The sequence below is a fragment of the Hermetia illucens genome, chromosome 1 (assembly GCF_905115235.1).
Source record: "Hermetia illucens chromosome 1, iHerIll2.2.curated.20191125, whole genome shotgun sequence".
In the NCBI taxonomy this organism is placed as follows: domain Eukaryota; kingdom Metazoa; phylum Arthropoda; class Insecta; order Diptera; family Stratiomyidae; genus Hermetia; species Hermetia illucens.
In genome coordinates, this window is record NC_051849.1 from 68,254,209 (window position 1) to 68,498,001 (window position 243,793).

Below are 243,793 nucleotides of genomic sequence, written 5' to 3' on the forward strand. Positions count from 1 at the left end.
TAAATTAGCTCACGGGAATGAATACCCTCATATGATGATGAGATACGCAGTGAAATTATTTATTTTGTATCGTTCATGTATCGCGTTCATGAAAACCAACTGAACTGAATTGAACTGAATAAGAACATTATCTTCTGATTTAGGTTATTATCCTTCTGGTCATGACGAATATGAAGAGGGTTATGGTACCGACACCTATGGTCCTTCTGCAGGTTACCATTCTAAGGAGCTGGGCTTGAAAGATGTTATGGAGATAGCAATGACAACGTTGGCATATCTATCGTTTGGAATGTTCATCCTGCAAGTTTTGATGTGCATAACAATGGTAATTTCAAAAATTATATTCAAAAGGATATTTTTCGGAATTTCATAATTTATTTCTGATTTGATTTGTAATTTAACACTTTTAAGGACAAATCAAATAACATGATGATGATGCCCATGGAAGCTCCTGATGGTGGCAGCGAAGTAGAAGAAATTCGTAGAAAAAAGCGATCAATTATGAACGAAAGATTGCTGAGGGTAAGTGTTACAACAGTTTCTATTAAAAAGGTATCTCTGAAATAATTAAAAAATATCTCTGACTGAATTAAAACAGGTTTTCAGTATTTCTTATTTAAAAATATATGGATGCACGACAATGCCACTAGTATATAGCCTGTAGTGTAGATGTTTTTTGTATATTGGGTCATTCACTGTAAAGTGGTAGTGAAATTCGACTGCATATGGTAGATATCTTAGGGTGCAGTAAATTTACACGAGCTCTGATTTTTTAAATAAATACAAATAAATAAATGAATAAATAAATAAATAAATGTAAATAATAGTAGGATTTCTACCAAAATTTCCAGTATCGTACTCCATGATCATTGTTATATAGATAGTATAAAGTATAGTATAGATAGTATAAAGTATAGTATAGATAGCATATAGTATAAAGAATGATTCTATTCAAAATATAATAATTTACCCTTATTAACTGCATAAGTTTTTCGGTTTTTCAATTTTTTTAATTGGAATCGGGTCACTGTTTTAAATGTTACCTTTTGAACTTCCCCACTCCCCCTTTTATAAGTAGCATCGAAGCTAACACTTACGAGAGCCTAAAGATAAAGAAGCACGCTTGCCCCAATGTGGGCGGCGAACTTGAATTGTGTCATGTGTCTAAGTAACAAAAACTTATTATGAAGATATGAATTCGCATTACAATTGTAAAGTAAAATGTACTGCAGAAATGCACAATGATCCGTGTACTTACAAATTTTGACACCAAAGGAGAATAGATAGCATTTTCAAGAAACAAGAGAGGAGGATAGCTTATAAGCTTCTCCAAATAAGACTGGCCAGGATATAACGTCTACGCTGGAAGCCGAGTTAATTTTATTTAGTTGCCCGTCCCTGATCCAGTCTTTACCGCCACAAGCAAGAGTTACAGTGTTAATCGCAACTCTAAGGGCTAAGCGGTGGTTATTTAAGCGGAGAGGCAACAGTAAAAAGTAGTCAACTATTACCATTAAGTCACGGACAATAACGCCGTATCCCACGAAACTACTGCAGTTCAATATTGGCCGTTGATTGGTGAGGTTCTGGATATCAAATCACTATTAAATTGAAGGAAAAGCGTATTGGCCTGCCACGAATGAAATGACTCACTTATCCAACTTCCAATGACCGCAAACTTCGAAGAAACCAAAAACAAATCCAAGGATATGACCCAACCAGTTGCTTGCAAAAATCTCGCAGCCCCAAGTCTGCCTTGATTCTTGGCCGCACCATACCGGTGTCCAAATGAACAATAGGGACTCAACTTACAGATCGTCGTGCGAAAGCAGGGTAGGTTTATTTCGAGTAAGTACCAACTGAAGAATTTTCTTAATCGCTACTTCCGCGAGGAGTGCCAACATTCGGAGCAACCCCACTTATCCTATCTCACGAAAAAGTTTATGCAAGCCACATTTATACACTACATATATAGCAAAATTAAGTAATCCTATCAAGATTTCTGCTGTAAACTGCTTTCCTGGATTTAGAAGTTCTGCGGAGCAGCTTGTAGACTTTTTGACACGCTTGATAGAAAATTTATTGTGGGTGGAGGCTTCAATGCAAAATATTCGTACTAGGGCTCAAAAGTAAACTCGATTAGAGGCAAAGCTCTCCATATCGACGAACTGGAAATTCAAAGTATTATCACAAATCTACCCAATTTCTTGACCAACTGAACGCCATAAAATATCTAACTTCATTGATTTGGCATAAGGAAAAATATAAAAAGAAACCAACAATCTGCACAGTCCTGCTTTGATTTAAGCTTATCAGGAAGAAACGGCAGCTGAAGCGTGAATGTAGTAGCAGCTAGAAAAGAGCAGTCAAAAGCATCAAAAAAAGGGAAACATGAGGATCTAAAATGCTAAAATTTAACGTTTATTCCAATCAAAAATCAATCCTTCGGCTGTAATCCCAGACGTCGCACAAGCATTCTACAAGGTGAGGGCCTCATTTACAAAATCCAAAACGGCGATTCTCTTCACACATTCCTGTCTGAGTGTTGAAACTCCAAAATTTGAGAGTCACGTGCAAGAAGTTGAGCTATGGCTTGCCCGATGGAGAATCACAGTCAACGAAACAAAGTGTAGCCATGTAACCTTCAATTCAAGAAACAAACATCTCGCCCAACCGCATACGCTTGCTGCAGTTTAAGGGGGTAAAATTCCTTGGAATATACCTGAATAGAAGACTTACTCAAAGAAAACATATTGAGGCCGAAAAAAAAGAATCTCGGGCCAAATTGAAATTCAAAACTTGTATCTGTATGACATTTTTACGGGTGACTTTCCCTTTCCTGAAATCGGCGCTGATTCAATTTGTCAATGACACATTCTTCAGACCTCCGACTCTTTAAGACAATTAATCCGATAGAGAAGTATCTTGAACTTCTGCTTTGAAGCTCTAACTCGAGTCCACCACAGTGAGCAGATTAGAATCGATCAAGCACTTGAAAATCCAACTCAATGAATTCCTAAAGTTCAATTCTCACCTTAATACCGCGATCAGTAAGGTGTGCGGTGCATTGATTAGCTAGGTCTAAGCAGCAAAACTAAACTGACCCGATGTAAAAACTGATATGACCAATCATATGCTACGGAGTTCGTACCAAGATCACATGCTCATCGGATGCTATGGAAAAGCATATGACCTTGGAACCCATTGCCTAGAATTTTTAGGCCCTGCCAAATAGTGAGTTCCACCTAAATTCTTTCCCTCTGACACTTTCCCTAAGTAAGTAGTTTTAAATCTTCACGCGATTTTAGAACAGACAGTTTTCTTCTTACTCGAATACATAAAAGAAAATTGTTTTTATATTAAAACAAGTCAGGAAACCGGAAGCTGCACGCTTCAGCTACGAAAGGTTTTTTGTGTATTTCCTAGTAGCTAGCACGTAATATATCCATATATTATGTGCGAGTATCCACTTTCGGGTGATATTGACATTCATAGTCTTCAATTTCCAAAGAAGCAACAACTTTAACGTATTATAACTTTGTTAGTAATAGTGAGATTTCCACCAAGGTAAGATCATGCTCTACATTATAACCTACATCACTGCAAAATTTCGTGGTGCTAGGCTGAACTTAAGGGAGGTTTCCAGCCAAATAAAAAAGTTATAGTAATATACTATTATTAACCTTATTTGAACAGATATCGGTATGGAAGGTATTTCGGAGCCCAGGCATCATATAGTGGCAGCCTCCTGATTTTTTTCAGATTTTTTGGTTTGGTAGTTTCTCAGAATGGCCCCCTCAAAGAAGTGATCATTTTCAGCCCCACGCACTCCCCACCTTTCCAAAAAATGTCAAAACTAAGACTCAAAGCTGGTCTTAGTACTACTAAAAGTACAAATCGAGACCTTTAATTTGATACCCAACATGACTATATTTGATGAAAAAAGGAGGAGGACCCCCCCCCTTAAATTCAACATAAAAGGATGTAACTCACTGTATGTGTGAGAATTCACAGTTCCCACCTTTGTACCGAATTTGGTGTCAATTGCTGTAACCGTCTCCGAGAAAAATGCGTGTGACGGACAGACAGACAGACAGTAAACCGATTTTAATAATAACTCTGTCGCACGCGACGAATTATGACCAAAGAAGGCATCGAAGCAGGATCAAACAGGATTCATACGCTCAAAACACAATTAGGCAATGAAAAAGATCCGAGGGAGGAAGAGGAAAACAGCGGCATCTACAAGATGTAAAAGTAGAATCTTTTTAATCTTTTTCTAATAACTTAGCCAAAAATAACAAAGTTACGTAATATTAGCTGAAGATCGTAACTAGAGTTCTCCAACCGCGGGACGTGTTTTCTCAAACCAAAACGTTTAAATTTTACATTACTAACTTATTTTCTAAGAATATGAACATTAATCCAAGTGAAAATAATAAAATTAAAAATATTGTGCTATTGAAAAATAATCACTTCAATTTTAGCTACTTTTTTGCTAGTTATGCAAAGCAAAAACAATATCACGCCAGAGGTTCATATTCTACTTAATTTGATAACAAATCATACCTTCAAATTTCATAACGTTTGGCTCATTACTTTTTGAGTTAGAATTCCCGTAAATGTGAAAAAAAAATCGTTTTAAGAAAAACAGGTTTGAAAAATCGCCTTTCGGATATGAAGATATTTCTGACTCTAAATTACAAACAAAATACAGTTATAACAAATACAAATGCACTCGTAGAAAGCTACATCAAGACCGATGAAACGTATTTATAAATGCGCTTTTTACATAGTTCTCCAAAATTACGTAAGGGCATAAAGCCACTGCATCTGGACGGTAGCCTGAGCCTGCGCTTCATAAGCTCTCGGTTCTACGCTCATAAAACATAAAGGAACACGAATTTTGCTTTGCAGCATATTCTGAGATAGTTAGATTAACAATCTATGCAATTCAAAAAATTCATTTTGGAAACGTCCTAGTTCAACTTACTTATAACGATGTTGTTGTACTGATCTTTTTCCATGATGGCAATCGTTTCTTCCTTGTTTCCGTTTTTCCGTTCACTAATCTTTTATAGCAATCCAAAAACAAAATTCAGTTAATTCATTCAAAAATGTGATGATAATTTGAATACAATATATACGCACTTATAAACTTGTAAATATTCACTTCAATTGTAGATCAACGAGATAACACGCCGCGTTCTGCTCTCTATGGATGCGGTTACATATGTAGAGGAGGATGGCGGCCATTGTTTATTCCGTGTCCTGTGTGAGAACAATAATTTCGCTAGAAACCAACAGGACAGGCAAAAATATTGGATACCTGTCTGGGGGTAAGTTTATTAACTATTTGTAGACAACCACCACATTTCAAAGCTGCAAACCTTTCTAGACTGGGTCTAAGCTGGTTGTCTTCTCGCATGGCTCGTCCAAATACGCCAACCAATATGAGATTGGCAAGTTTGAAGGCTTCCGTGTTTGGTCTAGGAGGCGCGGATTGTGCTCAAACTTATTCCGCTTGTGATTTGGACAGAATGGCAGCTAATCAGCGGAAGGAAAATGAGAAGTTGGATGCAGAGTCAAACGATTTTAACTTTAGGTGGGGTTTGTAGTGAAATAATTAGGATTAAGACATATTTTTATGTATTCTATTTTGATATTTAAAAATAAATAATTATCTATTTTTCCTTCAAAAAGTTGGTTTACATATGGGCATGGCGCTAAATCATTTCATTCAGAACTCGCCATGGAGTAAAAAGTATACGCGATCTATTGTATCTTCTTCTGAAGGTTAAATGAGAAGCAGAGCCTCATAAATAAATTTGCAACACTGTAAAGCGGGAACTGTCCTCATCAATCATCAACGCGACTGCTACGAAACTTTTATCCCAGAGATATGCACAACTTTATACATATAGTAATCCTAAGTGGCTGCACCACACCCAGTTGTAAGGTAGTAGAGAGAAGACAATATCTGAATCAAAGATGCTCTGTGGAGTCGGTACGAGGCTTTCTCACATAGTCCCCCACTCCTCGCAGGTTTTGTCAGTGTATTCCAAGCGGTAGTATTAGCGATGCTGGAACCCTGTCGATGGCTGGGGCATGATCCGAGCCCCAAACGTAACATAGCATTTCTGACTGATAGCCAAGCGGCCGACAATATCCTCCGGGTGGGTGGCGCATTGCACGCGGCCTCTGGATTCCCGGTCATAGAAACATGAGGGGGTTGAGCGGGCTGACGGATTAGCCAGGCGGAGCTCTGCTCTTGGAAGTCCTCCACATTCGGTGTTTCGCTGGTGACTATCAACGGCACTACCTAACAGCATGAACCTCAGATGGCAAAGACTCACCACCTGTGCCAAAACAATGAGGATTTGGCCCGCTAATAACAAAAGCAAAGCAGGAGAGCTCCTGTGTCAGACGTTTGCAAATGTATACGAGACTACGGCGGTCCGCATGGGGCAGTGGGCCATAGGGGACCATGCCGTCAGGTTCGCCATACCCTACAATTCGCATTACTGAAGCTGCGGAGAAAAGAGGAAACCTTCAGGCACTTCCTTTGTGATTGCCAGCTCTAGCTAGAGGCTATGGACACTGGGTAAATCATTCTTTGAGGACCACAGAGAGATTTCTGATTTTAGGGTGGAAGAGCTGCTTTCCTTTCTAAATGCTGCGAGCTCTGAAGATCTGAGCCGGCTGGACTCCGCCCCTCTGCTCTCATAACAGCAGGCACACCACAGCGCTAATTGGGTCCTCGGAGTGGCCACTGATACCTACCTACCCCATGCTCCTAAGCTGCAGATGTAATAGATTGATGATACCTATGCAGTGATTAGGAGAATCTAGATTCGCAATTTTGAAGAATTAAATAAAGATACAAATGCGCCACATCATATATTTATTAATATCTTGGGTGTACGTAACAACTTTTCTAGACTGATATTATCACTCATTATGTATTCATCTCCAAAAAAACAGTGTCTTTCGGGTGCACACTAGAAAGTGCCCTGCTCATCTTGAAGAAAAAATAAACGGCATTTTAACGTGTGGAGTATACCACAATATAAATCCGTCCATACTTTGGACCAAATCTTGGCCAGAGCTGAACATATTTTTTATTAAGGATTGTGGGGTTCTAAGTACGCATCCACTGGCGGACCGGCTTCACGGTGGCAAAGTATGAGCGTATTTACGCTCATATTGTTATTCGTAGTCATGTTCTACGTATTATATAAAGGAACACTTAACATCTGCGAGCCGCTTCGGTCACGCTGCTCCCAGGGCAGAGGTGTGGCAGCGTCTGACGATTTGCCTCTGCCCTGGTAAGAAACCGTAAAGCCGTCAACGTCTAATATTTTTATAGTCTGGGTGCTAAGTTCTAAACGAGGTGTCCGTAGACCAAAAAGGGGAAGTAAGTTGTTCCCCATTTGGTCCGGTCCGACATCAAGTAGATGCAGACTTAGGACCCCGCAATCCTTAAAAAAAATATGTTTCTATGTGCTATTTAAGTAGTCTATCTGAGAGCATTGCTGGCTCTAGTCTTCAACGTGTTTCGTGCTTAGGCTTAAACCAAGCAAAACGACTCCCGCTCAATTAATGTTATTTCAAAAAGATATAAAAGCATGAATATGTACATACGTATGTCTTCCCAACAAGAAAAATTAACTCCCAATTTGATATTGTCGGTTTTTCAAAATTCTGATTCTCACTCCCCTATAAACTTTACGCGCGCATGCTTGTCATGTGTGAGTTTGATCTATCCGCAATATATGTATAAAGTTGATGCAATCTAGCTTTGCATGCAATGTCCTACAATTTTTAAAGGAGATTACTGATTTTCTACTAATAGGGACAATATTAAATGAAAGGTTAAAATGAAAAAATGAAGTAGTGAAGCTCAGAATTAAAATAGACTTCAGCAAAAAAGGACACAGAGCTCTGGATGAGGGTGGTCAAACATTTTTTTTTTCCTTTTTCGCTTTTGTTTGGCTAATTTTGATATTGGATTTATTTTGTTTTTCCATAATATTCTCATATTTCCTAATGTTTTTATTATTTTATTTATGTTTTTATTATTTTCCCTTTTTTATTTTCCTTTTTTTATTTTAATGATTTCCAGCTTTTTCCTTCCTCCTCCTTAGCTCCACAGAACTCTCGCAATATAAGGGGCATCCTCCTATATAATGGCGTGAGGATGTCGAGGAAGGGCGGAAACTCAGAGGAAGCGTCTGTTGGGGATGAGATCCGTTGTGGATCCTTCTTTGCGACCGCGGCAATCGGGTCCAAAGTTTTACAACTTCACGCGCGTGGTCGAGCCGTCTTCTTTTCAACCGAAGCGGGTCTTAGTTTTGATATTTGTTGGAAAGGTGGGGAGTGCGGAGGGTCGAAAGTGGTCATTTCTTTAACGGACCCATTCTCAGAAACTACCCAACCGAAAAATTTTGAAAAAATGAAGAGGCTGTCATTAGATGGTCCCTCCCCCCCCCTACTCTCCATACTGATATCTGTTCAAATAAAGTTAATAATACTATATTTTTCTAATTTTTTGTAATTGACTGCGAAACCCCCCTTAAGCACATCCTAGAATCACGAAATTTGCAGAAATGTAAGCTATTGTATAAAGCATGATCTTAGCAAGTTTGGTGGAAATTGTCACTTCGGCGCAAATTCAAGACTTGGAATATCAGTACCACCCGAAAGTGGATATTCTCACATAATATATGCATATATTACGCGTTAGGTAATGGGACAAACATCCAATCAAATATTTTTGTAAAAGAAATACACAAAATCCTTCATACCTGAAGCGTCCAGCTTCCGGTTTCCCTAATTATTTATTTTAATTACTAGGTTTAGTTCGCGTATTGTTTATTGGAAAAAAAGTAACCAAAGTCTTACAAATGCTATTATTCAAAAGAACAGGTGTCAGAAAAAAAATAACCCGATTTTTTTAGTCATGCATAGTCTGAATTGGGTTTTCTTTACATTTCTTTGTGTACGTTACTAATTTAGAAGAATAGATATCTATGTACAGCTGCTAAAAAAATAATAGCAGTCAGTGTTAGACGGCAATTGAAATCATTGTGAGTCTGACTCGGCACTGAACTTTTAATACTTTTTTATTTTCAAATAACAGAAAAACTATCCAGTAATGGTATTCAAAAGAAAAATAAGCACAATTTCTTTTTTTGTTTAAAAAAATCGAACAGTTAGCGTCAGTAGTATGAAAATCGAGGGCTCAAAAAAAATATGAGTTGACATTTTTTTTTGAAAAAACTTAAACATTAATTCATCTAAGCAAAAGAACCATAAATTATGCTGGTCTGACTATTTTTCAGGTTAAAGTTGCATAATTCGGCAAGTCCTCACACGACGTCCTCGTGGTCGGGCCAAGAGTGTGTAGGGCCGGGCTGGGAGTAGGCTCATCCAACTGACGACGATCTACTTGCCTGCTGACCATGTGTTAGGGGCAAGTAGATCTGGCGGGGGGATGTACTGAAGCAACAGCCCGGGGATCATCCTCCCTGCACCGGTGAAGGTGCTAATAGGACCCCAAGCCAAGGTGGAACAGCATACGCCGAGGCTTGGTCTTTAGTATGCGAACTCTGAATACCTTGGGCACCTTCAGTTCCAAATAAGATCCTTAGCCGGGTGGCCGGGCCAGCCAGGGTGGACATTCTTCCCGGACTACTCGTCGGACCAAGACATGGACTCAATTCTCAAAAAAACAACGACGATAGAAGAAGAGGGGGTGATGCCAGGCGCATCATCGGAGGACGAGCTGCTGGTCTCCAGCCAGGAAACAATAGCCGTCGAGAGCAGTACACTCGGTGCCAGCCGTAGCACCGTTGTACTAAAACCAACGGCAGGGACCTCCCGGACCGAGGCTTCCAACCTGGAATCCACTGCCGTCAAGCTGGATGCAGCGAGTACCAGACAGTACTTCTAACCCGATACCCTCAGCGTTGGGCGATCCCTTCAAAGCAACAACCGACAAGAGTGTCGGTCGCCGGAAACCGGCTAAGAAGGAAAGGTCCACTGGTGTCCTGCTCAAGAGCCAGTACCAGAAGGCCATGCATATTCTCAGCAAGATTGCTAAGAATAAGGAGGCCGGTACTGTCGACGAGCGGGATGCCTGCTAAATACGATGCGATTGTTGATGAATACCTGGCTGACGAGCAGAAAGCGAAGCCCATCGCTCTGAAACGCAATCAATCTCAAGACGAGGTCGAGCAAGATCAAAAGCGGAGCAGAGTAGGCAAGAGCGCAGACGCTAAGCAGCATCCCACTATTGTAATAATGACAATATTTTTGATTCAAAACTAATCCAAATCAATAAAACATCCTTACTTGCTCAATTAAAATATATTTTGTGGACCAAATATAAATTTAAACTACAGAAAACCCTTACAACCCTATTATTTTCTTCACTGGGGAAATCAAACGTAACCATTTAAAATGCCATTTCCTAGAAACTGTTTGATTGATTGCTTACACTTTTCAACTGTGTACAAAGTAGACGCTCAATATACATCCCGTACAATTGGAAACAAAACTAAATGCTTAGTAGTAAAAAAAAATACAATTAAAATTAACGTCAAGCCCACACCGCTATTTTTTTCGCAACTGCATATATATATGTACGTTTTTTACGTTTTTTATTCCTTGGTAATTGAATCACCTGCTAGTCGGACCAGTTTTCGATCTCGTCAGTGGTCCAATTAATTAAGTTTGACTGCACTTTTAAATTATGATGCCTATTAATCATAATTAAAATATTTATTCATAAAAGAAATGGTTGAGAACTACTTTCTCTAATTTCTCCAATGACGACAAAACTCTGGAAACAGTTTCCTCCTTTTGTCAAAAAAGTACCAATGAACCAACTTTTGATGAAATATATGATGTTTTAGTTTTTTCAGATCCATTCGGTTTGTAACAAAATTTTAGCATCTTATCTTTCAAAATTTAAAGTTTGAAAATGCAATTTTCAAACGACCGTTTATAACTGATTTTGAATTCACACGCTCTCGAGAAAGTTGCTGAATAAATTGGCGCTGAAAGTGAACCGAAAATTTTGCAAATTTGGCGCTGACACGTGCCGCACCTGGCAATGCCAATTTTTGCATTCAACCGAAATGTCACGTAAACAATTAAAATTAGGACATGTAAGCACTTAACTTTGATTCGTAAAAAGATTCGATGCGAAATGGGAAATGTGGCATTCCAAAGAATTAAATGATGACTTTTGAATGTAAGTAGAGGAATTTCCCGTCGAGGATGTTATTGTGGAACCGATAATAAAATGGAATTCTTTAGTCATGAATCAGATGAACTTCTCTCCGGAAGGATAGATTTTAGCTGTAGTGGGCGAAAAACTGCTATTCGCCTGCATGTTTGGGGGTCTCGTTGCAAAACTTTGTTTTAACTGCAGTCGCCGTTGCAAAATCAAAAGCCACTTTCCCGCCCATTTTCGTCTCAGTCAACTTGGAAAACATCTCGTAAAACGTCATTTCGTGCATAATTCCATGTCGTTGTTGTGTTGCTAATTTTTCCGCGAGACAATTGAGAAACGCTTTTAACAACAAACATCAAGCCTGAGAGCGAATACACACGAAACGATTCGTCCACCCAACGTCCTCGCGCAATTCGCCATCTGCCTAGCAACGTCATTTTCGCTGGGAATTCATAAAGAAGCACGACGTACGGCCATTAGATGTCAGTGTGGTTGCCGACTAATGTCGCCTCCATCTTGATTCCATAACCTGGCTTCTTCCGTAGAATACGAAAATCGGGAAAATCGGCACGAGGAAAACCCTTTAAAATTTGCAGAAGATTCCGTAAACCAAGTTTTTTAGTCGTTCTAACTCATAAGTTGTGCGGAAAATTGATTATTTTGTGGGCGGTCGCGAGCGAAACTTTTTGGCAAGTAGGGAAAATCCGTGTGCGAGGAAATTTTTTCTGCACCTTTCGCGATCGCGTTGCGGAGTGTGTGACTGAAAAGTGGTCGGCGCCCGTGTTGGACAGGCGGACTTGCAAGAAGTGCCGTGCTCGAGCGAGTGTTGCGGCGGGCGTAGCGCGAGAAAGGCGGCACGGCGGCAGCAGGGTCGGCGCAAAAATTGACAACGGAGAACTTATGTCTTCGGGCGTTCTGAGAAGCGATCACAGCCAGCCCAAAAAGCAGCCAAGATTCAGTGCCGAGCGCTTGTGAGGTTGAGTACTGTTTTTAGTTTAAACCGTAGCCGCTTATTTTGTCAAGGTTCGCTCTTAGCAGCGCCATCGCGAGAAGACAACTGGTCGTGGGGCACCGGGGACACCGCCAGCCGGGACGACAACGCAGAGGACTCAGTTCGCAACACTTACCGCCAGTTCGGCCGGCAACTGCAGCAGACGAAAATGACTCTTCCCAGCGCGGCCCGCGTCTACACGGACGTGAATGCACAGAAGCCCGACGAGTACTGGGACTACGAGAACTACGTGGTGGACTGGGGCAATCAGGACGACTACCAGCTCGTGCGCAAGCTGGGCCGGGGCAAGTACAGTGAGGTGTTCGAGGCGATCAACATAACGAGCAACGAAAAGTGCGTGGTGAAGATCCTGAAGCCAGTGAAGAAGAAGAAAATAAAGCGCGAGATCAAGATCCTGGAGAACCTCCGGGGCGGCACCAACATCATCACATTGCTGGCGGTCGTGAAGGACCCCGTGTCGCGGACCCCGGCCCTCATCTTCGAGCACGTCAACAACACCGACTTCAAGCAGCTCTACCAGACCCTCACCGACCTGGAGATCCGCTACTACCTGTTTGAACTGCTCAAGGCGCTGGACTACTGCCACAGCATGGGCATCATGCATCGCGACGTGAAACCCCACAATGTGATGATCGACCACGAGAACCGCAAGCTGCGCCTCATCGACTGGGGGCTGGCCGAGTTCTACCACCCGGGACAGGAGTACAACGTGCGGGTCGCCTCGCGGTACTTCAAGGGCCCCGAGCTGCTCGTCGACTATCAGATGTACGACTATTCGCTGGACATGTGGTCGCTGGGCTGCATGCTGGCATCCATGATATTTCGCAAGGAGCCGTTCTTTCACGGCCACGACAACTACGATCAGCTAGTACGTATCGCCAAGGTGCTGGGCACCGAAGAACTCTACGCCTACCTAGACAAATATAATATAGAATTGGATCCACGATTCCACGACATTCTACAGAGGCATTCCCGCAAGCGATGGGAGCGGTTCGTGCACTCGGACAACCAGCACTTAGTGTCGCCGGAGGCCCTAGACTTCCTTGACAAACTGCTCCGCTACGACCACGTCGAGCGGCTCACGGCGCGCGAGGCGATGGCGCACCCGTATTTCCTGCCGATCGTCAACGGACAAATGAATATGCTGAATTCGTCGTCTAAAACTAGTAATCAATAATAATGATGTATAGAGAAAGCTAAAAATTAAATCCACAATAAAATAGTTACAACAAGAACAGCAACACGAGAACATTCAAAACAAACTGTAAACTTTCAACCACAATTCGCAACATCAAACAATGATACGTAGTACGAGTGAACGGAGGTGCGGTGTGTCTCGATCCTTTTCGTCCCAGCCATCGATTGTTCGAAATTCCAGTGTCGCGGAGCCGTGTCGCGTGAAGTCGTGTCAAGCAAAATTGTCCGTGGCCAGGTAGTCCTGCTAAATTACATTAATCATGTCGACGGCGCTCTGCCAGTCCCATTCCCAAATTGACTCCGCCGTCGCCGGCCCCATCTCCAAATCCACCAGCACAGCCGCATCTCCCGGTCGCACACGCGGACACGATCAGCCACCACCACACCACCGGGGGGAGCCCAGGACGAAATTCTATCGAATATCATAGAAATGTAGATGAAATGTTGAAATTTTTTATTTAAACAGAAACCCAGGAAAAATTCACACATTTCACGCAAATGGAAACTGAAACAAGGAAAACAAACAAAATTTGTAAGGAAATAAACTTAAAAAACTGAAAATCCAACTCGACAAGTTTTTCATGTGTACGCCACTTCCGAATGTGTTTTAGTGTCAGCTCTTTTCCGAGACCTTTGCGCATAATACACTAGAGACGTTCAAACGAACAGAAACCACTTTACAGTCTGTGACAGAACAGAGGCAGCGATCGACCGATTTCGTTAGAATAGGCTTTGAGACAGGCGAAATACTACATTCTGGGCGCGCGCGACGCGCCGCACGCGATTGATTATTATCTATTATTAAATGAACAGAAACAAAAGAACGCGTGGCCAACGACCCGCCTGTTACTCGTGCCGAGCGTGCGCAGCGCCGGGCGGCTCGCACGCAAGCTAGGCATTATTAGAATTTTTACATTTAAATGTACTTTTAGTTTAGATTAAAACAAGAAATAATACAAAATGGAGAAAAATAAAACAATAATAAAATATAAAAGATAACAAAACTATATATATTATATAACCTATTAAACAAAACAAGAGAAATGAGAAAAAGAAAAAAACTGAGAATCCACGCAAACCGCCGTTTGTGTGCTAACTTTTTTTGATGATTAAGTCGAGGAGCTCTACTAGGTCTAGGGCAACGCTCGCGAAGAACTTTCATCCGCGTCCGTGTCAGCTCGGTCTCGTCCGGGGGTCCTGCACCCCCGGCAGCCTTTTCGCTTTATGATTGCGCTAACAGTTCCCCAGCGGAATTGGAATTTCGCCTGGCTTCGCTTCGGCAGGCAACCAGTTTTCTCTTTAAGTTATGTAAGTTGTTTGAAGTTCTTGTAAATTTTTTTTATCATTGATGAGAATCGCGCCATCAGTGGAATGAAGGTTTGTCGCGAGCATTGTTGGCAATGTATCTATAATAGAATACGGAAATGATATAAACAATAAAAGTGAAAATTAAAAAAAAAAACAAAAGTTCGTGCAAGTGAGGAGCAATTTATTAATTCATTAAAGAAAATCCAACAACCTGAAAAACTAGACCTTGGTTATTATTTCCTCGTAGTTTGTGGGTAGTTGCCTCCTTCTCCCTCCTGGTCAGTATTGCATTTCCTCGCGACCATTTCCTAAACATATTCACTCAGTGCTAATATATTTCTACTCCATAGATGACAACGTCATTCATCAATGGACGGCACTTTGCTGTTCCTCCACGAAAATAAAACACTCATAGGTGGTGGCGCACACGATGAGGCCAGCATGCGTCACAGCACATTCAAAATAATTCGTCACTGCCTATCGCTGTGCAGACGCTTCGCTGATTAAACTTAATCGTTATATCTATTACGGTTGAGGCGTACTCCCGGTATTGTTTCCATTGCCGACTGCATTGATGCTCGTTTGTAGTTGGATTTCTCGTTAATTGGCAGAGATAAGGATTACCTGCAGCACCCACATTCGATAGCTTTGATAGCGAAGAGCAAAGTGGGTCACCTGCCAGTTTCAAGTCTACGTAGCGACATAATACTTTCCTATTAGGTCATCTGAAACACACATTGGTAAGCAATTTCTATACAACGAACGATTCGACTTCCGAGGAAAATAGAATATGATTTTGTTTTATATACAAAGACAATACTAAAGTGAAGTTCTTGATGGCCACTTTCTTCCAATTACAAAGACTCAACTGCATTCCCGATCTGCAGGAAAGCACCGAAAAAATATTGAAATCTACCTTTCGCGCTCCAATAGGAAAACAGTAGAAAGTAGACTTCCAATTCGAAGGAAACCTGACTCTTTCAGACGACATTGTTCTGCTAAAAAATATAGAAATAGATGGACGGAGAAATGTACAATGGCATTCATTGTTGATAAGCTTCGAATCGTTAAGCAAATTGTGTTTGCGAAAACTGCCGCAACGAAACAATATTTCCATAGTTTACGCATCAAAGAGAGTTAGATAGGGAGCTTTGTATTTCAAGTATGTGTTCTGTAGTTTCGTTCTACGAAAAGACGCAAGAAACAGCAGCAACATTTAGTATCTTCAATGTGAAAATCACCTTGGCCAGGTATCACTTTTCTGTGTAGTTGTTTCCACAGAAGGCCCTGAGTTTTTTGAAACGCCATTAATTGTGGAGCATATTCAACAGCATCTGGCAACGTACATACATATACATTACAGGCAGTAATTTGAGAAACATCGATGACTGCAAAATAACACTCGATTTGTATAAAACGGTTGTGAATATGGAACTCATGTATACAGCCGCTCACAGTCAGCATACACCTCACCAAATGACGATAGTGGAGCAAGAAAAATGGTTGAAAAAGACGGATAAACGTATTTATTGAAACGATAAGGATTCCGGGAAATGAACCAATGAAATCTGACTAGAAGGACGAGAAGAGAACAAAGTCAGCATATAATAACTGAAAATCTAGACACTAACGGAAAATCACCTGGAAAATGAAGAGTAGCATTTGGCAGGTCCTTCTTTAGCCCACTCCAGGGTTTCTGTAGAGTTTTTTACTGTTTAGTTATTGGTGATGCTATGCGGACCTTACAGTCCTTCCTTTTACCTCTTATGGCGCTAGAGTTCGATGTCGGTTATTGGCCTCGCGGAATCTCCATCTCCACTCTTCTCAGTCGGGCGACGGCGTCCTCTGATTTCACAAGCCGAGCGACACCTGCGTTGTCCACTGAATCCTCCCATGTGTTTCGGGGGTTTCCTGGTGGTCGACTGGAGCTTTCCAATCTGAATAGCGCCCAGTCTTAGTGTTTCCTGTTCACTCCTTAGTGGAGTGTAGGGCATTCACGCAATTAATCTATGCTTCAGTTTCACTTTCGACACACTTAACGCTGTGTAAGTGATAAGCTTACAGCAGCGAGACGAACACAGACACCATGAGGACTGGGATTCGACCCCAGAGCAACGAGATTGAGATGTTGACACTCTTTCTTCCCTTTGTCTCCCCTCTATTCTCATCGTGTCCACTCTGGCATTGATTTTTCGCTCTCCGGTTCATTGTCCACATCTCGATGCTGTAATACAGGATAGGCCGAATTAAAATGTTATTTTCTTCGAACTTCACCAGGGTTTCCTTTCCGCTCTCTTTCGATCATGTCAGAATATTTATATCATCCGCTTAGGCAACCATCTGGAACACAACGACGATATACCTCTATAATTGTCATCTTTTTTGTGAATAGAGCCAATGGCACTTTTGCGTCAACTTTCGAATAGTTCCGTCAGGCCAGAAAGGACTTATAAGCTCATGAAGCTTGGTACCCACACTTCTACCCTTTAGTAGCTCCACAGGTGTTCTATCTATATTTACTTTGTTACGTGCTGGAACAGGTGCCCGTATGGCCTCTGCTTCTACGATAAATGAAGATTGCGCTGTGGTTTTGAGCAATTCCTTGAAATATTGGGCCCATCGATTTTTGTCTTTGATAAGATATTCTCCACTGAAACCCTGCAAAATATGGTCCTGCTGTTACTCTTGGGCACTTTTGGGCGGATTTTAAATTATGACTATTGAAGTTATCTCTTAATCTCTCCAACAAATTTCGATCTCTTCATTCTGCAGCTTCTTTATATGGGACATGATAGCTTAAGTGAGTCCGCTATTCCCAGTATTTGCTATATGGATGCAGCTTGTTTGTCAATGAGTACTATTTTCACGTCGTTCAAGGGGTACCATTAAGCCTATGGTGTTGCGGGCCGAATTCTTGTGGCTGACAAAAGCTGTCCGTATTCTCGCATTCTAGACTTGTTTTCGCTTGTGAAAATAAAACTGTATGTTTGAGGGTTAAATGTCTCGCTGCCGTCGCGTTGTGTTTTATATGTTTCGATTTTGGTATCTTTTGCGTTTATTTTCAGGCCAATTTCCTTCACTGTTTCATCAAGCTTCACCAGAGTCTCCTTTTTGTCCTCTTTCGATCGTGCCAGGATATTTATCTATCGAATTATATAGACTAGAAATGTTAAATAATGTTGGGGAAAACCGTTCATAATCAACGGCGTAACAACCGGTATCTGATTTAGGCCTGCTTTAATAAGGAACTCAAGACATTCCGGTTTTGCGCCGAGGTCGATCAATTCGATATCCATAAAAGCTGCCTGGCCGCCATCGTTCCATCTCAGGCAGGGTCTGCCTCGTCTTCTTTTTCTACCGTAGATATTTCCCTTATAGATTTTTCGGATAGGATCATTCTCATTCCAACGGTTTATGTGACCCGCCCGCCGCGATATTGTCATCATAGGGTAATAGTTGGGTGGACTTAAAGAGGATCGTACCTCTCGCATTTACCTTAGCATCACGGATCACTTTTTTTCAGGGTCAGGCTAAAGAGGACGCATCCCCTTGTCTTAGACCATTGTTGATGTAGAATGGTCTTGAGAGTGACCCTGCTGTTTTATCTGGCCCCGCACATTGGTCAGGGTGATCTTAGTCAATCTTATCAATTTCGTCGGGATACCGAAGTCTCTCATGACCGTGTGCAGTTTTACCCTGGCTATGCTATTACAGGCGGCTTTAAAGTCGATGAAAAGATAGTGCAACTGATGTCAATATTTCAACAGCTTTTCCATCGCTTTCCGCAGAGAAAGATTCTGATCTGTTGCTGATTTGCCTGGAGTGAAATCTCTTTAGTATGAGCCAAGGATGTTGTGGGCGTATGGGGCTATCCGGTCTAGCAAAATACGGACTGTTTCTTTTATACTTGACTCAAACTTGCCGATGTTCTGGTTGTTCAGTAGTTCATCAAAATACTCAACTCAACTCAACTATGCCCATTCTGTAGAAAATCAGATTCCGTTTTTTGTCTCGGCAAGATGAGCATCGAGGTGTGTAAGGATTCATCCTGCTAACTTATTTGTAAAACTTGCGCGCCTGGTGCGGTTGTTCTCTGTACTTTTCGAGTTCGCAGTCCTGGTTCTGCTAGGCTTGCCTTTCCCGCCTGTGAAGTCGCTTCTCCGCTCGACGGAGTTCGTGATAAGTCTCCGCGCGTACCCGCGTCCTTGAGAATGCAACATTACTCGGTATGCAGCATTTTTCCCTTCCATTGCTAGCTTACATTCATCGTCGTACCAACCGTTCCGACTCTTTTTGCGGCTAGGACCAAGTATGTTTGTGATCGTATTTATGATAACGTTCGTCAGGTGATTGTGAAGATCATTTGTTGATGCTTCATCTCCAGGGGGAGAGGATATATCCCAGGGGGATGTTGACTGCGGTTATTGCGGTATCCATTTCCCCCTTATATGAGAGCGGTGTTGTGGATGGCTTCAATGTTAATTCTCATCTGATTGTCAGAGGGGATTCCGGGTGGTGTTGTTATTCGAGCTCGGGGCACTATGCCAACAAGATAGTGATCCGAGTCTATATTGGTCCCCTATATGTTTCGACATTCATCAAGGCTGAGAGGCGGCAGTGATCGATTTTTAAGTTTTAATTCGGAGGCTGTGGCAAAACATTTTTTTAGTTGCATTTATAGCTTTACGCGAGTGCTAGACTGATTGTCATTCTGATGAGTCGCGTTGGAACTAAAAATTCAGACAATATCTTTTCGAAGTCAATGAAAATTTGGTTGGTATCAACATTATATTCCCATCATTTCTCCAGTATCTGCTTTACTGAGAATATCTGATCAATCGTGAACTTTTCACGTTAAAATCCTACATGGTATTCGTCAACAATATTTTTTTTAAGAAGAGTTCAAGCCTTCTTTCGATTCCTTTCAAAACCACTTTGCAACATGTACACAACAACGATATACCTCTATGATTGTCACCACTTTTGTAAATAGGGCCAGTGTACGTTTGCAGCTTTTGTCAAGGGTTCGTTATAGTTCTACTTGTCTCGTTTGGCTCTTGTCGACCGCTCCTGATATTGTTTATATACAGCGTTTTTCTCTGTCAAACCATTCGTTCCGTTTGTGCCGAGTTTCTTGTTAAAAGGTTTTATGTGCAGCAGTCTTAAGTCCTGTTTTATCTGGTTCAACACTACTTCAGTGTTATCTGCAGGATTAGTTCTAACAGTCCGACATTTTTCGATGCCATTTTTTCATTTTGCAGCTTTTCTATATCCAGCTTGATAGCTGGCTGGATGCAGCCCGTTTGTCAATGAGGATGTGACAATCTGGTTGAACGTCGTTTTCTGTTGGAACATATACGTTGGTTAGCCGAAAGTTTAGTTTTTATTTGAAGCGCATCAACTCTTTCGTTTTTCAGCTTGAAGTTTGTTATGTTGTAGGCAACAAAATCTATATCACATTCTTCCGTTCCAGACTTTTTCCGCTTTTACAAATAGTGTGCGTTCAATAGTCAAATACCTCATTATCTAATAATTTCGTTTCCTGGACCGCCAAGATATCTACATATTTTCTTCTTTTTGACCTTTTCAATGAGAGCTCTGAGAGTGCCAGTTGTGAATAGGGACGCACGTTTCAAGCTTCAAACTCATACTCCTTTTCCGTTGTCTTAGTCGTCTTTGCATTTTTGATCCGATCCGAGGCTCAATTTCGGATTCCCTGACAATAGCCATACTGTTAAAAGATTGTCAGTATATTGGATAGCTCCCAACTTGAAGGGTCACTCGGCTCATCTCTGTTTTACAGCGCAGGGTACTCGCTATTCATTCTTTCTCTTCTGGTTTGGATTGCCCCGGCGTTACCAACGTGCGGAGGTGAGAGTAGAATTTAGTAGGTATTAAATCAGGGTTTATTACCCAGGTAGTTGAATCTGTAGCCCTCCTTAGTACATACCACCCTTCAACCTCTGCGTTCCAGCTCTTCCAAAAAATTTTCAATTGTGTTTAGGCCGGGTGAGAAATGAGGGAAGTGGATGTTTCTGAACATGAGCGAGCATCTATCTATCTTCGGTTTGGTATATGTGGTCTGGCATTTCCGTACCACGTAGGTACATATTTTTCGTTTTTCTCTGTTCATAGCGGCTTTGGCATATATTTAATGATCTACTCAGGTAGAAATAAAAGGAAAAAAAAAAAATAAAACAAAAAGATTATAGGCCTTTTTCATTCATTTTCATAAATGTAGCAAGTGAGCTGAAAAGTTCGTAGGTTAAGATAGATAAAAAAAAATTTTTTTTTTTGATAAAATTTAAATTTATTATTCAATATGGTTGCATTTTGGGCAATACAATGATTATAGCATTCATACAATTTTTCGATAACATACCAAACATTCATGCACGATATGCCCAACTCGTTTGTTTGATATCTTTAGAACCTCAGCTATCTCGATTAACTTCACTTTGCGGTCATCCAAAATTATTTTATGGACTTCTTTGATGCATGCATCGTTCTCGGTGCTCATTTCGCCTCATTTAAACTTAGCAAACCAGTTCCCAACGGTTGATTTTTGTGGTGCAAAGTTCGAAAAATGTTTATGAAGCCAAGTCTTGGTTTCAAGAGTATTTTTTTTCGCCAAAAATCAATGCTTTATTGACACAGAATTCTTTTCATTCATTTTCTTTAAACTAATAAAGGTTGCTTCACTAAAAATGCTCTATCTCACAAATTAATAGTGCAGCAGCTGTTAAATTTGTACACGTGTCTTTCGAAGGTTAGGGTTAACTTAAAAATCATATGGATTTGATACTAGTAGCGCCACTTGTGTGTTAGCCCACCAACGAAACCCAACTGTTACAGTACTATAATACATTGGAAAGTTTTGCGGAATTCTTACAATTAATAACAAAATTATAGTAGGTAAAAAATGTTGTTTTTAGTATGAATTCACGGCACTCTGCTATGGCAGCTGAGACCCAACCCTTTAACTCAGAGAATTCCTCAATCTGGTTATTAAAGAGGGTAGAACACTATTTGACTGATGGTATAGCACGACCATTACAATATGAAAAAAAGGAGGCTGTTTTTTTTAACAATTTCAATGAAAAAAAGAAATGATATGGGTGTCCCTATGATTTTTAGCTGGTACCTGTATACGTGTCCATTTGCCAAATTATTTTCCTAGAAACGCAACATGTGGAGGAGGCCATAATAATGTTTAAAGTTAGTAGTCTGTATTGATTTATTAATAAAAGGCCCAAAGTAGGTATGACTTGAATATGAAGCGCCCGAATAGGACGTAGCCCATTTGTGACTCCCTTTTCAAATTGTAAGCATTTTCATGATTAATAGCTTGCTCCTGGTACAAAGTTGATTCATTTTCGCTATAAAAAATTTGGAGACATCGAAAATAAAGAATGTCTATTATAGAGCGAAATAACCTCCGAAGCTGGTAGAACGTTTCGATTGTGAGAAAGATGCCTATACAGATTTGATCGTGGGGAGATTGGCGGTACAAAGTCGTTTAGTATACTTAACATGGTAGAAGTTAATTTTGAAGTAAATGGGGAGAGTGGCGCGACAGCTCTTAATTATGGGAGAGAAATAAAGTCGAACGTCGCAAGAGTAAGTTCCTGGTTTAATCTTGCTTAGTAAGGAATCCCAAACATCACGGTTTTTGTCGAGGGTCACCAAATCAATATCCTTACCAAGTTCGTGGCATTCAGTCCTATGCCGTATCATCAATGAGGCAAAATCTGGTGTGCTTTCTTTTTTTACTATAGATATCGCCTACATGGACTTTCTGGGCTGCATCATTTTCACCAATACAGATTAACATAGATTACCCGGTGCACAGCAGTCTATTGAGCCGGATTTTATCGACAATCAAATGGTCACGATATCGCTCAGAGGTTTCTTCGATGTGTACGCTACGGGATCATTCATCCCTTTGTAGTGGATCAAAAATTCTTCGGAGAATTCTCCTCTGGAATGCAATTAAGAGTTTGCATTTTGGTTTGCCATAAACCCAAGCTCTCAAGGAATATACGAGGAATGCCTGAAGGACGACTAATGACATCACTTCAGTGAAGATAACATCAAGATTCTGAATGGAATTTCGAATAAAAAAGTTATAAATGAAAAGGAAACACTTTCAATCACAATTAGAGATCAGTTTATTTTCAATGAGTCAGTCTAGATAACGAGTTGAGCTTGTTCCAAAAATCGTAAAGTGCTCACGGTAGAACGATGCTTAACGAATTCATCTTATTTTTTTTATGATAATATAGCCATGACCAGTCAATTGCGTATTCTTCCAAAGATTAAGAAGTAGGAGTAGAGGAGATGTAGGACTGTGGTTTTCAGTAAGGTAAGTAAAACTTTTGTAAATGAGTACTTTGAGTACTTTTCTATAAAGACCACGGAAAGTGATTTTGTTGAAAATCGGGTCATGGAAACAAGATAGACAGATGCCCTGATCAACTTTGGTCAGGAAAAGGTTATCAAGGCAAGACAACGTCAACGGGGAAGGCTCGTACAAACTAATTGGGAACTTGGATATTTAACTGAATTTAGTAGCGAAATTCGATGTTATTAACACACAGAGTAGGGGAATTTGCCCAAGCAAAATGAGTGCAGGAAACGTGAACAGTGGTTGCTTTCGGAAGTAACATTTTTACTATGATATAATACAGTCATAGAGAGAGGCTTGGGGAAAAAAATAGCCTCTGTGCCTTGAGTGTTTTTCAATCAGAACTCCTTCGTCAATTGGTTTAGTTAACACATCCCAGAATTGAGTATTCAGTCGATCTATTAGTGTTCGATAATGTGGATGATGGTATGCTGGGAAGTAAAAGTATAAAGGCGAAAGTTGGGCAGCCTGGCTTCCTTATGGGAGGAGGAGGAAATGAGGTTTTTCCGAAATTTAAAATCCTTCAGTAACGCTGAATATATCGGGAACGAAAACCACGCAACTTGGACGCACCATTAAGTAGAATAATGATCGATAAATGGCTTCTATATTATGAAGCTAAGTTATGCCGTGACCAATCTAAAGAAAAATTTAATGTATTTTTCACCAACGTAGCTGTTTGTCCATCTATGGCTGATATCAGACTTTGAAAAAACTTTTTTTGCAATAAACAATTAAATTACATTAAAAAGCGCTCCTACTTGGAAATCCATCGGAGCACTGAATACTACTGAGGAAGTTGATCAAAGCCCTCAAGCAAGAGCCAGAACCAACCTCGCAATAATTTTTACAAACCTGTTCTGTTCTGCTGGGTGGTGCTTAAGGTGGCGGTGAGGAAGACGGGGCAGCAACCCGTGGAGAACTTTCTTGTGGTGGCACCGGGAAATACTGTATTCATTTTGGTTTGCCGGCCGTGATGCAGTAGGCGGATATCCCATAGCCTATTAGGGCGATCAGACCCGAGTTTGCACGGGGACTCATTTGAAGTAGCTTTGGTCACAAAACCTTACCAAGATTATACTTATACCAATGGTAACTGGAATAGCCCGTGAATTTACATATTTCAGGAGAGATTCTGGAGGATTAGAATTCAGCTCGGTTGTTTACGGTTGCCCCCTAGTGGGAGCTTCATGGGGGTGTGGTTACGTTCAAGCGAACAAGAGACCTTCGGCCCTCAAACGCGCGGTTCAACACGGATGCCGTACTCCAAAGTTCGGTTGAGGTTTAGCTAGGTCTTGCATCTTCCAGTATAAATACACTAAGCCAGGCATTCATTATAGACGGGTACCGTTATGTTTGTCTCATTGGGGGTCTGATTGTGATTACAAAATCAATCAGTGTCTTAAGAAGACCGTAGGATTAGGTCCACCGGACAGGTACTCACGTAAATCCACAGAGACCCAAGTGTCCTACTAGAAATAGTTATCGTTCCAATGCTTGTAATTCTTCTAAATAAAAATAAAACTAGGTAGCTTTCTCCTACTACAATATATTTTAATAGTTAGTAAATACGTATTTCGAGAGCTACTTACTCTCTTCCTCAGTACTTAAGCTACCTCGCTCGGTTTCGCCATTTGGCTTTATCAAATGCATGATGCGGATGTAATCGCGAGGCCTTTAAGTCCCCATAGAGCGTATCAAGCCACCGCTGTTTAGGCTGACCTTTTGGGAGCTCAGGTGATATTCCCACAGTACAATAGTAAAATAATAAAATTTTATGTTACCTGAAGTTAATTTAATGTACATATCTAGGATGGGATTCTCTCGGAATATGGGCATAATTTCCTTTCATATAAAATGAAACAAATATGTTTTTCTTGAAATTTATATTTTGAAACTAAAGACTAAAAAGGAACAAAAGCTTAGTACAAAATAAAAGTGGAGATGTGATATATTCTCTCGAAAATAAACACTCCTTTCTTTCCGCATTTATTATGTGCATATGAGAAATGCAGAATAGTGCAGAAATAAAAATGATCTCTTTTCAAAGGAGACATTTATTACGGTACAGAGATAGACGTAATTGAGGGGAGTGGGTAGCAAGGTTATCCCTATGGGAAATCATCTCCTATATTTGTTCCCTTTTCTAAAAAAGTGCTTGTACGAATTTATTGAAATTTTGACAGTATTTAACATTAAAGGAGGAAAGAATGATTCTAAATGGTGGTGGTAGCTAAAGTACTGAGGATGAGAGTAAGTAGCTCTCTAGTTTTATTTTATTTAGAAGAACTACAAGCATCGAAACGATAACAATTATTTTGTATATAATTTTTATTAAACTAATTTATTAAATTGTATCAAAACATCACCGAGATCGTTCATAAGATGCTACCTGGCCTTCATCTGGTCGGTAGCGTGACCGAAAAGCAATAGTCAGGGATTGTATTCTACTTATGTTTATTCGCTGTGCGTCCTTCTTCGACGAAACCGTCTAGCCTTTTCCTCTTTTTTATCACTGGGCATTTGCCTATGAACCAGAGGTACGCGCATAAAAAGTGGTATAGCAAATTGCTGTGCACTTAATGTAGTCCACCATTAAGTTGATGGTGGGCTTAGCACTCTTCAAACAGATAAATAAATAAATTCAAATTTAATTTTCGTTAATTCTATTAAAGGCAAAAAGATATTGCAAGTTGTCGGAGCGAAGTAGAAAGTATTCGCCTGTTCAAGCAACTCGTAAAGACGCCAAGGTTCAAAGAGAGTAAGTTAACATTAGGGTGGAAGTATATTTGTTTCGCTAATCTAAATAAATTGCTTAAAACAGGGTTGATCAAGATTGTGGCAAAGAATTGGAAATATTGGAGCTACAACGAGAAAACAGGCAACCTAAAGTTTACAATAAAAAAATAATTAGATGTCTACAAACAGAACGTTCTATTTTTTCACTCAAGGGTGGAGATGGAGCCTCGGACAGGATGAATTTCAAAACGACAAACCTGGCAACAACAACGGAATAACGATTTGCCCATTTTCTCATGGAAATGCGCTCCCAGTACAGACCAAATGCTGTTCAGCAGCTAGTCGATACCCTGTCCCAATATAATGCTGATGTAACAGCGTTGCAAGAGATGCGCTGAACAGGAATCGGTTTCCTGGAGGAAAGCCACTACACCATATATTTCCATCCAGTAAACCATGTGAGGTTTCTTAGTCAGCCAAAAAATGAAACCTGCTGTTATCGGCTTTGCAAATATAAACGAACGGTTATGCACTCTGGGTTTGCGAGGCAAATTTAGAAATATAAGCCTCATAAACGTTCACGCCCGAGGCAGTTGAACGGACCCTCGAAGCCTGTCCCAAGTATGATATCAAAATCATACTTGAAGATTTCAACAGTCAAGTAGTACACGGTGGAAACGTCTGCGCCAAAAACCAACAGCATCAAATCGCACTGGTCAGTTTAGAATAATAAAGAGAGGAGGGTCGAAAATCACAACCGATAACAGCTATGATGATGAAATGCGCGCACAGTTGTTGGCAGCCAACAGAGTTTATTTCAGCTTACAAAAACTGTTTCGCTCGAAACGTCTCACCATAAGGTTAAAGCCCTTACTGTACAGGACTATGATCTTTCCAGTCCTTATGTATTCCTCGGAGACCTGGGTTCTTAACCAGAAAAAATGCGAACTCTAGGCCGCGTTCGAGAGAAGAATCCTCCGAAGAATTTTTGGCCCCCTACATGAGGATGGACGATTCCGTAGCCTACATAACGACGGAATCTATGAGTGATATTACGACCGTCAAGTTGTGGATAAAATTGGGCTCAACAGGCTACGGTGGGCGGGTCGCTTATTCCATACGGATGAGAATGATCCAGCCCGGAAAGTCTATAAGGACAATATCTATGGTAGAAAAAGAAGATGAGGCAGACCCTGCTTGAAATGGAGCGATGACGCAGGTCAGGACGCCAGATAGCTTTTAGGGATATCGAATTGGCGGACCTCGGCGCGAAACCGAGGTGTCTGGAGTTCCTCATTGAGGCAGGTCTAGACCAAATATCGGTTGTTGCGCCGTTGATGTGGATGTTGAATTATTTCACTGATTCTGGTTTGAGTACAAAGTGTAAGTTCGTAAATACTCAGCCAATAAAATTTTGAATTTAAAAGCCATAACGAGATGCGTATCAGTAGGTACTCTTCGTTCGGATTGTGCAATAGAATGCAGTGAATTGTTCAAAATCACTAATGATTGGTTCGACGTTTTTAATTAGATCAAGGCTCGAAGATCGGGATTCTGTAATGAGTGATCTAATAAAGAATATGAAAATAAACCGCTCGAAGAATTTGCTAACATTTCAAATAGGAATTTTTAGCAATACTAACTTTCTTCCAAAATTGCAATAATATTTGAAAGAAAAATAAATCAAGACGAATTGGAGCGATCGAAAGGCGGCTTTCATGATCATTCCACAGAATTGGAGTTTAAGTACTGACTAAGGTCAACCATCTTAGGTAATACGTAGTTGTAGTTGGACAACATCGATAAAGTGCACAACGTATCATCTTGTCAATTAAAAAATGCGAGTTTTCCTTATAAGATGAGTTCCACTTATCCATTTCTATTTCTTCATAGGGTGATCAGCTACTGCCCAAAAGGTTAATGCGCACAGCAGTATGGACGATACGAAAGAAAAATTCAGCGATATGTTCATCATGAACAAAAGTTAACTGATTTAGCGAAAACTGCTGACGACAGTGGAGCGGGATCAGTTTCGACGAAATGACAGGCGTTAGAAAATTTGGCGCGGTTTATTATTAAAAAATGCCGAATCAAAGGGGGAACAATGAAAATTCACATTCTTCTCCATATAACTGGGTCGACGAACGATCTGAATGTGGCCTGAAGAAACCAAATCAATACTTTCTTGAATCCATCTTCAAATTAGAGGAAATATTCAAAAGGCTAAATGGAGATAAAATTTTTAGTGACAAAAGTTACTTAAAAAGACATTTCCTGCGCTAAAGATATTCCGTTGGTTGTCAACGTCAAACAGTTATTTTTTTATTGCTGTCTCTATCTTCTTACCAAATTGGAATTGGAATGGATATGGACTTTATTCATAGATAGAGATGTTACCTACAAATCTTAACCTTCATACGTTCTTCTGGTCATTTCTGACCAAAATTGATTTTTCGTTGACTCTGTATTAGCTGTTTGTTATTCAATGAACTTTAAATATGGTAACTGATAATTTATTTTCTTCCTAAACATGTTAGACACCAGAGTATTTTAAAAAAATGCTCCGTTCTTGCACAGTAAAAAATGTTACGTTTAAGTTCCTTGGGTCAAAAACGACCAATCGAATGAATTTTGCGAATTCTGGGGATAAATTCCAATAGGAAAATTGTTTTCTTGTATTGCATAGCATCCTATATGTGTTGCAATGTATTTCATCATCTTATTGCACATAGCGTGCAATGTATTGCATCATCCTCGAAGGGCTATAAAAGCGCGAGGTCATTGAACAAGTGTATCATTTGGTAAATCGTTGCCGTATAGTTTAGTTGCATAAAAGCATGGACTTTATCGAAGTAGCGGAGAGTTTTAGTGACGAGGACGAGGAAGTATCCGAAATTGAAGATTATGAATCGGGCGATGAAGAAATTGAAGTTTCGGACGACGACCTTGAAGAAATTATTCTGGAAGACCTACCCGAATATTTATCTAGAGACAAAACTATACAATGGTACGAACATCCTTTCCGACATTCACGAAGAAGTACAAACCCATCACTACAACCCGGAATAACACGCTACGCCGCTTCAAGGATCTCTGATATTCAGTCATCATTCGATCTATTTATACCACCGCAGTTGGAAACGATAATTTTGCGAAATACGAATCGGGAAGGACGTAGAGTCTTAGGAGCCACTTTTGAAGATATCGATACGCCAACTTTGCGAGCTTACATCGGACTTTTGATTCTTGCAGGAGTGTACCGATCTAACAATGAAGCAACTGAAAGTTTGTGGGATGCTGAAATAGGACGTCCAATTTTTCGAGCCGTCATGTCGAACAAAACGTTCAAGAAGATCTCACGATTCATTCGTTTTGATGATCGGTCCACGAGGAGTAGCCGCCGGGAAACAGACAAGTTTGCACCCATCCGCGAGCTGTGGGACTCGTGGGTAGATATTTTACCAAAACTCTACAATCCGCAAAAGAATATTACCATTGACGAGCAGCTGGTTCCCTTTAGGGGCAGATGTCCTTTCAGGCAATATATGCCAATGAAACCTGCTAAATATGGAATGAAGAATTGGGTAGCTTGCGACAGCGGTACAAGCTACGTCTGGAATATACAACCTTACACCGGAAGAATAAACAATACACCAGAAAGAAATCAAGGAATGCGAGTCGTTCAAGACCTGACTGCTGGATTGAAAGGTTACAACATTACGGTAGATAATTTTTTTACATCCTATGAACTTGCACAAAAGCTCTTGAAACGAGGGATTACATCAGTTGGAACAATTCGAAAAAATAAACCTTCGATTCCGAGAGTTCTTTTGGAATCAAAGAAGTGGCCTGTACAAAGTTCGAAATTCGCATTTACCAAAGATACGACGTTGGTTACGTATGTACCAAAGAAAAATCGAAGCGTTATTTTACAGAGCACACTACATACTACTAATTCTATAAATAATAAGGAGAATAAAAAACCGCTTATCATCGAAGATTATAATGCGTCGAAAGGTGCGGTAGATACTTTGGATAAACTTGTCGCTTGCTACTCAACGAAAAGAAAAACTAAAAGATGGCCAGTAGCAGTTTTTTGCAACATTATTGATATATCGTGTTATAATGCATTTATATTGTTTACTCAGGTAGAACCGGATTGGAACAAAAGTAAACTCTACAGGCGGCGACTTTTTTTGGAGCAGCTCGGTCGCGCACTGGTGAATCCATATATGCAGATGAGGAAGTCTCTTCCTAGAGCCTTAGCGTCTGCAGACATTGTATTGAAAAGCAGAAATTTAACTGATGACACCAATAACACTACAACAACAAAAGAGGAATCTGCCAAAAGAGGACGATGCAAATTTTGCCCTAAAGACATAAAAACCTCATTTACTTGTAACAATTGTAAAAGGTATGTGTGCAAGCGACACTTTATTGTAAAGTGCAAAGACTGTTAAAACAATATAATGTTTTGAATACTAATAAAAATTATTATCGTTTCTTGAATTTTTTTCATGATTTCTCTACATTTTCTTCATGTGGTCAAAAATGACCATAGGACCTTCAACGCTAGTTGAAAAGAGGGTCGTATGAAGGTTAATTCATAACTATCCTTTAACAATAATCGTTACAGAGATACAAGATGTTCATTAAATTTCGTTATACATTATATCGGTCCAAGTGACGTCCTCAGCAATTTGACGTTTCGTATTGATATTACCTTGTCTAGTCTGTGAACACTGAGCCGAAAGGAATAGTTCTGGATGACTCGTTGCGGGTGGGCTCGCTTTAACCTTAATGAAGTCATAACGGTCACTTTCTAAAATCTATTATTCGTTTTTCCATAACTGAAACTGTTCATGTGCACAAGCTCCCTTCCCATATAAGCTCCTAAAGCTGTGAATAACGAGTTCCATTAGGTTTGAGTCTACGATTAATTCCGAACTCCCACCTGTTCCAAAGTCTCCACAAAAGTGTCTCCGCCAACTGCGCTTGCAAAAGTGCTGCTTCCGCTTGTAAACGAGTTTGGTGTTATCTAACCGCTTAGCATCGAAGAAACACCGACTGGAGTGCACGCTGTGCGCATAAGCATACTATCCGCGAAGCTTTTCTGGCGTTTCATCAAAGAAAGTTTTCCCTCCCGCTGCCACGCCAGGGAGTGGACGAGTGCACGTACAAGCGGCACAAGTACTACGTCAGTAACGGCACTTGGCAATGTTGACGATACTTCACTGGATCCACTATCAGCCGGTCGCCGTACGGCCAACTTCTGATACGAATGGGTTTCCAGTTGCTCCAACCAGTCTGCAACGGACCGTCGCTCATGTTTGTTGTGTCTTTTCAGTTTTTCCTGGCTCAGCGAGAATTCAGTAAACAATTGTGCGAGCGTTACTGCTAGCGTGGTGAGACCTTTGCGAATGCTAACAATTCTAGAAGTTCTCGTTCCGGTGGCGGAAGTGAAGCGGAAGCGATAGTGCGTGCAGAAAATTCCCCAAGATTCGGTGTACTCCCAGCAGAGAAAAGTGCCTAAATTGCGTTGGTGACGGAAGGAGAAGAAATCCAATCGGGAGGAAATTAGGGGGAAGGATAGTGTTGATAGTGACATAGTGCTGCGGCCGTGGAGTGTGTCCCGGTGCCTCGTCCTTCGGTGCCCATTCAATCGGTTGTCATATTGCTCGTTGTCGGTGAAGCGCCTGGCCCCAATTGGATAACAAATTGCACATAGAAATCGAACCGAAGTGGCGCAGCGTCGCACACTGAAGAAGGGACCTGAAAGGAGGGCATAGCCAACATCGCACAAGTCGCAGGGGAGCAGAGCAACCCTCAGCCTATCTGGAGCCATGGAAGTGTGTTGCTTGAAAATGGCATCACGCTGCAAGTAAGTACGGAATCTGCTCGCGAAGAATCGCTTCGCCATTCTCGTTATCCTTTCTGTCGTTTCAAGAGATGTGGGGGATATGACATGCAGATTGAACAATGGAACATTGTAGTCGGGAGTAGCTTGTTTGGGTGGGAAGGATACCATATTGGATGCTGGTAATTAACCCTCTTGGATCTGTTTTGATGTTCTGGTTGTTTGCATGTAGGTTGGAGCGTTTTTCCTGGAAGTAAATTTTATCTTCTAAAAGTTTCGGGGTTTATATGAAAGCGACCATTCCACGCTCATCGCCTAGAAAGGATTTGTACGTCCTTCCTCAGCTTAGAAGGTGCCCGACGTCGCGTCGTCGAGTCAGCTCCGAGTCTACAATTAGGTTTCCTTTTCAGCACTGGAATTGTGTTGCGCTTGAACTTAGGCTGCCTCTGATGCTTCCTGGGGTTCAAGGACCAGCTGCCCACATTTTCTGTTCTTTAATTTAATTCAAACTTGTGCGTTTATATGCTGCAGAGTTTTCACCTAATGGATCCGAAGGTGTTTTACTTGAACACTTGTTACATTTGTGGTCGAAAAAAATAATAACCGGTCATGCTGGTAAATTTACAACTAAATCGAAGCGAATGCTTTACCGGCTGGAAATAATTGAATTTATCTGACCGGATATTCTGCAACTGGAAATCACGAAAGTATGGAGTGTTCCTGAGGAGGAAATTTTAGATCAAGTTGATTAAGGATGCTTCCATTTACATCTGAAAGACCAGATTTCATTTTTGTTGGGAAAAGTAGACAAAAAAATGGCTTATTGTTTACCTGTTTGTCTGCTTGGTCCGTGTAATTTGCCGACAAACGGTTACATATACTGCAATGCAATTTGGTGTAATTTTACGTTGAAGGGGGTTCCCCTAATATATTTTTCTTTATATGGTGCAATACCATTGAGATATGAAATGGAATTTAGTTAAGATATTTGAAGGAACAGTTTGTTTTGATGAAGGGAAGGGGGCATCCAACAGATAAATCTCACAATTTAAACCGCAAAATATATGCCATATCAATTTCTACTTAGAATTGATTAATAATGTTATCTAACTGCTTTTTGGAAAAAATTGGTCTAAAAATCATGCCGGAGGTGATAATAATGGGAAGTTTGGGGCAGAGTTTAGTTTTAGCGGGCCAAATGTAACCCTAGGGCGAATTTTAAAAAATCAAGCGTCACTTATTTATTTTTGGAATATTTATTGTTTCGGTGGGTTGCACTTTTCTTAGAATGGTCGTTTTTAAGGTTTTGTATAAAAGAACACCTTATTAAATTTTAATTAATTAATTTTAATTAATTTAATAAAACCTTATTGAAATCGGTTTATTGTCTGTCTGTCTTTTTTTAAGGAAAAGGAAATCTTCAAAAGACTAGTCTGGGCACCCCAGAGTGTGAGATTTTTACCAACTAAAACCACGCGATAGAGAAGGGATGGGCCTGGTGTTATATATGTTCATCATCTCGGTTGCCAGGATGTCAATCGGTATCATTCCCGAGATAACAAACGTTGCATCATCTGAGACGGCCCTGAAGCCACAACACACCCTTAAGGCAGTTCTTCTGTAGACCACACTCAGTTTATGTGCATTGCCTAAAACATGCAGCGCTTTTTGCCAAACTGGGATTGCATACAGCAAGATAGAATTCACCACCCTGACTATAAGCAGCCTGCAAGTAGGCCGCGGTTCTCCTACATTCGGCATCATCCTTGCCAGAACCATACTCTTAGTGGATGCTTTTTCGCAAGTATGCTCTATATGCTGCTTAAAATTGGGTTTTCCGTCTGTCATCACTCCCAACTATTTTATGACCAGATTGGAAGTGATAATATGATTTCCGATTCTAATGCATGCATAATTTCTCTTGCGGTGCTTAGTGATGAGGATCGCTTTCGTCTTTTCCTCCGCGAGTGCCAGTCCAGTACTCTCTACCCAAGCCTTAACAATACTGACTGCCACCACCGTGGCCCCCTCCGAAACTAGAAGGTTAAGTACATCATTATAAATGATGCTATATAGTAGTGGGTCCAGTACAGATCCCTGTGGGATACCCGCGGAGAGGTACTCCTTGGGTCTATCACCGGTATTAGACTAGAGCGTCCGCTATTCGTTGTAGTAGCCAGGTACGTGGGAACAACAATCGTCGTTAGAGACTTTCGAAGGTTCCAATTAGCCGAGCTGAGGGCATTCTTCACATCTAGGGTCACGCAATATTTGCTGGTAAATTGCATTTTCGGCCAAGCCAGTAACCATTTTGAAGGGATGAATGGTTGACCTGGCTTTACGAAACCATACTACCGATCTGAAAGGCTTAATTAGCTCTCGACGACCAGAAGTAATCTATTATAAATTACCCGCTCCAACATTTTCCCCATAATGTCTAGAAGACATGTAGGTCCATAGGAAGACGGTGCTCCGGGAGGTTTGCCAGCGTTGGGCAGCAGCTCCAGCTTCTGTCGGCTCCAGGGTGTAGGAAAGATATCCTCGGAAATACACGCTTCGGTCTACACTTGACAGCAAGGTGGAGGGCCTTATTCGTTATGCCGTCCAGACCCGGGGTTTTGGTGTCGCCTATTCGACTGCAGATCTCCAGCAACTCGTCCCTGATGACTGGTGGAGTCGGCGTTCAGGGGGCGCTGGAAGGTGTCAGTACCACCCTTCTTGTTGGGGAAATAACCCTTGGATTATTTTCAATAAGAGTATACGGTTACGATTTTATGGGTGCTACCCCACGGATTTATGTCCGCTTCCGAACACAGCGCCTTGAAACATTGTCTTTTACTCTGCTCGATGGCGAACTTGAGGTTCTTGCGGGCTTCCCTACAGGTATGCTCCTTTTACCCTTGATCGATCCTACCATCTGCTAAGCATGGACGCGTGAGATGCTTTCTATGGCATGGAGAGCTCTATCTGTGGAGGTGCTTGCTTTTCTAGGCAGGTCTAACTACTCTTCCATGAATGTTTGTTCATCCATCGCTTCTGCAGACTATCCTTCTATTCTTTCGGATTTGGCCTTCCGGATCCGTCTGTCTGATATACGTATTTTTCTCGGAGACGGTTGTAGTGATTCAGACGATATTTAGTGGAAAGGTGGGAACTCACGTATGCAGTGAGTTACATAATTCTACATCTTGAGGTACATGCAAAAGGGTGTGTGTAAATTTTTTTCATCAAATATAATTATGTGGGGTATCAAATTAAAGGTCTCGGTTAGTACTTTACGGAGCCTTTCTTAGTTTTGCCATTTGTTGGAAAGGTGGGGAGTGCGGGGGGTTGGAAGTAATAATTTCTTTAAGGGGGCCGTTCTCAGAAACTACCAAACTGAAAAATTTAAAAAATCAGGACGCTGCCACTATATAGTGCCTGGGTTCCGAAATACCTTCCATACCGATATCTCTTCAAATAAAGTTAATAACAGTATATTACTATAATTTTTTGTAATTGGCTGGAAATCGCCCTTAAATCCGTCCTAGCAACATGAAATTTTGCAGTGATGTATGCTATAATGTAGAACATGATCTTACCAAGTTTGGTGGAAATCGCACTATTACTAACAAAGTTATAATAGGTCAAATTTGTCACTTCTGTGCAAACTCAAGACTTTGAATGTCTGTATTACGCGAAAGTGGATATTCTCACATAATATATGCATATATTACGCGCTAGGTACTAACGGAGCAAATGTCTCAAATGTTTTTATAAAAGAAATACACAAAACCTTTCATACCTGAAGCGCTCAGCTTTCGGTTTCCCGATTTGTTCTATTTTTTAACTGGATGTATACTGATTTCAAATGCTGTACATTCCTCGACGGTTACTTTATTACCTTGCGTACAGTAAATAAAGAGTTGTTTTTAGAAATTTATTATAAAAAAGTGGAAATACCGGACACTACCCGAAAACTTTATTCACATATTTATACGTCTGTCTCGAGTAATTGATACTGATATAGAAATAACAAAACAGGCAAAAAAGGAATATCAAAAAGTTCCCATGCGCCCCGCCGTTCATATGATTCCACTTTATTTGATGGAGACGTCATGCACGTCTTAGAGTGAAATGAATTCACGAGAAATACAAAATTTTCACTATAACTTGCAAATTGTCACAATTTCGGCAGATGCTGGATTTTACATAAAACTAGAACTGAGTGCAAGCATTTAGGCTCGGACGACCATACCTATCATAAACAAGTCGGGAAACCGGAAGCTTGACGCTTCAGGTATAAAAGGTTTTGTGTTTCCTTATGTGAGGAGCATAACGTTCTTCATTGGCTGATAGCATTGACCCGAGATATTTAAATCGCTCAGTTCTGGGCAAGTGAGCGATATAAATATCTCGAAGGACAGGTTACTGCCATTGCCAGAACTCAGCGATTTAAATTGCTTCACGCATTAACGCAACCTGGCATTCCACAACTGGTGTTCTTTGTGATCGATGTATCAGCGCACGTCCCAAATCTAAAATTTACTCCAATGCCGTCCGTCTGCCGCTCTCTATAGTTCTGAGTGTTGGCCGACTATAAAAGACAATGAACGGCGTCTTTCGGTAATGGGGACGAAGATGTTGCATTGCACTGGTGGCATGACACGTTTTGATCACGTCTGAAATGAAAATATCCGTGATCGATATGGGTTTGCACCGATGGTGGAAAAACTACGAGAGAGGTGTTGCGATGGTGTGGTCACGTAATTCACGCTTACGAGAATTCATTTACCAATATTGTCTGAACATTGAAGTTAATGGTAAGCAACCAAAAAGCCGTCCGAAACAACGGTGGCTTGATACGCTGGATGGAGATTTTAAGGCCTCGCGATTACATCCTGATCAGGCATTTGATAAAATAAAATGACGAAACCGGTCACGACGAGCCGACTCCGCCTGTGAACGGGACAAAGGCTGAAGAAAAAGGAAAATATGTGAGGAGCGACGAGTGCACGACAGCTCTGTATCACATAGGGGTAGTTACTTTTTAGAAAGCGATTTAAGTAAACCATTTGATGGAAACCCCTGTATATAATAGTTAACTTCATGCGCTTCACACTTCGAGTTTAATATTATTAGTAAATGCCAAGAATGTAACCTACATCAAATATAAAAAAAGGCTGGGGAGAATTAGATTCTTCTTGAATGGAATTTTAATGCTTCACTCGAATATCGATTATTCTCATTAATTATGACGTCAGCATCTTATTTGTATGGGTTAGGATGCTGTTAATTCGGACGAAATTGATAAGTTTGAACTGCTTTAACTTTGACACTAATAGTTGAACACTAATCATGAACCTTGGCATGTGTATGCATGAGGCTGTCCTCTATCTCGGTGCAAAATTTAGTACACCTAGGATGAACGTAAGGGCAGTTTTTTAGTCAATTTCTAAAAGTTGATAATATACTATTAGTAAGTTTATTTGGGCATATACCGGAATGGGACATATTTTGAGGCTTAGATTTCATATAAGCGCACCACCCTGACTTTTTTCGGATTTTTAGGTTGGGTAGTTTCCGAAAATGAGTCCTGTCTCACTTTAAGTGCGTATATTTTGACTCCTTACTCACGCGCTTTGCACTTCACGCCAAAACTAATGTCAATTTCGGAAAGTAATAATCGAGACCTTTCATTTGATACCCCACACGACTATATACGGTGCAAAAAAATTTTGGAGTCCCCCCTTTGCATGCATGGGGAGCCCTCTTTTAAACTCCACCTAAATTTATGCCACTCGTTGTATGCGTGGGATTTCATAGTTCCCATCTGTCCACCAAATTTCGTTAGGATCGGTTTAGCCGTTTTGGAGAAAAGTGCATGTGACAGACAGACATAATCGATTTTAATAAGGTTTTGTTTTACACAAAACCTTAGAAATGAATGGGCTCTGGTGGTGGTGGCCGGTGGTAGGCTAAAGGGAGAATCCGTTGATAACTCCCCACAACATCGAACACGTATCCAGAATGGTGTACTTTTGTATGGTTTGAACCAGAATGTGTGAGATTCCCAGGACATCAAGGAAAGCCGTGAGGGATTTAAGTACAGTACCTGTAGTTGACAATATTATGGGAACTACAACCACCCACTCAAGACGCCAAATTTCTTTGATTTCCCGACCCTGTGGCTCATAGTTCACCTTCTTCTCCACGTATTTCCGTTCGATGTTGCTATTATGGGGGATAGCAACGTCAATAATCTACGCGGAGTGACCCGTCTTGTCAACTAACAGCACGTCAGGCTTGTTGTGTGGAATTATTATTATTATCACTATTAACGGTATATTATCATGTTCTAGAAATTTACATGAAAATCCTATTTAATTTCATTCCACAAGTATAAAATGGCATTAGTATAAACGATAATATTAGACAGATTTCACTCTAAGACGTGTATGACGCAACCATAATATAAAGTGAACTCCTACGAACGGCGGAGTAGAAGTTTGGAGATATAATTTTTAACTGTGCACAAGTGGCATATCATGCATAGAAAGTTTCTCCTACAAGATGAACACAAAAGACTTATATTCGAAACGTCCAGCTTCCGATATTCCGACTTGGTTGTATCTGTTTTAGGTGAACTTTTTCACGTTTGCTAATAATATTGAACTTTGAGTGTGAAGCGTATTAATTTGACTGTTATCACTACAGTGCTCCCCAGATGAAATCATTTGCGTAACTCGTTCCTTAAAAAATGAAGCGCATTTGAAGTCTTAACCTGTGCACGCGGAATTGCCATGCACTCATCATAGGGAAAAATCAAACCTTTTCTAAGAGGTTAGATATTGTCTTCTATTTGTAGTCTAGCCTAAAATGGATAGATCAGTAGCTTACTCCAAACTACAATTTTTATTTTTCAGTGTAGATATATATTTCGGGAGCAACTTACCCCTCTCATCAGTACAAAGCTACCAAACCTTTTATACCTAAACCATCTAGCTCGGGGTTTTCGACTTGTTTAATTTATTCGGGGATTCAGTGAAACAATACATTGTAGCGTGCAGTGCCGTGAGACTACGTGAGTCCGGCTGTTGGACATCGTAGTCCTACGGCCCCAGTAACTTCCTAGACTTAGTACCTCGGGAAATCTGGGCACCCCCCATGGAATATGCCACACGCAAGCTGAACTTTACGAGAAACTTTGCCGTGGACTTTCCAACCAGGGCAGAGTGGAAGATCGGCGGCGTGTTGCAAGGTTATAACACAGTATTCTTCATCGATGGATCAAAGATGGTCTGTCGAGTCGGTGCGGGGGTTTTCTCGAATACACATAGTGTATACGAGTCGTATGGTCTGCCAGGTGCCACCAGTGTATTCCACGTGGAAGTCTAATGATGGTTGATCCGAGCCCCAGGCGTAACATAGCCATTCTAAGGGGGTCATCCTGTGTGAAGCCCCTTTTTAAGGTTTTGTATAAGAAAACCTTATTAAAATCGTCTGTCTGTCTGTCCGTCACATGCATTTTTCTCGGAAACTATTGTAGCGATTGAATTCAGGTTCTCACGCATACAGTGAGTTACATCCTTTTACGTCGAATTTAAGGGGATGCCCCCATACATGCAAAAGAGGGGTGTACATTTTTTTTTCGTCAAATATAGCCGTGTGGGTTATCAAATGGAAGGTCTCAGTTGGTACTTTCCGATCTTAGTTTTGACATTTGTTGGAAAGGTGGGCAGTGCGGGGAGTCGAAATGATTATTTCTTTAACGGACCCATTCTCAGAAACTATCTACTCGAAAAATCTGAAAAAAATCAGGAGGCTGCTATTATATGGTGCCTGGGCTCTGAAATACCTTCCATACCTATATTTGTTCAAATAAAGTCAATAATAGTATGTTACTATAATTTTTAGCAATTGACTGCAAAACCCCCCTTAAGTTCACTTTAGCACCACATAGTGATGTAGACTATAGCATAGAGCATACTAAATTTGGTGGAAATCACACTGCTACTAACAAAGTTATAATAGGTCAAAGTTGTCGCTTGTTTGAAAATTCAAGACTATGGATGTCAATATCACCCCGAAGAGATACTCTCACATAATATATGCATATATCACGTGCTCCGTACTAATGGGACAAACGCACACTCAAATGTCTTTATATAAGAATACACAAAACTTTTCGTACCTGAAGCGCCCAGTTTTCGCTTTTTTAGAAATTTTTTGTGAAGAATTTCATAATTTTTGCAGCCCGATACCGTTGTTCATTGTTGAAATACAGAGCAACTTATACATCCATCTCCAAAAAAAGGTGTTTTCTGCTGCCACGCTAGAGGGCGTTGTCATCATCTTAAAGAAAAAAGTAAACTGCATTTTAATGTGCGGACCTTAGCACAGTCCGCAAACTAAGATTATTAAAAAATATTTAAAATTTTTGGGGCCTTAAACTTTTTTTTTGTGAGTTTGGTGGTTTTTCAAGGCTTTTTCAATGAATAAAAAAAACTACCGAATGAATCGCAATTATCCTAGTTTGCAGATCGTAGAATTTTGTTGTATAGATTTTAGGTAATGGTGGCAGCAGATTTTCAATATGCAGTTTCGAGAGAAATGCATTTAAAAAGTAGAATGTGATTTTTAACCATAAAATCTCAATTGACCATTAATTTGCTATAACTAGTTCATAAATTTTAGGTTTCTTCAAGAAACACATCTAAAGCCTTTGCTTCAATTCTTATCTTTTAGCGAAGTCATTCGAACGTCGTTCGGACCGATAAATACGCGTTTTATTACGGCGCTGGCACTGTAATTTTCAAACGACTCCGAATATCAAAAAAATCATTTCGACAATATATTCTACATTATATCTAGATAAAACCGATGTAAAATAAAATCTATTCCTCGGATCCGACAAACGTGATGACCCCCTTAAGGCCTTGTACTCAGCGACGACATTCTCCAGGCTGCTGGGGCAGTGCCGAAATGCGCTGAACAGTCTGAGCGGCACGCTCACGTAATGGGCGGGCTGATGGATTGGCCAGGCAGGGCTCTGCCCTTGGCAATTTTGCGGCTGGTATAGTTGGCGACTATCAAGGGCGGAATCTACTCGCAATACTTAGCAGCCTTAGATGGCGAAGGGTTACCACCTGTGCTAAATCAAAGAGGATTTGGCCCGCTTATAACACAGCCCGATCACGAGAGCTCCTTTGCCAGACGCGTGCAAATGTATTCAAGATTACGGCGGTTTGCACGGGGCGCTGGTCCATAGGAGACCATGTCGCTAGGCTCGCCATATCCTACAATTTGCGGAGAGACCCTCAGGCACTTCCTCTGCGATTGCCCAGCTCTAGCTAGATTTAGGCTGCGGACACTGGGTAAAACATTTTTTGGGGGCCTCAGTGAGATTTCTAACTTCAGGGTGGGAAAACTTCCTTCCTTCGTGAGGGTTGGCTGGACTCTGCTCTCATAACAGCAGTTACGGTTTTAGGAGTTTGTGGCATCAAAACGGCGCACCACAGCGCTAATTGGGCTCCTCGGAGGGGCCACTAATACCTACGTACCTACCAGTGAAACAGAGACTGACGAAGATGGGGTTCACAGTGTTCACTTCTCCAAAATTTTCCCAAATGTTCACATTCTGGGATCGCTGACGAGACAGATTTCCATCAATTTAGCGGATAATTGAGCGTTTATCTACCATGAATTCCGATTTTGTAGTTCCGATCTTTTAAATTTTTCTCTTTCCACGTCCTTGTCGTGTGTCTTTATCGATTTTCCGGTTTTTTTGGAAGGCGATAGGATAGGATAATAGGATGAATGAATCCTTGAGGTTGGATTTCCAGGTAGTGTATTTCTGGAAATTTATTGCTTTTTGTTTGGTGGAGAGCTGCATTTGCAGGTAGGGCGCTTTCGAACTAAACCCGCCATTTTGTCTCCTTGCTCTTAACTATATTTGAGTTGTGGCATTTCCAGTCTCAATCAATCAAATTAACTTCGTTTGTCAGTATTATTGGCGTTTTCGCTCTTCAAATCCTCTGCCGTCATTGATTATCGCTAATTTTTCTTCTTAAAGATCGACTTATCAGTAACTGTCCGATCGAGTAAAGCAGCATCAAAAGTCAAAGTCAAATGGGTTAAGATTAAGTGGTCTATTCAACATTTGCAGGAGAGCACTACAGAAACTAAGCGCATATCAATCTCGCCAATTAAATGAGACCTTCATATTTTACTACCAAGCCTGTCGTCTGTTTTCCATTACTTTTCTTTTCCAACTCAGATGGTTCATCAACATCCGGAGCTATTCCTGTTGCCGCTGTTGTTATTATTGCCGTTGTTATTTTGCTCAGTGAGCCTGCTCTTTGCAAATTATTCTGGCAGCTAACACTCAAGTGTTAATTGGTCTTATGATTTTGCAATAAATAACTTTGAAGCCAGATAAACAATTTGCCGCAGTAAGTGAAGCAATTCCAATCTCCGGCCGGCGTTTCACTGAATGGGAGGCAGGCATGGTGGATGGTATAAGGCTGACTTCGGCCTGGGTGCATGCAGCCAAGAAAAGGCTTGTATAAGACGATGTCTATCATATGGAGCTCGTATGGGGATAAAGTGAACACAGGGCGTCCTATACTGATGGGCTGCAGCAACATCGACGAAGACGATGGAAATACCAACAACGTCCACAAAGTCTATGTCAACTGCGAAGAGTCGTTTAATCAATTAACTCGATTGTTTTGGTCTCATTTCGATAAGGCTGAAAGTAAATGATGATGTCTTCCAGTGCTGGTGACGTTTTGCTTTGAATCAGACCCCATTTACAAATGGGATAATTAGAGCAAGAGGGAAATTCAATTAGTTTCGGATGCGAATCCAGCGGGATCGAACGCGAGCCATATCGGTTTTAATATGATTTCTTCAAGATTTATGACCACTTGTTATATATTTTTTTGAATGCTTAGCATGTTGGGTATTCACCACTTGATCTCGCCATGAGAAAATACTGTTTTATGTGCGCATTACGGAACAAAAAAGTTCCATTTAGTGCAATCAGTTGTTTCGGTCCAAGATAATGCAATGCATTTTTCGAATTAAATTCCCTGCACCCCTAATGTGATTTTGAGATCAAAGTTTTACCCCCGCCAAATAGGGTGAACATTTACAATTTACCACTTCCCACACTCCCATATTTTGGATTTAGCTTGATTACCACCAATTGCCTTATCGCAAAACCACTGAACCGACAATTTAGCTAACTACGTGTGAATGCTGGTCAGAGTTAAAAATTGTTTCTAGTTTCCGGGCAACCCATGCAATTCGTACAAAATTGGCCAATCATTTACCACTTCTTATCAAATTGCTGATTAATTCGACCACCATTACTCCAGCCTATCAGTAACAACATACTCAGATTTGCTCTTGAATATGTTGAGCATAAATAAGACTCGCACGACCTTGGATTGTAATTCTTGGTAAAGGGTAAGGTGGTTGGATTCCAGAAGCTTTAAGTTTATTTAAATTTATGATTGGAATTATCTAATTTAAAGTGTGAGCTTGGTTTAATGCGAGTTATTACACGGTCTTCCTGTCACCCAATTCATACATGTATGTACATATATTTCGATATACTGTCGATGAAAGAACCCTTGCTTCTTCTCCAAGGAAAATATCTTTCCCTAACGAATTTGGAATCAGGACAGAATTTCAAGTGTTTTTTTTAGTTCCTATGCTACCATGTCAGCACTCCATGCATTCAACTGAAAACTGCAGTTTACCTATTCAAATTCTACGCCAAGGATATAATTAAGAAGGCAGGAAAAAGGCAAACAAGTACTCGTTTTGCACTTGAGTCTATCAAAGTGTACGCAAAACCTACTTGACTTAATTGAAAGCTACATCCTGAAAGCTTGTGTCTAATAGTAGTTGCCATTAATAATGAGTTTTTTAGGAGTTGCTTCACTCCCTCAAGCTCCCAACATTCCAGACGTTGGGTAGCTTTCGCCCTTTCACTGAGGGTAGGCGGGTTGATTATTATTATGGGAAGAAGAATTGCCGCCAGTTTTATAGAGTAGTGAAGACTAGCGTGTATAGCGGGGGAACTATATCCGGGCTGTGCACATTTTATGATATTTGAAGTCCGCACTCGATAAGTCTAAAAACCGTACAGAGAATATAGACAAATATATATGTAGTAGACATGCTATGGGCGGGATGAGAAAGCTAGAATTATAGACGGTCTATTTTTCCTCGAAAATGGCCTCGTAAATTCTGTGGATTGAATTGTATTGGGGTCAATAATAGATAAATTGCCAGGAAGTTTTCCCTAGAAAAGGGAATGTTGGAATGTTCATTCTTAATGGGCTTTCCCACTCCTTCTGGATAGGCTCTAAGTTTAAGGCGTTTAAGGCGCTCTAGTGGTAGTCTGGATAGAAATTTGAAATTGAAATTTCCACGTTCAAGCCTTCGGAAGGTAATCCGTTTCATGATTAGGTTCAGTTTTAATTTATAAGTAGGTACATCTTTATCCTCTCTTTTTGCAAAGGTCTGTTGAAAGTTATGACATCTACTACTTGTCAAAGAAGATGTTCGGATTGTTTGAATTTTGCAAAGTGATATGACTTTTTGCGCTTTGCTTAGGCATTAGGTGCGTTTTTTTAGGTCTCATCATCATCATCAACGGCGCAACAACCGGTATCTGGTCTAGGACTGCCTTAATAAGGAACTCCAGATATCCCGGTTTTGCGCCGAGGTTCACAAATTCGATATCCCTAAAAGCTGTCTGGTGTCCTGACCTACGCCATCGCTTCATCTTAGGCAGGGTCTGTCTCGTCTTCTTTTTCTACCATAGATATTACCCTTATAGACTTTCCGGGCTGGATCATCCTCATCCACACGGATTAAGTGACCCGCCCACCGTAACCTATTGAGCCGGATTTTATCCACAACCTCGCTCATAGATTTTGTCGTCCATCCTCATGGAGGGGGCCAAAAATTCTTCGGAGGATTCTTCTCTCGAACGCGGCCAAGAGTTCGCAATTTTTCTTGCTATGAACCCAAGTTTCCGAGGAATACATGAGGACTGGCAAGATCATTGTCTTGTACAGTGAGAGCTTTGATCCTATGGTGAGACGTTTCGAACAGAACCGTTTTTAAGGTTTTGTTTGAAAAACAAAACCTTATTAAAATCGGTTTACTGTCTGTCTGTCTGTCCGTCTGTCTGTCTGTCTGTCTGTCTGTCTGTCCGTCACACGCATTTTTCTCGGAGACGGTTCTAGCGATTGACACCAAATTTGGTAAGAAGGTGGGAACTGTGAACGCTCACGCATATAGTGAGTTATATCCTCTTACGACGAATTTAAGGGGGGTCCCCATACATGCAAAAGGGGGGTGTAAATTTTTTTTCATCAAATATAGTCATGTGGGGTATCAAATTAAAGGTCTCGGTTAGTACTTTTCGAAGCCGGTGTTAGTTTTGACTTTTGCTGAAAAGGTGGGGAGTGCGGGGGGTTGAAAGTGGTCATTTTTTCAACGAACCCATTCTCAGGAACTACCCAACCGAAAAGTCTAGAAAAAATTAGAGGGCTGCCACTATATGGTGCCTAGGCTCCGAAATACCCTCCATATCGATACCTGTTCAAATAAAGTTAATAATAGTATATTACTATAATTGTTAGTTATTGACAGGAAAACCCCTCTTGAGTTCACCCTAGAATCACAAAATTTTGCAGCAATGTAGGCTATAGTATAGATCATGATCTTGCCAAATTTGGTGAAAATCGCAATATTACTAACAAAGTTATACTAGGTCAAATCTGCGCACCTCTGCAAATTCAAGACTATGAATGTCAATATCACTTGAAAGTGGCTATTTTCACATAATATATGCATATTTTACGTGCTACATGCTAATGGGACAAATGCATACCCAAATCTCTTTATAAAAGAAATACACAAAACCTTTCATACCTGAAGCGTCTAGCTCCCGGTTTCCCGACTTGTTATAAGCTGAAATAGGTTCTGTTGGCTGCCAACAACCGTGCGCGGATTTTTAGGTTTAGGTTTTTATTTTCTTATAGTGTCTTACAGAGACTTAATTTATCTTAAATCTATGATTAGATTAAAAAAAATATCTTAACTTGTTTCAAATGGGTGGCTATTACATTTTTTTGGCTAACTCGATCTTCTCTATAATTTACTTTATTTTCGTATGTTTATTACCTCAATCTTAACATTTTTTTTTCAAAAAACATATTTACTTATTGTAGAAAAAACTATGCACTAATAGCGCGAGTAGGTTCAATGCGCTTCTATCAGGTAAAGAGTTTCAAAGAGGGAAAGAGAATTTGGAATAGAAGGATGGAATTCACTATTTGGTAGAGCCCAAAGAGATGCCCTTGCTGATGCAGTCTTCTAATGTTAGGATTTGAATGGTTTCCTGTTCTTTCGAAAAATATTTGCATCAAAATGAGAACGAATTCTCTAAGTGATCTGACGCTTGTTCGCCGATACACTTCAGCGTTCGGGCCGCACTTTGTAGTCTTCCAATTGTAAGATGGTGCAGTGCACTGTTTCAATTTCTGGTGTTCGAAGGCCATACACTTTTTAATGGTTACCATCTTACGAAGCCGAAAGTAGATACTACTCAATGCACCGCATGCCTTACTAATAGCAAGCTTAAGGGGATGATTGAATTTTAGGAATTCATTGAGTTGGACTTCCAACTATTTGATTTATTCTGACCTGTTCACTGTGGTATTTTCGACTTTGAGCTTTAAGCGGCTAGTATTCTTGGGAATGGATGTAGAATTAGGGTAGCTAAATTTTCTCCGAAAGATGCAGACTTGGATCTTTGCCATATTTATTTGTATTCCCGACATCTGGTAGTATTTGCAGAGAAGTACGAGGTACTTCTCAATTACCTTAACTGCCTTGTTGAGCCGGAGATCTAAAGAATAAACTACTGTGTCATCGGCAACTTGAATCAGGTCGGTGTCGATTTCAGGGGGCAGAACGTCAGCCGTGAAAATGTTGTGTATGGCTACTGTAGGTTTGTTATTGGCGTTTAGTCGGATACTCATGGTATTTTGGAAGTAGCTTAGAGCGTGCTGGCTAGAGCGTTTGAATAGGAATCCAAACTAATGGTTAAGAATTATGTTATTGAGATCACAATACTGGACCAACTCGATTGTCTGTGCTCTCTCAAATAGTTTGTCCAAGTTAGATAGTAAAGAAATATGCCTAGAATTCTTTGGTTCGCTAGAGACACCCTTTTTCCTAATGGCAACAATTTTGGCTATTTTCCAGGTGGATGGGAAATAGCCGTTATTTGCACAGTTATTGTAGACTGCTAATAGGAACTGGATTGAGACCGCTGGGAGGTTTTTTATGGCGTTTAGGCTTTCTACCAGGGAGGCGAATTGTGGTAGACTCAGAAAATTTCGCGAATTTGTGGGTTTGGTTGACAGATTCTTTGAGGAAAAAGTGGTGAGCTTGTACGATTTCTCGAGGTGAATTCTTTGACTGTTGATTGAACAGTCACAGTGAGGGTTGGGTATTTCCGTGGAGGAAATACGCTCAAAAGATTCCGCAAGGACTGTTGCTTTTCCAGCGTCATTGCAGATAGGTTTCCTGTTCTTATTAAGAACGAAGCTGCGGGATTTATGCTTTCTGATTAGCTTATTTACGGGTTGGAACATATTTGGCCCGGGCTTTATATCTGCTAATTTGCGGGTCAACTTTTTGTTATGGAAATTCGCCACCATATGCTGGATTAACCTACTGAGAAAGTTGATCCGGGAGAGCAATGCTTTATATTCAGCATTAACTCTATTTCCGTGCTTATGGAACATTCGTGGGAAGTGAGCTGTACTGGAACTTGTCGAATTTAATAAGCTTCGTGTTGCTGCGTGTAGCCGTATTAATGACGTCTGTCTCCAAAACGATTGCTTTGTCAATTTCTTTATTCGTCAAATTACGGGTGGTTATGAGTTTCCTCAAGTTCAGTCTTGGTGCTAAATCTGATTTGAATTTATCCCAGTTCCTCTGGGCGAAAAATCTGACAGTTGTCATAACTCGCTTCTGCAGTATAGAGGTCGGAGAGAGTTTGAATTCCACTGCATAGTGGTCGGAAATAACTGGCAGGGTTTTACAGGAGATCACCTGAAGGCTTTATCTTGTTTGCTCAGATAGTAGGAAGTAGTCAAGGAGTAGGGTTTCCCCATTTTTGTTGACTGCCATACCGCCCAAGAAGGTGGGCTTCAAGTTGAAGTCGCCACCGAAAATGAAGTATTTAGACTTTAATTTAAGATGTGGGAGCTGCATCTAATGTAGACGGAGATGACCAAAATCCGCCTATTATTTGCCGTTTTCCGCCGCAGCGGAAGAAGTTCTCGTTCCCCAAAATGATAGCCTTTCGTTAGTAGAAGGGCAGCGCCAGTGTAGTTGCCGTTCCGGATAATACTCCTGCTTTTAGGATGGGTTTCCGAAACGCAGTAGAGAATCCCCCTTAAGTCCATCCTAGAATCATCAACTATACCCGGCCATAAGAGAATTTCATATCCCGACAAAATTGATAAGGCTTACTAGGCTGACTCTGACCATTGTGCGAGGCCAGATAAAAGCAGCAGGAGCACTCTAGAGACCATTTAACATCAACAACGATCTAAAACATGCATCCTCTTTAACCTGCCCCTGGAAAAAAGGACCTGTGCTCGCATCACCTGCGCCTTACTTTTCAAGTCCGCCCAACTACTGGCCTGTGCTGACGCTGTTGACATTACGGGAAGAACAACCCTAGAGTGCGAGATATTATTCTGCAAGAAGGCAAGAAGACGAACATGGTGGCACCGTCAGCACTAAAGAACAAAGAAGCGAAAAAATCAAATCGCATTGGACAAATAACTTCGAGACTGTTGATAATTTCTGCTATCTGAGTTAAAAATCACAATCGACGATGAAATCGGCACGCGGTTGTTGGCAGCCGACAGAGCCTATTTCAGCTTATGAAAACTGTTCCGCTCGAAGCGTCTCACCATTGGGTCGAAGCTCTTTCTATATAAGACATGTATTCCTCGGAGGCTTGGATTCTTAACAAGAAAAATTGCGAACTCTTACACGCTTTCGAGGGAAAAAACCTATGAAGAATTGTTGGGGTTCCTTACTAAGGCAGGCGGAGATCGGATACGGCAGGCGGAGATCGGATGAAGTCACCGAGTAGTTTGGAAGAGGGGAGGGGGAGTTGTTTTGGGTCTTGGGGACATATCAACTGTACATCTGACTTGTGACGGAAGTAGGAAAACTATTATTCCATCGCGATTGTCTTCAATTGATAAATACAGAACGCCACTACCGAACACACATCACTATCGCCATAAGATTTGTAAAAATACGTAAATCAGTTTTCCCACTCATCTTTTTAAGCCAATTATTCGTAGTTTTTAAATATTATATGGGAAGCTTTATCTTGCCTAAACGCAAGATATAGCTCCCCATACAATAATAAAGATAATCTAGTTCCAAGCACGACTTTCTTGAAACCTGCATCCCGTGAAGGACATATTGCTCCACATTGTAAGGGTCGTGATTTATTCTACTTCCCACTAAACGTCACGTACCATCTAAAAGCTGACACTACCTTGACCTAGATATGGTCAGTAAATATTGAGAGCTTTAAAATTAAAACCAGAGAAATGACTAATAAGTAATAATAGATGTTTCCAGATTTAACGGGAAATGGCAAATTATGAAGAGAGTAATCAGAGTATATCCTGATAAGGAATGAGATTAATTAATTAATTTTTTAACGCCAACGTTTGGGATAGTAATGTTGATTTGACATTTCTTTCTGTTTTTGTTGATAGCGGTTGCGAACTGTCGACATAAAATGTTCAAAATTAAATGGCAATTACTTAACGGTGTTTATGTATAACTTCCAGACGTTCCCGCTCCCGCTTTTGTATCTTCAGTTCACTCATTTGTGGAGTATAGGGCATCCATACAGTTTCTTTTTCCAATCAGACCGTGTTTCAGTTTCATTTTCATCGCTCTTAATGCTGTGCGAGAGATAGGTTTTTCAGCAGCGGGACAGCACTAGGACAAACAGGAATATTGATAATCAAGTGGGATAGCAGCCTCCATTCGAATTTTCTTACACTTAAGCTAATCTTTCGGCTACGACCTTCTGATTTCAACTGTTTATGACTGAAGTCTGGAACATGAAAACGCTACTCGACGATCATATCAATCAATCTCCATAATGCTCACCTTTTCAAATTTAAGCGAGAATTTGAGTCATGCACTCTGGGGTTAAGAGAAGTAAGATAGTGGGACCCTGGAGAGCTTTACTCTACCTGATGTGGCACTATGCTCTTGCAGTCTGACAAGCCTGTCGGAAGTAAGTCTGAATCAGGTGTCGGATTAATGATTATCGCATCCGATAATCGCAGCCTTATATCCTAAGAATCCGTATAAGATAAACTATTAGCTGCGACATTCCGATCCAGCCCGTTGGTGTAGTGTTACGTACCAACGGACCACCATCAAGGCTGACTTGTTAGCAATCAACACTAGCGAAAAGGAAAAACCAGTTTTATTATTTCAAAACTTTCTCCAATTACAATACAAAAGTGAAAGTAATCTCGGCCATCAATGCGTTCAAATGGGGCCGGGTTTGACGGCCCCCTGCGGAACTACTCTTCTTTCTCTCTACTTCTGTTCATCTGTACATGGTGGGAATTGGAGATCCTTCCCAGTGAGTGGAACGAGAAGATGATTGTTAAGATTCCGAAGAGAAGCACCCGTCAGCCTGCTTGTCGTCGTGGAGATGATAGCTAGAATGATCCTGGAAAGCGTCAAAAAACACCTGGAAAGCTTGAGCGACAGAGAACAGGGTGGTTTTCGCGCTGGACCATCCTACACCAATCGACTCATTTTGGAACAGTGCGTGAAATTCAGATCTGTGGTTCATCTGATTTCGAGAAGGCTTGTGGTTTGTAGCGTTGAATTTTTTAGTTGTCCTCAGTGTTTGAATGAAACGGAACGAATGTTTTTTGATTAGGGGCAACTCTATTGTATTTATTCGCAGATACCGATATTTCGGGAGCCAGTTGCTTCCTTCTTTATTATTGTAAAGCTTTTGCCGCATAGAACGGGATCTCTGCCTGCAGCGATCTGTGTTTATCTCATGCACTCAACATTGTTTTTTTCTTCTGGTGCATTGAAGTGCTAAAACAAGACGGGGTACCTCCTCTTTTGGACTACTCAGTTTTGGTTTGAATTAGAAGGTGGATAGTTAGCCAAAGTTTAAATAAAATTAAACGTGTTGAAAAGATTATTTCCTTTATTGGCTAAGAATTTGGTGAAAAAAAAACAAATACAGTATTTCGTGGACTTCACTGTTTTCGCTTCTTTCAAATCGAAGAAGTGGTCCGTTGGTCTATACTATATTTGTTTTTTTTTCGCCAACTTCTTAGCCAATAAAGGAAATAATCTTGTCAACCCGTTTAATTCTATGTTTACTCAATTTATGAGAAATATTTGATGCTACTAAAACTACTCGTTAGAAAGTAATCATAGTCCTGGAGCGCTCACAAGATATCGCGTTGTGTGTGACAATGCCACATTGCCGATTGCTGCGACAATCGCGCGATCTCTGATTGCGCGACAGATCACGTTTTGTGTGCCAAAGTCTGAGTAAATACAATAGGAATGTCCCTATTCGAAAAACAATCTTTTCGTTTCATTTGAGAAGGCTTTCAACAGGGTGACAGGCAGTATATCTGGAATGCTTTATGCAGGAGAAGCATTCCACGGCAGTTAGTTATTATTAGAGAAAATATTAGAGTTTCACGTGCTGCATCGAGGTAAAATTTCTAAGGAATTCGAAGTTAAAGTGGAGTCCGGCAAGGTTGGTTCCAGTTACCGATAATATCCCTTCTCGTTATCGGTGAAGTTCATTATGCTGCCTTCTCCGGAGAATTTCTTTCGACCGTAATATCTTGGACCTTGGCTAAAAAGCTCTAAATTTAAACAGAGCGAGAAAGAGAGTGAATGCTTGAGCCAAACCAGGGTAATAATAATAGGTTCGCGTAGGCAGCGGATAAAATGCACTGAAGAAATGAACCTCTTCATCATCCGCTTCTACTACGAAATAACGGCGGGGTTGGGTACAACATCTTACCGTCCCTTGTTGCATCAGAGATTGTTCGAGCGTTTCCCGCAATTCACGCACGTAACTGTGCAGCGAGTCGCAGACCAGTACCGCTGTATTATTCGTAGCGACACAATCTCGGCCACCATCAGGAAGCGTGTTCGACATGAGGTCATCGGGGAAACTGGTGACCGACAGTCGATGGGGCAGAGGCGGCGGCATCAACAACACCACGCCGCACTGCAGGCAACAGTTTCAGTACTCGCCGAAGCACTCTTCTCCACCGCCCAGCTGAGGTTTCCGCTGAGGTTCGAGACGAATTCCAAAGAGCGTGTATAGAATTCTCGGATATGGATCCTTTACATAGACAAGGTATTCCTAGGCTCTATGCATCTCCAGCAACTCTGGGAATTCTATCTCAAATTAATAACGAGATTGCATCTCGACTGTGTGCTGATATGTCGCTGCTACAACTACAGTCACTTGTGTATTGTGGTGCAGTTCCCGCTATCAGATTGCACAGTCAGAATATTCGCTTTCGTGTTATTGGTTTGAGTGACCAAAGAGATCCACCATGGAAAATTCGTCTGGAATGTCGGCGGGACTCCGTAAAGTGACTCACTAAGGCAAAGGTCATCACAAGCCGCATGCCGGACATAGCTATGACCGAGGCAGACTCTACAAATACCTAGGAATTCTGCAAGGAACCCATGCTCGAATGCTGAAGGATGCTGTGCTGCCTGAATTCCTGCGACGTGTAAAGCTGGTGCTGAGATCGCATCTCTCGGGGAAGAATAAAATAAGCGCGCTGAATGTATTCGCTATCCCTTCACTGGCTTATGCCGTGAACGAAGACCTATCTGGAAAACGTCCAGCGGCGGATACGGACAACTATGTCCAAATTCCGAATACATAATCTAAAGTCTGCCGTGGAGAGGATGAGCCTGCCTCATAAACCTGCCGGAGGTAAAGGCGTGGTTGACGTGCCGGCACAACATTATCGCCAAGTCGACTCGCTGCGCGCTTATTTTTACAGCAAAGAGCGGTCGAGTCCCTTGCATGCGGCTGTCTGTAAGGCAGACTGTAGACTGACTCCACTTAACTTGAAGAATCGATCTTTCAATCCTCTGAGCGGGGTGAAGTCGGACCAAGAGCGGATCGATGAATGGAAGTCGAAGGCAATGCACAGTCAACACGTGAAGATGGCTGTGTGCTGGGGAGCTCTTTGCTGAGATGGAGGGGTTCATGTGTACCATTCCGGACGGCGTGGCTACCACCCCAGCTTATAAAAAGCTCATCATGAAAGAACGGGTGTAGAACGACCAGTGCAGAATGTGTGGTTCGGCGTTAGAAACATTGGACCATCTCATTTCTGGCTGTACTGTTATGGCGCCGGTGCAATACATTACCAGGCATAATGCTGTATGTAAGGTTACCCTGCTTACAAGCATGGGCTGATCACGGGAACATGCCCGGTTTACCGATATGAGCCGCAAGCAGTGTTGATAGTTCTGCTTACAGCATGTATTGGGACCGGCAAGTTCTGACTGATCGCCATACTGCACATAACAAGCCTGACGTACTGTTAGTTGACAAGACGGGTCGCTCCGCGTATATAATTGATGTGTCCCCCATAATAGCAACATTGAACGGAAATACGTGGAGAAGAAGGTGAACTATGAACCATTGGCTCGGAAAATCAAAGAAATTTGGCGTCTCGAGTGGGTGGTTGTAGTTCTCATAATATTGTCAGCTACAAGTATTGTACCTAAATCCCTCACGGCTTCCCTTGATGTCCTGGGACTTTCGCACGTCTGGTTCAAACCATGCAGAAGTACACCATTCTGCATACGTGTTCGATGTTGCGGGAGTTCTCGACGGATTCTCCCATTGTCCTACCACCGGCCACCGCCGCCAACGCCCCTTTAGTTTTTCAGTAGGTAGGATCGTCCAAGCCTAAATGCTTGGCACTTAGTGCTAGCATTAGCTAAAATCCGGCAATAAGCCGAGATTGTGATAACTCGGATAATAATATTAGTCTTACGCTTCAAAGCCTAGATATTAATTAGATTGTTTCGCCATTTATTATTGTTGTTAAGAGTATTGTTAAAATAAGCATCAATGGTTTCATGCCCAGAGACTATCTTTTTAGCAGACCTAATTATTTGTGAAACTGTATTCAGCATAATGAAATTGTGCCTTCAAGTTACGGAAGGTTGATCAGGAACAGTTAAAATGAAAACGTTTGCTTCAACCTTAGGCTAAATGTTAAATAAATTAACATTTTTAGCCAAACAATCGCCAACGAATCCCAAGCTGACTTGAAAATTTGCTTGATCTACGAATGTAAAAATTCATTTCGGTGAATTTTAAGAATGTGGAATCATTTCATCGCAACAACTGATAACATACGATCGATTAGTTAATCAGACATCGCGACGACAGCTGTTGAAGATTAATTGGAAAAGTCACGGTACTGCCCATCTTCACAATCACTTTGAATCTTAATCTGACATTTATATTTCAGGTAAACTCGTAATTACCATTCCAATCTCTCCACGTATTAATATGTTAATTAAGAACGAATAAGTATTAATTCAAACCACCCGTTTGGCATTATACTGGAAAATGATATAATTGAATAACGTGATTGCTAATCTACATAAAGCAGGAGCCTTCCTGCATACGGAACTACATCGAACACGTTAGGTGTGTTCGAAAATGTATGTCCGCTGCATCATAACTACTTAACTAACCTTTTTGTTGAACGGACAAATTAACATTTGGAAAATATCACAGATGTGGCCCTGACTTTGCTATCGACATCTGTATTTTAATAGTACATTCAAAATGCTGTTCTATTGACTTTTTATGTCTTTAACTTTTTTTTGACTATTTTAGGTACGAATTTCCCCAGACGGTTTTAGTTTTTCAAAAAAAAGTATTGTTGTGTGTTGTGTTTACGTTTTCAAGGCTTTCCAAAGATATTTCGCCAGATGCTTTTCAAGTTTCGTGTGAGGTATAACTGTGCAGTTAAAAGCATAGATTATGTCCAATAAAGATAAGAAGCCGGTAATCTCATACGTGTTTTTATCTGATTATTATCTGATTAATTCGGTGCTTTTATCACACATTTGCTTGATGGTATTTGGTTTTATGGCACATTTAAAATTATTTGATCTGGAACTTACTAATAGTTCTATAAAAATAGATAATGCCAAAAAAAATATATAGTTTTGTGGTCTAGAATTGAATTTACTGTTAATGTTTTTTTTAATTGCCCTTGTCCATCTTCTGTTCTTTTTCGTTTGTTATCATTAGGGATCACTTTTACTTGGAGACATTATGTTTAGCAATATATTGTACACCAGACAACATTCTCAAAGTCCTTAAAACTGGTTATTTATACAGAGATTAGGATTTATAATACGACAAAGTTATGCCTAGTATGGTTCCAGAGCGCCTAAAATGAGCATCAGAAAACCATTTTGAAATAATTATTGAAGGAATTGGTTTTTAAGATTAAAAATTGATACTTATTTTTCAGGTACTGAAATAGAAAGGATTGAAACTAGTTAATGACTTGTAGAAATTTCTGGTCGACCAAACGCCGTGGCATAAATGCATTGTAGGGCTTGTTAATAGAGAAGAGGGTGCTTGAAATGATAATAAGAAAGAAAAGACATTAACACAATATACATTGTACAATTTCGAACTAAGAACTTTGTCGACGCACAGGTTAAATACTGGTGGACCTGCTGATGCGGAGGTAGAGTTGGCCGTTGATAGGTCACCTATTAAGGACAGGCTACGCAATACGATGGAGGCCACTAGCCAACGGTGGCGGACGAGTGGATCGTCTTAAATATATATGCCACAGTAAACTGTAGGAGGAGTGTAAGCTTCTCCAGAAATCGTGGGGAGATCTGAAATCGCTGATGCAGTAGCATAGTTGCGAGTGAAATACTATGCTCTATTGAAAGATGAATGACAACCATAAAAAAATCAATAGGTATGCATTTTGGTTCAAAATTGTACGAGTGCTGTCCTAAGAATATTATTACAAGTAGCGCAAATAGCAAGTTGACCACGAACTACCTTATTATATATATAAGTTACTCTCATATTTTCCTAAAATTGAAAGTGCAATAGCAAGTTGATAACGTGGAAAAGCATTTCGGGCATTTTCTAGAAGAAAATCTGTGCTTCCCAAGTGAAATAAAGAGTACAAAAGGCAGTCAAATATAAACGAGCTTTTAGCGACTGTGAATTTACAGGGAGAAACTAATTAGTGATAACGAAGCTACCTAAAAACCATTCAGGGCTAAACCTGTTGTCTATCGGTTGATTTGATTGTGAACATTAAAAATGTACATTCCCAGATCGCGTAGCCCCATATAATCAAATTTTTCGTCAACAATGGCAGGATAGCTCGGTGCAAGAAAACTTACTTTGGTATCAGTAAAATTTATTAAACGGCATGAACAAGTTCAAATCTTGGATCACTCAATATTTTCTTACAGCTGTTTGATACTTCACCCATTCCTGGAGGGAAGTCGTGGTTTTTCAGTTGAAAAACCGTTATACCACAACACGACGGAATGGCTGGTCGTACGAAGAATGTTTAAATGTTGGGAAAAAGAAGAATGAAGCGCACAAGCACTAGGAATAAATTTGACGATTGGGGAATAAAACATGGTGGAAAAAAGTAAAAAAACTTAACAATGGCAGCATTTGAAAAAATAAAAAAAATATAAAAAAATAAAAAAAAATTCGATTCAAGGAACGTGTAAGGAAAAATGCCCTTCATACCCGATAGTCTCGATTGTAATCTAATGGATATTCGTGGTTTTCGTATACGTTATGCTACTTCCTTCCTCCGTTTAACACTTTCGGTTTGTACTACTTTTTTCGAGCAGCTGTCTGTCCCTGAATACGAACAGCATTAGTCGGGGCAGGACCTTTTCTTTAAAACTTTCTAGCTTGTTCACATGGCACTGAACCCACCTCTAATATCCTTTCGTCCTCTCGTCACTAAAGTTATATCCTTATCCTTAGTAATGTTTTTGGGTGCATAATTTGTTATGAGTTTGAGGCGGTTTTCAAAATTCCAAGCGAAAGTATAATTACACTACAAATTGTGGCTAAAAGTTACCTGCTTCCACAAGCTCTTCCTTTGACTTCTTGTACTTTATATTATTATTGGTAAGGAAGTTGTATTGTTATTGATCACTAACGCCTTGCTAATGTTGATATGGCTTTGATTTTGCAGGTCTCATAGAGCCTTGTCATTATCTTCTCACTTTTGGATTTTCTTGTAGAGATGCGAAAAATGTTTCCATGGTTTTTGTTTAGGAGTTAAGGGAGGCTCATTAGATGCTGCCTCACCTCTGCCCTGGACAAAACCGTAAGTTATATCCTTTTTTGTATGGATAGATTCTTGCTCAAGAATGAGGGGAGCCACCACCGTGGAAGTATGTTGCTTCTCAACTGATCCGGTCCGCTATCAAGTGAATGGCGGACTTAAGATTCCCTCAATTCTTAAACGAAAATCTGAAGTTTGCTAGGCGGGTTTTTTCCTGCTTATAATTCAAACACATGTCGTATCTTTAAATTTATATGTATAATGAAGCAAAAACTACCTTGAAGCCACTTCGATCATGCTGCTCCCAAGGCAGAGGTGAGGCAGCGTCTAACGAGGTGCCTCTGCCCTGGATGAGATCGAACAAGCCATATCATGTTTCCATGGATTTTGAAATTGTCTCCTAACATTTTCCTATATTTTCCTGATCATCATAAATGGACATTCCGCAGAGTTTTAGATGAGGTTGTTTGGTTATTATTCTTGGCTAGAGGCTTTTATTCTTTATAAATTTAGGAGCTGTTTATTGTTTTCGTATTTGCAATTATGACGGAGATCAGTGCTGCTCACAACGCTTTCCATTAGATACTATGTAGTATTTTGCTGTTTAAGAGCCGCTGCCGCTTAATTTTTTAATTCCACTTGTTCAATTTTACCAATTAAAGTTATTTACACAGACATAGTTCTTGGAAAGTACCCATGTAGTACTTTCTTATCAAATTAACTAGTTTTGGAGTGAATTTAGCATTGTTGGCTGCTGCAAACCCGTTCTTTAACATTTCAAGTATTTTCTTAACTGGGACGGCCTCTTTCGATACCGTAATAAGAACATTATTGTATATGATGTTCCACAGTAAGCGCAGAGCAATGAGATTATGTGCGCTTCGGGTTCATCAACGGTATCAATTCAGAGTCTCCTTTCTTATAAGTGGCTGTCTATACAGTAGCGGGTAGTTAGAGACACTAATTGCCGCCAGGCATTTTTTGCTGCTATTACCCTTTCCGCGAATCATATTATCGGCAAACATGTAACCAGTTTGATGGCATCAATGCTTGATCTGCCTCTACGGAACTCATACCGCTGATCTAAAAGGCCTCCTTAATTCTCAAGAAATAGGAGCGATCTATTGTAAACTGCCTGTTATAACATTTTCTCCATAGTATATAGCAAACAGATGAGCTTATAAGTGGTTGATTAACCTGCCACTTCCATAATGCGGGAAATTTCCCCTTCTTCGAACAATTTATTTATTTATTTATTAAACGGACAATAAACAGAAAAAAAATTCCAATTCAATATTGCCCTCAGAAGGAGGAAAAAGCAAAGATCGTAGTTTACACTTAAAACTAAAGTGCGAAAAGGAGTCCATGGGACCAAATTATGTAATGCATTGTAACTCCGAGATAGTCTCGGGATCGGGGAATCGAAAAAGACTTTGAGCTTCGCGAAGGGCACAACGAAAAAGTCTGATGATGCATTACGAAGAACGATAACAGCAGAGGCGGAGCAGTCCATTAGGCTGGTAGAGAATTTGAAGAGGGTGTAAAGATCGAGGAAGATTTTATGTTGTTGAAGGTAAGGGAGACGAATGGTACGGAGGCGGCCGGGATAGTCAACACGGGCGAGGATCGACGTTTTATGAAGCCGTGCTGCTCCGCGGCTATAAAGTGGCCGAAATGGGTGGTACGTGCGTGTCTCTCGAGGATTTTGCAGCAGGATGAGAGGAGCGAAGTAGAGTGGTAATTCTCAGCAAGTATATGACCACCGACTTTGTGTATGGGAAAAATAAGGGCTTCTTTCGACAGGTTGGAGAAATGACACTCTTCGAGGCTCTTATCGAAAATAATGCAGAGAGGGAAATGAAACTCAGGAAGAGGTTGGAAGACTATCGGGGCCGGGTTCATCATTGGTATCATGGTTGTCAAAGAGGTACTTTCCCAAAGAAGAAGTAAGGAAGAGGAATAGGGGTTATGGACCGAGGAGAAGTAACTGCAAAGTAAATCACAGGATAGCCGAGCAAAGGTAGCAGTTGAGCCAATGATGAAAGTGGGAGGGAACTGGGGGGCGTTGCGGGCGTTACGGATGTGCGACCAGAAATGCTTCAAGTTACCACGCGCCAATTCGATTTCAACACTGTCCAGGTAATCTTTCCTAGACTTAACTATCAGCGACTTAACTGAAGATCGCAGAGCGCTGAAAGGGTCAAAGTCTGCGCGGCTTCCGGTGGATAAAAACTTTTTTCTCGCAGCTTGTTTCAGACGAAGGTTTTTATGGATTTCAGTGATGAATCATAATGGGTAGGAGTTTGGGGATTTGGGGGAGGAAGGAACATAACTAGGAAGGAGGTCAAACAGAATGGAATAAAAGAAGAGGAGGGCTTGGCACAGGTTAATGGTGAGAAAATGATGTCCGGATAACTGAGTGGTTAGAGCACAAGGTTGTCATACGGAAGGTCGTGGTTCAAATCTTACTGGTGGCAGTGGAATTTGTATTGTGATTTGACGTCGGATACCAGTTGACTCAGCTGTGAATGAGTACCTGAGTCAAACCATTGTTAAATCGTTGTACATCAATAACCACAGGCTGCGTTTTGTCGTCTTAAATTTTCTATACCTCGTAATGTCAACAAAGATTGTGCCCCCCCCCCTCTGGTTTACTGGCTTGGATGTATTGAATGTTATGAGCAAAAGCCACGGGTTTTAGCATTAGTGGATCCCGTAAGGTATTAGGTGATGACGGCTTTACGGTTTCTTACGAGGGCAGAGGCAAATCGTCAGACGCTGCCTCATTTGTTTGACGATTTGCCTCTGCCCTGGTAAAGAAATCGTAAAGCCGATTTTTTTTGCAATTTACGCACTTTGTGGGAAAGTTCCCATGTTAGGGCATTTCAATGGTTCATGGTCATTAGCACATTTCATAAAGCTTGGATTTCTATTATAATACCTTTGAAATTGGCTGAATCCCTCGCATCTTTTGCCCTGAGGTAGTAGGTCACTGACTTTTCTCAGTGCCTCCATTTTGATCTACATATTAAAGACAACTCTGAAATTGTGAATTTTGGATGGATGTTCACTATTGTCGTAAGTATGAACAGTGAGAGTCCTAGCTTTTTGATTATCGTTTCTCCGTTTTCATTAGATTTTTTTTATTTTTTCAATATATTCGCTACATCTAGGATCATAAAGCAATGTCGTCTATCTGACATGCCGAACCCTAGCTATAACTTTGGAAGGCCTATTGTTTTTGTATTCGTATGTGTATCATTGGGGTTTTTCCATGTCCACCTCACGCTCTTCTTAATTTTTTTGCGCACTTCTCCATTTTCCTTTTCCTGAGGTTTTCACTACAATACTAATTAGTTTTATAACTTTAGGTTGGTCTTCCTTTGGTGAGTGGGGCTGTTTGTGTGTGTAAAACAAAACCTTATTAAAATCGGTTTGCTGTCTGTCTGCCTGTCTGTCCGTCACATGCATTTTTCTCGGAGACGGTTATAGCCTATATATATTGACACGAAATTTGGTAGAAAGGTGGGAACTGTGAACGCTCACGCATACAGTGAGTTACATCTCTCGGTTAGTACTTTTCGAAGCCGGTCTTAGTTTTGACATTTGTTAGAAGGGTGGGGAGTGCGGGGGGTTGAAAGTGAACATTTCTTTAAGGGGGCCATTCTCAGAAACTACTCAACCGCAAAATCTAAAAAAAATCAGGAGGCTGCCACTATATGGTGCCTGGGCTCCGAAATGCCTTCCATACAGATATCTCGTCAAATAAAGTTAATAACAGTATATTACTACAATGTTTAGTAATTAGCTGCAAACCCCCCCCTCAAGTTCATCCTAGTACCGCGATGCAGTGATGTAGGCTATAATATAGAACATGATGTTACCCCCTACATGAGGATTGACGATTCCGTAGCCTACACAATGACGAAATCTATGAGCGATACTATGACCGTCCAGTTGTGGATAAAATTCGGTTCAATAGGTTACGGTGGGCGGGTCACTTAATCCGTATGGATGAGGTTGATCCAGGTGGGAAAGTCTATAAGGACAATATCTATGGTAGAAAAAGAAGACGAGGCAGACCCTGCCTAAGATGGAGCGATGGCGTAGGCCAGGATGCCAGGCAGCTTTTAGGGATATCGAATTGGTGGACCTCGGCGCAAAACCGGGATGTCTGGAGTTCCTTATTAAGGCAGTCCTAGACCGGATACCGGTTGTTGCGCCGTTGTTGATGATGATGATGTCACTAAGTTTGGTGGAAATCGCACTATTACTAACAAAGTTACAATACGTCAAAGTTGTTGCTTCTTTGCAAATTCAAGACTATGAATGTCAATATCACCCGAAAGTGGATACTCACATAATATACTACGCGCTACCTACTAAGAAATACACAAAATTTTTCGTACCTGAAGCGTCCGGCTTCCGTTTACCCGACTTAATTGTTTTTTGAGTTAAGTCTCTGATCGATGGAGGTGATCTTGTATCCCTCGAACTTCTACTAAAAGATTCGATCTTGAGACTCGCGAGATCTAAAAAAATGCCAAGTATGCCGGTGAGAAACAACTAGCTTGAGGGTTCCAGGGAACGGGATCCGTATCCCCCTTAAATTAACAGGAGAGCTTAAGCTTAGCAATTCTGTTGCGCCGTGGGCTTTGTATAGTATTTTCTTAAATTATTAGTTAAATTTTATGGAGACCCTATGAACACTTTGTGCATGTTAGTCATTTACGAACAGCTGCTAAACGGCTATCTGATCAATTAGACATCGTCTAGTCCTATATTTTGGGTTCTTCCAGTACTATCTTTTACAGAAGACGACAGTCACTCTGCAAATATTCACCGTCACAGGGCTCTATATTTATTGGTGACTTTTGGTGATTTTTGTTTATCAACTTCCTTTTTCTAAAAACATTTAAATATGTTCTTAGTTTCGATCGGAAAAGTCATTCCGATTGAATTAATTATTAATAAACTAATTTAAAATTTCACACAATCGCAAAAAACCCTCTGCTTTCATTTTGGATTTAGAGTCTGGATCTTAACATATCGCTGCTTTCATATTAGCCGGGAGAAATTAATTTTTTATTAATTTTTTAAATAAATAATAAAATAAATAATATACACCTGCTTTCTTTACTATCCGCCAGAATAATTCGAATTCTTGACTTAATTTTATAGAAATTCCGTTCATTTTGCTGCTAACCTATTTTTCGTAGTACATCAAAATTCATTTTTCAGCTTGAATATGCCAAACTGTAGCATTCTTGCAATAACGAATTTGTTTGGGTCTCCGATTAGAAATCTATTTCTTTCGCGATTTCCACCCGTTTGCATATAAACAACTGATTATATTTATATCTTGTTTTTGCTTACATTTCAAGTCAATTAAATATTATCATAAGTTCTTCAGAAAATTTTCTTTCCATTTTTTGCAAATATTGTTTTTTCTTGGATTGGGGAGAACTAAACAATTAAAATGGTAATCATTCATACCCGCAAGTTCTGATTCGTCGTCAATCATGCATTTCTTTTTCAATAAAATTCATGTAAATAACAATTAACCTCGAAAGTCGGAAAGAAACCTAATCATGAAAGGAATTATTCATGTTTATTCAAATTAACTATTCTCCATAACATTGTTTGCAATTTTATTAATGAATATTAATTGTAGAATTTTAGGTAAAGACTTCTTCGTGATTAGCTATATCAACTCGTATGTGCTTTTAATGAAGATATAATACTTTTTCAAATTTTATCTTTACTTAAGAAAAGACAGCTTTCCATGTGGGATTTGGAAAGCATTAGAGTATACTAAAGTATCTTTAATATTTATTTGTTTTTATGATGATAAGCGCATTGTATACAATGTTCGCATTAGTTTTCTTTGAAGAAAATACAATATTTGGGTGGTTAATTCATAATGAATGTTGATAATTTGGGGTGCCCTTAACGGCTTAGAAACCTTTTCGATTTAAAATAGAATGAAAAGCGTACGTATATCAGATTATAAAATAAAAATAAAATAAATCAATAATAAATACGTGTGTCATGCATTTTTGACGCCAACCATGCTAGGAACTCCTGCTAATTATTGATTGTATGTGTTCAACCCCTGGTCAAGGAAAAACATTAGACGAGTGAGAGTGAAGATCGTACAAAAAGCACGTCTCAGCCAATTCCTTAGGATGATGCTTCACAATTTGATATTAAGAATCTGAAATAAGGATGACATAGTTGAGAACCGTAAAAAGTAAGGACAATTAAGATACAGTTTGAAGAATTTAAGAAATATAGGGGTTTACTTTCAATTTTTGTAGAAATATTTGACCCACATTCTCCATATGGGTGTCGCCTTGTTGTCGACAAAAGAATGATACGTACCTTTGTGGTTTGCAAAGATACTCGAGAAAGAATGTTGGATATCAAATTAAAAATTAGATTCTTAAGCGTATGCAAATGATTTGAATACTTGCATTCTTGCGGAATCAACTAAAGGACGTTATTGAGAATCTAACAGATGTGACAATTTGAGTTAACATCTGACGAATAAAGAACAATTGGTAGAATAGAGTAACGAAAACATACCTCTCTGAAGATGCATTCAGTATGCAATAGTAGTTAAGGAAGTAATACAAATGCATGCACAGAATATATTGTAGGTCTCTTGAATTTACATTCACTCTGTGCAGTGCCCATTCTTCAAGGAGTGTAAACTGCACTCGAAAGATTAGATATCGATTCCATTCTTAAGGTGTTTTTGACAACTATTGTAGCAGCTTTATGAACTCTGCTATATTATATCTTTTAAGATATTTAGAGGGAAGAAAAGGTACCGAAATGATATCATAAGGGCATTTATTCTTTCTATTTCAAAATCCGTATAATTAATTTGTTGCCAGAATTGCTATAAGATTTGTTTATAATGTACTTTACGTAGATTTGTAATCTATTTTACATCTCCATAACAGAAACCAGAACCTTCCACTTAGACAATTGGCAATTGGCAAAGGACAAATCTGGATACATATGATTAGCAGGCATTAGAAACATTTGATGTTTGCGAAGGAATTTTCAGATGAACCAATGGTCGGATGATAGGTTGCGTTTCCATACACCAATGGTTTCAGGGCAATGGGGTTATATTTAGGATAGCGTGAAGTGTTGCGGTCGGCGTAATACTCATTGCTCCAGTAATAATTAGGAAATTGAGTCTTTGAATTTGTGTCAGCGCCTTCATGCTGTTAGTAATAAATAATAATGCATGTATACATCAAAATGGGCTTTATTATGGTTGCAAACAACCAACGAATCCGCTGCAGTGAAAGTCCCCAGGTCTTACTAATGCAGTTTTACTGCACCAGAGGGACTTGCAAGGTTTTTGGTTTGTTTCTGAATGTGTTGCTTCCACGTTAGCATTATTTGTGCGTTTAAAATGGTCTAAAAATTTTTGATTTTCAAAGATCCTAATTCATATAGAGTAGTTTCTTATACTCTTCAAAATGAATAAATGAATGTATAGCAAATCCGTTCACTAGTTTTTAAGGTTTTGTGTGAAACAAAACCTTATTAGAATCGATTCGATGTCTGTCTGTCCGTCTGTCTGTCTGTCTGTCTGTCTGTCCGTCTGTCTGTCACAGCCGATTTATTCGGAAACGGCTAAACCGATTGTCACGAAAATTGGTAGGAGTATGTGATCTGCCGTTCCCTTTACATGCAGCAACTGACGCCATTTTGTGTTAAGTTTAAGGGGGGGCTTCCCATACATGTGAAAGGAGGGTGCAAAATTTTTTCTCACAGAATGTAGTCATGTGGGGTATCAAATGAAAGGCCTCAATTAATACTTTTCGAAATTGGTTCACCATTTGATATTGGGTGAAACATAGGGGAGTGAGGGCTCAAAATATGACCCCCGAAAAGTATAACGAAATCTAGGCCTCAAAATATATCCGGTTCCGATATCTGCACAAATAAAGTTAATAATAGTATATTTTAACATTTTAGAAATTTACCCGGCACCCCCCTTATGTTCATCCCAGAAGTACAAAATTGGGCATGCGTGTAATGAAGAACATAGTGCACAGTTTGGTCAAGTTTGAAGAAAATCCAACCATTATTAACAAAGTTATAGGGGGTGAAACTTTACAATTTTTTGTGAATTTCGTGCACTCTACAACCTGCATGACGTCATCATCACATATCAATTCGTCAATACCACAACGAAGTAAGTTCGTATGAATTGGGTGGAAAAGAATTATTTTGTTTTAGTTTTTTAATCATTTGTATATGAATATCAATTATTCCAATTATTCAATTAAGGTAGGCAGTTTGTTTGTTTAGAGTGCGCGTAATATGTACGTATGTCTCGTAGTTTTGTATATGGATAGAAAAATGTGCGTTGAAATTTCTTCAATAAGATGAACACAAAACCTTCATACCCGAAGCGCGAACTTCCGGTATTCCGACTTGTTTAGTAATCTCGCACGCCAATTCGAAAAAAAAGGTTTCGCGAAAATGTCGGTTAAACTGTATTGCCAAGAAAAAATAAATTTATTGAAATGTGATGCTAATCAGCTCCACCAGGTTCGTAGAGCATACCCTCAGTTTCCTGAAAATACTTATTTTGTATGAGTTGTGCCGCCCCACGAGCACAACACAGGTGCTATTACTACAATTTCGGCCGGCGTGGTCTAATCGGACGCCGTCTATGTGATCGGCAAACGCCTTGTATTGATGTTCAATGTTTAGCGATTTCATCAGCGTCAATATTGTTCCGTGCCTCCATCGAATAGTCTGGCAGCAATGTAGGCGGCTATATCAATGATTTTCTTCCCAGAATTCAAGTGCATTGGGGCCATGCACCACACCGTGGCGTTAAAGGATTCATTGGCATTTTGGGTATTTTCACCCAAACACTTGGTCAGAAGATCGTTCCTAGAAAGATGTTTTTAAATGGGAATGCTGGACTCGATATCGTGTGGAATGAGACGTGGTAGGTGATTGAAAGATGTTAAGGTATTATTGGCTTCGCCCTTACGCCACTCGCACCAGGAGTCGTCACCAGCGTGGCATCCGGATCGTTTTCATTATTCTCCGAATGCCGGTTCCGGTTAAATTACGTTTTTTCGGCCTTCCGTCCACGAATCTTTTGTGTTCTTCAGACACATCTTTTACCAAGAATAGCGAAAACACTGAAACCGGCCGTAGAAATTTTGACAAAATATTAAAAAATAAAAAATAAAATAAAAAAAATTTCATGTAAAACAAAACCTTATTAAAATCGATGCACTGTCTGTCCATCTGAATGTCTGCCACACGCACTTTTCTCCAGACCGGCTGAACCGATCCGAACGCAATTTGGTGGACAGATGGGAACTATCAAATCCCACGCATATAGCGATGGACATAAATTTGGCTGGAGTTTAAAAGGGGGCTCCCCATACATGTAAAGCGGGGATTTAAAAAAAATTTTCACCGGATATAATCGTGTAGAATATCAAATGAAAGGTCTCGATTAGTACTTACCGAAACTGGCATTAGTTTTGTCGTGAATTGCAAACTGCGTGAGTAAGGAGCCAAAATGTACGCACTTAAAGTGAAACAGGACTCATTTCCGGAAACTACCCAACCCAAAAATCCGAAAAAAACCAGGATGGTGCGCTTAGATGAAATCTAGGCCTCAAAATATGTCCCATTCCTATATCTGCTCAAATAAACTTACTAATAGTATATTACTAACTTTTAGAAATTTATTGAAAACCCCCCTTAAATTCATTTTAGTACTACGAAATTTCGCACCAGCAAAGTCCGCTCAGTTCTGGGCAGATCACCGCCGCTGACAGAACTGAGCGATTTAAATATCTCCAGTCAATGCTATCAACCAATGGAGAGCTGCGTTATGCTCTTCACATAGAGAAACACAAAACCTTTTATACCTGAAGCGTGAAGTTTCCGGTTTCCCAACTTGTTTCTTTCAGTTTCTGGATGGCTGACTGGACGTTGGATGCCAGTCGACTCAGCTGTGAATCTGAGTCAAATCAGGGTAATAATCATGAATGAGGATGATGTTGCATCACATTGGCTCCTAAAGGATATCGTAATTCTGTAATGTACCGCCTACGGCCTTGAATTAAGTGCTCTAGCACACTTTAGGTCCAATTGGAATGTCGCGCTAACGATTATTATTATTATTTTCACTAGCTTTTTGGGTAGGTCATATATCATCTTTATAAACTCATGTATCATCATCAGTAATAATGCGTTTGGTGAATGTATGGTCATATGGGTGACACGAACCAGTTCAGACCAAATTTGATCAAATGGAATTTATTTGGAAGCTGTTTGTCCCAAGGGTGGAGAGATCCATCCTGCTATATGCAGCGACTGTCTAGATGGGGGATTGCGCAACGCTGTAAAGCGGAAGAGGGTGCCAATCGCATTGCGCGTAAGTTCTGAAAAGAACCGGTGGAGTCATCCACTGATTACACGTATTGATAAAAGGATCGGTCGAAGATACGCAGATGTGCATTGCTACCTGACGCAATGGAACCGTTATCTGAGGAAGAAAAAGAATTTAATGAATAAAATTTGTTTTTTTTTCGTTATAAAATAAGCCGAAAAAACGAAACACATAACCGAAGAAGTAGTTTCTCATGGGTTTCGGCGGTTGTAGGAAGTATTTGCATCATTTAAGATTGGAAAAGTCTTCCAACTGTCGCGGCAGTACCGTTAAACCGGAGGGCCCGGAGCATATTATGTGCCATTGCTCCAAGCTCATTAATAAAAGAAGAGCGATGCCTTCAATGTAGTTATCAGACTTGTGGGGGAGATATTGATGTCAGCTAATTCAGTGGACAAAAACATACCCAGGTTCAAAACAAATTAGACTAAGGTTAATGATTAGCAAGTCGAACAATGGTTTATTTTATTGGATTTTGTTAAGTGTGATCATTGGGTAGGCCTCGAGTTTTAAAAGCTGTGAAATGAAGTTAAAAGGCGAGTTTTAGATTTTTCCGTTTGTTTTGAAGAAGATGAAACTATTTTCATGTTTTAGAGTATTTTGATAATCGTGAGTACACCAATTTTCACATGGTTTGAACTGCAAATGTTGAAGATATACGCAAAAGCTGTGCTGTGACAAAAGTTTACGTCCACTTTAAAGAAAAGACTTTTTAAAAATGAAACAATAATAAGAAACAACAAAAAAGCTATTTAATGGTCAATTTGAGTTCCATGCTCCCCCTTGCCCCATATGCTGGGAAACTTCGTTTCTGTCCTGCTGTGGTAAGAAACAAGGTAAGATATGTATATAGGATAATTACTAAAGAAGCCGGGATGGCGCTTCGGGTATACAGATTTTATGTTCATCTCATTTGAGATGCACGATTTTCCATTTGTATATAGCTAAGAATACAAAACAATCCGTCATATTTTGCTAAACTCCAAGATACACATATGGACATACATATCCACCACATAAATGCTGTATTCATTGATAAATTGATCTAACGTTCATATAAGTTCACTTTATACGATGATGACGACATATGATGACATAACCAAATCATACATGTCTTATACTGCAATGAATTTACCTGAAATGCAAAACTTCGACCTTCTATAACTTTGTTAATGATAGTTGGATTGCCTTCAAACTTTGCAGAGTTAGATATCATTGCCTATGCTCATTCCAAATTTTGCACTTCTGGGATGAACTTAAGTGGGGTTTCCCAGTAAATTTCACCTCCTTCCTCTCCACTGCATGTAAAGGAGAACGCAGACCACATGTTCACATGTCACCAAATTTCGTGACAATGGGTTCAGACGTTTCTGAATAAATCGAGTGTGACAGACTGACAGACAGACAGACACTGAATCGATTTGAATAAGAGTTTGTGTAAAAATATTATATAAGTATATATTATATTATAGCCATGTGGTTAGTAAGAACTGGGTCACTAAGTATCAGTTGGACAAAAAGATGCAGAGGTGGGGATTGGTAATCTGCTGCAAAAGTTGCAAAAAGTTGGCCTGCAGTTTAACAGAAGCCAGAAATACATAATTAATATGCCGAAGGGGAGGGGAGGTGCTGAATTCCGAAAGGTTGCTTAGAGAAACATAATCAAATTCATCATGCCAGAATACTACCCCTAATGCGATCTGAAAAAATTAGCTGACCAACTTTTAACAACTGGCCTGAGAGAAGGAGTCGAGATGACTTTCTTGGTTGTTGTAAGATTGGCACTCGTAAATAGCTCAGCATTTTTCTTATTGAAGCCAAAGTATAAACAAACAAGTAAACAGCAGCTTAATTGCTAAAGTCAATATACAATTAGTGTACCAAGGCAGCATTTACGTGTGAGAATTAAAGGTCTGAACATGCATAGATACTTTTTCTAGACCATAGAAATCTTTTTGGAAGATAGGGAAAGAGATCCGCTGTGATCGTTTTTTGATTTATCTTCCATCTTTGCAGTGAATCAAATTTTTGTTGACGTTTGAAGTATACTAAAAATATGAGATTGTGATCGATGACGATGATATATAATTCGTGATCCAATCCAAAGATGTCAAAAGTATAGATACCAGAATTGGTAGTGGGAATTTCATGATCCATGTGTTTATTTTTAAGAACATATTTAAAAGTTTATCTAGAAATATGTTGTATATAGATAAGAATACTTCCTTGCATGACTGACATGACTAATTAAACTAGTCAAATATTTTTGTTGTTAATTCTGATAAGTCTCATAATATTCTAAAATAACGTGATGAGCTCATTTCCATATCCAATCGAGAATTGCGTTGTATCTGCGAAATCTTGCATCGGTCGCTTTGGTGTCGTTTTAGGTCTTAAGGCACAAAAGTCATATGTAGTTTAGTTATTAACATGCAAAATTTCCTGAATCCATATTGTGCTTAAGATAAACACTGTATCGTCACTTCCCAGAACTAAAAGTTCAAGATAACGATATGACATAACACTATTCAGAGTAATTAGCTCACATTTTACTTAGAATTATCTAATAATTAGGGATATGTATCTCATTGTGAGAATTGCTATGTAAATATTGAGGAAAATGTAGATGTACATATACTGACAATTGCGAACGTATATATGTTTGATACGTTATATATAGAACATGTGGTGCGTCCATCACGTTTTATTTATACATCAACTAGTGAGTCTCACTTAGTGAGGTTGTAGAAAATATGGGTTATTTTCTAACGAAGAAAATGTTTTAGTAAAAGTGTAATGAACTTGAATTTTCACAAAAAATCTATAATTGTGCATTGCTTGCTAATTTCTAAGCTGCACTGAAACTATTCCCTCAAATGACTTGGGTGCTCAGTCATAATTGAAATATCATGACTTTGCAGATCGATTCGACCTGTTGGGCTATTATTCTTGTTGAAAATGTAGTGTTTATTGGATTAGGTTCTCAAGTATGAATTTGGGGGGTTGTTCTTTCAGCTTACCATTTTATTGAGGATTATTGCTAGAAATAACATACGTAAACCTCTAATTGAAGGTTATCAATGTGCGCACTTGAAAGTTTTGTTTGTAAAAAATAATTCAGAAGACTTCTTATCGCTGCAGAATATAAAATTTTGGGAGATTACAATATAGCTATATGTACATATACATATTTATATGCAATATGCACGTGTATATATATGTATATATTAATATATATCCGACCTACAAGCATGCTTGATGAGAAACGAGTTGACATTTCGATATCGAGTTTATGGATTTGTGATAGTTTATTACTTACCAATCTAAACTGTCATTATTTATTTGACTTTATTTGATTCATTTGATAGTTTTATGAAGTTCTTACAAGAGATTAGAAGTAACCAATATCCCTGAATCGAGCCAACTCCATAGAAAACTAGGACTAGCTGACAAAGGAGTAGGGTAGAGATATGTACATATATTAATATGAGTAGCCGAGATCAGTTTAAGCATCTTAAAAATTGGACTAAAAGGTGATGCAGCTGCTAAACAGCATTTGTTGCTGCAATTTTTGATGACTTAATTGGATTGGGGGTGGCCAGAGACTATTCCAGTTGGCTGGAGTTGATCTAGAGGGGAGGGCTATCTTAAAAAACCTAAAAATTTGGCGAAATCGCCCGTGAAATTCCACCCGAAAATATTGAAGTTCCACTGAAGTGTTCTGTCGGTCAAACCGATGCGAGGATTCGCACTGAACCCTAAAAAACAAACGAACATCAGAATGCTGCGCGTACCTAACGGAGTGACGTGTGAGCTAACGTCGGAAATTAAAACAAAAAAGTAGCTATCATTACTTAGTTATACAAATAAATAATAATGTAATTACACTTGTGTAAATTTACATAAGTATCATAGATCGGATCACCCTCCTCTAGAGTTTGGTTTGGGGGTGGGGGGTTGGTTTTACATTAATGGTCTCTTTTAAGCAGCGAATTGCTTCCTAACTATTAAGTTTTGTCTCCAAATGACCGAAGTGCACAAAAAATATCTTGTTAAATTGTTACATATTTTTTTTGTGATTTGATTTATCGAATGAGAGATTATTAAGGAAAAGATGGAATTTCTCGTTAGGTTGGAATAAACCGGAAAAGAAAGCAATCTTCTTATCTACTTCCAGAATTTAGCAGAATATCAAAAGCTCTCTAGAAATTTAGAAAATAGAAAATACGAGGGATGTTTTCAAAGTTCTCGGAATTGTGATCTGGTCGTATAATACTGGGCTAATGACTAATGTTTTCGAGTAAAGACAGGCTCTGATAGATTTTCCAAGGCTTACTAGTCATTGCCGAATAGTATGGTTTGCTTGGTTGTCGAATACAGACGTGTTTCGAAGTACTAATTTCGAAATTAGGAAAGGCACTGTAAATTTTGAACGAGCCATTATTTTTTTTCTGTGGAAAGAGGGTATAAAAACATCTGAAATGATTTAATGATTACATGGATATTTTGAGAGTCTGCAGAATCTAAAAGTACTGTTTTTCGTGGGGTTGCTCGATTTAATCCCCATAGTGGACGGCCAAAGACTGCTGTACTATAAATGACGCTAACATCACTGCCGTGGAAAATCTGTTGAAGGATGACAGACGAATAAATGTTCGTGAGGAAAGTGCAAGTATAGGCGTTGGTACACTTCATGTTCATGAGATTCTGCACGAATATTTGGGAGGGAGCAAAGTTTCAGCCCATTGGATTCCCCGGCTTTTGGGGCCGGAGCAAAAACTGCATAGATTCGATACTTGCCGTCAACTCCAACTGTTAGCTTGTTATGGCGACTTTTTTTGAAACGTGGATACCATACCGGAAACAAAAGCTCAAGCTCAAACCTCCGCTTAAAGCATGCTCAGTTCTTTCTGTTGGTAAAGTAATGATCACTGTATGTTGTGATAGTGATGGGATAATTTTAAACGAACTGTGTTGGGAATTACTCCCACATCCACCTTATTTGCCTAGTGGCACCTAGCGATTATCATCTGTTTCCAGAATTGAAAAAACCTCTACGAGGTGTGCGATTTTATAACGTAAACCGAGCTATAAACCAGTGGATAAAAAAGTTTCCCAAAACGTTTTTTGAAAATGGCTTCAAAAATTAGTTCCGCGCTGGGAAAAATACATACAATTAAACCGCAACTATATTGGAAAATCGAATTGTAATATAAACGAAAATTAATAAAATAACATTTTTTAACACAATTCCCAGAACTTTGGAAACACCCTCGTAGTTTATCACTTTATTTAAAATACAATTTTACCAAGTTTTCGAAACAGAGCAGTTTTTCGAAAACGCTTGCTAAAAACGAAAACACCAAATTCAATTCTTCGACTCCTACCACACGTTATTCAGAATATGCCAAATGTCGAACAGAATAGAATATCTCAAGAACTTTGATGATTTGGTACAATAAAGCATGCAAGATCCTTCTTTAGATGCACATAATTCACTGTTGATAGGGGACGACATATAGAGCTTACTTTTAGAGATTGCTTACCTAGGACTACTGGTTCAGGATTTTGGAGCCTATCAACACGACCGAGCAGTAGAAACAACTTGAAATAGTAGCAGAAGATGGCACCTTTGACGTTTCGTAGAAGACGGGGTTCAGGTGCAGACAAAAAGAACGATAACTTCGAAGTACGATGCCATCGTTTGTTATTCGATTCTTTTGCACTTCCGTCCGGAAAATGTGCAACACGTTGTTCACTAAAATTTACTGCGCTCGCGAAATGCGCGGGGTCGTCCCTTTTGGCAATTCCTACGATTTCTACATAACTGTGGCAGAGTTTGTTATGATTTCAGACTTATCGCCTAATCACCTGCCTGCCATAACGCATGCATAACGTTACGCCTTAGCCAGAACCAACCGTTAGAAATGCATTTGAAAATATGCAACATGACAAGGTCTATGTGAAAAGAACAACAAAGGATCATTTTGAAATATTAGAAAATTTATATATTAACTTCGAAAATATTGGAACGGATTTTATGGTTTTGTAAATAAAATTGTCGAAAGGAAAATAAAAATGATTATTTTTTAATTATTTGTAGGAATAATTTATAGGAAATTGAAGGCAGGATAATGAGGTGTTGAAGGAAGTTATGTAGGTAAGAGCGAGGTGCTGCTTACAAGGAAACGAATCTCTCATTAGTTCGTCACAGGACAGAGTGAACGAAATGATGATGCTGCGAAGCTGTGAACACCAGAAATTCGTCGATCATCTTACTTTAGTTGTGGTGACTTCTTACCCTGACAAGTTTGCTTTGGATGCACACACAATGGTTAGTGGCGGCCATAGTTACTTCAAGTTGAGACGTCTTGAAAGGGCAGACAGTTGTGAACCAGAGATCTATACATTTTGAAACTCATCAAAGTTGACATTGTGATAAACTGAAGTGTCGAGGTGGCCACAATGTCATCCCGTTTGGCTTTCGTTAACACGAGTGTAGAGCTGCACTTCACATAATAAAGTGGCAAATAGCAGTCTCTGCTCTCTCTTCTGCAGAGCTACAGACATTTCGATATGTCTCATATCATTTTACACAACTATTTCGAGTTTCGCCACCTATTTGACCCGTTTCTTATACTCATCATTCCGAGTATTCGTATTTAGATTGTACAAGTCCATGAACCAAAATGCCATATCATTTGTAAAAATATCCAAGTAATATAATCAAATGATATATACAAAATCTCAGAAGAATGAAACAATTAAAATTCAATTAACGAAATCTAGATAATTGATTGTGAATGATGTCAACTCTAAAAGATTTCTAAAATAAACATTTTGCCTGATTTAAAGCAATTAAAATTGAATCCAAATTACCGTATCGTATACTCAGAGTAAATTTTCTATTACCTTCTATTTAGTGGAAAAAATCAATAAAAAACCGCAGCAAGAAATTTGAATCAATTAAAGTTCTAGACAAAAAATCACTTAACATCCTTGCTGAAATCTGAACTACATATAACGAATATTTGGTTATTGTGCCAATTTGGGCGATGATATAAATATGCAAATCTTAGATGGAAATTAGACTTTTGTTTTCATATCAGCGTTAACTGCATTCGGAGTAAAGTTGTGCTAGTAGCATTCATGGGAAGAGAACAGAGAATTAAAAATAAATTTGAATTAGAATTCAAAGGAAAATAGGAATCATAATTAAACTGAATTTAAGGGGGTCTTCCCGTGTGAAGGCCGTTTTTTTTGGCTTTTTTAGAAATTTTTTGTGAAGTACTGGATATATTTATTAGTATCTTGATCATGCGTAGTAATTTTGTCAGCCCGATCGCATAGTTCGTTATTAAAATACAGAGCAATTTATACACCCATCTCCAAAAAAAGGTGTTTTCCTGCTGCCACGCTAGAGAGCGCAACGATCATCTTAAAGAAAAAAAGTAAACGGCATTTGAACGTACAATACAAAGTAGGATTATTAAAAAATATTAAAAGGTCAATTTTTGGTGCCGCATTAAACTTTTTTTTCTGAATTTTGGCGTTTTTTTAAGGCTTCTTTAATGAATAAAAAAAAAACTACTGAATGAATCGCAATTATCCTAGTTTGCGGACCGTAGAAATATATTCTGAATAAGTGGTGAAAATTTCAAAGAATTTCGTTGGATAGATTTTGGGCTATGGTGGCAGCCGATTTTCAGCATGCGGTTTTGAGAAAAACGCATTTAAAAAGTAGAATGCGATTTTTAACCATAAAACCTTAATTAACTATTAATCTGCTACATCTAATCCATAAACCTTAGGTTTCTTCAAGAAACACATGTACGGCCTTGGCTTCAATTTTCGTCCTTTTAGCGAAGTCATTCGAACGCCATTCGGACCGATAAATACGAGCTTTATTACGGCGATGGACATAAATCTGTCATGTGACTTATCACGTGAGACCGTTGATAATTTTTCCTATCTAGGGGCGAAATCACAACCGATACCAGCTACAACGATGAAATCGGCGCACGGTTGTTGGCTGCCACCAAAGCCTATTTCAGCTTACAAAAACTGTTCCGTTCGAAACGTTTCATCATAGGGTCAAAGCTCCTACTGAACAAGATAATGATCTTGCCAGTCCTCATGTATTGCTGGACCTCGGCGCAAAAACCGGGATATCTCGAGTATCTTGCTAAGACAGGTCTAGACCGGATACCGCTTCTTGTACCGTTGATGATGATGACAGTCGCTGGGGCATAGTTTATTCTACATTGGGTTATAAACAATTTTCATATTTTTTCATGGGAGGGAAAATACCTTCAGAATCATTAATAGGGCGTATGAACTTATCATCAAATTGGCGGGATCTTGACCCATAGTGTGTGCCATAGAATGAAATGTCAAATAATTCAAGAGTCGCGAGTTGATTTATTTTCCTATCCGCTCTAGTCTTATCAAAAATAATGTTTCTGAAGGTAGCTGATAAAGCGTTCAAGTTTTCGTGAATCTCTACATTGGTCCAAGTTTCCCTTATTTATTCCGGAGTAAATACAACAATGATTCAAATAGATTTCTACACATTTTTCTTTCTTCTTTCTTTCCTTATATTTGTCCAGTGTTTAGAACGGAGGTTTTTGTCTGAGTACGCCCCTTTACTGTGGACCGCCAGTTGTTGTTTTTTATCTTTATCGTGTTTAAAGTTAATATGATTATTCGATTTTTTGTCGCAGTTGAAGGACGATCTGTTGTGCCATTTATTCGTTCATTTATTCATTAGCTAAATCATACTCGTAATTACTTTGAACTTCATCAACAAGTGCAAACCTTGCCGTTATCAATCGCTTGACATAGCGCTAGATAGGCCTTCGATTGGTCTTTTCTATAACTAGCAGGACTTTTTTGTCCAAATGTGAACAAATTTATGTGTATTTCCAGCCAAAAAGTGAAAAAATAAGACGTGAAAACCAATAAAAAAAAATGCAATTTTAAGGGACAAAAGCATATACATGTCCAGATGGCTTAAGTGGTTAGAGCGCTAGGCTGGCATAGCGGAAGGTCGTGGGTCATATTTCTTCCTGAAAAGTAGTCAAGTTTTGCTGCTGTACACTATATGAACAATATTGAGGGAATTTTCAGTGGACCTGCTGAAAAATACATATAAAAGACAACTAATTGGAGATGAAATCGGAGGAGAAACACAGAGTAAGAAACGATATTCCAAATGAATTTGCATTATCCTAACAACAAACAAGTCGGAATACCGGAAGCTCGCGCTTCGGGTATAAAGGTTTTGTGTTCATCTTATCTAAGAAATTTCAACGCACATTTTTCTATCCGTATACAGCTGCAAAACTACGAGACATACGTACATATTACAGCTGTAGTTGTTACGTTTACCCTAAACAAACAAACTGCCTATTTTCGAATACTGTACACATATAGGCACGTATATAAATTGATCGTACCCATATTTCCGATTTACACCTTATATCTATCTGAATTAGGTACTACCAGCAAAGTCCACTAGCACGCATATACTATATACCTACATACAAATGTCTCGTTGGAATAATTGATATTTATATGCAAATGACTAAAAAAGCTAAAACAAAATAATCCTTTTCCACCCAATTCATACGAACTTACTTCGTTGTGGTATTGACGCATTGATATGTGATGATGACGTCATGCAGGTTGTAGAGTGCACGAAATTCACAAAAAAATTGTAAAGTTTCACCCCCTATAACTTTGTTAATAATGGTTCGATTTTCTTCAAACTTGATCAAACTGTGCATTATATTCTTGATTACACGCACGCCAAATTTTGTACTTCTGGGATGCACATAAGGGGGGTGCCGGGTAAATTTCTAAAATGTGGAAATATACTATTATTAACTTTATTTCTGCAGATATCGGAACCGGATATATTTTGAGGCCTAGATTTCATAGAGATGCACTGCTGTGATTTTTTTCGGATTTTTCGGTTGGATAGGTTCTGAGAACGAGACCTGTTACACTTTTTGATGGTCATATTTTGAGCCCTCACTCCCCTATGTTTCACCCAATGTCAAATATTGAACCAGTTTCGAAAAGTACTAATTGAGACCTTTCATTTGATACCCCACATGGCTACATTCTCTGAAAAAAATTTTGCAGCCTCCTTTCACCTGTATGGTGACCCCCTCTTAAACTTAACCCAAAATGGCGCCTGTTGCTGCATGTAAAGGGAACGGCAGATCACATACTCTTACCAATTTTCATGACAATCGGTCCAGCCATTTCTGAATAAATCGGGTGTGACAGACGGACAGACAGACGGACAGACAGACAGACAGACAGACGGAGAGACAGACATCGAATCGATTCTAATAAGGTTTTGTTTCACACAAAACCTTAAAAAAGGGTGATGATTTTAGGGTCATGGTTGCTTACATACCTTACTTGCCTTTCCCCTATTGATTGGGACTCCTCTCTCATAAGACATGGTGTCGCATAGCAGCTGCAGGTGGATATTGCACCTATTTACGCTCTCGTGAAGCCACTCTCGAGGAGGTTCATTGTTTCTATGGCTCGATTTCTGCATGTCTACATATAGCAATTTTTCCGCTCTTATCCGCAATCCAAATTCTACTGTGTAGGCCTCTGTACTGTTCGTAGGCATGCGACGGCGATTTTACTTTTACAAAGCTGCTTGTCAATGGTTCAAATTTTGCTGTGAAAACATGATTTGCGCATAGTGTTGATCGCTTTTCTCAACACTGTGGATGTGCTGCTGCCTGTTTTGTGGACGCCACTGATGTCATTCATTTGCCTGGAGAACAGACAATTGGGTCTTTTGTCGCAATCCTTAGTAATGTGAATTTCTTCCGCATGATAGCTTCAAGAGGAAGATTTATCGATCCAGTTTTCGTGCTGCCATATGTCTTCCGTAGCCGTAGAATATCAGTCTTCTGAATTACCTGTCCACCTAGCTGGAACCATAAATCTTGGCGGATTTCATCCTTCGTAGTAATTTCGTTTAAGTCCTCACATTCAATAAATGCTTGATTTCTACTCACTTTGACTTCTGCCATTTCCCCCAGTGACTTAGTTTTCTTCTGGAGGGCTTCTGATTTTTCATTTAGTTTAAATTCAATCAGTAAGTCGCCCTTCTGTGTTCGTCTTATACGGTTCACAGTTTCACCTAGACACGTCAACGTGTTAGTCTTGACCTCGGGCAGTTAAAGAGGCCTTCTACGCCTGCCAGAGGACGTTTGTATGATTATAGGGCTGAACTAAACTGAGGTTCTGCAGTCCTGCCTGGCAGATACCTACAATATACTCCAGCCCCAGTTTGCCCTGGACCTATGTACATATTATATAGCCTACAGTGCTGACAGACTACGTTAGTATGGATGTTGGACAACGACGCCCTATGGTCATAGTAACATCCTGGACGAAGTACCTTTGGAAATCTGGGCATTCCCAACGGACCGCGCCACACGCAAGCTGAGTTTCACAAGGCACTTTGCTATGGGCTTTCCAGCCAGGGCAGAGTGGACACAATGACACAACATTCTTCACCGGCGGATCAGATGGTGTTTAGAGCCGGCGCAGATTTTTTTTTCGGATACACACAGTGCGACCGAGTCGTACGGAGCCGTAGCCTGCTTTCTTGCTCTTCCCACAGCAATCATGGTCTTAGGAGTCTGTAGCATCCAAAGTGCCCTCCCTTCTGCCGCTTTCTGTTCGATGAGATCAAGTTTCCATTGAATTTTTTCAATGAGATTACAGTGTGTTAGGTAGGAGTTGATCACTATTGACTCTTTTGTTTTGGCGTAAACGAAGCAATTTTCAGGCTAGTTTTGTGTTGGAGTCAGCCTGCTGTTGCCGAATCGGCGTGACAGTTTTGTCTAGAAATTATGGGGGTCACCCCGTGTGCCGGATCCGCGGAATCGAATTTTTTTTTTGGCATCAATTGTATTTAGATATAGTGTAGAATATATGGGTAAAGTGATTTTTTGATATTCGAAGTCGTATTTATCGGCCCGAATGACGTTCGAACGACTTCACTAAAAGGACAAGAATTGAAGCCAAGGCCGTACATGTGTTTCTTGAAGAAACCTAAGGTTTATGGATTAGGTATAGCAGATTAATAGTCAGTTAAGGTTTTATGGATAAAAATCGCATTCTACTTTTTAAATGCGTTTTTCTCGAAACCGCATCTTGAAAATCGGCTGCCCCATAGCCCAAAATCTATCCAACGAAATTCTTTTAAATTTTCACGACTTATTCAGAACATATTTCTACGGTCAGCAAACTAGGATAATTGCGATTGATTTAGTAGTTTTTTTTATTCATTGAAAAAGCCGTAAAGAACACCAAAATTCGAAAAAAAAAAGCTTAACAAGGCACAAAAAATTTAGTTTTTAATATTTTTTAATAATTCTAGTTTGTGGACTGTAGTTAAGTCTTGACGTTAAAATGCCGTTTACTTTTTTCTCTAAGATGATCGCAGCGCCCTCTAGCGTGGCAGCAGGAAAACAACTTTTTTTTGGAGATGGGTGTATAAATTGCTCTGTATTTCTATAACAAACTATGCACGCTCAAGATATTGATAAATCTATGGCGGCAAATTCGTATTTGTATCTTTCTCCAGTTTTTCACAAAAAATTTCTAAAGAAGCCAAAAAAAACGGCCTTCACACGGGATGACCCCCTTAAGTGTCGCTAATTTTCTTTTAGCGCACCTGCAGTTCCCCTTCGGTTTATATTAGCTTGCAGGACTTTTATTTAGCTTGCTAATCCTTTTATGGAGAACACTGCGATAAGTTGACTTGTCTTTTGTACAATGTTATGGACGGTAACGAACTGGACCCGAAGTAGAGTCAACGTAACCAAAATTTAGCTTCATAAAAGAGGTAAGCACGAAAGTTTCAGCACGTATAGAACATTCTTTTCCTAGATAGACTTAGTAAATGGCAATTTTATTGAAGCGAGCTAGCAATGGCGAATGCAAGATTGTTTAAAGTAGAAAGTTTGTGGGTGGAGTTGTTGTAGGAGTGAAATCGTTTGAGGTCGAGCAAATTTCGTTGGGAGAATATAGGGTTTATTGGAATAGCCGAAAATAATTGTGCTCGAAACATCTTGTAAATCTTTCGAATGGAGGGAGAACTATTTTGATATATTGTGAGTTAAAAAGGTTATGTCACTATTTGAAGAAATATCTTAGAGAAATCAGTTGGGTTTAGGTGTCATATGTTATTGCATAATACTGGGGGGAAGGCAAATGCCACTAAGGAACCTCTTATAGTTTGCAAAATTGTATTTAATTGGATAATGCTGTCTTGATTTCTGTTGGCAAATGATGAATAATTTCCACGCAGTGGGGATGAAGATATAGCCCAATCCAATATACTGCAGTTCAGCTTCCAAAAAACGTCCCATTAAACCTACAAAAGGAGTAAAATTGCAATTGCTAATTTATTTCAACGTTTGGAAAACATTGTCTCAATTGGATAATTGCCATCAAATCAATGAAGTGGAGAGAAAATCACTAAAAGCATTTCAGAGAGTATTGTGCCGCCTCATACTTTTTTCTGCTAATTAAGAAACTTGAAACCACAAGGATTTCTAAACTACATGAAAAAACCTATTGCCAGCAAGCACTAGCGTATCCACTTAATTCTCAGAAACGTATAATCATTACGATGTTTGTATCGCTTTCGTAATGGCCTTCATGCGACTGGCAGCGATGCCATTCATCAACCTTGAACTCGGAAACCCGTAGCAACCACCCGGTGGGCAAACTACAAGACAAATAACAAAACTATCCTAGATCTACTTCAGGTGTATTTCGGAAGTAAATAAAATCAGCCGGCGACCCATAAACCCACTTATATCGTTCTCGTCTAACCGGTATTGTGCCCCCGCATGTGTACGGATGCCTGCAATAGCGGAATTTGAAAATCGATATTCCTTCATATGTATGGGTGAGAGGTTGTGTGCGGTGGTAGCTGCTGCTTCCTTTGCGTGTCAGTTTTCGTACGTGATAAATATGGCCGAAAATTCCAGTTGAGTTTTCCTTGGAGTGCCCTCCGGTCGGGGTGGAGTCGCAGTAACTATCGTTACCATAAGGATTTGTTTATGTATCCTCTTCCCATAATGATGACTCCCCCTTTCATCTCTCAAACTCTACAAACTACAGGATTCGAAAATTCCATTGCACATTGAGGTTCTATGCATTGCTACGTGCAAGGAGAGTGCTGCCAAAAGTTTTCAGCGGGTTTTTGTTCGGCGAAAATTCCCCACCAATAATTCTGTATGCATATATACGAGGGCGGTCCGATAAGTACCTGGCCTCTCCGCCCGATGGCGCTACTATCGCAAGAAGTATTTACTGTCGTGTAGAACATTCTCGTAGACGGCTACTGTCAAAATTTTAGTCGAATAGGACTTGTAGTTTTGTTTTTAGCGCGTGTAGAAGCGGGCGTGCGGGCGAATTTTAGAAAAATGGAAAAAGAACAATATCGGTCGGTGATTCGATTCTTGTTTTTGGAAGGGAAATCGCGTAGCGAAATCAAAGAACGCTTGGATGCTGTGTACGGTGACGCTTCTCCTTCGATGGCGACTGTCAAAAATTGGTTTAATGAATTTCAACGTGGTCGCACGTTAGTTTTTGATGAGCCACGCCCCGGTGCCCCGAAAACGGCTACTGTGGAGAAGAACGTTACAAAAATCCATGACCTTGTATTGGCAGACCGCCGATTGAAGGTACGCGAGATAGCCGAGACAGTAGGCATCTCAAAAGACCGCGTGGGTCATATCCTGCACGAAATTTTGGGCATGAGAAAGCTGTCGGCGAGATGGGTGCCGCGTTTGCTCACTCTGGACAACAAGCGCAATCGTGAAACCACTTCAGAGCAGTGTTTGACGCTGTTTAAGCGCAATTCGAAGGAGTTTCTTCGTCGTTTCGTGACCGTCGACGAAACATGGATCCACTGGTACACTCCAGAGACCAAGGAACAGTCGAAACAGTGAACTTTACCCGGCAAACGTGCTCCCAAGAAGGCAAAGACTGTGCAATCGGCAGGAAAGGTGATGGCCGCCGTTTTCTGGGATTCACAAGGTGTGATCTACATCGACTACCTGGAGAAGGACAAAACGATCACAGGGCTGTACTATGCCGAATTATTGAGCCGATTTGACGCCGAATTGCGGAAACAACGGCCGCATTTGGTGAAGAAAAAAGTGCTCTTCCACCACGATAAACGCACCGGCTCACACTTCCGCCGTCGCCACGGCCAAATTGGTCGAATTGGGCTACGAACTGCTGCCCCATCCACCGTATTCCCCAGATTTGGCCCCGTGCGACTATTATTTATTTCCTAACTTGAAAAAGTCACTCGCCGGGCAGAAATTTGAGTCGAATGAGGAGGTTATAGCCGCCACGGAAGTCCACTTTGCAGACCTCGAGAAAACGTATTTTTCAGACGGGTTAAAGAAGTTGAAGCATCGCTGGAAGAAGTGTATCGAGTTAAAAGGAGACTATGTCGAGAAATAAATCGCCACTTTTCAAAAATTTTCGTTTTTTTTTGGTAGGCCAGGTACTTATCGGACAGCCCTCGTATATGTATACTCGTGCCTTGAATCCGAATTTATAATTTGCCATGGATTAAGCAAGATAACCTTAAAATGATGCAAAACCAACTTGTTACTTCGCGTGCATTCACTTCCATCTTCCTCTCCACACAGGTATGCAACACATTTCCATTTTCGCAATGTATATCTAAACAATCATCGGAAACAGCCAGACTCAGCAACCCTCTTTGCCTCCCCCAGTACCCCAACAAAATAGAAATATATTTTCACAGCAAGGAGATTTCGCATTTTATAGGGTTCTAAATGTATTTTGGACAGGGGACAAACAGACTGGAAGATAAAAGACATTCCCTTAGTGAATTCTGACATTTTTTCGACAGCCGTTTGGAAACTCCTTTAAAGGTTGCGCACAATGGGGGAGGTTGTTCTATTTATGCCGCTTTTCCAGCACATTTCCCGGTTTGCGAAAAATTCAGGAAAAATCAGACAGACTTCCTTGTTTAGCAGGAGACGAAAAGGTTTATACATATTTGGGGCTGTAATGAATAGTCTTTGTCTCGATAAATCACATTTGTGCTACGTTTGTGTGGTACATTTCGAAGGATTGTTGGGAGATTTATAAAAGGTCCCTAGGCAGTCATACAGTTGTTAATGTAATCGTAAGCAATATAAAAAGTATTTGATATCAGAAGGGATTTTGGATAAATGCCAGCAGTATAGGGAAGTTGATGGAATTAAACGAGAAAATGGTCTTTCATTATTAGAAGCTTAACGAAGTTAATGCGCTTATTTATTAGGAAATAGTACCAGCGGTTTCTGTGTAAAATTTTCGTTCGGATGAAAGTAACATAAAGGTTCGATTTTCGTGATGAGATGTGCGCAAGAACTAATAACTCTACTCTGGAGGGAGGAATGTGTTGCTTTTCTTTGATTTGCCATATCCGAATATTCTCTAAAATGTTTGAATGAAAAGTGAAGAAAAATTTGAGAGACAGATGCACTGCGATTTTTTTCGTCCTTCTACTTATTCTCATCGCTAAAGCTCATTCCGAATCTGGCTCCTTGTATCGACGTTTTCTTTAGGTACCTTTTAGCTAGTCATCAATTCGTAGAGTATTATAATTACTATGTAAGGTTATATAATTTCTTTCTTTTTAGTGGTGATATAGTTAACGGCTTATCATCAAGGATAAAATTCAAAGGTTTTTCATTTCAATATTTCTTTATATTATTTTTAAATATTTCAAAAAATATAAACTGAACTGAACTGTTTTTAGCTTATTTATTAAGTTTACCTGTTAAGTAATATAATTCATTATTTTAATATTTGGTATGACGTTCTTTCATTTAGTTGGATCGCATCCTTGATCGATGTTTCCCCTTGTCTCAAGCGTGGCCTTCGAAGTTTCCTCACGCCTTGGTGTCCTCAGGCCATTATTTATTTATTTATTTAATTTAACGGACAACAAACAGAGTAAATTGTCCTCAGGAGGAGAAGAAAGCAAGAAACTTACCCTAAGTAAAGTAGGGAAGTTAAAAGTTAAAAGTACCAAGCTGTTCTGCATTATAATTTCGGCAGAGCCTAGGAATCGGGGAATGAAAGTAGATTTCGAGCTCTGCGAAGTGCACGTTGAAAATGTCTGCGCTACGTGTGTTATAAGACGCAGGACGGCAGGGGATCTCGTCAGCGGCGGAGCAGTCCATCAGACCCGAGGAAAGTTTAAAGAATGCGCATAGATTCAGATAGGATCTACGCTATTGTAGGAACGGAAGGTTGAGAAAGCGGAGGCGGGAGGGGTAGTCCACACGAGGGAAGCTTTTCTTAAAGAAGAGGGAACGGGTGAATTTACGTTGCACATTTTCAAGGGCAAGACAATCACAGTTACGGGAGGGTGACCAGATCACGGAGCAATACTTGAGGGTATTCCTCACAAGGGAATTGAAGAGAGCTAAGGAGGGTTGGATGGAGTCAAAATCAGAGAAGCAGCGAAGTATAAAGCCTGAAAATTTTGTTGCTCGATTGATGACATCGAGGCAATGGGTGTCAAAGCGGAGGTTACTGTCGAAAGTGACTCCGAGGTCTTGAGTGGAATTTAAGCAGGATAAGGAATGTTAAGAGAGTAGGAGAAAGAAGTGGGTGAGGATTTTACGGAGTAGCACATAGAGTGACACTTTAGTCGAGCACCAACGAACCAGAGTGTTCAGGTTAGATTGAAGGGAAACACAGTCCATAGGCGACGATATAGCGGAAAACAGCTTAAGGTCGTCTGCAAAGAGCAAACAGGGACAAGTAAGGAAAGGAGGAAGGTCGTTAATAAAAAATAAAAATAACAAAGGACCCAGAATAGATCCCTGTGGGACGCCAGAGGAGGGGGAGAAGGAGCGGAAAGTACAGCCGTCAAAAGAGATGCGGCGGGATCGGTTGGAAAGGTAACAGGCAAGCCATAAAACAAGTGGTATGGGAACGTTTAGGGACGAGAGTTTGGATACAAGTGTCTTGTGATTTACAGTGTCGAAGGCTTTAGCGAAGTCAGTGTAAATGGTATGCACTTCTTGCTGTGAATTTAGACATTTAGCGACAAAGTTGGTAAAGTCAAGCAAGTTGGAGGCAGTGGACCTACGTTTAACGAAGCCGTGTTGCTCTACCACTATGTGTTGGCCAAACTGGGCGGACAACTAGTCGCTGACATATCTTTCCAGGATTTTGGAACAGGAGGAGAAGAGGGAAATGGGACGGTAATTCTCGGCAAGCGAACGATCGCCACTTTTGTGATGGGGGGATAAGGGATGATGAGAGCCTCTTTCCACAAGCCGGGAAAATGATCCTCTTCTAGACTTTTGTTGAAAATAAGAGATAGGGGAAGGGAGATAGACTTACCAGTTTTGAGCAAAAAGAGGTTTGGAAGACCATCGTAGCCAAGTTTGCCAATAAGGTATTCGACAAGGATAGGGGTAAGAAGGGGAATGGTAGGCGATGCGGAGCAGGCTACATCCACTATCGGGAGGGATTTGGAGAAAGGAGGGGGAACATAGACTGATGAAAAGTAGCGGCAGAGTAAATTTCAAGATAGTTGGGGGGAGTTAGCTGAGAAGCCAGAGAATTTAATGGACGGAGGGGATACCTGGACAGGGCAGCGGGAGTTGCGAATGTGGGACCAGAAAGGTTTCAGGCTTCCGCGTTTTAGTGAGTCTTCCACGCTGGATAAATATTCGTTTCTGGACTTACGTATTAAAGATTTGACCGACGAACGAAGAGATTTGAAAAAAAACTAAGTCAGCAACGTTTCTAGAAGACAAGAACTTCTTTCTCGCAGTATGTTTTTGACGTAATTTTTTGTGAATTTCAGTGGTGAACCAGACTGGGTAAGAGCGTAAGCACTTAGGAGAGGAGGGAACGTAACCAGGGAGAAAATCATATAAAATGGTATAGAAAGTTTTGAGTGCTTGGTCACACGTAAGTTGAGAGAGGAGGGGGACCCAGTTGATTGACGCCAGGGCTGAGTTCAGACCTTCGAAGTTCGCCTTACTAAATTTGAACTTGGTAGGCTTGCGAGCGACAGGAGAGTGGAGTCGGGATCTGAACGTCGAACTTGAGAGCAGGGTGATGGGCGTTAGGGGCAACGGAAGACGGAGCATGAAGGGATTGGGAAAGACAACGCACAGGAAGGTTAGAGAGGAGGAGGTTTCTAGAAAGGTTAAACTGGAGGGCGCCACAGGTGTACATGGAAGTGGATAGAGGAAGGGAAGGGTGGGTCGAGTTATTAGGGAGGAAAGGACGGCCAGCAGTAATGGGCCAGGAGTGCATAGGAAGATTAAAATCGCCACAGAGGATGAAAGGAAGTGAGGGAAACAAAATGATTAGGGCCTCTGATAATCTGTCGAAGAAATCCTCGAACAGAGAAGGTGGGCTTAGGCAGGGAAAATATACACACGATATGATAAAGGGGACATACGTTAGTTGGAAAGACACGTATGGTAACAGAATCGTAGGAGGAGGAGGAAAAGATGATTTCGGCACGAAGAGGGGACTCAACAGCTATTAGGGCACCTCCGTCAGTTGTCTTGCCAAGCGCAGTCTTTGTCACAACGAAAGACAGAGTAACCTTCGAGGAGCTCAGAATCTAAAATCCTGTCATTCAGCCAGGTTTCAGAAATGCAGATGGCATGATGTTGGAATACTAAGGTAGACAGTTTGAAATCCGACAGCTTGGTCCTTAGACCCATTACATTTTGATAAAGTAGCGTATAGTTGTTGGAATGATTCAAGTTCTGCGAGGAAGGCGGGCGGGCTGGAAATTTTCACGAAGCTTAGACCTATGGTAAGGCTTGACGAAGACCCCCTATGGCCAAAAAAGGAAGATTATGTTGGAGGATGACCTTTTTCAAAGTTTTATGTGAAACAAAACCTTTTTAAAATCAATTCAATGTCTGTCTGTCTGCCACACCTGATTTATTCGGACGCGACTGAACTAATTGTTACGAAATTTGGTGAAAAGATGTGGTCTATGAATCCCTGGCGCGATTTTGTGTTGAGTTTGAGGGGGTCTCCATACATGTGTGCATTTTTTTCACCGAATATGGTCATGTGGGATATAAAATGAAAGGGCTCGGTTAGTACTTTCGAAACTGATTGCTTTCTGATACTAGTTCCTCACATAAGATGAACACAAAACCTTTTATCCGGAGCGTTCAGCTTCCGGTATCCCGATTTGTTTAAGAAGAGTTTGCGGAAATATAGCTTTAGCTGTTATGAAACAGGCCAATTGTCCGTTTTTTTTTCTAGAATGTTTTAAATCTTAAGCTCTAGTAATTTGACGTTGAATTTGTAATTGACTTAAAGGAAATAGGAGGATCAGACGATCATCCTGAGTGGCCGAAGATGACCTACAGAGAAGAGCAATCCCAGAAATCCAAAAAGTTGGCGAAATTGACCGTGGGTCCCCACCGGATTTAAAAATAGTCAACAAACAAAAAAATTAGCGACGGCCTAGCGATAAAAACCTGAACGCCAGCTAAACCTGGAAAATAAAAAAAAAGGCTTGACGGCGCGCGTGGAGCCGTAAGTCTCCGGGCCCGAGTGCTGCGATCGAGAGGGAACATCTAGGACGGATCATAGTCCAGGCCATTGCTTCTTCTGCCTCAGATAGTTATTGAGGCGCGGCAAAAAAAAAAAAATTACACGACTCAAAAGAAAGAAGAAAAAAAATATGTATAGGGAAATACTACTGAATTTAATGCAAAAAAGTATAGTGAAAGTCTTTTGGTTTTTCTTTTCTTAATTTTGTTTCCAGAGGTCCTCTCAGCGACGCACACGCGAAGAGGAAAATGTCTCGCACACACTCAGACCAGAAATTTTGAGACGCTGCAAATGCGATCTTCTATGAATGTTGCACACTCAATGGGAACGTCTTCTGCAGCACGAAATTGAAACTTTAGCAAAAAATCACTACACGATTGTTCCGGCGAGAAACTGAGGAAATTCACGTTCATTACAAAGAAGGCTCCTCTTGGACAACCGTTTTGCCGTTCGTGAATTACGTTCTCTTGGCTGACTATGATTTCTGTGGCTTTTTATCCTGCCGCTTCACGTCTATGCACAAACTGCCCAAACTGAACGTCGTTATAACATCCAAAACTTTATACCGCTGTCTCAGCAAAACCAATTCCCTGAACTTCCGACTACGACTCCATGTCAATCATTCTTTCCTTCCGATTCACAGAGTTATCCGACTCTCGCCTTATATAAATTACCTATTACGAGGATGCAATTATTCCTCAAGGCAGTATATTATTTCTTCGAATTTTGGAGAAGGAAACTTACCTTCCTCCTTGCCGAAATCCGGGAGACCACGAAATGATCTCTAACTCTACTCTTTACAGCTCCGGCACAAACAATGACCTTTTGGAATCTCACCGGCCGTTGATCAGCTGTCCACCCACGAACTGGTCCCATACCCGTAAGCTCGCCTTTAACTCGGTTTCCGAGAGTTCATGTTGAAAAAACATGCGCGTGCGCTTACGAATGTGGCAAATCATTCCGCTCTCTCAAGATCAATTCGCCCGAATGCATTCAATAATGTGCAATATGCGGCGAACATTAGGGTAATTGCACATTATGGAATGCATTATTTGAACAAATTAATTCAGAAAGAGGGGAATGAGATTCCACTCCCGTCGCGAAACCGCGGTCTCTACAAATTTCTCTTCTTTCGTTGCTGACCCTAGAAATTTGGCTCCCAAAATAGATGAAATGGTTCACTTGCATATGCTATTTGCCAAGCAGATTTCACTATATGTGCCATTTTGGTCGTGGTAGATATAGAAAAATTGCATTCATTGTTTTCGTGTCATAATTTGAGCGAGTGGGGGTGTCACTTTGCTTCGATTATATCTGCGAGCTGAGGGTTTTTGTAGTCTCGGATAGCAGTCTGTATAATCCTTTGTAACTACTAGGTGAGGCCAGCTTCCATAGGATTCTTATTTTCGGCAACATTTTGTACAGAGTATTGCGATCAACTCCATCGTAAAGCTGGAGCGAATTGCGGTCAGCATAAACTTTAAGTGGTTTTTCCATAATTTGCGTTAAAATCTTGCTGTGCTCACCTCTATAATATGGAATAAAACCTCATTAAAATTAGTTTACTGCCAGTTTGTCTGCCACGCGCACTTTATTTAGAAGCGGTTACACCAATTGAATGAAACTTGGTGGGTATAATGGAAGTGATATGGTAATCAAATAAAAGGTATGGAATACTTTACGACGCTTGTCAAAGTTTTGGTGGAGTAAAAGGGAGGGGGGTTAGTGCACATTCAAAGACAGGGTGAATTCTCGGAAACTACCTAATCCAAAAATCATAATGGTATAATAGGTCAAGGTTGATTCGTTCGTATTAATTTACTCCAAGGCGTTCAGTATACCAACATTTTCTTTCATAAGCAGATCTCAAAACCCTTCATATCTGAAATGTCGCGCTTCCGGCTTCCGGCGGAAATTACGTTTTCACACTAGCCGTCGCTATTTCCCGGTGAGGTGTCCTTTTGTCCGCTTTCTGTGGAAAATATAATAAACACCGAAAAATCTATCTTTAAGCTAAATTAATACGGTGAGACGAGTTTTTATATATAAGGAAGCTGCATTGAAATTTCTCAAAGTGCAAAATGCAAATGTTATTAACGGGTTTTGATAAAACTCAGATTCCGGCTAAGCAGTAGCAGGCAATCAGCACAACAATACATTAGTGCATTAGTGTATAGTTAATAAGCTACTATATTAAATATATAGTATATTGTGAGGTAATAACTAAAAGAATCGTTAATTAAGCATAGATCTTGAGTTCATGAAGCAGTGGCGCAACTATATGGAATGGAACTTCATTGATTGATTAGGACAGTCTCGAAGTGTGGTCATTGGATTTCGATTCAATACTATAGCAAGAAAGTATATTGACCTATAAGGGATTGATTGAACACAGAATACGGCATTCCCAGATGCATTGAAGTGGGGTATAGCGCGTCAACCACATCTACCAGCCATCGTTCGCGGTTACCTGAAAAGAGCTTCAGATCCACCCATGTCTTCGCGAGACGCCCGGACTCCTCCTGTTCTGGCTAAAGGGCCCTTGGGGCGACCCACTTGTTGACCATCCTGGGAGAGTGGATTCCATTGCATGGCGTAACTTGCAATGCAATTGTCCCTCCTCCTTAATGTGTGACATATCCATTGCCACTTCTGCCTTTTAATCACAATGCATACGAGTGCCTCACCTGTGCGACGAAGGTTTAGAGTTTTCGAGTAATAGTGGGGTTCACTTTTTACGTGGTACTCCCATATAGCAACACAGCAAGAACATAAGACTAGAATAATCTCAACTTGATTTTGAGAGTGTTGAGATAACGGCATTTTCAGATTTTAGATAGGGCAGCGAAAGGGATTTAGGCTTGTTAATGCGTCAGCCAACATCCAGTTCGGTGCCACCGTTCGCAGAAACTACGCTTGCTATTGATCGACTCCTTCGATACTCTGCTCTATCGTTTGTAATGCGTTGGGCAGAAACCCCGATTCCTAGATATACAAATAGATGGGCGCCTTCGATGCTCTACCCATTAATGCAGATAGGGAGAATGCGATGACCCGTCAGAGTGAGAACCTTGATTTGTTGATGTTTATCTTTAGTCCACTTGCTCCTTTTCTTCTCTTTTCGAATCCACAACCACTTGGCCAAGGTCCATGATCCGCTGAGAACGGGGAGATGTAAATGCCATCAGCGTATTTGACGTGTTTGAGGAAAGATGTCATAGTCCATTGAATTCCTTCACTATCTAAACTTCGCGCACTGTCAATGTAGAAGGACCAGGAGCGGAAAACCAGCCTGCTTTCTGTCGATCAAGCTTTCGAGGTTTTCTTTGATGCGTCCCAGGATTATTTAGGCACGGGGCACGCAGATATTCCACTAATTTTCACACTCAAAATGGGTGCCCTTTGGAATCTTAACGATCACTTATTCCGCCCTCTGGTCTCAACACCCCAAGATTTCCGTTCGAGTGGAGGCAGTAGATCTAAAATAACCGCGGATATAGCGATAAATAACTTAACGGGGCCAGGCTTCAGAATGTGACCGACGACCCGTGTAGTACTCGAGAAAAGAGCATTTTTGGGTGCAGCCCAATGTCATCGATATTCTCAGTGCATTTGCCTATATCTGCCGTCCGATCAGTATGATAGCTCTCCCACTGTTGAGCACCAGCTGGATCATGCAACGTGTAAGCGAACGTAAGCGATCCCTTCCAGGCCGATATCAGTGCATCTTTTGTTACGCACATCCAGGAAACTACTCTTAAATCTACTACCAATCGCGAAGTGGTTGATCGGATTGGTCGTACGGTGTAGGTCAATTGACACCAAACTCACTTTGTGGCGAGTTCTGTGTTTGAAAATATGCCACCAATGACCAGGCGGTGGAAGTTGCAGAAGTTCATGAATTTTCCACCATTATCGTCACGGTCGCTAAGACTATGTTTTTCCATCACATGTCCGAGCAAGGTAATGTCGGAACCCATCTTGCCATTCAAATCACCCATCATGATGAAAATATCACCTTACGAAGCCTCCCCTAAACTGCGTGTAATTACTTGTAGAAAGCATTCTGCACTATATCGGAAGTCTCCGTTGGTACATAACGTTGTAAAATTGTGATCTTCCTTAACCTGGACCGGAATCTTGCAGTTAGAAGTTTGTCAGAAACCGGCTCTCAGGCTAAGAGACTAGGGCGTGTGGTAGTCGTCAGGGGCAACCTGACAGCGAATTCTGCTACTACTTGGATTTCCAGAGTACAAAAGCACATTGTCGCAAGAAAGGAAGAGTACTGTCCATAGTCCCACCATCTTAGGCCTAGAATGTCCAGCTTATATCCTCCTCGTTGTCGAGGAGTGTGCACACATTCCAGAAAGCAATCATTGTCCGTTTCGATAGCCATAAAGTTCAAAATTTGCAGATTGCTAGTGGGTTTTACTGGATAAGCAAGGAAGACTTTGAGTGTATACTTAAGGTCAAACTTCCAAGGGGTTCAAAAACTTCACGGAAATTGCAACATTTCTTGCAAGGAACTGTGCAGGTGCAATCTTTGTATTTTTTAAGGTTTTGTGTGAAACAAAATCTTATTAGAATCGAGACGGTGTCTGTCTGTCCGTCTGTCCGTCTGTCTGTCTGTCTGTCTGTCTGTCTGTCACACCCGATTTATTCGGAAACGGCTAGACGGATTGTCACGAAAATTGGTGAGAGTATGTAATCTGGTGTTCCCTTTACATGCAATAAGTGGCGCCATCTTGTGTTAAATTTAAGGGGGGGCCCCCATACAAGTGAAAGAAGGGTCCAAATTTTTTTTTTCACAAAATGTAGCCATGTCGGATATCAAACGAAAGGTCTCAATTAGTACTTTTCGAAACTGGTTTAATATTTGATATTGGGTGAAACATAAGCGAGTGAGGGCTCAAAATATGACCCCCAAAAAGTGTAACAGGTCTCGTTCTCAGAACCTATCCAACCGAAAAATCTGAAAAAAATCACAGTGGTGCATCTCTATAAAATCTAGGCCTCAAAATATATCCGGTTCCGATATCTGTACAAATAAAGTTAATAATAGTATATTTCCATATTTTAGAAATTTACCCGGCACCCCCCTTATATTCATCCAGAAGTACAAAATTTGGCATGCGTGTAATCAAGAATATAATGCACGGTTCGGTCAGTTTGAAGAAAATCCAACTATTATTAGCAAAGTTATAGGGGATGAAACTTCACATTGTTTTGTGAATTTCATGCACTCTACAACCTGCATGACGTCATCATCACATATCAATTCGTCAATACCAGAACGAAATGAGTTCTTATGAATTGGGTCGCGGAGAATTATTTTGGTTTAGTTTTTATTATAGTTATTTGTCAGCCAGACATGTGTGTATGTAGGTATATAATATATGCGTGCTAATGAACTTTGCGGGTAGTGCCTAATTCAAATAGATATAAGAAGTAAATCGGAAATATGGGTACGATCAATTTATATACGTGCATATATGTGTACAGTATTCGGAAATAGGAAGTTTGTTTGTTTAGGGTGAGGATAATATCTATGGCTGTAGTATGTAGGTATGTCTCGTAGTTTGGAAAAATATGAAGGATTTTGTTGGATTTGTAGCTATTATATATACGGACAGAAAAATGTGCGTTGAAGTTTCTTACATAAGATGAACACAAAACCTTTATACACGAAGCGCGAGCTTCCTGTATTCCGACTTGTTTTTAGTTAGAATCGCTTGGAATTTCGCATAATATTACATATTTTCTTTTTTCGTATTTTTCACGATTCTCTCATCAAATTTAAACTAAACTTTTTCAGGTAATAGCACTTCAGTCTCTTTCTTATCGTTTTTTCATTTCCGTGTATTCCACATACATATTTCCAATTAGAGAAATCTCCTACGATTTGCAATTGTTAGTCATTTTCTTTAAGGACGATTGAATGAGTACTCCACAGTTGCTGCTGTATTGTATGCAGGCCATGTATCCTATATCATTCATGCGTAATTGGCAGCCATACATGTTAAGGCTCCTCATATCTCCTCATTCGTTAAGAACTCTCTCGAGTTGAAGATTGAACCACTTACTTCCTCTCTCATTCTCATGGTAAATTATTAAACCCTTCAATCTCTTTCCTCTTGGAAGCACTTATATCTCGGGGTGAGAGACAAGTGGAAGTGTAACCTACATTTAATAATACATGTCACAGTATAACAGACGTTGATTCAATATTTTCTATATGTTGGTTATAATTACGTATTTTCCTCCGATATGAAAATGCTTTTGGTACGATTATTTCAAAAAATAATATAATAAATACTTGATTATTTCCTATCGTAAAGGTTTTTCCCATTAGAGTCTTCAAAATAACTACCGTGAGGGACGCAGAAAGCAGAGCTGATACCACTTCCTTTAGAAAGTATACGTACTAGAAAGAATGTTGACATATGGCAAGCTCGTAGGTGGTCAATGTATAACCTGCGGCATATATTGTCATCCATAGCTTGTTTATGTATCTAATGATGACATATGCCGCAGCTTGCAGTACACATGTTAGAAATTGTTCCTTATCTGAAGAAAAATATCTTTATCTGTATCATGTCATACATATCGATTTTGATGTTGTTTGCCAAATAAAAAGATCTTCTAACATTTATTTTTTTCTCTTTTTCAGGTAAGTCTATTTCAAAACGATTGCAAAAGGACAGGATAAGTATCTTTGCTGTTCCGGAAATTATATGTTCTGGAAAGGATACGGCTGAAATAAGTACACGGTTTCTTATCAGTAGTAGTCGAAATAAACTTTTTAGTATGAAAAAAAATTTCATAATTTGCAGAATTTTCAGAAAGACTAAGACTAATGTTCATTTTTGATGATTTTGGAATCGATCGTGTTAGATTCGCGATGCAAGGTGCTAACTCGATTAGAATTATTATCGTTTTATTTATTAAGTACTCTCAGTATTGTAGAATAGCAACCCACAAAAAGATGAAATTTTGGTTAATACATCATCGTGGATGAGGAATTTATCGTTAAAGCCCTCGACCGAACTATCGAAACATCTATGAACTATCGAAACATCTATCTAATTCGTTATTATTTGCATTACGCTGAGCAATGCAATATTAGATTCCTTTTTGTAACGAAGGACTCTACGCTGCACTTTTTTGCTCTATCAGAACATGCTTGCAGGCAAGCATCAAGTAGTGATCTTGTTCGGGACCAATTTCTGCTCCTCCCTTATTGGACACGGCTAGAAGACAGCTTCTACTGCTGAGCGTAATGTGACCAAAATGATTGACTATACGTATTATAGTTGAAGCCCAACTGCGTAAAATGAGGAGGTGGAAGCTGTAGAAACCCTCAAACCTCTCACCATTACCATTAGTGTCCTTAAGATCGTGCTTCTCCATCACATGCCTGAACACGCTGTTGTTGGAGACCACCCTGGCATTCAAATCGCCCATCACGATCGTAATGTCACTTTTTTTCCAGGACATGAAAGCAATTTGCGGATGGAGTAAGAGTTAATCGACACCCAATTCACGGTTGCCTCTGTCAGGCTTATCAGAGTACAAAAATACGGTTCCCCGCCATTATTCAAGGAAGTAAGACTTTTGGGGAACATTGTTACCGTCGTCGAGGAGTTTTCGCGCATTCCAGAATCCATTTATAAACCGTTCGAAAGCAGAACATTGTGGCTGAAAACTCAGTACGTCTCCGAGGAATGGTAGGCGTTTCTGACGGAGAAACAGGATTCGAGATTTGTTGTTTGTTAGCCCAGTTAAACTTTGCCGTTCTGAACTCAGCCCTAGTGTCAATCAACTGGGATTATATCTCAACCTAGACGTGATAATATCCTGTCCATCTCCTCTTCTGTTACGTCCTTTCTTCTACTACTTATCTTCGTTCCTAACCAAATTGGTTCACAACGGAGATGGAGATCCTTACTAAGAAACGTGTTTTGCGGAAAAGTTTCAAAGTTTCAATGACAGCGACCTTGCCCATTTTAAGGTGTGAAGTTGATGACTAAAATAGTGTATAAAAGATACATTTTGAGCGTCGAGGCTGTCCTTGCCCGCGGTAACTTGAAATCGTTTTGGTCCCACACTTGCCAGTCTCGTAACCCCACCCAATATTTCACTTCTTCCATCAACTTTGCTGATTCCAGTGACAGCTCACCACAACAATTCTGCGACCTCCTTTGTTTTCACTTTTCTTCTGTGTTTGCCCCCTCAACCACTGCGACCTCTACGCCTCTTCTTGATCCAAGCTGCTCCGAATCTCCCACCATGTCCTCATGTCCTCTTTAGTTGAGTTCCTCACTGGTAATCTTGCCAGCAATATCAGACCTGGTCCAGATAGGCTTCTTGACCTCTTCCTTGTTAACTGTAAATAATTCATTTTCCTCCCTCTGTGCTTTATCTTCAACAAAAGTTTAGAACAATGCTACTTTCCTCATCTTTAGAAAGTGGCACTTATCATCTCTATTCTCAAGAGCGGTGATCTTTCATTAGCTGTGAACTACCGTATATTCTCTTCTTCCGTCTTGCTCCAAAATTCTCGAGAGATTCGTCTACGACTGGCTAACCGCGTATTTTGGTCACCTTATTATGAAAGAACAGCATGGTTTCGTGAAACACCAGTCTACTGCTTCAAACCTTTGATCTTTACCAATTTCGTTGCTGAACGCCTTAATTCCCGACAGGAGGTGCACGTTACTTACACCAATTTCGCCAAAGGTTTTGATACCGTTGACCATAATGTTCTCCTCTCCAAACTCTCTCTACTCAACTTTCTCTCCACAACCACCTCTTGGTTTTCCTCTTACCTTTCATACCGTTCTTGCAAATTTTTTTTTCATGGACGTTCATCCCGTTCCTTCTTTCCCTTTTCTGGTCCGCTGGTGTTCAGTCACAGTCAGTTATTCACCTAAACCCTCCATAACATCCTTCCCCAACTCTTTTGGCAGACAACCCCTTTCACTACTGATTTCCATTCAAGACCTGGGTGTAATCTTCGATGAGAAATTTCTTTTTAGTTCCTACTTCATTGACATCATCAATCCTTCCAAATTGTCTGGTTTTATTCTACGTTCCTACTCTGATTTTACGTCAATTCACACTTCCTTAAAACTTTTCAACTCCCTTGCCAGAAACATCCTTGAATGTTGCTGTGTAGGCTGGTTCCCTTCCCCAATCGTGATTGTCGCGCTCTTGAAGCTGTACAACGTAAATTCACCTGGACCCTCTTTTTCAAGAAGACCTTCCCCGGGTGGACTATTCGTCACGGCACTCTTAGTCTCCTTTCCCTGCAGCAACACTGCATCTTCCTTGATATGTGTACCCTTTTCAATCTCTATAATTGTCTGATGGACTGCTCTGCCAATTCCGGTATTATTTTCCGCATTGTTTCTCGGAGTGCACGTAGCGGAGGTATTTTGAAGCACCGTTCGCGGAGCTCGTCATTTACTTTCACTCCCCGATCCCGAGGCTATGCCGGTCCTATAACGCCCTACAGTTTAGGCCCTTTGTCCTAGCCTCTCTCCTTATCTTTAGGCGCAATATTTAACTAGGAATTTACTTCCCCGTATATTGTCTTAATAAGTAAATTAAATAAATAAATAATGGCAGATACACATATCCCCAGACCTAAAAAAACAATTAACCAATACAAATCGATCGCTTTGTGAAGCTCTCAAATATCAACGGGGAAGGAGTTCCAAAGCGACTTATAAAGTACTAAAAGTTTGAGGAGGATTCAATGCGAATAGCTTGATAACATCAGCGCATGGGAGCTCGGGAACAAGTAATCCCGAGCCAAACAAATTGCTCGAGTCATTCAAGAGCAGGCGGATCCAAAGAAAACTCCAGGGCATGACCTCATTGCGGGAAAATGTTGAAGGAACGTCCGGGGATGTCATTCACCCACGTGACCCACAGATTTAACGCAATCCTACGTCTCGCCCATTATCCTAAGCTTTGAAAGATTTCAGAAATTAAAATGATTCCTACGAGCCCATAAGTTTGTACCCCACCGGCCTATAAGTTTGCTACCCATCTTATTTGAGGTGTTCACAAAACTACTTGACAAATCACACAATATCTAATGAAAACAAAGTGATTCCTCAGCATCAGTTGAGCTTCCCAGCAGGTCCAGTGAAAGGTAGAAAATATTACTCAGAGGGTTTCTTGGATGTATCGCAAGACTTCGACAAAGCGTGACACTAAGGGCTGGTTTTCAAAATAAAGAAGGCAAACGTGGGTCTCAGCTCATTTTCATAATTACAAGGACCGGTCCAAATAATCACCCTGTCCAAAAATTTTATAAAAATCACGATGATGTCCTTATATCATGTTGAAGGATCTCCAAAATGTGGTCAGTTATTTAATAGGAGGAAGGCAATATATAATATTGCATCGGCCGTGTTACACCCTCCCATTAGAACTCATGCAATTACTTATTCAAATCCGTTTGTTGTCAGCTGCGTGCAATGAAAAACAATAAAATGCCCGTGAGTCGTCTATAATTATATTTCATAGCGGACTTATTTTATTCAACAGATGCTATGGTTGGTTACGATTCAACGAAACATACTCGTATGTGCATCTCTTGAGGGTGGTGAATATAAATACAATGCATTATTGTCTATGGAGGTTTCTTATATTCTCTGCCACTTGCCTTGGTGTGCTTTTCCCAGTGCAATTTAAGTACAGATTAATTCAATAAATTACGCACTGTGAAAATTTCCCCGTGAATGCATCATATTTCCCTAGAATATCCAGCTGACCGTGAACTTTTTTCAACCATCAAAAAACCTTACGTAATGATCCAGATGACAATCAAACTGTGCCATGTACAATTCCACAATTTTTTCGCCGAGAAAAATATTCACGCTAACAATAGATTAGTTGGGCATAGAATGTCTGCCTCACAGAACAAACTTTGTCAAATGGACGACGTGTGTATGTAATTATTTCCAACTTTTGCGACCTTGACGTAGTAAAATATTCACCACAATGAAGCTTGAACTAACTAAAGCTTGCGTGATAATCAGCCGAATCGTAGTTAGCCATTTACTACTTCATTATATCTGTTTTTGTAATAAAAATTCATAACTTTTCTCGACTTCTATTTAGATAGATTTTACGCTAGAGGAAAGAAATGCGCGGTATTTCGTCTAGTTTGCATTTCACATGTAAATAAAAATGTTTATTATGGAAATAATTCTTCGCAGTAGGCAATTACTGTAGACTTTTGGTTCAAGAGAGTCTTCTGACAATTTCTCAGCAAACAGATCCATTTTATCATGGCTTGGTTTGCTTGACTGCCTTACATTGTATATTTGACTTTGTTGATAACGAGCACCGCCGATAAGAGCCACCTTCTATCTTTTTCTTCTGATTTATTTTTCAATAAAGAAGTATATTAATAGCAGGTGAATTTGATATTTTATTATACATTGCCTTGCAACTAAAAGTGGATGCGTTGGAAGTGCGGTATTACCTTGGTAGAAACGGAATTTTAATCGAAGAAGCGCTATCAAAAATCAACTAATCCCTAAATGTCGACTTAGTTATTTCTGTTCGCCCATGAAAATGTTTTTGTATGTTTACATTGCTTTCAGCTACTTGGTTTCTCTCTCTCCTCTCTCTCTTGATTTAAAATTTACGTCTCTCAAAAAAGCCATATGTACCAGTAGCCAAGAAGGTGTCGAACTTTAAAACTCATCCTGAAAAATACCGGAAGATGAAAACCGCACACACCGGAAAGATAAGATTTTTATATCTTTGCACTTTTCATGTCATTGCCTAATCGCATCTCGGTGAGTTTCAGTCCTTTTAAAGGTTTTGTGGAAAATTAAATCTTTTTAAAATCGGTTTGTTGTCTTTTTTAAGGTATTGTGTAAAAAAAGTTATTAAAATCAATTCAATGTGTGTTGGTCTGTCTGTCTGTCACAGTCGATTTAATCGAAAACGGCTGAACCGATTATCACGAAATTCAGTGTAGCCATTTTGTATACATGGAAAAGGGGGATGCAAATTTTATTTTCACAGACTATGGTCATGGGTATCAAATGAAAGGGCTCCAGTAGTACTTTCGAAAATCATCTTATTTCTGATATTGGGTGAAACGTAGGGAGTGAGGGCTCAGAATGTTTTCTCAGAACCTATCCAACCGAAAGATCTGATCACAGCGATGCATTTATACGAAATCCAGGCTCCAAAATACATCCTGTTCCGATATCTTCAAAAACAAAGTTAATAATAGTATATCACCAAATTTTGTAAATTTTTCCGAAAACTCCCCTTAAATTCAAACTAGGCATCAGTATAGGCGATAATATAGGACATATGTCCGGCAAGTTTGAAGAAAATCCAACTATTACTTATAAAGTTATTGACAGTAGAAATTTTACTTTCACGTAAATGTATTGTACTCTAAGGGGTATGACGTTATTATCATATAAAGTGAACTTGTGTGTGTATGTGCTAATAAAGTTTGTGGGTAGTGGCCAATAGAATAGACATGTGTGTACATTAGTACCAGTGGTATTTGTTTTATGTACATACGTGTATGCTTTTGTGCACGGAGTAAAGTGGTAATCCGTGAAAATGCGTTAGATCAATTTGGATGGGCAACGTTCGTTTATTTAGGATTAACAGAGCATTTATATCTTTGATATGTATTTCTTCAATTGAGCAATTAATGAAGATATATTTTGCATTTTTAGCTATGTACGAATGGAAAACCGTGCGTAGAGAGTTCCTTACATAAGATGAACACAAAACCTGTGTACATGAAGCACCCAGCTTCCTTAATTTAGAGCAGGAGGTGAACATCTTGGAAAGTCACTGCAGCGCCAAGTAGCAACAAGGTGCCCGCAGTTTCTCCTTCTCTGCAAAACAGCCGCGAACCATTACTTCGCAAGGAATTTTAACCAAGCCTTCCGCACTTTTCTTGGACGCTCCGCATCACTTTTTCTTGTCGGGTTTAGGCTGACTTCCAGAGAGGCTTCCCAGCTTATTCTCCCTGAGCAAAAGACGTTTGGTATACTGCATTTTTTTAAGTTGATTTATTCTTCTTTTCTCGTATAGATAATAATCATCGTTGGCACAACAATCCATATTGGATCAGGGCCTTGAAGTGTGTTAGAGCACTTCATTCAAGACCGCAACGGTACACCACAGTAGACTGTAGGAGGCAATGTGGTCAGTATTGCGCTCGCCGGAGATTATTATCCTGATTTGACTCAAGTACTCATTCACAGCAAATTCGACTGGTATCCGACGTCAAATCACGATACAAATCCCACTGCCGCCAGCGAGATTTGAACCGCGACCTTCCGTACGACAGCCTTGTGCTCTAACCACTCAGCTATCCGGATACTCGTATAGATAACGAACTTCATTTACCAAAAGATCGAGAGTAAACTACCCCAACCACAAATAATCTGAAGTTATATTTTGTGCCTCCAATATTTAGTATCACTTGTGATGGTGATACGCTGGTAATTGCTGCTTTTTTATAGGCATAGACCATGTGTCTTTTGATATTGATCTTCGTGTTAATCACCACCTCAGGTACTTGATAACCGGCTTCGAAGTGATGGTATATCCGCCAACCCGAATACTAATCGGATCTTCTTTCCTGCGGTTGATAATCAACACAGCCTTTGTCTTTTTTGCCATTAGATCAAGTTCGATTCTTTTCAGTTGATGTTGGTACTTATTATAGTTTTTTGGGTTGCAGTAAATTTACACGGAAAGGGCAACTTTAAACTACCGTAAACTTATTTATGATAGTACGATTCTGAACAAACTTGAGGATGTCAAAAAAACCTTAAAAATGGAAAACATCTTGTGTGGAAGTTATAGTAGTTTACTTTGCTACCAGAGGAAGGTGTTGACCTGTATTTTAAATTTTCTACGATAAGCTATCTGACAGTGACTATTGTGCATGTTCATATGCTCCACCGGACATTCTCTTATCTATACAAGGGGACTTGCCTGATCTGGTAACTCCGCACTTGTCTGATTGTCTATCACATATACTTTTCTTTGAGATAGTCATAGCTACCGACATGAAATTTGGTGAAAAGTTTAGGAATGTGAACCTACACGCTTGCAGTGAATAATTTCGTTCTACGTTGAACTTAAATAAGGGGGGGGGGTGAGGTGGATGAAAGGATTATTGCTTTTCGTAGCCGGGGTTAGAACGTAGTCAGTTAAATTGAAGGGCGATTCTCAGAAATTATTCATTCGAAAACGAAGAATCATGAAGGTGACATTTAGTCCTCAGTATCTCCATATTGAAAACTGTCTTTTTTCGGCAGTTTTCAAAAAAAAATTATATTTTAAAAATTAGCTGGAACCTTACCATAAATTTATCCTTGAAGGACAAATTTCGCATACTGGAAAGTTTGGTGGGCTTACTTCATACATGTAAAATGGAATTATCGTGCATCCAAACATTCCTAAATAAAAATCCAAAAAACCTTTCATAATCGAAGCGCCAAGCTACCGGTTTCCGGTTTGCTCTTCCTTTGATTCCTTACTTTTGTAAAATATGTATTAATTTGTTTTCCGAAAAATTCTGATTAGCACTACTTTTTCAATTACTTTAAATGAAAAGTTTTCATCGCGGGCTGCTGTACATTCCTCCACGGTCTCCAGGTACGTAATTGCAAGCGAGTTTGATAACAATATGAGTCATGTTAATTTCGTGTCGCTCTTATCAGTGTTGATTGTTTCCATATATAATGCCTTTCGTAGGCTGTAAGTTTTGTTGCACGAAAGCATGAGAAGTTTATTGCTGGGAAACTCATTTCCTCGCTCGGAGACATAATCATCTGCCGCTCTTAGAGCTTGCAAACATTCGCAAGGACTTGCATTTCAGACGCAAGCCTGGATAATTATAGTAGATTTTCATAACAACCCCGCACACGTTTCCTTGCTTCCAGCCGTGTGTCGTGGATGAGGTGTCGTTGACTCCGACGTTATCAGAATGTTCAAATCGAAAAGTTCACCGTCGAAAATGCAACAACGTTCAGTGCACTATTTTTATGTCAGTGCATGCGAGCTTCAGCAATAATTTTAAAATAGCAAAGGTTGGGGTTTTCAAATCTCGGGAGGTTGGATGGTTCCACGCGCTGAGGTTAACCATGGAACATTCTATCGAACCGGTAATGGTTGTTGACATCGCGTGTAATGGTGTAGTAATGAGTTCCTCGAGTGAAGGAAAGTAGCGAAGCAGAATAAAAGGTTCTAACTGCTGAGAACATTGTTGCACTTACGAGTGAGTGCATCTTGAGACATAGTTTTCGTTTGTGTTTCACATTTAGAGTGCAGTATACACTGTTATTGCAATTTCAACATGGTAGGTGGAGTTGAAGGTTGGAAATGGAAAATTTTCATAGAGGGAAAGGGTTTGCTTTTATCCGCTGTGAAAATATTTGTTTGACAGTAGAGTTTTCCATTGTTAATTCAAACGTTGTTAATGAGGGATAGAAGTTTCTGTCAGAGCTCATAATAATCAGTTGCATGTTAGGTAAACATTTTAGTTGAAGTGTTTACTTTATTGTTAGCTATATTTACTGTTGAGATTTTGATGCAATAAGTGAATATGGTATCATTCATAGACTATCTGACAAACGTAAATTCCGACAAAGTTTGGTTACCTGGGGCTGCCTATTTGCTTATTGAATTTTAGGTAGAATTTTTTTCCGGAAATTTTTAGATGAACGAATCTCAAAGAAATATTTTTTCACGTTCATTCATTCATATTCCGATCTTACATTGTCCAGGTTGTTTCATATAGTTGCTTGTTATTTAATCACTTAATGAACCCCCGTACATGTCATAGAGCCATGACCATGATCAGTTGGAACGTCGCAGGCGGTCCGCTTTCCCAATAAGAGTGGGGTGAAGGCTGCCTAAAATTTCTACCGATTTTCAAAAATTTTTAAATATTATTTGCTAGACGGAAGCGCAAGCGACTATTTGCTTGGCTTGCTTCAATCCGGTACCGCAGACGCTAATTGTTTTTAGAGCATATCCCCTTCAACAGCATTTAATTATTTTAAACTGCATCCTGCTTGATAATGTTCGATTCTTCATACGAATTTATTTTAGTAGTTCTTTAGTTTCGATTTTCGGGCTTTCCTAATTGAGCTTTATTTACTGTATTGTATTTGCAATCAAGTTTGGATAATTGGGTAGACAGAAAATGACAATACCTGAGTCTCTCATCGAGGAATTCATCAGTAGCTAGTTTTGAAAAGTGGGGGGAAAATGAAGAACTCGTACTCCAAAAAAGTGGAGATTAGTCTGGTTTGTCATCAACTGCATGCTTAGAAAAACGTATGTGGTATAATGGTTTTATGGCTGGTGGAACGCTGGTGCATTCTGGCTGTCGGTTTGTTCTTTGAGACTTTGGCTTTCACTGTTGGATTGGATTGTTACAATACATAAAGTTTCAGATTGTGTTTCAAGTAGTGCAGGAATACTAATACATGCTTTATTACTTCCAATTCGCGTGAATTAATTGTTTTTATGGTTTCCACTGCAGGTGCGATAAACAATGCTATCCCTTTATTTTCAGTTTCTTAGCTCCTAGAGTTAAGTAAGCAATTTTATATTCGAAATCACCGAGCATTCATAATCTCCGATCATTAATTCGAATAGGTTTGGGTGTAGTAAGGATGAAATCGTCCATTGGGCCAATTTCGAAACAACCCCTAACCTAAATATTGGAGTTGTCTCTTTAGTTAAGGATGAAACAGTGCTGAAAACATACAAACATAAAAAACATAACAAGCGTACAATGAGCGCATAGTTTTCTGTCGAGTTTAACGATGGAGGAAGAGTCCTTCGCGGACATGCATAGGGAGTGTAGTTTTTCTCACCAAATGTGTCCGTGTGAGCCATCAAAACTATCAATTAGCATTTTTAGTTTCGCTTTAGGTTATAAAGTAGCGGAGTAACCTTAAGTGAGACACAACTCTGAAAACTCAGAAAAAAGTCACGATGATGAATGATGGACCTTACAATACATCCTATTCCGATAGCTGCTCAAATAAAATTTATAATAGTACATATAACACTACATTTTCAGGGTTTTCGGTAAAACAACGTCTAATAAAAATTAATTCAATGTATGTCTGCCCGTACCTCTGTCTGTCTATTTAACACACGCAATTGGCTTGGAAACGGCTGAACCCATTGTCATAAGATTTAGTGAGAATGCGTGGTCTAAGAATCCCTTTACATGGATAGTATGGAATGGCTTTGCATTAAGTTTAAGAGGTTCAACAACTGGCCTGAATTTGAATATCTGCTGGAGGATAAGGTAGTTAGGACCCAAAATGTCTGCACCATAAAGTCTATCGAAAAAAAAGCACAAAGATGCACCTATATAAAATCTAGGCCTCAAAATGCATCCCATTCTGATATCTGTTGAAATAAATATCCCATTTTGATATTTGTTCAAACAAATTACAGTAATTTTTATATTACCATATTCTGCATATATATTATGAATCAATGAATTCTAGAAGTACAAAATTTGGCATGAACGTACTGGAAAATGGGAATCCTTCTATTAAGGCTGTCATACAGATGGTCGCGGTTCAAATCTCTCTGGTGGCAGTGGAATTTGTATCGTGATTTGACGTCGGATACCAGTCGACCCAGCTGTGAATGAGTACCTGAGTCAAATAAGGGTAAAAGGCAGACGGTAACAGGTACCATGGGGGAAAGGGGTTCGGAGCGTGCAATGAGGGTGGCGAGCGTATAATCGATTTTGCGGACACCCACGACCTTGTACTTAGGAATACATGGTTCATTAAACGATTGTCTCATCTTCCTACATTTTATAGTGAGAACAGTAAAACGCAAATCGACTTATTCTTATAAGACACCGACATTTTACCACTGTTACTGAATAGAATAATCGTGGAACCAAATGAAAGACACGATTCACAAAGCGGCCTCTGCAACCCGGGTAAGCGGTACATCAACCGAGATACTTGGCTTTGGAATGATGATGTTAAAATGAAGGTTCGTGAAAAGAAACGCCTCTATCACAAATTTCACGACGCCAATTGGCAAATTTATAAGAATGCCAACCGGGAAGCAAAGAAAGCAGTCGCTGTCACCCAAGCGAACCATTACAGAAATCTTTACGATAAACTTGACACTCGAGATGGCGATAGAGATCTGTATCGACTTGCTAAAAGCCGTAAAGAACGTACACACGTGCTTACGTGCTTACAAACCGTCGAGCCGGAACGAATAGATGGCAAGAATACTTCGAGCAGATTTCAACTGAAGAATTTGCTCATCCTCTACTTTCACAATCATTGCCGACATTTGGACCAAATCCACCTGTCAGCGCAACTGAAGTCGAGGAGGTAATAAAACGAATGGAATCGGGGTAAGCTACAGGACCTGATGACATCGCATCTGGTCTCTGAAAAGCGAAGAGCTGGGACCCAACACTGTGGCTCAGTGAATTCTTTAATCGGGTTATTCAGGAAGGAAGAACACTATCTGGCTGGCAAGAAAGTATCACTGTTCCAATACGGAAAAAGAAATCCGGTTATTTTCCCATACAATGAATATTTGTGAACGCATTCTTGACAACCGTATTCCCGAAATCGTTGAAATAACAGTGAAATAAGCCGAATTTATCAAAAACTGCGGAATTACTGACACAATACACGCTGCGTGGTTACTCATGGAGAAACACCTTGCATTTCTGTGTCTAGAGAAAGCGTTTGACCGTGTGCCACACGAGCTCATCTGTCAGCTTCAATAACCTGCATAGAACTGAGCGAATTAAATATCTCGGGTCAATGCTATCAGCCAATGGAGAACTGCGTAATGAAATTTTTTCACGCATTAATTTACCTGGACGAAGTGGCATTTCAGAACTGGTGTTCTTTGTGATCGACGTATCAGCGAACGTCTCCAATCTTAAATTTACCGCAATATCGTCCGTCTGCTCTCTATAGTTGTGAGTGTTGGCCGACTATAAAAGACAATGAACGGCGTCTTGCGGTAATGGAGACGAAGATGTTGCATTGCACTGGTGGCGTGACATGTTTTGATTATATATGAAATGAGGATATCCTCGTTCAATATGGGGTTGCACTGATCGTGGCGAAATCCCAAGGAAGGCGGTTTTGTTTTGCAAAAAGGGCTAGGGAGAAGTAGATTCTTCATGAATGGACTTTTAATATTTCATTCGAATGTCAATTATTCTCGTTAATTATGAAGTCAGCATCTTATTTGTATAGCTTAGAATGCGGTAAATTCGCAGGAAACTGCTGTAACTTTGACACTAATGGCCGAATTTCCATAAGATGTGGCATGTGTATGCATGAGACAGTCCTCTATGTCGGTGCAATTTAGTACTCCTAGAATGAACCTAAGGGGGTTTTTTCAGTCAATTTCTAAAAGTTGGTACTGTACTCTTAGTAAGTTTATTTGAGCAGATATCAGAATGGGACATATTTTGAAGTCTAGATTTCATCTAAGCGCACCACCCTGATTTTTTTCGGATTTCTGGGTTGGGTACTTTCCGAAAATGGGTCCTGTCTCACTTTAAGTGCGTACATTTTGACTCCTTACTCACATAGTTTGCAATTCACGCCAAAATTAATGTCAGTTTCGGAAAATGCTAATCATTGCCTTTTATTGCCTACACGACTATATCCGTTGATTTTTTTTTTAAATCCCCCCTTTACATGTATGGGGAGTCTTCTTTAAACTCCACACAAAACCTATAAAACGACTTGAATATGATCAAGAGTTCGTCTATAGGCTAGAAGAGCTTTTGAAAATAGTTATTTTTTTCGATCGCCTGCCGTTGGTGTGAAGAAGAGTAGGCTCTGCCTTAGAAGACGGTAACATTGTATCAGCGGTTAAACAGCGGTGGTGTCAGCATCATGGTGCAAACAAAGGCTTAAAAAGGATTAGAAAAAAAAAATAAAATAAAAATGATAAATGCATTAAAATAAGAAAATAAAAAAATTAAAATTTTAAATAGGAATAATAACAAAATTAGAAAATAAAACTTACTGATCCACCCAGAGCTCTGCGTGCTGAGATCCATGTTTTTTGCTATGGCTAAAATGGAAATTAATTGAAGTAAAAATTTAAAATATCTTGAAATTCTGTCGATACACGCGCTATTTCCGGGCAGCTCGATTGCCGGACCGAGCAATAAGATTCTCAAGTTATTGAGGGGGCACGGAGTCGTTTAAATATTAAATACACTAACTATAATCTAATTGGTCAATGGTACAGTTCAGCCAACACTCCTTCGCGAACAGTATTTCTTCGGAATGGAACATCAATCCACAAAAATCGAAAAGAAAATCAAATCAAAAACACTTGAAGTCGAAACTAGCATAGCGTTTCCTTTAAGCCGAACGCAAAACTCTTCCCAAATTATGAGTAATTTTCATAAGTGCCTCGATTTCATAAAACGGGCGCTTGACATGACAATCTCACAATAAAATCTCGTGATTTCGATCCATCGCGGTCTAAAATTCTTCTCTTAAGTTTGTTGCCAAAGGACAAAATTGTCACTCACTTTCAACACGACCAAAATGTCAACCAAAAATGATCTCTTCTGCCCAGCAACTATCTCTCGATCAGCCGGTCCCGCTAAATTTGGCCTTGAACTTCTCAAGTTCATGTGCCGATCAAGATGCGGCAGATCATTCTCCTCTAACAGCATCAATTCGCCCGAATGTATTCAATAATGTGCAATGTGCGGCGAAATTTAAGGTAACTGCACGCTATGGAATGAATTATTTAATCAAACTAATCCCGAAAAAGGCAAATAAAATCCCGCACCCATCACGAAGCCACGGCCACTACATCGTTAAGAAATGGCTGCTTTACCATGTTAAAAAGACCCTTGCTTATTCACCTCAGAACCCGGATTAAAATCCGATAGAGCACTTCAAATTACTAATTTAAAATTTAAAATGTCCAAGTTTTTTTGCTGTGAGAACGCAAATTTTTTGGTTTTGTCACTATTTTTTTTGTTAAAAATAACACTAATAAAATAGTTGACAAGACGGGTCGCTCCGCGTATATTATTGATATTGCTATCCCCCATAATAGCAACATTGAACGGAAATACGTGGAGAAGAAAGTGAAATATGAGTCACTGGCTCGGGTGGTTGTAGTTCCTATAATCTTGTCAGCTATAGGTATTGTACCTTAATCCCTCACGGCTTCCTTTGACGTCCTGGAACTTTCGCACAGTCTGGTTCAAGCTATACAGAAGTACACCATTCTGCATAAGTGCTCGATGTTGCGGGGAGTTATTGATGGATTCTCCGATTGACCTACCACCAACGCTCCCTTGGCTTTTAAGTAGGTATGATCGTCCGAGCCTAAATGCTTGGCACTTAGTGCTAGCATTAGGTAAAATCCGGCATCTGCCGAGATTGTGACAACCCGGAAATAATAATAACGGTAAATAGAATTTCAGAATTTATTTAAAAATGTCATCGGACTTTCGAGATAATTGATTTCAAAGTGTATTGCCGTAAATGTTCAATTTTTGAATTGGTGATTAACTTTTCAATATTTTACTTTTCGTATTATCTTGAAAAATGTTCCTCCCGATCTGAAATGTCCATTATTATTCAATTACATTTTTTCTTACGTTGACGATGTTGCCGTGCTATTGTCACCATTAAAACAGCTGGATATAAAGTTTCAGATACCACAAGCGGAAAATATATTGAGCGATTCGATCGCAAGAGTCGTCTGAAACAATCAGACAATCGGAATTTTCAAGAAATTGCATTTGCATTGGAGCAGCATTTAGGTGCTAGTGAATCTGAACGATCAAATGTTGCCACCTGTTCGGTCTGTGGATTATCTCTGACCTTTAGGGGATCCCTCACCTCTTGTTCACAACATACCCTGGAAAAAGCTAGCTAGTAAGGTATATCTGAGGAGTTCGTTTAGATTTTTGTGTCTGTTAATTTAAAGGAATCATCGCTTCCATGAAATTCATGCTCTATCGAAAAGTATAAGTCCCACTTTATTTAAACATGTATATTGACCCAACCTCTGCTGTTTGCCGCAATTCCATTAGAATCAGAACTGCCCAGTATCGAATATTTCAAGGTTTATTTAGAGCATTAGCTTATCGTAAATTTGTGAGCCACGCTCATTAACAATACTTAGTAATATCACGTGTACTGGGTTATTGTCGATGACTACGTGTACCTAACTTAATAGCCGACGCAGCCACAGGTAGTTTCTTTTCATTTCATTCAGACTTTTTTTTATTGATTTAGCATGAATGATTGAATGACATGTCCGGTTCACATAACAAAACGAAATAAAGTTTCTTTTTACTGCGCCAATTTGTGCGAACTGAGTTGACAATAAAACGTATTGTAATTCCAACATGCAATTTTAGTGTAGAAATTTTTGCTTTATTGTCAGACATGACCTCATTTTAATTCGCATTGATAAAATTGTGGCGAAAAATGATGATTGATACTGTTGTAGAATGCTAAAAGGGGTTGTGATTATGAATCAATAATTTTATTGTAGTGCAAATAAAAATAAATATTTATTGTATTGAATCAAAACAAACACTCGTGTGAAATAGATAAGGATAACTAGTTTCAAAACGTGTTTGGTGTTCTGAAGCCCATTTTGATAAAAAGTTGAATCATCCTGTTTTGCTATAAAGTGTTAGCTTTCAAGTATTAACCTATGGAAGGATTCTATCAAAAATATGGTCTAACTAGATTGTAGTAGCTAATGGCATTTAGGCATTTGATTCATTTGCTCTAATTGCGTCATGCCCAATTCGTTTACTGCTTTTCTGTATAAAAAAACATATCTTTGTAGAATATTCAGTTCAAGTGCATGTCGATTTATAGTACTTTTAACGCTTCTATTTATATTCACTGGAATTTCATTGTAAAACGATTAAACTTGATGCATACATTCCCAAGAACGCCACGGCTATCATTCATCGTTAAATTTACAAATTAAAATCACAGTAACCTCATTAAAATCAGTGGAAATCAATTACCATGCGTCATTATTTAATTGTACAAACTTTACTGAGGAAAACAGACAATTAATCTTTTTTATCTATCATGTCTAAGATTCAGATAACTACGTCTTTAAACATGCTTAACAACATTTTCAAAGATTGTTCGTTGAAAAGTACGCACGTACATAACTTCTTTTTAGTCTTTCGGCTTAATTTGGTCAAACTATCCCATGCACTTACTTAATTCAACGCGCGAGAGGTTACTACAGAATTATCAGGTTTTTTCCTCTTTTGTAGAAACATAAAACTTGTCAAAATCAGATTCGCTTTCACTGGACATTAAGGCTTCTGTTTATGTGCTTTTTGCTAGCTTAAATTTTTTTTTTCAAGATTCGACAAAGTTAAAGGTATAGTAAAGTATTTCATCATTACGGTAGTAATTAAGACAGGTGTGGAATGATGCTACGCGAAAATAGAGTAGGTTGTTGCTTCGTAGCCTTTGGTCCATCATGGCAGTTTCAACTGCATTTGTTCGGTGATGCAAAATATGGTTTTAAAATATCTTCATAGTTTTTTTCCAATTATTAATTTTATTCTTGTTTATTTATTTTTATTGGTTTCATACAATGTTGTGCTCTATATTCATTCATCAGCGAGAGCGTGAATGCACCTGCAGAATACAGTTATTATACGTGTGCAAGCTGATAATTCCTCGTCTTTTTATCATGTTTCCTGGGTCACTCAATAGAATGCTAAGTTTCGAATACAGTCGAGCCTTGATAATTCGAACTTGGATAATTCGTAATCGTGGATACTTTTTCTCTTGAGTCCTTGAATTTCCCATAGTAATGGTGTTAAAAAATCGTGGATAATTCGAAGTATTTTGGAAAATATAATATTTCAATTTTGGACTTGATTTGTTTGAATTTCGGAGGAAAAGGATCTCAAAAAATGGAAAATTAGGACTCCCACGAGATTCTTTGGTTCAAAGGTTTAGTTCATTTTAAAAATTCGTGGGTTGAGTGTTTGTCCTGTGACTAAAATGATCAAATTATAGAGCGCTAATTTTAGAGGATTAGTCATATGCTGTTCGCGCGGTTGCAGATATCCTTACCTTACCTTTTACCTGCCTTTTGCGTAGCTTTTATTCGACGTATACCCGGAAGAATCAGATTTAAATCCAGATCTACTACCAAACCCTATCTCCACTTCCACGTGGTGATCGCTGGGAATTCTTTCTTCATGAAAAACTACAGATGGAGAAGGATGAAGGCGAGTCTCCCGTGCCTAAAAACGGGGCAAAATGTACCAACTGGTCCTCCAGGTTGGGGGTTGGGTAGGGCTGACAACCCTACATGGAAAAGGAAAGTTACGAATCCACGGAAGGAGCCTCGGACAACGGCAACGACAGCGGAATAACGATTTGCGCATTTTCTCATGGAACGTGCGCTCCCTGAATAGACTGAATGCTGCTGAGCAGTTAGCGAATACCCTGTCCCAATATAAGGCTGATGTAGCAGCACTGCAAGAGGTGCGCTTGACAGGGACCGGTTTCCTGGAGACCATATATTATAGTGGCCATACAGTAAACCATGTGCTCGGAGTAGGTTTCTTAGTCAGCCAAAAAATGAAACCTGTTATCGGTGTTGAAAATATAAGCGTTTGCGAAGCAAGTTTAGAAATATAAGCCTCATAAACGTTCACGCACCTACAGAGGAAACTGCAAAGTCGGAGAAGGATACCTTCTACGAGCCAGTTGAGCGGATCCTTCGAGGGTGCCAAGTAAGATATCAAAATCATAATTGGAGACTTCCACAGTCAAGTAGGGAGGGAGCCCATATTTAGACAATTCGTCGGCTCCCATAGCAGCATCGCACGAAATGGTTGTTGGATGCATCTGGTTTGCGCGGAAAGCGGTTCACAAACACACATGGGCCTTTCGAGACGGGGCCACTTTCAAGCAAATTGACCCCATGTTGATTGAACGCCGCCACCTCTTAGCCTTGATGAATGTCAGAACACATAGGGGGGCGAATATAGACCCCGACCACTATCTCCTTTGCATAGTGCTCCGAGCTCGAATTACGACACCACTTACAATCCCCTTTGACAGTCAGGGGAGAGTGAATACTGAAGCCATTTACAACACAGCCCTCGGTAACACCTATAAGGGCGAGAAGGATACCGCAATAACCGCAGTCAATAGAGGTCCTGGAGATGAAGTATCAACTAATGATCTTCACAACCACCTGAAGAACGTTATCATTGATACGGCCACAAACATACTTGGCCCCAGTCGCAAAAGGAGTCGGAACGACTGGTTTGACGGTGAATATAAGCTAACTACGAAACGGAAGTATGCTGCATACCGAGTAATGTTGCATTCCCAAAGAACGCGGGCACGTGCAGAGACTTATCACGAACTCCGTCGAGCGGAGAAGCGACTTCACAGACGAAAAAAAGGCCGGGAAAAATAACAAGTCTGTGAACTCGAAAAGTACAGGGAGCAACCACACCAGGCGCGCAAGTTTTACCAACAAGTCAGCAAGATGAAGCCTTATACACCTCGATGCTTATCCTGGCGAGTATTTTGATGAACTGCTCAACAACCAAAATACCGGCGGGTTGGAGGTCCAGCCAACTTAAGACGACGGACAAATGCTGCCACCACCAGGCATAGAAGAAACAGTCCTTCCAATTCATCAGCTTAAAAATCGTAAGTCGCCAGGAGCCGATCGAATTACAGCCGAATTGGTTAAATATGGAGGCGACCAATTACAACAAGTGGTTCATAAACTGATGCCCAAAGTATGGGACAGCGAATCAATGCCTGACGACTGGCAACGAGGTATTATCTGTTTCATACATAAAAAGGGAGATATCACACAGTGCAGCAGTTATAGGGGTATTACGTTGCTGAATACCATCTATAATATATTCTCTTCTATCTCGCTAGGCGGATAGCCCCATACGCCCAGAACATCATTGGCCCATGCAAAGAGACTTCACTCCAGGCAAATCAGTAACAGATCAGATTTGCTCTCTGCGGCAAGCGATGGAAAAACTGTTGGAATATAGACAACAGTTGCACCATCTGTTCATCGACTTTGAAGCCGCCTATGATAGCATAGCCAGGGTAAAACTGTTCACGGCCATGAGAGAATTCGATATCCCGACGAAATTGATAATACTGACTAGGCTGACCCTGACCAATGCGCGAGGCCAGATAAAAGCAACAGGATCACTCTCAAGACCATTCGAAATCAACAACGGCCTACGACAAGGGGATGCCCTATCAGGCGTCCTCTTTAACCTGGCCCTGGAAAAAGTGATCCCTTATGCTGAGGTAAATGCGGGAGGTACGATCCTCTTTGAGTCCACCCAACTACTGGTTTACGCTGACGATATTGACATCATGGGAAGAACAACCCGAGATGCACAGTTTAGCTTCATCCAGATCGAGCAGGCGGCCCGAGATCTTGGGCTGCACATTAATGAAGTACATGGGGCTCCGTCAGTGCCAAAACCAAAAGAACGAACAACATCGAATCGCACTAATTTATCGAAAACAATGAATTTCTCCTATCTAGGACCAAAAATTACAACCGATAACAGCTACGATGGTGAAATCCGTACACGGTTGTTAGCCAACAGACCCTATTTCAGCTTACAAAAACTGTTCCGCTTGAAATGTCTCACCATAGGGTCAACGCTCTTACTGTACAAGACAATAATCTTGCCAGTCCTCATGTATTCCTCGGAAACTTGGGTTCTTACCAAAAGAAACTGTGCGGTCAACAGCATTCGAGAGAAGAATCCTCCGAGGAACTTTTGGCCCCCTCCATGAGGATGGACGATTCCGTAGCCTACATAACGACGATATCTATGTGCGATACCACGACCGTCTGGTTGTGGATAAGATCCGGCTCAACAAGTATTTAATTCGCATGGATGAGAATGATTCAGCCCGGAAAGTCTATAAGGACAATATCTATGGTAGAATAAGAAGATGATGCAGACCCTGCCTGAGATAGAGCGATGGCGTAGGCCAGGACGCCAGACAGCTTTTAAGGATATCGAATTAGTGGACCTCGATGCAAAACCGGGGTGTCTGGAGTTCCTTATTAAGGCAGGCCTAGACCGGATACCGGTTGTTGCGCCGTTGATGATGATGATTATTTCTTAACTACCCTGGCTGTGAATTTTCGATCATTGTAATGATCTAACATTATATCAGATGGCAAGCCCAATATAGCACCCGTAGCTGGTATGTACTGGTATTTTAGTGACGTTTTCTTGGTTTGTATGCAGTTATCCTGGTCCTGGACGGCATAACACTCCAGATCATGATCCCGTCATGCCGCCGTGTTCAACTGTTGGCTCGATATTACGATGTTCTAAGGCAGTGACCACCCTTCTCCGTATCAAATGCAGGCCCTCGGAACCAAAATGTTGAACTTAGACTTGGTGCAAAAAAATAACGGTTTCCCAAAGCTTTTCTGTCTTATTAACAAATTATCGAGCATATTAAACTCGTTTTTGTTTGAAGATTTATTTGGGAAAGCAATGACTTCTTCTATGGAGTATAGGCCGTTAATCCCCCTCTGTAATGAAAATTGCGAATGGTTTTAGGTCGATCTGTTACTATACCTTTGTGCTACCCTAGCTGGGCATATGTTCAGAATAGGAGCCATGGAGCATTTCCAATGTGAATGCCCTGCCAATGGTGGTTTGGTGGTTTCTTTATTTTACAGGGCTCGAGATTCCTGTGGACATTATATCTATTTATCATCATGTTTCATTTCCGTTCTGTTGTGACTGGTGCATGTAGTTTCAGTAGTTTCTATACTATGAGAACACTGAGTTCTAAAATCCAACATTTCTGTCAATAGGATAGGGCCTACCTTAGGCTTTAATTAGAAGAAGTCGTGCTATGCCGTTCTCAACACACCATCGTTTGCTCTTGTTACTTACTTTCAATCTGGGCAATAGCGTGTTCAAAGCACCCTCATTTGGGCTTCTTATTTACTTACTTTCACTGCGTGTGTAGTCAACTGAAGATGACTGAACCTGTCCCAACCATTATAATTTGCGGCAATCAAATGACGACGGGAAAATTGCCAGATGTTTATATTCTTTCGTGGGTTAGTCAGAGAAAACTATTTATAAATGCAGACCTTTGTAGGGCGCATTGAATTAAGTTCTCCACTAGCTAACGAATGGTGGTATTCCTTTTAATAAGAAAGTTATGGAGTAAGCAGTAAGTATGGAAAACGTCGGTAAAGTTGTGGTTCTTGCATTGAACGCGAGTTGCAGCTAACGTTTGGAGTGAATTGGTAATCATTCAACCATAAATATATATGTATTTTCGTCTAATTGATTTAAGACATAAAAAGGGTCATTAGTGTGATTTGTTGGGGTCGGGCAACTGTATGCGCTTACAAAAAAACTTTTTTTTCCTTTCAATATTATGTATGGTGGTGGTGGCTTTCACTGATTTCATAATCGAAATACCTTGCCTTTTCAGGCATGTTCCATTTTAAGGTTTTGGTTAAAACACAACTTTATTAAAATCGGTTCAATGTATGTCTTTCTTTCTGTCTGCTCATCTGCCCTTCATTTTTTTCATCGTTGGAAGGTGGAAAAGTTCGAAACCTACTGCTGGTTCCTACCATACAGTTCTGAGAAACTCGTACTCATTAAAACCACCTCCCACTCCTTCCAGTGTCGCCGCGCACTGCATCGCGGGGCTAGATCAGTTCGCTGGCCCGTTTTAGTTCGCTCCCTTTCTCCTTTTCTTCGGAATTTTTCCTACCTAAGCTATTCATTAATAGTTCCTAACACTTTTTCGACTTGCTTCCAGGCTTCTGCTGACTCCAGCATGAACTCTACAATATTTTCAGGTGACATGAGCCAAGGGCAATCAAACACAACTTGCTCATTCTCAGAAACTACCCAATCGAAAAATCTGAAAAAATCAAGAAACTGCCACTATATGGTGCCTAGGCTCCGAAATATTCTTCATACCGATATCACCGATGTTCAAATAAGTTAAGTTCAAATAAATGACGGATTATCGTACTTTCCTTATCTGCATTACTGGGTAGAGCATCGAAGGAGTGGGTCAATTTGTATATCTAGGAAGCGCGGTTTCTGCGTCTGTATCGTATCATCGGGGTACCCTGGCCTTATACTATAACAAATGAAGAACTTGGTCGGCGCACAGGCCTGGCACCTATATGCTGTATGATCGGGTAGCGGAAATGGCAGTGGATAGGTGGCAGATTAAGGAGGGCGACAATTGCATTGCGGCCTCATGCAGTGGAATCCACTCTCTCAACATGGTCGACGAGTGGGTGACCCCAAAGGCACTTGGTGCAGAGTAGTAGAGAAGGATTGCAGGCAGGGAAGTCGTGGAGGGAGCCGAAGGGTATTGCATGTAACGGCGAACGATGGCGCATAGATGTGGTTGACGTACTATACCCCACCAAAGAGTAAATGGCAACCCCATCCATAAGTACATAGAAGGCTTTTCACGGCTATTCTCATCATGGTTATGAATGAATTTACAATAGCGTCAGCTATAAACTTCACCAGTCGCAGTTTCCTCCAGGACAGTTTGCATAAAATATTATATATAGCATTCGAAGTTAACTCATGGCATATACAAGCCCGACGTTCCTTTTGCATGTGGCACGTGGGATATCCGTCAAAGCTCTTGGGACACGTCGCCGATCTTTAATATCTTCTGACTTGATTTTATAGTGGACATCGTCCAGGAATCCGCCCTTGTTCTCCATTGGTTTGATGAGCAGAGATGACGGTCTAGTTCTTTTACGTTTCTTTGCTTTTACTTTTGTTGTTCTTTTGAAATTATTTTAGGCAGACGATTTCTTATCGGCGCAACGGACTGTTTCCTCCCTTTTTTCTTCCCTTCTTTTTTTGTGTCTGACTGCTAGGATGAAGTTTTCCTAGGTTCGTCTTCCACCTTTCGTTTTTTTCTTCATTTCGCTCTATAATGGACTATCTGCGGTCCGTTTGATGGGGATACTTCTTCCGCTTTTTTGCGTATTTTCTGTTGTTATCCGTGTCTGCCTGTAGGAGGAGATGCGGTCTAGCAGCTCGTCCAATTTTATTTGTTGGTTTTCTACGCCTTTGCTGACATTTTTCTGTAGGAAGGTTACAGATTGCATTCGTTTCACAGTTGTAGTGAATTTTTCGAATAAGTTTTTCTTTGGATCTAGCACGGATTCGTGACCCTCGTTCACGAGTCTACTCTGCATTCATTTGCCGACCATAGTCATCTACTCAATTTCAACGAACTCCTGTGGTCTTCCTTCTGAAATATTAGTACAGAGTATTAAAGTTGCAGTCGCAATATTTTAAGAGATTTTCATCTCACGGGTTTATGTCAAATAAAACCTTACTAAAATCGGTTCATCATCTGTCACACGAACTTTTCTCAGAAATCGTTGTACTGATTCACAAATTTGGTGAGAGAGTGGCAATTGTGAACACCCATGCATGCAGTGATTTTTTCTTTCACCAAATATAGTCATATATTGTATTAAATGAAATGTCTCGATTAGTGCTTTTCAATGCTTGCCTTAGTTTTCACATTTAATGCAAAATGGGGTATCGTGGCGGCAGAAAAATGATCCTTTCTTTCACGGACCTATGCTCAGAACCTATTCAACCGCAAAATCTCAAAAAAATCATGAAGCGGCGCTATACGGTGTCTAGGTTCCAAGATACCTCCATATGAAATAAAGTTAATAATAGTATGTTACTATATTTTTTAGTAATTGACTGTAAAACAGTAGTAGAATCATGAACTGCAGTGATAAAGGTTATAATATAAAGCACGATCCTACCAAATCACGCTATCACTAATAAAGTCAAGAAGCCAAATTCTAAGACTTTGAAGGTTAGTTAGTATCACGCTAAAGTGAATAATCTGGCATAACATATATATACATTTATAAGAAATACACAAAACCTTTCATACCTGAAACGTCCAGCCTCCGGTTTCCGACTTGCTTGTTTTAGTCGTGTGGACTCTGGATTGTGCCGGCTGTTTCCCATCTTCTTCAATGAGCATTGTGGCGAGCGACGCTTTTTCGTATTATGTTTCAGCGCACCCCGCTCTTCCTCAATCCTTGCTATCTCCTCGGTTTGCTTTTCCATTTTCCATGGAATTTATATCAGCGCATCGTATGTAAGCACCGTAACAGACAGAAACGGGGTTACTCTCGGGGCAAAGCTTCTGCCTGATATACGCTAAGCTGATTCCGCAGTTTACGTTCAAACCAGCCTCCACGCGACGCGTCGCAATCTAGTGATATCGGAACAGGGTCCCGAATAGGTTAGCTTCTGATATATGTCACAATTACCACCTTGGAAGAGCCGGGCCAACATCACCCCCAAGACATCAGCACAGAATTGATAACGCTTCTGGGGACTCTCAGTGTGTTTCAACGTATGCCGGTCACTCGCAACCTTTTCAAAGCTACTACCTAAGAACTAGATATAATGACAACTAGGGAGTTAGAATTACTTGCTTGGTTAAATCAAGGACGATGTCAGTTTTTTGGTCTGGTCTATAAAATCAACGGTCTAATTTACATATAAATCCCCAAATAGTTCGTTCATCTATGATTTGCATCGCAAACAATTCACCTAAGGGTTACTGTCATAGAGGTGCTGCCACAGGGTAGTATAGGTCCCAGGGCGAAACGTTTGTTCAACCAACACCAACAGCTCTATTAGCAAACTCTATCTCCACCTCCACGTGGTGATCGCGGGGAGTTCTTTCTTAATGGAAAACTGCAGACGGAGAAGGATGAAGGCGAGTCTCCCGCGCCTAAAAACGGGACAAAATGTACCAACTGGTCCTCCAGGTTGGGGGTTGGGTAGGGCTGATAACCTTATACGGAAAACAAATCGTTACGAAGCCACAAAAGGAGCCTCGGACTGGATTGACTATACAACGATGAACCCGGCAAAAACAACGGAATAACGTTTTGCGCATTTTGTTATGGAACGTGCGTTCCCTGTACAGAGATGTAGCTGCTAGCAGCTAGTCCCAATATAAGGTTGATGTAACAGCGTTCCAAGAGATACGCTGGACAGAGACCGCTTTCCTGGGGAAGAACCACTACACCATACATTATAGCGGAGATTTCAACAGTCAAGTAGGGACGAAGCCGTATTCAGGTGATATGTGATAACGGACTGCGGATTATTAAGTTAGCAGTATCGCACGAAATGGTTGTTGGAAGTACCTGGTTTGCGCGGAAAGCGGTCCACAGACTTACGTAGGCCTCTCCATACGGGACCACTTTCAATCAAACTGACCACGTGTTGATTGAAGCCCGCCACTTCTCAGCCTTGATGAATGTCGGAACATGTAGGGGGGGGGGGGCAATATAGATTCGGATCACTATCTCGTTGGCATAGTGTTGCGGGCTCGAATAAGAACACCACCTACAATCCCCTCTGACAATCAGATGACAGTGAATACTGAACTCTTCCACAACACAACCTTCCGTGACATCTAGAAAGGGGAAATGGGTGCCGTAATAACCGCAGCCAACAGTAGTCCTGGAGGTGAAGCATCAACAAATGATCTGATCAAATGATCACCTGAAGAACGTTATCATTGATACGGCCAGAAACATACTTGGTCCCAGCCGCAAAAAGAGTCCGAACGGCTGGTTTGATGATGTTAGCAACGGAACGGAAGAATGCTGCATACCGAGAACCAAGAACTCCGTCGAGCGGAGAGGCGACTTCACAGACGTAAAAAGGAGTCTGGGGGAACCAACAGGTCTGTGAACTCGAAAAGTACAGGGAGCAACCGCACCAGACGCGGAAGTTTTATCGGCGAGTTGTAGGTCCTGCCAACTGAAGACGACGGACAAATACTGCTACCACTAAGTATAGAGGAAACTTATACTCAAGGTGTGGGACAGCAAATCAATGCCTGACGACTGGCATTGACACACTGCATCAATTATAGAGGTATCACGTTTTTGAGTACCATCTATAAGATGTTCTCCGCTATCTTGCATGGTCGAATAGCCCCATACGTCCAGAATATCATTGACCTATACCAAAGAAGCTTCACTCCAGGCAAATTAGTGACAGATCAGATTTTTTCTCTGCGGTAAGTGATGGAAAAACTGTTGAAATATGCACCTCAGTTGAACCATTTCTTAATTGACTGTAAGGCCGCCTATGATAGCATAGCCAGGGTAAAATTGTGCACGGCCATGAGAGTATTTGGTATACCGCCGAAATTAATGAAATTGGCTGGCCCTGACCAAAGTGCGAGGCCAGATAAAAACAACAGGATCATTCTCGAGATCAGTCAACATCAAGAACGGTCTAAGACAAGGGGATGCTCTGTCAACCTGGCCCTGGAGAAAGTGATTTCCGATGCAGACGCAAATGCGAGGGGCACCATCCTCTTCAAGTTCATGGAACTACTGGCCTACGCTGACAATTTTGACATTATGGGAAGAACAACCTGAGATGTACAGTCTACTTTCATCCAGATCGAGCAGGCGGCGCGTTATCTCGGGCTGCATATTAATGAAGGCAAGGCGAAGTACATGGTGGCAATGTCAGCGCAAAAAAGCAAAGAACGAACAACATCGAATCGTACTGGTCAAACGAAAACAATAAAAATAGGACACTATAGCTTCGAGACGGTTGCAAATTTCTTCTATCTAGGGTCCAAAAACCACAACTGATAACAGCTATGGCGGTGAAATCCACGCACGGTTGTTGGCAGCCAACAGAGCCTACTTCAGCTTACAGAAACTGTTTCGCTGGAAACGTCTCACCATAGGGTGAAAGCTTACTGTGGAAGACAATTATCTTGGCAGTCTTTATGCATTCCTCGGAAACCTGGGTTCTTAGCAAAAAAATTGTGAACTCTTGGTCGTGTTCGAAAGAAGAATCCTTCGAAGAATTGTTAGCCCCCTACATGAGGATGGATGATTCCGTAGTCTACATGACGGCGAAATCTATGACCGTCAGGTTGTGGATAAAATCGGGCTCTCATAAGTAACGGTGGGCAGGTCACTTAATCCGTATGAATGAGGATGATCTCACTCGAAAAGTCTATAAGGGTAATATCTATGGTAGAAAAAGAAGACGAGGCAGACCCTACTTGAGATGGAGCGCTGGCGTAAGTCAGGACGCCAGACACCTTTCAGGGATATCGAATTGGTGGACCTCGGCGCGAAACCGAGATGTCTGGAGCTCCTTATTTAGGCAGGCCTAGACCGGTTACCGGTTGTTGCGCTTTTGATGATTATGGAATAGTTCGTTCATTTATGATTTGCGGCCCAAACAATTCACCTAAGGGCTACTGTCGTAGAGGTGTAGTGGGATTTCATAGTGGGGCTGTGAATGTTGAATAAAAGTCCTTTACTGCAGCTTTGTTATAAACTACAATGTTGAATAAGCCAATCATCCTGCGAAGTATACCGTCCTTTAACGCCTCCTGCATTGGTGACCGCTACTCATATCCTCAATACCAAATGTGGATAACTGCAAATGACTGTTTTTGAGAAGCACGAAGCAAAAACCTATTACGACTTTAGAATTTCAAAACTCTCTAAAAAGTCATAAATCTAGACATGCGGCAAACTCAAAGGAATGCTTATTAGAAATGGATTGTGGCTCCACAGATATAGATAGCAGACTATGGGCTAACATTGAGCCTTATCTCAAACATCACCGTTTATACTCCATTTGTACCAATGATTATGCTGGTTACATATTGAATGAAATCGAAAGCAATATAGGAACCGAATAATAGTTTAATGGAATCTGTGATTAATTACTAAGCGCCCGCAAGCTTAATTAATATTTTATCAGATCACGAGTTGGACATGATGGACGAATTTGTTTCTCTTGGTTACTGTACTCTCCATTTGTGATTGCTGGCCGATTTGGCATAAGAAAACTGTTTAATTCCAAATCTTAATACGTATGTCTGTACTTATGTCTATTTGGATGGAGTGGAAATATGATAATTAAGAAAAGGTATCCGTGTCCGGATATGTCTTCGGATAGTTTTAGACAGTCGCTTTTTTTGTGTAAATATGTATTCAATATGATGTACAAATGTTAAGTGGAAATATAAAGAGATTTCAAGTAATTACTATTTTATGTATATTCCGGTTTACGTAAAATATAATCAGCAATGTCTGTTGAATATGAACTTCTGCGTAGTGCATTGTATTATATTTTAGAAGAGGGAGTACTACCTCTATCTACGTCGAAAATAGCTAAACATCCACCTTACCTAGGCAGGTTCCAGTATTAATTCGTGCTTTTGAACTATCTACGATATTGAAAATAATGCAGTTCTGTTAAAATTAAAAAATCCTTTGAGAATAAAGGTTCGTTCAATTTGGTGCATGCATTTTCTGTTCTCTGGTTTGCTGCATGTCCTTAACCTCAATTACATTTTACCAGGACTGCAAATTTCAACTTTCATCAATGCTAAAGTCGTTCATTAACCAAAAACCCAGCGCAATAATATTTTGGTGAAGACTGCACCAGCCACGAGTAGGCAATGTGCAATCAGACACAAAGAGTATCCTTCCTTGTGTATTGAAATATTGATCGAAGTATTCCATATTGTGGTATAAATAATGAAGCTCCTTTTGTTTCCCTTATGGCCGAGCAACATTATCAGGGTCTGTTTGTAAATAATGCAAACATACGGAAGAAAGGAGAGTCAAACCAGTCTTCCTCCTTTAGATAAAGGTGTACATAACATTCGCACACATATCCGTAAACCGAAAGTGCCAAAAGGAATGAGAACGGTGATGTCCGTACGACAGGATTAAAATGTCCTTTGTTCTGGTTTATAATGAACTTTTATGTATGCCTTTGCCGTGTGTTATGCAGGAGGAATAATTCATTAACGGAAGAGCGGGCGGCAAAGTACTCTGCCGGTTACTGCGTATACCCAACGTGCTCCGCTTTATTTGAGTATTTACACCTGTTTTGCGTGCGTATGGAGTTGCGTGCGAAACTCAATCTTGAATTTAGTTTTTCCTTTTTTTCTATTTCTTTATTCCACTTTTATGTTCTCTGATTAGGTTGTAATTGGAGAAATGCATGCGATCCCTGCAGACTTTCAATCTTAGCTGAGCAGGAAGTTGTTAGCGTAAGGCAATTTATCAATGTGTTGGTTGGAAGTGTTTACAAATTTTGTATATGCAAATGAATGGTGGTTGGGTAAGTTCACGAGTATTTCTGATTCAATGCATTCCCTGCTTTGCATATAATTGATTATTTTTAAGGTGAGGGTTTTTGTTAGCATTTCATTCAAATGCGTCGTTTTCCACTCGCTTTGCAAAATTGCATACTTAACCATACTTAGGTAAGTGCGTTCCGCTTGTTGAACTTTCATGTTTTAAGTGCGCACTAAATGGCTGCTGTTTTGATTCTGATGAAATGTTTATTTTGCCGGCTGAGGTTACAGAGGAGATTAGAATCACGAAAAGGGTAGCTTCAGCTGACATCTGATGATTAAGACCTCAATTAGAGGAAGTTGTTTTGTAAGTTTGTACATATATTGCTTGTGTTAATTGTGTTTCCGGTACAGAAGTTCTGGATTAAAGTAATCAAATATGTACATTCTTACGAAACGGGTTGAAATAATGGAAGGTATTTGAAAGATTTTTTGTGTTTGGAGAGAGGAAAATAAAAGTTAATTTTCTTTCACATCAAAAAACAGTAGGAGTTTTTAAAATTCTATTCCTGTTGAGACGATTGAGTATTATTCTTTCGATCTCATTGTTCCCAGTTTAGAATCCCACTCGTCATGGATGTTGCATCACAGATTTACTGAAACTAAAAACATGTCGGGAAACCGGAAGCTGGACGCTTCAGGTATGAAAGGTTTTCTGTATTTCCTTTATAAAGACATTTGAGTGTGAATTTGTCCCATTAGTACGTAATACGTAATATGCGCATATATTATGTGAGAATATCCACTTTCGGGTGTTATTGACATTCAAAGTCTTGAATTTGCAAACAAGTGACAACTTTGACCTATTATAGCTTTGTTAGTAATATTGCGATTTCCACCAAACTTGGTAGAATCATGCTCCACATTATAGCCTACATTGCTACAAAACGGTACTAGGACGAACTTAAGGGGGGTTTTGCAGCCAATTATTAAAAATTATAGTAATATACTATTATTATATTATTTGAAAAGAAATCAGTATGTAGGGTATTTCGGGGCCTTGGCACCATATAGTGGCAGCCTCTAAGTTTTTTTCAGATTTCTCGGTTTTCTGTGACTGGGTCCGTTAAAGAAATGATCACTTTCAACCCCCTGCATTCCTTACCTTTCCATTAAATGTCAAAACTAACACCGGCTTCGGAATGTACTAACCGAGACCTGGAATTCGACGTAGACCGATGTAACTCACTGTATGCGTGAGCGTTCACAGTTCCCACCTTTCCACCAAATTTGGTGTTAATCGCTACAACCCCTTCTGAGCAAAATGCGTGTGACAAACAGACATACAGTAAACCGATTGTAGTATTGTAGATTGTAAAACTTACAAACGGAAAGGAAAGGCATTCCCATTCGAGTTTAGAGTTCATTTACGGCATATCCACTTCTAGTTAACGACATTCCAAGTAAAATTAATAATTTTCCAAATCAAATTAAAGGTTTTCTACATCAAATTCACCTCTTTCCAAATTAAATTCATGATTTAACTTTTTCTCTAAATGAATTTACCGATTTTCAAATTAAATTTCCAGGATCAAATCAATAAAGATTATACAGGGTGCGGCAGCATAACTTCCTTTTTTCAAAACTCAATAAAAACTATTGTATGCATCGGAAAATATTTATTTATGTTTTATAATGTAGGTACATGCCTAAAGTTTTTATTTACATTGTTTTGAAGATCAAATCTGTTAGGTGACGTCCCCCATTCTCCATACATTGCGTAAACCGATTTCTGGCGTTTGTCATGACTCTTGTTAGCATAGCAGGTGTTATGTTGGCAATTTCTTCTTGGATGTTGGTCTTCAAATCTTGTAGGGTTCTTGGACGGTTCACGTAAACACGGGATTTCAAAAAACCCATGGAAAAAAATCACAAGGGGACAGATCGGGAGAGCGTGGCGGCCATTCCAAATCGCCTCTAATTGAGATAAGGCGTTCTGGAAAGTGTTCCCTCAAAACAGCCATCGATGCTCTTGAAGTGTGTGCTGTTGTGTCTTGTTGGAACCAAGTGTCCTCCAAATCCAAATTTTCTAGCCGTGGGAAAAAAAAATTCTGTAGCATGTTTACATACCGGTCCGAATTCACTGTCAATGTAACCTCATTTTCCTCAAAAAACCAGGGACCAATAATTCCAGCTGAGGAAATTGCACACCACACTGTGACTTTGGGTGAATGCAAAGGCTTTTGATGCAATTCTCGAGGGTTGGTGTCAGCCCAGTAGCGCATGTTTTGTTTGTTAACCGATCCACACAAATGAAAATGGGCTTCATCGCTAAAAAAAACAATAGCACCCTCGGGAACGACATCAAGAAGAAGCTCACACGCGTTCATCTGTTAATTGAAGTCACGTTCTGAAAGTTCCTGCACTATCGCCATCTTATAGGGATGAAAATGAAGATCATCACGAAGAATTCTTCTCACAGAACGATCGGATAGTCCAAGGGCAGATGCGTGTTTGCGCGCAGAACGCCGTGGCGATCGCAACATTGACGCTCTCACTGCTTCAATGTTCTCAGGTGATCTAACGGGCCGAGGGACTCCAGTTCTTCCTTTTGTCGCACTTGCAGTTTGTCTGAATGTAGTGACCCATGTAACAATTAATTTGCGGTCTCGGACGGGAGCCAACGGGGCTAAATTAAAGCGATTCCGAAATGCACGCTGTGTTGCAATAACCGAACATCCGCTTGAAAAGTAAACCTGAACGGCAAAGGCACGCTCCTCACTATTCCAACGCATGATGGCGACTGAACCGTGTTGGGACAAAACTTTACAGTATCCCCTCTTGAACGAGACCACTAGCGCTCCGCTATGACATCAACTAACTGAGTGGCGCGCATTTTAAAAAAGGAAGTTATACTGCCGCACCCTGTATATAAAAGGGAGCTTTTAGACTACTAAATAATTTACATTTCATTTAAAAAAATATTAATTTTATTTGGAAAATCATTAATTTGATTTAGGAAAAAATTAATTTTATTTGGAAATTCGTGAATTTGATTTGGAAAGACGCGAAGTTGATGTCTTAAGCCGTTAATTTGATTTGGAAATTTCATCTGGAATGTCGTTAATTTGAGGTGGAAATACTATAGTTGACTGCCTTGGTTGGCGGTTAGAATAACAATGTTGTGCCCTCCGGAGGAGGTTGAAGACGCACATGTATCTGTGACGTATATTTCCACAGCGTGCTTATTCATTGGTTCAAAGCATATTTTCTTTTGACCAATGACCCCCCACAAACATGCGTGGGCCTCTCCAGACGGGACTACTTTCAACCAAATTGACCACGTGTTGATCGAATGCCGCCACCTCTCAGCCTTGATGGCTGTCAGAACATATAGGGGGGCCAATATAGACTCGGATCACTATCTCGTTGGCATGGTGCTCCGAGCCCGAATAACAATATCACCTAGAATCCCCTCTGATAATCAGGTGAGAGTTAACACTGAAGCCATCCACAACACAGCCCTCCGCGACACCTATAAGAGGGAAATGTATGCCGCAATAACCGCAGTCAACAGAGGACCTGGAGATGAAACATTAACAAATGATCTTCACAAGCACCTGAAGAACGTTATCGTGGATACGGCCACAAACATACTTGGCCCCAGCCGCAAAAAGAGTCGGAACGGCTGGTTTGACGATGAATGTAAACTAGCAACGGAACGGAAAAATGCCGCATACGGAGTAATGTTGCATTCTCAAAGAACGCGGGCACGCGCAGAGACTTATCACGAACTCCGTCGAGCGGAGAAACGACTGCACAGACGGAAAAAGGAAGCCTGAGAGAACCAACAAGTCTGTGACCTAGAAAAGTACAGGGAGCAACCGCACCAGGCGCGGAAGATTTACCAACAAGTCAGCAGGATGAAGCCTTATACACCTCGATGTTCATCCTGCCGAAAGAGGGAAATCTGATTTCCGACAGAATGGGCATATTGGAGCGATGGGTTGAGTACTTTGATGAGCTACTAAACAACCAGAACATCGGCGAGTTGGAGGTCCCGTTAACTGAGGACGACGGACAAATACTGCCACCACCAAGTTTAGGAGAAACAGTCCGTGCAATTCATCGGCAAAAAAATCATAAGTCGCCAGGAGCCGATGGAATTATAGCCGAATTCGGCGACCAGTTACACCAAGTGGTTCATAAACTTGTGCTCAAGGTATGGGGCAGCGACGATTGGCAACGAGGCATTATCTGTCTCATACATAAAAAGAGAGATATCACACAGTGCAGCAATTATAGAGGTATCACGTTGCTGAGTACCATCTATAAGATATTCTCCGCTATCTTGAAAGGCCAGATAGCCCCATACGCCCTGAAGATCATTGGCCAATACCAAAGAGGTTTCACTCCAGGCAAATCAGCAACAGATCAGATTTTCTCTGTGCGGCAAGCGATGGAAAAACTGTTGGAATATGGACAACAGTTTCACCATCTATTCATCGAATTTAAAGCCGCCTATGATAGCATAGCCAGGGTAAAACTACACGGCCATGAGAGAATTCGATATCCCGACGAAATTGATAACACTGACTAGGCTGACCCTGGCCAATGTGCGAGGCCAGATAAAAGTAGCAGGATCACTCTCAAGACCATTCGACATCAACAACGTTCTACGACAAGGGGATGCGCTATCATGCTTCCTCTTTAACCTGGCCCTCACGAAAGTGATCCGTGCTGCTGATGTAAATGCAAGAGGTACGATCCTCTTTAAGTTCAGCCAACTACTGGCCTATGCTGACGATATCGATATCATGGGAAGAACCGGCCGAGACGTACAAGCTGCCTTCATCCAGATCGAGCAGGCGGTGATTGGCGCGAGATCTTAGGCTGGACATCAATGAATGATGATCTTGCCAGTCCTCATGTATTCCTCGGAAACTTGGGTTCTTAGCAAGAAAAATTGCGAACTCTTGGCCGCGTTCGAGAGAAGAATCCTCCGAAGAATTTTTGGCCCGTTACATGAGGACGGACGATTCCGTAGCCTCCACAATGACGAAATCTATGAGCGATACCATGACCGTCTCAATAGGTTACCGTGGGCGGGTCACTTAATCCGTATGGATGAGGATGATCCCACTCGGAAAGTCTATAAAGGCAATATCTATGGTAGAAAAGGAAGACGACCCCTGCCTAAGATGGAGCGACGGCGTAGGCCAGGACGCCAGACAGCTTTTAGGGATATCGAATTGGTGGACCTCGGCACAAAACCGGGATGTGTGGTGTTTCTTATTAAGGCAGGCCTAGACCGGATACCGGTTGCTGCGCCGTTGATGATGATGATGGTGAATGAGCCCGTTGCACGCTCCTTTTTAAGGTTTTGTGTAAACACAAAACCTTATTAAAATCGGTTTACTGTCTGTCTGTCTGTCTGTCTTTTTTTTTTTCCCCGATGGAAGGTGGAAAGCTTCAAAAGCTACCGCAGGCTCCTGCCACACGGTTATGTGGGACTCTTACCCACTAAAACCACCTCCTTCTCCTTCCACTCTCCCCGCGGGACTCCCATTTGGTATTACGTCGCGGGGCTGGATCAGAATTTATTCTGCGCTCATGTCAACATTCGTGTTCCTCTCGCGTTCATTCTTTCGGATGACTTCCTCCTGCCTAAGCTTCTTTCCGATGGCTGTAATCACTTTTTCTACTTCGGTCCATATCCCCTTGGCTTTCACCATAAGCTCCATGATATTTTCGGGTGTAAAGTGCTCCCCGGTTGTAGCTTCTAATGTAGCCCTTTGGGTTTCGAATCTGGGGCAGTGAAAAAAGACGTGTTCTGCGTCCTCTGGAATGTTTACACACTGTGGGCAATATGGCGAATCATCGCGCCCAAATCGGTACAGATATGCTCGATAGCCTCCGTGTCCGCTCAAGAATTGAGTTAGGTCGAAACCTACTTCGCCGTGAGGTCGCTCGATCCATTTCCGGATATCCCATATGATTTTGTGAGTCCAACGGCCTTTTTCTGACTCGTCCCACTTCTCTTGCCATTCCGCGACAGTTTCAGCTCGTGCGAACTGTCGCCGACGGGCAGGAGATTCTCCGGTGAGGTACGTTCGATCGTAAAGTCGTTGTATTTCTTTCGCCAGAATCTCAATCGGGATCATTCCTGCTATCACGCAAGCTGCTTCATTAGAAATTGTTCTGTAAGCGCAACATGTTCGGAGCACACTTATGCGATACGCAGCTCCAATCTTTCTTTTATTTATTATATTTTCCAGTGCATCTGCCCATACTGGGGCTGCATACAGTAGGATCGAACTGACCACCCTTGAAATAAGCAGTCGACGGCTCGGCCTTGGGCAACCTATATTTGGTAGCATTCTCGCAACCAGCGCTCCGATGTTATATGCCTTGGTTGCTGCACCCTCCACATGCAATCTGAAATTCAACCTCTGGTCAATCATTACACCTAAGTACTTAAGTGCAGGCTTGGAATAAATTGTTTGCATTCCAACTTTGATCTTCATGGAAGTGCACTTTCTCCGCTTGGTAATAAGTACTACTTCCGTCTTATGCTCTGCGAGCTGTAGACCAGCATTCTCTAACCAGGATTTAATCTCATAGACTGCTTCATTTGCATAGAGCTCGACTTCCTCGAGAAGGCGTGCAACAACCGTCACACCAATATCGTCCGCGAAACCAATGGAGGCCACACCAGTTGGAAGGTCTAGGGTCAGTACCCCGTTATACATAATAATCCACAAGAGTGGCCCTAGGACAGACCCTTGCGGAACTCCACATGTCGTTTGGTAGGATTTCATTCCTTCATCTGATTCGCAGCACAGAGTCCTATCGATTAGGAAGTCGGCAACAATACGCACCAGGTACTTCGCCACGCCTAAGTTAATTAGGGACTCAAGTATCTTGCTCCATCTAGCGGAATTGAAGGCATTCTTCACATCAAGTGTAATCACTGCACAACATTTGCCCTCGTCAAGTGCGGTCTTAGCTATGTTTGCTACTAGGACAAGTGCATCCGTTGTAGACCTCCCCTTTCGAAAACCGAACTGATTTTCGAAGAGACCGCCATCCTTTTCGGCAATTCGAATTAATCTGTTATAGATTACTCGTTCGAATAGTTTGCCAGTATTATTTAGAAGGCATATCGGCCTGTAGGACGAAGCTTCACCCAAAGGTTTGTTTGGCTTGGGGACTAGAATTAATTTCTGCTTCTTCCATTGTGTAGGAAATACTCCTTCTTTAAGGCATGTGGTGAACGCCTCGGCAAACATATTTGGAGCTATTTTTACTGCTGCCTTCAGAGCTTTATTGGGAATGCTATCCAAGCCAGGTGATTTATTTCCAACAATTTTATCCGCAGCTTCGAGGACCTCCTTTTCGCTTACCGTGGGAACTTCCGCGGTGTCTATCTCGACAGTGGGAAGGTTAGCGGTACACACATTCTGTGGGAAAAGATCCGTTACTATTTCATCAAGCAGAGTAGGGGAAGAGATCGGTGGGGAGCGTTTGCCTTTAACTTTCGATATTACGGTTTTATAAGCGCCACCCCAGGGGTTCGCGTCAGCTTCATTACACAGTCGCTTAAAGTGTTCGCATTTACTTTTTATGATGGCCACATGTAGTTTCTTCCGAGCGTTTTTATATTCTTCATGTAACTCAGTCAAAATCGTGTGGTCATTGAGTGTAAAGACTTGGACGAGATCACAACGAAGGACGAAATTTGTCAAGCGCTACGATCCCAGTTGGGAATACAGTCGGTCCAGGAGCGAGATATTTTACGGCTGAGGAAGGCATATGGCGGCACACAAACTGCGTCCATAAGCCTAACACTTGAAGCGGCCAAAAGGGCTATCACAGCCAGCAAAGTTCGGATTGGCTGGGTCGTCTGCCGACTACGAGAGCAGATAACTCTAAAAAGATGCTTCAGGTGTTTGGAATTTGGGCACGTGGCGAAGAAATGTACTAGCGTTCATGATAGGTCCGACCTGTGTCGTAAATGCGGAAATAAAGGCCACATTGCAAAAGCCTGCGAAGAAAAACCCAATTGTCTGTTCTGCAGGCAAATAAACGACATTGACAGCGCCCATATCACAGGCAGCAGCACATGTCCGGTGTATAGGAAGGCGATCAACACTATGCGCAAATGAGGTTCCTACAGCTAAACCTGAACCATTGCCAAGCGGCTCAGGACCTGCTCTCCCAGACGATATTCGAAAACAAAATCGACGTTGCTATTATCTGCGAGCAGTACAAAAACCTAGACAGTGGAGTATGGGTCGCGGATAAGAGCGGAAAGGCAGCGATATGGACATGCGGAAATCGGGCCATAGAAGGAACCACCAAGATCCTCGAGAATGGCTTCACTAGAGCAAAAATAGGCGGAATATCTATTTACAGCTGTTATGCGGCTCCAAGCCTTACGACAGAGGAGTTCCATTCTTTGGTGGAGAGGTTAGCAACAGACGCACAAAACCATAGTCCTGTCTGTCTGTCTGTCCGTCTGTCTGTCTGTCTGTCTGTCTGTCTGTCTGTCTGTCTGTCTGTCCGTCACACGCATTTTTCTCGGAGACGGTTATAGCGATTGACACCAAATTTGGTGGAAAGGTGGGAACTGTGAACGCTCACGCATACAGTGAATTACATCCTTTTACGTCGAATTTAAGGGGGGGGTCCCCATACATGCAAAAGGGGGGTGTAAAATTTTTTTTCATCAAATATAGTCATGTGGGGTATCAAATTAAAGGTCTCGATTAGTACTTTTCAAAGCCGATCTTACTTTTGACATTCGTTGGAAGGGTGGGGAGCGCGGGGGATTGAAAGTGATCACTTCTTTAAGGGGGCCATTCTCAGAAACTACCAAACCGAAAAATCTGAAAAAAATCAGGGGGCTGCCACTATATGGTGCCTGGGCTCCGAAATACCTTCCATGCCGATATCTGTTTAAATAAAGTTAATAATAGTATATTACTACAATTTTTTGTAATTGGTTAGAAACCCCCCTTAAGTTCATCTTAGTACCATGAAATTGTAGTAATATAGGCTATAATATAGAGCATGATCTTACCAAGTTTGGTGGAAATCGCACTATTATTAACAAAGTTATAATACCTCAAATTTGTTGTTTCTTTGAAAATTGAAGACTATGAATGTCAATATCTCCCGAAAGTGGATACTCTCACATAATATATGGATATATTACGTGCTACGTACTAAGAAATACACAAAACCTTTCATACCTGAAGCGTCCAGCTTCCGGTTTCCCGACTTGTTTATGTTAGGGATTCGTCAGTGTACTAGACAATAAGTTGTTGGTTTAAGCCATAGGTCACTGTTAGGCTCTCCCAGTTAGTCTTTTTCCTCCAACATGTTCCAAACTTCATATCGAAATTAAACCTCGTTGTTATGACATCCCTTGGTAGCAGCAATTCGGGATATCACCTAGAAAGAATATTAATCTTCCTTCGATTTAGACAGTTACCCTCACTGATGCTCTTGGATATTCTGAAGATCGTCCTCCTTGCCTGAATCTATATGTTCAGGAGGGAATCTAAGATGGACCTCCAGGGATACCGTTAGGCTATCTGCCCAGATTACTGTCCCATAGGCAATCATTGGATTTGCCATTGTAGTATATATTTAGCGCAGTATTTTCAGGGTATATCCCCACTTTTTTCCCGCTATAGACCTACAAGTTGTCAAAGCTCTTGTAGTTTTCCCACATATGTTCCAAACATGCGTCTTCCTGAGTAATTCTTGGTCTAGTATGATTCCCAATTGTTTGTCCTTTGTTTCTCATTTAAACATCATAGCAAACTAACTAATGGCTCGCAGGTGATCAAGCTTGTACTTCCTAGTACTATAGTAGCCTTCGCTGGATTAATACGCAGTCCCATTTTCAGGTACTAGCAATTTTTATTCCAGATTCTACCACATCATATCACAATGTCGTCATCGTAACTCTGGATCTGTACCCCACTGTTTGTTAGCTGTCCTAAGAGCCCAACAACTACCATGCGCCATGTTAGCGGTGGTTGTAACTTACCCTGTGGACAACCTTGAGTAGTGTCCATGACAATACAGTTTGTACTTGTTGGCACTTCTATTTGCCTACTCTTAACATGCTACCCATTCGTTTCAGCTTCCAGCTCGGTTATCAGAGTGTTCTCCAGATTTATGCCTGGTACCTCTTGTCCCGTGCTTGTCCCGAATGTTGACGTATTCCCTCTTATATATAATATGTTTTAATCTTTTTGTTAGGGATACATTTGGGAAGGTGTTAACCTCTTCGACTACTCTCGCTTCTTTCAGAGATTTCATGTTGAGTGTTGAGTTCGCATAAATTTATCAGTCTAATTTGGTGGGATCCAGCTATCATGTCCTCCTCCTGCCGCAAAGGGGACTTGGGCAGCCACGTGATCTCCAGTCAGGAAGTCAGAACGATATTTATATTTTAAATTGCGTTTTATAATGATGCAAGCTGTGAGTTTTTCGCAAGACAAATCCCAAATTACCTGCTTACTTCCTCCTTGCGGGCCACGAATCTGCCCCGAAACCTTGAGCCAACATACATTTAGTATGTCAGACTATTCATTTCGTTTCTCATATGATGGCATGTTAGAGTACCTCTTTCAAGACCGTAACGGTACACCAGGAGTGAATGTGGTCAGCGTTGCGCTTACGCGTGATGTATTACCCTAATTTGACTGAGATACGTATTGACAGCTGAGTCGACTCGTATGCGCCATTTGGCCACGATACAAATCTCTCTATCACAAGTTAGATTTAAAGCATGGCCTCCCATTGTGGTGTGGTGCTCTAAACAGTAACCATCTGACACATCTACTAAAACTTTCGTAATAATAGCTGGACTTTCATTAAACTTTCCAATGTCGTCCTTTATTTCAGAATTTGCAGAATTTTATACTTCTAGTATCGATCAAAGGGGCTTTCAGAAAATTAAAAAAATATATTAGAATATGCCATTATTATTAATTGAGCAGATATTGACATGCAAGTAATTTTGATGTTTAGATTCATATCATCATCAGATTTTTGGGTTGGTTAGAGAGAGTGCGATGACCTACCAGATTGAGAGCTTTGGTTTTGTTGGTGTTTATCTTCAGTCCAATTCTAGTGGCATCTCGATTTCGCCAAAGTTGATCACTAGGTGATAGACTAAACAGATGTCATTGTCCATTGAACTCCTTCATGTCCTCCGGGTAAGACAGTATGAAGAAAGTCACCAATGACAAGAAGAAATAAAATCGGTAACAAGATGCAACTCTGGTGGATTCTGCTTTGGACCTCAAATTCCTCTGAGATTTCTCCCCAATGCAACATGTGGCGTTTTGCACCACCAAATGTTGCTATGAGAAAAGCTATTAGTTTTTCTAGGATGAGCCTGCTGCGTAGAACACACCAAATATATTACTGTACAGGCTGTCAGAAGCTTTCTCAAAATTGACGAAGAGCAGGTGGAACGATGATTTGAACTTCAGGCACAGTTCCAAAATGATCCGTAGGGTATTGATGTGATCAATGCAGGACGATCAGGAGCGGAAACCAGTCTGCTTTCTGTCGATCAAACTTTCGAGGTTTTCTTTGATGCGTTCCAGGATTATTTTAGCTATAATCTTTGCTACGGCAGAGAGCACGCAGATAATCCTCTAACTGTCACACTCAAAACGGGTGCCCTTCTTTGGAACCCTTAACGATCATCCCCTTCTTCCACTCTCTGAAAAAGGTCTCGGATTCTCAAGATTTTCGTAGGAGCGGAAGCAAAAATCTGCAGAAATTGCTGCTGTAGCTATAAATAACTCTGCGGGGACACGGTCAATTCCAGCGAATTGATGACCGAGATGATTCCTCTTCTGTTTGGAGAACATTAGATCAACAAAAGGCGGAACTTCATCGGATGTGATATGGTTAAGAACCGAAGTATTCTTTCCACCTATTCAATTGCGTATCATAGTGGATGGCGAGTCGACCGTTACCATTCTTCACAGAACCATCGAAAGATTTGCGATCATATGCAAGTTCGTGATGCGGTATGCACTTCTCAAATCATTGCGTTTTCCGACATCTCTCGTTTATCTGATCAGTGCAATAATAACTTCCCTTTTGCCACTCCACACATGTTTGCTACCACTCACTGCGATCCATGGTGCCAGCAAGATGTTGTGACGTGTTTTCGAGACGTGGTAGGATCTGCACAGTACCCAATGCTTATTGATACTCTCAGGTGGGTTACACAATGTATCTGCTGTTTGATCGAATTTGGGGATCGTACTTCTCTAATCATGCGTAACATGCAAGCGAAGGTAAGCGACCGTCAGATGGTGATCACTTTTGGGGCCGATGTCAGTGCTTCTATTGTTACGCATATTGAGGGGACAATTCTGAAATCCACTGCTGATCGCGAAGTGGTCGATTCGAATGCTCGGTCAGTTCAAACCCAGCTGACCTTATGTGAGGTTCTATGCTTGAATCATGTGCCCCTATTGATGAGGCTATACAAGCTGTAGAAATGCGCTCATTGCCATAAGTGTAACAAGAGGCAGAGGAGTACTCTCTAGAATCCTTCCTCTCTCCCCCCCCCCCCACTATATTACTTCACTTTGGTTCAGAATGTCCAGCTTATATCGTTGGAGAAAGCGAGCAATCTGAGGACCCTCGCTACCGTTGTTTAGGGACGTGGGCACATTCCAGATACCAATCATAGTCCGTTTTCGATACCCAAAGGTCGTACCCGTGTGGTCAGTTTCTATCCAAGGCGCTGCTGATATTTCGGTAATAGTTAATTTTTTTCCCTTTTAGTTGCCTTTTGAGATAAGCAGGAAATATTTTGAGTGCACTTTTAAGTTCCAAATCAGAGGGCATAAAGTAACTCTTTACCTGTCAATAATTAGCAAGTATGGGAATGTCAAGAAAGAAAAACATTTTAGAAAATAACTTAATAATTATATGAAAAATTTTCCTCAAAACAGATATCAAATTTTCTTCTAGGATGTTTTTCTAATTACCAGTCTCATCAATTATCCAATGTGTTGATACGGAAAAAATCCTTAAGTTGTACATTCACTGCTGTAAGCTGCTCTCCGATCTTGCGGCGCAAATACTGAATTTCATGGGAGAGAGAAATACTGAACTTCGATTCTCATGAGAAGATCACATTCTTCCGCTCATCAACATTTTATACTCATTGGCTCACTCAAGCTCATACTCAAGCGTTTCCCGTTTGGTTTGAGGCATCAGACGCGGTTTTCTAGCTGGGTGATGATCACACAACCCAGCCCGTTGGAGCCTTCGTTGTACAGTCCATGTACAAACTGGCGTCCCTCAAGTCTGAAAAAGTGCCTTCTGATTTCTTAGTTTAATTTTAATTTTTCGTAATCACGCGTGGATTTTTTTTTGTATTTTCTAGTCCTGGTGATATTTCTTTGGTAGTCTTTTCCAGATTAAGTTCATCTTGTCGATCCTCTTGCTTTCTTGTAAACCTTATGAGCACAAACCTTGACGTTGGCTCGGCACTCGAATAGTTGATGGCGGGGTGCTTACTTCTCCCGCTTTTCGGTTTAGGATGAGCGGATACAGTAAATAGGTTATCGTTGCATTTTGTGAATCTATCGTTCTTTCTAGTTTCAAGCAGAATGTTGTGAGAATCTTAAGGTATTATTATTCTGTTAAGGGAAAGTCGCATCGCGTCCTTAAAGAACTATTGTGCCCAATCTTAAGGTAAGATTCCTTATTATTTCTGTCTTGTCGGATAGCTACCAAGACTACTTCTACTGGGACAGCAATGTCAATGGTTTTATCTATGTTTTAGCGTCAATGGTTTTGTCTATGTTTGGCGTCCTACCGTTTCTCCAATTGCTTTTGGTACTCCCTCATTGTATTGCAACCACTTTGGTGCCAGTGTTGTTATGAAGTGGGCTTTCACTTCTTGTTCGTACGCCATTGTCATTGGTTCTATCTGCAGACCATCTACGCGGAAGAAGAAACGTGGCTTCTGTTTGTGTGACTGCTGTTTATATGAGGTAGTTACATTTTGACATACAATTAAGCCCTGGTGGTTTTACGTAAGTACCCACCCACTCCGCCTAGCCCCCCGATCTTCTTCGTATACGGACTTATTTGGAGATCCCCATCAGAGCCTCGTTTTGACTGACAGACTGGCAGAATTTTATATTGAGTGCAGTCTGAACATTTATACTGCATACTATTATGCAAGGCCTACCTAAACAGGCCTCTATGACAATTAAGGAGTATGGTACCCGAGTTGTACAGCGCAACTCCACGCTTGAGAGAGAGAAAATTTTAGACTCTGCCCACGATGCGGGGCATAACACAACATATGAACCCGGAGGGCAACTCCTGTTCCCATGGTACCAGATAACCTCGGGTGAGGCGTCGTGGCCGTAGCCACTTCAGGTGAGTCGCTGTGTAGACTCGGGTCTGATCACCCCAGCTAGGTTTTGAAGTTTTTGCCAACTTCATCGCGACCTGCAAGTCAATATGTATATAGCGTTTCCCAGTTCCTCCAAGTGGAAGTTCTCCTTGACCACTTGTCAGTCGACAGGGTTGCTGCCCCGTCTACCTCTTCGCCATCTTAGAGCCACCATTTCGACCTACAAGTAAATTTATGAATGTCACGATGTAAGAACAAATAGAACTTATATCCATGTTCTTCCTGGATGCAAAGTTAATTGATCATTGGCTATTGTTATTTGCAGTGTGATGAAAACTGTTTCTGCCAGTAGTAGGTCTCTGATTCTTCTTCGTTTCAAACTTCGCGCTGTAGTCGCCTTGCAGAATTTTAATGTTATTTTGACGGCAATGAGTTATAAGTCGTTTCGAGAGGAGAGGGGGAGTGGGGAATAACACAGCTCACACACAACAGAGCTCGTCTTTGCGACTTGACCCTTTTCTTCGGTTAGAGGTTGTGGAGCTGAACATTAAAATTTCAAAATTCGATTTTCAAATAGATCGCACAGCGCTTTTTATTAAATGGTGTGAATTTGGTAATGGATGGTAAAGCATATCCTCCACTATGAGTATAAAGGTAACTCCAAATTCTTTCTTTCACTTGGTTTTTTGCTATTGACAGCTTCATGCGATCGCTAATTAGTTTCTTGGATCGATATTGTACTTTGTACGGGCATTAAGGGTTCCCTGTTCAGACTGCGGGTGTTCAGGCTTCAAAACGGAGCTTGTTTTACCAGTACGACTTGTTTACGCATCGATCAACCCTTAACCCAGAAGACCGGGGTCCAGTCTATTTCGATCTCAGCGCTTCCAGCGATGAAATAAAATGGACTGGATTCCCGTCCCCCAGGTTAAGGGATATTATTAATTAGTCTTCTATGTCAAAGCTAGAGGTAGAATGAAGAGAAAGATGCGCTGCTTCGGCTCCGCAGGCAAGTTTGCAGACTGCTAATTTTAACAGTATCTGACTTTCATACTTTTCCCAGGAGCTGTGAATTTCTCGGTTATTTAGTCTATAGAAACGTTTCCATTATTCCATAAATATAAATTCCATTATTTATATTTGTCTTCAACTGTTGAACAGCTAATGCTGACAATTGGAATCAAGAACTGTTACTTTGTTCTGTATAGTAGCCAACAGTTTTTCTAAAGGGAAAGCATCTTTTATCATTTACCACGGTGGTATAAAGACAGCAATTCCAAATGCTTTTGTTATAAAGTCAAAAGCGAAACGGTAAGAAAGAATTGCCATTTGTATAACATTTTAAAATAAGTCAGGACAGAAGAAAGTGTGTCAAATTCTTTTCCAGAATTATGGCTTAGACTGGGTTAAACGGCGTTAGCTGCCTTTTTAAATCTTTTATGCAGTTATTAATGCATGTTTTCTTTTATCGCTTTCATGAATACCTAATCACTTGTATTCTTTCCAAAATTCGAAATATTTCCAAAAATGAAAGGGAATTATGTCAGCAAAATAACAAAATATGTCAATAAGAAGGAAGTTGCAATTTAATGTGAATTTTATGGAAATGTTAACTTTAAATTTCTGCAATTTTAAAATGCATCGCTGGAAGAAACAAAACGAAATTAATGTTTATATAAGCATTTAGCATGTTATCACGCTGTGTGGGAGTGCCGCGCTGGAACTCATGGCGTCACAATAAAAAAATGCCAGAAATTTAAAAATCAACGTATTTTCGTTTTTCATAACAGGAATAACTTATTCCAATCTTTCTTGCATTCAAATTTATTCACGTAAATTCGCTATAAAATATCGAATGTGCCCATTGGTCTCCGTTCCGACGACCAACCATAATTCACTAAAATTTCAAAAATATTTGGCGATATTTCGGATTAAATTTTTGCACATTCACCATTCATCCGCCTAACACCATTTCCAAAGCAATTTCAGATAACATACAAAAGGCAACAAAATTATAATTGTGCATTATACTTCGCCCGATCTTTATTTCCCTAACATTTTACGAGCTTTTGTCTTAAGGTAACCTTACCATTGTCGTCGCTTAACTAAAATTTTGAAACCTTTCGAAATTTTTCTTGATGCTTAGCATAATTTTTCTAGTGAAAGTGCATGTACGTATGCACATGGAGGTATCTTTTATTCTTTGTGTAGGACGCTGATGATGAATGATAATTTTGCCTAATGCACTCTTGATCAAAAAGCACTTTACAGACCCATGGATCCCAAGTATCCAGTCACATGATTTTAGAATGTGAAAGACAATAGTTTCCCACAATTCCTATGTGATCGAAAATTATCAATAATTTTTCACGTTGGGCATGTGTACGACTATTGTGGTAATACCTATTACTTTGAGATGTTGAGAATGATTGGAAAAATGAAGATGATCACGATTTCAAAAGTTCCAGCTGAAATTTTACTTAGTCACCTCAATTTCAACGTTACTAGATTGCATGCTCCAAAATGGGAAGCCGCCTCAATAGCTATCGGAGTTTTGCTAGGTAGAGAGCGAACGACATTCTAGGTTGATTTTTTTTGGGAAAATTTTATAATTAAAAGTAGTGAAGGTTGAGATATTGTTTTACTTTCATAAGAGTGCCCAACATGCTGTACAGCGATATCCATAGTTCTTTGGATAGTATAATATGTCGAATTGGGATCAAACTGGAGTCAATTAATTGAGTTAACTTATTTCACGGCCACCCACGTCGAAATGGTTTAAATAGAGATTTCCCTTTATGCTAATAAATGGGGATGCATGGTCGAGCGTCAGCATTTAGATCTCGTTGGCCCGGGTTCGAATCCCCGTTCGTCATGGATATTTGTAAATCTTCAAAAGATATTGGCTTGGACAAGCTAACGTGTTGGATTATTAGTCAACTTAAACCACCCTCGGCCTCCCTTCTCTGCTCCGTGGAACAACCCGGTATTGCAAATTGCGGTGAAGTTGACTTACTCTACCTTAGTCTCCTTTCTTCTATACGCAGCGTCTTTCCTGGTCTGGCCACAATTATGAAGTTGAACGCATCTTAATCCTATTGCCATGTTTGCATTACTCACAACAAACTTTATGGTATCAGCAGCTCTCCTAGAGTTCACTCTAGGTTCCTCCTTCCTTTCACAAATTTTGAACAACAAAAGAATACGTGCTGTCCTCTGCGATTCTAGTGCAGTTTGGAAATCGGGTGAGCTGTTTATATCCTTCCTGCCCTGTGAGAAACTGGGTAAGATTATAATTAATTTGATCACGCCGTCTCTCCAACCACTGTTTTTTTCGGTGGAAAGTAGAAAGTTCCAAAAGCTACCTTTAGTTTTTTCCAAATGGCTCCTTCTCGTTTCACTCTCTTTGCGGGACCCTCATATGGTCTTATGGATGTCTGCTATCACATTCCATATCGACCCATCCTTCGATTTTCGGGTGTTAAGTGCTCTCCGGTAGCTTCCAAATAAACCCTCTAGCTGCGAATCTAGAAATAAAATGTGTTCCGCGTCTTCTGTAATATTCAGGCACTTTGGGCCATATAGCGAATCGTCGTGTACAAAGCGATAGAGATGTGCTAGATAATTTCCGTATTTTTCTCTTATTTGCATTATTTTCCAGTGCACATCGAGTTGACCATCGTTGAAATAATGAGTCGGCTCGGCCTTTATTGCTCCAGTATTATAAGTATTGGTTGCTACCTCTGGTCGGCAATTATACTTGAGCGCTACTTCCGTCTAATAAATAAATGCTATTTCCGTCTAATATTCTGCGAGCGTTTTCTAACCTGGACTTGATGTCATAAATTGCTTCATTTGCATAAGGCTCGACTTCTTCGAGGAGGCGTGCAAAAACCGTCACTTCAATCTCGTTCGCGAAACCAATGGAAGCCAAACAAGTGGGAAGATCTATCGTCAGTACACTGTTACAAGAGTGGGTCTAGGGCAAAATTGAGGAACTCCGCACGTTTTTCGAAATGATTTCAGTCCTTCATGTGTTTCGAAGCACAAATGCCTATAGATTAGGAAGTTGGTTAGGGACTCAAGTATTTTGCCACATATCGCAGAATTTAAGACAATGTTATCACTGCACAGCATTTATACTCGTCGAGTGCGGCTTTAGCTATGTTAATCACTAGGTATTCTTCATGTATAATAACTGCTCGTATTCAGATCGGTTTCTGTTTCGCTGACTGTCTCCTCTGGCCTTGATGCAGACTTGTAACATTCTCCGATTTCAGGGTTCTACCAAAATTTCGATACTTGCTCCTGGGATACCGACCTGTAAAGCTTTCTCATTTGCTTTTCTTTTGAGTATTGAAAATCTTCTCGTCAAACTTATTGGCTGCCTATCTTTCAGCTGTCTTTCGGAACCAATTTATTCTTGTACACTGTATGGTTTCAAAAATTATAGTCTGATAGTTATTGTGTGTTCATCATTGACATATGTCTGAAGATCCTTGGCTAAAATATCGCTCATAAATGTGGCAAATATCAAAGACTCTTATTTTCCTTTTTCCGAAAGTGTTGGCAACTACAAGATTCAGCCGGGAAAGAGCTTCCAGTAATATACGTCCTTCTGCGTTCGTTTCTCGGCTGCTCCATTCTTCATCCCATGCCTTGGAATCGCTAGCTATCATCTTAGGGTTATGATCATTTGTAACCATCGCCAGCCTTTCCACCATAGATTGGAACTATTCTTTTGTCAGGCTTGGTATCACAACTGCACATGGATATACCACGTATTTTTACTCGTATGAAGCCACTCTCGAGGATCTTCGAAGTTTCTTCTATGGCTAGATTTCGACAAGTCCATATAGCCGCTTCCCCGCTCTCATCTGCAACCCAAACTCCACTATGCAGATCCTTGTACTGCTCACAGATAATGTCGACGTCGATTTCTTTTGAAGTACCATCTGGGAGAGTATGTCCTACTCGGTGGCAGGGATCAGTCTGTGGGTTCACCGACACTTTCCCGAGAATTCCCAACGCTTTTGCCATTTATTTAAAGATCTATCTTTGCCGACGCTTTGCATATGTGATAAAGGAGAGATTGCCATCACATAGTATATGTTCGTTATCTCGTTTGCCATTGGCTGCTTTCCTCAGATGACGAATGCTGCATCATCGAAGTTTTGAAGACAGGGCACACCCTTAGAGCTGTCTTTCTGCAGTGGAAACTTAGTTTATGAGCGTTGGATGAGATCGGCAATACCTCTCCCCAAACTAGAGCTAAGTAGAGCAAGATCGAGCCCACCACCCTGGATATAAGCAACCAAGTATATCGTTGCTCCCCTACATTCGGCATTATCCTTGTTAGAGTCCTACTTGTAGTGGATGCTTTTATGCAAGCATTTGGTGGTCGGCCTGGAACAGATGGTATGATTCCCTATTTGAATGTTGTTGGGTGATGCGGACCGCTTCTGTTTTCCCTTCCATAAGTGTCCGTCCAGAATTCTTTAACCAAGCCTTAGTAGCATTGACTTGAAGGAGTAGATATAGATGCTTTGTGACTATCATCGTGACCTCCTCCGGGACTGGAAGATTAAGTACATTTTGGACACATTTTGGTTACAGTGACGCTTTAGTTTTTGTAAATGTGGTAGCTATAGATACTATCCGCTAGATAGCGCCAGCGATTGGCTGAATTGAATGCAATTCCTGCGTTCAGGGTCACTACTACGCACTATTTTCTGGAACTACCCTTTCCGTGACGTGCATCTTCGGATCTTCTACCAAACGCCGCTTCCGAGTAGAGCTTTTTAAAGCATTTCCTTTGGCTTGGCTGATTGGCGAGCTTGAAATTTCTCTGAGGTTCATTATAAGCATGCTCTTTTTGACTCTGATCGATCTTCCGTACCGCGTTTTGAGCCATTGGTCTGGCTTGCTCTTAGGCTGATCACAATTAGTTGGATCTTCTACTGAGAAATGTACATCTCCTAGGTATGGATGCGTCACATGTTTTGATGACATAGAGAGGTATTTCCGCGGGATCGCCTGTCACAGTAGGTTGGTCCAGCTAAGCCTCTATGAAGGACTGTTCATCCGAACCTTCTGCAAACCTGCCTGATGTTTTTCTCGGTTTCGGGAATGCTGGCTTCCTACTTTGTCGTTCCTCTCATAGTTCAACGAAGATTACTTGGGGATCGCCGTGTAGCCCTCGCTGACGCACCCGGATATACTGCGCGACAGTTCAGAGCTGCCAAAGGTCAGGCCTACAATGACAACTACACTCCCCATTTCAAAAGGTGTTTACATCCTCTTCGTTGACTAGAACTGTATTCAACTGGGCAAACGCTACTAATTGAACCGCAACGAAGTTTTTCATTTGTTGCTACTGTTTCAGACCAGAATACCTAGTTGACACGACAATATGAATTGAATGGACCTGGGGGTTTGACATAACAGTGAAGGACACTTTCCGTGTGCTACATATAAAGGAATTTTTAGAAATTTAAAAGGCATTCTAAAATTTGTTATTATGAATCAAATGATGAGAAATCAAGCAAAAATTATTATTTTTAATTAACATAATTTTGTAAGAAGGTCATAGGGAATTTTGGGAAGGAAACGAAGAAATTGCTTTTCTGGGGTTGGAAGGGAGAAGAGTGAACTGAAAGCTTGGCTGTGATTGTTACCACCGTTAATATTGGAAGATCCATTTTTTCACTGAAGGCAGTTATAATAAGAATCTTCTTTTTCTTCTCATTGAGCATTTGCTGACAAATGTTGTGTCACTGCTTTAAAATTAACAGTATATGAATTAACTTAGACAAAATAGTAGACGGTCAGCCAATGCGCTTTGGTAATCGGGGGTGCGTCATATTATTTAACGTAACTTTACTGTATACAATACGATTATCAACTATAGTAAAGTGCTTTTTCTAGCCCATGAATCATTTATCAGTCCGGATAAACAGTTTGAGTTTTCGTAGACGTGATTATAAAACTCATCAAAATTTTGTAATTAGGCGTAGAAAATCCTGTGACTATTCGGAAGTTTTCTTTGGGATGACGTGTTTAACTTTTGTGATAAGCTCGATAGCACTTTTCCTTTTAATAGAGCGGATTTTATATGACGCCTTTTAGATTTTGTCATAATATTGTAATCTACAGGTTGTGGGATTCGAATACTTGTTGTGGGCGAAGTGTTCAAAAATTGATATATTTTTAGGCGATTTCTAGCCTCCTCTTTTGGAAATATTAAAATTAAGTGTCTGTTCTTAAGGTTAGTGAATTTAAGAGAGTTCTGTGAATGTTGTCTGTGTCAACACCTAACTAATGCTTGCTTCCGATAGGCGTCTCGGAGTTGAATAAGGTTTCGTGGAGTGAAACAAGGCTCCCTGTATCCTCGAAGGAGGGCATATGCCCCAAAGTATTATTATCTTACCTTGCTCTTTGTCAGAATGCTCATCAAGGAAACTAAGCACTTTGGACACTCTCACTCTCAAAGTGTGCCTGTCCAAAGATCGATATTTCTAGCTCCGATAAACCGAAAATGACTATAAAACACCGAACGGTGGAAGAAATCAAAGTGCTCGTATATAGTAGGTAATATGTTCAGCGTGGTAAAAGCTTAGTTGAACTAAAAGGGATTACAGAAAGTGTGATTAAGATCTACTTATGATATTCGATATTTTTGGTGCGAGAGTTAAATGGGAGGATCTCCCCAGACGATATCCTGAATTACTCATGTCGAGAGCTTTCATGAGAATGAAGTTCGGTTTTGGCAGGAAATTTAAAATATCAATGAACATTAGGCGGACTGGGCAAAGTCGTAGAAAGCTATCGTATAAGACTTACCAAATGTCCGGACCAAGGATAGATCCCTGAGCCGTCTCGCGGGTCTCGTAGAATAGGGCCTTTAAATAATCCATCAACCTTCGTAATAGGTAGCCTGGAGTGTGGAAACAATTGTCCAGTACCTCAAGCATGTAGCACCCCTCGTGGAATTGAAGTCGTTTCTTACGTTGGGGGCACAAGGAGCACCCCTTCAGTGGAATCAATTTTAGATCGTCTCGTTATGAAACCATATTGTGTTAGTGGTTAGTTCCCCGCAGCACGTATTGCGTAATTTCCCGGGACGCAATTTCCTTTTAGGAGCCGATGCATTACAAGCTGCAGTGGTAAAACGTAAGGATCTTTGTCGAATGAACTAGCAATTCAGTTGCAGTTCTTCTGTCTGCGCCTGGGTCCTGTTGCTGATTTACCCCCCTGGAGAGCGCTTCGACAAGCTCTCAGGGACACTGACAATGGCCATTTTTTGTCGTCTGGAGTTGATAGACGCAACTCCCACCTTGAGGTTGCGCCTAAAATGCTCTGAATTGTCTCACAGAACGTACTCTCCTGACCCCAGCGTCATCTGGTTTGACATTATTGCGGACTTCTCGAAAATTCCGCAAAAGATCTCTCTTCGTTCGACTTAATGAGAATGGTCTCTGATCGTGGTTTTTCTTTTTCGCTGATGTTGCCGTCATAGTCGGCTGAGTCTTTGCTACAGTGGAGCTACTGCTGTCGCTATTCAACTTAGGTTGCTGCTTGGTCCTCGTCGGCGGATCCACGATGTGCTTTTTTCTCGCTCTCCTCTTCGGCTGTTTTCCAGGAGTATCGCTGGTGTGCCATTTTTAACATCCATGGAGATATTTCACGGGACGATGGTAGCAGCCTTCATTTTCCGTACGACCATCCCCGTCTTCTTGAGCAGCGCTTCTTCCTCTACCCTTCCCTTTCTGATCTGGTCCATCCTTTCTGGTGAGGTGATTTACATTTTCACCTGATTGGAGAGCTCGTCACCCCCGCCAAAGGGTGTCATGCAGCTCGGAGTTTGTTATCCTGTCTCGTGGCCCCTTTTTCGAACTTGAAATCGAGGACGTCTCCCTTTTTTTTGGCCGAGAGGATTCTTAGTCTCCACAGTCTTTTTCACTTCCAGTCGCTTACACCGTTGGGACAGTGGGCCTTTCTACTTTTTCAGTGGGTGACCATCGTAACTTCACGTTGATGAATATCACAATAGTATCGATATAAAACTATCCTCAGAAACTGGAGTGTGACTGAAAAGCTATATTGGCGAGTAATATTTATTAATATGTTGGTGTATACCAAAACTTGAAAAATAAACTATGCTATTAGTCTTGAATATAAAGTGAGTAGTTATTCGATAAGAGTCTAGCTAAGCAAGTCCTGTGAGTTTGGAGTCATGTTAAATGCTGAATTTTGTTTGGCTATTGAAGAACCTTTAGCAGGCAAGCTCGTTATTTCGTTTTCGCCATGCTGTTGTGGCGTAGAGAAGAATGCCTTTCATCGATGTTTATTCATTTTTAGTATCTATTTTACGGGATTTCAATCGTCGAGTTCTGCGTCTCGTAGCTTACATGATATGAGTGCGAATTTCAAATTGTTCAATTGAGATCATGATTATACCTTTGGAGTTTCCTCAACCCTGTAGTTTGATTTCTGATTGAGCTCCTTCAGTCGCAAAGAAAGTGTGGTGCAAAGGATGAGATAGTCCTGATCGCCATAATTTCGATAGCTTGGTCTGATAATTCCAATGTTTTTGCGGCGAGGTGGAGTTCCGAGAACAACAACACTATGTCCAACCCAAGCATGACTTCATAGTTTTTTTGGCACTGAATTTCGTTTATGTCTGAAATCCTGCCTGATGAAAAATTGATGTGTCTATGAGCTGCCAAGTGACTATGGTGAACTGCACTGATAGATAGGAAAGTATTCAATCACAGATCCTGACTGGGTGTCGGATGAGCCTTATATATCGAATCACAGAATAATCAGATTCGACATTGAGGGTACTTCCGAAATAAAAAGAATAATTAGGAACGCTAGCACAACGGATTGAGATTTCTATAAAATACACCTGAGTAACAATATGGCTCATCTACAAAGGGGTTGTGATACCAGGAGTGAACTGGAGCTGGAAACAGTGGCGGATAATCTCAACAAAATTGTCATTGAAGGATATGAGGCCAACTGTCTGACTACGACAGTTAATTTATCAAGGGATGTACCCTGGTGGAACAAGGACCTAGTCAGAATGTGGTGCGAAAACTCTGCGATGGGGCAAAATAAACCAGACACTAGCCAAGGTATAAAAATTCACTGACTGCGTATATCAACACGATCAGGGAGCTTCAGGGAATTCTATGGAGGGATCGAACAAACCACGGAAGCAACCAGGCTATATGAAGCTATAGCCAAAAACAAGACAATATGTTTTGTCTGTCTGAAGAAGGAAGATGGGGCATTTACCGGGAATGAGGAAGACTCATTTCCCGGGGTCCAACTCCACGGCGGAAGACAACAATATTCTGTCTGACACATCAACAACGAACAAAAGAGGAAGAAAGGAGAACTGGAAACTAGCAAAAGAGGTATGCTTGGAAGCTAAGCTAAGGTGGGCAGTGAGATCCTTTAAGTCACTGAAATCACCTGGAGTAAATGACACTTTTCTAGCACTACTCCAGAGAGACCTTGAAATCATCTTACAGTCCCTTCTAAGGGTGATAAGGGGCAGCATAGCTCTGGGATATATACCATGGAGAAACATCGTAACGTCGTGAGAAGCACCGCACTCTTTACATTGAATTTCAGATCTAGACGAAACGTTTGACCGTGTGCCCCATGAACTCATCTGGCGTGCTCTGAGAAAACGCTTAGAATCAGAAGAACTCGTACGCTCGTTCCAACTGTTCTACCACGATCCGAAAAATAAAGTTTGAAGTGTGTCGGGTGTATCAAAAGCGTTTTGTGTCTCTATTGGTGTTTATCAATGAAGTGCCCTCTTCTTGTTATGTACACTGCCACATGCGACATCCAACGTCCAGCGCCCTATACATTGCTTTATGCAGATGACGTTTTCCTAGCGTCCAATAGCAAAAATTATCTCGAGCAACTTATCCAAAAATGGAATGATCGCCTCATGTAACACAGTCTCAGATTGAATCTGAATAAAATTGAATTTTTGACGATCGATTCCAATGAAACAACCACAATTACTGTCAATGGCAGTGACCTGTCCCGAACTGAACAATTTAAAAATCTCGGGTCAATACTATTAGCCAATGGGGAACTGTGTTGTGAAATTGTTTCATGCATTAACGTAATCTGGATGAAGTGGCGTTCCACAGCTGGTGTTCTTTGCGATCATGGAACGTCTCAAATCTAAAATTTATCGCAATGTTATCCGCTTCATAATCCTTTATGGTTCTGAGTGTAGGCTGACTATAAAAGACAATTGAACGGCGTCTTGCAGTAATGCATTACACGCTTTGATCATATCCGATATGGGGTGGTGGAAAAATTGCGAGAGAGACGTTTTCGATGATAGGGAAACGTAATCGGCGCTAACGAGAATTCACTTGCCAAGATTGGTCTGAACATCGAAGTGTATGGTAAGCGACCAAAAGACCGGCAGAAATAATGGTGGCTTGATACGCTGAATGGGGATTTCAAAGCGCGATTGCATCCTGATTAGGCTTTTGATAAAACCAAATGGCAAAACCGATCACGACGAACCGGCCCCGTCTATGAACGGGACAAAGGCTGAAGAAAAAGAAGAAGATGGAGACGGGCAAAAGTAGTCTTTATTTTCATCCTAAACCTTCCCGACCAATTTGGCTAATATAGTTCATGCATAAAACGGCGGAGAAGGTCGCAGGCAACTATATTAGAACTAACGTTCTAATGGTTAGTCGGTATCAGGAGAAAGGAGAAAGAGGGGTAAAATATTTGGGAATTACACTAGATCAAAAATTGCTCTGCAAGACACATGTGAGAAATGCTTGTCGGAAAGCTACAAAGGCACTGATGACTTGCAGGTCCTACTTCGGATATGCGCTGCAATAGTAAGGCGAATGGTTACCTATGGGTCGGTAAGGAAGAGGGAAGAACTGAACTTGGCACAACAGCCAGGGAGTTCACATTTCAAAGACTTGTCTGAGTATCAGTGGGGCAATGAGGACAAGCCCAACGGCATCCCTGGAGGTCCTTGTGGAATTAACTCCTCTCTATCTGCACATGCAGATGAAGACAAAGAAAGCAAACTTCAGGATGATCGGTATTATCAGTGAGGATTCGGGATGGCAAGAAGTATCGGTAAGGCGAGGAGTTGCCTAAAGCGAACGACGATTGATATTCTTTCTAGGCAGTACATCGAATTATCGATACCAAGGGATAACATGACAATTAGGTTTTATTTCGATAAGAAATTTGAAAGATGTTAGAGTAACAGGGCAAACTGGGAGAGCGTTGCTGTGACGTACGGCTTAAATCAGCAACTGATTACTTGGTACAGTTACGGATTCCTCACAGCAGAGGGAGCACGCGTCGTGATCATCGGTCCAAGGATAATGTACTTTGAATCAAAGGGTAAGCAGGCAGAAATATACGCCATAGAAAGATGTGTCTCCTTCGAGCTAACTGGTATGGCAATGAAGCAGTGGGTGAACTAGCCAGGAGCAGTTGACGTCTATTCGGGCCAGAACCCTTCTGTGGAATCAGAAACGGGTTTGTGGCTTTGAGATTAAAAACTGAAGAGGAACGGCTAAGAGAAATATACTGGGAGAGCCTACCAGGGATGGAGCAGTCCAGGGCGCTCATGGGATTTTTTTTTTGGGAGTAAGGTAGGTGAATGCGTTTACGCACAGAGTGTTGGACTCCCGGAACGGTACGCTGTCGGACTACCAACTAAGCGCCTCCCCGCTATCAGAGAACTAGCCTGGAACCGTTTGACACATTATTTCGCGCTAGCCCTCTAGCTCTCCCGGCTTTGAGAGTCTTCAGCGTCGTCCGCCACTCCATTGCAGAACACACAATCAAGAGATCGCGTCTTCCCAATCCTGTGTAGGTAAGGCTGAAAACCTCTATGCTCGCTTAGACGTTGGGTAAGGAAGTAATCAATCTCACCGTGCGGTTGGTTCTGCCATGGGTCCAATTGTCGATGAGCCGCGCAATCTTCCCCTTGACTCATTTTGCCTAGAGAGTTGCCGATCGGTAAGGTTGCGTTGGCGTTTTTCACGGGCAACCACCTCTCTTAAGTTTTTGCCTTTATGGCGGTAGATAACTTTATGTTCCTTGGCAAGGAAGGCAACGGGAATCACTCCCGCGATATGCAGACGCCACTCGCAAAGCTCCCCGTCTCTGCACTTGAGCAAGGCGCTTACGCTGCTCCTCCTTGTCAAAGGTATCATCTCATATCTCCGCGCCAGAGAGCAGAATCGACTGCGTTGCTCCCGTAAGCCTCCTAGCCCCCAAAATTCGTCATTAGCTGACTCAAAGCCGAGACACCAGCTGCAGCCCTGTCCGCTGCTGCTTTGATTTGCTCGAAGAAGCTCATTCGAGTTAAGCATTAAACCAAGGTATTTAACCGCTGGTTTTGACTCTATAGTCAACCCGCCGATCGATATGGGACCCAGGGTCGGGATTCTCTTTCTGGTCAAGATGACTACTTCGATTTGTTTAGCGCAAGGCTGAAACCATGAGCAGTCATCCGCTTACCCGTCACATCAATATGTCAAGTTTGTTTTACGCCTGTTCAACAGTGGCCGGCAGTACATATCGAGTCTTAGCAGACTATCGTAGGAAGCGTTCCAGAGGTCCAGTCCTAGGATGGATCCCTGTGCTACTCCCAACGTGATTTCCATCCTCCTCTGGCCCTCTAGTGTCTCATAGAGCTGGGTGCTCATAGGATGGTATGAACTCAATCGTACGAAGGAGTATTTAAATCTCACCAAGAAGACCCTCCGGATCCTAGTAGGAATACACACTGGTCACTGCAGGCTAAACTATTAACTACAGATTCTGTGCGGAGAGGTCGAGGCGCCTGCGAGAATACTTGATAGCAGATGCCAAATTGAAATACTTGGAAGTAGAGAATTTATTAAAATTCTTGACGGTTATAGGTTTGCTTGACATACTATAGTTAATAGGTATACTATAACCAGTAAAAGGGGTGTGATAGTTATTTAAGGGCGTAGTGAAACTTCTCTTAATAGAATAATAATGATAGTTGTCGCTGACCGCCAGGGCCCGTGACGCACCTTCTTTAAACTGAAATAATTTCGCCAAGTAGTAATTCCAGCAAATAACTTTATTTTTCTACAAGGCCGGGGAGCGCCGTCTTTATTTCCAGTTGCTATTTGAGCTTTTAATGCCTTTTTAGCAGAGAGCGGTTTTGATGAAATTGCTGGTGCAAACATTAGAGAATTATCCTTATTACTTACCCCGTAACATTTGGATCTGTTCATTACCTCGATATTTATTTGTATATTTTCCAAAATGCATTCCAGTTTGAAAAAGTTAAAACTAAATCTGTTCTATCAACGGAGTTACTTCAATTTAGTCGACGATTAACTTATGAGCGGATTTTTTATTTCTTAATATAGTAGCGGTGTACAATGCAATTTTCCCAGAGGTCTACAAGGAGTCAGTGTGCTCTGGAGCAAGAGTCAAATAGTATTAGTGGTTGCTATCCAGTTCGAAGGCACATTTGTAATGAATTTAATGATTTGATTTCTATATTTGGAATAACCATCCTCAATTTACTGGTTGTATTCTCAAAGTTTTAGAATTAAAGTTCATTATATGGAACTAAGTGTGCATTTAGCAGAATTGCTTTATTAAGTTGTTACTATTAATTTCATAAGATTGATTGCTAAGAGGAGATTCAAAAAACAGTAAACAAATCCATTTCCAGTTATTTCATTAATCATCTCAATTATTGTTCAGTGTGTAACTGTATTCTAGTAATAGCTGTACAAAGAACTTCCATGCACACTATAGGAGCTCCGATACTAATCGAACTCAAGAGCTTTGAACCTAAAAAAATGATTTTCCTGTACCCATTGGACCTAAGGGCTTTCTTAATCTTTCACAAAAACAGAATGACTGATTTTACTTTCACTAGCATTTCAAGTGCCAATGGTTTTGTAACAGACGTAGACGGGCTGAATTTAAATTGCCGCCGTCATCATCATCTTCATCTCACGATTAGTCCAATCTTCTCGTCACGGTTTTTAGTGTTGATCAGAACAGAAAAACGTCTTCCAACCTATTGGCTAGCACATCTTCTCGCCTTCCAGATAGTTAGGTTGGACTATCTTTGATCTAGCGAGTCTAACACGCTTACGTTGAGGATGCTGGAGTCAGGGATGGCTGGTAGACCGACGGTCTGCAGACGGCAAAAAGTGATGTTGCTTACTATTGCAGCGTTTCAAAGTTTAACAAGGTCGAATAATGTTTACGTTCCCATCAGATTCACCATCATTGGTGCAACAAAAGATGTGCTCACGATTGAAGCACATCCATACATTGAAGAGTTTTTTCACGTTGCAAGCAGATGGGCCCCTGAAGGCATCATGAACTGGAATCACGAGCTGATTCAGTGGTTTGTGACTCTTTGCATTTATAGCCTTTGAAATCGCTTAGAATGTGAAAGCATTCCAGAAGTTTTTTGAAAAATAGTTCCATTCAAAAACGCCGCAAAAGATGAATGTAATGCACTTCCGTAACCTAAGTATATCTGAAGATACGCAGGTCGACGCTAAGAATTTTTTTCTAGAAATTTAGAACGAGGGAACAAGGATGAATGGCTTATGTACACTCAAGGTGATACCATCGAGAAAGAGGTCAAACTCATATGAAACGCCATTCAAATTTTAGATCCATAGTTATTTAAAAGTGGTCAAACAGCATATGGGTTAGACCACCCTGAATTCATGCTCACTATCTTTAGTTGCATTTACTTAAAACAAGAAGTGCTAATAACAATTAAAACTGCCATAAGCACTTATGGAAGTATTGTTTAGAACTAGTCAACCATACCCCAGTACCATTTATTCTCTTTTGCAAGGCTTCGGTTTAATTAAGAAGTATCTGTCTGTTGCCTATTAACACCCCGCAGCCTTCTGTATCTTTTGCGCTTAGCGTCTGTTTAATCAAGTGTTTGTATCATTATTTTGTTCTGTTGACTTTCCGACACCGTCAGGTTAGTTCATATCGAACTGCGCAAATAAGTTTGCGTATTGAACGAGTAAATAGCAATTTTGAAAACTGTCAACAGCACCGCTTAATGAAGCCATTTTAAGTGATAAAGAAACGTATCTGTTTTTGGAGATCATTTTGAAGTTTTGTCTAATTATCTTTTTTCTGAAAGTATCTTATTTACGCGTTTGCAATGTTTTGTTCATACTGAATACTTTAGTAATGGCAGCTTTAGTCTGAAAGTATACAGAACTGTACGTATGTATATATTCATACCTGGTTGAAGGTGTAGAAATGAACTTTTTCTATTGAATTTTTGCAGTTTTTGACTGGCGTCATGCCGGCGGCTTTTTTCATGTGATGGCCTCGTAGAAACCACATGAGGCTAATTTTGTTTTGAGTTTTAATGATCCAATGAATGGCTGCCTTTAGGACGTATTTCAGCTATTATTTGGAAGTTTGAAGGTTTGATTTGGCGTGAATGTTTTCAGAACATGCATCCATTGATTTATAATATTTATCAGCCTCGTAAGGTCAAGGAGAAAGTTAGTTCGGAAATACCTTTTCGTTGGAATTCCATTCAAAACTGATCTACTCCAATGTTATTTTTGGCCTCCAGGATTATGTGATTTCTATGAGACGACAGAAGGCAATTTCTAAAATTAGGTCTTATGCATACATTTGTATGTATAATATGTTTACTTTAAAGAGTCTGCAAGGAAGGTTTTTTTCAAAACAAGGATGAGTTTAAGGAGTTTAACTAAACGCCTTAATTACCACTTTTCGGAGGCGTGGGTTCATTCTAATGGATCTAAAATGAACCCATTTGAATAATATAGCGAAATGAATAATAGTAATAAAATGTTGTTAATTGATTGGACAATTCCCTCCTAAGTTTGTTTTAGGTGCATTTAATTTTTTAAAAATGTAAAGGGTATTGAAGGTGACGATACTGAAAGGTTTGGTGCGAATATTGCGGTATAATAAGTCTAATTTTTTTATTTTTATTCAAAAATGTGGAAGTGAAGCAGTATGAACGGATGTCAGAAATATGCGTGCTAACATTTTCATACATAAGAAAATTACAAGACCGCTAACTCTTAAGCGCCCACTTTGCACTTTCCAGTTTGTTTACTTTTCATAAGGAGTTGAAATTACTCCGATAATTCATTGCTTCTGCTTCGAAGTGAAATGATTCCACTGTTTATCCATAACCTGTCACAAGAGGAATTGTTTACTTTATATATTTTTACCAATGAAAAATTGCTTATGATTTCGTGAAAGTAGAGCAAAAGTTGTGACTGACGGTTTTATTGCAGAAAAGTAATTTATCAGATGCTGATCTTTGCTCTGGGAGGAGTGGTGATACTATTTTGCACATTTTGATGCACGTACTTTCCTTAAGGAAAGAAGAAGAAATGGTATTACATTTGTAAAATTTTAATCATCAACGGCGTAAGAATCGGTGTCTGGTCTTTACCACTCTTAGCTAGAAATTCCAAACAGCTCGGTTTTAGGGAGAGGTCCATCAATTCAATATTCCTAGCAGCTATCTTTCGCTTTGGCCTATGCCGTCCCTCCATTTGCAGGGCCTGCCACTTCTGCTTTTTCTGGCATAGATATTGCCCGGATTGCATCATCCTTACCTATACGGATTAGGTGATCTGTCCGCGGTAGCCTATGGAGTTGGATTTTATTCACGAATAGTCGTGATATTGATTATAAATTTCATTGTTATATATTCTACAGAATCGTCCATCCCCACGTAAGGGAACAAAAATTCTTTAGAGAATCCTCCTGTCAAACATGATTAAGACTTCTCAATTTTTCTTGCTAAGAACTCAAATCTCTAGAGAATATAGAGCGATTAGCAAAGTCATTGTCTTGTAAAACTTTTGGGTTATGGTGAGACGTTGCAAGCGGAATAGACTTTGTGGGCTGTTTGCATTCTCCTATCTTGATTGTTCTCAGTTCAACAATGCAACCGGATGCTGTTACCTTTGTTTTTCATGCTAACCTTGCCATTATATGTCGCCTGCTCACTGCTCGATCTAGATTAAGGTAGTTGGATGGACTTGTAGAATACGGGGCTCTTGGCATTTACACCAGTGTCGCGGATTAATTTTTCTGGGGTCAGGTTGGAAACGATGCATGATAGGGTATCTCCGGGCCTTAGGCCATTTTTTACGTCGAATGGTCTCGATAGCGATCCTGTTGCTTTTATCTGGCGTTTAACATCGGTCATGGTCGCCCTAGTCAGTCTCATTAGTTTTGCCGTATTTTCGAATTCTCCGAAGGCTGCGTATTGTTACCCTGGTTATGCCTTTTGGTTGGTGTGATGTGTGGTGGCCTTGAAGTTGATGAAAAAATGATATGGCAAGCCTGTGCGCCGACCAAGTTGTTCGTTTGAGATAGTGTCAGGCCAGCTGGTGCAATGATACGAACGCTTGGGATTTCGGGTAACAGTGGAGTTCACCTTCCATGTCCTACTCCCATATAGCAACACAGAAAGAACACTAGCATAGAACAATCTTAATTTGATCTCCGTGTCGAGATAACTGCACTTCCAGATTTTAGACAGGACACGGAAAACGATGTAGCGCTTTTAATGCGTCGGGCAACATATAGTTCGGAACCGTTATCGACAGAAATCACACTTCCTAGATATACAAATTGATCCGCGTTTTCCATGCTCGCCCATTAATGTAAATATGGAGGGTGCGATGACCCCTTTAAACTGAGAACCTTGGTTTTGTTAATGTTTGTCCTCAGTCCAACTCTACTTGCATCTCTTTTTAACTTTACAGCCACTTCGCTAAGGTCCATGACCCGGTGAGCGAGCAAGCTGATGTCATGAGCGTAGTCGAGGTATTTGAGGAAAGATGTCATGGTATTTTGTATTCTTCCACGTCCTCAGGGAAAGGCACCATGAAAAACCTCACCGATAACAAGAAGAAACAATATCGGTAACAGAATGCTACCTTGGCGGACTTCGCTTTGGACGTCAAAATCCTCCAAGATGTTGCCTCGGTGCAGCACGTGACATTTTGCGCCATCATATGTCGCTCTGATAATAGCAATTAGTTTCCCGGAATGTCCCTCCAATGTAGAACACTCCAGATATACTCGCTGTTAACGCTATCGAAAGCTTTCTCGAAATCAATGAAGAGCAGGTGCAGCGAAGATCTAAATTCCGCGCGCTGTTTCAAAATGATCCGTAGGGTGTTAATGTGGTCGATGCAGGAAGATCTGGAGCGGAAGCTAGTCTGCTCTTTGTCGATCAAGTTTTCGAAACGATCTTTGATGCGTTCAATGCCCCTCCAATTATCACACTCAAAACGGATGCCATTCTTGGGAATCCCTTTTTTCCACTCTCTGGGAAAGTCTCGGATTCACAAGATTTCTGTGCGAGTGGACATAGCAGATCTGGAGTGACTGCAGGTGCAGCGATAAATAACTCTGTGGGAAGACTGTCAAGCTCGTTTTACTCTAGTTGCGTGCATTAATGGCCGAATGCTTGCTTGGAGAAATAGTACGTATCCGCATGTTACGATGACTAGGCAATTCATCCACAAGAGCGGGGAACCTCAACGGATGTAATAGGGTTAAGGACCTTAGTGAACTATTCTTTCCACCTCTTCAGTTGTTTATCATCGAGGATGAGAAGCCGACCGTTAACGTCCTCCACAGGAACATCGAAAAATATGCAAGTTTTTCCGTGATGCGGTATACAGTTGAAATCATTCCGATCTGCGGCATCTTTGCTTCTCCGACCAGCGCAATAACAAATTCGCTTTTGTCAAAGCGTACACAACGCTGAACTTCGCGGGATTTCGCTCGGTATCGGAGCTAGAGCGCGTCATGCCCACTCACTCGTAGCGGTCAGTGGAGCCTTCAATCCCTGCCATCCATCGATCCACTTCCACGACTCTGCAGTTAGCCAGATCTTATGATGCCCTTTCGGGACGTGCCCGCGACCTGTGCAGCACCCGAGAAAAGAGGATTTTAGCAGCCCAATGCTCATCAATATTCCCAGGCGCGTTACTCAGTAGATCTGCCGTTCGATCAGCCAGATAGCTCTCCCACTGTCGACCGACAGTTGGGTCGTACAAGCGAACGATGTTGAACTTAAGGGGTTGCAGAAGTGGCGGACGTAACACGTAAGCTAACGTAAGTGACCATCAGACGGTGATCCCTTTCGAGGTCGATGTCAGCGTTTCTCTTGTTACCCACATCTAGAAGACAATCCCAATTGACCCTATGGCAGGCTCTGTGCTCGAACAGTGTGGCACAGAAGACGAGGCGGTTAAGTTGCAGGATTTTGCGAACATGCCACCATTATCGTTACGGTAGCCAAGAAAGAGTCTGACTATCCTATTTCGCTCAGGCCCAAAATGTCCAGTTTATATCGCTGGAATTCTCGCTCAAGTTGGAGAAAGCGAGTATTTTGAGGACCCTCGATACCGTTGTCGAGGAGTGTGCGTACATTTCAGAAACCAATCATAGTCCGTTTTCAATTGTCGAAGCGTTGTTGAAGTTTCGGTAGCAGTAGAGTTTCAAAATTGGCAGGTTGCTAGCCTACAAATTTCTATCCCTTTTAGTCGCCTCTTACGATAAGTAGCGAAGACTTTGACTGTATTCTTAAGCTTCAACTCATAGGGCACCAAGGAGGAGATTCGGGATGGTGTCATTTGTGTACGGAACACAATGCTAACGAGATAGTGATGTGAGTCTATATTGGCACCCCTATATGGTATAACATTCATCAAGCCTGGGAAAGGTGTGCGTTCAACTAATACGTTGTCAATTTTGCTTTTGGCATTTTCTTTCTGTGCAAATCAGGTACTGCCAATCATCATTTTCCGTGTCCTTGCTGATTGGATAATCCATAGTCTGTTTTCATTGGTAATTTGATGCAAGCTTTGAAAGCCGATGTATCGTCTGAATACGGTTTCTACCCCTTCTTGGTCATTAAAATCTCTGAATATGATTTTAATATCATAGGTGGTCTTGAATGACGTGCACTAACTCACTTCAAGGCCCTGATTCAATTGAAGTGTTGCGCCAACGATTATTATTATTAAGAAACCTACTTGAAGCATATGGTTTACTGGATGGACGCACATTTCATGAGAAAATGTGCGAATGTTTGCCCCTTTTCTTTGCCGGGACCGTATCATAGTTTGTTGGACCGATTTTGTTGATTTGTTTTACGATCGATATCATTGTAATGCCCGTTTGAAATAAAATTAAAAATTTGGTGTACTTTTCTTCAGCATCTGTGTCATCGTGAACGTCTAATCAATCGTTCCAACCAAATCCATTCTGATATCCGCCAGCAATATTTTTTGAGAACGGTTCGGGCTTTCTGTCGATTGTTTTAGGCAGCACTTTTTAACATGTTCATAACAACAGTATCCCTCTATAGCTCTTGTGGGGACCTTCTCTTTTGGATAGTATCAATGACACTTTTGCGTCAATCTTTGCACATAACATAGTTTCGTCAGACTAAACAGTGCTAGGCTATCTACTGGCTGTTAAACAGTAGTCCATCAAATCTGGTCACCTTCCTGATATATTTTTTAGTAACTCCGCAGTTATTCTATCCATACTCGGTGCTTTTTTCTTCCTGAGCTTCTAATATGTCAGATGTTCGTATGGCGTTCACTTCTTCGGTATGTAGAGATTGTGTTGTGACAGCGAGTAGTTTCTCCAAATATTGTTCCCCGCTAAGTCACTTCAAAATGTGATTTTGGGCTGGAATGGTGCTGTAATTTTTTTGGTCAAGTTTAAGCGAATCTAAATTATGTATTCGCAGATCTCGTTATTTATACTGTTTCGTTCCTAATTTCTTGTCAGGGGTAAATCTTAATTGTACGCATTTTCATCGATTGGCTCTTGTGGAGCGCTTCTGATATTGTATAAGTATATATCCAGGTTTTTCTCATCGATGGCCTGCTGCCCCTTTTCGTTAAACCATTCATTTTTTTTGAGCCTAAGTTCGTGCCAGATGGTTTTCTTTGAAGCCTTCTACTAGGGTGGTGGTGTTGGTTTCACGTCTGGAATGATGTTTTGTTCTTCTTATGCTCTACTATTTCGGTGATATTTCTTCATTTTGAAGCTTCTTCTTCCATTATTGCTACGTGGTATTGACATCTTACTTTGACGAGTAGAGATGTGTAGCTGATGTATGTGATGTCACAAAAGTAATATCTATAATTTTAAAATGTAACATCATATCACAGTTATCGAGTACGATTTTAAGACCCCCAAACATCACAAAATCACTCAACATCACAACATTACCCCATCACCAGCCAGTAGAGAAGTGATTGTGATAGGTAATGTTTTATAATGGCAGTGGTAATTGCCGAGTACCGATACCGACTATCTCTTGCGAATTTATTATTCTTTTGACTTTCTGTTCTTTCTGACCTGTGAACATGATTTCGTGTTTGTGTGTGATACATTTTAACTACGAAGAATTTTTGCTTACACACAATGCTGAATAAAGCAGTAAATATGTGCAAATGCGAGGCAATACTGCTAAATGATAAGTGATGTTTAGTTATGCCTGTACCGATGTGATATCACATCACACAACATTACCAAACGTTACCCACTAGTATTGTAATGTGTTCGATATATCATACCATTACTAATGCAGAAATATATTACAGAAATGGTTTCGGCTGGTCGTTTGCAAGGATCACGAACCTATATTCTTTGCATGTGAAGATATGTTGCCATAGTATATGGAAGTTTTTTGCTTTTTCCTGCTCTTGTATGAAATAAACTTCAATCTTCGTTCATTATCCACTTGGTGTTATTGCACATTTTGCGCTATGAATGTGATATATTAGGTAGTATCACCAGTTGAGTATAGCATGTGTTTCTGATATAACGTCATATCTACGGTTATGATAATGAAAGCTTTGTTTCTCAAAATGTGATTTTATATCACATCACCTAGATGATGGTCACGAATGAATACATATCGAAGGTACTAGATGAAGCTTGGTTCTCAATGAGGATGTGATCAATCTGGTTAAGCATCGTCTCATCCGGAAACAAGTTCCCTTGTGGATCGTGCGGTGAGAAGTCGATGTGATTGGTTGCTGCAACCAAATTCAGTGAGTCTTCCTCTCTTCTCGTTAGTAAATCGTAAAGACTGTGGCCTCCAATAGTTTCCCGGTGAACCACCTCTTTTGCGATCTAGGTATCCGAGGCTTAGTTTAAATTTCCAATGCCATGTTATATTGAGAACAGGTTGCCAGTTTTACAGCGCAGAGAATTCGTCGTCCACTCTCGCTCGTTTTTGTGTTGCATTATTAATGGCCCAACAATTTTTGGTCATTTTCATGTCGAAGCAAGCATAAAGCGAACTTTCGAAATATAAAATTTATCACATTGGTGTTGATTGGAAGTAGAATAAAGAGTGGGAAATAAATTTTGTACCTAATTTTCATGATAGCGCGCCCAACTTTGAAAGTTATCCTGGGAAAAGGAAAAAAAGTAAAAAGATAACAATAAACAGCTCTAAGAAGAGGGTAGCTCAGATGCAAAGGGTCTAAAATAAGTGTAATTCTAGTAGGCACGGAGGGATAGAAAAGCTAGGGATCCTGCCCATATTCCCGAACTTGCTAACGCAGTAACAGACGGGTGTTTCTCGGGGCGAGTGGAGCTGTGCGGTTGATTCTCTTCCTTGGTTGATAACCAATTCGAATCAACCTGAATGGGGTTTTAGAAATTTTGATCCGAAGAGCAATTACATTACATTACATTTATTTATGCTGTTTTTGGAGACATGCATTATCAGCTCAACATATATTTGCAATTAATGGAGCAATTATTTATTTATATAAAATGATTAAGGAGGCAATATATAAGCTTCGTTTTGATTTAGAACAACTTTATACGCTGAGGTTGTGTTATGAGAAAAAGTATGCTCTCTTCTGTAATATCATTTGATGGATTGTAATGATTAATCTTAGAGTAGCAGCTCAGAATGCAGAAAAATCGAACAGTGGAACATTATTGAAAGCCGTAATTACACTTCGAATGGAAAGGTGAATGGAACTCAAGGCAACGATTTGGGAATTTAATTGGTCTCCTTCGACTGTGGAGCCCCATAATCGAAAAGCGCACACAACTAGGTTATTGGAATAAGGCAAATGTCAACAGCGACCTTTAGAGGGTAAATTGATTGTTGAGCTGGAACAGGAAAAAATATATGATAGATAATGAAGTTTTCAACATCTTAGCAGTTCTTGGTGTCAAACTTCAATTTATGAAGAAACAGGACCGTTACGACGGGGAGTTTGGTTAGTGTGCTAATGAGTACTAAGAGAAGAGTTATCACTTCAATAAATCCTAAAGATGAGGCACATCCATGTTGCACATTTAACATTTTTGATTTTTTTCCGAATATACATTCGGTCTTAATAAAAATGAAGCGCGTGCACTTTTTGAATTGTCATTATTCATTTTAACGGCCCAATTTTAAGTAGAGCTGTTTTCCAATCATAAATTTTCTGTTTCATAAAATAACTAAATTTTTATTATTTTCACTTTCAGGTAAGTTATCCAGAACGAAACGGATAAGTATAAATACGAATATGCTAACTTCAAATCATGAAAAAACTTTGAGGTGTTAATTAGCCAAAAATTCAGGAGAAATTTGTTAATTTATGTATTAAGAACTAATGATTTGTTTTCCTAAATTTGTATACTTCAAATGAAGCTAAAGCCATTTTTTATACACAGATTTTCGGCGTGAACTGCATGGGTATTCGATAAGCAGCTGCAAAGATTTAATTATGGGGGTTGAATTACTTCGGAAAATTATGTGGATGTTACATTCTGCAGGCACGAGTGATAGGGAAGAAAATCTTCTAATGGAGTAAAAGTTAAAAAACTAGGATTTCCTTTAACAAAGAATGTTAAAATATCAGCTGTGTGTATCTATGTCCGTGTCTATGTGAAGTTCTACTGCTTCGTGGTTGAAGCATAGCCAGTAAAAACGAACATTTCTTAGCATTCTAAAATTTAGAATCATATTTTATTCGTCCTTTCCGGTCTCAGTGCCAACCAGTACAGGATTTTCATGGGGAAGAAGCAAATCGCATAACAAACTCCGCAATAGGTGCAATATCCTCCAAGGACTGATTTCAAGCTCTGTCGATATCCCAGCAGTATATTTATTTCATTTAACGGACAACAAACAGAGAGAGAACTCCAATTACCTATTGTCCTCAGGAGGAGAAGCAAGCAACAATCTTATCCTATGCTTAAAACTACTTAAAGTAGAGAAGTTAAAAGAACTAAACTGTTGTGCGTTGTAATTTTGGCAAAGCAAAGGTCAGAGAATAAAAGTAGACTTCGAGCTCTGCGAAGGGCTTGTTGAAAATGTCTGCGTTGTGTTGTGTTTTAAAAGACGCAGGCCGGCAAGTGATGTCATTAGCGGCGGAGCAGTCCATCAGACTCGAGGAAAGTTTAAAAAATATGCATAGATCTAGATAGGATCTACACTGTTGTAGGAAGGGAAGTTTCAGAAAGCGGAGGTGGGAGGGGTAGTCCACACGAAGGAAGCTTTTCTTAAAAAAGACGGAACGGGTGAATTTACATTGCACATTTGTAAGGGAAAGATAATCACAGTTACGGGAGGGTGACCAGATCACGGAACAGTACTCGAGGGTATTGAAGGAAATTGAAGAGATCTAAGGAGGGTTGTATGGAGTCAAAATCAGAAGGGGTGCGAAGTATAAAGCCTGCCAATTTTGCTGCTCGATTGGTGACTTCGAGGCAATGGGTGCCAAAGCGGAGCTTATTGTCGAAAGTGACTCTGAGGTATTGAGTGCAATTTAAGCAGGATAAGGAATGTCCATTAAGAGAGTAGGAGAAACAAGTGGCTGACGATTTTAGGGAGTAGCACATAGAATGACACTTTCTGACGTTTAGCGCTAAACCATTGGTCGAGCGCCAACGAACCAGAGTGTCTAAGTTAGATTGAAGGAAACACACGATATAGCGGAAAACAGTTTAAAGTCGTCTGCATAAAGCAAACAGGGACAAGTAAGGTAATAAATGAATAAAAAATAAAAATAACAAAGGGCCTAGATCCCTGTGGGACGCCAGAGGAGGGGGGGAAGAAGCTCGAAGTGCAGTCATCAAAAGAGACTCGGCAGGATCGGTTGGAAAGATAAGAGGCAAGCCATAAAACAAGTGGTATGGGAACGCTTAGAGACGAGAGTTTAGATAGAAGTATCTTGTGATTTACATGTAAATGGTGTGTACTTCTTGTCGTGAATTTAGACTTGTGGCAACTTCTCCACGTAAAGACCTGCAACGTGCCTACTGATGACTATTTCATCATTGGCGGCGACCTTAATGGTCATGTGAGTGAAAAGGCAGACGGCCACAGGTGTCATGGGGAAAGGAGTTTGGAGCGCTCAATGAGGGTCGCGAGCGTATAATCGATTTTGCGGGTATGCCTGGCCTTGCACGTATGAATACATGGTTTTTAAAACGATTGTCTCATCTACATTTTATAGTGGGAATAATAAAATGCAAATCGACTATATTCTCATAAGACGCCTACAACCTTACCACCTTTACTGATTTTAAAGCCGTTCCCTATGAGACCATCGCACCTCAACATCGGCCGTTGATTGCCGTATTGCGAATTAAGCCACCGATAAAACAACGTGAGGAAGGCACTGGCCCGCCGCGCATTAAATGGTTGGCATTTTGTGAGAAGAAAGAAGAAATTATGAAACTTACGCGATTACCAACTATTACAAATGTGGAAGAATCGTGGAGCCAAATGAAAGACATGATCTACAATGCGCTCTCTGCAACCCTCGGAGTACATTAACCGAGATGCTTGGCTTTGGAATGACGATGTTCGCATCTGAGCTCTGGAAAGCGAAGAACTGGTACCTAACACAGTGGCTTAGTGAATTATTCAAATGGGTTATTCAGGAAGGTAGAACACCATCTGACTGGCAAGAAAGTACCACAATTCCAATATGAAAAAAGAAAAGTAGTCCAGTAGAATGTTCAAATTATCGTTCAATCAGGTTACTTTCCCATACCATGAAGATTTTTGAACGCATTCTTGAAAACCGTATTCGTGAAATCGTTGAAATAACCGTGAATCAAACCGGACTTGTCAAGAACTGCGAAACCTCGTGCGCTGGATTCAATTGTTCTACCCTAATCCGAAAAGTAAAGTTCGAAGTGTGGAAAGAAAGCGTGTTATGAAATTGCTTCATGCATTAGCACAACTTGAATGTAGTGGCGTTCCACAACTGGTGTTCTTTCTGATCGACGTATTAACGAACGTCTCAGATCTAAAATTTACCCCTATGTTGTTCGTCCTGTCGCTGTCTGTGGTTCTGAATGCTGGCCGACTATAAAAGACAATGAACGGCATCTTGCGGTAATGGTGATGTTGCGTTGGACCAGTAGCGTGACACGTTTTGATCACATCCGAAATGAGGATATCCGCGATCGTTATGGAGTTGCACCGATCGTGGAAAAATTGCGAGAGAGCCGTCTTCTATAGTGTGGGGACGTAATTCGAGTATTCACTTGCCTGGAATGGTCTGAACATCGAAGTGGATGGTAAGCGACCAAAATGCCGGCCGAAACAACCGTGGTTTGATACGTTGGACGGGAATTTAAGGGCCTCGCGATTGCATCCAGGTCAGGCATTTGATAGAACCAAATGGCGAAACCGATCACGGGACAAAGGCTGAAGGAAAAGAAGAAGAAGGAACCCACAACACGTACTATATTGTCTCTCTGTCTTTTTATTGATGTATATCTGGTCTTTATTGCGAATAAAAGACTGGGACTTGTGCAAATAAAGGGTTATGTTGGAATGGAGAGGAGTTTTGGGGTTATGCTCGTGCTCAACTCGTGAAAAGGGGCATCAATTTAAAACTATTATAACAATGAAACTGTAAAAGCCATCGACTTGCAATTTTACATGCTTCCTTATTGAGCCCTTACAATTATTATAAAAATCGGAATAAAAAACAAAATGGCATGTGACGCAAAGAGAGTGAGAGTCCGGGTGGTGTCCCAGCTTTCTAGTGGTAAGAATTCAACGATAACAATATTTTTTTAAGTATCTCCGAATAACGTGAAGTTATCGTTAATTATTATGCAGGAGATCAAAAATCTAAATAATCAAGATGTCATAATTTTTCTTTAACATTATTATGTACATATATCCATGCTTCAATATAGAGCGGGCAACCTAAATATATTAAAATGAAAAGTATATTAGTAAGAATGAACGGAAAGATAAAAGTTTCAATACGGTCTTAAAATCAGGGTCTGATAAATGGTATTACTTAAGAGATCCTATTTTTCGTTGCATCTTTAGTATTTGTTATAAATAAATATCAGCCGTTCAAAGTATATTGCAAAATTGCTCACCTGCTAGCAATGACCTTCTTATATTCACGGAAAATCTAACAATTTCGATGACCTTTGTATGTCCGATAATCTGATCTGTTCACATTTTATCTTCTCATCTTTTGCAGGTCTTCAGTACTCAATATGCACTTAGCGCTTGCTTTCAAATCGACCGTGTATAATCCATATGACTTGTTCCTTTCAACCAAATGCTAACATTTCCTACTTGTTGTTCCACAGTAATTACAGACATCCATGTCAAAGTCTCAATTCCAGTAGAATCTATTTACATGGCAAGTGCATGTTGCATTTTATCTTAATAGGATTCAGAAATGTACATGACTTCACCCCTAAATGTGCGTCTACGATTAGCACGTAAACGTGTAAAAGTGCGTCGCCTTCGTGTAGGCTTTAATAACAATTGCAAAGAAAGCTATTGAACTCTAGGTGGTTTCCGCATTGCATGTTTGTTCTAAAAATTGTGCAGACTTTGCTATGGAGTAGTAAGTGAAAATGGAGATTCGATTCAAAAAGGATGAGTTCCGTTCTGATGAAAATTTAGATGAGATTCTATCTTCGGAAATTGCTAATCGAAGGCCCTTGGTATTAGGAAACACTGACCGGCGCAGTGCATAATTTTCTAAAGTTCAATCCTACGGTTGATGTTTCGAAGAGAGTAAGTAATTATCCTACAAAAGATATACTTTTCAAAAGGAAAAGTCAAATTACCTCCAGCACTCAAAATATTTCACTTTTCAAATTTAGAGGCGTCATTAGTAGTCATTCGTATCGATCTTTTTTGGAAAACATTTTTTGCAAGAAATACAATTAAAATTATTTTCTTATTCTAAGCATAATCCCTGCAAACGAAATTTGTTTACATTTTTATTTCTTTTGGATTATATTTTATTGATTTGTAATTTACGCCATTTACGATTTTAGTGAATGACTTGGGTGTAAATTACCAGATTGCCGGGATGGGAGCCAAATAGTAATAGTTGATGGCAGCGCAGCTTGAACAGGATGGGTGCACAGATAAAGCACTTCAACCTTTTATACTTGAAGCTGGCCGCTTCAGGTATAAAAGTTTCACTTTTATATAAAATTATTTGAGTGTACATTTGTTCCATGCGTACTTAGCACCTAATGTTTAGGCATATATTATGTCAGAATATTCACTTTTGCGTGATACCAACATTCCGTGAAAGAAAGACTTTTCAGCCCCGCCCTCCCCCCTTTTGCATTAAATGTTTAAACTGAGGCTACTATTGAAAATAACTAATCGACACCTTTTGATACTCCACATGACTATATTTGGTAAACAAATTGTTCACTCCCATTTTGTATAGTATAGAGGCCCTCCTTAAATTTCACATAGCTCAATGTAACTCACTTCATTCGTGGGCGTTTATTGTTCCCACTTTCCATCAAATTTGGTATCACTCACTACAATGGCGTTTGAAAAAAGTTTATGTGGAAGATAGATAGTAAACCGATTTTAATAAGGTTTTGTTTTACACAAAATCTTAAAAATAGACGCAAAATGTCAAATTGTTAGATCTAAGGTGAAAATGTGTGGGACGAGATCGCTTTGGCTGTTCATTTGGTTCTCATTTAAAAAAGTTGAAAGTAGATTTTCCTAAGGACAATCCCAGAAATTGTGATAATTAAGAAATTTTATTTAATTAAATGTCTTGGAAGGACTTTGCAGCCACTGGTCCTCGCTCTTGTCATGGGCATTTTTATGCGGAACATCAAACGCCCAGCACCCTGTATACTACCTCATGCAGATGGTATTTTCTGCAACAAAAACCGATCACTAAGAACTCCTGCAAAGGTGAAATAATCGCTTTATGCAGCGCAGTCCATGACCAATTTTTAAGAAAACAGAGTTTTTGACCACCGACCCTTACAAAACAGGTACGTCACTGTCATACTCATCATTAACGGCGTAACAACCGGTATCAGGTTTAGGCCTGCCCCTGCCTGTGAAATCGCTTCTCCGCTCGCCGGAGTTTGTGATACCTGTCTGCGCGTGTCTTTTGAAAATGCAACATTACTCGGTACGTAGCATTCTGCCGTTCCGTTGCTTACATTCATCGTCGAATCAGGCGTTTCGACTTTTCTTGCGGCAGGGGCTAAGTATGTTTGTGGTCGTATTTATGAGAACGCTCTTCAGGTGGTTGTGAAGGTCATTTGTTGATGCTTCATCTCCAGGATCACTGTTGACTGCGGTTATTACGGCATCCATTTCGCCCTTGTAGATGTTGCGGAGGGCTGTGTTATGAATGGCTTCAGTATTCACTCTCACCTGATTGTCAGAGGCGATTGTAGGTAGTGCTGTAATTCGTGGTCGGAGCACTATGCCAACGAGATAGTGGTCCGAGTCTATATTGACCTCACCTATATGTTCTGACATTCGTCAAGGCTGAGAGGTCGCGGCGTTCGATCAATACGTGGTCAATTTGGTTGAAAGTGGTCCCGTCTGGAGAGGCCCGCGCATATTTGTGGACCACTTTCCGCACAAACCAGGTACTTCCAATAAACATTTCGTGCGATACTGCTACCTGAATAATCCGCATTCCGTTATCACTGTTGAAATCTCCAAGTATGATTTTCATATCATACTTGGGACAGGCATCTAGTGTCTGCTCAACTGCCTCGTAGAGGGTATTCTTCTCCGACTCTCCAGTGTCTTCTGTAGCGGCGTGAACGTTAATGAGGCTATTTCTAAATTTGCCTTACAAACGCTGAGTACATAACCTTTCGCTTTTATTTTCAAAACAGTACATGGTTTACTGGATGGCCGGTAAATATATGGTGTAGTGGCTCTTCTCCAGGAAACCGGTCCCTGTCCAGCGTATCTCTTGCAACGCTGTTACATCAGCCCTATATTGGGACAGGGTATCGGCTAGCTGTTGAGCAGCATTCGGTCTGTACAGGGAGCGCAGGTGAGATAATGCGCAAATCGTTTATCCGTTGTCGTTGCCGGATTCGTCGTTTTGAAATCCATCCTGTCCGAGGCTCCTTCCGTGGCTTTGTAACTTTGGTTTTCCATGTAGGGTTGTCAGCATTACCCAACCCCCAACCTGGAGGACCAGTTGGTACATTTTGTCTCGTTTTTAGGTACGTTAGACTCGCCTTCATCCTTCTCCGTCTGTAATTTTTCATTAAGAAAGAACTCTCAGCGATCACCACGTGGAGGTGGAGATAGGGTTTGGTAGTAGAACTGTTAGTGTTTGTTCAGCAGTCATTTCCCAGGTTTTATTTGTGGATACCAATCCATGTTTCGCCCTGGGACCTATACTACTTTTTGACTGCCTACAAGCAGGGAATGCTTTGAGTATATTCGTAGCATCTTATTCAATGGGCGGATATGTATGTGTTATTTTTGGCTAACGGAAAAAGGTTACGATGGTTGAGGCAATCATCCCTTCATATTTGTAAAAAAAATTCGTTTATGTAGAATATAAATGATTTCTTCAAAACTCATCGTGTGTCTCAGGGTAGGACCACAACTTTCTGCTGCGGAAGAATTAGCCTTAACACTCGACTCCTTTGGCTTTCCGACGTCACCCTGTGTACTTCTGTCTTACTTTCACAGGCAAAGGGATTAGCTGGAAAAGGGAAGAAGCTTTCCTTAATGAATTTTCACGTACTTACCCTGTGCTACCACACGTAGGCACACTGCTGCTGATGCTTTCCCGAAACTTATCAAGTTTGTACCAAAACAAATCTGACTGATTATGGGTAATCGCATTAGGACTATGGGGGTTCAAGTATGTAATTCCAAGTGACATTTCATCGATGGGATTAGCCCCGCGTGAACTGTATGAAATGCTGGTTTGCGGTTGACGTTAAACAAGGTGCCATGTCTTGTGCCATCGCTTGTGTTATAGGCTGCAGAATTCATTTTGATGGCAATTTGTCTTTGTGGGTTTCTCTTGGCTACCATCGAGAATATAGTAATAAAATACACCAGTCACTGGCGCTAATGATTTAGATGCTGCTGTCGCAGTTTCATTGGTAAGATAAGTTGATTTTTGTCTAATGTCTATTTCAAATACATATTATTTCAGAGTTAATAGAAAAATGGCGAGCATTAGACCAAACATAAGCCGAAAATCTATTGCTTCTACCGCACATTGACTAATTTTTATTGATATTTTTCCAACTATAAGAGGAGCGTCTATTTTACGAGGAACCAACTTTGCCTCAATTAGAGTCAACAATTTTTTATTCTCTCGTAATCATATGAGCCCCCACTTCTCCAAAACACTGTTCAATTTACCAAACCGTAGGTTTTTTTTTTATTTTTATCAAACAATCGCACATGTATACACATCCGGACATTTGCACATATGTAATGTAAATAATTGGAATAATTATTGCCACAATTTTCATTCACCTTGAACTTGTGCAAATTAGAATTTTTTGCGATGTTTTATTGCATTCGTGGTAATACACCTGTAACGAGCTTATTTTCTAAACTTAATTTATTTGTATGCACGAAACTGATGATTGCTTATGTGCACATGCCCGTTTCCACGATATGAAGTTTGTGTTTTTCAAGTGGAGGAACTATAAATACTTTTTAGTTTACATACATACAGAATTCATTGAGATATCTACTTCCTATTTGGGTGAACATTTACAAATATTAGCAGAGCCCCTAACAACCTTGAGGTAACTAGGATGGAGGAGGACTTCTCTTTTGTGTATTAAAATTATTTATGTCAGAAATTTCGGGCGGATGCATCTCAAAATTCTCCACAATAAATATGTTTTCAGCTATGAATTTCTGTGCTCAGTTCTCGTGAAATTATGTGCATTACGCTCCACGGATCCCAAATTGCCATTGAGGTGACATGTTGAATCACTATTGACAATATGTGGTGTGTTCATTGATTATATTATTTTCCGGACCTTGGAGATGATATCATTGTATTCGAAAACGTTTGCGTTTTAATCAGTATTGAGCTGGCGTATTTTCAGTTGATTTTATTTTGGGAGTAGGTCTCCTCTGGAGGTTGCACTTGCCCTAAATGGGGTAGTGTCGCATTGCTATACATATCACGCGATGGAATAGTTCTGAATGGATTGGGCTTTGAAGTTATACGAATTAATTCACTATTGGCTAATTCCAGGTCAGTACGAATTATCATAACAAGTCGTATCGATTTACATGTTTGCCTACTACTTTATCCAGGTGATGGTCGTAAATTTCGTTGTTCCGATTAGAGATTTCAACCAGAATAATTTACTTTAACGTTCCCTTCACACAAAAAAGCCTTAAATCACGGAACGGGTCACAAATAATTATAGCAGTTCTACATTCGCTCTTTTTTCCTCTCTGCGAAAATTTTGAAAAAATTGCGATTTTTACATGTTTATCACGTTTCAGTTGACCTAAAATCATTGTTGCTGAAGTAATCTTTCAAACAGTTAACTAATGTTATTCTGTGCATTGTAAAATCTTCTCTAGGAATCTGTATTTGCATCACATATTTGCAGCTATTACTATTCCCTTCTTGTTGATATCGATGCTAATGAAATGTTTCTTGCTTGTTTTGAAAATGGTGAAATAAATTTGTTTCCGAGTTCAGCTCAATTTTCAAGGAACAAAGGTGTCTAGATATAATATTCTTTGTTACATTAGTAAAGCTTCTGGACCTATTAATCAGAATTCAGGATTCAATTTTCAGTCTAAGTTAAATTAATGATAAATATATAGATATAAGCTAAGGCTCAATGGCTGGGACACCTGGCCGTTTCTGAATATGACGGAATAATATCTGATAATGCGAGTGACTAAGTTTGGTAAACTAAGGCAAGAGGAAAGATTGATTTACATAAAAAGTTATATAAGTTCGCATTATGAGCACGCCACTTTGTATAATGAAAACCTTATAATAGTTACTGTGTATGAACGGGTGCAGGGAACATGAGATTGAACAGGTACACATCCATACAACTTTATCAATATGCATCAGAGATAGCTTGCTGGAACTGACCATACGTATCAAATTCTTTGAAATAAAAGAATGAAATTGGTTCCTGAAGGTCTGTGAATAATAGTTACATGATTTGGCTTTTCCCAAACCAGTGTTTAGATGAGTCTCTGCGTTCGGCGTGTTTATAAAAGCTTTCGTGTCAAGGTTGGTATGCTTAACAACTTTCAATATTTCCCTCTGGTCTATTGTGTGTCCTTTTATTGCGTTTGGCGATTGGCTAGTTCTGTTAATTTTAAATGCTCCCTAACTCGGAGCTGGACTAACCTTTTCGTTTTGCCAATTTATGCTTTGGACTAGGTGTGGTAGCTCATTAGGTATGCCCACTTCTTTTGTGTAATTTCCTGTTCTTTTCAGTTGTTAACCGGTAAATAAGAGTATGTTCCCTACTGGAGGCAACTACCTCGATGACATGCTTCGTCAAACTTGTCATTCGTTTTGTTGTTTTTTAAGGTTTTGTTTGTAAAATAAACTGACAACTGACATTAAATTCAATTCATTTCTTTCTTTTGAATTCCATCATTTAAATCATGGCCTGCTCTGCCACGGAGATGCCACCGATGATGGGCACTGTCAATCGAATTAACACCATTCGAAATAAATTTCGAATGTTGTTAACCCCGCTCCGCTACAGCATTGCATTCATGAAAAAGCGTCTCTACTATAGGTAGGACCTCCAACGTTTTCCATCAATCGATTTAAGACGGAAACTGTAGCTACGACTTTCTCTGCTGCTGCGTTGATTTACTCGAAAAGGCTCATCAATCGTCAATCAAGGTACTTACAAGTTGGTTTTGGCTATTTATTAATCTCGCCCATCGAAACGGGACACAGAGGGATTTTCTTTCGAGCAAGATGACTACTTGGGTTTTTTTCCATCAAAAAGAAATCCTGAGCCGTCATCGATCCGCTTACCTATCACATTAATATTCCAAATGTGCCTATTCAACAGTAGGTTCGACTTTTCTAGTATCCCGAATCGTAAGAAGTGCTCGAGAGGTTCGGCTCTAGGATGCGTTCCTGTGTTACCTCTGACGTGATTTTCACCCTCCTGTGGTCCTCCAGATAACGGTCTTTCAGATAATCCGTCAATATCCGTAAAAGGTAGTACGCCAGGTTTAATGAATTAAGTTTCTAGTGTGCCTAGCATATCTCTAATTTTACGTTGCGAGGAGTCGACATTAACGGCTCCGCGCCTCAGCTCGATGAATAGCATCGACAATATGCACTTTGGAGCTGCCTGCTCTAAAACCGAACTGTCTTAGAAATGAGTCCCGCGAAATGCATATCGTTTCGGCAAGAAAACTCATAAGCTTTTCGAGCATTTTTCGATTCATATACATAATGATCGCATCAAATATACAGAGGACTGTCTCTTCCAAGTCTTTTATGGCAAAATGGGTGTAATCTTCGGCGACTTCCACGATATTGTCATCAACCGGGCCGGGTTCACCATTTCGACATTAAATGAACAGGGTTTCGGCAGAGCTTCTATTTTTCTGCTGATCAGTTTTTAAGCGCGTCTCCATGGTTCCCCATCCATACCGTCGATTAGCTTTTGCCCAGCAGCGAGCTTTGCTTTTGCTTGTCACGCGACAGAGTCTCCTTTTAGTTTATCATTATGTTGCTATTGTAGTGCGTGCGTTTAAAGGTTGTACCAAACGATGAAAGTAGTCACCCTCTTTCTGTAGGTCGGCAGTAGAGTAGGTAATAGGCGTTACGAGGTATATAACTGAATTCACGACAGTGTCAGCTGTGTCGCTACCATTTCCCGAAGTGTCCTCCAACACGGTTCTGCCTGTTCTGTGTTTACCTTTCTGACATTTCACGCGCAGAGGGCTTATTGGGCTTGTGCACATCGGGGATAGCGTCAACCATTTCAAACGCGATGTATTGATGACCGTTCGCCGAAGGTCTTTCAGCTCATATCTCGTCCACTGATGACACCGCTGATTTCGACGCGAACGTCGGGAATGGTTTCTCCGCAGCCTAAATGGCTGCCTACAAATGGCGCGTAAAGCCCAATCAAAGTATTCAAAGTCCCCCCTCTTTCCCGAGTCCGGCTACTTTAGAGGCATGCAAGCATGTATCGACGAAACACAGAACATAGTCGGTGGAAAGCGTTATGCCTAAAAAGTAAATCCAGATAAAGCCATCCTCTCGGCCTTGGGTGCGAACCTGAAGTCTGGCGCGCCGTCCAGAATCTAGTGGCAGCGTTTCACAATAAGTCGGGACTCCATGTGGTTGGGTCCTTGTTATGGTACTGTTCACAGATTGCCACTTGATCCGCCTTTAGCACCGCAGCGAAATACCCCAGTAATGCTAGCATTGGATCGTCTTATATCTTCATTCAAAAAGTTATATAATTATAGATTAAACCTTTAAATCCCACTGAAAGAGTAGCATGTAACCATTGAAATACATATTTGGATATATAAACAAAATTAGTGGCTGAATTCAAGGCACGAACTTTATTTTTTCATTTCAAAAAAATTAACCTTATTAAGTTTTTCACTCTATTTTATAAAGATTTCCGCTTGACTGACGTCATCAAGTCTAGCTTCTGTTATGTTTCTCTTCATCTGAATCCATATGTTTGAAGCGAGGAAACGAATTCCCATATTTGATTCAAAGCGTTTGTTTATAAACTTCTCCAATATTTTGTAAAAAAGGCTTACGGTTTTGTCAGAGGCAACTGTGCCCTGGGGGTCGTGTAATCGAAAGTGGCTACGGGTGGTAATCGCTTCTTTATTTATAATCGCAAACACGGCATGGGTGTGAATTATATTCGTGTTGTAAAACCACCAAGTTCAAGCCTAAGCTTGGCTTAAGCTAAATTTCTGTTTAGGGATTAAGGGGCCCTCAGTCCGAACCAGATGCATTGAAGAGGAACTTCCTCTCGAAGCCACCGCATTTTTTTAAATGGTCGAAAAGTGAAAGTATCTGAGATAGGTGACTTTTTAGAGCAAATCGACAGAACCTATGTGAAATATCTTGCATGAATATTTGCATTTGAGAAACCTTGTACGTGATGATTACCGTGCTTTCTCACAACCGATCAAAAACATGACGCGCGGATAATTCAAAACATTAATTAGAGGTATTTCAGGATATTCTTAGAGAACTCATGCGTCTATGGATATGACAATGGACGAGACGGCGCGAAAGCCAATGATTAGAACCAAGTGAAAAGTGAAAAAGGCAAACAACAAACAGCCGTATTTTTTGGGATGCCCAGTAAATCGCCTCTATGAATTAATGTGGAAAATGTAAAACAATTGCAGAACAATATTACGTTAGATTATTGGCGCGATTTAATAATGAGATAAAAAAGCAACAACACGGAAAGAAAGCTGGATCTGGCAAACGGCTCGTATTCAATTTGCGGGATGATGCTCTGTTCCTTTACAAGCTGACATAAAAACGATATGCATGGAGGTAAGTGACCATCAGATGATGATTCCTTTTCTGGCCGATGTCGGCCCCTCCTTTTTTTGCGCAAATTGAGAAAATAACTCCCAAATATATTGCTGATCATGATATGGTGCATCTGATTACGCAGGCTCTGTACTCGGATAATGTACTGCCGATGATGAGGTGATGAAATTCGCAAAAATCTAGAATCCTTTAATAGTTGTTTTTATGGACATCAAAATGATGCCACTTTGACATTACTCATCATAATGACAGTTTATTTTAACTCTCTGTTAGTGGGTACTACCGTATAGTTATGATGCCTTTTAATCTGGGCCGAAATCTTGTATTCAAAGTCTTGTCAGAAATGGGGTTGCATAGCCCATTAGAGCTGCAAAGCAAAAATCTGATACCCGATTCGCACCTGCTACTACTTGACTTTCCAGAGGACAAAAGCATAGTGGCACGGGAGGAGAAAAATAGTTTCTAAATTCTTATCATTTCACTTCGCTTAGGGCCAAAATCTCCAGCCAGTATCGCCGAAATTATTACTTAGATCGGAGAAAGCGCCGAATACCGTTCTTGAGGAACTTATTCCCTAAGGTTAAGGTTTCGGTAGCATAAAATTTCAAAATTTGCTGATTGCTACCTCATCACTTTTTTGTCCTTTAAGTCGTCTTATCTGGGATGCTTATGAATCAGTGTTATGCTCGATTGCTTGATTTGCTGCAAAAGACGTTTAACATAACGTATATTTATTTGCTTGCTACTTCTTCCACCGAATGGTGTTTTTTTTTCTTGCTGGCCATTGCTGATGACTAACCTCCTGCCTAGATGATTTCGTTAGTCTTCATTTTTGGAAAAATTGAGTATTTTGCCGCAACTAGTGATAGACAGTCTCCTTCCAATTGGTACGGTCACCTCAGAACTGCTTCAATCCTAAAACAATATTTTAAATGCTTTTATTTGCTTGTTATCTTTGTAATGACTAAATGGAATTGGCAGAGCATTCTGAATGATCGGAGACGACCCAAAGGGGAGAACTATCCTAACTGCTCGGCGCCATTGAAAGGGAAAATCCATGACAGATCGCATCCTCAACCGATGTCTCTTCTGTCTCACATGTGCAATGAGGCGCGGCTTTTGAGGTCTCCCTTGTCTCCTACCTTGGTATCCTCAGGCGATTTTATTGGAGGTTGCCCCTTAAAAAGTGTGAGTTTAGCGGGCTAGAGAGGAGGAGGGGAAAAGGAACTTCTCAAATGTTTCTTTTGTAACCTCCAGATCTACTTGGTTTGCTTTTCTTTTGCTTTTTTTTCCTTAAAAAATTCATTTCTGTTTCTAGTTCTATTTCTTTTCTTTTTATTGGAATCATTTCTTTAAGTTTATTTTAATTTCTTTCACTTCGTTGGAGTGTAGGGTCACTTTTTAGTCTTGTGGAGGGTAGGCTCATTTCTTTTTTTTTGTCGTTGAGCGTAGCCCCATTTTTCAGGTTTTGCTTGAAACAAAACCTTATTAGAATCGATTCGATGTCTGTCTGTCCGTCTGCCTGCCATATCGATTTATTCGGATAGACCCATTGTCACAAAATTTGGTGAGAATGTGTGGTCTGTGAACACCTTTACATATAGGAAGTGGCGCCATTTTCTGTTGGCGGGTGCACTTTTTTTCACAGACTGTGGCTATGTGAGGTATCAAATGAAAGGGTTCGATTAGTAGTTTTCGAAGCCATATTTGATGTCGGGTAAAACGTAAGGGAGTGAAGGCTCAAAATATGAGCTACAAAAAGTGAAACATGTATCTGGGTAGGTCAGTGGTTAGAGCACAAAGCTGCCGTACAGATGGTCGCGGTGCAAATCTTACTGGCGGCAGAGGGATTTGTATCGTGATTTGATGTTGGATATTAGTCGACTCAGCTGTGAATGAGTATCTGAGTCAAATCAGGGTAATAATCTCGGGCGAGTGCAATACTGACCACATTGCCTCCTACAGGGTATTGTTATCCTGTAGTGTACCGTTATGATTTTCTAAAATGTGTCATTCCTCAGTACCACAAAAATGAATGGGGGGTCGCAGGGAAACATTTCGTTTTATTTTTTTAATCGTTTCTATCTCAATATAAATAGCTCAAGCCAGACACATATATGTATTCATATATATATCGTATGTATTTATATATATATCATTGGCAGAGCTTGCGGGTTACGTCTAATTCAGATAGATATATTTGTGCGTTAAACCAGTGGCATTCAATATATGCACTGCATAAGTGCATACATACATATACATGTTTTTGTGCACGAAGTAAGTCAGAAATAAATGTACGATCGATTTAAATACCTGCATGTATAATAGGCAATGTTTGTTTGTTTATGGTGAGCATGATATTTACGTGTGTAATATGTACATATATCTTGTAATTTGAAAAAAATATGAAGGAATATTTTGGGTTTTTTAACCATATATGAATGGAAAAATGTGCCTAGAAAGTTTCTCACCTTTATAAAGCGCCAGCTTCCGGTATTCTGACTTGTTTCATCTTGCTGAACTTAGGTTCAATTTTTCATTTGTTTTTCTAATCAAATTGATAGATTAGGTTTTATTATGATAGCTATGTTGTTCATTTATTCTTATTTATAGTCAAAGTTCGGTTTTTCTTTGTTTTTTTTGTCGTTCACCAGTATTTTGCTAGTTATTTGATTCTGCTAGTCACACATAACCTAGACAGCAGATTGATCTTCAGTTGTTTTCCCTCTATTGGATCTCGGACGAACATCCGCTGCATCATTGGTCTTCAGCTGCCTTTCCTCGAGCGGGCTTTGGAAACCCAGCTGCTCTGTAATCTCTATAGTTTTGGGACATATGTAAAGTCTCCTCCGCCTTGTCCAGGAAGAATCTACTGGGAGAATGCATTTAATAATATTTATGTGATATTTCTTCATTTTTTTTTATTTTCACATTCCTTAGCTTTCCCAATTTACCCCTCTCAGTTTTCCAGTTCCCATCCTGACATTCGTTTACATCTAACATTTAACATTCAAAATGGTTAGTTCGATTTATTTACAAAAAGGACAACAATTGGTAGCTTTCCCCTAAACCCAAAAATCAATTTCTATTTGAACAATTCCCATTTATTTTTAATAATTATTATCGAATAGTGAATATGGAACGGGTGAAATGTACGTTGACTTTTTGCTTACACCTAATATTGGGTGCGTCTAGTGAGTGTTTTTTTATTTCTGTTTTTAGCACGGCGACTTGGAATTAGAAGTTCAAAGTCGGGGTCGGCGAAAGTGAGATTTTGCGGAGTCTGGACCGTCTGATGAGGTTTTTAGCTGATCAGCTGGACACAGCACGGGGGGGGGGGGGATCGAAGTGTTCAAAGGACGGTTTTTTGTGAAATAAAACCTATTAAAATCTATTCAATGGCTGTGTATTCGTATATCCGTCAATATTTAGTCCGAAACGGTTGGAGATATTGTCAAGAAATTTTGTAGCTCCCCATATCTGCGAAAAGGTGGGAGGCAATTTTTTCACAGAATGTGGTTATGGGGTGTCAAGTCAAATGATCTTATTTCTGATAAATGCAGGGAAGTTAAGACCCCAAAACCTATTCAACGGAAAAATCTAAAAAGAAAAAATCTATATAAAAAGTAAGTCTCAAAATACATCCAATTTCAATATCTGTTTAAATAAAGTTAATGACAGCCTATTATTATATTTTAGAAATTTACCCGAAAACCAAACTTAAGTTCATTCTAGAAAAACAATTTTTGGCATCAATATAAGCGATGATATTTAACATAATTCCGATAAGTTACAACTACAGTATTATTAACAAAGTATAACTTTTTCAAGTCAAAGTTTTATATATACGTGAATTTATTACGCGTATGAGTCATCGTTATATGAAGTGAAATCATGAACAGCAGAGTTGGAGCTTGGAGACATATCAAGGAATATTTTGAACTTTTATCTGTGTACGACTAGAAAATATGCATAGAATATTTGTCACACAAAACACACACAAAACCTTTATACCCGCAGCGTCCAGCTTCCGGTATTCCGCCTTTTTTAAAGAGCAGACAGTATTCATTTCGTAAGATATTCCGTTTAAGTCACTGTTAATTTCTAAATTAAATCAATTCGAAGAGTAGGCAATTACTACGACAACAAATTGTATAGGATTAAAATCAATTACTTGTTACAGAATTTGATCGGAAATGACTCAAATCAACGTGTACAGTTTTGATACTTGTAGAATATTGGGTAGGAGTCACAACGGTCTGGAGTTTCTTTCCTGAAAGCACCCTAGTCGCCGAATGGTCCATGACAGGACTTGGGTAGTTGTGTTGAAGCAACTCCGTACTTGTCGTTTTTTGTATCAAAGCTCTCTGACAAATTATTGTAATTGCGCTACCAATTCAGAGATACGAATCCATGATAATATTACGCAATATTAGAAAGTGACTGCAATTACGGGAATTTTCGGTAATTACATCGAACATTTGCCAGAGTCGTTAAGATTCATATCTCCGGACTGGTATGACATACGGGATGAATAATCAATGCACATTTGAAATTTTGAAATTATTATTATTACAAGAACCAATTAAAAATTACTCTAATAACTTTTCCACGATTTTTTACTTGATAAACTACCCAAACAAAAAACAAATGATAGTATTCGATTTATCATTTGAATTGCAAATTATTTAGTAGGTTATAGAAAACAACAACTAATTAAAGCTTTGTGACATCATACTTTGTCGTCGACTGAATGACCGAAATTATTAAATTAAATAATTTATGCACAAACGATTACCAGTCTAAGATCTGTTTAAAATTACAGTAAATAATTGGAAGTGACATATGTACATATGTATCTCCACACTAACTATGCAGTCTCTACTCATTACATGAAATTATCTTTTAATTGAATTGGCTTGTTATATAAACAATACCGGCATCTGTACGTATTGTAATTTGAGTTCAATTAAACGTTGAAGATAGTTCCCACATTCATTCAGCAATAAAAGCGGAATTTATTGTTACCTCGTAAACGTGATCAGAAGTGTTCATCATCAAAACAATTATAGCAACAAGTAATCATACGAATAGCAACAATAGCAATTTTATTTTTCCTCTTCTTTAGAATTTATTTATGTATCAATTGTTTGATTGCTCTCGTAATTGAATCCAAAGTGTAGGCTAACTAAGTACTCTATGGGAGACAAGTAATATGATCTAATTTATGTGATCAGCTTTCAATGAGTTATTGCAGATATTATGGCAGCATTAGCAGAAGATATTCATGTGAATGTGGATACGATGCTGCAATGTAAGCTTCAGAGTACATTCTGGACTAATGGCATGCATGAGCTAGTGATTAATTTTATTTACAGTAGAAAAATATATGGAAACCATTTTTGCTATAAGAGCCAAAACGTGTACTAAATAGCCTTCTATACGTTTCTATAAATTGGCTTTAGCTACCAGGAAATGTTTCCTGTTAAAAATTATTTTGTATTGATTGATAAACTGCTATCTTAGGAGACTTCTCGCCATTTCCTCTTCTATCAAACACATTCTATGATTTCCTATCTTCAGTTCTGAATGCCGCGCTATCCAATTCTAAATTCAATTTCTGTTGTCCCAGATATTGAAGCATCCAAACTAATGTTCAATCATTTCGCGAAATTACCTGTCTACTTAGGGATTGGGCATGTTTCCAAATGGGAGCATTTTGTCATTTGTATTGCATCTCACGCCTAAATGGTTGTAATATTCATAAATGAATTACAATAAAAGTTATATTGTAAACATGCGCCATAAATGAAAGAATTTCTCTGAGTTCGCATGATGGCTTTTAGTTTGAAAGAGGGAGTCGCCTAGCAGAGAATTACCAAATTGAGCCATTAAGAAATTTCTACGTGGTGGCGGAAGATTTGATTATCATTGCTTTATTGTTGGCTACTAGAGGGGAAAACATCTAAATAAAATGTGGAATTTCAAATATATTTTACATATGATGTCAACACAATGGTAATCATTATTTTCTATGAGTTAGCTTATTGTTTTGTGAAAAGTGGGCAGTTTAATTTGGGGCTAACTTTTATCTCCAATAGGATAGGGATTTTTTCCACAGAATATGACCGTGTGGGGTATCAATTAGTACTTTTTGAAACTGGTTTTATATTTGATATCGGGTGAAACATGGGGTGAAGGCTCAGAATATGACTCTCAAAAAGTGTAGCAGGTCTCTTTCGCAGAATCTATCAAAATGAAAAATCTGAAAAAAATCGCAATGGCAAATAAATGAAAAAATGTACGTTCAAAGTTTTGTGACATAAGATGAACACAAAACCTTCAAACTAGAAGCACCAGCTTCCGGTATTCTGACTTTTAATACTTTCTTGCTGAGAACTAATTAGAATTTAAATAAATTTGGGATTTATAGTCAAATAACTTTTGGGATAATGATTGAATAATTTAATCCAAAAATAAGAATTATTTCGCGGAAGGTCGTAACTAGAGTTCTCTAACGGAGGGACGTGTAGCGACTTCAATTTGTATCTGAAAGCAAACGGTTTTAATTTTACATTACCAATTTATTTTCCAAAATATAAAGCTCAATGCCGGTGAAAATATTAAAAAGTAAAAAGATTGCAGCTATTGAAAAAAAAATATTTAAATTTTTCCCAATTATTTCCACTAATTATGCAAATAAAAGAACCCACAAAAATATAATATTGTTGTATGGGTGTGAGGAGAGGCCTAGATACTGTGTGCTTGGACCACCATATTTCTTCTCAGATACTTGGGTATTTCGGATAATGGGTCATTGAAGCAACTAATCTTTTTCGGAACCCGCACTCCTCCCCTTTTCAGTGAATGCCAAAACTAATATGGTTACTGATCACGACTATATTCGGTGAAAAAATCCTCTTGTACATGTATGGTGATTTCCTGAGGACTCAACTTTCAGAAGCATTGACTTTTTGCTCTCTGGCCTGGATAATTGTCAAAGTTTATAATGTGAACTTTTAGTTTTTAAAATTGGCAGTACGGGGTATGTAAAATGTATTGTTGGCAAGTATGATCCGCCTTTTGATTTCCTCTATTTCATTGATGTCTTTTGTTAGAGTTACGCTTATGTGCACAAAACTATCAATTGATTTTAATTGTAATCTTTTAGTGCTGTCTTTTGTATGATTGACGCCTTTCCTCTAGTTTGTGTCAAGATTTTAACCATTAATTTTTAGACATTTAGGTGAAACATCGTCTTCGATATTTAGACCAATCTTGGCAAGTGAATTTTCGTTAAATTACGTGACCATACAATCGAAAACGTCTCTCCAGTATTTTTTTTAAAATCAGTGCGACCCCATATCAATCGCGAATATCCTCATTTCGGATGTGAGCCAGGCGTGCTACGTCATAAGTCCAATGCAACATCTTCGTCTCCATTACCGCGATTCGCCGTTCAGTGCCTTTTATAGTTGGCACTCAGAACCATATACGGTGACAGGGCGAACGACATTGCGGTGAATTTTGGATTTGAAACTTTCGTTCATACGTGGATTAGAAAGAACACCAGTTGTGAAATGCTACTTCATCCATGAAGCAATTTTAAAACACAGTTGGCCATTTTCTAATAGCATTGATCCGAGATATTTAGATAACTCAATTCTGTTTCATTCAGGTTCAGTCTGAGACCGTGTTACATGAGGCAATCATTCCACTTTGAATAAGTTGCTCGAGATCATTTTCGCTATTAGACGCTAGGAAAACATCATCGGGGTGCTGGAGGTTGGATGGCCCGGGTAACAGTGTTTATAAAAACAACGAAGAGGAGTGGTCAGAGGGCGCTTCCTAGATGAACACCGACGGAGACGCGAAGTGGTTTTGATACCCCTGCCCCACTGCCAACTTTTCTCTTCGGATCGTGGTAGATCAATATAACCCAACGCTTGAGCTCTTCTGATACTATGTATTGCCTCAGAGCATACCAGATGAGTTCGTGTGACACACGGTCAAATGTTTTTTCCAAGGTCAGAAATACAATGTAAAGAGGACAGTACTTCTGTCGTTGCTAGCGCGAATTACGTGACCATACAATCGAAAACGCCTCTCCAGTAATTTTTTTACGATCAGTGCGACCCCATATCAATCGCGAATATCCTTATTTCGGATGTGAGAGATGAGATCGTGTGACACACGGTCAAATGTTTTCTCCAAAGCCAGAAATACAATGTAAAGAGGACAGTGCTTCTGTCATTGTTTCTTCATGAGTAACCATCGTGCATTGCGTCAGTAATTCTATAGTTCGCGACAAACCCGGCTTGAGTCACGGTTATTTGGTCGTGAATACGATTTTCAAAAATGCATTCAAAAATCTTCATGACATGGGATCGCAATTGGATAGCAGGTAATTTGAACATTCTGACTATCTTCCTTTTACTACATTGGAACGACTTTGTAGTCAATGATGGGGATAAAATGTCGTCCCGTTATGAGGATATAGTCGGTTTGCGTCTTACTTTTCTCACTATAAAATGTAGGAAAATGAGACAATCGTTTGATGAACAACAACAAATTGAGAAGTACAAGATCGTGAGTGTCCGCAAAATCGACTATAGATTTATCACCCTCGTTACTTGCAACAAACTTTTTCCCCCATGGTACCTGTTGCCGTCTGCCGTTTCACCCATCGACCTTAATGTTCAGATCGCAGTAACAATATAATCAACAGTAGGGACGTTACAAGTCTTTACATCAAGGAGTTGCGAGAAGGCATCTTCCTCGGAATCAGGTCGACTTCTCTGGGGTGCTTATGCGGTAAAGTGAATCATTCGACCAGATGATATAATGGTGAGCTTCATCAGCCTTTCATAAAATTGCTCGACTTCTTTAATGGCATCACAGAAAGCCTCAGAGATGACAATGCCAGCATCCATATTGAATGTGTGGGTTATCAAAATAGAGAAGTTTATAGCCGGGTTCGAGTTCTATGTCAAAGCTTTTGGCACCACAACATCGAGTTTCGTGTAGAGGACAAATATCAATGCGTCTTTTCCGAAGAGCTCTTGCGAGTTCCGCCGAAGGTGCCAATATTTAGCGTGCAGACACGTATTTGTTATGCTGGACTAACTTACTTACGACCTGACCTCGAGAGCCCATTTCCGACCGGGGCCTGTTTTGCTACGTCGAGTGAGGTAAACGACAAAGGGATCCTCAAATTTCTGAATTAGTTGATTGAATTTGTATCATATTTAAATTAAACCGCGAACGAAATTCATTCCGCTTATAAAATAGCACAAAAAAATGGTGATAATTAAATATTTAAAAAAAAATATCATAATAACATAAGAAAAAAATCGAAAACCAAAATAATAAAAACAAATAAATAAAAATATGAACTAAGAATTTTATTATAAACCATGAAAAACACCAGTCGACTCAGCTGTGAATGAGTACCTGAGTCAAATCAGGGTAATAATCTCGGGCGAGCGCAATGCTGACCACATTGCCTCCCACAGTGTACTGTGGTGTACCGTTACGGTCTTGAATGAAGTGCTCTAACACACTTCAAGGCCTAGATCCAATATGGATTGTTGCGCCAACGATTATTATTATTATTATGAAAAACATAACAAACAAAAAAACATGTAATAAAGGAACGAAGAGAATAAACATAGAAAAAAAAATTCAGCAATACATTTAATAGAAACAACTCTTCCCACAAGCTCGACAGCTGCGCTGGAACATCCTAGAGTATCCTAGAGTATTGTTGATTCGGAATTCTAATGATCTGAACCCGGGCTCGCTTGAAGACAGTTTCCTGACTCAAATATTCCACTTTTTATTTTCTCATTTACGCTTTTCGCACTATAAAGCTCCTATTCTTCCAAGAGAACGCCACTCTCACGCGGAAATAGGGCATAGGCGTGAATCACTTTAAGGTTTTTCTGCTTTCGTCATTGTCAGGATAATGTGACACTTTTACCGTTACGAAAAGAAGCCTTGTAAAACGTACCAGGGGAAGCGTGCTCGGGAAATATCTGCGTGACGACTTGAATCTCGAAGAAAAACTTAATCCCAGAAGAAAAGAAAACGGATGTGTTGAGAAATCTGGTGTTACTTGGTGATTTATACTGAAACTGAACTGAAAGGCTTTCATAAGCACAAGGAACTCGCTAAAATCGTAATAGGTTTAGTATTTGCAATTCAGTTATGGCGATCGCGTGGGCAACTAAACGAAAAACATTTCTCGTGATTAGCTTCGGTGGGTAAAGCGTAGGAGTGCGAATCTGCCTCGATCCGAAAACGTTACGGCTACATGACACCATAAACCTAATTAGCTTTTTAAGTTGAACCCCTCAAGGACACAGACACCCAGCCGGACGTTTCCAATGCCTCTCAATAAGCCAACTCAACCTCCTGGTCAACTGATTCTATCCGACGCATAAGAACAAGAACCCACTTCCTCTTTGTTCCATATAACCGGTTATCCACCAATCAGCTGCAATAAAAGGACTGCTAACCTTTAACAATAAAAAAAAATCATTATCTTTGTGCAAGCTGATTCTTTTCGCTTATACAATTTCAGGCAGCGTCGCGTATTGACATACGCATCAATTTCTCGATTGCCTGTATCGATCCATTAGGCTAAATGCATCCGATGGTTTGCAATTCAGAAGAAAAATAGAAGGTCAATGATTATTTTAGTTTGCACCTTTTATGATGGAATAATTACTGAATGGGATTTTAGATTTGCCGGGATGTTAGGATGGCGGAATTTTTCATAAATTTGGATGTGGAGTAAAGTTGATCATTTAAAAGTCGTTTATTTGTGTGAAATGGGAATAAGAAACAATAAATTGGCCATGGGATTGTGAAATGGAAAAAATATGTAAAAGGAGGAAGTACCAAAAATATGCAAACCAATGAATTTTGGATTATACAGGAGCAGCTAGGTTTGCGAGCCCCGGTCGAAAAAAATAAAGATGCAAAAACTTCGAAGTGTCAAAAAAGACATTACTTATATTACAACCCAATCGAAACTTTGCCTGAGAAATTGGGAAAGGAGGGAGAAATTGTGTATTAACATTAATAAGTATAATAACTAATCACTCACGCTCGATACACTTTATTCTGGGACGCAAGTTAATTTTTAATAATTGAGTATAAGATCTTCGCATGCCTTTTACGCATATAGTACAATTTGTACAGAAAAGATATCTATAAAACAGGTGCGTACAGCGCTGGTCAATATCCTCCTGATTAAACTTAGGAAATATCACATGCAAAAGGCATATCAGAATAACCATTTCCTTCCGATAAGATTGCATTGTAAATCATCTAATAAAGTAATAAATATTCATTCACCTTCCGGCGTGGATACTCAGTTCACTCATCAAACACACCTTTCCTTTGTGTTCAAGCTATGTCCAGTGAAACGAGGAGAAATTCCTGAAGGCGTGACTAAGAAGTTAATCACTTTTTCCTCAGTAAACAGATAAGTCTGAATGAATGATCTGGAAGACATCAACGCCATCGGTCAGTGACAACCAGGTACCATCTGTACAACGACGTATTAGGTGTCGGATCATGTTCATTAGCTGTGACATCCGAACGTATGCGGGGTAAGTTACGGTCCGAGGAGCCCCTGGTGCCTCAGCGTTGGGAAATTAATATTCACCACGAGTTACTCGATGTCATCGGGAGTCGAATTTCATGTGACCATTTCCATGACTACCTTGTGGGCCTATTATCACCTGGTTATCGACGTACTGTAACTGGTGGCTTCTGTCTGTAGAGTCACCTGTAAATTATTGTCTTCCGCTAATTAGTATGTAAGACGCTCGTCCTATTAAACCCAATTTGATGCCCGTTTAGAACCGTTTTGTTCTAATTTTCGTCATTGTCGATAATGATCGAAGTGTAAATGAGTAGCTTGTTCTGAAATGGTTGTTTAGTGGTCAGAACGACATGGTCTATTTTATGGGTCCGCCAAGATATAAAGAAATAGGACTAAAAAACACCGCCTAGGGAAGGTCACGCACAAGTGATTCGAATTTTGAGTTGGCTACCATAAGTTCATGGCATACTTCCGGTTCAGTCTGGGCGACTTTGGGGGAGTTTCGTTTCGGTTTCGGTTGTCGATAAAATCATCCTTTCAATAAAAAAACGGTTACACTCATGCGGAACATGTATCTAACCGGTTAGTAAGTTAGTTACCTGCTAGATTTCTGTTTACTTTAATCAGCAATCAAACTTATATCAACCAGCGTCTCGGTTATTTGCGGTCTGTTTTACAGACAAGTTAATGTCGTGATCACGTGCTCAATCATCTTTAAATGTGCATTGTTATATTGAAGCTTTGCTTTCGCATAATGTTCATTCAATCACTAATCAATTCAATTATTGTTTATTTGCAGGACGGCGCGGCCGGTGCTAATCGATGCCACAAGAATCCCAACTGTGAGCTCATCGCATGACTGCGGTTCGCTGTCACGCGTTGTGATGGTCCGGAAAACTGATCAACGACTAATTAACCACAAAAAGGCACAGGGTGTGAGTGATATTTCACCTACATTTGGCAAATTGTTAATTATACACCGATAAATAACGTTATTTTAGAATAGCCCCAACAAAATATCTATAAATATTGGGCTGCTCGTGCACAATATATCCAGACTGTTGGGGATAGTCTATAAATTTATCTTGTGTTTATTTCGTTTGAAGCATCTACAATGAGTGCGATATGTAGAAATGGGAACCGCGAATACTTACATGTGGTTTAAGAATGTTAATAATTTTCAATTACGCGCTATTGGTTTCATGGCGTCTGTTGCGGCCAAGTTATGCGATCAATGGAGTGTCTTACAGGGGCTAGTTTTATTATTCATGCTCACTTTTGGTTTTATCCAGGCGTATTTTGTTACAGAAATCGTTGTTTATGGTTTTAACGATGGGTTTAGAATGTTTGAGGTATGAGCGCGATTTGATTCAGGAAAAGATTAGTGCAAATAAGAAAAGTTGCACAGCTATCGAGGAGATAAATAGTTTTCAAGTGTTTGGTACACAATAAATGTTGGTTTAGTTGTAATCGAATATCGATAACTTAGCAGCTGATGTTGCATTGCTGATGAATCGTCTTGGTGACTCATTTTGCATATCTGATAACCAGTTTGCCGAGTGACGAATAGGTTCAAATTATATAAGGGTTTTTAGCTGAAGTACGGAAACTATTACCTGGAGGATGGTCTACTCACGTTAAAGAATTTGATTGGCGGAAATCACTCTTCTGAGTCCACTGATTTCTATAACATGCTGTTGAGACTTTTTTCAACCCGACTAGAGGTGCCATCAAACCGTATAATAATAATAAAGATCAATTGTCTTTAAAGGTGATTTATCTATCAATTAGATGTGTTTTTGTACGAATTAACGTTATCCTATTCTTATAGCTGAGTGGTTAGAGTACCAGACTGTCGTACGGAAGATCACGGTTTACATCTCGCTGGTGGCAGTGGAATTTGTATCGTGATTTGTGGTCGAATATCAGTCGACTCAGCTGACCTGAGTCAAATCAGGGTAATAATCTCGGTCGAGCGCATTGCTGACCACATTGCCTCCTACAGTGTACTGTAGTGTACCGTTACGTTCTTAAATGAAGTGCTCTAACACACTTCGAGGCCCTGATCCAATTGGATTGTTCCTCCAACGATTATTATTATTCTTCTTTTGGACTGTTGATCTAGAATAAGTTTGGTGAGCGCTTCTCATTGCATAGTCTTTATCAAACTATACGGTCCGGTTTGTCAACTCGTCACTCTGACGACTTGCAGCATATATGTAGCCTTCTTCACCTTCCTTTCGAGCATGTGAGGGTGGAAGAGGTGATCTTATGCTGATGATTCGTGTGGGGTATGGCCCACTTGGTATCCATTCGTTTTCTATATACATATATCCATTTCCAATGTTTGCTGCTTCCCTCTCGATGGTATGCTTAAAAATGATAGTTGTATTTCGTTTTTGGATCTCCAGAGTAAACTCTTTATCCTGGTGCAGTCTGTTTAGGGACTTGGGGGTGTTTCCGACGTCAATTTAATGATGCATTTTCATCCGAATACCTCCACTAAGATCTTAGTATCAGACTTAGATTGGAGCTCCTTTCAGTTACTTGTCATATTCGTCTCTGAACCTGGAGCAGTTTTTTCACACGCAGATTCTGACCAGCTTCGTGTATCGTTTCATCGTATCTTTCTTTGTAGACCTCCTTGCTGCTGATATCCCCATTCTACTACTAAAGTTGTTTCCTATTCTAAGAGGAATGTTCGGATCCTTGCCGTGAAAAGATATCAAGGCTTCGTGGTCTTTGAGTTTGTCTATCAACTGTATAATCTGAGCGAGTTCCTTTGAGTACTTAACTGATTTTGTCTCAAACTGTTTCTCTAGATTCAGGAATTTCTTCAATACCCACCTTATTGCTATTTCGTTAATCAAAAATCTTCTTCCATCGCACTGTTGTAGTCTATTTGCATTATTTTTAGGAGTATTATAAGTGGATTTGTTCAGTGATAACTGTTATTTACAGGGTTAACTTTAAGTCCTAAATGAAGTTGGTGTCCGATCTAGCCCTATCCATTAAGGAATCCCAAATATTCCGAGATCCACTAATTCGATATCTCTAGTAGCTGCCTGGCATTTCGTCTTATGCCATTGTTCCATCCGAGGCAAGGTCTGCCACATTCTCTTTTCGGGCTACGAATGGGCTGGTTCATCCTCTATACAGATAAGGTGTTCTGTCCACCACCGTCTGTTAATCTGGAGTTTATTCACAATCAAACGGTGATAGTATCGCCCAATGTTCGTTATATAGGCTGCGGTAACGTTCATCCTTTTTGTAGGGAGCTGAAAATTCTTCGTAGTATTCTCTCCTCGAAAGCGCCATAGCGCTTACGGTTTTTCTTGTTGAGGATTAAAGTGTCCGAGGAATACATGATAATTGCCAGGATAATTAACTGTACAAGACAGATGCTTCAATCCTACAGTGAGGTGTGTCGAAGAAAATAGTGCTTGCAAGTTGAATAGGTTCCAGTAACCGTGCGCGAAGTTCGCTGTTATTGATTGTAGTTTTAGTCGCTTTGATATAAGCCCCTTTAGTGTGGGTGAGATATGGGGCTCCTCGGAAGGTGGTGTAGAATGTCTAATAGATGGTATTCAGCAATGCGATGCCTCTATAATCGCTGCATTAAGTGAGATTTTTTCTTTTATGTATGAGACACATGATAAAAATCATCAGACATTGATTCGCTGTTTCAAACCTTGAACATGCACAAGTTGATGAACTACTTGGTGTAGCTTATAGCTTCCTGGTTTAACCAAATCGGCTGTAATTTAATCGATTCCCTGCGACTTTTGGCTCTTAAGGTAATGAATTCCATACTTGCTGGTGGTAGCGTTTGCCCGTATCCTGGTTTGGAGCAATTCATCAAAATACTCAACCTATCGTTCCAATAGTCCTATACGGTCGTAAATGACTACTTCCTCTTTCTTCCGACAGGATGAGCATCGGAGCGTATATTGCTTCATCTCTCTGACTTGTTGGTAAATCTTCGAAGTCTGATGCGAGTGCCTTTTGTTCCTGTCGAGTTCACAGACCTATTGGTTTCCCTTTTGGGACTAGGTTTTTGGCTATATCTATAATAATATTCTATTACCAACACCATATCAACCAAATAGTGATGTGATTCTATATTGACCATCCTATATGTTTTACATTCGAACACTGAGAGATGGCGGCGACCGACTAACAAGTGGTTGGTTGAAAGCGCTATCGTGTGAAGAAACCTACGTTCGTTTGTGGATCTTTTGCCACACAACCTCTTTACTTTCACTATCCATTACGTTTGAGACTGTTAGTTGAATAGCCTGCACTCCATTGTCATTGATATATTTTTGAATGCTATGGGTGCCGGTGTATCGCTTGAATCAGGCTTCCTCCCTACTTGGCTGTTAAAATCTCCAAGTATGATTTTGATGTCATAACGGAGCAAGCTTCGATGGTTCATCCCACTGCCTTGTAAATGGTATTTTTTTTCAAGTTTGCAATCTCCTCCGTAGTTTATTAATGTTTTCAAGCCGACAGAAGCTACATTTCCTTTCTTTTACTGTCTTTGAATCCTACTCCGAGCACATGGTTTACTGGATGACCGCGATGAATATGTTATATAAATATGCACTATATGTAGATGTATACCCTAGCTATTCACTCCTCTTCGCGCATGAACGCGTGTCTTCTGACAGTACAACAATACAAATCCATAAGAGGGAGGAATGCTCTTCAGAGTGTAACCTTCGACCAGAATATTCTGTTCTGCCCGAACATCCTAAGTGCCTTCAATTTGGTGATTCCTATTACTGCTTTTGCCACTCGCCGATATGGATTTTTCGCGCATATTGAATGAATGATAAAAGTGTATTGGGGAACGAGCAACGAAAATGCTTTTATTTTTTCTAGATTTATCCATTTATCCAATTGGTGGAGTTTCCATAAAGAGATCATGTTCATTCCGTAGCCTTATCACATTCGATTCATGTGTCAACTATAATCCTAATTTAAAGTTTCACGGATCCCCTTTTGGGTGAACTGGTCCAATTCTTTACATTCGATTTTCACTGAGTTTTACAAATCTTACCTCTGCTGATATAGCAATAACTGAGTTTTCGTTTCGAAATTCTGAGATTTATTATGTATGATATTTCGTTGCCTGGAGGCCCCAGCACTATATTATTAACGCCCGAGGATGTTTTTGCAGTAAACATTGGTTTTTGTTGTGAGTTTTGCTGCGCTACTTTGGTACGAAGCGCGGGTGAACCTTCTCTAAGCGGCTCCACACTATAGCACTTCCACAAGGATAAATGTGTATCCCTGTTGCCAGTTGTTACAGCTGCATACAAATTGTGATCGTATTTTTACTCACATTTTTATTTTTTGTGCGCATCAGCTTCTTTTGCAACGTTTACCACTTCAGTCGGTTTTTATTCTAGTCAACCTTATGCTCCTGAAATCATCATTAGCGTTATAATATAGAAGAAAAAGACTCACGACTGGAATTAGAGTCTCTATTCCAAGAGCTACTGAAACATGAGAAAATTTTGATGCATGATTTAGCAACCTGCGAGTTTGGGCTTTCACTTTGAGAGGTGTCAAAACATCTCACCAACATGGTGTACGAATTACAAATCTTCGAGCGAAAGTGTCTACTTTCAGAGCAGCTGCAATTATCGAAGAACAAGAAACACAACGTGATGAAGTTGAATGCTCACGGCAGGTTCGATCGATGTTGAGAGTCGATTTCCATAAAGAAGCATTCAATGACAATGAGGACTACGAGTTCAAAATGCACCAAACCGCCCTCATTGACATAATGGTTGCACGGTGCTTATATTGTTGCGCTTTGAAGTTTCAGTAAGAAATCCTTGGTATGCATTATTCCATTGCAAGGTCAATTGGTCAACCCTAACTGAGTCGCCAGAGTCATTTCTAACTCATATTACTGAAGCTACTCAAGCATCGAAATACTTTTTACTTCATATTCGAAAATACCATGCATGCTTTCAAGTGGCATCGTTTAGAGCGACGAAGATTATGTTATATAATATAGTAATTTCATGCCCACATTCGAAGTCAACAGATAAGTGTATCAACAGTTTGATCCACTTTTACCAGTACCTAATGAAAATCCGCAGTTTTTGCAAATATACGCCGATAGAACAAGGTCTGCAGGGTTCAGCAAGTATATTTATAAAAAATATAATTGCTTTATCTATTTGTCCGAGACTTCCGTACTCGGGCCGATTTGTAAAAGCCTGGGACTTCCAAAGCCCCCTTTTTTGGAAACCCAGAAACTTCCGCAATCGGAATCTCCATACGTAATACACACTACTCGAATGAGTTACACATACTATTCTCGTGGATATATATCACTGGGTTAAGTAACGCCCGACAAAAACGCATTCTATAGGTTTGTTGGTCGATAATTTCTCCTATCTAGGGTCGAAAATCATGACCGATAACAGCTACGATGATGAAATCCGCGCGCGGTTGTTGGCAGCCAAGAGAGTCAGCTTAAAGATGGAGTGATGGCGTAGGTCAGGACGCCAGACAGCTTTTAGGGATATTAAATTGGTGGACCTCAGCGCAAAACCGGGATGTCTGGAGTTCCTTATTAAGGCAGGCCTAGACCGGATACCGGTTGTTGCGCCGTTGATGATGATGATTTTATTTCAGACTTCGAGACGTATTTATAACTGTCGTGGTCTCTTCTAACTCAAGAACTAAACTGATTCCGCGAGCGACCTTCGGTTCTTTTATACACCGTGGAACATTCCATTGCTAGAAAGTGCTCCCAAAGCAATTTTCATCACAATATATTCACAGCGCGCACCTCCCAGAGTTCATCATGTAATCTTTTAGCCGTGCTGTCTGTCGCTTTCAATTTATTTGGAATGAGTTTATCTCTAATTGTGGATTTCACTCCAGAGTACTCCCACGATGGAAGCAAGGTAGAATCCTAAGCATGCTGGACATTCTTTTACGCTGCGTTTTTGGTTGACTCTGTAAGTACATTATGTGAAAGTTTGTTTCCTAGATATAGGCGCGTAAAATATCATGTGAATGCAGATACTGTCGAAACTGTATTTCGCCTTAGGATTAGCTCGTTATAAAAATGGGTTACAGAAAAAATAATATGGAATTGGATACCTAGCTTCATGCAGACCGAATAATTGTGGTGGCAAGGCTTTGCTTTGTCCAAGGAAAGAATTGTTATATCACTTGAGGAAAGCTGATAAATCCCCTTTGAGTTCACTTCAGGAACCCGTACTCAAATAATGTGTGATATAAGCAATTCATGATCGGAAACAAATCTTATGATTGTGAAGAAGTAAGAGTTCATCCAAAACCTGAAATAAAGTTGGTCAAAAACCACAGATAAATCATTCTTGTCATAATTGGAAGACGTGCATTTGATGATGATAAGTTGAAGTGTACACAAAGGTATCGTCAAATTTTTCATTTCAAAGTTTTCAGCTTTTGGTTTCTGGTTCCTCGCTAGATATTTTCTAGATCCATCTTGTGACTACAGTTTTACTTCACCTTAGCATACTTTCTTTAGATACCATGTGCATCGCATCAAATTTTGCTCACTTTCATTGAGATGGCCGTTCTGGCTTTGGTTTTAAAAAAAGTCAGCCATATTTTAATAGCTGGTGAAACATATTTAATAATTGATAATTTTATTTGGAGAATTATATACATTTAGAATAAATGTCCAATTCAAGAGGCTAATTAGGACATGAATTCAATTTGAAACTTAAATTTACGTGATAAGAATTGAATTGTAAAGGGGAGTGTTGTCTACTTTCGCTTCGGAGAATCAAGCTCGATTATTATTTGTTTTCTGTGGTTTGCCATAGTTTACAAGTTTTTGATGCTATAAAGTTGAAGTTTGATGGCTATTTGTAAGCTAGTGGTTAAACAGAAGAAACACATTCGAAGAGAATTTTGTTTTATTGACTAATACTTTTTTTTCCGAAATACAAATACTGTATTTCGGGAACCAACTGTTCCTTTTATTATTCACCAAAAAGTAACATTGAACTTTAGATGAGGGCATGTTAATGTCGGTGGCATATAGGGGCTTTGTGTTCCATATCTAGCCTGTAGTCTTAGGCAGAGCAGTCAATATGGGATAAAGATTTGCATCCTCAAGAAGATAAAAGTTTATGAAGGTTCGTGGTTTTTTCAACCTGTTTAGCTATTTGTGTGCAGTTCGCAACATTTTTTCTACATAATGCAATTCGCCATGGCTTCGTCTAATCCAGTGCATGTCAAACAACTAGTTTGTGGCTTGTCCTATCTCTTTTGCTGTTCTGTGATAGATTTCCAATATGTTGGCTGCCGTTGAAATGCGTTATACCCAGTTTCATACATTTGATCAACGGCCTTCTCATGCTAGAATATCTGTAGGGAGCATTTCTGCTCAAATACGCTGTTGTTCGGTAAGCATTACATATTCGGAGTGTATTTAGCCGATAGGGTATTCCTGCTTTCCAGCACAGTTGCTCTTACTGAGGCTGTTTAGAGTAAAAGGAACTAACTACTAATAAGAAGACGTCGGCTTTGCCTTCGCTTACCATTATTCGGTAATAATCTCGAGATTCTTACAATGCAGGAAGACGCTTTGTTCGCTATACACTCGACTTGATTCTTGATCTTAGGTTTTTGTCGATCATTACTTTTAACATGTAAACCCTGGTTGCAAGTAAATTTTAACTGTTGTCTATTTCTTCCACATCGCCTCGTTTGCATAAATCTCGATCGCGGTTAGGCATTTTCCTACGATTAACAATATCTACATCATAGTTTCCTTTTGTGCACATCGGCTGGAAATGTTCGGTTTTGTTTTATGTCAGAGCTACTTGCAATTTTTGCCTCCCGTATTCTTGTTGCATGTGTAACTCCTGAAAATTATGTAATTTTGACCCACGGCGCAGCTTTCTGATACCCCACGGGGAAGATTTTTTTTAAAGGAGAGGGACACGACAATCAGTGGGTTTCGAATCGGAGTTTACTGCCGACAGGGACGCCGAGGTCGTGAGTAGAGTTCTGAATCGATAAGGAGTGTTCAGTCTGACGTCATCGGAATAGAGCAAGCAGGGACAAGTAAGGAGGGGGGGCCAAGATTGTTGATGAAGAATTAAAATAATAGGGGGCCCAGATAGAGCCTTGAGGGAGATGAGTTTGGACAAGAATACCTTGTAATTTACGGTGTAGATAGCATATATGTGACCCGTACTTTTTTCCGAGAGTTGTAGAGAGTAGATATTTGGTACAAACTTGGTGAAGTCGAATAAGTTGGAAGCACGTTTAATTAAGCCTTGTTGCTTTGGTCAGGTATAGCGCGTCAAATACATTTACACGCCATCCTTCACCGTTATTTGAAATGCCCTTCAGCTCCCTCAGAACTTTCCGAGACGCCCGCACTGCTTGTCTACTATTCTGCGCTATCTAGTTCGTGCCATACATACGAATTGATCAACCATATTTAGAAAATGATCAACATCGTCGATCCTCTGCCTAGTAAAGCAAATACGGAGAGTGCGATAACCTATCAGACTGAGAACCTTGGTTTTGTTAGTGTTCATCTTCAGACCAACTGTAATTATAACTATACTTACCTTTCCTGACCCGTTGAGAGAGTAAACAGATGTCATGAGTGTATTCGATTAGTTTGCGGAAAGATGTCATCCCCCATTGAATTCCTCCACATCCCCCGGATAAAGCAACATGAAGAACGTCATTGATAACAAAAAGAAATAATTTCGCTGATAGAATGCAACCCTGACGGGCTCCGCTTTGGAACTCAAAATCCTCCGAGAGTTTATCTCAGTATTGCTCATGACATTTTAGGCCATCATATGTCGCTTTGATAATAGCTATTAGTTTCTACGAAATGTCCCTCGTAGAACACTCCGGATACACTCCCTGCTCACGCTATCGAAAGCTTTCTCGAAATAGATCAAGAGCAACATGTTACGGCGACTAGCCATTTCATTCACGTTGACGCTCTTCACAGGCCTATCGAAAGATTTGCGACTACGTGCAAGCTCTTTCTTGATGCGGTATACACTTCTGCAGATCATTGCATCCTCCGCATCTCGTTCTCGCTTCTCTGACCAACGCAATAGCAGATTCTTTCTTGTTACGGTATGTACTATGCTGAACTCCTCGGGATTTCGCTCAATATCGGAGTTCCAGTGCGTTACAAGGTAGTCAAAGTGGGCAAACAATCAGTCGTTGTCATACTTTTAAAGGATTTTGGAGCATGAGGAGAGGTTCGAAATAGGACATTAACTCTGAGCAAGAGTGCGATCGTCACTTTTGTAAATTGGCTACGAAAATGGTTCAATTCGTGCCACTAATGGGAAATTATGGAGAGTAGAGTGGAAATGGAGTTTTAATGAAAAAGAGTTTTGAAAGTCCGTTGTGACGACTGATCTTTGTATTGCTCACATATGATAGCTATTATCAACAAAGTTTTCGAACACGTTCTGTGAAAGTAGAATTTCGTCCGCTCACCAGGGATTTAGATTTAGTTGCATAAACTTCATTTGCACTTACGGATAGTTAGGAAATCTCTCCAAAACACAGTTACTGCGTCCTTCAATGAGGGTGATGTAGCTACTTTTCTTTTGCCTACAGAACACAGGTTTGGTCTTTTCTTTGCAGTCCTTGTGAAAAATTAACTTGTTCTCTATATTTGCGATATATATGTGATCTGTCTTGCGAGCTAGTGTAAGTTTTCGCCATGTGGGCAGACTGGTAGCAATTGTAGCATTCATGCAGTGCGTTCTGTTTTCATAGCCGGGAGACCAACTATCTGGTATGTATTCCGCCATTTGTGATCGAGTTTTTCGCTGTTTCGATAGGACAACTTATTAATGTTATGCGTTAGATTAAATTGTTTTCATCAAATATAGCCATGTGGGTCATCAAAGGAAAGGTCTCGATGTATACTGTCCCGAAGGGCTCTAAATTCTGACTTTCGTTGTAAACGGAAGACATGGGAGAGGGATTAAAAAGTGCGCAGTTCAGTTAAGGGAAAATTGTCCAACCGAAAAATTGAAAAATAATGATGATAACGCCCCTCTATGATATCTAGACCTTAAGGCAATCTCTAACGGTGACAATTATGTTAGAGATTGCCTTAAGGTCTAGATATCATAGAGGGGCGTTATCATCATTATTTTTCAATTTTTCGATGAACGAGTTAGTTGGTCGGTCGTCATTGCGATGTCACGCTGGTGTAGGTTTGTCACTTCATTATCATCAACGGCGCAACAACCGGTATCCGATCTAGGTCTGCCTTAATAAGGAACTCCAGACATACACCAATTCGATATCCCTAAAAGCTGTCTGGCGTCCTGGTCTATGCCATCGTTCAATCTCAGGCAGGGTCTGCCTCGTCTTCTTTTTCTACTATAGATATTGACCTTATAGACTTTCCGGGCTGGATCATCCTCATCCATACGGATGAAGTGACCCGCCCACCGTAACCTATTGAGCCGGATTTTATCCGCAATCGGACGGTCATGATATTGCTCATAGATTTCGTCGTTATGTAGGCTACGGAATCGTCTGTCTTCATGAAATTCTTCGGAGGATTCTTCTCTCGAACGCGGCCAAAAGTTCACAATTTTTCTTGCTAAGAACCCACGTCTCCGAGAAATACATGAGTACTGGCAAGATCATTGTCTTGTACAGTAAGAGCTTTGACCCTATGGTGAGACATTTCGGGCGGAACAGTTTTTGTAAGCTGAAATAGACTCTGTTGGCTGCCAACAACCGTGCGCGGATTTCATCATCGTAGCTGTTATCGGTCGTGATTTTCGACCCTAGATAGGATAAGTTTCCAGCGGTCTCAAAGTTGTACTTTCCTATCTTTATTCTTTCCGTTTGACCAGTGCGGTTTAATGTTGTTGGTTGGCTGGTTTTCGATGCTGACGTTGCCACCATATATTTTATCTTCCTTTCATTGATGTGTAGCCCAAGATCTCATGCCGCCTACTCGATCTGGATGAAGGTAATTCGTACATCTCCGGTGGTTCTTCCCATGATGTCGCTATCGTCAGCATAGGCGAGTAGTTGGGTGGACTTTAAGAGGACCGTACCTCTTGTATTTACATCAGCATCACGGATCACTTTCTCGAGCGCTAGGTTAAAGAGGACGCATGATAGGGTATCCCCTTGTCGTAGACCGTTGTTGATGTCAAATGGTCTTGAGAGTGATCCTGCTGCTTTTATCTGGCCTCGCACATTGGTCAGGGCCAGCCTAGTCACTCTTATTAATTTCGTGGAGATACCGAATTCTCTCATTGCCGTGTACAGTTTTACCCTGGCTATGCTATCATAGGCGGCTTTAAAGTCGATGAATAGATGGTGCAACTGTTGTCCATATTCCAACAGTTTTTCCATCGCTTGCCGCAGAGAGAAAATCTGATCTGTTGCTGATTTACCTGGAGTGAAGCCTCTTTGGTACAGGTCAATGATGTTCTGGGCGTAGGGGGCTTTCCGGCCTAGCAAGATAGCGGAGAATATTTTATAGATGGTACTCAGCAACGTGATACCTCTATAATTGCTACATTGGGTGATATCTTGCTTTTTATGTATGGGGCAGATAATGCCTCTTTGCCAGTCGTCAGGCATTGACTCGCTGTCCAACACCTTGAGCACAAATTGATGAACCACTTGGTGTAATTGGTCGCCTCCATATTTAACCAATTCAACTGTGATTGCATGGGATCCTGGCGACTTATGATTTTTAAGCCGATGAATTACACGGACTGTTTCTTCTATACTTGGTGGTGGCAGTGATTGTCCGTCGTCTGCAGTCGCCGATGTTCTGGTTGTTCATCAAAGTACTCAACCCATCGCTTCAATATGCCCATTTTGTCGGAAATCAGATTTCCCTCTTTGTCTCGGCAGGATGAACATCGAGGTGTATAAGGCTTCATCCTGCTGAATTGTTGGTGAAACTTGCGCGCCTGGTGCGGTTACTCCCTGTACTTTTCGAGTTCACAGACCTGTTGATTCTCCCAGCCTTCCTTTTTCTGTCTGTGAAGTCGTTTTTGCGCTCGCCGGAGTTCGTGATAAAACTCCTAGCGTGCCCGCGTTCTTTGAGAACGTAACTTACTCGGTATACAGCATTCTTCCGTCCCGTTGCTAGTTTACATTCATCGTCAAACCAGGCGTTCCGAATCTTTTTGCGGCTAGGGCTAAGTATGCTTGTGGCCGTATTTATGATAACGTTCCTCAGGTGATTGTGAAGATCATTCGCTGATGTTTCATCTCCAGGATATCTGTTGACTGCGGTTATTGCGGCATCCATTTCCCTCTTATAGGTGTTACGGAGGGCTGTGGTATGGATGGCTTCAGTGTTAACTCTTACCTGATTGTCAGGGGGAATTTTGGGTGGTGTTGTTATTCGAGCTCGGAGCACCATGCCAACGAGATAGTGATCCGAGTCTATATTGTTCCCCCTATATGTTCTGACATTCATCAAGGCTGAGAGGTGGCGGCATTCGATCAACTCGTGGTCAATTTGGTTGAAAGTGGTCCCGTCTGGAGAGGCCCACGTTTGTTTGTGAACCGCTTTCCGCATAAAGAAGGTACTTGCAAGAACCATTTCTTGTGACACTGCAAATTGTCCGTTATCATTTGTATTTTGATGTAAGCTATGGGAGTCGACGTATCGCCTGAATACGGGTTCCGTCCCTACTTGGCTGTTAAAATCCCCAAGTATGATTTTGATATCATATCTGTGACAAGCTTTGAGGATTCGATCTACTGCCTCGTAGAAGGTATCTTTCTCCGACTCTGCAGTCTCCTCTGTAGAAGTGTGAACGTTAAAAAGGCTTACGTTTCTAAGTGTGCCTCGGAAGCGCAGAGTGCATCGCCGTTCGCTTGTGTTTTTAAAGCTGATAACAGGAGGTTTCATTTTTTGGGTGACTAAGAAACCTACTACAAGCACATGGTTTACTGGATGGCCACTATAATATATGGTGTAGCGACTCTTCTCCAGGAAACCGGACCCTGTCCAACGCATCTCCTGCAATGTTGTTACATTAGGCCTATATTGGGACAGGGTATCGGCTAACTGCTTGGTAGCTCCATCTCTGTACAGGGAGCGCACGTTCCATGAGAAAATGGGTAAATAGTTATTCCGTTGTCGTTGCCGGGTTCGTCGTTGTAAAATCCATCCAGTCGGAACCTCCTGTTGTTGTTGTTTTTTTTATATGTATGGTTGTCAGCCCTACCCAACTCCCAACCTGGACTACCAGTTGGTACAATTTGTCCCGTTTTTGGGCGCGGAAGACTCGCCTTCATCCTTCTCCGTCTATAGCTTTTCGTTAAGAAAGAGCTCCCAGCGGTCACCACGTGGAGGTGGAGATAGGGTTTGGTAGTAAAACTGTTGGTGTTGGTTCAGCAGGCGTTTCTCAGGTTTTATGTTCCATCGTGGGTACCAATCCACGTTTTGCCTTGGGATCTATACTACCCTTTGATCATCATCACTTACGCAGCTTCAAGTGGAATGGTAATAATAACTGATGATAATTAAAATAGGTGAAAAAACAATACTAAAAACAGAGGCTGTGAGGATGCCCCAATCTCTACAAAAGAGTGAACATATAAGATACCCTCCAGTCCAATATGTGTTCAATATTTTTTGCGGGGGACTTCCAGTAAGTTCAGTTTATTCTGGAAGTTTTGTGCAGTAATATAGTATGAAACATAATCCTGGAAAATTTGGAAAGAAACCTACCGTCATTAGCAAAATTATAGCAAATGAAAAATGCCCCTTTCGCGTAACTTTACTGTGCGACATCATATTTAGAATATCGGTATCACGCTATGAATGTCAAAACGGACTGACTACATGCGTTGAATTGGGAGTTGAACGAACTGAAATAAAAAGCCAAATTTAACTTGAATTAGTTTCCTTTCCACTGATAAGAAGTAATGGCTTTCAATTTGCATAATAATCGAAATTTGTCCACTTCATTAACGGAATAAAATGCATAAAATTCGAATTCCACATATCAAGCATACGCAACTTTCTATTTGTTGCTTCTGTGTCGTATCTACTCGATGCCAAATGTTCCAACAATTATATTCTTTCCAGACATTGACCGAATTATCTGACAACCATTTAGTGAACAGCAGGCAAGAATCAAACAATTATTTCGTCAAATTAATTTGCAATTCTTCAAATCTTAACAGTCCCCTGCGGAGAAGACGTCTCCTATCAACTGAATTACTTTCTCGGACAGCGTTCTTACCTCATCATCATTTTGCTGATTATATAGTTAACTTTTTCAGGTCATGTAAACAAATTAATGAACAATCTCATCAGACGTACAAATTGCTCTTTAACATCAGACAGAACAAGGCATCACTGTTGTCGTTGTCCTGTGGAAAAAAGTCATATCGTGATTTACATTCTAATCAAGAACGCCGACTACCGACAACAGGTGACGATGACACCGTTTGATTATCTTTTGGATTAGTGGAGATGCGTGGAAAAGTGGGGACGACGTGTTCTGTAACGTCAGGAAAAAAGTAATAATGTTGTTGTATTCGAATGAAAATTTGATGAACAAACAAACAAGTTCGCATTTTTACACAATAACGTGAAGTAATTTATGGTGCTAAGTCTGGATAGGTAGCGTCTGTACACAAGATTTTTGTGATTTAAAGTGGATTTAGCATGTCATAATTGAGTTACGTACAAAGTACTCGGAACAGAACCTCCGTGTTTCTTGTCTACAGAAAACGGGGGATAGTTGTCTTGGTATAAAAAAGAAAGTGGTTTCTCCTAAGCCTGTTTTGTCAACCGAAGTTCAGGTGAAAAATACAAACAATTGCAAGAATCAGAAGATGTCAACGTTAACTGCTGAGAATATCGTTTTACTCTAAATACTCTTCTACAGCATTAGGTGCTCTTCTTCCCTTTGGAAATAACGTATTATAATTTGTGTGAAGTGAAGTAAACAAGAAAATAATATACAATGGATAATTCGAGGCGCATTAAGATACTATCGGCGCCAGTTTTTCCCCATCACAAACCAGACCCCCGCTGACTTCATCTTCCATTCGTGTAAACGTTACATAATGATGATCGCTTCCTTTGTTGTTAAGCTTCGCATCTCCTTTGCTCAAGCATCAAACCAATTAATCTTGATTTATAATAATTTGAATACAGAATGGAACGGTTCAACGTAAGTCCTATGCCAGCACTTCACCGTTTGCAATACGGGAGCTTCCAGAAATACTACTGATGACTTAATGTTGGGCTTAATCTAATTACTGGAACTGCTTTTGATGTTTACAATTAGTAGAAACTCGCGCAAATATCCAGCTTTAATAGCAGTATTTAAGTGCCGCTGCAAAGATGTGATATCTATAGGCGGAAAGGAGTCAGATTGCATTGTGTAATAAGTACAATTTTCCACAAGGTACGGCTCAAGTCACTATTGACTGGTAGTTAGGTTCTCTTGGAGTCATTACTGGGAAACCGGCCGGCGAATTCAATCGGCGGGAACAGCAAATTTGCGTGCTAAACGTTATTACTATAATAACATCGCAAAGAGGTCGTGTAATGGTCATTAGCGCGTTGCATAATAGAAAAGTGGACAATGGAGCGCACAGTTCACCATTATCCAATCTTGGGTAACTTTACGTGACAAAAAAGTGGTACAAGTTGCTCATTTAAAATATTTCTTACTTTGTAGTGATATAATGGGAGAATCAAATTAGATTCGCAATAGGAAAATATGCATTATTTACAGACTTTTCTGAAAAAACATGAATTACGGTCAGTTTCTTATCGACTATTTATTGGGATTTAGTTACAGTAGATTGTAATATGTCGATTCCGTTTTTGAGTAGCAAATGTTTATGAGTTGAATTCAATGGTTGAACAAAATTATCTTCTAAATTAGGTGTGCACATGCTTTTGAGTTTCGGCGGATAGAAAGTTATTCGTATTATATGACGAAGGAGCTAATTAGACCACTAGGCTGTCGTACGGAAGGTCGCGGTTCAAATCTTTTCGGCGGCAGTAACTTTACGTCATATACCAGTACTAGTACCGGAGCTAAATCAGGGTAATAATCACCACATTGCCTCCTACAGGGTACTATGGGGGAATGGCAGATTTGAATTGAGCTCCAGAATGTCTCGCATGCACTTCTTCTTTTTAAGGTTTTGTGTAAACACAAAACCTTATTAAAATCGGTTTACTGTCTGTCTGTCTGCCTGTCTGTCCGTCTGTCGGTCCGTCACACGTATTTTTCTCGAAGACGGTTGTAGCGATTTGCACCAAATTTGGTAGAAAGGTGGGAACTGTGAACGCTCACGTATATAGTGAGTTACATCCTTTTACGTCAAATTTAAGGGGGGTCCCCACACATGCAAAAGGGGGGTGTAAATTTTTTTTTTCACCAAATATAGTCATATGGGGTACCAAAGGTCTCAGTTAGTACTTTTCGAAGCCGGTGTTAGTTTTGACACTTGTTGAAAAGGTGGGGAGTGCGGGGGCTTGAAGGTGAGCATTTTTTTAACGAACCCATTCTCAGAAACTACTCAACCGAAAACTGTGAAAAAAATCAGGAAGCTGCCACTATATGGTGCCTAGGCTCCGAAATACCCTCCATACCGATACCTGCTCAAATAAAGTTAATAATAGTACATTACTATAATTTTTAGTAATTGACAGGAAAACCCCCCTTAAGTTCACCCTAGAATGCAGCAATATAGGCTATAGTAGTTACACTAGGTTAAAACTGTCACTTCTCTACAAATTCAAGGCTATGAATGTCAATATCACTTGAAAGTGGAAACTTTCACATAATATATGCATATTTTACGTGCTACATGCTAATGGGACAAATGCTACTCAACTATCCTTATAAAAGAAATACACAAAACCTTTCATACCTGAAGCGTCTAGCTTCCGGTTTCCCGACTTCTTTTCTTTAGCCTTTGTCCCGTTGAAAAGCGGGGTCGGCTCGTCGTGATCGGATGTGCTATTTGTTCTATCAAAGGCTACCGTTGTTTCGGCCGGCCTTTAGATCGTTCTCCCACCGACTTCGACGTTCAGACTAGTCTCGGCGAGAGAATTCTCGTTAGCGCCAATTACATGACCATATCATCGAAGACGCCTCTCTCGCAATTTTTCCACGATCCAATATCGATTGCGGATGTCCTCATTTCGGATGTGATCAAGGCGTATCACGCTACTAGTCCAACGTAACATCTTCGTCTCCATTACCGGAAGACGCCGTTCATTGCCTTTTATAGTTGGCCAACACTCAAAACAATAAAGGGTGACAGGGCGGATGACATTTCGATTAATTTTAGATTAGAGATGTTCGTTGATACGTCTATCACAAAGAACACCAGTTGTGAAACGCCACTTCATCCAGGTTGCGCTAATGCGCGAAGGAATTTCATAGCACAGTTCTCCATTGGCTGATAACAGTGACCCAAGATAATTAAATTGTTGCCTCCTGGGCGGATCACTGGCACTCATCGACCGCCAAAAATTCAGTTTTATTCAGATTTAATCTGAGATCGTGTTGCATGAGGCCATCATTCCATTTTTGGACAAGTTGCTCGAGATTATTTTTGCTATTAGACGCCAGCAGAACATCATCTGCATATAGCAGTGTATAGGACGCTGGTCGTTGTATGTCCCGTGTGACAGTGGGCATAATAAGAAAAGCGTCCTTGTTTGATGAATACCGACAAAGACACGAAGCGGTTTTAATACATCCACCGCAGTTTAAATTTTACTTTTCGAATTGTGGGAAAACAACGCACGTGTATTTAGAAATATTCATGGTATGAGACATTAACAGGATCGGACGGTAATTTGAACAGTCTGTTGGACTATTTTCTTTTTTCCGTGTGTGGTACTTTCTTGCCAGTCAGATGGTCTTCTACCTTTCTGAATAACCCGGTTGAACAATTCACTAAGCCACAGTGTTGGGTCCCAGTTTTCCGCTTTCCAGGGCTAAGATGCGACGACGCCAGGTCCTATTGCTTTCCTCGATTTCATACGTTTTATTAGTTCCTCGACTTCAGTGATACTGACAGCTGGAATTGGTGCAAATGTCGGCAGTGCTTGTGGAAGTGTAGGACGAACAAATTCTTGCGATGAAATTTGTTTGAAATATTCTCGCCATCTATCCGTCGCGGCTCGCCGGTCGGTAAGCAAAGCTGTTATTAATGGAACAGAGATGTTCGATAGCATGTATGTCGTTCGTGTTGGCTTTTGAGATCTTTTTCGCCATCCTGAGTGTCCACTTTATCGTAGAGATCTTTGTATTGGATCGCTCAGGCGGCAGTGATTGCTTTCTTTGGGTTGGTATTCTTGTAAATTTGCCAAACGGCCAGTGATTTATCGTTGTGGTACAGGCGTTTCTTTTCATTTCAAAGCCGATGAGCCGCTTATCTGGCTTAGCCTGGCCGGGGGATGCATAGGCCGCTTCGTTGATCGCGTATTTAACTTGGTTTCAAAGTTCTTCCACATTCGTAATGGTTGGAAATCGTGTAAGTGAGATCATTTCCTCGTTCTTCTCATAAAATTGCCACGATTTGATGTGCAGCTTGCCAGTGCGTCCCTCACGCTGTTTTATTAGTGGCTCGATTCTCAAGACAACAATCAACGACCGATGTTGAGATACGATGGTTCATAAGAAATGGCTTTGCAATCAGTGAGGGTGGTAAAATGTCGGCGTCTTATGAGAATAGTCGACTTGCGTTTTATCGGTCCCGCTATAAAATGTAGCAAGATGAGACAATTGTTTGATGGACCATGTATTCGACTATACTCTTCACCACCCTCATTGTGCGCTCCAAAATCGTTTCCCTCATGACACCTGTTGCCATCTTCCTTTTCACTCTGACTATTAAGGTTGCTTACGATGATGATATAGTCATTAACAGACATGTTGCAGGTTTCTGCATCGAAAAGTTACCAGAAGGCACCTTTCTCGGCATCAAGTCGATGTGTCTGTGGTGCGTATGCGGTGATGAAGTGAATAGTGCGATGAGCTGATATAATGGTGATTTTCATCAGCCGGTTATCATATCGTTTGACTTCTTTAATGGCTTCACGTAAATCCTCTGAGATGGCAATGCGAACAACTGATGGAGTGTGTGGACTACCGAAATAGAGAAATGTGTAGCCATTTTTGCTGGGTTCGCGTTCTACGTCGCTGTTTTTCATTCCAGACCAATGCGCCTTTTCCGGAAGACTCTTGCGAATTTTTCTGTTTCCAGCGAGGGTGCCAATATTTGATTTGCTTGGAGTCAGCCGCGTCGCCGTCTATGTGTCGAGAACCCTTAGCCATTTCTTGACAGGACCGGAGCCCATCCTGCTGCGCCGTCTGAGATGAACGCCTTTGCATTTTTCCAAGGCTTAGGGCACAACACGACATTTTGTTTTTAAGGACATTGGATTCATTTGCTTCGTCGGCCTATAGAGATCAGCTATCAGCTCCAACTATACTTTATTTATCTCTCTCCCTGATCTCAGCAATTTATTCTTATTTTACTGAGGATAGTACAAAGTACGTTGTATCAAACCCTCTTCCTTTACCTGGACTTGGGATCACCATGCTATGTAGACAACATGGCGGAGTTCCTCATGAGTAGATCACTCCCAATGCATATCTTGTGGTCGCTGTTTAAAGCTTCTGCAAAGTCAATGCGAACTAAATGAAACTGGGGGCTCAAGTCTCCATATTGTTCCACAATAGGGCGCGAAACGCAGAGGAGAAATTAGCCTGCCCTTCGGTTCAGCTTTGTTCATTGATGCGTTGTAGGATTACTTTAGTTAATATCTTTGCAACATTAGGGAGCGTGTAAATACTTATTATATTTGAGATAGATGTTTCGGAAATTTAATGACTATCCCTATCCACTTCCTAGGAAAAATGTCGAATTCTCGAGATTAGTCGAAATAGTAACTGGGCAGAACTATTTTGGTTCGAACTCAATTAGAAATCTATCTACACAGCTCTGGGAAGACTTCCAGCTTTATTGAATACATAGTGAGTTAACAGACATATCTCATGATCAGTAGAAACATTATGACGCAGTTGTGGTTGGAAGTTTCTGGCCCTTGCCGCCGCCGATGTAATCACTCGAGCAGAATCGTTCGTTTAAAACCCTAATTGAAATGCTACACTATTGAAATTTATGGTTTCGGAACAGTTCCGAGGATATTTACTGCATTTTAAAATATAGGATGTAATCCTTGAATAAATGAGCGGTGCGCCTTTCAAAATACGACTCACCGCAGAGAGAACTGCGTCTTCTTCGGAAATAACAAAATTTAAGCCAAATTATTTAAATCATGACCTAACGGACGCGAGGGGCTCGGAACTCCGATACTGAGTGAAATCCCAAGAAGTTCAACGTAGTGTACGCCGTAACAAGAGAGAATTTACTATTGGGCTAGTCAGAGAAGCGGAAGATGCCGCAGATCGCAATGATTTCAGAACTGCATGCCGCATCACGAAGGAGCAGCAAATCTTTCGATGGTCCTGTGAAGAAGGTCAACGGTTGACTTCACATCCACGTTGATGAATAACTGACGGGGTGGAAAGAATACTTCATCATAGTTAACCGTATTACATCCGGTGAGGTTCCTCCTATGCGGCTGAAATGGCTAGAACCGTAACATGCTGATACAGACTGTTCCTCCAAGCAGAAGAAAAATCATTTAGACCATCAATGCACTCACACGGAGTAAACCCGCTAGGCTTGACGGTCTCTCCGCAGAGTTATTTATCGCTGCACCTGCAGTTACTGCAAATCTGCTGCTTCCACTCGTATGAAAATCTTGGGAATCCGAGACTTTTCCCAGCGAGTTGAAGAAGGGGATGATCGTTAAGATTCCAGAAAAAGCGGCACCCGTTTTGAGTGTGACAACTGGAGGGGTATCTGCATGCTCCCTGTCGCCGCAAAGATAATAGCTAAAATAATCCTGGAACGGTTCAAAGAACGTCACGAAAGCTCGACAGAGTGCAGGCCGGTTTTTGCTTTGGATCCTCCCGCATTGACCACAACATCGCTTCATTTCCTCTTCATCGATTTCGAGAAAGCTTTCGATAGCGTGATCAGGGAGGGGGGCATCTGGAGTGTTTTGCGTAGGAAGGGCATTCCCGAGAAACTAATAGCTATTATCAGAGCGTCATATAATGGCGCAAAATATTACGAGGTAAAAGCTCGGAGTCCACCAGGGTTGCATTGTGCCACCAATATTATTTCTTCTTGTTATCGGTCACTTCTTCATGGCGCCTTGTCGGAAGGACGTGGAGGAATTTAATGGTTGATAACATCTTTTTTCAAATACCTCGACTACGCGGATAACATATATCCTCTCTCACGGGGCCAGTTATCTCAATACTAAGATCAAGTCCAGACTGTTCTGTGCTAGTGTTCCTTCTGTGTTGCTATATGGAAGTAACACATGGAAAGTGAACTCCACTGTTACTCAGAAGCTTTCGTCAATATCTGCCTGCGTCGTATCATTGGAGTATGCTCGCCTGATACTATTTCAAACGACCAACTTGGACGGCGTACAGTCCACTCTCCCAAGATGACCGACCAGTGGGTCGCCCAAGAGCACTTGGCGTAGAACAGTAGAGGATGAGTGTCTCGGAAAGTCGTAAGCGGAGCTGAAACGCATTTCCGGTAACCGCGAGCGATAGCGCGTATGTGTGGTTGATGCGCTTTACCCCACCAAGGGATGAATGGCAACGATATATATACATGACTTAATTTGTTGTATATTGCAAAGTCAAAGACTTACTAATTTTTTAATGGAATTAGGAACAGGTCTTACCCTTATGTGGAGATTACCCTATGCATTTTCCACGAAATAAAATAACCAACATTTATCTTCTCCCCTTTCCTAGATGCAATCCAAACTAAATCGCACTTTTTATTTTCAATTTGATTCCGAAATCCTGACCTTCTTCTCGCGACCGAGCCGTTTCCAGCCAAAATCCTTTAATCGTAAACAATCTGCACCCCGCGAACGCATCATACCTTGAAACAAAGAGTCCGCAACTTTTATATATCCTATCATCGACCGATCAGCTGAGACAAAATTCCATTTCCTTTTCTCTGACAAATACCGGAAATTTTGGGTTTCGCACACAATAATTGTAATTCCATGCATTCGGCACTTTGGCAACAGTACATGAATATTACTCTATCGCCTGCATTGATCCGTTGGGTGGAGATACCCAGTTGCTTAATACAAGAAAATAAAGGGACGAAAGAAATTTTCCTATCATGAATCCGCGAATGTTACATAATATTTTTACGGGTAGTTGGATCATACACTGATGTCATTCTTCGAATAAACAATATGATTGACAAAATGCAGTCCTGTCAGGTTTTGCTTTGGACTTCAAATCCGCGAACAACGGGACATGTACAGCATCATTATATATCGTTCTGAAAATATCTATTTCATTCGGCGGAATACCCCCTACTGCACAAAGTACTCCCTTTAGACATTTTTGAAACCTTTTCTAGAGTCGATGAAAAGGTGAGCAAAAATCTAAACTCGAAACTTTGTTCAACATTGATCCGAAGGGTACTGTTTTTTGGTGACTCGCCATTTTATCCATCGCATATTATATGATCCAGGATTGTCTCATTTCCTGCTCGTTGTCGAAGTTATGGCCTTTACTGTTAAGGACTTCCAATCTCTTTCGTGATGAGATATATGGTAGCAAAATGGTTGTTATTTGTTTCAGCTACTGCTTCCCCGTTCAATTCTCTTTTGTACCCGCTACACATTTGCAGCAGCATTAAATTCATTCCATTTCGCAGTATATTCCTCAGCAAAGTATCAGAACCCAACTTACTTTAGATCGTCAATCACGGTCAGAGTACTACTTCTAGGAAGCTTGAGACTATATTCAGTTCTTTGCAGAAAACCTTCTTTGTATCGAAAGTCTCCGCTGGTGCGTAACTCTGTTTTATAGAGTTGGTCTTTATGCTGGACCCCGAATTCCTTCATCTGAATAAATTCCAAAGAGATGAGAGTGCGAAAACTATTTTCCATGTTCGTATGCCCGGAGTTCTTTTTTCCTTCGCACACAAATATAAATTATTTGTCATTTATTAGAAATCGGTCTTGGAATATCCAGTAAGTTCGCATTATTTATTTGAGTCGATTTTACAAAGTACGTAAAAGGTTGAGGAGCTTTTTCCTTTTCATCTTCTTCATCCTCAAAATATTGCCATAATCTTTTCCATTATCTTCCGAAAGCTGGTTGTGTTATATCTCAAAAAGAATTTGGTTCAAAGGGAATTGAAAAATATAAACCTAAATAGCGGAGCCTGTTGTTATGTTATGTTATGTTATGTTATTGTTATTAACCTTGTGAATTCATAATGAAAAATACAAAAAAAATGTAGATTTTATATTATAAATAAAATTATCCGGCTCTAAAACAAAGAGAATTTTTCACCTGAACAAATTAAACAGAAAACAATGGTGACGTCGATTACACTTCAACAATACGTGGTATTGTAACATATGATACCAAATGTAGCGTAAAATACAAAATAGTTTAAAAAAACTCACCTCTTGACAGCAACGGTCTCGAGCTTTTCGAAAGTAATATGTTAAGTGTGTGGTTTTCAGTAATATGTAATTAAACTTGCACTTACGATTGTATATTTTGTTAAGGCTTCGTGCTTGTTCATTTTGTTGTCATCATTCTTTGATTGTGTAAATTGTAATCTGAAAAGGACGTTGTTTCCATCTTTTATGAAAAAAGGCTGCATGAGTTTTGAAATAATTAATTTCAAATTTAATAAGTCTATCAATAGCTGCCGATTCTCTAGTGTGAAGTTGATAAAGGAGTGGCGCATGGATCCCTAACCCATTAAACCGAGAACATCCGTCCATTTTTGAGAAACACTATTTCGTTCAGATTGTAAAGTGATTTTATGGCACAATTTAGCATCGGCTAGGAACATTATTTCAAGGGGCTAGAATCGCCGGCATACCGTTCGCCGTCAGAAAGTGCTTTGGACCTTGTTACTCAACATCTGCCTTGTTGTGGGAAGATAATGAAATATAATTAGCATATATATATAAGCGTGAAGAGACTGGATGTCTCACGTGACGGGGGTCTATGGCAGTATAGAAAAAGAGTGCCGAAAAGAAGCTTCCTTGTTGAATACATTGAACTCGAAGCAGCTTTAATGTATCGGTCACAGTCCAGACTCTGTCTTTTATACCACGAGAAAGTAGTTTAATTGAGCGGACAGAACACAATTTAGCTTAGTTGATGGTAATTTAGCAATATCGCGAAAGCATTTGTCGAAGATCAACGTTTCATGGATAATACCTGAACTAAGTGGTAGTTGAATTATTCGGCTGGATTGCTCTTTTCTTTATATCAGAGTGGTTGTATCACAATTAAATAATTGACTTGGCCATTTTTCTTATTAGCACATAGTTCATCATCATCATCATCAACGGCACAACGACCGGGGTCCGGTCTAGGCCTAGGCCTGCCCTAGTAAGGAATTCCAGATGTCCCGGTTTTGCACCGAGGTTTACAAATTTGATATCTCTAAAAGCTGTCTGGTGTCCTGGCCTACACCATCGCTCCATCTAAGGATGACTGTGATGATTGATCCACTTTATTTACCATAGATGTTGCTCCTATAGACTTTCTGGGCTGGACTCTCGTCACCCATATGGATTAAATGACCCGCCCATCACAACCCAGTTAGTCTGATTTTATCCACCAGAGAGAGAGAGAGAGTTCCCAATTTTTCATGCTAAGAAACCAAGTCTTCGAGGAATGCACCCTATTTTGAGACGTTTAGAGCGGAACAGCTTTTGTTAACCTGAATATGTCAGGCTCGGTCGGACGTCAACAACTGTGTACAGATTTCGCCGTTGTAATTGTTATAGTAGGCAGGAGAAATTATCACCGATCTCAAAATTGTAGTCTCGAATCTTTATTATTCTCATTTGACTAGTGCCATTTGACGCTGTTGATTCTTTGGTTTTTGGTGTCGACATTTCCACCATATACTTCAACCCCAATAGCTCGCACCGTCTACTTGATCTGGACGAAGGTAGATTATATCTCGCGTTGTTCTTCCAATAATGTCAAAATCGTTAGAAGTTGATTGGACTTGGGTGCCTCTCGCACTTCCATCAGCACGGCGGATCACCTTTTCTAGGTCAGATTAAAAGGGATGTGCGATAGGGCCCTTGTTTTAGGCCATCGCTGATGTTAAATGATCTCAAGAGTGATCTTACTGCCTTTATTTGGCCTCGCATATTGGTGAAGGTCAGCCTAGTCAGTCTTTTTAATTTTGTCGGGATACCGAATTCTCTCATTGCCGTATATAGTTTTGCCTTGGCTATGCTATCATAGGCGGCTTAAAAGTCGATGAAAAGATGGTGCAATTGATGGTCACATTCCGACAGTTTTTCCATCGTTTGCCGTAGGGAGAAAATCTGATTATTGCTGGTTTGTCTTGAGTGAATCCTTTTTGGTATGGGCTGATGCTGTTCTGGGTGTATGGGACTATCCAACCGAGCAACATGTTACCTTTATAATTGCTACACTCTGTGATGTCTCTCTTTTTCTGTATGGGGCAGAAAATGCCTCTTTGCCAGTCTTCAGGCATTAATTCCCCGGCCCATCCCTTGAGAATCAATTGATGAGCACTAAGTGTAATTGGTCGCCTCCCCATTTACTTATTTTGATTGTAATTCCATGGGCCCTAGCCTAGCCGCTGAATTATAGAGATTGTTTCTTGCATGCTTGTCGTTGGCGGGACTTCCAACTCGCTGATATTTTGGTTATTGAGCAGTTTATCAAAGTACTCGATCCATTGCTTGGATATGTCCATACGATCAGAAACTAGATTTCCACAAAACCTTATTAAAATCGGTTTACTGTCTGTCTGTCGGTCACACACATTTTTCTCGGAGACGGTTACAGCAATTGACACCAAATTTGGTAGAAAGCTGGGAACTGTGAACGCTCACGCATAAAGTGAGTAACATTCTTTTACGATGAAATTCAGGGGGGTCCCCATACATGTAAATTTTTTTTCATCAAATATAGTCATGTGGGGTATCAAATTAAATGTCTCGCTTAGTACTTTTCGAAGCCGGTTTTAATTTTGCCATTTGATGGAAAGATGGGGAGTGCGGGGGGTTGAAAGTGATCTTTCCTTTGAGAGGGCCATTCTCAGAAACTACTCAACCGAAAAATCAGCAGGCTGCCACTATATGGTGCCTGAGCTCCGAAATACCTTCCATACTGATATCTGTACAAATAAAGTTAATAATAGTATATTATTATAATATTTAGTAATTAGCTGCAAGATCCCACTTGAGTTCATGCTAGCACCACGGAATTTCGCAACAATATATAGTATAACATATATATATATATATATATGAGTACATGATCTCACCAAGTTTGGTGAAAATCGCACTATTACTAAGAAAATTATAATACGTCAAAGTTGTCGCTTCTTTGCAAATTCAAGACTATGAATGTCAATATCATCTGAAAGTGGATATTCTCACATAATATATGGATATATTACGTACTATGTACTAAGAAAAGAAAAGAAAAGATAAAAACTTTCGTACTTGAAGCGTGCAGCTTCCGGTTTCCCGACTTGTTTGTCTGTAAAGTCGCTTTTTAATTCCACAAAGTTCTCGGTAGATTTTGCCCGAAATTCTTCCGTTCCTTTGCTAGCTTGCATAAATCGTTGAACCAGTCGTTCCGACCTTTTCTGTGACTGTTAGCGAAAAAATATCATCTTTTTAAGGTTATACATATAGCTAGTGCCAACTTATTTAGTCAATTTTAATATAATAATGAAACATTTGAACAATATTTTCCGGAATTTTTATGGTAAAAAATTTAAAATTGAACGAGTGGCATTGAATTTCTGGCAACACTTCGGGAAATAGTTGTTTTGCAGTATACATAATGTCTCACAATAGAAATCTGAAACATAAAAATTAAAATGCATTTGGTAAAGGAGATGTTTATCAAGAACTCGGGAAGGATTTTTTTGTCGACTTTTCAATTTTTCGTACTCAAAACCCCGTTACGGTTTTGAATGAAGTGCTCTAACACATTTCAAGGCCCTGATCCAACATGGATTGTTGCGCCAACGATTATTATTATTATTAAAACCCCGATTTTTGCTAAAAAATTGGCTAATTTAAACAAATTTCAAATTAATTATTATGAAAAAAAAAGAGAAAAAACTCTCAGGGATACCGGCATAATTATGTGAAGAAGTACATACTTAAGATGTTTTTTATATTTTCACAATTGCATATCGTCAGTATAGCGAACGGTGGTATTTGCTGTGTAGCACATGGTCGAAAATCACGCTGCAGTACAGTAATGGGCCCAGTATAGATCCTTGAGGCACCCTGCTGATTATCAGTTATTCAACTAGCATTCGCTATTGATCAGACAGCGTGAAAATCGTATTGTTCTTTTATTAAATTAGTTTTTTAATTTAATCTTCTTCTAGTATATAACAAGCCGGGATACCAGAAGCTGGGCGCTCCGGGTAAAAGGTTTTGTGTTGATATTATGTGAGGAACTCCCTAGCATGGTTTTTTACTCGTACATAGCTAAAAAAGCAAAATATTCCTTCATTGATTGCTAAACTCGAGATATACATATGTACATACATATCAAAGACATCAATATTCTGCTAATTCTAAATAAAGAAATGTTACCATCTAAATTGATCTAATGCATCTTCACATATTTCTACTTTACTCCGTGCTCAAGAGTGTACATTTATGTACTTAAAGTAAATACCACTAATGCTAACGTACACACATGCCTTCCTATTTGACGCCACCCGCAAACTTAATTCGCACATATATACATATCTCTGTCTCGAGTAATTGATACTGACATGCAAATAACTAAAGAAAAATCTAAGGAAAACTAAAATATGCCCAAGGACCCCGCTGTTTATATTACTTCGTTTTATATGATGATGACGTCATATAACTCTTAGAGTGTAACACATTTTCGAGAAATGCAAAAGTTTCAACGGTAATAACTTTGTTAATAATAGTTGGATTTAAATCAAACTTCAAAGTTATGCCTTATATAATACTTTATCCCAGTACCAAATCTTGTACTTCTAGAATGAAATTAAGGGGAGGGGGTTCCAGAAAACTTCTAAAATATAGTAATATGCTATTATTGACTTTATTTAAGCAGATATCGGAATGAGATCAACACTCTACACTTAATGGCACCACTCACTGCATGTAAAGGGAGACCACATGTTCTCATCGAATTTTATAACAATTGGCCATTTCGGAGTAAAGCAAGTGTGACAGACAGACAGAAAGACATTGAATCGATATTTCTTCGGTTGTGTGTGTCGTTTTTTCGGCTTACTTTATAATGAAAAAAAATTTTATTTTTTAAATGCCGAATAGCGAGTTTTTTATTCCCCATAAACCGGTATTTCGAGAACCAGTTGTCCTCTTCCTCGATAAGTTTTTGTCTGAACTACTTATGGTCCAGCTTGTTTTTAAATATCTAATTCCAGACCTTAATTGCTAGTTAATTTTATTACCTAATCAACCCAAAAAGCTAAATTAGGTAATAATAGAATTTTTCCGCTCTAGTTTTCTATGTTTCTTGTAAAATATAAGGATTTCTGGAAAACTGTTAAAGCTTATTAATTAAGCTGCAGTTCTGGCTGCGGATAGTCTTTTGAGTAAGTAATAAATGTATCTGGAAATATTTTATTTCATGTTGGTTTTTCAACAGTACGATTTTATTGAAAGCAGGTGTGTGACTATTTCTGCTAAGTGTATATGTTCGTTAACAACAATCCCATCTGCCTCAGTGTCAGTCAGCATCATTCGCGACATGGAAAATGTTGCATCACCTGAAAAAATCATGAGGAGAGAACACACTCTGAGCTCCTTTTCTATATACCGCATTCAATTTATTTGCGTTACATAAAGTATGTGGCATCCTTCCACGCCTATGTTGGCTATAAGTAGCTTATGTACGTAGACACTCCTCCTAAATTCGACATCTCTTTTGCTAGAGTCAGACTCGCAGTGTATGCTTTCTAATACGTTCTTATCTTTAATTCAGAGTTCTTACATCAGATATTTACAGATTTGTCTAGAGTTTAATCTGCCATTGTAACCTCCTCCGGAATTGGAATATTAAGTACATAATTATTTCACATCGGTGGGTTGTGGAGCTCTGTGGAACATCCGCGGAATAAATGAATTCCTGTGGTTCATCATCGGTATCGTTTCGGAGTTTTCTTTTTTAGTAGTTAGTAGTAGTAAGTAACTATCAACAATTAGGTGGAAGCAACAATTATCGCCTAAGACTACCGTGGGAGGCTTGAATTTCAAGGGAAACCATACTGCAAATCTGAAAGAGCTTCTCTTCACAAGCAGCACAACCAGCCCCTTCCCCTTCCACAATATGGGAAATATGCCTTCGGACAAGCACACTTCGACAAATTCTTCGCCTTATGGTCTTATTCAGTAAGCCGTTCAGAACGCCGATCAGTTCGCGGGAATCGCCGTTACATCCACAGGTCTCTGGAAACCGTCAGCATCCTCTCTTGCTGAGACGATCCTTTCGATAATTTTCAGCAAAAAATAGGATACGTGGTCTATGGAGATGAACTCTGAGACGTTACTTGATAAGTCTTTAGGCGTTTGCCCAACGTCCACCTCTAAGTAATTTTTGTTAATTTTTGTTCCCCGATTATATTCATGTTGGATATTAAATGAAATACCTCGATTAGCATTTCTGATGCAGTTCAAAGTTTTGGAATTGATTGTAAATTGCAGGCTTGTCAGAAATATATGCTGGAAAGTTTGGCGGAAATCATAATCTTATTAACAAAGTTATAGCAGGACAAAACTGTTCATTTTGTGTAAATTTACTGCAACCCAAGGCATAGAATGCCAATATCATACTAAAAGAATAGTAACACATTCGGAGATACCTACAAATGGAATAGTCGAGCATCTAAATATTTTTACACAAAAATAGAGGAAACGTTTCATGCCTAAAATGTTTAGCATTTAGATTTCGGTGTGATGACCTTTCCTTCTTGTAAATGGTTTTTCCTGTTTGGCGTTTTGAACAGGTTTATTCGTATTCGATAGACTGTAGATTTCTCTAAGCTCCTACCATTCGAAGCATCCTCTGTCTTTGGTTAAACTTTGAATGGTGAGTACGCGATGGGGTTGTTCGTGCACATTGAAGGGCGTTTTGACTGTACGCCTTTTCAAAAACTTTGTGATGTCGCCAAAGCACATGGTTTTGATGATGCTTTAATTAAGTGGATCCATGCTATGCTAATGCAGAGATTGTTGTGCGCTGAGATGTGTGTTCATCGCTATCTGACTGCAGAAGCAACGAAAGGCTGCCCAAGGAGGTATGCTTTCGCCACTTCTGTGGAGTATGCTGATCGACTCACTACTATGCAAACTGCAAAATTATGCTGATGACGTGGCTGTGTTTGCTGTTGATTGAGATCTTGGAACGGTGTGTAGAAATACACAATGTGTCATTGATTTGATGGACAGTTGGTGCCTCAGACATAGCCTTTCAGTTAATCCAAATAAAACCGCGATAGTTTTATTCACAAAAAGGAGAAAACTGAATGGACTTTGCCTCCCTGAGATGAGGGGTACTACCCTTCAATTCTCCGAAGAAGCGAAATATCTGTGAGTCACTCTAGATACAAAAATTCTTTGGAATAAACATGTAGAGGTAAAAATGAAACGGGTTCTCACAGCTAATGGGCTGAGCAGATGGACCTTTGCCTCGACATGGGATAATCTGGACGAACGTTGCTATCATTAGGCCGATGTTCGTTTATGCATCCGTAGTGTGGTTGGTCAAGGTGAGACAAAAAGGGCTTCACCGTAAACTAGCCGCACTGCAAATAACTATGTGTCTGGGTATCACTGGTGCCATGAGCACAACATACGGCACAAGTCTAAATGCACTACTCAATTTGCAGTCGCTATATAGCTCATAGACTAATGCGATTAGATCTATGGGGAAACAAAGAATGTGGGTGGCACAGAGCATTGGAAGAGTTACTGGGAGTACTGAATCCAGTTCTTACAATGCTCGTGCTCCCTTACACCTTTTTGGTAAAAGATATGAAGTTACCCCGAAGGGTAGAGAGAACTAGGGATTCCCAGAGGAATGCGTGCCGGGATATACGGAAGTCTTCTACACAGATGGCTCAGAAACAGATCAGGGTTCGGTAGCCAGAGTCTACTTCTCGAATAAAAACGAGAAGTGGGTTTCTCCTTTGGGACAATATGCAACGGTTTTTCAAGCCGAAGTTTATGCAATCCTAAGGGCGGTAAACTAGGTGATTGACGAGCGGGTGAAGGGCAGGCACATCGCAATCTGTAGTGATAGCCAAGTAGTCCTTTGATAACCTCGAAAATCGTTCAGGAATCCAGAAACCGTTTGAATCCTATCTCTAAATTCAATACGGTGGAACTACTCTGGGAGAAATGAAATCTCGGATGCTTTAGCAAAAGAGGGGTCAATCTCCCTATGCCGGGACCGGAACCAGCAACTGGGAACATGCTTCCCACAATGACAGGTGGCAGAACCTAAATACTGCTCGACATACCCAACTTTTCCTGCCAGAACCGAAGATACGTACCTCAAAGTTTATCCTGTCGAAAAGCAAGAGGACTTGCAGGAGAATTGTGGGCATTCTGATAGGCCATAATTCACTAGCTGGGCATATGTTCAGAATAGGAATTACTCAAGATGGTACGTGTCCCTCCTGTAAAGAGGAAGCGGAATCCACGGAGCAATTCCTATGTGAATGCCCTGCTTATGGACGCGTCAGGCATCAAATCTTTGGTGCCGATGTTCTCCAGTTAGGATGGGTAGCATCACATCCACTAACAGAAATCCTGCGATACGTTAACGAATCCGTAATATTCCGTTAGATGGGGGTTGCGATTACAATGGGCCATCACGGCCTGAGTGCTCGAAGCTGTAGCTTCTCCCCCATTATACACACACACACACATACTATTCGAAACAAGGCACCGCATGCCAAGTTCCCGGAAATGTGCTGAATAAGACAATGGTCGCAGTTGATTTGGGTTTACTCGCGTTAATAGCTGCGTCGCTTTTGAGGTTCTTCGGGATAACTCAAATTGTCAAATCCACGATTTGAAGATCAGCTTTTCAACGAAACGAAAGGGCGCAAACGTTTGTAGATGAAATTATCCATCCCATTCACTACATGCGGATGATTCCAAAGCATCCCTAGCAAATTTTGCGCTCCGTTTCCGTGTGATTGACAAACCACGAAAACTATTTCAGTAACGGATTTAGTAAAGTTAAATCTAACCTAAACGACTAATTTTGATGTATAATAGAAGTAAATATTTTCACTGGTTGGTCACTCTTTTAAATGGAGTTTGGAAATTATATCTCATTATGCAGTAATTAGGTTTTGTTACCAATTGTATCCAGAGATCAAATCAGTACAATCTAATGTCTAATATCTTTTATGTGTTGTAATAATGCCAGAAACCTTTTATATGAAATTAGCAGGGGCTATTATTAAACGAATTCCGCGCCAGCAGGTGTTAATTACAGTTCCCAACAGAAGTTTTAACTGAATCATTTTTCCGACGAATGCGGGTATATCTTCTTTTAGAACTCTCTATAGAAGTTCCTGTAAAATACTGGACTGATTATATCGAACAAACAACCTCAGCATCCGCCACATACAATATTTTGGCAACTCATTGCCTCTATAACACGGCTATGTCCGATAAAGTCTGGCCTTCAAAGAGGAGAAAATATGGTGTACTCCCCTTCGTGCCTCTTAATTTTATATCTATTGGGAAATTTCAATAAAAACTTTCAAAGATGACGATCACTGCTTGCTTCTAATTATGACAAATTGATTGCAATTTAGCGGATTCTTATAAAACACTTGACCGTACTTTAACGATGTACATATGAGCGCCGAGATCGTTACTCAAGAGTCCCAATTGATTGCAGCCACTGCATTGCAATCATTTAACATCAATTTCACGAAAGGCATTATCTATTGTGGATTTTATTATTCGCAAGTTGATTTTGTGGTGTAGTGAAAGTCAACAATAATAGATTTAGATTCACCAAGTCCTATTATTTTCTGAGATGTGGAAGATCCCAGTGCAAGAAGGTAGAGGAGAGATAGGTTTATCTTAAGATTTCTGGCGATCTTTAGTGAGCTTTACTTCGGTAGTACACGTAGCTTGTTAGTTGTTATCAGTTTATGTGTTCGGTAACTTCTTCATTAAGTGAAGAATTTAATGATTTCAATATCCGTAGAAAGCGCACAAGAAGCAAGAAGAAATTGCTTTTACTGCGAAATGAGACGCAGTGGTAATTCTGGGTTTTTTTTCGGGGCCATATTACTCAACTACAAACAATTTGACTGGAATCAGTTAAAAATTAATTAGAGTAAAACTCAGATTGTCCAACAATTCAATTTCATTAGTGAAAGTGAAAATTTCTGATTAGAGAAGGTGAAAATGTTAGCGAAGAAAATAACACAATCTATTCGGTTTACGGGATCTGCCAATCTGGGACCGTTCTTGCGCTATAATAAGAAAAATGGGAACCGATTCACGGCAGAAGAATTTGTTAGAGGAATAGTTAGGGTTATCATCACTATTTTAGAGCAGCATCGATTTTGCTAAAACTATTGATTCCCATACTTCCGCCAAATTGAATCTTGTACTGATCATACGAGGCAGCGCCAATCTTCACTATATTTTCTGATTGAAGCCTTTAACGTTCCTCTTGAGTCGTACGAGTATGAGCTGGCATTTATTCAGATATTTAGATATTCATTCTCCAAGTCGTCATGACGTCAATTACATTGTGGGAAAGGGTGTACAATGCTTTTGACTCCATCTAATTGATAGTTAATCGCTTCGATGCTTGAAATTATGAAATAATAGTAGTTAACGGGTCTTTTTAAAGGCGTATTGTTGTGGTTTTGTTTGGAGCAGATCTTCTAAAAGGGCATGATGGAGGCTCGTTGCGGAATGTTATATGGCCGGGCGGCCTGATTTTAAAATGCGGTAGTTATGCTGTCTGTGGCTTTGAATTATTTCTATGGCTTTTGATTAGTGGAGCGACCGTGGAAAATGAAGCGAATCACGAATTGATCGTACTCGTGATTTTTAACGAGATTAATTTATCGGAGCCGTCTAGGTGGTGGAGGAGAGTCCATCACTTTCACAAAGTTAATTCCAAGTAGATAATTATTTTGGTTTTTGTATGGTTATTATTATATAATGGTGCTGGTAATAAATCAATAATTCTGGTTTCCTGTTTTGACCAAAATTTATCTGCTACTCAAAGAACGTAACCTTTTTTCAAATTACATAATTTCTCGGCGAGTTTTGCAATTTTCCAGACAGTCACGTTGAACCTGGTATAATAATATGAAACTAAGAGAGCTATGGATATATATATTCGTGTGTTATCAAATATGTGAACAGATTAATATTCGAATTCGAGATAGGATAGTCCCGAATGCACGACTTTAGTTAGTTTATTAACTTCGTGGTGTTGCGAACAGTTAGATAGATCTATAATTGTTTATGCTGTATATGATTCATTTTGGCATGTTCTTGCTCTAAATTGAACTTCTGCTGCATTTTTATTGAATTGAAAACTGAATTTAAATTGAACTAGTAACCGGATTTCTATTCTCAAATACATACATATGTAATTTGTCGGTTTGAAAACTTCGAATTTCAGCCTTCAAAATATAATAATAGTAGAATGTTCACTAATATTTTCAGTTTTAATGAGTACATATCTGTTCACATCGAAGATTATTTGACAATCCATTTGGATTAGGGCCTTGAAGGGTATTAGAGCATTTCATTGGAGACCGTAACGGTGCACTGCAGGACAACAAGCAATATGATCAGTAATGCTCGACCGTGATTATTATCCTGATTTGATTCAGATACTCATTCACAGATGTATCGACTGCTATCCGACATACATAGTTTTATTTTGAATAGCTAGTGATTGACATATACATTGTTACAATTATTGCCCTGGGCAAGCTCCCAAAGGACGAAATCATGGTATGGTTTGAAAAGAGTGCAGTCCGCTATGGCTGGTCAAATTGTAATTTTTCTTTTGTTCTCTATGTTGTTCATTTTCTATGCACTTGGCTCTCTGAAAATATTGATAGCGGAAGGGGGGGGGGGATATAATTGAGGAAAGTGGTGAAATTTGGTAACATGTTCTGAAGAAATTATGATCATCTCAACTTTGAACAATATATGCCCTAGCTGTCTTCCCATATATAGGAGCATTCAACAACATTAGTATCAAAGTCATCCAGTAGGCTGTAACCAGAATAGGTTTGGTGAGGTATCTTATGCATTGGATAGTATCCATACTAAGAACCAGGATAATCGATCTGTGAGAAGAGGGATGTTTAGGTTTGGTCCTTTGATTGTTAGTGATAGATATAATTCTGCAGATATTGGACATGAGCGAGGTGCAGGTGGTGATGTGTGCCGACTATATGGTTATGTTAGTGTCAGAGATGTTTCCCTTGGTTTTGAGCGATTATGGAGGCCGCGTTCGCAAATGTGTGCGTGTGGACTGCAAGATGCTATTCGGCGTAAATCCAGTCAAAATGGAGCTGATGCTAGTCAACGGTAGCAGAATTCCACCCCAGATTGGTACTTCCCTCCAGTGAAAAGTATTTGATTGTGATGCTGGATCCTAAGTTAAATTGGATAATGAATATAGAACTGAGGATTAAGAAGCTCTGTGTAGTCTTCTATGTCTGCAAGAAGGTCTTTGTAAGGAAATGGGGTCTACGCTCGAAAATAATAATCGTTGGCACAACAATCCATATTGGATCAGGGTCTTGAAGTGTGTTAGAGCACTTCATTCAAGACCGTAACGGTACACTACAGTACACTGTAGGAGGCAATGTGGTCAGCATTACGCTCGCCCGAGATTATTACCCTGATTTGACTCAGGTACTCATTCACAGCTGAGTCGACTGGTATCCGACGTCAAATCACGATACAAATCCCACTGCCGTCAGCGAGGTTTGAACCACGAACTTCCGTACGACAGCCTTGTGCTCTAACCACTCAGCTATCCGGACACACACGTCCGAAAATGGTTCTCTGGATGTATACATTTGATTCGTCCTATCTTAACATACGATTCTATTGTGGCCGGCGCTGAGCAAGAAATACCATAGAACAATTCTTAATGGGATTCAAAGAATCACGTGTGCAGTTGTTAGTGAGGATCTCCACTCCTGCCTGGTAAATGGTACGGTGCTTTGAGGCTACAGGAGTCTGAATGTTGGACAGTGAAGCCCAGCGGCCAGGGCAAATAACATTCTAAACGAAGTATCGTGGGAATTTTGGGCATTCCTAGCGGATTATAGCACTCGCAAGTCGAGGAGTTTTGCTGTGAATTTTCCACCCAGGGCAAAATAGAAGACTAGCGGCGTGTGTCGAGGCTACGAAAGAGTGTTCATCTCCTACGGATTAAAAATAGTCCTTGGAGTCGGTACCGGAGTTTTCTCGGATACCTCGGTCTTTTGCCACAGTATTCCAAGCGGAGGTGCTGGTGATACTGGATGCCTGTCGATGGCTGGGGCATGATCCAATCTCCAAGCGTAACAAAGTCAGTGAGACCGACACTCAGGCCATTAAAGCTTTGTATTGAGTGGCGACATTCTTCTGGCTGGTGCGGCAGTGTAGGAACGTGTTGAATAGAGTGGACAACATGTCCAAAGTTATCTTATTCTGGGTTCCTAGTCATAGGAACATAAAGACTTGCCAGGCGGGCTCTGCAATCAGTGTCCCACTGGCTACTCTCAGGGGAGGAATCTTCTCACACTACTTAACAGCTGCGGACTTCAGATGGTGAACCTTCACCAACTGCTCCAAGTAGAGGAGGATTTGACTCTCTTGTAAAAAGACCCGATCGAAATGGTTTTTGGGCTAGAGACGACAAATGCATTTAAGATTAGTTCGCTTATGTTCTGTTTGAAATGTGCCAGTGCACGACCACATATTTCCAGAGTTTTTTAGAACGATTGAAATGGGGTGAACTGGGAGACTCTGCCATATTTTTCAAACAATGCTCTTTCAGACTACCATTTGTTTAGCTCAGTGAGCAATGTCTTGGTTTCTCAGCGACTTTATTCCTATAAAGATTTTGCAAAAAGTTAATTAGGTCGATGGTCAGAGACCATCCTGAGTGGCCGGAGTCCTCCAAGAGGGAAGAGTTATTTTAAAAACCTTGACGAAATTTACCGTGTAGTTCCGCTCCCAAATACTGACGGTCCACTGAAGTGTTCCGTCAAAACACGCTTGCTTGCCTTTAGTCCCTTACGTGTCATTTAACAAAACTTCACGTGACCTTAAATCGATACGTGGATCCGCATTGGAACCTGAAAATCAAACAAAAGGAGTAAACTGGATAATAAACAAAAAAAAAATAAAGGAAAGGATAAGGAGAGGCAAAATTCATGATGGATCACATCCCCAATGTTTCTCCTGCCTCAGATGTTCATAAACCGCGACCTTTGGAGTTCCCACCCTGCCTTGGTATCCTGAGACCATTAAAATGTTATTTGGAGTTTGACTGATTAAAGAGGAGGAGGGGAAAAGAGAGTCCTTAAATCAAAAGTTTTACATCGAATTCCGGCTGTTTCTCAAGTAAAGTTGATGACATTTTAGAAATTCACTGGAAAACAAGGTTTAAGTTCATCCTAGGATTGCAACATTTTGCAAATCATAAAATCATATTGAAAAGTTTGAAGGGATGGGAATAAAGAAGTTAAAATAGGTTAAATAGGTCAGCTTGGCCCTTGAAAATTTCAACACTTACGAATCACTTCGAAAGTGTTTTTATCTACATCCAACTTCTCGAAAAATAAAGCTTAGCTTCCGAAATGTTTACCCTCATCTGTTAAAACGAACGAAAGTATGTGGCCACGACAAAATTGCAAGCAAAATGGTCAATGAATTCACTTTTCATGTCATCGAGGACCTAATATCTACACCACAATGACATTTATTGGTTACTTCCCGAAGATGTGGAGAACGTCACTTATAATTACTGTTGCGAAGGTAGAAAAAGATCTGACGCAAATAGCATCAAGCCTGCTTACTACCCTATTACAAGTGTTTCAAAAACTACTGGCATCAACGATTCTGTCGTTCCTACCAAACCGTCAATTCGACTCCCGAGAAAAGCGTGAAACAATTGATTAGCTTTTCTAGGGTAAGCTTTTTTTTTCAATCTTGCCCCGTCTTTCGACCGAGCATGTCATGAAAGGCTATCGCTTAAGATTAAAAAAGTTCTAATACATATCTTGAATTTCTATATAAAAGGTCGGTTGTTTCGATTGAAATACAAAAACTTTACATCCAAAGATTAGCCTATCAAACCAGGTATCCCCAAGGAAGCCTACTAGATCCATTACTGTATCTGATGTATGTTTCCGACTGACCAATTGATGATGTTCTAGTTAGATGTATGTTCGCAAATGTTACGCTGCGTTTACTTTAAATTCAATAATTACAACTGAAGAGGCTCTATCGAGTTTGTGGAATTTTAGGAATTTCATTGATGGTTCCGGGAGCAGGTCAACCACCAAAGGCAATGAATGTTGCTGCATAGCACACTATGATCATATCAGAAATGAGGATGTTCACGATCGATCGTCGGAAAAGTTGCGAGAGTGACGTTTTTGAAGATCTAGGTCGATGAAAAGAGACTCAAAGGTCGACCGAAACAACGACGGCTTGATACGCTAGATGGTGATTTGCGAACCCCTCTCGAACGCTACCGAGCGGGCTGGAAAGTTACTCATATAGGCAAAAAAAAAACAAACATACTACATTTGTTCCAAAATTAGGTGACTACCTAACTTGGGCCTACAGAAACGATCAAATTTTGACTCGTTACCATGAACAATTCGTCCTCACTTTCAAAAACTACACTGTACTTGTATTATTCAATCATTATACTTCTGTCTAATTGCAAATAAAACCCAAAAATATAATTTTATTATAATTACAACGTGGATGGTTTTACGGCACTAACATATAGATTATTTAGTTTAAGTACAGTAGCTGACTTGCTTCTAGCAAAATATGTGCCGCACTTAAAGTAAGTTAAGCTGAAAGAGAAGATTTTTAGAATAAGACTATATTCGGCTGCTCGATGTAAAGGTGGGACTTGTGGAATTACATAGCGCAGGAACCTAAGTACATAGAGACTGTGATTTCTTTTAATACTTTCGCTATACTATTATCATATATCTGTATTCAAATGGTACATCTTTCATATTTCGAAAAAAGATACTTTCCTAGTGAAACTATTATTACTGCTTCTGAATAATAGAAAGTCATCAGGTCAATCTGAATATTAATCGATTCTCGTTTCATCGCTATTAGTTTAACTTGCCAATTCATTTATTACAAAACTGTTTGCTAATAGATATGACATACATAACAATTGCTACCAAGAGATAGTGAAATTACAACATTTCTTTGGAATTTATTCAAATTGTAAATCACTATCAAATGAAATCAGCATTTTTATTTTTTAAAACCAAATATTTGAGCACTAATTATAACACAACAATTGAAATATGTAGCTTATCTTATTATGCTATGCTTTTATAAACAATGTTGATTAGATACTGGATAATCTCAAGAGGCAGATGAATGATAGCAAATGGATATTGTAAAAATTCGTGTAAACACTTTTTTAGTAAGATAGGATCTCACTTATTTATCAATGTCAACAACTTCTTTAGTTAAATCCGCTCCTTAAGTCGAGTGTCAGTTATCGGGCTTGGCGTAACAAAAGGAAATTTATTTCAGTTGGCTTAGTTTCTTAGTTGTTACTAAATAAGAAAAAAATGAAGCGGAACTTTTTATCTTTTACAATTCAATTGTAATTGATTACTACTTATCCATGATAAATTGAACATATATTTGTAAACCTGTTGTAATGAAGACAAGCAGCTCGTCTGAAATAGTTTGCATGTATGTTTGTAGGCCTATGTTCATATGTAAGAATTGCAGTCTTCTTTTTAAGGTTTTGTGTAAAACAAAACCTTATTAAAATCGATTCAATGTCTGTCTGTCTGTTTGTCTGTCTGTCTGTCTGTCACACACATTTTTCTCCAAAACGGCTAAACCGATCCAAACGAAATTTGGTGGACAGATGGGAACTATGAAATCCCACGCATACAGCGAGTGGCATAAATTTAGGTGGAGTTTAAAGGGGGGCTCCCCATACATGCAAAGGGGGATTCAAAAATTCTTACTTTCTTACTTTCCGAAACTGACATTAGTTTTGGCATAAATTGCAAAGTGCGTGAGTAAGGAGTCAAAATGTATGCATTTGAAGTGAGACAGGACTCATTTTCGGAAACTACCCAACCCAAAAATCCGAAAAAAATCAGGGTGGTGCGCCTAGATGAAATCTAGGCCTCAAAATATGTCAGATTCCGATATCTGGTCAAATAAACTTACTAATAGCATATTACTACTTTTTAGAAATTTACTGAAAAACCCCCTTTCAATTCATCCTAGGACTTCCGGATTCTGTACCAGCATAGAGGACAATATTTCGTGTATATGCACTAAATTTCATAGAAATCAGGCAATTAACGCCAAAGTTATAGCAGTTCAAACTTAGCAATTTCGCGCGAGTTTACTGCTTCTAAAGCCATGCAAATCGGATGCTGACGTCATAATTACCCGGAATAATTGACATTCGCGTGGAATATTAAAGTCACATTTATGAAGAATCTATTTATCTGCAGCCCTTTTTAAGGTTTTGTGTAAACACTTATGTGAAATCTAATCTTCGAGAGATGTTCCATTCCGGTATCTGCTCAAAAAATTTACTAATAGTATATTATCAACTTTTAGAAATTGACTAAAAAACTCCCCTTAAGTTCATCCTAAGTGTACTAAATTTTGCACCGACATAGCAAAAGGACAGCGTCGTGCATACACATGCCAGGTTTCATAAAAATCCAACTATTAGTGTCAAAGTTATAGAAGTTCAAACTTATCAATTTCATGCTAATTAACAGCATCCTAAGCCATACAAATAAGATGCTGACGTCATAATTAACGAGAATAATTGAAATTCTAGTGAAATATTTAAATTCCATCCAAGAAGAATCTAATTCTCCCTAGCCCTTTTTTATATTTGATGCTGGTTAAATTGTTTTGATTCGCTAATAATATTAAACCCAGAGCGTGAAGCGTGTGAAGGTGACCATTATCAACACAGGGCTTTCCATCAAATGATTTATTTAAATCGCTTTCTAGAAAATAGAGGGCAATGGAATTTTTAGCTATATTACACGAAGCTGTCGTGCACTCGTCGCTTCTCACATCTTTTTCTTTTTCTTCGGCCTTCAGTTCATAAGCGGGGTCGGCTCGTGATGATCGGTTTCGTCATTTTATTGTATCAAATGCCTCATCAGGATGTAATCTGATTAATACTGGTTGTTGAATTCTCGTTAGCGTGAATTACGTGACCACACCATCGAAAACGCCTCTCTTGCAGTTTTTCCACGATCGGTGCAAATCCATATCGATCGCGGATAGTCTCATTTCAGGCGTAATCAAAACGTGTCACGCCGCCAGTGCAATGCAACATCTTCGTCCCCATTACCGCAAGACGCCGTTCATTGTCCTTTATAGTCGGCCAACACTCAGAACTATAGAGAGTGGCAGACGGACGACATTGCAGTAAATTTTAGATTTGGGACGTGCGCTGACACGTTGATCACAAAGAACACCAGTTGGGGAATGCCACTTCATCCAGGTTGCATTAATGCGTGAAATAATTTCATTACGCAGTTCTCCATTGATAGCGTTGACGCGAGATATTTAAATCGCTGAGTTCTGGCAATGGCAGTAACCTGCTCTTCGAGATACTTAAATCGCTGAGTTCTGGCAACGGAACGATTTCAATATCTCGGGTCAATGCTATAAGCCAATGGAGAACTACGTTATGCTCCTCACATAGGGAAACACAAAACCTTTTATACCTGAAGCGTCAAGCTTCCGGTTTCCCGACTTGTTTAGCGCTGGTCCTATTCGATCGCGGGGTCGGCTTCTCTGAATGGGGTTCGCCATTTCCCTCGATCGCAATCTTAGCCCAGGTGGAGTCTATTCTTTCCAGACCATGATATCTAGCGTGTCAACCAATTGATGCTTGCGTTGTAAAAATGCCGCGTTCTGAGATTGAGTTTACCGCAAAGTCTCTCATGGTGGAACTTAGATATTCTTACGGCTAATAAAATACATGGAGGTAAAAATTATGGACAAGAAGGCTTTTTTCATAGATTGTAATGAAATTACAGTAATATACTATTACTAACTTTATTTGAACAGATATTGGTGTGGAGGGTATCTCGGAGCGTAGGCACGGTATAGTGGCAACTGCCCGATATTTTGATTTTTCGGTTTGGTACGTTCTGAGAATGGGTCCGTGAAAGAAATTACTATATTCCATCGCCCATCCTCTCCCAATTTGGCATTAAATGTCAGCATTGAAAAGAATTAATCAAGAAGTTTTATTTGATATCTGACATGACTATATTTAGTGAAAAAAAATGTACACTCCCTCTTGCATGCGGGGAGAGATTGCAAGTAGAACGATGCACCTCACTGTATGCGTGAACGTTTACAGTTCCCGCCTTTTCACCAAATTCGATGCCAATCAGTGTAATCGTTTCTGACAGACAGACAGTGAATTGATTTTCATAAGGATTTGTTTTACACAAAAGTGACAATTTTTTGAAGGCGTTGGTGCAGCATGCCGCAGATATCGAAATGGTCGCAGTTCTCCTAATGAATATATCGGTCGTGCAATATCTACATATTATTATGCATAAGCATAAATCCGACTGAGAAGAATGTAGAAGTTAGAAAGCATCATAAAGATTGCTTGTAATCTAGGTGGAAGTTGGTTTTCGTCGATTGGAGTTTGTCATATGTGTCCAGGCGTTACGTATCCACAAAGTTAACCCAGTTTAAAGCACCTGTAGTATCATTTTCACCGCTCACTAATGATAGCGATATATATTTGAATTTTGGTTCCCAGTCAATTTGGAAAGAATATACTTACAATTAATATGGTAATACAATATTATTAACTTTATTGAAACTTGCGTGTGGAGAGTATTTTGGGGTCTAGATACCATGTGCGTGGACGACTATATTTATTTTTAGACATTTGGATTGGGTAATTTATGAGAAAGAGTCCTTGAAGTAACTGACCCCCACACTCTTCCCCTTTGCAACGAATGTCAAAATTAAGATCGATTTCGGAGTACTAATCGAGACCTTTCATTTGAAACCCCACAAGTCTATACTTGATAAAAACATTTCACGCAAATCTTTTCATGTATGGGGACCCCTAAAACTCTACGTGGAATCATATTACTTACCGCATGGAATGGAATTCATAGGTCCCACTTTTATATCAAATTTCGTTACAATAGTAGTAATCGTTTCTGAGATAATGGGTGCGGCAGACAGACAAACGGACGGCCAGATAGATACAGAGATGAAAACCAAAAGTCATCGCCGGTGACTTGAATGCATGGGCCACAGAACAGGGAAGTTCACTGACGATGACAATGCAAGAGGACGTCTCTTGGAGGCTTTCGTGCAGTTAGATATCATATTGGCTAATGACGTTCAGGTTAATACTTACCGGAAAGGGGGTCCGGTTCTGTGGATCTGACCTTTGTTAGTCCTTCATTAGTTCGCGATATGTCCTAGAACGTCAGTGAACAGCACGTCGAAAGCAATTGACGAGCAAACATTCATAAATGTTTGTTTGGACCAGGACACTATACGAGGTACACCCTCGGAAAGAGCCCTCCATATCACGAAATGTATCGCGTAGCGTACTTTCCCCAGTAGAAGGCCCAACTACTACTGGTGGAATAGTGAATTTTCTGGTCTTCGGTCGGCGTGTCATCGGGACAGACGACGGCTCAGAGAACAATGGGTAGGATTGATCAGGAAGTGAAGCAGCGAGCTTACAGCCCGAAGAAACTTGAAGCTGGCTATACAGCGAAGCAAGAGGGACTGCTTTAAGCAATTGTGCGCAGAGGGGATATATACCCATGGGAAAGCGCCTACAGGGTTGTGGTGGGGAGATTTAGAGGTCAGGCAGCTCCACAAATTACATATCCCGATCTCCTACTGAAAATCGTTCAGGGTTTATTTCCTCAGGAGAGCACAAGCGGTTACAGTCTACAGACACTTTTAGATGTGGGAGTAATACCCCTTATCTAGGGTCGAAAATCATAACCGATAACAGCTACGGCGATGAAATCCGCGCACTGTTCCACTCGAAACGTCTCACCATAGGGTCAAAGCTCTTACTGTACAAGACAATGATTTTGCCAGTCCTCATGTATTCCTCGGAGACTTGTGTTCTTTGCGAAAAGAATTGCGAACTCTTGGCCGTGTTCGAAAGAAGAATCCTCCGAAGAATTTTTGGCCCCCTTATGAGGATGGACGATTCTGTAGTCTACATAACGCCAAAATCTATGAGGAATACGATGACCGTCAGGTTGTGGATAAAATCCGGCTCAATAGGTTGCAGTGGGCGGGTCCTTAATCCGTATGGATGAGGATGATCCCACCCGGATAAGGGCGATATCTAGAAGAAGACGAGGCAAGCCCTGCCTGAGGTGGAACGATGGCGTAAGTCAGGACACCGGACAGCTTTTAGGGATATCGAATTGGTGGACCTCGGCGCAAAACCGGGATATTTGAAGCTCCTTATTAAGGCAGGCCTAGACCGAATACTGGATGTTGCGTCGTTGATGATGATGATGTAATAACCCTTGTAATGACGAAAGAAGTACTGGAGACTTGCGTTCGGCTGCGAGATAACAAAGCGCCTCGACGGCATACCAAACAAAACCTTTAAGCTGACTGTTAAGTCGGGACCAGACATATTCGCTTGGCATCCAAGGTTAGCATGGCCCCGACATACACTCGTAGACTGCTTATGGCTACAGTAGTGAGCTCTATACTGCTCTGCGCAGCACCAATTTAGTCTGAATTGCATATCGCATGCAATACTCAAAAGATGATCGCGGTTTATAGAAAGACCGTCTTAAGAGTGTGCTGTGGTTATAGAACCATCTCGAATCGCCTATGCAGTAGCCGGAATTATGCCGCTCGAAATTTTGGCCGATGGCACATATCTATGATGGACCCGATTCTTCCTCTGATCGGCATGTGAAAAACGCCGAAAGGGAGGAATTGTTAAGCAGGTGGCAGTAACGGGGATGGATGAAAAAGGGTCCTTGGACCCTGAGATTGATTTCCAGCATCAAGGTGTGGACGCAGAGAACGCATGGTATGATAAATTATGATCTCACAGTTTCTCACGGGACATGGTGGTTACCATATATACCTCTATAGGCTTAAACTGGACAGCTTATCCAACTGTCCCAGCTGCGATGGTATTCCAGAGCACTCGGTTAGCTGCGCCGCAGGTGCTAAATGTAAGCTTTCCATTGAGTTGTGAAAGAATGAATTTGGTGAGGCCTTCAGAATCTGCGCCGCGGTCGTGACCTGATTGTTTATGATCGCGAGGGGATGCGAGGTCTGTGACTTCTTACCACTTGGAGAATTCAAATTCGTAGCTTCCGTATTCATGTTTATGGACACCCTTAGTATAGTATAAACTACTACAGGCTCTCTCACCACAACAATTGATTGGGAGTTTCACCGGTATGGTTAGGAAGGAATCCTTGATGATAAAACTAGATCGTTTATCCTTCCATGTTTTTGTCATATCATTCGTGGATGTGAAACAGCGAAATTTTTATTAGTTGTATGAATATTGTAATGAAATTTCAAAGTGAATTTCTAAGAGTCTTTCCAATTCAATTTGATTTTATTAACATTTTATATTGAACTATTTTTCCTAGGACTCCCAATGCGAGGTTGTTACCTTCGAAACCATACAAACATACAAAGGACACAAACCAGACAGAACAGTTGTGACAAGGGAACGTCGTGATTTCACCAGTCCAGATGTTACCAAATCGCCTAGTATTGTGCGTCTTATGAGCCGCGGCAGCTCCACATCGCCGCCAAATGAAAGAACCCGCTTATCATCACACGATGTTAGCTATGAGTATCGTAACGGTTTTCTGAGTAACGGCACTAGCAAATCTGGAACACAACTGAGCTTGCGACAAAAGTCTCCGTCTCCGGGGTCAGTCAAAAAGTCTGTATTTGGAGAATTTGAAATTGAATGCCTTAAGGCTCACAATGAGTTTCGTGTTAAACATGGGGTGCCAACGTTGAAGCTGAATAAAAGGTTGTGTAGGTTTGCAGAGGAATGGGCTAAAGTGTTGGCTTCTCGTGGAAATCCTATACACAGGAGTAACTCGCCGTACGGGGAAAATATTTTTTGTGCTTGGAGCTCAGCACCTAATGGAGCAATTGTCGATGGACGGGAACCTGTTGAACATTGGTAAGATGACGGTGGATTTTTACATAAGACCATTTAATTATTTTAGAATATTTAAAACTACCTTTTTTTTCTTCCAGGTACAGTGAAGTCGACAATCATGCTTTCGGCAGAGAACCAACTACACTACGTACCGGCCACTTCACTCAAGTGGTTTGGAAGGATAGTCGTGAAATTGGTGTTGGTCAGGCCAAGAATCGTTCTGGTCAAGTTTACGTAGTTGTAAATTACGACCCACCCGGGAATTTTATTGGAAGTTTTGCAGAGAATGTTCCACCAATTGGTGGCTTTCCGCTAACTCCGCGTATTGTTATTGATCGTGTACCTGAATCACCTGAATCCTCCTTGTCATCGAGTGGTTACAGTGACGAGATGTGTGATTTCATAACAAAAATTTTGAAATATCACAATGATTATCGTAGGAAGCATGGAGTGTTAGAACTTAAGTATAATAACAGAATCTTCTTAGTAACCGGAATCGCGACTTAACATTCTCTATTTTCAGGTTAAATCCAGACCTCTGTCAATTGTCTCAGGAATGGGCTGATAAGCTCGCAAAGGAGGATCGTTTTGCATACCGTCCAAATAGTATGTACGGCGAGAATATCTATTGTTTATGGTCATCAGATCGTAATGCCAAGGCCAATCCCAAGGATGTGTGCCGCTCGTGGTATGAAGAGCATCGTGAACACAGTTACATTGTAGAACCGAAAGGTGCCTTTCGTGCTGGACAATTCACACAAATGGTATGGAAGTCAACTCAGGAATTGGGCGTAGGATTAGCAAAAACTCGCCGTGGTAAAGTAATCGTAGTTTGTAACTATCATCCGCGGGGTAATACCGTTGGTGAGTTCATGGCAAATGTACTGCGACCGCACTGAACGATATACATACGAATGTGTGTGCTTTTAAGAAGGAAACATGTAAGGACTTATATTGAAATGAAAAGGCTGTTATTTACTATTTTTTCATGTAAATTGGTCGAATTTAATACTTAAAATCAAACATTATCTAAATTTTAAAATTAAACACTTTCCAACTAGCTATAATGAATTTAAATTGCGCGCCCATTTGAGCAACGGCAGTATTAGGTGTAGTTCAAATTGTTTTACAATTTTACCTACTTAGACTAGGAACAACAAAATGAGCTTGAATATTTGAATATTGTCTAAAACTACACTCTAAGCATTTTGAGTTTGCTAATGGTGCATCGAAACATCGCCTAAGTAGCTTTTTTACCAATATAAGTGAAGTTGAGATGAAGTTGAGATTGTGGTGGGCAACAGGGTTACTTTCCTCCACTAGGTAAATAATAGCCATCGAAATTAAAATTAAGTCGAAATAGACTCGCATGCATAATAAAAATAGCATGCGGTTAGAATTGTTATTGGGAACAATTATAGTTGTCCTAAAAACAGCTCATCTCGCATGATTATGGCGGGATGTATTTCTGCATGCATTTCGGAAGTGCTTCCTCTACGTTGAATCTTAGTCAGAAATTGATAGCATCTTATTGATTTTATAATTTCCGATAATTTCCGCGGCGAAAGGTCACTGCTACCGCTTGCATCGTACATTGGGCTACATTTGTATATGTATGCGCCAGGTCCATATTTGTGGTTCAATTGAATTTTTGATATTGAATGATAAAATGTCCACCAGTTCTTGTCCAGTAGAGTACGTGTTCTGAATCTGTTTTAAAACTTTCATGGATTAATTAAATTCAAAATTTTGTTTATTACTTTTGAATTTTATTTTAGTTTTTACATAACGGGCATGTCTATATATAATCAAACATTGTTTTGGAATGAGTAACAACAGTTTTTTTCGAGCAGTGAAGGTAATTCATTGTAAACACGAATTAAAATCAGAAGAACTTGGTTCATGTGTTTTGGACGAAGTATGAAATACTTTTAGTGAAAATTTTACAGTTTGGACAAAAACTAGTACGGATATAATAAAATTCTGAACAATCTACTGTTAAATATTTTCTTTTCCATTTTTAATATTTTTACTTGTTTTGGTAGAAAAATATTGTCTTTCGCGACACGTTTTGGTAATGCGCGTCGTAAGAATTCTAAGTCCTGAGAACAAATGAACGTTTAAACAGGAGAATAAGAAAGATCTGCCATCAAATTGTATTTTGATTTGTTGATTTCTCTCTTTGTTTCTTTGAGGACGTGCATTGACTTCGTAAAAAACGTCTCTAGTTATGCTCTCTCAAATTTAGTATTGGTGAAATTTGAATATAGAAATACTAAAACTTATATAAATGAGAGATAGAAATATAAGGATACAACGTCGAGATGATTGCTAGTTCAGAATTTATTCTCCTGAGGACTCCATCAAAGTATGGAAGAAAATGCAAGACTCTATTCAATGCAAATGTAATACCAACATTTTAAGCAAAAATCTCTATATAGAATTTATAAAGCAACTAAGTTTATGATAGATTGTATTAACGCATTTCCAACTTGTATAAACGCACTTCCACTTCTCCCCGTTTACAAATCTTTTCTGCAAACATCGGAGCTCAGGGTTTCGCTAACAAATCCGCTGACATACTGCTCATGGGATAGTATTCATATTGAATGATTCGTCTGTCGATATAGTCCTTTACAAAGTACATTTTGGTATCAATATACTTTATTATGTTGGAGAATGGCCCGCTTTTGAGCATATTGTTACAGCTTCAAAAATCGCGGTAGGTCCTACCATTGCTGTTTTATATTTACCTACAGTTTGCTAAGCCAAAAAATTGCGTGATATCGTCTTAATCGTGGATAATGCAGCCCTTGTTCCCTGCCAGCTCAATGAACCAAACCATTATTAAGGTAAATTATGTACCCCTTTCTTGTGACCCGATTCTCATCCTAGTTAGCACTCGCATAGGCGATAAACGATCTTTCACTTTTTCTTGTTTATTCATTTTTGCGGCTCTCTGACCTAAAATGCTGATACTGGCTGTAGCAAACAAGAAGACTATACACAGAAGCCTTGAATTTTTAAGGGATCAAAAAGATGACGTCCGATGGACCAGCTTCTCGGTCAAGGCCGCAGATGCGTTCTGCGCATCTTCACTTAGATGTATTGCTTTTCGCTTGTATGATGACGTGATGGTGTTGAGGCACCTTTGGGTTTTATCTCCTGTATGTTTTCTTCTAGCACCGCTTGATTTCATGCTCGGGTCGCCTGCTCCAATCTATAGAGACGATTTTTAAATGAACACACTTGGATGAAAATTTGCTGACAAGAAGGTGCTGCTTATAAATAAACTCAAAACTACCGTGCTGTATAATAAAAATAAAACTAGGTACCTTTCTCCTACTACAATATATTTTAATAGTTACGTATTTCGAGAGCTACTTACTCTCTTCCTCAGTACTTAAGGTGGCTGTGGGGTGGGCTCTTTGGAGAGTGAGTTAATCCAATTTAAGTGATTGTTGGTATGGTTTTTGCAAAGCTTTTTTTTTTTGAAGATTTTGCTTAAGGTAAGGGTTTTTCTGAACTAAGCATGCGAAAACAATTATATTTCCAAGCTACAGTCTTCAGCATTTAAGCTAAGGGATAAATTAAAAACCGCATATACTGTAGTCTTCCCTGTCTTCAATTGTACATACAATTGTCCTAACGTTTCCAGTTACGTTGTTTGTGGATGCCAAGATTCCCTTTCTTTGCCATACATGAGTATTGTAGGCTGCTATCAATCAAGAACTCAGCAACACTATTATTTTGATATAACTTAGTAGTTTAATTGCCTCATTGTTGAGTTGTTTGCAACTCACCACCCCGAGTGTAGCGGCTCATTGTATTCATTGGCCCCGGTCTAATAGAATCCGCAGGGTTTCCTTTATGGAAGTGATGCTATCCGATGCAAGTCTTGCATAGCTTACTCGGTACTACTCGGTACTCTCGGTATCATCTTTCAATATTCCTATTCTGAATATTTAGTTAGTGAGCGGCGGACTCGCTTCCGCACTATGACCTTACCTATTGCCTTCCAATTGATTTCTCTAGTATAGAATTTTCCTGGTTTCCAAGCTTTGAAACTGTCCTATTTCGACTTTCTTCTTTCTTCCAAATATTCAGCACTAGTTTAGACTCCCACTGTAAAATACTCCACACTTCTTCCATTCGTGTTACATTCACGTTCAGTTCGGCCTGTCAGTTTCGCTGGAAGAGCCCGAAATGCACTTGGTGGTCAGTTGAACTGAGCGCACTATCCACGTTCCGGCAAGCCGCAACATTATTAATTCAACTCTAGACGTAGAAGCCCTTGAGACAAAAATTTGAGATATTTTGGTGTGTGAGCATTTATCAAAAATTTTCATTAGCAATAAAAATGTCTGTAAAATGTTCGTTTACATCCTAAACAAATAAGAAATCCTCGCTCACAGTCTAAACAAATATATCTGGCCGGTTGGCCGTATCACTTTTCATTCGATCACCGGCCTCCTGAACAGTCAAAGCTGACAGACCAACCGCATCCCATCCACGTTATGGCCACCGGTCAAATGCGGACTCTTCAGGCGTAACTGGCAGGCCGAACTAACCGTAAATGGCGGGCTTTAGGTTGCAGGCCGGAGCTAATCGTAGTAAATTGACACGTGAGACGATATTGCGCAGAGGGTTTCATAAATTTCTGTGCGAAGTCAAAGGAGGTGATGAATTGACTTTTCTTCTAATATTATTGGGAGGCTGTACTGCATAGACTCAAAAGGTGATTCGAAGTTTATCCCAAAGTTTGGTGTATTTTGGTCTCTGTCATCTGTTCTTATGGTTCCCAGTTATTTTAAACCATTTCTCGCCTTGGGGAGATTGAACCTTCTTTCGCTAAAGGATTCGAGATTTTATTTCTCGTTAAGTTGCGGCGTTGGATGGCTAGAGTAGTTCCACTGTATTAATCTAATTATAGAGTTCAAATGAGTTCTGAATTCCTGGACGAAGTTTGAGGTAATAAAGCGACTGCTTAACGCCTTCAAAGCTGCCTGGCTATCGTTGCAGATTAATTCATTCGCCATACAATCATCCAGATTGTTGCCCTTAGGATCGCATATATAGTACACATGCTATGTGTTACTCATATTTAAGGTATTATTTCAGTTTCAACTAGGATCATCAACTGCCTGTTAATAGTTTTCCTATGAAATCAGATCAGGAGAAAAATAATGATTCAGTTAGTACCATCTTACAAAAATTTAATGAATTGTTGGAAATGTCATGAGCCAAAGTAGTAAAATCTTATTTTTAAGACTACATTAGTTGGGTAAATTTCCTAGTATAAACCAATAGGTAAGGAGATTGAAGTGTTGCCCACCATAATCGTTGAAATCCATCTAAAATTATTTAGCAGCTTATGTCAACACGCACAGTACTTTCTACTTCTGTTTTATTTTTATATTCTTTGTATTTACGCAATGAATAATAATGAATGAAATAATGTCAAAAATACTTGAAATCATATTTATACTATTATTAATATTTCTGGAATATTAATAGCTATAAGGCATGCATTTTATATAACATATTATCATTAAAAGAAGTACTATTTGACGGTTGGAGTATATTTTAAAATTCCAATTAATATAAGTGAAAATATGAAGATGGTTGAACAATATGGATTACCTGGATACGCCTACTACATTTCCGTGTAACCGTACATGAGAAAGAATAAGTTATGTTGTGCCATTTAAGTTTTTTTATCAGTTAACAAAGAGGGAACCACGAAACTTTTCCAGTTTGCAATATTGGCGCATCGGTACTTTCATGTATTCAAAGTGTTCCAGAACACAATGTTAGATAATCAATATGAAAAATGAATAGTCCTAATCAAGCGCCTTCAATAGAATTGAACGAAATAAATCTTAAGATATGTATTAGAAAGTAAACACTATTTTTTGCATAAGCTTTACATAGAACACAAAACAATTAAAGAATTTAATCAATCAATAGCCATAAAGTAGGTTTTTATATATGTTTCACCCTTTTCACGTATTTAAGTAAACTAACCACAGATCAATGAAATTGGGTTTGCAAAACTATCCCAGGACTCCTGAAAGTGCATATTCAGTCAGCCGCATTTGAATTTACAATCATTAAAAAGAATGAAGATTTGTTATTTATCCATTGATAACGAATGAACTTAACAAAAAGACTTTGAATAAATCGCTTTCTATCTTTTGAATATCACCCTAGGTCAGCATTAATTTGGACGCTTATTAAGTGTTGTGTGCCTCAAATGCATGGCACAACCTTAGAAAGTCAGAGTCCTTTTTTCACAGCTAGATTACAGTCTCAATTTCATTGATTTACGGCAATCAGTCAACCTCAAATATGTAACTCCTCTGGATTATGTCACAATAAGAGCGAAGCGAAATAAAAGAAACAAAAAGTTACCATACACAATATATATACGTTTTGTACCATCTATATACACATCTGTTAACACCAAACCATTATATAAGGTTTACTATTTTTTTTATTACGTAATTAACCTGATAATTTGGTAGGATAGGTTCAGTCTGTGACTATTGAAACGTTTTATATGACTGTAATCCGCTGTAGTACCTCATACACACATAGAGAAACTTAAATATTTGTAGATAAACCAAAGTTAGTTCTAAAAACATCAGAAAGGGGAAATTGTGGATAAAGAATCTTGATTAAATTCGATTTCAATTACACGTGCATATATTTATATGATTACTATTATTATAATCTTAACAATCTTATACTATCTAGATTTTAGGATTATATTCTACAACATATGTATGATTACATATTATTACCTATATCGTTGCCCAGTGCATTTGAATATTATTATTCTTTCTATCGGAAAACAGTTTACATAAATTATGAATGTATTTTGTTTTATTTAACATCTGGGGATTTTTGAGAATAAAAATTATTAATCAGCAAAAAAGTAGTTTTCATTAAATTAGATCATCATATATATATAGTAAAAAAGCCCACGGACCCTCTTCCCGCCCAATCGGACCGAGGGGCGACCAACCTCAGGATGGGCGGAAGGCAATATCCAAAGGCCCGCATCACAGCGATGATGCGTTTTAACGCAAAGTGTGTGCGACCATGCGAAAATGTATTACTACATCCCGATTGTCGCAAACACTTCAGCCAATGACGCGGTGGTTCTACACTACAGAGACATGGATCTTGTATCGAAGACAGTGCGGATCAAGACTGAAATCCATTAGGTCAGATTGTTACCGGACAGGGCTCTTCGGACTATAGCACAGGTTGCAAGGATAACCGCTTTTTGCATCTCCATGTATAGTCCAGCCCTAAGATCGAGCGTTTTCAGCGCTTTATGTAAGTTCTGCGGGACTAATCCCGTCGCTGAAATTACTACTGGGACTACTTCGATCTTTTGTAGTCTCCAAGTCTGCTTCATATCGTCTGCCAAGGGGCCGTAGTTCCGGATTTTTTCGTGCTGTTTTTCAACAGTGTTCCGGTCCAACGGTACGGCTACATCGATTATAAAGCACGCTCGTTCTTCCATCAGAAGCAGAACTAAATCGGGTCT

General features: G+C 40.1%; 4 protein-coding genes and 1 long non-coding RNA gene across 6 annotated transcripts in view; 4 read left to right on the forward strand and 1 right to left on the reverse strand.

Moving 5' to 3' along the window:
* The window catches only part of LOC119651543, a 24,452-nt gene extending 18,691 nt beyond the window's left edge, over window positions 1–5,761 (forward strand). Inside the window, exons 6-10 of the mRNA XM_038055209.1 lie at window positions 144–325; window positions 412–522; window positions 5,185–5,339; window positions 5,399–5,605; window positions 5,704–5,761. Of these exons, the coding sequence (XP_037911137.1) occupies window positions 144–325; window positions 412–522; window positions 5,185–5,339; window positions 5,399–5,605; window positions 5,704–5,761 (713 nt within the window). The remainder of the gene's footprint in view (window positions 1–143; window positions 326–411; window positions 523–5,184; window positions 5,340–5,398; window positions 5,606–5,703) is intronic.
* Window positions 5,762–11,477: 5,716 nt separating this feature from the next.
* On the forward strand, window positions 11,478–14,933 carry LOC119647320 (casein kinase II subunit alpha). Of its 2 annotated transcripts, none has more exons than XM_038048247.1 (2): window positions 11,478–12,218; window positions 12,278–14,933. In XM_038048247.1, the coding sequence occupies exon 2, from the start codon at window positions 12,403–12,405 to the stop codon at window positions 13,429–13,431; it is 1,029 nt and encodes a 342-aa protein (XP_037904175.1). In that variant the 5' UTR covers window positions 11,478–12,218; window positions 12,278–12,402; the 3' UTR covers window positions 13,432–14,933. The 2 variants fall into 2 exon arrangements, with proteins under 2 accessions (XP_037904175.1, XP_037904174.1); XM_038048246.1 differs by having other exon boundaries at window positions 12,281–14,933.
* LOC119647321 lies at window positions 14,439–15,863 on the reverse strand. The gene is made up of 3 exons (XR_005248847.1): window positions 15,676–15,863; window positions 14,971–15,484; window positions 14,439–14,857 (listed from the first exon to the last, which is right to left on the reverse strand). It is a non-coding gene; the product is annotated as an uncharacterized LOC119647321 (long non-coding RNA).
* Window positions 15,864–28,742: 12,879 nt separating this feature from the next.
* Window positions 28,743–30,438, forward strand: LOC119651626 (piggyBac transposable element-derived protein 4-like). Its single transcript, XM_038055330.1, has 2 exons — window positions 28,743–28,818; window positions 28,873–30,438. The coding sequence occupies exons 1-2, from the start codon at window positions 28,743–28,745 to the stop codon at window positions 30,363–30,365; spliced, it is 1,569 nt and encodes a 522-aa protein (XP_037911258.1). The 3' UTR covers window positions 30,366–30,438.
* A 640-nt stretch (window positions 30,439–31,078) lies between these two features.
* Window positions 31,079–243,172, forward strand: LOC119650420. The gene is made up of 5 exons (XM_038053231.1): window positions 31,079–31,786; window positions 189,381–189,516; window positions 235,703–236,253; window positions 236,331–236,696; window positions 236,756–243,172. Exons 1-5 carry the CDS (start codon window positions 31,749–31,751, stop codon window positions 237,129–237,131), a joined length of 1,467 nt encoding a protein of 488 aa, XP_037909159.1. The 5' UTR covers window positions 31,079–31,748; the 3' UTR covers window positions 237,132–243,172.
* Window positions 243,173–243,793: the final 621 nt, after the last annotated feature.

Excerpts from the sequence above, each read along its gene's own strand:
- LOC119647320 (XM_038048247.1), top strand. The coding sequence starts at position 12,403 with ATGACTCTTCCCAGCGCGGCCCGCGTCTACACGGACGTGAATGCACAG.
- LOC119651626 (XM_038055330.1), top strand. The coding sequence starts at position 28,743 with ATGGACTTTATCGAAGTAGCGGAGAGTTTTAGTGACGAGGACGAGGAA. Across the intron at positions 28,819-28,872 it reads AATTGAAGATTATGAATCGG|ACCTACCCGAATATTTATCT; the intron begins GCGATGAAGAAA and ends TTATTCTGGAAG.
- LOC119650420 (XM_038053231.1), top strand. The coding sequence starts at position 31,749 with ATGGAAGTGTGTTGCTTGAAAATGGCATCACGCTGCAA. Across the intron at positions 236,254-236,330 it reads CGGGAACCTGTTGAACATTG|GTACAGTGAAGTCGACAATC; the intron begins GTAAGATGACGG and ends TTTTTCTTCCAG. Across the intron at positions 236,697-236,755 it reads CATGGAGTGTTAGAACTTAA|GTTAAATCCAGACCTCTGTC; the intron begins GTATAATAACAG and ends CTCTATTTTCAG.